The following is a 288,358-nucleotide window of genomic DNA, read 5'->3' on the forward strand; positions in this document are numbered from 1 at the left end:
GGTATCTCTAAACCATGCATTGTTTAAGAGTCAACTGTAGGGGCGCCTGGGTGGCGCAGTCGGTTAAGCGTCCGACTTCAGCCAGGTCACGATCTCGCGGTCCGGGAGTTCGAGCCCCGCGTCGGGCTCTGGGCTGATGGCTCAGAGCCTGGAGCCTGTTTCCGATTCTGCGTCTCCCTCTCTCTCTGCCCCTCCCCCGTTCATGCTCTGTCTCTCTCTGTCCCAAAAATAAATAAACGTTGAAAAAAAAATTAAAAAAAAAAAAAGAGTCAACTGTATACACTTTTACAACAAATAACTGGATTTAAAAGCAGTGTTCTTGCTATATACAGACACTAAGCTTTGTATAAAAAGGAGAGATTTTAATAAATCCTTTTGATTTGATTATTATGGAACATTCATTTTTCTTTTGCTGTTTCACTTCTATTTCCCTTTCCAGACTTATAAAAGCAAACTACAAGGACACAGAATGTTTTTCTTTGACCTCTCTGACTCATTTGATGATTTATGTTCCTACCTCTGCACAATAAACAATGTTAAAAATTCTAGCCCTTTTCGATGAGAGAATAATAGCTAATGATTGGGAGCTTGTAGGTTTATAAATATTGTATTTTATAACATTTCCTGTGACTTTTCATTATTAAATATTGAGAATTCCCTAAATTTGAATTTTCTGCTCAAATTTTCACATTTTTTATTTTTGGTTCTCATATGTTAGAGAGTTTAATGCTATTACTGACTTCTGTTCCATATTAACATATCTAGGTTGTTTCAGTCAGAATAGACTAAAATATCCTGGGTAGAAGACAATTCCAAATCACAGTGGCTTCACACAACAAAATTTCATTTCTCCAATTGAGTATGCATATGCAAAAATATGAATATAGGCCCATACCTCATAGTGTACCCCAAAATTAACTCAAATGAATCATATACTATGTAAGAGTTAACTTATAAAACTTCTAGAAAAAAGCCATAGTAGAAAATGTTTGTGATCTTGTGTCAGGCAAAGAGTTCTCAGATATAACATCTAAAGCATATGGCATTCAAAAAATTGCATTTAATAAAAATAAAAAATCTTTTGAGCTTTAAAAGACACCATTAAGAAAATGAAAAGACAAGCCACAGAGTGGGAGCAAATAATTTCAAATAATGTATCTGGTAAAAGACTTGTATCCAGGATATATAAAGATTTATTGTAACTTGATAATAAGAAGACAAACAGCCCGGCTAAAAAATGGGTAAAATATATGAATGTATGCATCACCAAAGATATAAGAATTGCTAGCTAATAAGCACATGAAAAGATGCTCAACATCATTAACCATAAGGGAAATAAAAATTGAAACCAAAATGAGAAACCACTTCACTCCCACTGGAGCCAATAGTTCTTTGATTCTTTGTATAAATAGAAACATGACTAAAAAAACAAGATGACATTCATTCAGCATTTAGGTAGTAGAGAAGGGACAGAGGGGGGGGCGGGGAGAGGGCTCTGAGTTCTGTTAGCAAAAAGACGACAGAGTCTGTAAAAAATGATGAAGGAATTTCGTAAGAGGCAGGAGAATTATACATTTGACTGGGGAAAGGTTTTGCTAGGTTGAAGATAGTACAATTACAGTACTTAATCTTCATTAAAAAAAAAAAAGATAGACCATATCAAGTATTAGTGAGGATGTGGAGAAGTTGAAACCTTCACACATTGTTCACATTTTGGAAAACAGTTCTGCAGTATCTTAAAAAGTTAAACACAAATGTATTATACAATGCAGCAATTCTACTTGTAGGACTCTATCCACGAAAAATAAAAACAAGTATCTACACAAAGATGTACACACATTTTCATAGCAGCATTACTCATAATAGCTAAAAATTGCAAATAATCCAAATGTGCATCTGGTGACAGTTACATTCATACCATGATCATGGTACATTCATACAATGGAGTACTATTCAGCAATACAAAGGGAAGAACCACAGACACGTGGTACAACATGCATGAACTTCAAAAACATCGTGATGAGTATAACAAGCCATATCAAAAGACTATATTGTAGGAGTCCATTTATATAAAGTGGCCAGAAAAGACGGATATATAGAGGCAGATAACATTGCCTGGGGTTCCCAGTGGGATTGATTACAAATGGGCATAATGAACATTTTGGGGGTAGTAGAAATGTTTTAAAACTGTATTGTGGTGATGGTTGCACATCTAGTTTCTGCTTATTGTAGTTATTTAGGAACCTGAAATGACAGTTGTTCTATTTCAACACATGGTTCCATCATCACCACAGCAGAGGGGAAGGGGATGTGCCTCTGCCTCTTAAAACTTTTGCCAGGAAGTGATACGGATCACTTCTCCCATTTCATTGGTAAAAGTGAGTTACATGGCCATACCTAACTTCGAGGATGCAAAAGAGTGCAATTTTGCTGTGTCTGGAAGAAAGGAGAACCAGAACAATCCTAATGACTACTAGATCATGACTATTATGTAATGACTATTACATAAATAAATAACAGCAAAAGGTACGTTGCTGTGTACTTCCGAGGTACTTGACATTTCTTTTTAAAGTCCTAATCTGGGGTACCTAGGTGGCTCAGTCAGTTAAGCATCTGACTCTTGATCTCAGCTCAGGTCATGATCTCACTGGTTGGTGAAATCAAGCCCTGGTTCAGCCTGCCTGGGATTTTCTCTCCGCCCCCCTCCCCATGTGGGCGCGCATGTGCTTGTTCTCCCTCTCTCTGTCTCTGTTTCTCCTCTTTCTCTGTCTCTCACAATAAACAAACATTTAAAAAAATGTCCCTGGGGCACCTTGGTGGCTCGTCGGTTAAGCGTCCGACTTTGGCTCAGGTCATGATCTCATGGTCTGTGAGTTCGAGCCCCGCGTCAGGCTGTGTGCTGACAGCTCAGAGCCTGGAGCCTGCTTTGGATTCTGTGTCTCCCCATCTCTTGGCCCCTCCCCTGCTCACGCTCTGTCTCTGTCTCTCAATAATAAATAAATGTTAAAAAAAATAAAAATAAAAAAATGTTCCTACCTCCTTTAAAAAAAAAAAAAGTCCTAATCCAAGACTTCTGGGGAAGATGGCAGAGGGGGATCCAAGGCTCACCTTGTCCTCACATGTAAACCTAGATAATACATCTATGTAAAGTCTTAATTTATTGCACGTTGGTTAGTTAACAGAAATTTCTAAGACCCCAGTTATAGGTGTTCTTTATATTTTACTGTGGCTCCCTTAGTGCCCTTGATTCTCTGAACCTGGTTTTGTTAAATTACATTAATGCACTTTTGTACCTGTGCATTTACATAGGAAAATGATATGCTTTTTTTTTTAATAGTCATTATTGCCTCTGTCATGTATAAAGGATTAGAATACTTTTGGCTAATGAGGCCAAAGTTAAACTAGTAAATGGGAATTTCATAGGAAGGCATAGCACATTTATAGATGGAAGAATTTTCTAATTATTAGCATTTATGTAATTGAAATGACTGCCTCTGAGCTATTGAATTACTACTGAGGATGTTAAATCTGTGACTTGTTGACCCCTTGAGAGAGACATTGGGGAGAGCTTACACCAAAATGTTCTTCAGAATTGATGTTCTATGATTAGGCTTTGCTGCACCTAATAAATACACCTGTTGGCGTAATATCTTTATCCGTTTTGGGACTGTATCTACTTTTTTAAATTCAAAACTCTTCTCAACTAAAAGTGTTAAGGGCATGGAAGAGGAATTTATGAGAGACTACTTTATAATAGAATTCAAAGAAAGTGAAACTTGAAAGGTAGCTGATAGAGGCCATAGCAAGACAGACTTAAATTCAATTAGTATTATTACTTAGGAGAAGCAAAGGTATGGAAGGTGTGGCTACTGAATGGTGTGGATAGACTAAATATTTATTAGCCAAATCCTGAGATTATGGGCTGAGGGAATCCCTTTTGAAATATGAGCAAAGTGAGTTTGGGCCCAAGAGGTACTTTTTCAGAGAGGAAAAAAAATATATTAATTTGTCCTTGTATTTTACTCCTGTTATATAATGAGACAAAAATATAAAATGATTTTTAAATTATTTTGACAAAGTTACAAAGGTACCCAGGTGGCTACTAAAGGGGAGCTAGGTTGTATGTAAGCGTAAACTCAGAGACAAGCATGCACACTTCCAGTTTGTCACTTGGGACTCCGGTCGGCAGCAGGATACTGGCAGGCTATGGATCTGCCCTAGTGTAAAAAAGTTCTGTATTCCTAAAATAAATCACTTTGTACAGGATATTCTCAGATTTCATCATAATTAGGAATGATTGCAAAGCAGATACACCGAAAAACCTTTCAACGTCTAGGAAAAAAAAAGTTCGAAAATCTTCTACACAAGGAGCTCCCGATAAGGAATTTGGGACTGTACAAGCATCGCCAAGCAAAATTTAATCCTGACATCCAGGGTTTCCTCGCTGAAGGAAATTCGAACAGCAGGCTTCAAGTGAAGATAGAAGAAACGTGTCTTATCTAAGGTAATGAAAGGAAATTGGCAAGGCAAGATGTAGAGATCACTGTCGCATTTTTCAGGGGAAAAAAAAAAACACCCACGCACGGTGAAGACTGGACACTACACTCTTCTTCATAAGAGAGGCACACTTAAGACAGCCGACGACCAGGAGCGCAGCGATCACTATTGTGTTAGCGCCGGCGGCGGAAGGACTTAGCTCCACTGCTACGTTAAAGAGTCCTTCTTTGTTCAGCTTCGGCCAGGGACGCAGGGCGCGGTGTTCTTCCGCGCTCACCGCACAGTCCCCGCCCCCTCGCAGCCCTGGAGAGCTGCCATTCGGCACCAGAGTCGCTCCGCGCTCCCAGAATGCACCGGCAGTCCGCGGGAAACCAAAATGGCGAAGGGCTGTAGCGAAGTGGTCTGTGTTTGAGGCCGGCGTAAGAAGGCTCACTCTTCTCATCCCTCGTCCCCAGGACCTCGGTTTGTGCGTGTGCATGTGCGGGGTGCCCGGTGGGGCGGGTGCCCAGTAAGTACTTGGACTCGCAGGGGAAGCGCCCAAGGGGACGTGATTGGTTGTTTTTTCCTGTATGAAGCGGTTGGCACCACTGAAGTGACCGAATGAGGTGAGAGACCTTGGCCTGGGAACCAGGCTCTTCCGGAGGAGGTGGGGGCGGGGGGAAAAGGAAGAAAGGAAGCAAGTATAAAAGGGAAAGATGGAGGATCGAGGTGGGGGTGGGAGCTCTAGTGTGTATGTGGGTCCCTTGCGTTTATGTATACGTTGAAAAGAATGGATAGAATGGAGTGTTCAGTTGGGTGTTGGAGAAAATAGGGAGCGAACAAGGCATTGGGGAAGTCGGTTGGAGGACCAAGATGAAACGTTGAGACGGGGAAGCTGTGTTTGGAGGGGAAGGAAGGAACCTGGGGGCGGGAGACGGTTGGAGGGGCAGGATGAACCTGGTGATGAGGGGGTGGGGAACCGAGGGGAGGAGCCGTTAGGAAATGCGGACTGAGGGAGACGTGGGGAGCTGAATGAAGGGGCTGCCTGGGACCTTAGGGGGCGCAAAGGGAAGTAGCAGCTTGGAACCAGAGGGTGGTGGAATTGTATGGAATTGGAGTAAGGGGCTAGAGTAAGAAGAGCAGGATGGAGTAACGAGGATAAGGAATTAAGTGGAGGCTGGAAGCAAACCCTGAAAGCTTTAAAGGGGAGAAGTAGGAGGGAAAGTGTGAGATGGGGGAAAGACACCTTATATTTGGAGCACACAATAAATTCTAACTCCTATCCCTGCTCGGAGGTAGATATGTATTATTCATGTTTACAACTGAGGTAATACGGTTCAAGGGATTTTAACTAATTTGCCAAGATTTCTTAACATATTTTGGTAGTGCCAGAACTCTTAACTCTGAGTGTGTGTTTTACAATCTGGTGCCTTTGGTTGCTAGAATTTTTCTTTGGAAGCAACCAGAGGGAACAGATGGATTTATCGGGGTGATTTGACGAACAGAGAGAGGGTTCGTGAACAATGGGGAAGGGGATATGGTATGTTATTCTGTGCTTTGAAACATTTAACTTTGGTTAAAGATAGAACCACTTACAAATTCAGATATGCAGACCTAGGTAGGCCTGTGTATAATGTAAGAAAGCTCCATGTGAGGTCAGTACAGAACTAGAAATATGTAATTAGTGCTTGATTTAATTTGACTCCAGATGCTCCGGTAGTAGTAACTTTCTCCTTCATATTGATTCCATGTGACTCTTCTGTATACCTTGCCTACAGGCTGGTTTCAATTTCCAGGTTTTCATTCTGTCTTGAGAATTCCTTTTGGGAGGGGAGCAGTGGATTGCAAAGACTGAATTTAAAAGAATTTTATGAGGATAAAGTAAAATGTACTTGCATTCTTAAGTGACCTTTTCAAAAGCTTGAAAATGCTTTACACGGAGCCATTTTGACCAAGAGCTTTAGGTGCCCAGTAGTCTTGGCAAGGAAAGAGTTGATTTTGATTTTAAATTTCTTAAAAAAAAGTATTCTGTTCTTGATATTTAGAATGTTATTCACACTCCAACCATTTGCAGTGATAGCTTGAGAAGGAATACAAAGTGAAATTTTGTTTTTGTGTTTTTAGGTCCTAAATATAAAAACATTCCAATTCACATTTTAAGTTTGCTCACCACTTTTTTGTAAAGTACTAAAAATATTCTCAAATATTTGAATTAAGAGTGCACCTGTTTCCTGATACTGCATATTCATGTTAATGGGCATTAACGGAAATCTATACCTAATCAGGATGAAATGTGTACACATTTGTAGAACGAGAAGTACAGAAATCATCTAGTTAAACTTCTTTTCTGGATGAAACAAAATATATTTAATAATCCTTTTAATTATGATGTTTGCCTCAAAGCTCAGTTTGGAAGGGAATTTTATTCTGTGTATTTTGCTATGGATCATAAATTCTTTGGTGTCATTGATTATACCTTTCATTAGATCCTTGACTGGAAGGGTAATTTGCTTTATTCGTATTTCAGCATAATCTTTATATCTGACTTTAGGAAACTGGCAGTATAGTAATAATCTATTTTAACAGATGGGGAAATTTGCCTCTGAGGAGTTGTCATGGCCAACATCTGTAGCTGGGTGGTTCTGAAAGTGAAATTTAACTGCTGTTTTAGTGTAAACTTCCATGAATGATATTCTTTGGTTGATATTTTTATGCTTTGTTTTCCTTGTTTTTCAGGATTTGGTTATTGCAGTAAAATGCAGTATAACAACCTTAAGTTGGAATGTGGAAGTTTCCCTGTGGATATTTTTTACGTATTAGTGTAGTGCTGTTCAGTAGAACTTTCTCCACTGATGGCAGTGATCTATATCTGCTCTATCCACTATGGTAGCCAATAGCCACGTGTAGATGTTGAACACTAGAAATATAACTGGTGTGACGGAATACTGAATTTATAATTTAATTCATTAAAACTAAGTTTTAAATGGCTGTATGTAGCTAGTGGCTGCTGTACTGGATAGCATAGTATTAGGAGTTACTACACCCATTTATTAGGAATTGTCTCATGTATTAACCATGAAAACCACAGGAACTCAAGAGTAAGGAACTGTTTTGAAACTTAGGATTGAAATTCTCTTTGTACATTTTTAAGATGAAGTACTTTTCATTTTTGTCTCACATGGAGTCTTCGGTCCTATCTGCCAAAGAATGAAGAAGGTAGCAACTTCTTAATTCTATTTCCTGTGTCAAACAAAGGAAATAAAAATACAGTGTACTTTATTTTTTAAAAACTTTTTATACATCAGTTAAAGCTTTTTATTAAGGAAAATTTAGAAACATACAAAGTGAACAGAATACTATAATAAACTTTTTTGTATCCATGCTTGTTTCATCTATACTTCTATGCACATTCCACTCCATAATTATTTTAAGAAGCTTTTTAAAGGTGAAATTTACATATATTAACTGTATACTTTCTAAGTAATAGCTTTATTGAGTTGTGCATATATTGTATTTATATGTATGTAATTCACATGTACCCTTTTAAGGTACAATTAACTGATTTTTCAGTATATTCATAGAGTTGTGCAGCCATCACCATTGTCTAATTTCAGAACATTTTCACCAGCCCTGAAAGGAAATGTGTAACCATAAGTAGTCACTTTCCATTATTCCCTCCTACTACCCCTGGCAACCACTAATCTATTTTGTGTGTTTATATTTTGCCTGTCCTGGACATTGCACATTAACAGAATCATATAATATGTGGCCTTTTATGTCTGGCTTCTTTCACTTAACACAGTATTTTCAGCTACAGCCATGTTGCAGCATGTATTAGTACTTCATTCCTTTTTATGGCCAAAATATATTTCATTGTATGGATATATATTCATTTTGTTAATACATCCATCAGTTGATGGACATTTGGGTTGTTTCTACTTTTTGGCTGTAGTGCTGCTACACAGTGCTGCTTTGAATGTTCATTTACAGGTTTTGTGTGGACATGTGTTTCCATTTGTCTTGGTTACAAATCCAGGGGTGGAATCGCTGGATCACCTGACACTTCCGTGTTTAACATTTTGAGAAATTGTCAAGCTGTTTTCCAAAGACCCTGCCTATACCCTTTTACAGTTTTACCAACAACTATGAGGGTTCCAGTTTCTCTACATCCTTACCAATAATTGTCTGTCTCTTTGCTTCTAACCATCCTGGTGTGTGTGCAGTGGTACCTCATTGTGGTTTTGGTATGCATTACCCTGATGACTAATGATGTTGAGCATCTTTTCCATGTAGTAATTGGCCTTTTGTACACCTTTGGAGAACTGTTGATTAAGGTCCTTTGCCCATTTAAAAAATTGGATTATTTATGTTTTCACTACTGAATTCTAAGTGTTCTTTTTTTTTTTTCAAAGTTTTTATTTATTTATGGGACAGACAGAGACAGAGCATGAACGGGGGAGGGGCAGAGAGAGAGGGAGACACAGAATCGGAAACAGGCTCCAGGCTCTGAGCCATCAGCCCAGAGCCTGATGCAGGGCTCGAACTCACGGACCGTGAGATCGTGACCTGGCTGAAGTCGGACGCTTAACCGACTGCGCCACCCAGGCGCCCCCTAAGTGTTCTTTTTGTGTTTTGGTGATAAGTCCCTTTTTGGGTGTGTGATTTGCAATTATTTTCTCCTTTTCTTTGAGTTATTCTTTCACTTGATGGTGTACTTTGAAGCACAAAAGTCTTTAGTTTTGATGAAGTCTAATTTATCCCTTTTTCTTGTTTTGCTTGTGCTTTTGATGTCATATCTAAGAAAATACTGCCTAATGCCAGTACAGTTTTGACAAATGGATATACCTGTGTAAACTATACCCTTATCAGGGTACAGAATATTTCTTTTTTCCCAGAAATCTCACATGTAGTCTTTTTTAGCTATTTTCTGCCCCAACAATTTCTGATTTTTTTTCACATTAGATTTATTTTGTCTAGAACTTCATATAAATGGAATCATTAAGTGTGCATGTCAGGGGGCGCCTGAGTGGCTCAGTTGGTTGAGTGTCTTGACTCTTGATTTGAGCTCAGGTCCTTATCCCAGGGTTGTGGGATCGAGCCCTGTGATGGGCTCTGCACTGAGTGTGGCACCTGCTTATGATTTTCTCTCTCTCTCTCTCTCTCTCTCTCTCTCTCTCTTTCTCTCTCTCCCTCGTTCTTTCTCTCCCTCCCCTTTCCTGCCCCTCCCCCGCTCATGTTTGTTCTCTTAAAAAAAATTAAAATTAAAAAGAAGTATGCATGTCAGTTAAAAATTTTTTAAAAATTTTGCTTCATAAAGCTAGAACTGGGGTCTTACCTTGAAAATTCCATTCTGCAAGGGATATTGTTATAGTAGTAGCCTAAAAATCTTGTGTTGTAACAATCCTGACCACCAGTACTTTGTGAGATAAAGTTTTTTTTCATGGCTTCCAAAGATATTTCTGGTATTTCGAATGGATAAAATTGAGTAAGGGCTTAATGATTATATACTTCCAAATAATGCCTAAGATCAGGAATTTAAAAATTAGGGGAACAGGGCAATGCGAGGGATCCTTGTGATGATGGAAATACTAGTGTCTTGACTGATTTGATGTTAATATTTTGGTTCTGATATTCTGAGATTTTTTTTGTAATGTTTATTTGTAAGAGAGAGAGAGAGAGACAGAGTGCGAGTGGGGGAGGAGGAGATAGAGAGTGAGACATAGAATCCGGAGCAGGCTTCAGGCTTTGAGCTGTCAGCACAGAGCCTGACGCGGGGCTCGAACTCACTGCGAGGTCATGATGTAAGCCGAAGTCGGACGCTTACCGACTGAGCCACCCAGGCGCCCCTGGTATTCTGAGATTTTTAAAGATGCTATTGTTTGGGCAAACTGGGTATAAGTTACACGGAATGTATTTTTTCTCACAGCTGTGTGTCAATTTACAGTTATCTCAAACTAAAAAAGTTAAGTTAAAAATAAGGGGAAAAAATTGGAACAGGACATGCATCGCAAGAATGGGTTGAATTTGTTTGGTTTCAGTCAGCCAGGTGATGAAAACAATCTAAATACGAGTTTTGGTTTTTCTCCATCCTTGCTAGTAAAGTTTATATTTCAGAAAAACCTCTCAAGAACTTTTTTGGTTGTGCTGGGGGATTGGTGAAATGGGAAGACAGTAGTCTAGTGGAGAGAGTACTGAATATATACTCAGAAGATAAGGATATACTTTTTTTTTTTTTTTTTTTTTAAAGTAGGCTTCACACCCAGCACGGAGCCCAATATGGGGCTTCAACTCATGACCCTGAGATTAAGACCTGAGTTGAGATCAAGGTCGCTTAACTGAGTGAGCCACTCGGGCGCCCCAGGATATGCTTTTAATCTGGTAACTCTGCAGCAGCTTTAGTTTTTTTTTTTTTTACCTATTAAATGGAGATGTTACTTGCCCGTATTGCTCACAGGATTGCTGCAGGGTTAAGAAGGAAAATAAAGAAGAAAATACTTAATAAACTCTAGGTATAATATAATTGTATAATATTTATTTGAAAATAATTTTGCAGGAGAGTTGTTTGTTACATAGAACAAGAGACCCGCCCACCTATGATGAATCTATGCACTGAAAACACCCTGGGATGTTTCATGAATTGCTGATCTGTCCTAATAGTTTTAATTGATGTTTGATAAGTACCAGAATTGACCTGTAGAGCTGAAAAACCCAAACCCAAACCAGCCAAACCAGTTTCTTAGAACTCATACCCTAGAGATTCCAAGCTCCAGGTTCAGGGTGGGTTTTGTATATTTTTGTGTTTAAAAATTTTTTTTTCTTGATTTTGTTTTGTAGCCAGGGTTAAGAAATGCTAAATTTTGGGGCGCCTGAGTGGCGCAGTCGGTTAAGCGTCCGACTTCAGCCAGGTCACGATCTCGCGGTCCGGGAGTTCGAGCCCCGCGTCAGGCTCTGGGCTGATGGCTCAGAGCCTGGAACCTGTTTCCGATTCTGCGTCTCCCTCTCTCTCTGCCCCTCCCCTGTTCATGCTCTGTCTCTCTCTGTCCCAAAAATAAATAAACGTTGAAAAAAAAAATTTTTTTTAAATAAAAAAAAAGAAATGCTAAATTTTGTTCTAGGGTCAAGATTAGAAATTTACCAGTTCTTGCTAAGACACCAGTAAGAGCTGTACAAAGGGAAGACTAGTTAATAATAGGCATATTTTTCATACTTGAAATGAAAAAGAGAAATATTTTAGTACTGTTTTCATCACACTCTTAAGATATTTTAAATTGGTGGCTAATAAAGTAGTTAGTGGAACTTTGTAGTCTGGGGAACTTGTGGACTGTTACAGGTTGTATAAAATTGCATTTAGGCTGGAAAACAGTATGGAGGTTCCTCAAAAAACTAAAAAAGAACTACCCTACGACCCAGCAATTGCACTACTAAGGCATTTATCCAAGGGATACAGGTGTGCTGTCTCAAAGGGACACATGCACCTGCATGTTTATAGCAGCACTATCAACAATAGCCAAAGTATGGAAAGAGCCCAAATGTCCATCGATGGATGAATGGATAAAGATGTTGTATATGTATATATAATGGAGTGTTACTTGGCAATCAAAAAGAATGAAATCTTGCCATTTGCGACTATGTGGATGGAACTGGAGGGTATTATGCCAAGTGAAATTAGAGAAAGACAAAAATCATATGACTTCACTCATGAGGACTTTAAGAGACAAAACAGATGAACGTAAGGGAAGGGAAACAAAAATAATATAAAAGCAGGGAGGGGGACAAAACAGAAGAGACTCAAATATGGAGAACAAACAGGGTTACTGGAGGGGTTGTGGGAGGGGATGAGCTAAATGGGTAAGGGGCACTAAGGAATCTACTTCTGAAATCATTGTTGCACTATATGCTAACTAATTTGGATGTTAATTAAAAAAAATAAAATAAAAAGTTGCATTTAGGTGTTGTGAGAGAAAAATTCTCTGTTCAGGGAAGTGTTTAAAAAGAGGCTAGATGATCATTTTAGGGATGTTATAAAGAGGGATTTTTTTCATTATCTTGAAAGTAGATGACTTTTCAGGTGCTTTATAAAACTAAAATAAGGATTCTAGATTGTAATCAAAGTTAATGGGCAGTGTTTTTCCCTTAGGTTAATGATGAGAATTGTTAGGGAGGATGGAATCCTTCTCACAGTTGAGTTTCTTCTGAGTTTCCCTTTTTCTATTTTTCTCTAAGTTTCACAATCTTTTCCACTTTTGACAGTTGTCTAAATCCATCTTTTAGATTTTTGTTCTCAAAAACAGGCTGAAGAATATGAAGCTATTTGAAGTTTTAGTTTTAAGAGTTTTATTGCTGCTCGTTAGAGAGGAGCAAACAAAAGTGGCTATTTGCAAATATTAAAAAATGTTTAGGGGCTGCCTGAGTGGCTTAGTCAGTGAAGCATCTGACTTGGGTTCAGGTCATGTTGTGGTTCGTGAGTTAGAGTGGAGCCCCGTGTTGGGCTCTCTAGATCCTCTGTCTCCCTCTCTCTGCCCCTCCCCTGCTCTCTCAGGCTCGTCTCTCTTTCTCAAAAATAAATAAACTTAAAAAAATGTTTAGGTTTGTCTTACAGTATGTCCTGGTGCAGTGATTCTCAAACTTTCTGGACTCAGGACCCCTTTACATTCTTAACTATTGAGGATCCCAAGAACTTTTATGTGGGTTATCTCTCTCAATATTTACTGTATTAGAAATTGAAACTGAGAAAATATAAAAACAAGAATACACATGTTCACATACTTTAGTCTTTAGAGTGAAATCATCAGATATTATTTAGTTTCTGGAAAATCCCACTCTAAACTTATGGGGAGAATGAGGGTGAAAAAGGCAAATAAAATTTCTTAATATTATTTTAAAACTAGTTTGACCTTGTAGACTTTGTAGATTCCCAGGGACCATACCTTTAGATTGCTACTGTAGTCTACTGTTTCTTTAGGGAGTTAGGATTGTTTCATGCATTACATGATGTTTAGCATTCCTGGCCTCTTCTTAAGCAGATTTTTTTGTCTCTTCATAGAAAAAATTTGTGTCTCTCAGACATGAACTGCTTCCAGTTCTATCTTCACATCTACCAACTTAATTATAAATGAATCTGTCTTCACATCAGATGACACTGACATCACTTTTGAGAAACGTTTCAACTTACTAGGCTCCGATTCACAGCTTTATCAATAAGATGTATTTTTTTATATACATACGCTCTGTAGAAAATTTAAATATTAAAATTTGAAAGGTAATCTGTGTCACCCAGACAGCTACCAAAAATGCCTGTTTAATTGTCTTCTTTCTTTTTTTAAAATTTATTTTGAGAGAGAGAGAACATACACGCACACATACGTGCACACGCACACAAGCGGGGGAAGGGCAGAGAGAGAGAAGGAGAGCGAGAATCCCAAGCAGACTTTCTGCTGTCAATGTGAGGTTTGAACTCACAAACTGAACTGTGAGATCATGACTTGAACCAAAATCAAGAGTTGAGTACTTAACCACCTGAACCACCAGGCACCTCTCATTATCTTATTTCTAATGGTAGTTTTAATTTATGTTAAACACTTGAAAATTTCCTTTAATAATGCATGTATTTGACTAAAAATACCGAAGAATACAGAAGGGGAATGGCTTAAAAGGAACAGCTAGACTTCAGGCCTCCTGAGTCCTGCTTTGAGAAAGAGTCATTACTTTAATTTTTTAAAAAATTTTATGTGTTTATTTTGAGAGAGAGGGACAGAGTGTGAGTGGTGGAGAGGCAGAGAGTGAGGAAGAGAGAAAATCCCAAGCAGGCTCCATGCTATCAGTGTGGAGCCCGACTTGGGGCTCAATCCCACAAATGGCAAGATCCAAGCTCTGAGCTGAAATCAAGAGTAGGTGCCTAACCGACTGAGCACCCAGGCACCTGTACTTTAATTTTTAAGTGTTATGTTCCTTTGTTCTGGTCATTATCTCTATAATATTAAATCATACCTTTACACCACTGTTATTCATTTTAGACATCTTGCCGTGTAAAGGCTTTCTTGCTGTGATAAAGATTCTGTTAAATATGCCCTATATCTCTTTTCCCCTTTCCAATTTTTGGCTTTTCTATTGGTTACTTTTATAACTTTAAACTTAGGGTTTTTTTCTTATTCCATCAACTCTAGATTTTATTTCTCCCCTTTATAAGGTATTAAAGTCCCTGCCTTTGCCTTCATTTCTCTTCCTCCTTCCATCTCTCAATTTTTGTCATCTGTACTTTGTATATTTTAAAATTTGATAACTTTTAATATTCTGTTCTTTTTTTTTTTTTTTTTTAACATTTTGAGAGACAGTGGTGGAAGGGCAGAGAGGGAGACAGAATCTGAAGCAAACTCCCTGTTGCCAGCACAGAGCCCAATGCAAGGCTCAAACTAAAAAACTGAGATCATGACCTGAGCCAAAATCAAGAGTTGGATGCTTTACTGAGCCACCCAGGTGCCCCTTAAAATTCTTAACTGTAATTTTCCATGCTTTGTTTATAGGTTGTTTCTAAAGGTTGAAAATTAATAAATAGCTTTTTTATTATTTTGACCAAGTTAATATTATTCTCCAAGTAGTATATTACAGAGCCAGATGGTACCATGATTGCAGTTGCTTTCTTGTAATACTTTATCTCTGCTTTTGTCTCGTCTATACATTTTTCTACTGTCTTACACGGTCTAGTTTTGTTAAATCCTTCTTTTCCCTCAAACATCTCTCTCTGGGAGTCTTCTTTCTCCTTTTAATCCAGATTGGTTGCTCTCTAGGTCTTTTCCATAGCTGTCATCTAGGATTTCCCTATGTTAATCTCTTGTGTTGGATACACTATTTCCTGCATCCCATGTTTTTTACTTTCTTAGAGGGTACTTCGTCATTTTGCTAGAGCCAAACCCTCAAGTTTTGGCTTGACATCTTAAAACTTATTTTAAATGCTTTCCTTTTTAAAAATTTAATTTGGTTGGTATAGGATTCTAGTTTGCATGAAGTGTTTCACAATTTTGAGGCATTACTCCATTGTCTTCTAGAATCCAGTGTTGCTTTTAAGAAGTCATAGAATTATAAGTCTGGTGTTTTTTTTTTAATGTTTGTTATTTTTGAGGGGGGTGCAGAGAGAGGGAGACAGAGGATCTAAAGCAGGTTCTGTGCTGTCAACGCAAAGCCCATGTGGTGCTTGAACTCTTGAACTGTGAGATCATGATCCTAGCTGAAGTCAGATGCTTAACTGGCTGAGCCACCCAGGTGCTCCATAAGTCTGATTTTTTGTAGGTAACTTGAATTTTCTCTTTGGAAGCTTGTGCTCTTCTGTTTTTAGTGTTATGCAATTTCCTGTGAATTTAAGGTTTTTAAAAATCTATTTTGGAAATATAGTTGTTTTGAAGATTCCTATTTCCTTTTGGCCTTGGGAAGTTTTCTTTTATTATTATTAATTAAAAGTAATTTTTCCTCACACCTTTTGCAATGGCTGTTATCAAAGACAAGAAATAACAAATGTTGGCGAGGGTGTGGGGGGAAAGGGAACCTTTGTGTACCGTTGATGGAAATGTAAATTGGTTCACTTACCATGGAAAACAGTATGGAGTTCCTCAAAAAATTAAACATAGAACTACCAAATGATCCAGCAATTCCACTTCTGGGTATTTATATAAGAAACGGAAAACACTTAACTCAAAAAAATATGTGCATCCACATGTTCATTACAGCATTTTTTGCAATACCCAACATAGGGAAACAACCTAGTTGTTCACTGATGGGTCAGTGGATAAAGAAATGTGGTATAAGTGTACAGAGCAATATTATTTAGCCATGAAAAAGAATGAAATCTTACCATTTGCAGTAACATGGATGGATCTTGAAAGCATCATGCTAGGTGAAGTAAGTCGGACAGAGCAACAAATACTGTATGATCTCACATGTGGAATCTAGTAAAACTGCTGCAACAAAACCAAAGAGAACTAATGCCCTGTTAAGTTGCTGTTATTAATGGAGATTTTTAGGAGGTTGGGGCCAAAGTGGAAAAAAAGATTGAGAAGTACTTGTTTATAAATTCCAGCCATTACAGATAAAGCCCTTTATGGTCTGTTTCTCGACGACCTCATCCTTCTGGAATAATGAGAAATAATTAATTGTGATTGGAGTATTGGGGAGTGAGAATGAGATTGTATGAGAGGTTAGCTTGTGAAAGCATTTCATATTTTGAAGGGTTTTAGATTATATTCTTGACCTATATATTTCCTAACTTAAGTAATTTTGTTGCCAACATTATTCCTTGCCATATTGGGTTATTATCATCTCTGTTATTTCTTTTTTTAATATGTGTTAACTTTTTTAATTTTTTTTTTCAACGTTTTTTATTTATTTTTGGGACAGAGAGAGACAGAGCATGAACGGGGGAGGGGCAGAGAGAGAGGGAGACACAGAATCGGAAACAGGCTCCAGGCTCTGAGCCATCAGCCCAGAGCCCGACGCGGGGCTCGAACTCACAGACCGCGAGATCGTGACCTGGCTGAAGTCGGACGCTTAACCGACTGCGCCACCCAGGAGCCCCAAATATGTGTTAACTTTAAAGCACTTAGCTTCATTCTAAGCAGTAACCTATCAGTTTAGGGTTGAATATATTCTTAATATTTACATTAAAATAATTACATAAAATGAAAAACATTTCCTGCCAAGGTACTCATTACAGCTTTATGGGAAACACTATATCATATCAAATACAGATGCCATCAGTTGCAAGATATACTATTTGTTGTATTACTAAGAAATAAAGAACCCTGCTAATTAGAGTGGAACACTACTTACCATGTAAAGTTTTTATTTTATGCCACTTGTAAGGCAGCTTTTTAATATGTCATTCTTATAAAAAGGGAACATAAAAAGGAAAGTATAATTTAAATACATTGGGTTAAGTTATTCTTAAGATGACTTCTTGTTAAAAGTCTTCTTTTGAGTCACTAAAAAAAATAAAAGTTTTATTGAGGTATTTCATATGCCATTATAATTCACCCTTTTAAGGTATACAATTTAATGATTACTCCCCCCCCCCCCGAATATGTAATCATCACTGCTGTCTAATTTTAGAACATTTTTTTACCCCCTAAGAAATTTCATACCACTTAGCATTCATTCCCCATTTCCCCCTTCTCTCCCTCCAGCCCCTGGCAACCACTACTTCCTGGTTATATTTTGCCAGTCCTGGACATTTCGCATAAACAGAATCATATAATATGTGGCCTTTTGTGTCTGGCTTCTTTCACTTAACACAATGTTTTCATCTATATCCATGTTGCAGCATGTATCAGTATTTCATTCTTTTTTCATGGCCAAAATATATTTCATTGTATGGACATATTCATTTTGTTAATCCATCCATCAGTTGATGGATATTTGGGTTGTGTCTACTTTTTGGCTGTTATAAATAGTGCTGCTTTGAATGTTCATTTACAGGGTTTGTGTGGACATGTGTTTCCATTTGTTTTGGATACAAATCTAGGAGTGGAATCGCTGGTCACATGACACCTCCGTGTTTAACATTTTGAGAAATTGCCAGATTTTTTCAAAGAGCCTGCCTGCACCCTTTTACAGTTTCACCAACAACTACGAGGGTTCTAGTTTTTCTACATCCTTACCAATACTTGTCTGTCTCTTTGCTTATAACCATCCTAGGGTATGCAGTGGTACCTCATTGTGGTTTTGATATTCATTACCCTGATGACTAATGATGTTGAGCATCTTTTCCATGTAGTAATTGGCCTTTTGTACACCTTCTTTGGAGAACTGTTGATTAAGGTCTTTGCCTATTTAAAAAATCGGATTATTGGGGCTCCTGGGTGGCTCAGTTGGTTGAGTGTTGGACCAGCTCAGGTCATGATCTCATGATACATGAGTTTGAGCCCCACATTGGGCTCTCTGCTGTCAACGCAGATCCTGCTTCCAATCCTCTGTCCCCCTTTCACCATCTCTCTCTCAAAAAATAAAAAAAATTGGATTAGTTATGTTTTCATTATTGAGTTGTAAGCGTTCTTTATGTGTCATGGTGATAAGTCCCTTTTTGGGTGTGTTATTTGCAATTTCTCCTGCTCTTTTAGGTTGTTCTTTCACTTGATGATGTCCTTTGAAACACAAATATCTTTAATTCTGATGAAGTCTTATATATCTCTTTTTCTTGTTTTGCTTGTGCCTTTTATGTCATACTAAAGAAAATGTTGCCTAACGCAGAGTGACAGATTTACTCCTGTGTATTTTTCTTTTTTTTCTTTTTCTTTCTTTTTTTTTTTTACTCCTGTGTATTTTTCTAAGAATTATATAGTTTTAGCTCTTATATTTAGTTTGTGATCCATTTCATTTTTTGTATGTGAGGTAGGTGTCCAGCTTCATTTTTTATTTTTTTTAGATGTGAATACCAATTTCTGTGAACCATTTGTTAAAAAGACTTTTCTTTCCTATTGAACTGTTTTGACAGTCTTTTTAAAGGTCAGTTGATCATAAATGTAAGGATTTGTTTCCGGATTTTCAGTTTTATTCCTTTTATGTGTCCTTTACACCTGCATCATGTCTTGATTACTGTTACTTTGTATTAACTTTTGAAACAGGGAAGTCTGAGTCCTTTGGTTTTCTTCTTTTTTAAGGTTATTTGTGTATTCTGGGTTTCTTGTTTTTCTATATGAATTTTAGGAGCAATCTGTCAGTTTTTGCAAAAAAAAAAAAAAAGGCAGCTGCGATTTTGACCGATACTATAATGAATCTATAGATTGATTTGGGAAATTTTGCCATCTTAACAATGTTTAACATCCAGAAACCTGAGACGTTTTTCCAATTACATAGGTTGTATTTAATTGCTTACTCTTTGTTACGTAATTTTCATTGTACAATGTTTACTTTTTTTGTTGTTGTTAAATTCATTCCTAAGTATTTTGTTCTTTTTTGGTGATATTGCAAATGAATTTTTTTCTTAGTTTTATTTTCAGATTATTCATTGGTAGTATTTAGAAATGCAGTTGATTGTTGTATATTAATTTGTATTCTGCAGCTTTGCTGTTTTCTTCTAGTAGAGTTTCGCGTGTGTGTGGATTCTGAATCACTTTTTCAGTTTTGTAGCACAGTTTCCTCATGGTGTCAATTTTGTGTCATCGTGAGTATTGGTGACTATTTCTTGAGCTAATCTATGTGGGAATTAAAGTAATTGTATAAAAATTGGTGCTGGGCTCTATTGCAGATTTATAGTTAACTACAGCAGGTCTACCCTCGATTCTCACTGTGGGAAACCAGATGAACATGTCTCATTTACTGTGTACCTCACTTTCTCTTGACAATCATTTGGTTTCTGTAGGAATAAACTTTTTTTTTTAATTTTTATTTATTTTTGAGAGAGAGCACAAGTGGGGGAGGGGCAGAGGGGGACAGAAGGTCTGAAGCAGGTTCTTTGCTGACAGCAGTGAGCCCAATGTGGTGCTTGAACTCCCAAACCACAAGATCATTACCTGAGGCGAAGTCAGATGCTCAACCGACTGAGCCACCCAGGTACCCCATGGTTTTTGTAGGAATAAAAGATGCCTCAGTATTTTCTTTTCTTTTCTTTTCTCTTTTCTTTTCTTTTCTTTTCTTTTCTTTTCGAAAAAGAGGGGAAGTTTTTATTTTTTAATTTTTTTAGCGTTTATTCATCCTTGAGAGACAGAGACGGAGCATGAGTGGGGAAGGGGAAGAGAGAGGGAGACACAGAATCTGAGGCAGGCTCCAGGCTCCGAGCTGCCAGCACAGAGCCTGACGCAGGGCTTGAATTCATGAACAGTGAGATCATGACCTGAGCTGAAGTCGGACGCTCAGCCGACTGAGCTACCCAGGTGCCCCCTCAGTAGTTTCTTAAATATTTCCTCCCATTGGCTCCAGCACCCATTTTCTAAATTTTGATCCTGGTGCTTTTAGTGTAGTAATGAGTACTTTGCTCCTGCTGCTTGGCTAGTTGGTGCTTTTAAGATACCACCAATTATAATACAGATCTACATTTCATAGAGTTAAAAATGTGAAAATTATCCTTTAGTTAATGACTTGTCTAAGTAGTAGGACCAACCAATTGGAGCTATTTAAGCAAAGGCGTGATTAAAACACATTTTCCATAGTGCAAACTGAAAGTGCATTATTTAAAGGATGTGGTCAGTGGCAAGAACATCAGTTAGGAGACTATATGGTAATAGTGCAGGCAAGAGCTGATGATGATCTGAAATAAGGCAGTGGAGGATGTTTGAGAGGTAATCTTTAAGATATAATTAGCAGGAATTGGTGAGTATTTGGAAGGTCAGGGAAAAGGGAGGAATCAAGGATTACATTTCTGGATTAAGAGCTGGTCAGACAGTAATGGCATTAATTTAGTAGTGGCATTAACTAGAAAAAGGGAAGGAATTTGAAGAAAATGTCAGTTTTATTAAGTTAAAGGTGCTGGGGGAATCCAGATTGAGATGTTTAGTGGGCAGTTGGCTATCAGGGTCTGAAGCTTGTGAAATAGGATGGGGCTGGAGATTTAGAAATTGTTAACATATAAAAATTAACTGAACATTAGGAGAACATGACTGTTTAAGACAAGCAGAACATGTAGGACAAGAGGAGGGATCCCTAGACAACTCCAACATTTAGAGGGTTGGCAGAGGAAGAGTCAGTACGGAAACATCAGAGAGTTGGGAGAAGTAATTACAGGTGAATAGCTATCACAGAAACCAGAGGAAGTGAATTTCAAGTAAAAGGTCATGACCATTAGTTATTACACAAAGATTGGGTACAGTGAATACTAAAACTAGAGCATTGTCTTTATTTGGTCATTTGGAGGTCTTTGATGCAGTTGTTAACACTAATCAGGATAGTGTAGTGGATTTAATGGAATGTGCTTTTTTAAGTTTATTGGTGAAAGGATGAGAAAAATTAAATAATTTGTAAGAACCATTGTTTTTGTTTTTAATTTGATTTTGGTTATGGCAGGTTTGCATCAAGGAAAGTTAAGATTTAAAATTAAAGAAAAAAATAAAGGAAAGGAGATACAGTAATTGATAATGTGAGATTCTTGAAGTGAGATTTCTCTCCAGTACTGGAAAGAATAGACATGTCTTCTTTACAGGAGCAAATTAGGTACATGCTTTTGTGGATAGGTTTAGGGGAAGCAGGAGTGGGGAGAAAGATGAGGAATTTCATGTTTCTATAGCTTCTGTCTTTTCTGAAATGAGACCCTACCTTGTGAGTGAAGAAGTTGAGTGCCCCAATAGATCTTCCACCAAGTTTGTCTTTCTGAAGGTTTGTATATAACAAAAGTGATTGATTTTTTTTAAGAAAACGTTTTATCATGCATATCATAACTTTGCATGTATGTCTAGGTGTTAACACTTAAGCTTTTTGAAAATTTTGTGTCTACTTTCTCCTGATTTCAAGTTCCCAGAGACCAGGAGATTAGGTCTTAATCATTTTGAACTTCCAGCTCTTTGAGGAGTGACTGATGTGTACAACTTTACTATTCTTGGAGAGGTTTTGTTTTGTTTTGTTTTGTTTTAGAATGAGTTTTCTAGGGGCACCTGGGTGGCTCAGTCGGTTAAGCATCCAACCAGCTCAGGTCATGATCTTGCGTTTGTGAGTTTGAGCCCCTGCGTTGGGTTCTTTGCTGACCGCTCAGAGCCTGGAGCTTGCTTCCAAATCTGTGACTCCCTCTCTCTCTGCCTCTCTACTGCTCATACTCTGTCTCTTAAAAAATAAATGTTAAAAAAAATATTTTTAGAATGAGTTTTCTAATACTAAGATGCTTTAAACATATAGAAACAAAATACACCAATTTTCACTGTGAAGAGAGTGTGTCATTTCCTCCTGTCCTCAACATTAAGATTCCTTTATGAGTGGTTGAATGCCTTTATTGTCTGAAGACATTTTTTTTTTTTTAATGTTTATTTTTGAGAGAGACAGAGCATGAGCAGGGGAGGGGCAGAGAGAGAGAAAGACACAGAATCTGAAGCAAGCTCCAGGCTCTGAGCTGTCAGCACAGAGCCCAATGACAGGGCTAGAACTCAAAAACTGGGAGATCATGACCTGAGCCACGCAGGCGCCCCTGATGGCTTTTTGATAGCAAGTCACAAATTCTCCATTAGAAAGATAGTGTTTTATGCACCTCTGGTTAAGAGCGCTTACCTAATAGAAGCAATCAACAAAACTAAAATGCAACCTTTGGAATGGGAGAAGATAATTTGCAAATGACTTATCTGATAAAGGGGTAGTATCCAAAATCTATAAAGAACTTACCAGACTCAACACCCAAAAAGAAATAATCCAGTTAAGAAATGGGTAGAAGACATGAATAGACATTTTTCCAAAGAAGACATCCAGATGACTAACAGACACATGAAAAGATGCTCAACATCATTCATCATCAGGGAAATAAAAATAAAGATCAAAACCACAATAAGACATCACCTCACACCTGTCAGAATGGCTAAAATAAACAACACAGGAAACAACAGGTGTTGGCGAGGATGTGGAGAAAGAGGAACCCTCTTGCACTGCTGGGAATGGAAACTGGTGCAGCCACTCAGGAAAACAGTGTGGAGGTTCCTCAAGTTATAAAAAGAGCTACTCTATGATCCAGCAGTTGAACTACTAGGTATTTGCCCAGGGGATTCAAAAATACTGATTTGAAGGGCACAAATACCCCAGTCTTTATAGCAGCATTCTCAACAATAGTCAAATAAAGGAAACAGTCCAAATGTCCGCTGACTGATGAATGGATAAAGAAGATGTGGTACCTACATACAATAGAATGTTACTCAGCTATCAAAAAGAATGAAATCTTGGGATACCTGGGTGGTTTATTTGGTTAAGCGTCTGACTCTTGATTTTGGCTCAGGTCATATTTGGTGAGATTGAGCCTTGAGTTGGGCTCTGTACTGACAGCTTGCAACCTGGTTGTGATTCTCTCTCCCCTTTGTCTCTGACCCTCCTCCATTCTCCCTCTCTATCAATAGAAATAAATAAACAAACATAAAATGAATTCTTGCCATTTGCAACAACATGAATGGAGCTAGAATATATTATGTTAAGCAAAGCAAGTTGGAGAAAGACAAATAACATGATTTCAGTCACGTGGAATTTAAGAAACAAAATAGATGAATGTGGGAGAAAAAAAAAAGAGGCAAACTGTAAAACAGACTCTTAACTATGGAGAACAAACTGAGAGTTCCTGAAGGGGAGGTGGGTTTGGGGGATGGGCTAAATGTGTGCTAGGTATTGAGGAGGGCGTTGTAATGAGCACTGGGTGTTATATGTAAATGATGAATCACTAAATTCTACTCCTGAAACTAATATTACACTCTGTGTTAATTATCTAGAATTTAAAGGAAAACTTGAAACAAAACAAAAAAGCACTTACCCAGTACTGAAAATACATTCATACTAAATTTCAAAACAATTTCATAGTATAGTTTTGGATCCTAACAACATTATCTCTTAATCATAAGTTAAAATCAATAATAAATATCAATTGGTTACCCATCTTGAAGAAAATATTGGTACTATATGTTATGGAGAATTCGTTTTCTTATTCAACAAGTATTACAGAGGACCTCCTATGTGGGACATAGTCTTAGATGCTAGAAATACATTGTTGAATAACATAGCCATTTATACTGCCCTTGTATGTGGTATTTTGGAGGAATCACACACCCACAACGCAAAACAAGTAAACACAGCATCACCTGTATAGTGTTTTTGCTAGAATTGTTTAATCTGACTTTAATCATGAGGAAACAATAAGGCAGATTCAGAATGTGTAGCATGTACCATTCAGCTTGGAAGTCAAGACGGTTGACTTCAAAAAATATCCTTTTAAAACAAGGATACAGTTGAGATTAAAGGAGACAGAAGGAACATGACAAATGCAGTGTGTGAATTATGAAAGGATTCTAGATTTTGAAAAACTTTGAAGAACATTTTTGTTTCAAATAGAGAATTTGGACTATATATTATTAGGCACTAATATTAATGTTAAATTTGCTTGGTATGATAATAATCTTGTGGCTGTACAGGAGAAAGTTTATTTTTCTGAGTGGGTATATGCTGATACAGGTGGAGTGCCATGATGTCTGTATCTTTCAAATGGATCAGCAAGAAATGTGTGCATGGGGGAGGGGGAGAGAGAATTGTGAAACACTAATTGGTGAATCTAGGTGAAGAGTATGTTGACAGTTCTTTTCTTTTTTAGGTTTATTTACTTGTTTTGGTGGGGGGAGGGGCAGAGAGAAGGGAAGAGAGAATCCCCAGCAGGCTCTGCACTGTCAGCACGGAGCCCAATGCAGGGATCGAACTCATGAACCTTGAGATTGTGACCTGAGCCAACGTCGGATGCTTAACCAGCTGAGGCACCCAGATGGTTATTTCTTTTAATTATATTTGGAAATTTTCAAAATTAAGAATGGGTAACAAAGGTTATAAGTGCTTTAAAGAACAAAAGTTCTGTCAGAGAATACTGTAAAGTGCAGCTACTTTGATAGAGTTACTTAGAAGAATCAGCTATGCAAAGAATGGCGAAGTGGGGAGGGCAGTTTTGTACTAGGTACAGTATGTATGGATGTCTTGGGTGGGAAAGGTCTTGGTTTTTGAAGAACTGAAAGGAGCTTTGTATGACTAGATCTTGAGATAGAAATATGTAATAACTCCTACCAGAGGAAGAAACTAACTTTATTTATGCTTTATTTGTACCTTTTCAGCCTAGTAAGTAATATTTTAAAAAATTCATTATGGAAAATTTATTTTTAATTAAAAAATTTTACTCTTAAGCTTTTATATTAATTCCAGTATAGTTAACATACAGTATTATATTAGTTTCAGGTATATAATATGGTGATTCAGTAGTTCTGTACATTACCCAGTGTTTGTCACAAGACAAGTGCACACCTTAACCCCTTCACCTATTTAGCCCATTCCCCTGCCCACCTCCCCTCTGGTAACCATCATTTTGTTCTCAGTAGTTTCTTGGTTTGTCTCTCACTCTCTCCTTTACTTTGCTCGTTTGTTTCTTAAATTCTACATATGAATGAAATATGGTATTTGTCTTTCTCTGATTGACGTATTTGCTTAGCATTATCCTCTCTAGCTCCAGCCATGTCCAGCCTAGTAAATACCTCAAATGTTTTAGTTTTGTTGGTGTTTGAGGTATTTATTGAGTCCTTTTATATTTATCTGTATGAGACTTAAATTCAGAGCTTTGAAAAAGTAAGCTAGAGACAGTGGTCCTTGAATTTTTGTGTCAAAATCAGGGGCAGCCAGCTATTCCTAGGACAATTAACCAAGTTGAACCATCTCTAGAAATGCATTTTATTACTGGTAGACTTAAACTAGGCCTGTAAAAAACCTTGTAGCTAAATATACTGTGGACGAGAGGCTTGATAGTGGCAATGAATCTCCTTTTACCACTAGTTAAGTCTGAAAATATTTTTGGCCTTACCACTGTATTTTATGACTGGTTAATAATTGAGATCCCAAATAACAAATACCAAGAATAACTTTGTCTAAAAGACAATGTGACCTGCTAGAGTTTACCATATGTTAAGAGTAAAGAGTTTTGGGATGTAATCCAGGATTTCCTGACTTGTTTTAGAACTTCAAGACAATGATTTTACTTCTCAGTTACTATCTTATTTATTAAAGGGAATAGTATTCTCCTTCCTATCTTCTCACATTGTTATTAGGAGAAAATGAGATAGGAATGCTGTTTAGAAAGTTAAACACTGTAGTAAGGTGAAGTTTTTAAGCCCTTTTAATGTGTCAACTCTACTGCCCAAGAGCCAGTTCATACTTTTAGAAATTGGAATGGGGCAATGTTAGTGCCCATTGTCATAGTAAGTAAGGATACCTCAGTTTTATTATTTCTTCCTCCCTGGTCTTAAGTACCAAATTCTGCAGGATTATTCAAGAAAAAATTTTTTTGATGTTTATTTTTGAGAGAGACAGACAGAAAGTGGGTGGGGGAGGGGCAGAGAGAGAGGGAGAACAGAATCCGAAGCAGGCTGTAGACTCCAAGTTGTCAGCACAGAGCCCCATGCCATGGGGGGCTCGAACTCACAAACTGCGAGATCATGACCTGAGCTGAAGTCAGACACTTAATTGACTAAGCCACCCAGGTGCCCCATACTTTGTAGGATTATAATAAAATTCTGAACTTTCCATTCAGTTCATTTTCTCCTGAATTGTTAGTGTAGTGCCATTTGTGTATTGTAATCAACCTTAACCAGTTCTAGATGTGAATACTTGGTCAGTTATCTATGGTTTTATGTATATTATTAGCATTGTTGGTTTTTGGTATTTTAAATCTGTAGTTATTTTGCTAACTATTGTATATGCAAGATAACTAGTCCTCTCACAACTAATATATCATCAGGAATCTACAAACTTACATTATTAGCTAGTATTAAATTGTCATTGTGGAGACATTCTATTTTCCATTTGCACAATAAGTTTAGATGACTGGATATTGTGTTGAAAAGGCTTATTTATTAACCAGTCATCTTTTTAATCCAGCACATTCCAGAAATCTAATACCGTCTCTAAATGCTTGGTATTCTTTGCCATTCTGAAAATACTTGATATGTTATATTCAGCAGTGTCATTTACAATTTTTAAAAAGTTACTCTTTTTTTATAGTTCATAAAAATCTTTGTGATCACAAAAATACTGTATACTTGTTGCAAAGGCCTAAATATACAGAAATGTTCTATAAAGATGATATTTTGTACTAAGTTTAAGATGTTTTATATAATTTTGTGAAAAGAGCCAAAGCTACACTTACTGAAACTAAACATCTTAGTCATTACCTGACCTGTTAGGTGGCTAAACTGCTTTTAATTCTAGAGGTCTCAGGCTGAGCTTGAGGTATGGGTGGAGACTCTGCTTGTTTGCCTCTGCTTTTAGTTTCAATCTTCAAGTGAAATGAAATTCAGTACAATTTTAGAAGACTTTTTGGCTTTTTATTTCTGCATTTAAATACATGAACAAATTTGGAGCTGTGTGTAGCAGAATATGTGCACCCATAGGACTCATAGCATCTGCATTCATTTTGCTTGATGGAAATATAGGATTTCATTGATTTATTCAAGAATAATTAAGTACCTACTTTGTGTCAGACATTATGAAAAGTTTTAGAGATCTAGTGAAAAGCAAAGTATTTTCTTCCAGTTGTAATTTGAAATGCAAATCCCATTTGTTAACATGGAGTTACTTAGGTAATAAACTTCTAAAAGATTGTTTGATTCTGCCATTAATATGTTTTACACAGAAGATTCAGACTTAATCATCAGTGTATGCAAGTAAGAGTAGGTTTTTTAGATTATGAATGTTTATGGCTGGGTTATTTTTCATTAGTTTCAACAACTTCTTCATTCTTGTAACCAACAGTATTGTATTAATGTTCAGATTTTTGCAACTCTAAAACATCCTTTGACTTCTTTGAGGAGCTAAAATTTTAGAAAAAGTAAGTTAAACTCAGCCTATTAGTCTTTTCTTCTAAATGCCAGGTGGTCTGGCATTTGAACTCTGTTCATAGATGACTTTGGAATTATTAACTTCAGTAAACAGTTCTTATTATTCATTTTACTTAACCTATTAGGTACATTTTTCTTTTTCTTAATTGTCTTTCCTTGTTTTTTTATGACACTCTTTTTTCTGGGTTATCTTTCTATTTCTGTGGTGACTTCTTCCCTCAGAGGATTTTTTTTTTTTTTTTTTTTTTGCCTAACATTCCAATAAGGTTTTTCCAAAGATTCTCTGATTTGACTTTCATGAATCATTGGCTGTTATTGGCAGAATGGGGATAGTGGACTGACATAGGGTTGCCAGCTTTTTATTCTGGAAAGAAAGAATGTTTTAAAAAATTGCCAGTTACTACCTTCATTTCACTAAAGAAAGGTATTAAGACTGTAAGAACGGCATGCTCTCAAAATACAAAATGGCTTAAGTTGATTAATTTTAACTCTATTAAAACTCAATACATTGTCCTTGGTTTTCTTACTTTGCTATAGATTGGCATTGGTCTATGGACTTGATTACATTTGAGAACCACTGCCTTAACATTGTAGTTTCTTTTTTTTTTTTTTTTTCAAGTGGTTATTTTTCAGAGAGAGAGCATGAGTTGGGGAGGTGCAGAGAGAGAACCTCGGATAGAGGATTTGCAGGCTCTGCACTGACAGCAGAGAGCCCAATGTGGGGCTTGAACTCAAAAACTGTGAGATCATGACCTGAGCCGGAGTTGGATGCTCAATGGAGTGAGCCACTCAAGTGCCCCCAAAGTGCCATTTCTTGAGCTGATTCAGGGGGAGGAAGTGGAGAGTTCTTGGTGGTTTAATGTTAGGAAAAAACTATGAAGTGTGTCTTAATGTATAAAAGGCTCCAAGGTAGTTCTGTGAAAAAACCCTGTAGTTTACTTGGTGTTAGAGCACCTTTTCACTTAGTAGTTATTATTTATTTATTTATTTATTTATTTATTTATTTTTAATGAAAATGCTACTTTCTAAGAGTGTGAAACATCAAGCTCTAGTTATAAAATTCCAAAAAGATAGGTTTGTTTTTTTTTTAAAATCAGTTTCCTCTACCTTTCTTAGAGGCAACTGCTTCTTAACTCTTAGTTGTTTCTTTATATTTCTAAGTAAACTATTGCTGTGTTTGGTCATCAGTTTTAGACTTTTTTTCTATAATGTTAAATGAGTAATTTCTCTCATAGCCTTTTCTATTCTTTTGATGTTCTTACACAAAAAATTTCCTTTGTATGATTATATAAACGTTGAGTATGAGCCACACAGAATATGATACGGCAAAATAATGGTGAGAGTTAAAGGAGTTATTACACTCAAGGTTCTTAGAACAGTGTTTTTAGCTGTTATTTGTAGGATTACATCTCTTTATTACACAACTGGATTTAAAATTTGCCTCAGGGTCTCTTGAGTGGCTCAGTTGATTAAGTGTCCAACTTTGGCTCAGGTCATGATCTCATGATTGGTGAGTTAAGCCTTACCACATTGGGCTCTCTGCTGTCAGCGCAGAGCCTGCTTCTGATCCTCTGTCTCCCTGTCTCTCTGTCCTTCCCCAGCTTGCATGCAGGTGCTCTCTCTCTCTCTCTCTCTTTCTCCAAAATAAACATTTCTTTTTCTTTTCTTTTTCTTTTATTTTTTTAATGTTTATTTATTTTTGAGGGAGACAGACAGAGTGTGAGCAGGGTAGGGACAGAGAGAGAGGGAGACCCAGAATCTGAAGCAAGCTGTAGGCTCTGAGCTGTCAGCACAGAGCCCGCCCGACTAGGGGCTCCAACTCACGAATCACGAGATCATGACCTGAGCTGAAGTTGGATGCCTAACTGAGCCACACAGATGCCCCTCTGTTTTTTTTTTTTTTTTTTTTTAATGTTTATTTTTGAGAGAGAGAGAGAGAGCACGAATGGTGGAGGGGCAGAGAGAATCCCAAGCAGGCTCTGTGCTGGAGTCTGACACAGGGCTCAATCTCACCAACTGTGAGATCGCGACCTGAGCTGAAATCAAGAGTTGGGTGCTTAATTGACTGAGCCACCCAGGCGCCCCAGAAATAAACATTTAAAAAAATTTTGCCTCATTAAAAAAATAAAATGTGCTTGGTTTTCTTTGAACATTGAATTTTTCATACATCTTTCTACTCTTCTGTAAAATGTCTGGCAGTGTACTTTTCCATCCACTCTCCATCTGTCCTGTAATTTATCAGTTACATTTATTTTTCTTAGAGACTCTCCTGGAGCTCTTCTGGAGTTCTTCTCTAATCTGGACTTGCTTTCTAGACTTAACTGGATAGATTTAGTCTTGGGACTTGCTTTTCACAATCATCCTGGGAATTCCCTTTGTATCTCCCCTGTGTTGACTGACTCCTTTGCATCCCATGTCTGCCTTTTATTTGGTTTATTGCCTCTCTCTTCTATCAGGCCCAAAGAAAGTGTGTTTGGGTGATAAAACTTTAAGGAAAATGTCCTTATTTTACTGTAACTCATGATCAATAATTTGGTTGGTTATAAAGTTGATTTTCACTCAGTTTATTTTTTTACTCAGAATTTTAAATGAAGTTTCACTACCTTCTAGCTTCTAATGTTGCTGTAATAATAATTGTCATTATAATTCTCGAGTCTTTGTAAAATGCCTTTTTTTTTCCCCTTTGTAAGCATAGTGTCTTATTTTTATCCTTGATTTTTTTTGTATGAGTCTTTTTCATTCAATTTACTAGACACCTGGCTATTTCAGTCTGGTGACTCCTGTCCTTCAATTCTGGGATTTTTTTCTCCGTTTTCTTTTCTTTTTCCTTTCTTTCTTTTTGAAGATTTTGTTTTTAGAGAGAGGGTGTGAGTTGGGAAGAAGGGCAGAGGGAAAGGGACAAAATCTCAAGCAGGTTCCACACTCAGCATGGAGCCAATGTGGAGCTTGATCCTGCAATACAGGGATCGTGACCTGAGCTGAAATTAAGAGGTGGATGCTCAACTGACTGAGCCACCCAGGAGCCCCTCTACTTTTTCTTGGACAAATTTCTACTTATCTTTTTTTTTTTTTTCTGTTTACTCTTTATTGTCCTTTTACTAGTTACTTAGATTTCTTACTAGAAATCTTACTAGTTACTTAGATTTCTTTTACTAGTTACTTAAATTTCCCCTGATTTTACTTATTCTGTTATTATCTGTCTTTGGTTTTTGTCCTTTTTTTTTTTTTTTTTTTAAGTTTATTTATTTTGAGAGAGAGAGAGCAGGAGGGAGAGAGAACTGTCAGCACAGAGTCCAGCACAGGGCTCAAGCTCATGAACTGTGACATCATGATCTGAGCCAAAACCAAGAGTCAGGCACTTAACTGTCTGAGCCATCCAGGTGCCCTGGTTTTTGTTCTTTTGAATTTTTTATTTTGTCTATAATTTTACTCCAAAGAGCTTATTACTGTTCTCTTGTATAGTATCTTTTTTTTTAATTAAAAAAAAAAAATTTTTTTTTTAACGTTTATTTATTTTTGAGACAGAGACAGAGCATGAACGGGGGAGGGTCAGAGAGAGGGAGACACAGAATCCGAAACAGGCTCCAGGCTCCGAGCTGTCAGCACAGAGCCCGACGCGGGGCTCGAACTCACGGACTGAGAGATCGTGACCTGAGCCGAAGTCGGCCGCTCAACCGACTGACCCACCCAGGCGCCCCTCTTGTATAGTATCTTAATGGATGGATGCAATATTTTCTCAGATTTCGAGGACATTATAGTGTTATAAAAAATTTTTTAGTAACCACAGTTAGGTTAAGCATTGCGTAATGTGTAGAGTTGTTGAATTCTTTGTTGTGTACTTGAAACCAACATAACATTGTACATTAATACAATTTTTTTAAACTGAAAAAGATAAAATGTGCTAATTCCTTTAAAACTTCTTAAAAAGTAGGACAAAGCACAGATATCGACTGCATGAGATAAATTTATAGGTGAATAAATTATTATAAGGTGAAAGCCTTTGTAACCAACCTAGGGGTCAAGAAACAGAACATTGCTAGCCAACCCAGAAGCCTAAATTTCAACTCTTTTGTTTCCTCAAAGGTAAACTCCATTCTGACCTTTAGGATGATTACTTTCCTTTCTTTATAGCCTTTCTTTTTTTCTTTTTTTTCTTTCTTCTTCTTCTTCTTCTTCTTCTTCTTCTTCTTCTTCTTCTTCTTCTTCCTTCTTTCTTCTTTCTTCTTTCTTCTTTCTTCTTCTTTCCTCTTCTTTTTGAGATAGACTGCAAGCAAGCACTTGCACCAGTCAGGGGGTGGGGCAGAGGGAGAATCTTAAGGAGCCTCCATGCCCAGTGCAAAGCCTGATGTGGGGCTCAGTCTCAAAACTGTGAGCTCATGACCTGAGCTGAAATCAAGAGTTGTATGTTTAACCGACTAAGCTACCCAGGTGCTCCATCTTTATAGTCTTTTCTATGTAAGTGTGTATCTTAAAGATTATAGTTTTAATATTGTTAATTAAAAAAATTTTTTTTTCACTTAAAAATTTTAGTATACTTGATACACAATATTAACATTAGTTTCAGGTGTTTAACCTAGTGATTAGACAAGTTTATATATTGTGGTATGGTCACCACAAGTGTAGCTACCATTGCTATTAGCTATTATAGTATTGTTCACTACAGTCCTTATGTTGTGCCTTTTATTCCCATGACTTAACTCATTCCATAACTGAAAGCCTATATTGCTCACTTCCCTGTACCCATTTTGCCCAACCCCCACCCTTCCCCTCTGGCAGCTATCTATTTTTTCTGTGTCAATAGGTCTGATTCTTTTTGTGTGTTTGTTTTTTCTTTTTCTTTTGTTTTTGTTTTTTTGTTTAGATTCCAGTTTCGAGTGAAATCATATGGTGTTTGTCTGTCTGACTTATTTCACTGAGTAAAAGACCCTCTGGTCACCTCACATGGCACAGTCTCAACTGTTTTTATGGCTGAGTAATATTTCATTGTGTATGTATACCACTTCTACTTTATCCATTCATCTGTTGGTGGACATTTGGGTTGCTTCCATATCTTGGTTGTTGCAAATAATGCTGCAATAAACATAGGGGCACATATCTCTTTTTGAATTAGTGTTTTCATTTTCTTTGGGCAAATACCCAGTGGTGAAATTAGTGGATCACGTGGTACTTTTTAAATTTTTTGAGGAACCTCCATATTGTTTCCCACAGTGACTACACTGATTTATGTTCCCATCAGCAGTGCAGGAAGGCTCCTTTTCTCCACAGTCACAACAACACTTATTTCTTGTCTTTTTTTTTTTTTTTTTAATGTTTATTTACTTAGAGAGAGGGTGCATGTGTGTGAGCAGGGAGAGGCAGAGAGTGTGTGTGTGGGGAAATCCTAAGTAGGTTTTGTGCTGTCAGCACAGAGCCCTACAAGGGGCTCAATCCCACAAACCATGAGATTCTGACCTGAGCAGAGATGAAGAGTCAGATGCTCAACAAATTGAGCCACCCAGGAGCCTTTTGTCTTGATTTTAGCCATTTTGACAGATGTTAAGGTGATGTCTCATTGTAGTTTTGATTTGCATTCCCCTGATGATTAAGGGTGTTGAGCATCTTTTAAAAATGTATGTTTTTAGGGGCGCCTGGGTGGTTGGTCGGTTAAGCATCGGACTTTGGCTCAGGTCATGATCTCACAGTCCGTGAGTTCGCGCCCCGCATCGGGCTCTGTGCTGACAGCTCAGAGCCTGGAGCCTGTTTCAGATTCTGTGTCTCCCTCTCTCTCTGCTCCTCACCTGTTCATGCTCTGTCTCTCTGTCTCAAAGATAAATAAACGTTACAAAAAAAATTTAAAAAAATGTCTGTTTTTGGGGGTGCCTGGGTGGCTTAGTCGGTTAAGTGTCCGACTTCAGCTCAGGTCATGATCTCACAGTTCGCGGGTTCAAGCCCTGTGTCAGGCTCTGTGCTGACAGCTCAGAGCCTGGAGCCAGTTTCAGATTTTGTGTCTCCCTCTCTTTCTACCCCTACCCCGCTTGTGCTCTGTCTCTCTCTCAAAAATAAACATTAAAAAAAATTTAAAATGCATGTTTTAAGTCTTTTTCTTACTTTCCTCCTTTTTTTTTTTTTTTTTTGGTGCCGATTATTGTGGAAGAAACCAGGTTGTTTGACATATAAATTTCCCAGCTTGGATTTTGCTGATTACATCTCAGTTGTGCAGTTGAACATCATTTCCTGCATTTTCTATAAATTGGTGGCAGATATGGAAGCTTATTCAATTCCAGATTGCTTTTTTGAAGGGGGGGCGGGATCAAGACTACTTCATATGTGTGGTGTGTTCTCCCACCAAGAAGCGTATAGTGGTTGTTTCTCTTATGTTCCTGGAAGCCATTGATACTCAATGCATAGATCCATTTATTCATTAGATGTTGCAAAATGATTTTTAAAAATTCATTCATTTCTTTTTCTTTTAAAATTTTTTTTTTCAGCATTTATTTATTTTTGGGACAGAGAGAGACAGAGCATGAACGGGTGAGGAGCAGAGAGAGAGGGAGACACAGAATCCGAAACAGGCTCCAGGCTCTGAGCTGTCAGCCCAGAGCCCGATGCGGGGCTCGAACTCACGGACCGCGAGATCGTGACCTGGCTGAAGTCGGATGCTTAACCGACTGCGCCACCCAGGCGCCCCCATTCATTTCTTTTTCATTGGTTGGCTTGAATATACTTATAAGGAGAACTCACCCCATTTTCAGTAGGCACTTCACATATTCACTCTCTGTTTTCCTTGATTAAGTTCCTTGAACAAACTTTCCATCTTCTGATCGGATGTACAGATAAAAGATGTGACTATTGATCCAACTGCCTTTTTATACAGACTTCTACATATCACTCTGTTTTTCAAGCTTACTTGACCTCTGTTTTTTTTTTGAGTCTGGTGCTACCAGTTCTTTAGTCTTTTGTGCTGTGGGACAAATGGGTTGCTTCTTGTTTTTTTCTGCTGGGTGCTTAAGTTTAATCTTCCTCATTTTACCAGTGTTTATTATTCTTTCAGCTGCTTTCCCTTTTCATATATTGTGGTTTAAGTTTCATGTGTACTCTAGTGTGATTTAAGATGGTATTTTAAGTTTTTCTTTTCTCTTTGTTTTAGCATGAGAAGGAACAAAGAAATCTTCACTCTACTTTCTTACTATAATAAAGTCCTCATCCCATTTCTCTTCTATCCAGGGCTCCAAATACCATCACTATGTTTATGACTTTTAAGATTTTTACTTCCAAGCCTGATTTTCTTTCCTTTTTTCTGTTTTAAAATATTTTTTAATGTTTACTTTTGAGAGAAAGAGAGCAGCATGCAAGTGGGGGAGGGGCAGAGAGAGAGGGAGACAGAATCTGAAGTAGGCTTGGCACTGTCAGTGCAAAGCCTGACGTGGGGTTCAAATTCAGCAACCGGGAGATCATAACCCACCATGAGATCATGACCTGAGCCTTAGTCAGATGCTCAACTGACTGAGCCACCCGGGCGCCCCAAACTTGATTTTTCGGAGGGTTGTATCTTTTTTTATCAAACTATTTTCTAGGTTTCCTGATTATCTTCCCCAGATATTTGCTAGTTTTATCAGGCTTTTCAAAGGACAAATTTTTAATGCCGTTGGTTTTCTGGTGTATGTTTTTCTTTCATTGATATCTTTTTTTTACATATATTATATATATATATATATATATACACACACACACACATATATATACATATATATATATATTTTTTTAATGTTTATTTTTGAGAGAGCACAAGCAGGGAGGGACAGAGAGAGGGGACAGAGGATCCCAAGCAAGGCTCTGCACTGTCAGAATGGAGCCTGATGTGGGGCTCAAACCCACGAACTGCAAGACCATGAGCTGAGCCAAGGTTGGATGCTCAGCCAACTGAGCCACCCAGGTGCTTCATATTTTGATATACGTATTATATATATGTAATATATATATATATATATATATATATATATATATATATATAATATATATGCATTTTTAAATGTTTATTTATTTTGAGAGAGCACACACATTTGGGGACGGAGCAGAGAGAGGGAGAGAGAATCCTAAGCAGGATCTATGCCCAGTGTGGAGCTCGACAGAACTCAATCCCATGACCACGAGATCACAACCTGAGCCAGTATCAAGAGTTGGAGATTTAATTGACTGAGCCACCCAGGCACCCCTCTGTTTTTTAATTTTTCTTTTACTTTCCTTGGGTATATTTTCCTCCTGCCCCAACATGAGGTAGATCCTGAATTTATTAACTTTCAGCCTTTTTTTTCTTTTCTTTTCTTTTTTTCCCCCCAGGATCTGTGCTCCACCTTTTACTAGTTGAAACCTTAGTCTAACTGGTGAAATAAAAATGACATCTAGGATTTTTCTTATTTCAACCCCTGATGTGACCCTGTATTCACTACAATGCCTTTTGTAAAATTGAGCTATAATTGACCTATAACATTATTTAGTTTAAGGTATACAACATAATGATTCAATATTTTTATATATTGCAAAATAATCATCACCGTGAGTTTAGTTAACATCTTTTACCATACATAGTTACAACGGTTTTTTTCCCCTTGTGATAAGAACTTTTAAGATTTACTTTCTTAGCAGTTTTCAAATATGCAACACAGTATGATTAACTATAGTCACCATGGTGTACATTACATCCCTATGACTTATTTATAAGTTTGTCTTTTTCCTTCACCTGTTACATCCCCCCCCCCCCCATCCCTTGCCTCTGGCAGCCACCAGTCTTTTTTGTCTGTGAGCTTTGGGTTTTTTTGTTGTTGTAGTTTTATTAGACTCTACATATAAGTGAGATTGTGTGGTATTTGTCTTTTTCAGTCTGACTTATTTTACCTAGTATAATGCTCTCACAGTCCATCCATGTTGTCACAGATGGCAAGATTTCATTCTTTTTTCTGGCCAAGTAATTTCAATTATATATATATATATATATATATATATATATATATATATATATATGCATGCTACATTTTCTTTATCCATTTATCCATTGTTAGACACCTAGGTTGTTTCCATATCTTGATTATTGTAAATAATATTGCAATTAACATGGGTTGTATATGTCTCTTCTAGTGTGTTTGGTTTCTCTGGATAAATACTCAGAATTGGAATTGCTGGATTGTATGATAATTTTTAAAAAAAATTTTTGAGCAACCTCCACTGTTTTTCATAGTGTCTGCAGCAATTTACATTCTCAGCAGCAGTGCACAAAAGTTCCCTTTTCTCTACATCCTTGTCAGCACTTGTTGTTGTCTTTTTGACAATAGCCATTTTGACAGATGTGAGGTGATACCTCATTGTGGTTTTGATTTGCATTTCCATGATTATTAGTGATGTTGAGCATCTTGAGGTGCCTGTTCACCACCTGTATATCTTTGGAGAAATGTCTATTCAGATTCTCTGCTTATTTCTTTTTTTCTTTTAGGAAGAAAGAGAGAGAGCGTGAGCTGGGGAGAGGGGCCGAGGGAGAGAGAGAATTTTAAGCAGGCTCAACTTGGAGCCAGATGCAGGGCTCAATCCTAGGAGCAGAGCCAAAATCAAGAGTTGGAAGATCAGCGCAGTGCTCAACTGACTGAGCCACCCAGGTGGCCCCCACCCCCCTATTTATTAATTAGATTATTTTCTCTTGAGTTGTATGGGTTTTTAACATATTTTGCATATTAACCCCTTATCACATACATGATTTGAAAATACTTTGCCCCATTCAGTTTTGTTGATGATTTCTTTTACTCTGCAGAAGCTTAGTTTTGATATAGTCCCACTTGTTTATTTTTGCTTTTGTTGCCTTTGGTTTTGGTGTCAGATCCAAAAAAATCCTCACCAAGACTGATAGCAAGAAGCTTATTGCCTATGGTCTCTTCTAGGAGTTTTATGGTTTCAGATATTATGTTCACATCTGTAATCCATTTTTTAAAATTTTTTATTTTATTTTTGAGGGAGAGAGAGACAGAGTGTGAGCTGGGGAGGGGCAGAGAGAAAGGGAGACACAATCCGAAGGAGGCTCCAGGATCTGAGCTGTCCACACAGAGCCTCTTGCGGGGCTCAGACCTACAAACCGGTCATGAGATCATGACCTGAGCTGAAGTCAGATGCTTAACTGATTGAGCCACCCAGGCGCCCCATGTCTTTAATCCATTTTTAAGTTAATTTTTGTGAATGGTGTAAGATAGTTGTCCAAATTCATTCTTTTTCATGTGGCTGTCCAGTTTTTCCAACACCATTTATTTAAGAGACTGTTTTTCTCCATGATATATTCTTGATTCCTTTGTCATAAATTAGTTGACTAAATATGTGTGGGTTTTTTTCTAGGCTCTGTTCTGTTCCATTGATGTATGCCTCTCTTTTTATGCCAATACCATAGTCTTTTGATTACTATAGCTTTGTGGTACAGTTTCAAATCAGGAAGTATAAGGTTTCCAACTTTTTTCTTTTTCTCAGGATTACTTTGGCTATTCCAGCTTTTTGTGGTTTCATGCAAGTTTTAGGATTGTTGGTTGTATTTCTGTGAAGAATGCCATTGTTATTTTGATAGGGGTTGCATTGAATGTGTAGATTGCTTTGGGTAGTAGGGACATTTTAACAGTATTGTTTTAATCCATCTTTATGAAACAGCTTTATTTGTGTCTTCTTCACTTTGTTTCATTGATGTCTTGTAGTTTTCAGTGTATGGATATTTCAGCTTTTTAGTTAAAATTTATTCCTAGGAATTATTTTTTTGATGCAGTTGTAAATGGAATTGTTAATTTTTCTTTCTGATAGTTTGTTATTAGTGTATACAAATGTGAGGATTTTCATATATTGATTTTGTATTCTCTACCTTTACTGAATTCATTTATCAGTTCTAACAGTTTTTTGGTGGAGTATGGTGGATCTTCTATGTATAGTATCATGTTATCTGCAAATAGTAACAGGTTTACTTTTTCCTGTCTAATTTGAATGCCTTTTATTTCTTTTCTTGCCTAAGTGCTGCAGATATTGCTTCCAATACTATGTTGAATAAGATTGGTTAAAGAGGGCATCCCTGATCTTAGAGGAAAAATTATCAGCTTTTCACTGGTGAATATGTTAGCTCTGGGCTTGTCATATACGGTCTTTATTATGTTGAAGTGCATTCCCTCTATGCCTACTTTGTTGGGAGTTTTATCATAAATGAATGTTGACTTTTTTTCAAGTGCTTTTTCTGCATCTGTTTTGATGATCATATGATTTTCATCTTCTTTTTGTAAATGTGTTGTATCCATTGATTTTTGTGGATGTTGAGTATCTGTGGAATAAATCCCACATAATCATGGTATATAATTCCTTTAATGTATTGTTGGATTCAGTTTACAAATATTTTGTTAAGGAATTTTGCATCAGTGTTCATCAAGAATATTGCCCTGTAATGTTCTTTGGTTGCGGCATCCTTGTCTGGTTTTGGTATCAGGGTAGTACTGGCCTTGTAAATGAGTTTGGAAGTGTTCACTTTTTTTTTTTTTTTCTATTTTTTGGAAGAGTTTGAGAAGATTCTTCTTTGGATGTTTGGTAGAATTCACCATTGATGACATCTGGTTTTGGACTTGTTTGTTGGGAAGTTTTTTTGTTTCTGTTTTTTAATTTTCTTTTTTAATGTTTATTTTTTGGAGAGAGAGAGTGTGAATGTGGAAGGGGCAGAGAGAGGGAGACACAGAATCCTAAGCAGGCTCCAAGCTCTGGGCTGCCAGTGCAGAGCCCAACATGAGGGTCAAACTCACAAACTGTGAGATCATGACCTGAGCCTATGTCTCTTAACCAACTGAGCCACCCAGGTGCCCCTGTTGGGAATTTTTGATTACTGATTCCATCTCCCTACTGTTTATTGTTATGTTCAGATTTTCTAATTCTTTGTGATTCAGTTTTTTTTTTTTTTAACGTTTTTATTTTTGAAGGAGAGAGAGACAGAGCATGAGCGGGGGAGGAGCAGAGAGAGAGGGAGACAGAATTTGAAGCAGGCTCCAGGCTCTAATCTGTCAGCACAGAGCCCGATGCGGGGCCCGAACTCACGAACTGTGAGATCATGACCTGAGCCGAAGTCGGATGCTTAACCGACTGAGCCACCCAGGTGCCCCAATGTGATTCAGTTTTGGTAGGTTGTATGTTTCTAGGAGTTTATTTTTTCTAGGTTGTCCATTGTGTTGCTTTATAATTATGTATGGTTGTCTCTTAGGATTCTTTGCATTTCTGTGATACTAGTTTTAATGTCTTCTTTTTCATTTCTGATTTTATTTTATGGTTTTTTATTGTGTAGTTGACACATAATATTACATTAGTTTCGACACATAATATCACATTAGTTTCCGGTGTACAACAGTGATTCCACAAGTGTATACATTATGCTGTGCTCACCACAAGTTGTAGCTGTTACTGTACAACACTATTACAATGCCATTGACGCTATTCCCTATTCTCTACTTTTTATCTCCATGGCTTGCTTATTTCATAACTGTTAAACCTGTATTTCCCACTTCCCTTCACCCTTTTTGTACATCCCCCACGTCCCTCCCCTCTGGCAACCATCAGTTTTCTGTATTTATGGGTTTGTTTCTCCTTTTATTTGTTCATTTTGTTTTTAGATCCACATATAAGTGAAATGATATGGCATTTTGTCTTTCTCTGACTTACTTCACCACTTGTGATTTTAGTTCTTTCTTGGTGAGTCTAGTCAGATTTGTCAATTTTGTTTATATTCTCAGAGAACCAGCTCTTAGTTTCATTGAGTTTTTTTATTATCTTTTTAGCCTCTATTTCATTTACTTCCACTCTGATCCATTTTCTTCCTTTTTTAAATTTTGAACTTTGTTAGATTTTTTTTTCCCTAGGTTTCTGAGGTTTAAAGCACTAGGTGGTTATTTGAGATTTTTCTTGATTTTTGATGTAGGCATTTATCACCTTCGAACTTATATCTTAAAACTGCTTTTGTGGGGAGCCTGGGTGGCTCAGTCAATTAAGTGTCTGACTTCAGCTCAGGTCATGATCTCGCGGTTCATGAGTTCGAGCCCTGCGTCAGGCTCTGTGCTGACAGCTCAGAGCCTGGAGCCTGCTTCAGATTCTGTGTCTGCCTTTCTCTCTGCCCCTCCCCTGCTCGTGCTCTCTCTCTCTCTCTCAAAAATAAATAAACATTAAAATAAATTAAAAAAAACGGCTTTTGCTGTATCTCCTCTAAGTTTTGATATGTTGTATTTCCATTTTCATTTGTCTCCAGGTATTTTTTTTTCTTTTTTAGTGTGTTTGTTCAGTAGCATGTTGCTTAATCTTGATATAATTGTGAACTTTCCAGTTTTCGTCTTATAATTAATTTCTAGTTTCATACTTTTGTGGTCTGAAAAGAGACTGTGATGTAGTAAGAGGCACAGAAGAGCATTACATATTGATAAAGGGGTCAATAAAACTAAAGGCTGTAATATTTGTAAATTTGTATGCATTCAGATAGAAGCACCTAGTTATATTCATGACCTACAGAGAGAGAGAGAAATTGTAGTAATAGTAGGGGACTTTAATACCCCACTTTTATCAATGGTTAGATCAGACAGAAAAAAATAAGGAAAATTGGCCTTATATGACACTTTAGACCAGATGGATTTAGCATACATTGTATCCAAGCCTGACATTGTATCCAAGCCTGACATTCCACCCAAAAGCAACAGAGTACAGATTCTTTTTTTTTTTAAAGTTTTTATTTTAATTTCAGTTAACATAGTGTTATGTTAGTTTCAGATGTACATTATAGTGTTTCAACAATTTCATACATCACCTGATGCTCATCAGAAGTGCTCTCCTCAATCCCTTATCACCTATTTAACCCATCCCTTCCCTCCTCACCTCTGGCAACCTTCAGTTTGTTCTTTGTAGTTAAGAGTTTGTTTTAGGTGCCTGGGTGGCTCAGTCAGTTGAGCATCAGGTCATGATCTCATGGTATGTGGGTTCAAGCCCCGTCTTGGGCTCTGCTGACAGCTCAGAGCCTGGAGCTTGTTTCTGGTTCTCTGAACACCCAGCATAGTACCTGGTAGATAACAGATATTCAACAAATATTTGTTGGGTAACCACAGCCATAGAATTTAAATAAGATCGTCTTATTTTCCTTAATTTTCATGGAGTCTTGTTAAAGTGGTTTGGGCAACAGACTGTTTTGGTTGTTTAAAATGTTCCGGTTATGGGGCGCCTGGGTGGCGCAGTCGGTTAAGCGTCCGACTTCAGCCAGGTCACGATCTCGCGGTCCGTGAGTTCGAGCCCCGCGTCAGGCTCTGGGCTGATGGCTCGGAGCCTGGAGCCTGTTTCCGATTCTGTGTCTCCCTCTCTCTCTGCCCCTCCCCCGTTCATGCTCTGTCTCTCTCTGTCCCAAAAATAAATAAACGTTGAAAAAAAAATTAAAATGTTCTGGTTAATTAAAAAATATATTTATGCTGAGATACTAGTTTTCAAGTATTAACATCAGGTTGGGAGACAAAACTATATAAGTTGTTTATAAGGCTACATTTTTGCATATAAGCCATTATAAGTGGAAATTAGGATTCAAGTCAGACAGTTCATAGTCTTGTAGTTTAACTTACTTGCAGCGTTTCTAATATTTATTACCCATTGTAATGGTTTCATAATATAACCTTGTACTGTTATGTGTTTCTTCTCAATGTTGTCCATCTGCTAATTTTGAGCCAGTAGTAGTAACCCAGACCAAGGATCCAGCAAGGTGAGGGATGAGAGGATAACATCTGCAGATAGTAGGAGTGAGGTGTTTGTGTCTTAAGCAGGTGGAACATTACCCATCCACATCCACTTGTTTGCTCTTCAGGTAAAGAATGTGGAGAAAATAGTTACATTGATAAGTCCCCAAGGAAAGACTTCTATATGTTGGCATTTAGAAGTTTTCAACCTAAGTGTTGCCTTGCCACCTAATCACCCCAAGACAAAGTTCAGCACTGTACAAAATCTGGCATCACATATAAAGAGTTCCTGTGTACATTTTTATAACTTAAAATGTTAAGTATCAGTGGACAGCTAAGGATCACTAAATAGTTGAGGAAAGTCTCGCGCATAAAAGTAGAGCCCAAAATAAACAGGAGAAATGATTCCTAAAGAAATAGATAATGGACGGGGTTTACTGAGAGCTGAACAAGTGTGACTGAAAGAAAACCTTCCATCTAGACACATCCTTATGAAATTTGAAGACATCAAGGATAAAGAAAGATCCTAAAAACGAAATGAGGGGGTACCCAAGGAATAAAAATCAGAGTGTATCAGATTGGGGTACCTACAGAGTAAAAATCAGAGTTGTATCAGGTTTTTCATAATCAGTGCTGAGTGCTAAATGTAGTTAATAGGAATGTCCTCAAACTTCTTAGGGAAAATACTTTCAACATCAAATTTCATATCCAGGAAACTGTCAGTCTGTTGTGAATTTAGGATTGAGATAGGTTTAGATACTTAAAGGCTCAGGAAATGTACATGTTTACATCTTTTAATTGCAAGCCATTGCTTCAGCAAAAGAATGTACAATCTAGAAAATAGAGTAAGAAGAGAAACTTGGAGGATGATAAGACCTAGGGGGTAATCAGTGCAGAGTGGTGCAGGAATATGGAGAGCTCTAGAAGCAAGAGTTACCTGTGGAGAAAAGAAAGGTTTAGAATTCTTGACAATTTGAAACAGAGAAGAGATAAAGGAATGCATTAATAAGCAATTCCAGGAAAAATAAAAAGTGAATAAGAAAAGTTGTTTAACGAGAGTATGCCATTTAGCTTTGCAGTGATTAATGTTTACAGTTTTTAATTACTTAAAACACATTATTGATTTTAAGAAATTAGTGCAATAAGATTGTACAGGATGGGGGGCGCCTGGGTGGCGCAGTTGGTTAAGCGTCCGACTTCAGCCAGGTCACGATCTCGCGGTCCGTGAGTTCGAGCCCCGCGTCGGGCTCTGGGCTGATGGCTCAGAGCCTGGAGCCTGTTTCCGATTCTGTGTCTCCCTCTCTCTCTGCCCCTCCCCCGTTCATGCTCTGTCTCTCTCTGTCCCAAAAATAAATAAACGTTGAAAAAAAAAAAAAATTAAAAAAAAAAAAAAAAAGATTGTACAGGATGGAAGTTGGTAATTGTAATTTTTTATAAAAAGTCAGATCTGAAATAGATGAATTAAAAAGAAATATAACACATTATTTAGAAATATAGAGGTATCTTCTAGAAGAAATAGCTGAAAGAGTTAAGAAAGCACCTGCCTCTGCAGAACAGGATTGGGATATGGAAAGGGATGGGTGAGCAACTGTTGCGTTTTGTTTTAAACCTTTCTATGTACATGATTTTTAAAAAGTATGCAGTGTTATTATTATTTTTTTTATAATTTATGAATCTAAGGATTAGAGTAGAGCCAGCCATTAAGCTGCCTGCTTTATGATTTTTATTCTCTAGGTCTGACCCTGGTCCCCTTTGATGTTCTACTTTCAAGGAAACCTCAAACGGAAAGAATTCAGCCAGCCCCAAGCTTCGTTTTACTTATACCTTCCTCAAGAGATAAAAGAGAATTCTTACCCCATAGCTTTAATGCAGAGCCAAGCTTCAGTAGATTGACTTCTGTTTGTAGCTGGGCCCTACTTTGGCCCTGCGTGGCCTCATGAATTTGACTGTATCTTTGTGAAAAATTTGCCACCAAAAGTGGCACTGTTGTGTAGTTACATTATATCGTTCACAGGTGATTCACTCACACATGTTGTGCTTTTTTTCTCAGAGAATGGAAGAAATTGTGAGAAAGAGTCTGGGATAGATAGCAGCTTTTGCTTTTTAAGAGATGAGATTGGTCAGGACCTGTGACAGATAAAAGATTAGGATAGCAGTAGAATTAGGTATTTTATTTTTTTTCTCTCTTAGTAGTGCCTATCATTTCCTGCAATTGCATACTCTTTTGACTTTGTGGATTGGGGTGAGTCAGAGAGAGAGGAGTCCTCCAATGGAGGGTGGCAGTGTGAAGTGGGACTAGGTTTTCCTTCCTTTCCTTCCTTTGCTGCCAAGTGGAACTGTGTGGGCTGAAGAGTAGTGGCAGGGTTACTAGAGACATGGTTGTGGTGGATCAATCGTGGCTGATTGGGTTATCAGAGAAGCGGAGAGAAATTCAGCAGCACAGTAGAGGGATGAAAGTTCCTCCTGGGAGACAAGTCCTGTGATGGAATAGTGGTGTTTGATTCTTTAGAGATTGCCTTTAATTAAATTGCCAGTTATTACTGGTATATACTGATTATTTATTGTGTTCCTAATACATTCTGGGCACTTTGCAAAGTTCTGGGAAAGTAATAGTAAGCAAAATGGGACAGTTTTTTTTTCCTTTTCAGAGTGTAAACTGTTTAGAGAGTGGGGAATAGATGAAGATAAGTAAGTAGGCAAATGAAGCAGAGTGTGAGAAGTATAATATGGGAGAACTATTGCATACCCCAAGAGAGCATCTAGCCTGAACTTGGTGGGTTGGGTTGAATCAGGAAAGGGGCCTTAAGAAGGAAGGTCTAGCTGAATCTTTCCTACCAAAATCTTGGGCCCTGAACATAGGGACCTTGACCGTCTTCTTCACCAGGCCTAGAACAGATACTTATTAAATATTTATTGAAGGAAAAATAATGAACCTGAAAGTGAGTTGAATTTCTTGATATTTCTTCTACCATTTATTGAGAAATTATACTGTATCAAGTTCTTAACCCATGTTTTTTATTGGTGGCTTCATATAAATCCTCAGAGATTATTGTAGACAGATGAAATCAACTGTCCTTGGACTCCATGTAATATTCAGATAGTTTTCTTGTTAGCTGGGGGAATAAATTGGGGAAGAAAAAAGGCCACATTATTTGAATTATGCATCCAGTTCCCAAGTTCTTGAGTTAGGGTGTTATTTATTGTGGGAGTAGTAAACCAAGAAAGAAGAAGCAGCTTGACCCTTGGTCTCCCATTTGGTGTCAAGGGAGGAAACTTCATTGTTCAGGCAGTCTCTCTCAGGATGGATATCTGTAGCAGTGAAGGAAAAATGCTTCTCTAAATAGTATTATGGATAGAAATACTCTATGTGTGTGTGTTGTCAAATAGTAGAAGCATATAGCAAATAGTGATCATGGTTGTGACCATTCTTGAAATGTGACTTGATTTCTGCTACTTTGTCATCTGTATTGTGTATTGTGAAGAGCTGATGTATTGGGTCAGATCTTAGTAACATAGAAAAAAGTATACTACATCATCCCAAGTTTGTGGTCAGGATATGTCTAGTTTCCCCAGTCCTCAGAAATACACTCTCATTTACCAATTGTCTTAACATACTGACTTGAAAGTATTTAATATGTGTCCTTGTAAAATACATGGTATTATATATTTGTGTTTTCACTTTGCATCAATGATCATTGTGGTATAAATTTTGTTCTGTTTCTGTTCTCAACATATTTGCAGGATATTTCCATGTATGTGTGCTTTACTTCCAAGATTATAATGATATTCTATGTTTTCTAGTTATATTTCAATTTCTACATTTTATTTTTATGTCTTTAATCCATCTGTAATTCACCTTTTTGTGTATTGTGAATTAGGAGGGCAACTTCTCCATTTAGGTGAATCAGTTTCCCCAATACTCTTTACTACATAATATGTTCTTTCTGTACTGATTTGTGGTGTCATTTTTGTCATATATCCATCCACTTCCCATAAGTGAAACTGTTTTGGAGATGCCTATTCTGTTGTAATGATGTTCTTATGTGTACCTTACCTGTTCAGAACAGTTTTCTCTGGAATATGTCACAGTATCTGGTAGGGCAAGTCTTCTCTTCTTTGTTTTTCCTTTTAAAAGTTGACTTTGGGCGCCTGGGTGGCTCAGTCGATTAAGCTCTGACTTTGGCTTGGGTCATGATCTCCCAGTTCGTGAGTTCAAGCCCCATGTTGGGCTCTGTGCTGACAACTCAGAGCCTGGAGCCTGTTTCGGATTCATATTCTCTGTCTCGATCTCTCTCTCCCTCCCTCCCTCCCCCCCTCCCTCTCCCTCCCCCCCCTTCCCCCACTGGTGCTCTATCTCTCTCAAAAAGGAGTAAACATTTAAAAATTTTTTTAAAAGTTGACTTAACTAATCTATGGATTTTTAGTTTTTTTTTCTTTTTACAAATTTTATAAAACACTTGACTTCAGAAAATCTTGCTGCGATTAATTAGAACTGCACTGAATTTATACACTAAAGATTGTCTGCCAAATACAGTGAAATTTAAGTTGTACTAACTCCATCTGGGAGAAGCAACAGTATTATAGACACTCTTAACATCCTGTAAAATGAAAAGGCATGGACTGCAGGTGTGATGGGTGTTGGGAAGAACACAGCACCTTACATAACCCAGCAGCAGATGTTGGGAGTACAGAGCTTAAGAAAAGGGCATGCAAACCAACTCCTTTATTTTTTTCGCTTAAATTTTCTCTGTTCTGACTTCTTAAACACGCAAGGTAGCCTAGCCTGGATGCAAGAGAAAAGTTACAGCTTTGTAGCTACTGACCAGAGTCAACTGATCATCCACACGTACTTATTCCCTAATCAAGAAGTCTTTGTTGGGACACCTATGTGGCTCAGTCAGTTAAGCGTCTAACTCTTGATCTCAGCCAAGGTCTTGATCTCAGGGTCGTGAGTTCAAGCCCTCCCATTGGGCTCCATGTTGGGCATGGATCCTACTTTTAAAAAAAAGTCTTTGTCATGGCACTTTTATAATGTATGAGTTGGGAAAACTATTTCCAACATGTGTAACAAAGTGTTATTATTCATAATATATAAGATGCTCTTAAGTCATTATGAAAAATATGAACATTTCAGTTTTAAAAAAGGACAGAGAATATCTGCTGTTTCCAGAACCCATAAAAATGAGCAAACCTGGAAAAAAATACTTATAATAATAGAACTGTAGATTGAAATATTGTGTGTGTGTGTGTGTGTGTGTGTGTGTGTGTGTGTGTGTGTGTTGTCAAATAGCAAAAGCATAATACTGTTGGTGAAGGTATGGGCCTTCAAGTACTGTTCTGGTAGTGTCAGTGAGTGTTAATTAGTACCTTTTTTGGAGATTCATTTGATAATATCAGTTAAAATATATACATAATGTAGGTTGGGGAATGGGGTGTTTAAATGAAATAGTATTGGCCGTGAGATGGTAATTGAAACTGGATGGTGACTACCTGATGGTCTCTTTCACTTGTTTTGTCTGCTTTTGCATATGTTTGTAATTTTCTACAGCAAAAAGGAAAAATGTGTATCTACTTTGATATAGTAGCAAGTATTCTTTTTTTTAATTAAAGATTTTTCTTAAATGTTTGTTTATTTTTGAGAGTGGGGGTGAGCAGAGAGAGGGGCGATAGAGGATCCAAAGCAGGCTCTGCACTGACAGCAGTCAGCCCAACGTGGGGCTTGAACTCAACAAACTACAAGACCATGACCTGAGCTGAAGTCAGACACTTAACCAACTGAGCCACTGAGGCAACCTGATATAGTAAATATTCTTTATGAGTTTATCCCATGTAGTAATGGGAACGCTTAAAAAATAAAATGTAAATGGATGAGCTTTATATTGCTTGTAATAGTAAAACATTGGAAACATACTAAATGTTCCTCAGTTGGGTAGTAGTTGGAAAGTAGCTTAGCATTTGAAGAAAAAACTATCTTACATACTTTTTTTTTTAATGTTTATTTATTTGAGAGACAGTGCAAGTGGGGGAGGGGCAGACAGAGGGAGACACAGAATCCAAGGCAGGCTCCAGGCTCTGAGCTGTCAGCACAGAGCTTGACGCGGGGCTTGAACTCACGAACTGTGAGATCATGACCTGAGCTGAAGTCAGATGTTTAACTGACTGAGCCACCCAGGCACCCCTTACATACTTTTGTTTTATACTTACACAGAGGGACATTGTGTTGTCCATGATACATTATTGTGTGAGAAAAGTTATAGAAGTTACATAATATTCCACTTTTTATTAAAACATTTATATGAATTATGTCTATATATGTGGTATATGTGTGTGTGTGTGTATGTGTGTGTGTGTGTGTGTGTGTGTGTGTGTGTGTGTGTGAAAAGTTAAGAGAATAACAGTTCTTTTTGGGAGGAAGTAGCATAGGGAATTTTCACTTTTCACTCCTTCTGTATTATTTATTTTACCATCTTATGTTTACCTTTATAATCAGAAAGGAAATAATAAATTCTAAAATTAGAAAAATGGCTTCTAATAAAGGTCACACTCTAGAGAGGAAGGATGTAATCAGTGACAATAATGAGGGAAATAACCTTTGGGAGGATAAATGTACAATGTCTATCCTAGTTATGTTTCAGTTGTGCTATTATGGGTCATTTGCTTTACTTTCTTGCTTTATTTTTTTGTAAAGTTTCTTTGGGCTGAAGATTAAAAAAGAGGATAATACTTTTTATAAATACCTATTAATGCAGTTTTATATATGACTTATATTCTTCATGTTTATATGAGTAAAAAAAGATTGGTGTGTATTTGCCATAGTATGTGAATTAGATTCTCTTGTTTATTCAGAACAAAACTGAGATTATTTGTGCACACATTTTTAGAAATGTAACTCTTTAAGTATAGATTTTCCTTGAATTGAGCTTAAAACTATAAATTCCACATAACCTCTCTGCCTTATATATATCATGCCCGTTGCAGAGCCTTGAGGATACAACTGTGAATAAGAGTAATAAAACAGACACATTCCCTGTTTTTGGTGGAATGTTTAGATGAGGGAATGGTGATGTGTGTTGCAGTGGGCTGAAGAGTAAGAGGGCAGGACTACAGTAGAGAGTTAAGAGTGTATAACTTTCCTCCAGAGGTTTGACTGTGAATGGGAGGAACAAAGTAGGAGGAAGTGGTGGAAGGGAGCAGGGAGCACAAGGAATAAAGGGAATTTTAGTTCTCTTTTCCCTTACAACACTTTAAGAGAGCCAGATGAGAGACCATTGTGAAAAAGAATTTGTTGAAGCAATATCTCAGCACACAAAACCTATGTGGGACTGTATGCGGTTTTGATTTTTGTACATTTTCCAGTCTAGAATTCTAAGATTCTAGGTCTCATCAGCCACCTTGGCATTCTTTTGAAGTCATCTTTCATCTATAATTAATTATGTCGCTCAGGCTTTGGTTAGTTTCTTTAACTTAAGGAAAGCAAAATGCCTCAAGTGACCACTGGATTTATAGTTTTCCAGAAAGTTGCCTGCTCATAGAGTCATTTTCATATTATGATTTGAAGGCATTAAATTGTTTTAGTGTTTGGAGAAAGAAGATTCTCAGCCTGGCATTGAGCACTCCAGTTGGTAAAATTAAAGGCAGTGATTCATTCTCCATTTTTACTTCTCTCTAGCCCTCGTCTTGTCAGACGTTTAAGCGTTTTAAACCCCTCCCCCCCTTTTTTACAGTTTATTTGAAAGAGACAGTGCAAGCAGGGTAGGGGCAGAGAGAGAGAAGGGAGAGAGAGAATCCCAAGCAGGGTCTTCAGAGCAGAGCTTGATGTTGGCCTTTAACTCATGAACCATGAGATCATGACCTGAGCAGAAACCTAGAGCTGGAGGCTTAACCGACTGAGCCATCCAGGCGCACCAACGTTTTAACCCCTTAATCATGACACTAAAATGCCTTTTGCTCACAGTCGTCAATGGCAATAATATATGGCAATATTTATTTATTTAGAACATGGTTCTCACTATGTGATCCGTGGATCCTTGCAGGAGTCTGCAAGGTTAAAATAATTTTCATAATACTTAGATATTATTTACCTTTGTCACTGTGTTGACATCTGTACAGATGGTGTGAAAACAATATTTGGTCAGACTCCTGTGTTCCTTAGTATGAAACAAGGCAGTATTCATTGTTAAGAACTAACAGTAAACACACACACAGAGAAAACCATATTTCACTAAAGGACATTCTTGATGAAACAGTAAAAATTGTTTTCACTAAATTTTACCTTTAAGTTCAGATTTTTAATGCTATGTGTGATGAAATAGGAGGTATACATAGGGTATTTATGTCATTGAGTTGCCCATTGAACTAGCAGCTTTTTCATAGAACATCATTTTTACTTGAAACAGTAGCTAACTTGGGTATATGGCAGATATGTCTTTGAAGTTATATACTTCATTTACATTTACTTTCTTACCATTTTTGGTTTTCTTCATTTGTTCTTACGAGTTGATGTTACCATCTTGGTGTCATTTCTTCTCTTTAATAAAGTTTTGTTTGCACCACTTCCTTTGTGCTATTATTGTCAAATATATTACATTTTCTATATGTTATAGACCTAACAATACAGTTATACACACATATTGTTTCATATACCTGAGGTAGAAGAAATATGCATTTATAGTGTCTTTTATAATTGGTTAATTACCTTTACAAGCGTTCTTGGTTGTTGTAATTACAGTGGCTGATGTAAAGTATGCTCATGTGTTAACGTCTCTTTCCACAGTGAACATATGATGGGCTCATACATACAATGAAACATAGGAGGGGCGCCTGGGTGGCGCAGTCGGTTGGGCGTCCGACTTCAGCCAGGTCACGATCTCGCGGTCCGTGAGTTTGAGCCCCGCGTCGGGCTCTGGGCTGATGGCTCAGAGCCTGGAGCCTGTTTCCGATTCTGTGTCTCCCTCTCTCTGCCCCTCCCCCGTTCATGCTCTGTCTCTCTCTGTCCCAAAAATAAATAAACGTTGAAAAAAAAAAAAAGAAACATAGGAAACCAATGGATGTTATTGCTCAGATTATTCCGATATAGCCAAAGGGCTCCTTTTTTCCTGAATGATAAGTAACAATATGTCAAATTATTCCAAAGCCTGGCAGAATTAGAATATAGACTTCTGGGTGTCCAAAGAATCAGAATAAGTGTTGATATAAGATGGGATCTCCTCCCCCAGCAGGATCGAAGAAAGTAGTATTTAAGGTTTTGGTCTGTCAGTAGTATAGTAATTCCAGCTGCTAATACTGGTAGTGAGAGGAGTAACAGGACAGCAGTAATTAGGACAGATCAGACAAACATATGTGGTATTGAGATATGGTAGGGGGTTTTATGCTAATGATTGTAGTAATGAAGTTAATAGCACCTAAAATTCAAAAAACACCTGCAAGATGCAAGGAAAAAATGGTTAGGTCCACGGATGCTCCTGCATGGGCTAGGTTGCCAGCTAGAGGAGGATATACGGTTCAACCAGTCCCTGCGCTGGCCTCTACTATTGATGCGAGTAAGAGCAGGAAGGATGGGGGAAGAAGTCAGAAGCTTATTTATTCGAGGGAATGCTGTATCACGTGCTCCAGTTATTAATGGCACTAATCAGTTCCCAAAGCCTCTGATCATGGTTGTTACTACCATAAAAAAGATTACTACAAATTCATGGGCAGTGACAATTACATTATAGATTTGATTGTCTCCTAGTAGAGTGCCGGGTTGGCTGAGTTTGGCTCAAATTAGAAGGCTAAGGGCGGTTCCTACTGTGCCAGCTCTGGAACTGAATAGGAGGTAGAGTGCTGATATCTTTATGGTTAGTGGAAAATAGCAGTTTATGAGCATAGGTAAAATGGTTGAGTAAAGAGCATTAGAGTGTAAATCTAAGAACAGAGGTTTAAGCCCTCCTTTTGCCAAGCTCTGTGGTGAAATATCACATTGAATTGCAAATTCAAGGAAGCAGCTTCAAACTCTGCCGGGGCTGCTTCTGCCTTTTTTTTTTTTTTTTTTCCTAGACAGCGGGAGAAGCAGATTGAAGCCAGTTGATTAGGATATTTAGCTGTTAACTAAAATTTCGTGGGATGGAAGCCCACCAGTCTAGTAAGGACTTAGCTTAATTAAAGTGTTTGATTTGCAATCAGTTGATGTAGGATAGATTCTTGCAGTCCTTAGAGTTGGGTGTGCATGAGTTGCTTTCAACCTTAAGAACTTGTTTAGTTATTTCTTGTAAGGTGGCTCTGCTAGCAACAAATTCTCTCAGTTTTTGTTTATCTGAAGTATCTTTATTTTGCCTTCATTTTTGAAAGGCAGTTTTGTTGTATATTAAGATTCTTGGTTGACAGTTTTTTCTTTCAGCATTTTGAATATAGGATCTCACTGCCTTCTGGCCTTCATTATTTTTTTTTTTATATTAAAATGTTTTTTTAATATTTATTTTTGAGAGAGAGAGCACAAGTGGGAGAGATGCGGGGGGTGGGGGGGAGGGTGGAAACACAGAATCTGAAGCAGGCTCCAGGTTCTGAGCTGTCAGCACAGAGCCTGATGGCTGGGCTCTAACCTATGGACTGCAAGATCATGACCTGAGTTGGGGTCAACTGACTGAGCCACCCAGGCGCCCCTGGTCTTCATGGTTTCTGATGAGAAGTTAATATTATTGGGGTTACCTTGTACACAATGAGTTATTTTTCTTTCTGTCTTTCAGCATTTTTACTGTTAAATACCAGTGTAGATCTTTGCATGTGTCCTACTTGGAGCTTGTTGAGCTTCTTGGATATGTATATTAATGGTTTTCAGCAAATTTGGGGAGATCTTATTCCTTTGGATATCTTTAAAATGTAGTGTGTTTTTCATTACTGGAGGGCAAGTGGCTGGGAGGGGATGTGTTAAATAATAGGTATCATGGAGGGAACTTGTGAAGCACTAGGTGTTACATGTTAAGTGATGAATTACTAAATTCTATACCTGAAACTAAGATTATACTGTGGATTTAAATAATTGGAATTTAAATAAAAACTTGAAGAAAAAATGTAATATTTTTCAAACTGAAACTCTGTATGTACCCTTTTTAACACTGACTCCATATGCTGACCTCCTAGCCTCAGGCAACCACCATTTTACTTTCTGTCTCTATGAATTTGATACTGTATTTACATCTTTTTTTTTAAGTTTCTTTATTTCTGAGAGAAAGAGCGAGAGCGAGCATGAGCGGGGGAGGAGCAGAGAGAGGGAGACACAGAATCCAAAGCAGGCTCCAGGCTCTGAGCTGTCAGCACAGAGCCCGATGCGGGGCTCGAACTCACGAACTGCAAGATCATGACCTGAGACGAAGTCGGACGCTTAACCGACTGAGCCACTCAGGTGCCCCACTAGTTACATCTTATAAGTGGGATTATACAGTATTTGTTTTTTGTTTAGCGTATTTTGTTTAGCATAATGTCTTCAAGGTTCATCCGTATTATAGCTGATGACAGAATTTCCTAGAATTTGTATATTCTTAGGTATTGAAATTAGGTAGTCCCAATTCCTGGGTATTGAAACATATTTTTTCTTCCCCACTTGTTTTATTTTTGCTTCACTTTTATACTATCTAGTTTTGAATTATTGCCTGTCTAGTTTTATACATTGTTGTATGTATGCATCTAGTAAAACCTTTAAATTGAGAAAGTGAAACCAAACAAATACTGCTTTGTTACCTTTGAGAAAAGTTGATAGTGGTTATACTGTGGATATGCTGTTTATGAAATAGCTAATATATAAATTATAATGTAATTTTGGAATACGTAATTTTGGGGTCTTTTGTTTAAAAAATGTAAATGATGTTACCTCTCATTTGAGTATGATTTTGTGAAATTGGTGGTTCTCATTTTTTTTAAACTCATAGTCTGTATATTTGAGGGACTGTGACACATTTGCATCAGTAAACAAGACATAATTCAGTAGTGGTTCCCTGTAAGGAGGTCATGACTACTCCGCCAGTGAGTTTAATATACCCAGCTGCCCCAAAGTCACTGGTTAGTGTGTTTTAACTACGTGTGGCATAATCATTTTTATTCTTTTTCAAGTGCTTATGAAATTGTGCCATGTAACTTCTTTTAGTTTATTTTAACCAGTGTTGAGATTTAAGGCATCCTTTGCTCATGACCATGGTCTACCCACTTCACTTAGAACTATTATTTTGATAATAGCTACCTTGAATATGTGTGGTCTTGGAGTGATTGCTGAATCCTTGCCTCACTAAGGATAGGCACTGAATGAATATTGAACACAGCTATCATTCCTTTTAAACTTCTTGGTTCCTGGAGAGTATTTGTGATTTGAGGTACTTGTTATAATTTCCCTCAAGGTTTTTAATAAAAGTGTTTGATTAATATATAAAACATATCATTGGTCTGTAAATAAGCTCTACAAGTAAGTTGATCTTGTATATGGTCTTTTATTTCCTAAACAGAGACTCTACAGGGGCAGGTAATTCACTGGTCCACAAGCGGTCTCCTTTACGTCGAAACCAAAAGACCCCAACATCCTTGACCAAGCTGTCTTTACAGGATGGACATAAAGTCAAAAAGCCAGCATGTAAATTTGAAGAGGGTCAGGATGTCCTAGCTAGATGGTCAGATGGCTTGTTTTATCTTGGAACTATCAAAAAGGCAAGTTACCTTTATATATCTTTTACTGTTTTTTTATAGTAAACTTTTAATAATTTTGAATTTAAATTTAACTTCATGTTTTTGACTTAAAAACAAATCACCATAAATATTCCCCTGCATTTCAGATAAACATATTGAAACAGAGCTGCTTCATCATATTTGAAGACAGTTCTAAATCCTGGGTTCTCTGGAAGGACATTCAAACAGGCAGGTGCTACTATTTCTCTTGAACGTGATTTACACTGAAAAATTGATTTTCTTTAGCCTGTAATTTTCTTTCTTTCTTTTTCTTTCTTTCTTTCTTTCTTTCTTTCTTTCTTTCTTTCTTTCTTTCTTTCTCTCTCTCTCTCTCTCTCTCTCTCTTTCTTTCTTTCTTTCTTTCGCCTATTATTTTCTAAGTGTTTTCTGTTGAGTACAGTCTATTAAGATAAGGCAATCACTTTTGAGGAGATGTATTCTTTATACTTCTCAAGATGTTATACTCTATGTCGCAGACTCTGGAAGAAAAGGAATTACTCTTGTTAGGGTAGAGGTAGGCTAAAGAACAGATGCATCAATGATTGCAAATCTGTAAACTGTTAGGGTCTGTCTAATAGCTTTGAAGAAAAATTTTTAGCCACTAATATGAGTAACATTTTGGGCTTCAACTTAACTGCCACTTGATTTTATTAGTAAAAGTAATGTAGAGAGCGCTGCCTGGGTGGCTCAGTCGGTTTAAGTGTCAAACTTCAGCTCAGCTCATGATCTCACAGTTTGGAAGTTTGAGCCCACATCGGGCTGTGTGCTGACAGCTTGGAGCCTGGAGCCTGCTTTGCATTCTGTATCTCTCCCTTTCTCTCTCTCTGCCCCTTCCCTGCTCACGCTCTCTCTCTCAAAAATAAATAAACATTAAAAAAAAAAAATGTAGAGAGCTAATATTTATTGAGAACATACTATTTGCCATATCTTTTGGGGAAATTAGCATATATTAAACAGGTTTAAAGTATTAGAAATGCTCATTAATAAGAATGACTTGAAATGACCATTTATGGTTTTTATGTTTAGATAGGAAAATGAGGCTATATTTGGGTGCAAATTAAAATGAATACAGGTATGCCTTGGTTTGGTTATAGGTAGGTTTCTTGTAGTGTTTTCCATTTTATTATTGTAATAATTCCTATAATTGCTGTGCGCTCTTTGACTCTGTTAAAGATATTTTTTAGGTATCTCTCATGAAAAGTGATTTACAAAAATATGAATATTAAAATCTGAGTATTTTAGCTGCACACTAAAGCCCCACTTTTTTTTTTTTTGAGTTAATAGGCCTGCACTAAGACCTGTGTTTCATATCTCATAGAAAGGAGATCTAAATTTACTTTCCCTAAAGGATGGATACCTTTCTAAAATATTTAGTGATTGGGTTTTGAATTTGAATCTCAAGTGCAACTCTATGGTAGGTTACTACTGTCTGTGTGTGTGTGTGTGTGTGTGTTTTTTTTTAAGTTTATTTATTTTGGGGGTGGGGAGGGGCAGAGAGAGAATCTCAAGCAGGCTTTGCACTGTCAGTGAGGACAAGGGCTGAAGTGGAGCTGATGTGGGGCTCAAACTCATGAACCGTGAGATCATGACCTGAGCTGAAATTAAGACTCGGATGCTTAACTGACTGAGTCACCCATGTGCCGCTACTGTGTTCTATTTCTTGATTTCATTCTTAATTTTTTTTAAAGAATAAAGTTTTGGTAAAGGAATTAGAAATGTTCTAATTACCATCTACATAATTAGTACTCAGGGCTTAGGTGGGGAACTCAATAGTTCTTAGTCTAGTAAGATGTCTTTTCAAGAGGAACTTTTTACAGTTCTTGGGACTGATTAAAGTACTGAAATTATGTTTTGCATCTACAATTGAGGAGTCAGTGAGAAAAGGGGTAGGAGAAAAATAGGGAGTCTCCAACAGTAGTAATATTGAGCAGATCTTGTTACCCTACATACCTAATTATCTTTACTTTCTTAGTTTGTAAACATGGGTCTTTGTCTGTGGTAGAACTGAAGTTGGTATGTATGTATGTATGTATTTATTTTGAGAGACACAGAGGCAGTGTGAGTGGGGGGGGGGGGCAGAGAGAGGGAGAGAGAGAATCTCAAGCAGGCTCAGCACTGTCAGTGCAGAGCCTGAAGCGGGGCTCAAACTCATGAAACCACAAGATCATGACCTGAGCTGAAACTGAGAGTCGGACACTTAACCAACTGAATCACCCAGGCACCCCTGAAATGGGGTTTTTTGTTGTTGCTTTTAATGTTTATTTAATTTCAGAGAAAGAGAGCACGAGGGGGGAGGGGCAGAGAGAGAGAGGGAGACAGAATCCAAAGCAGGCTTCAGGCTCTGAGCTGTCAGCATAGGTGTGGGACTTGAACTCACAAACCGTGAGATCGTGACCTGTGCCAAAGTTAGACTCTCAAGCCACCCAGGTGCACTAAAGTGAAACATGTTTTATGCTTGTCTCTTATTTCTGTGTCCCTTTCAATTTTTCAGTGTTCCTTCAGGTTAAATATAGAGCTGTTTGTCTTTCTGTCTCTTTCTTCCATCCCTCCCTCCTCCCTCCCTCTCTCTATCCATTCCTTCCTTCCAGACAGGAAGAAGAAAGCCAGTAGTACATATAAAAAGTTGTGAAAGTGATGGAGGTGCATGTCCAACATCTGTATATCAGTTTAATGGTCTGTGATTGTTTTTGCTCACTGGTTTCTTTTTATTATCCTTAGAATTAAAATGAGAAAAGGATTGCTCCTTGTTTATTTAACTCTTTATAGCAACCAGAAAGTAGCACAAATGTAATTGGAGCAAGTGTAGAATGAACAAATGAATCTGAAAACTGCATTATGGCAGATTCAATGTGGAGAGTAGCTTTAGTAATTTTCTGCCTACAAAAAACTTGCTAATAATAGATATATACCAAACTAACTTAATAATTTAAATAAAAATGTGTTTATTTTGAGGGAGAAAGCAGGGGCAGGGAGAGAAGGAGAGAGAGAATCCCAAGCAAGCTTGGTGCTGTCAGTGCAGAGTCCAACTCACGGCTGAAACTCATGAACTGTGAAATCATAATAGCCAAAATCCGGAGTCAGACACTTAACTGACTGAGTCACCCGGGCCTCCCAAAATAACTTAATAAATTGGAGTAATTTCACCCATCTAATAAGATTCTTTTAAAAAGTTTATGTAAATAAGGAAAAATGTATAGTCAGTCATGTTAGTACTCAAATGTGCATTACAAAAGGGAGATAGGTTAAAGTAAGTAACTTTAAAAGGATTTTTAATTTTAACACCTAACACTATGATGGTTTCTGTGAAAATAATAAACTACTGATGGCAGTGTAAATTTTTATTTTGGGTATTACTTTAACTGTTGCATTGAATGCATAAGAATGCTTTATATTCTTTATTCAGTACTGCAGACTCAGTTCTAGCAGTTTATTCAAAAGAAATGATTCAAAAGTAAAAAAGGTAGGTGGAAAATATTTACTGTAGTTTATTTTTATTATAATAACAGAAAATTTGATATATCTAAGACAAAATCTGGAGTCTTTGGTCCTTTTCTAGGGAATGGCAGATTTGGACTGAGTGGTGTCAGGCTCAGTCCGGTTGCTCTCCTGACCGGAGCCATAAACTCGGAAGCTATGGAGGCCATGTCCTGCCAAGTGTAGAAGGAAGTAAACAAAACCTGGGAGAGGTGGGGAGAGAGGACAAGACAGTAAAATAAGTCTGGAAAAATGCAAACAAACAATTTGCTAACATACACCTAAGAGTAGAGGCGTAATAAAGGAAATTTGGTTTTTTCCACTCAATGGAATATTATGCAGCTATTAGAAGTTATTAACAGCAGTGTGAACAATACCTTTGATAGAAAAAATATTACAAAATACTGATGAAAGGAATCCTCTCACAGTGGAGAGAATATAGACTCTGGCATTTCTGTATTTAAATCCTGGCCTTGATGTTTTCTCAGGGTCTTTGGGTTAGTTACTTTATCTTTCTGAGCCTCAATTCCTCTCTATAAATAGCTTACTTACCTAATAAGTTGTAGAATTAAACAACATAATATATGTCAAGAGCCTAACAGTACTTGGCCCATAGGAAATAGTAAATTTTTATTGTTGGCATGTGAATAAACCATGTAGTTTAACTGTGAAATTGACAAGAAGAGAATATTGGGAATAATGATGTTAGAGTGTTAAAATTGTTTCTAAATTTTGTGGAATAAAATTGTTCTTAGAGTAAAAATGCCTAAAGAAGAAATAATTTACCTATTCAGGCAAAAAATATAGTTAATAACTGTGGAACTCCTTTAACTTTTGTTGCACTGGGATTTTGTTAGGATACTTTATTGGACACCATATTTCTAGATTTTAGAAGCTGGAGATTAAATAATTGGGATTCAGCTTCTTTCATAAATTAGTAAGTAAAAAGAAATGTTCTGCATCCAGAGAGAAAGAGGTCATTGACATATCTTCTTTGCCCTTTTTCTTCAGTATCATGATGGTAGACATTGTAGGGTGAGCAAATACATGTATATAAGTATATGTGTATTCTGGAGATTAGTTCTGATGTCCACAAAACATCCCATCTCCTTGTTCCCCAGGGGAGTGGGAATGTTAGAAGTGAATGATAAGGGATCTTGCCTGAGAGCTCTTTAAATTATGCCCTGTGCTGTAAAAGCAGGTTAAATTATCAATGTAGGTAGTTAGGCATCTTAAGTGAAAGGTGGGAGATAGCCTTTTGTAGAGAGTATTTTGCCTTGAGTAGAAATCATCATGTTCTAGTGAGTAAACACTGCCAATATGGAGTATCTGCTGAGTCATAAAAAGTAGTTGTGTTGTATGAAATAACTTCTTTATTGTGACTGTCTTTTAATGCATATTTTAAACATTTCAGGAGCCACTGGAAGTGGGGAAATGGTCTGTACAATATGTCAAGAAGAGTATTCAGAAGCTCCCAATGAAATGGTTATATGTGATAAGTGTGGCCAAGGTAAACATTGATTTCTTATAATCTTGTGGAAAAGTTTTATTACTTACTTAATGCTCCTGTTGAAGATTAATGATTAAAAGTACTCTTTACATTGGTAATTTGAAGCTGTTATCATAAATTTATTCAGTTATAAGTATATTAATGGAGAAGAGAATACTAAAATGCCTTCTTGAAATTGTGTTGTAGTATTTATTAATAAAATAGAATTTGCTTTATGCTTTTTTTGATATTAAGGATATCATCAGTTGTGTCACACACCTCATATTGATTCCAGTGTGATTGATTCAGATGAAAAATGGCTCTGTCGACAGTGTGTTTTTGCAACAACAACAAAGGTATCTTTTAAGTGTTTTGGGCTAAAGCCCTAAATGGAATTTGTAAGGTACTCTCAGCGTAATGATTGTGTACGTTGAAAGTTTATTTGACTGCAGTGAGCAATCAGTGCCGGGTAGAACAAGGTGATGCTTATTGTTTGACTAATGATGCTTAAGTGACTTGCTACTATCCTTGCACTTATTTTCTGATAGTGAGTGGTCTTGGAATTGGGGCAATAGTTTGAAAAACAACAAAATAAATAAAGATTATTACTAGTCAAACAGTTTGTGAGATGGTAAGAAATTTAGAATGGAAATTTCTTCAGAAGTTTCAAAAGCATTTTATGTTAAAGAATTATGTTTAGAATTTTATCCTGCACTTGTTTAAATAACTTTTTCCCTCTAATATAGAGGGGTGGTGCGCTTAAGAAAGGACCAAATGCCAAAGCATTGCAAGTCATGAAGCAGACATTACCCTACAGTGTGGCAGACCTTGAATGGGATGCAGGTCATAAGACCAATGTCCAACAATGTTATTGCTACTGTGGAGGCCCTGGAGAGTAAGTAAATAGTTATTTCATGCCCTTTAAGTGATTTCTGTTTATATTATGTACTTTATTTTTGTTATTGATTGTGGTGTGGGAATGATAGTGAATTGTAAATGCTTGGAAGTATCAATAAAGAAAATTAGGGGAGAAAATTAGAAGCTGTAGTTAATATTCATCTTTATCATTGTTACCTAAATAAGTGAATCATAGTTCTAACTAAGAACGTTTACAAATTTACCTTTAACTTCTGAACACTGCTCCTAGTTCTGCTCTTTGGAACTAAACAAATACATCTTCTTTTTCTTAGGAGGTAACTCTTAAAATATTTCAGTCCAGCAATCATATTTCCTACTACCATGACTCATACCAATAGTGTTTTTTTTCCAGGTCAAACTCTCCGTTACTACTGGACATTCTTTATGACATGATTTCTAACCTCTGTCTTTGTTGTTCTCCAGTTTTTGAGTATTACTCTTGAAATACAGTGTTATGATTAGAAAATGCATTGTTTCCAGGAATAGGCTCACAGATTATAATTGGGCTCTTAGAGTTCAGAACTGATGCTCCTGTTGTTGCAGGGAGAGATTGTATTTACTACCTCTCAGATTGTCCCATTATGTTTTTGGGATCATTTTGGTTTTGTGGTGGTCAACTAATACCTCTAATTCTTTTTTGTACAAGCTCGTATTAAGGCAAGTTGTGCATCATGTATTTGTACTACATTTAAAAACCACTAGTGAAGCATTTTATATTTCACTCTTTAAATTGTAATTATTGGTTTCTGGTGTCTTTCTTCCTCTCAGATTCAGTCTTTCTCTTAAGACAAGGGTGCTGTTTAGGAGAATGCTGGGACATGATTCATTAAAATATTATCTGTTCAAATGTGTGTACTGAAAATGTCTATAAAGTTTACTTATGACTGGGACATAAGTTGTTCAATGATGAAACATGAATAAATGAATATGTAAATTAATGAATTTTTAGTTCTTCATTCTGCCATATCTTGATGGAATTATTTATTTGTGATTTGACATTTTTATAACATTTCTTAGCTTTTGGTTGCTTGCAGATTTAAAAAACATTGTCTTGTTTCCTTAATCACTTATAAAAGAGATACAGTGAAGAGGCATAGAGATTGATCTTTTCCTTTATTCATTTATACCTACCATTTAATTTGAAGTATTACTCAAAATAGGTGGAAATCATCATAGACATTTTATAAGATGGATCATTCATTGTTCTTTAAATACCATGACTACATGAACTATGTTTGACACTGCTAGCCACTCTTAACTTTAATAGAGGATCTAGCTAAGTACTTGGAACATAATTTGTATTTATTAGTCTTTCGATGAATGAATGACCTTACTTAGTATCAGTCTTCTTGCCTTTGCGTATAATATGGCTTACAATTAATGTGGGGCTCACTTGTTGAGCAAAAGAATTATTGGAAGAAAGGCATTATTTGGGTAGCACGTAAGGATATCCATACCAAAACCATGTACTAACTGAAAGAAGAATATCCTTAGCTAGTGATTCAATTTTAGCTTCTTCAGCTATGTGAAACTGAACAAAACCTGTTACAAAGCCTGTACACCTGTTAGAGTCTTTGATTAGATTTGTAATTATGTTAGCCAAACTTATTAAGTTGCTATATTCCATTCCTTTTAATTATAATGGACAATAATGGAAACAGTATGAAGATATATAAAGTTGCTTATGGCTGTTTGGTTTATGGGGCAAACAGCTGTACACATCAGTAACCTCTGAAACTGTTTTCTCTTAGGGTGTAGAGAGTTGATGTGAAAAAAAAAAAATCTCAGGTTTTTTTATTTGGCAGAGATTGTTTACTAGTGTAGGAACCAGGCACTTATTGATGAAATAGTAGATGTATCTTTTTTTTTTTTTTTTTTTTAATTTTTTTTTTTCAACGTTTTTTATTTATTTTTGGGACAGAGAGAGACAGAGCATGAACGGGGGAGGGGCAGAGAGAGAGGGAGACACAGAATCGGAAACAGGCTCCAGGCTCTGAGCCATCAGCCCAGAGCCTGACGCGGGGCTCGAACTCACGGACCGTGAGATCGTGACCTGGCTGAAGTCGGATGCTTAACCGACTGCGCCACCCAGGCGCCCCAGTAGATGTATCTTTAAAGAGCTCGTAAGTTCTCATGAATGAGAGAGGAGGGATGAAATCAGTAACCTTTTTGGGAAAGAAAAAATTTAACACTAAATTTAGCAGATATGCCATAGTGTAATCATAACAGTATTTTGTATAATGCCACTTTGGGTTTTGGTTTTAAAACTTTACCTGCAAACATAGCAATTTTAATCTTAACTTTTTTCTTATAGCTGGTATTTAAAGATGCTACAATGCTGCAAATGTAAGCAGTGGTTTCATGAGGCTTGTGTGCAATGCCTTCAAAAGCCAATGCTATTTGGAGACAGGTGAGAAGGGCACTTGAACTTTACCAATCGATATATTTTTTAGCTTTTATACTGTAGTTATGTTTGCTGTTGCAGATTTTTTTTAAAATAATTTTTTTAAAGTATATTTATTTTGAGAGAGACAGAGTGCAAACAGAGGAGGGATGGAGGGAGGGGGACCCCAAGCAGGCTTTGCAGGGTCAGCACAGAACCCCATGTCAGGACCGAACCCACAAATTGTGAAATCATGACCAGAGCCAAAATCAAGAGTCGGATGCCTAACCAGCTGAGCCACCCAGGTGCCCTTGTTTCAGATTTCTAAAAGGAATTACAACAGTGATTTGTGAAGGAGTCACCTTACTGGGAAAATATTGAGTAATATATTTAAATTATGCATAATTTTATCTTATTTTGAGAGAGAGAGGGGGAGCACGCATGAGGGATCAGAGGGAGAGAGAGAGAGAGAAAATCTTAAGCAGGCTTCACACTCAGCGCAGAGCCCAATGTGGGGCTCGATCTCATGACCCTGGAATCATGACCTGAGCTGAAATCAAGAGTTGGACTCTCAACTGAGTGAACCACCCAGGCGCCCAAATTATGCATAATTTTAAAATACACATAATTCTTGTGCTTTTAGATGTTATTCTGGAACACTTTGAAGTATTTGATCAGTGATTATATTTGCTCCTTTTGTCCCACATGCTCTAAACTATTTCCATTGGTACCTTCCTTTAAAGAACCTTAGAGGGATCCTGTGACAGAAAGTTGGAAAAGGCCATAGAACCTTGATACACAAAATATGCATCTGCGTTCTAAAGAATTTCCAAAAGCAGACCTAATGTGCTTTCTGGGTTAGGAGAATATGGAATGGCAGAATATGGAATGGCTCTAGGAAGAAAAATGAAAGACAGAGCTCTGAATTTGGCATAAAAATCCTGGGTTTAAATGTTGACTTATGTTGCTTACTATCTTTTAGAATTTAGGAAGATCAACTTCTCTCCTTTTATTTTACCAGATTGTTTTGAGCATTGAATATAACATTGTATGTGAGGGCTGTCATCACAATTCATGTTACACACAGCCATTAGAAAACTGTATGTGTATATGAATCTGTGTGTGAACTGTGAATGTCTCCTCTGTAATTAAAAAAAAAAATACTTCTGCCTCCTATATATGAACTATTTCATTATTTGTTGTTACTGGAAAAGAAATTTTTTAAATCACAGTGTCTTAATTCAAATTAGGTTTTGCTTTTTGTATCAGTCATCTATTGTAGGATATGTACTTGCTGAATATTAGCTTTAATTGTTGAATATGTGTACCCTTGATTACTTAGCATACAACTTTTCTTTTTTCCTTAGGTTTTATACGTTTATTTGCTCTGTCTGCAGTTCTGGACCAGAATACCTCAAACGTCTACCATTACAGTGGTAAGTATGGATATTTCTGTTAAGGAACAAAAAAGGACCATATTCTTAAACTTAATAGGGTGAAATGCGCTGCATACATTAACTTGGTTTAAATAAAAATTTGTTTTTCTTTATGCCTAGCTTTAGTTCTTTTATTTATCCTTAAACCTGAGGTCATCTTCACTAAAGATTGTCTAGTCTTATTGCTGAAATGATAAGGCCATTTATTTTCTGATCCATAAAATGTAACTGTACATATCTTTTAGATTTTTAAAATTCTTATTTATTTATTTTTTTTATTTAAAAAAAATTTTTTTTTAACGTTTATTTATTTTTGAGACAGAGAGAGACAGAGCATGAATGGGAGAGGGTCAGAGTGAGGGAGACACAGAATCTGAAGCAGGCTCCAGGCTCTGAGCTGTCAGCACAGAGCCTGACGTGGGGCTCGAACTCACAAACCGCGAGATCATGACCTGAGCTGAAGTCGACCGCTTAACCAACTGAGCCACCCAGGCACCCCTAAAATTCTTATTTATGTTATTAATTCTTTTGGGACTTCAGATGAGAGAGGTCTTATACCAAATATGCCAGTTTCTGCTTTAGTGTAATTTTTGGGCTTGGGAAAAGTGTGATGAGTTTTGGAGATTTACTGACAAAATGCTTATAGTAAGTACTTAGAAACTTTCATTGAATGCTTTATGTATTTTAGGAAAAGATAAGATTTAACTCATGAATCAGATAAAGTCTGTTAAAGTATGATCTTTGCTATGGCTTATATGTAAGTGAAATGGAAAATTTTTATTGTAAGTTTTCTTAAAGTTACATCCTCTTTGAATGAAAGAGATTATTCAGATATCTTTTACTTTATACTGACTACTTACTATAAGTAAATGTTTAATGTTTCCCTGTTATTTTCGTATGTAATGATTTATTACATTGTGATTATGATTTATGGTATTGACCCTCTGCTTACCTAAATACTTCACTTTGGATTTTTTAATTGCTGTTTTTATTTGTAAAAATACGATTTTTTAACAATAATCAAAAGCATGTTTTTGTATATTTTGATTATTTTTGGATTCCAGGGTAGATATAGCACACCTATGCCTTTACAACCTAAGTGTTATTCACAAGAAGAAATACTTTGATTCTGAACTTGAGCTCATGACATATATTAATGAAAACTGGGATAGATTGCATCCTGGAGAGGTAAGTGGTCTTAGGGCTAACTTCATTAGCTACTTGATATCTTTTTTGTTTTGTTTTGTTTTTGTGAAAAGCAGCCAAGATACATGTATAAGTCACACATCTAAAGTAGGGTTTTATTTTTAGTTCAGGGAGAAATAACTTTGAGGATATGAAGACTAGCCCTCTCATACTCCTGTTGCCTGTTTATTCAGGGAAAAACGTAGACGGAGGAAGTAAATTACTTGATTCTTTCTTTTCTGAAGTGAGAATCATTGTAAAGATATAAGGGAGGGAGAAATCCTTATTGTGTATCTTATGGTTCCTCCTTAGAAAAACTTAAGGTTTTTTAAAGTTTCTATAAACTTAGAGATGTAACTAACATTCTTTCCTCTCTTGTTGGTACTCCCTTATATATCTTTGACTTCCAGGAATCGGAGGGAGGGGACCCAGTAATAGTGTTAGAATAATGAATTAGAGGGTAAAGCTGAGTTGGAGATTATCCTCCTCATTCTAACATCTCATTTTGCCTTTCATTTGCAAAGCCTAACCACTCATACTGATTTACAGAGTCTTTTTAAAAAACAATGTAAAAGTTAACGTATGTTCATTGAAGAAGATTTTGAAACAGTAGGCAAGCATGAAGAAGAAAGTAAAATAATAGTTACCTTGTTTTTAGCAGTTATTTAGAATTATTAAAATAAGGATATTGGGGCACCTGGGTGGCTCAGTTGGTTAAGTGTCCAACTCTTGATCTCAGCTCAGGGTCGTGAGTTCAAGCCCTATCTTGGGCTCTGTGCTGGGCATGAAGCCAAATTAAGAGAAAACAAATCTATATCTATATACACATATAGATATAGATACTAACTACTCTTAGCTTAAATAAAAATCTTGTTTTATAATATGTGGAATTAGATGTGTAAATTTTAGTCACACATTACTTTTTGAGGTAAAAATTGTGTAAAGTAACTTGAAGTTTAGGAAGAATTTCTGCTTTGTAACTTTTAGACATGAGGCAGTTTATAAAAGGTTGATGACAAGTAGAATATCAGGGTTTTTTGGGTTGTTTTGGGGGGTTTTATGAGGCATAAAGGAGAGCATAATGCACATTTATTTAAAAGTTGGTAGGTCAGCTGCATAAAATATTGAAACAAATACCTGCAGAATACTTAGATTTTAAAAATCAGAGATACCATTTAAATCAATGGAGCCAAGATGTTTTGAGTATTAGAAGTTGGAATATAATGCTCTGTTTTCTGTTACATGCTTTTTTTCTGGGTGAAATTTGAGAGAAAAGGAGTGACTTACAAATTTGATAAATTTTAATAAACTGATTAGTAATAAAAGAAAAACAAGTATAAGGCACTAACAACTGTAGTGTTCATTATAGTTATCTTAATATGTAAAGCTTTAATACATTCTTTTAAAATGCTTTCTTTCTAGCCATGGTTCTTTTCAGCACTTCTTATGCAGACACATCTATAGTCTTAGTGCATTTTATGTATCATATTAAATTCTGTAGTGGTTACTTAGTGTAGACAGTGGGCACACATAAAAACTCAAGTTACTTTATTTCAGATGCTTTTATTAGAATAAAAAATGATACATAGATTTTATTCAAGAGGCTGAAAATAGAGAGTAAAAATCACAATTAGCATATTTAAATTTTTTTTTTTTTTTTTTTTAATTTGAGAGAGAGAAAGAATCCCAAGCAGGCTCCATGTTCAACATGGAGACTGTAGCTTGGCTTGATCTAACAACCATGAGATCATGACCTGAGCTGAAATCATGAGTTGGATGCTTAACCGACTGAGCCACCCAGGTGTCCCTAGTCTATTTTTAAGAAATGAGTTCAGTTTATGAATTTCAGGTATCTCAGTTCTAGCTCAGGTGGTTCAGTTCTGACACATAAAAAAAAAAAATTATTTCATTAGTAGATACATGTTCTCATTTTCCGTAGCTTTTATGGGGTAATGTCTTAGAAATAAGAAATTTTGATTTCTTATTCTTTGTGAATATGGAAAATTTAGTCTTTGCAAAATTTAAAAATTAAGAGGAAACAGGGGTGACTGGCTGCCTTAGTCATTAGAGCATGCAACTCTTGATCTTGAAGTTGTAAGTTTGAGCCCCATGTTGGGTATAGAAATTACTTAAAAATAAAATCTTACAAAAATAATTAAGAAGAACAACAGTATACTCTAATAAAACTTGACAACAGAAAAGTTTCACTGTTCTGAAGAGTGTTTACATTTTTTGGAGCCATCACATTTATTAACAAGTGGCTTTCTAATCATTTCTCATTGCTTTGTCTCTGCATTAAAAAGAAGAAAATATTCAGACTTAGATTACTCATTCCATCCAGCAGTATTTACAGATGGAAGTTCAGCCTTTAATTTTGTGTTAATCTTTTAGATCTTTATACTGTCATTATAATTGGTTTTGAGAGTGAAATTTTAATAATAAAGAGACCATAACATTGATGCCAAGACCATAACATTGATGCCAGCTTGAACATTTACTCAATAATTTTCATTTAGTTTGCCTTATTAAATATTTGTGATAATAGAAACAAAAATAATACAAATAACGGATTATTCTGGATTATTAAAATAGTAAATCTTTGGTTAACTGAAATCAAATTGCGAATTGAGTCTTCCTTTTTGTTTATATTTATGTTAAAAACCTTTTTATAAAGTAGCATTAATTACTTTTAAAACATGAGAAAATACTGTATGTTAAGTAAATTGTTGGTTGAGTACTCGAGTCATTTTGAACATTAGTTCTTTTTTTTTTTTAATTTTATTTTATTTTTGAGACAGAGAGAGACAGAGCATGAATGGGGGAGGGTCAGAGAGAGGGAGACACAGAATCTGAAACAGGCTCCGGGCTCTGAGCTGTCAGCACAGAGCCTGACGTGGGACTCGAACTCACAGACTGCGAGATCGTGACCTGAGCCGAAGTCGGCCGCTCAACCGACTGAGCCACCCAGGCGCCCTGAACATTAGTTCTTATACATACTCTAGATTATGTTACATTGGCAGTTGCTCTAGAAGTTTCTCCTCAAAATTGAAACAAAACAGAAAAATAGCTGTAATTTTACTTCCTCCATCTAGGTAAAAGAAAAAAGACTTGTGATGACTTGAGAAGTTGATTGAGATTTGTATGACATTTTGTTTAGGAATATATATGGACACACTAGTATCAGGGAGGCACTAATATTTGCCATTCCTGAGCTGAATTAGGACTTAATTTTCTATATTACATATGATGACTCTCGCCACATAGTAATATTTCTGTGCTGTTTTGGAAGCCTAATAAATACTTTCTTCAGTTGCCAGTTGTGAAGCAGTCTTAATTGCATCAGTGATATCTGTTGAGTGTTTTGTACTTCTTTTTGTTGTTGTTGTTATAAAGGAACTATGACTTCTTTTATAACAAAAAGAAGTTTCAAAAATACTAAACTTCTTTTGGAGAAGAATTAATTTTGGGGGGAGAATATATCCTTTTATACTGAAAGGCAAATTTAACATTTATGTATCATGTTTTTTCCTTAGTTGGTTATTTCAGGATTGAAAAGAGAAGCTGAAACTTTTAGAACATATTGGATCATAATGATAGTTCTGTATCATGTTTCCTTAATGTGATTTTTTACACATCTTTGAGACTTTGTGCCTTAATGATTATCAATCATATGACCGAATGTAGCTATTTGAGAATCCACTGTTTTGAAATGTTTGCTTTGAGAGTAAAAATACGTAATACAACATTTGAGATCCCAAATAAAGCTTGCTTAAGGCTTTTTTTATTTAGAATGAGGAATTAACTTGTACTGGATTGCTTTTGGGAGTTAAAATGAGATATTCATAGCTTTTGGAATCTGCTTATTATTTGTCTTTAATTCCTAATGTGATCAAAAATCCTAGTTCTGTAAGGGCAGCCTACTTTTCTGTTAACCGTGGTCTTAAATTTTAAAAAACTATGTTGGCAAACAAATGACTTAAGCTGTTTGACATACTTAAGTCTAAGCAGCATGGAATTCAATACTGGTGATTGAAACTGTATTTTACCGAAGGGAAGAGTTATAACTATGCATAATAGTATTTATGTCTGTACAGAAATTTACAACCCTGAAAGTTAAAGCCTAGTATGAGGTTAGTGTCTGTGATAAAAGGAACAAAAATGGTTACTACGTTTATATTATAAACCTCATGAACAGATCGCAAACCTAGAATATGATGTTCTTCAGATCGCAAACCTAGAATATGATGTTCTTTTAATACAGATTACTTGATTTAAACTATAGTATCTGTACTTATTAGTCTTCAAAATAAACAAATGGATCTCTGCCCCCCCCCTTTTTTTTTGAGAGAGAGAGAGAGAGGGAGGGAGGAGGGGGAGAGAGAGAATCTTAAGCAGGCTCCATGCCTAGCCATGGGGCTAGATTTCACAATCATGACCCAAGCTGAAATCAAGAGTTGGACACTCAATCAACTGAGCCACCCAGGCGTCCAGAAAAGGATCCCATGACCCCATAATGCAAGTTGAAATATATATAGTTCTATGCAAAATAGTTTTAGAGTGCTAAAGGAACTTACAGATAAAATTTCTGAGACATCATAGAGAGTAAGTACCAAAACAAAGAAGAGAGTTCATTCATTGTGCTTTTCAAAAAGTGAAAGAGAAGTAGATTTGAGAAATTAGTCAGTTTTGTTGTTGTCAGCATAAATATAAAGCACATTTTTCAGATGTGTGGTTTGTGAAGATTTAAAAAGCAGTAAGGCAGGGTGCCTAGGTGGCTTAGTTGGTTAAGCATCTAACTTCAGCTCAGGTCATGATCTCATGGATTGTGAATTCTAGTCCTGCATCGGTCTCTGTGCTGACAGCTGAGTCTGGAGCCAGCTTCATATTCTGTGTCTCCCTGCCTCCCTCCCTCCCTCCCTCCCTCCCTCTCTCTCTCTCTTTCTCTCTCTGTCTCTCTCTGCTCCTCCCCTGCTCACGCTCTGCCTCTCTCTCTCTCTCTCAAAAATAAACATCAAAAAAAATTTTTTAAAGCAATAAGGAAAAACACTCTTTTACTATAATGTTTCTTTTTTTGATATGGTTAGCCACACTGGTGTGTCAAATGGGTATGGGTATGTTATAGACATTGTGTAACTCAATTTCAGATTAGATAATGAAATTTGAAGTGGTTAAAATTAAAAATTAAATGTATATGATACTAATTAATAGAATTAGTTAGAATTAATAGAATTCTAATTAATAGAAACAAAAGCAGTCAGTGGCTTGGAAATATTCTTGAGGGAGATTCTAATGGAGAGTCACAGGGTTCTGTCTGTGTCTACCTTCCAATTCAAGGATGACAGAACAAGAGGAAAGATGATCTCTAACAGAGACCTGAAAACAAAATCAAATTAACAGCAGTCACAATGTTTTGCTTTTAAGGCTTAAATACACAAACATCCAGTTCAGAAGAAGTAGCGTATGATAGGGAGCACTTGATTTGATCAGTTTATCTGATAAGATTTTACAGTTGGGGTGGTGAAGTAGAGATGAGGAAGTGGATGAAATTAGTTACCCAGAGCTTAATATGAGATAATCATGTGATGTGGCTGCTAAAAACTTTTAACATAATCTTACACTTAGACATAATCTTATACTTAGACATGACAAGCTGCTGCCAAATATTTGAAGAACTGTCTTGTAAAAGAGGGAATAGAAGAGTTCCAGGAAGGAAGGTGTTGTCCACCTATGGAATGGGCTCCCTCATAGGTGCCTCAGCAGCTTTCATCAATGGTAATATTTAAACCAAGGTTGAATGAATGTCAGTACTATAAAAGGGATTGCAGTATTGATGGAACCTTGAATTAGATGGACATCTAAAGTGTCTTTCCAGCTTTTAGGTCTGATTCTGTTATTTTTCTTTAATAGAAATTCTCTATCATTGGACACTACAGAAATTACGATAAGAGGAAGTGGTATGGTATAGAGGCATGAACACCAAACTGTCCCATTTCTTTTCTTTTTTTTCTAAAAGCACCCAATGCATCAGCACAGTATGGGCTCTCAGTGAATGTTGAATGAGTGGACTTTTGTCACTTGGGTTCAGATTCTGGCTCTCTCACTAATCAGCCATGTGAATTTGAGCACTTCATTTAACCTTTATATCTGTTAACTAATCTGTAAAATAAAGGGAGTTGGAGTAGATGACTCTGTCTCTTCTGCCTCCAACATTCTATTTAGCAGATTTGTTTTCTCTTTTTACTTGAAGCAGTTCTGAGGTTTGGAAGTTTAAATTGGTAAAGACCATACTGGTAGTAAAAAGTCAACTATGATATTCTGGAATTTTTTTTTTTAGTTTTTGTGGCTTTAATTGAGAATGGTCCTTCTATAATGTAGTTTTTTTTGTTACTGGGCCCCCATCTTTAAACTTGGAAGAAGATGCAGAAATGACTTTTAGGGGAGCTCTTTTGAAACAAAATAGTATTTTTTAGAATTGAATATTTAGATTTTAAAATGATTTCTGATGATAAATTACTGAGACATTTTGGGTTTTAGCGATGGCCAAAGTCTATAACCTTTATGAAAATAACTCCCCTCCCCCAGTTTCACAGAATTTTTCAAAATTACAGAGATTATGGGTTTCTGCTAATATTAGAAGTATTGGGAAATAAAATGTTATGTTTCTCATTTTTTATCCTCTTTTCCTACTAATATCTATTAGAAGCAATTGATACCTATTAGAATATCTATTAGAACCAATATATGGTTGATATTAAAGTCATTCATTCTATGTATTATTTCCTCGGATTATGGAATTAAAATAAATTTAGTAACTAATAAAATCCCATTTTTGTAGTGTTTTAACAGTTTTTTTTCAGACATGTCATTTGATTTATAAAATTACTTGTAATAGGATTTTTACACCTCTGTTATATATATATATATATATATATATATATATATATATATATAATTTTTTTGTTTGTTTAATGTTTATTTTCGAGAGAGAAACAGAAAGCAAGCAGGGGAGGGGCAGAGAGAGAGAGGGAGACATAGAATCTGAAGCAGGCTTCAGGCTCTGAGCTGTCATCACAGGACCCAATGGGGGCTCGAACTCACAAACGGCGAGATCGTGACCTGAGCCGAAGTTGGACGCTTAACTGATTGAGCCACTCAGACGCTCCTACTCCTCTTTTTATAGATAAGAAAACAAGAAGAGGTTAAATAACTTTAGATCATGCAGCTAGTCACTGAGGACCTGGAATTGGAACTTAGATCTTCTGACTATCAGTCAGTACTCTTTTCTTCTGCATCACATTGCCTCTATCTAGCACCTGTATATTACTAACTAATGAAATTATAGTGCTTTAAATTGTTTCTTGATACTTCACAGCTGGCAGACACACCAAAATCTGAAAGATATGAGCATGTTCTGGAGGCATTAAATGATTACAAGACCATGTAAGTTGATTTATTTTATGTATCCCTATGAGGGAGACTTGTAGTAAGTATAAGGAATAATGGCATTGTTTAAGAATTGTGGGGTTGATGTTTAGTACAAACCATTTTAAACTTTTAAATTTTAATTTCAGTTGAGCAAAGCAGTGATTCTCAAGGGTTGGAGAAGGGAAGAGCAATCCTCTGGGAATGGTGGATGGGAGGCAGGCATACCAATATCTCAGGGGCTTTTGGCTTGTTCCATTGAAAAACATATTCAGTAATGACTTGTTTTTATAATACAGTCCCCTGAAAATAAAATAATATCTTAGCTGGTGGGAAAATGCAAAAGATAGTGGAAAATATTATAGAGAATATTGGTTTTAAAATGATTGAGATCTTCTATGGTTTTAAGATCAGTTATTGCCATCAGTTGCAGAAAAATAGTAGTCTTAATTTTTTGATAATTGATTATTGTTGGATATATCCTTGTATAGACCTTTCTTTTTTTAAGAAATAAAAAGCATATCTACATTTCTTAAAAATATTTAAAAATTGCAATAGAAATAATTTTTTAAGTGTATATGCTGGCCCTTACCAACTGTTCAGCAATTTTATAAAATTTTTTTTGTAACAAGTTGCTTTTTTTGAACTTGACAGAATTTCCTCATTAAAAATGTTACAATTACTAGCAGCTAAATCTTTAGGTCAATTTAAAAAGCCATAAAGTGCCTGAGCATTTACAGTACTGGTAAAAATACTTTATGGGATGTGAATTCTGTAATCCAATTTAGGGTACCAGAAATACATATGTTCTTATTATGATAGAAATGGGAGCTTCCCTTTCTCAAACATGCATGGAAGTGGAAGAACATTCCAAGTGTTTGGTAGTGGTTCTGGAAGGTAGGCAGGGTATAGTAGAAGTAAGGTAGGTGGGGGTGTTTTGGATTAAGGAGCCTTAAGGACTTTGGAAGAGAGTTAGGAGCACATTTTTTAGAGACCCAAACCCACACCGAAATAACATTTTTCTGTTCCAGATTATTTCCAATTCTAAGTATGACACACTAGACACTCCTTTTATTTTCTGGACCTCTCATATTGGGTTCTCTTTTCCAGTGCTAACACCTGCTACTTTCTGGCCAGGGTTTCTCCCCTCACAGATTCACTCTGAAATAGAATTCTTCTTTTCCTAAACCATTTTTGAGATCTTTTAAACAGGACAATGAAATATGGAAAACACATATTGGGACTAAAAAGACACCACTCTCCACTTTCTTCCTTTAAAAAGTTAGATGCCATGTTTTATTATTTAAAAAAAAATTTTTAATGTTTCTTTATTTTTGAGAGAGAGAGCACCAGCAGGGGAAAGACAGAGAGAAAGAGACACAGAATCTGAAGCATAGATGCCACATTTTAAAAAGAAAAGTGGATGTGTGCTCTTCTCCCTTCCTTCTGATCCTATCCTTCCCCCCGACCTCCTTCGCCATTGTATCCAACTGTGGATTGACTCTGGGAGCAGATAAGAATCCAGGAAAGCAAAGGGAAAGAGCGAGTTTTGTAGTGTTGGGTGGACTTTCATCTATAAAGGCTTTATATCTGAAAGTTGTGAGTTAGGGTCTGACATGTATATGTGTTCAGTTTTTAAATTTTTAGTTAATTTTTTTAAAAATTTAGGTTTATGTCTGGGAAAGAAATAAAGAAGAAGAAGCATTTGTTTGGGTTGCGAATTCGTGTTCCTCCTGTGCCACCAAATGTGGCTTTCAAAGCAGAGAAAGAACCTGAAGGAACATCCCATGAATTTAAAATTAAAGGCAGAAAGGCATCCAAACCTATATCTGATTCAAGGTAAAAGTTGATCTGTGGCTTAGTTTTTCTCTTTAGCTTATTTGTAACTAAAAATGTGTTATTTAGTCTCATTAGTATATATGAAAGTGTAAGTGGCAGTTACCCTGATTTGTTTTCCTGTTTATAATTTCTTGCTTAGACAAGGTACAAAGAGTTAATGTTAGATGTTTATTTATTTATTTTAGATATTAGGCTTTCTAGGAATAAGCCTATTGGTTTTGTTTAGCAGACAGCTTAAGTACTAGCTTGTTCGTTTGTTCATTTTTCATTCATTCATTTATCCATTTATTTCCATTTATCAAGCAACTTAACTGTCTAAGTGCTGGGGATACAATAACAAACAAAACAGACTTTCCTTCTGCCTTGATGGGTTTACAGTATAGTGGTGAAGAAAGGTGGTAAATAATTACAGGTCATTCTAGTGCCATGTAGGGCATAGCATTTGGATTTAGGTTGTACTGGGATGGTTAGAGGTGAAGTGGTTTACTTTTAAGAAGGAATCTTAAAGACCTATCTAAGATGATATTTAAGCTGAAACTCAAAGAATGAGACTAACCTACCAATGTGAAAGAACAAAGGGAAGAATACTGCAGGTGGTGGAAATAACGAGTATGAAGGATGTGAGGTATGTTCTAGGAATTCACAGACTAGTGACGTATGAATGAGGGCTAGAGATTAGCATCAGGTGTTGGAAAGTTTGGATGGGGCGTGATCATGTAGAGTTGTGTAGGTCTTTGAGGAATTTTTTAAGAATAATGGGGAGCTATTTAAAGATGTAAGCAGATTGAATTATCCTTTAAAAATACTTCTTTGTGTGCTTTTGGAGAGTGGATAGGTATAGAGGTAAGAATAGAAGCAAACAAAAATGAAGACTCTTGCAGTCATCTAGGTGTAAGAGATTGCCTGGGTAGTGGTTTCAGTCAAATGGAGACAAAATAGATTTAAGACTTCTATTGGAGGCAAAATTCATTAGGTTAGCTAATGATTTAAACTTATGAAAGAAGGAGAAATCAAGTTACACAAAGCCCAGATTTCTGGCTTGAGCAGCTGGTGGGTGGTGGTGTCTGGTATCAAGACCTACAAGAACAGATTTTGGCAAGGTGAACGAAGCATTCTTCTGTGTCATACTAATTGAGTTGGAGATTTTTACCAGGAATATCTAAATGATGATGATGTTAGATATAGACAGCTGAGTGTGTCAGGAGCTCAGGAAGGGTTAGGGCACATGATACAAATTTGGAAGCTGATTTATAAGGCCATGAGAATGAATGAAATTACCTAGGAAGCAAGGAGTTGGTGGGGGAGAGAATGAGGCCCAGAGTAATGCCCTGTTATCATTTAGAGATTTGGAAGAGGTGAAAGAAACAGGAGGCTAAAAAAGAATGATCAATGAGATAGGAGGAAACCAGGAAAGTTTAGTGCCCTGAAAATCAAGAGAAGGGGGGTGTTTCAGAAAGATGAGCATATTAAACAGTATTGAATGCTGTTGAGAGATGGATTTAAGGTGAAAGGAAAATGATTGTTGGATAAGATAACATTCTGTTATTAATGGCCTTGACAAAAACAGGTTTTTTTGGAGAGGTAAAGATAGAAGTCAGACTGAAATGGGTTGAAGTATGATTGAATCCAGCACTGCTCAATTAAAATGTCAAAACTGGGCTTTTTCTACAAATAAAGGACATAGGCAGATTCATATAATAATAATGATAATAAAGGGAAAGGGGGAAATGGGAAATTAAGAACTCTGAATAAGAAGGGAGAAAGTGGAAAATGTTTGTGCGAGAACACTCAGAAGTAGTTTTACTTTGAAGAGAGGTAGACAAATGGAAGCTGAAGAGGAAAGGAAGTACTCAAGTGATGACTTTTAAATAGAAAATTAATTGGAACCTGTTTTTATGTGCTACTAGGAATGATCCAGTGGAAAAGAGATTGGTACAGGAGAGAGGGACAGGTAACTGAAAATATTGTAAAGTCCTTGAGAATCCAAAAGGGAAGGGATTTAGAACTTAAACATGGGAGTGGCCTTTGATAGGAGGACTTCTAGAACCCTTTTGTTGAAATTGGGTGAAAATAGGTACAGATACTAGTTCTGCTGTAGATTTGGTGTTTGGAAGATGACTGCAGTTATTGTTTTGGTAGCTTCTGTTTTCTCAGTGAAATACTGAGGTATAAAGATGGCTGAGGGTTGTGCAGAGAGGGAAATTTAAGGAGTAAATAAAAGGTATGAGAGTACCTGGAGAGTAAGAAAAAGTAATAACCCAGGGTTAACAGTGTTTCATATCCATTTGAATGTGTAATAAAGTAGATAATGCTTTTAGGTTGTTGTTTTTTTTCCCTAAAGCAAAGCATATTTACTCCTATCACTTTCAGATTTTATCATTAATCCTTTGCTATCAGTTGCCCATATTATGGATTAGAAAAAGGTTTACACAAATTTTCTCATTCCTATCACATTAATGAGACACTCCATCTGTGTTAGCTAGTTCATTTGATGCTACCGGGAAATGGTTCAACTTTCTTTCAAGGCATTCTCTATTCCTTCTGGGTCCTATGTATGAATTGGTCCTTTTAATCTGAAAATACTTTGTTTAATCCAGGGGTCCTGTATAAATGTTGATCATCTTAAAAAAAAAAAAAAAACTATACTTCCATCTATTTTATCCTTGAGACTTTTGATTGTAGTTCTAGTTATGCTTTATTCCTCTAGCTCCCCTACTTTCTCCTTCCTTGTACTTCCACCTTTATTGCCCAACTTTAGTTTGGTGTCTGGAGTAGTTTCTTTTCTAGTTTTCTCCATTCACCTCTTTCTAGCCTATTCTATGGTGTTATTCCTTGTCTGTGTAAAAACACAGGAAATTAAAATTTCCTGGGTAACTTTCTTATAGCACTTAACTCTTTTTATCAGCCTTTTTGTATGTATCTTTGTCACTTTCTGACTGTATTATGGACCCCTTAGCACAGGGAAGATCTTTGTATTTCTATTATAGCCCCCCCCCTTTTTTTTATATGGTAAATAATGTTTGTTGAATGAATGAAGTAGATGTTCTCTGTATTGATATTTGCCCTTTTCTTATTCCCTTCTATTAATTAGAGATGTCCTTGACTTGCTATTTTCCCCCTTCTTGCTTCATATTTGCTTTTATGTCTCAAAAACTGGTTTTCTAGATCTTTCTAATTGTACCTTTTGAATGACTCCCTGCCTAATATAAAGGATTCCTTCTTCTACACTCTTCCACCCTGGGTTTCATTCTCTTTATGATTGATATCATTCAAGAATATATATATTTATTTCTAAAGGCAACGTGTATTTATAGCTACTATATTTTAATACAGATACTTCCTGGCTCCATGTGGGTAATGACTAAGTTCATAATTACTTTTAGTAATAAATTCTTAAAATATTCCTTTAAGGGCCTACATAGTAACAACCTGGACTAAATAATGGAACTCTTGGGGGTTTGGAAATCTTCCTTCCAGTATAGTAGTCTGTTTTTGTTTTTGTTTATTAACTTTGAGGTTGTATATATTTTTCACAATTGTGGTAAAGAGAAAAGTTTTTCCCTTAAACTTTTCATATATAAATAATATCTGAGTCAAGAAATGTTTATTTAAATTGGAATGTGTTCTCTGTACGCACTTGACTAAATTGGTAGATTCAACTTACATTTAATTTTTTTGGTTTTTGTTACCATTAGTATAAAAATAAGTGTAACCTAATTATTACGTAAGTGGAGCTAAGCCAGTATATATTGTCCATTGTCTTTTTGTTTTTCTTTATGCAGAGATTAAATACATAATGATTTTATGTTTCAGGGAAGTAAGCAATGGCATAGAAAAAAAAGGAAAGAAAAAATCAGTAGGTCGTCCACCTGGCCCATATACAAGAAAAATGATTCAGAAAACTGCTGAGCCACCTTTGGTAAGAGGATGTGTTGGTATATATTCTCAAAGAAGACGGATGCTTGAAATTAACTGAGAAATGAGTATCTTTTTAGTTTACTTTAGAGCCATGCTTTAAGTATGTTATTTTTTATTTTCCAGGATAAGGAATCAATTTCAGAGAATCCTACCTTGGATTTACCTTGTTCTATAGGGTAAATAGAAAGTTATTTTCTCCTATTCTAGGAATTTTCTTTTGGGGGGAAATGAATATTTCTATTGTTATGTAATATAGTCGTTATACCATTTAAATTCTTTTGTCTTAGGAGAACTGAGGGAACTGCACATTCATCCAATACCTCAGATGTGGATTTCACGGGTGCTTCCAGTACAAAAGAAACTACCTCGTCTAGCATTTCCAGGCATTATGGGTAGATATTTTATATTCTTATTTCTTAACTAATTTTCTTCTAGATTCTTTTTCTTTGTAAAGTAATGATTAAATAAATTTTTAGCAATTGAAAGTGATGTAAATATGCCTTTCAGCGTTTGAGAAGCATCTATATGTAAATTCTTTAGGTTGTTATTAATATTCATCTGAAATTTCTGCTTTTCAGAGCTCAAACATTAAAAATTTGTTAGGAGATTTTGCTCTGTGCACAGAAGAGGTATACTGGTGTTAATAGGCTGTGCTCTTTTCCTTGAGACCTTTTTATGCTTCTAATATTGAGATAATATTTTTATCTAAAATTTTTTATCTTTAGGAATTTTTATCTTTAGGAGTACACAATATCTGAATCAGACATGTAAATCCTTTTGTTACTAAGAAGATTTTTAACTCAGGATTTCTATCAGTAGCAGACTTCTCTAATATTTTATTTAACCTAATTCTTCAGAATGATGCCTTTCCCAAAGCATGACGTATCAGGAATGAAAAATTAGTTTCCTTGGGGTCAGAGCTATGAGCTTGCAAGTTTTATAATTCCCTTAGTTTAATTTTTGTTAACACTTCAAAAACTGCTGTGTAAATTGTACAAAATTCAGAGTATTAAAAAGCTTAAAATGTAACTCATTTTTTAATGGATTGTGAATAATTGAACTGTGTTTGGCCTTTCACCAAGCATTGTGCTAAACTTTCCACATACATTGCCTTTTTAAATTCTTAAAACAGGCTTTTGAGTCGTAGATCTGTTATTCCCATTTTAAAGATAAAGAAACTGAAACTAACAGGTTTTAAGAAACAAGCATGGTCATTAACAAGCATAACAGAACTGGGATGTTGAGTCAGGCAGTATGATTATAAAGTCTTTGAATTTAACTTAGGCTGTATTCTCCCTTGTTAAAAGATTATAAAATCATTGAATTCCTGAGCTGAAAAGGACCTCAAAAATTATCTAGTTCAACCTCTTCACTTAATCTCTTCACAGAAGAGAATACAGAGGATAAGAGATTTGAATTTGGCCAGTATCACAGAGGTAGATTCAAGGTACCCTGATTTCTACTTTGTGCTTATTCCAGTTCATTACATTAGTTCACTATGCCTAGAACTGGTAATAAGAGAACATTTATTCTAGTTTTACCATCTGTTTAAGCCCATGGAACAATGTTGTATATATAGGAGGTACTTATTAAGTATTTGCTGCATTGAATGAGTGAATGAACTTTCTTCTTTTTAATCATAAGACTGTTGACAATATCTGACTAATGAATAGGGCCTCTTCTTGGTAAGAATTTGTCTCATTGGCCTCGTAATTAAAAACTTCCTCTGATTCTTTTAAGCTTAATAATACATTGTTAAGGAAGAAAAGCTCTTCAAAGGTCAGCCCCAAGAAGGTGATGGAGTCTAATGAAGGCGAGTGATAATCCATTTATAAAAATAGCATGTATTGTTTTGGTTTGGCTGATGTTTATGTCACCAACGGTATATACTTAGAGTAGTGTGATAGAAAAAAAATCTGAGAACACATTGTTTGGGCGAAGGATGCCTTATAAACTCAGTAGACAATTATGGCCTTTTTTTGGTTGTTGTTGTTCCGTAGATTATCTGACTCCAGAAAAAGAACTCGTACAGGAAGATCTTGGCCTGCTGCAATACCACATTTACGGAGAAGAAGGGGTCGTCTTCCAAGAAGAGCACTCCAGACTCAGAACTCAGAAATTGTAAAAGATGATGAAGGCAAAGAAGATTACCAATTTGATGAACTCAACACAGAGATTTTGAATAACTTAGCAGATCAGGAGTTGCAACTCAATCATCTAAAAAACTCCATTACCAGTTATTTTGGTGCTGCAGGTAGAATAGCATGTGGTGAAAAATACCGAGTACTGGCTCGTCGGGTGACACTTGATGGAAAGGTGCAGTATCTTGTGGAATGGGAAGGAGCAACTGCATCCTGACTGTAGGACTGAACATTATGTTCACTGCACTCTCATTCTCTGTAGGTACAGTTCAAAGTCCTAAAGGAGTCTGGCTTTTCCTATCTTTCTTAAAAAAAAAAAAAAAAGTCAAAAAAATTCACAAAAGGAGATGATACTAGCCTTAACATGTACCTGTCAATGTTATGGATATTGTCATAAAAAAGATATCTTTTAAAAATCAGAACAGAGACTTAATTTTTTAAATCTTAAGATTTGTAGAATGTTTCTAGGATAGGATATTAAAAATGATTCAAATCCATGCATGGTGTTAGATAATTTTTCTAATTATTCCATTGAGTCAGTTTTTGTGATTAGTGGTTATCAGATCAAACAGATCATGTAGATAGATAGCACAAGTATATGGAGAAACGTTGTCTGTTTTGTTACCAAAATGTTGGAAAAAATTTATTTCAATACCTTTCAGATTTCATAAAGTGCAGTGTATATAATGCCTACTAAAAGACTGTAAAATATTGAAATTTTCTTTCACGCAAAGTGTAAAAAATATATTGAGCCTGTAAATTGCTCTGTGACTAGACTTCATTGTCGTCTTAATATATTCTTTGCATGTGCATATATGTACACATGTGTGTATATATATGTGTGTGATTATGTGACCTATGCAATACAAATTATGGGAATGGGCAGCTTTGGAGTATATATCCCATAATTCTTTTTTCAGGAATAGTTGCAGTATTTACACAGCAGCATTTCTTCTCAGGCTTTTATTGGGTGCTGTTGCTTGCTATGTATGAAGAGAAATGTGTCAAACAAGTTTAAAGTTTAGTGTGTTCTGAAGAAGGGTGTGAACAACAGTGTTCATGGGCTTTTAGAATGCTTTTCACTTTCAGTCCTTGTAACTCAGCTGTTCAGTACCTAAAACCAATTCAAATAATATGAACATTATCTCCTACTAGAAGTAACATTTTCAAGTTTTCATGGCACATTATGATTGTAAATGTCTCTCAGTTTTAACAGTAAGTCTATAGGAGTCCCGTGAAGATTCCTGAAATGTCTGTAGTAACTGTTAGTCATGTTGAATAAGTGTAGTATGAACAAAGTATTTTATTGCACAGGGTTAACAAACAGTATGTTGCCTGACAAGGCTACTGCTGTTTTATTACAACATTACCTCTTGTTTTTATAAAATGTACCAAGATTTAAATTGATAACTTTATTTTACATGTAAAAAAACAGTTTCTTTTATCACCAGTGTTAGAGTTGTCTTCTGTTTCTTTTTGTTTTGTTTTGTTTGTTTGTTTTCTTTTTTAGCCAAAGAGTAAACAGAAGAATATTCTTATTTTGGTGGCTGTTCATTTTACTCTTAAAAGTGATTGGTGGATTTTAGCCTAAAAATTGGGGAATTTGCCGCCAAAATGAAAAATATGTAAAGTGTAGTGGTTACAGAGCGGTAAAAATGTGGGTTAGTACTTATTTATTCCATTGATTGATTATTTGACTGTTTATAAAGAAAGTTGCTTTATTTCTTTAAACATCTTCAAAAGATGACCTTTTCTTGTCACATTATAGCCAAAAGAAGCAGAGAACTTCGTTGTCCTGCATTTGGTTCCTGGTTGGCCAGGTATAAATGAGCTTTACAAAAGTGCAAATTAAAAACTGTCACTTCTGTTTACCTCCACCAAAACTTGATTTTCCCCTAGCTATTAATTTAAAGTTGCCTTTCCTGCAGCTGCAATATTTTGAATAACACACAGAGTTTGTGTTGATTTTGAATGTTTGTTTATATCTAGGGGTAATGGAAAATGTAAATCCCGTGTAACCTTATTCACTCCACCTGTATCATATTATTTCATTTTCCCCAAAGTCCTTTAATTCTAACTGAACACCAGCAGTATTTTTAGTAACTCTTTCTTTAGTATACATGGAAGATGATTTATTAAGCTGAACTGTCTTTAGACGTAATTATTGTGAATGTCTGTTTTATTTTATCATGGTGGTTCACATGGCTCTGATGTTCAGTTTGTATTTTTGGAATTGCTTTACTTAGAATTAAAACAGACCAACATTAAATGTGTGTATTTTTTAAAGAGCTAATGAGTTTTGCTTCTGTATTTGCTTGAAAATACACACTGATGCAGTAGATGACTGCTTTTATTTAGCCAGGGAGCTAAGGATTGTTCCACTTCCACTGTAAATATGTTCACTTGAATTAATCTTTATGAAACTTGGCTTTCATTTTCCTCTTGTCCCTCAAATAATAATTATTGCATGTTCATCCAAAAGGATCCTTTAAAAAATAAACTGTTTAGCCAGCTCGTATACTTCCTACTTGAAAGACAATATATCTCCCTCTATCTGCCTTGTCCTTAAAATTCAAGAAAATTCAGACTTTTCAACTATGTTTTCCCCCCTTATATAGAAGGTGTTATGGTTCACATCAAAGGATTCTTTTTTTTCCTAAAAAGCTTTGCTCCTAGGCTATAGCGATAAAAGATATAAATACAGTATGCCTTACTCATTTTAATTACATTTTTATTCAAAACAAATACATTTTTATAAATACTCTGATAATAAATGATAAGTATGGATTTTAATATGATCTAACTAGATCATAATATGAGCTTATCAGAGTTATTCTATAAATTCTAATGTAGTCAGATGTTGCTAGTCATATTTTGTTACTAAATGTTTAACAAGTGAATGTTAACTGATGTGTGAGTTGAGGGTCTCTCTTATATTTTGCAAGTTATGTCAAACTGTACATGTTTAGTTTCTATTGTGTATATATTCAGAAGATTTCTGTTCTCAGTGTTGGGTGGGGGTAGAACTAATTCTTTTGGGCCATTAGGTTTTGGTTGGAGCATGATCTGACTTGCATAGTTATAGCAGACTGTTGTATAATGTTCTAGAGTTGTTTGAGTGAGGATGTGATGGCAAAGCAAGATGTCCATGCAGCTTTGGGAGATAGTTTAAAAATGCCCTTTAATGTGGGGAAGATTTCCTGTTTAAATTATATTTGAGTACTTCTGTGAATATACACTCCCAAAAGTCTCCTTTGGTTTTTTCTGTGGTAGTTGATCAGTCATCTTCTTTCCTCAAGAAAATAAAAACTTGACAGTAAAATGTAAAGTGAGAATTTTATCTAATCGTGGATTCTTTTCTAATTACTAGCAGTTAAGAAACCACATGTCAGACTTAAAAAAAATTTAGAGCTGGGAGAAGCTATGAAAGCAAACTGATTGGGTCTCTGAATAACAAATAGATTGGGAATAAGTACAGTATTTGTAATTCTTAAGTTATATCAAAATGTCTTGGGGTAGTAGCTAGATCAAAATATTATACTGTCTGTATATTTAAAGTTAGAATAAGGTTGCAAATTAACTAGCTCACTTTATTTTTCTCCCCTTCCCTTACTTCTACCCAACAAAATCCCTTATAGCTTACTCCTCTGGCATTTTCTCTGTTGGAGATAATGAGTATTGAAATTGGATGCTTAGTAATAATTCCTCACTTTTGCAACATCTTCAAGGAATGTGATGTCTCATTCAAGAAAATTCTACTGGATTTAAGCAAACAAATGAACCAAATCTTCATAAATGATAAGATGTATTTATTGGATAAAACAAAAATATATCCTGTTCAAAATCATTAGTCTAACTTTTGTTCCTTGTATTTACCAAAAGGTATTCAGTTTTTTCTTTTTCTTTCCATGCTTTCACAAGTGAAGGTGATACAGTCTCAAAACTAACATGAATTGGTTAATGGGAGGCAAACGAAATTTTAGGTCATGGTTTGTGGCCCTTCAGAACTCAACTCTACCCACAAAAGTCTTATTCCTTAAGTATTTAATTACTTTCATTGAGTTTTCTTACGTATCACAGGAGTAACACTGACAGTGAGTTCATGTAACACATGAAAAATATCTGCTAGGTTGGTACTACAAAACTGGCAAATGACTGTGTTGGAGGGCTTTGTTTACTCTTGAAGTTACAGTGTGAGAGGTAGTGTACACCTGCCTGTTAGCTTCCACTGCCTCCCTTGTGGATGTGTATGTTTGATCCTTAGTGCTTTTGTGTGTGGCCTAGGTTTGGGAAATTAAGTAAGGCTAGTTTACATTTGATTGATTTCTACCAAGTTTAGTCAACCCATCATTAATTATGTCAAGTGCTGAAAAAAAATGTTGACGATATCTGAATGAATATCTAGCAGCTAATCAAAAGTAAGTTTTTCATATCAAGCAGAAGTTAACAGTAAGCTCACCAAAAACCGTTCTTTTAAGAAATCAAGTTTTCACATGTTTTATTTTTGCCAGAGAAATCTTTTTGAATGTCTTTTTAAAATTTGATTACTGTTACAATGTTTTCTATAAGTTAATTTGCATATGTGACTTAAGGTACATAAGAATTTATGTAAGTAGATTACATTAAAAGTTACTCAGTGAGGTTGCAAATTTAAGTTAAATGTTAATACCATCTAGTATAAATGAATATATACTTAGTGAAGGATTATAATTAATGTTGTTTTGACTGATAATTGATCTCTTATATATTATAACTAATGCTATTAGTGGAATGTAAGGAAATTTCTATACAGGATTTCCTAGAATGCAGAATTAGTGGAATGTAAAGAAATTTTGCCTATATAGAATTTGAGACAAAAACAAGATTTTCTGAGAATTTGGGTCTCTTTTACAAATATATAAAGCTTGCTTAGATGGCTCTGAAGTTAAACTTTTCCTTGAGGAGAAATGGGAGTTCAAGGAGATGAAGCTTATTGGAGAGGGTTTTGGAAGGGAAAGCCTATTAGCTCATACAAGATTTGTGGAGGCATAGTTTGGTTCCTGTATTCCTTTGTCACCAAATCTTTTCCAGAATGCAAGAGCAAATCTATAACAAGTCCATATTTTTTATATTATAATTTTGCATAACCTAGTGTCTTAGTCTTTCTGTGTTATTATTTATCTTTGGATGTAAATTTTCCAGTGAAGAATTATGTCATTAGAAATTCATTCTTGATACCTCTTTATAAACTGTAGTTTATAAGCAACTTTTAAACCATTAAATGAGACCAGAAGTATTTAAAATGCTACTTTATTAAAGATTTTTCTAGACTGTATTAAGTAATTAATGTTTTTTAAACACTATCTTTAGTATGTTAACCTTTTTCTAATTACTGGGAGATGGTGAACATTTATTGTATGTTGCTATAATATGGTGGTACTCTCAGGGGTTTAGATGTGGGTAGGGGAATGTGTCCTTATTCATAAAACCTTAGGCTAGGTGGTGCTTTTATTATACTTGTCTGCTTTACACGTATCTTCTGTGGCAGTGCCTGTGTTAAGAAACCTCATTTATTTACAGTGCATTGAACAGTTTTTCTCCTTTCTTTTCTCCCACGTAGCTTCAAAACATTTTAATTTGCTGTAGAGTGGAAATAATTTAACCAAGGTTTTTTGGAACAAAGAGATAACCAGGTAAATAAAATTTTAATTTATTTATTTTTTTAAAAAACTTCTAAGAGAGCATGCATGCATGTATGTGAGCTGCAGGGAGGCAGAGAGGGAGAGAGAGGGAATCCCAATCTGTGTTGATAGCTCAGAGCCTGATGCAGGGCTCTATGCCACAGACCATGATGAGATCATGACCTAAGCCGAAATCAAGAGCTGAACGCTCAACCAACTGAGCCACCCAAGCACCCCAGGAAAAATTTAAACCTTATTTACCTACAGTTCTGATTTTTTTTTTTTTTTTTTTTTTTAGATTCTTGAGTGAGTTTTTGGGAGTGATTTCCTCTGAAAAAGTAGCTTTTTTTTTTTTTTTAAATATTTATCACACAGGGGCATCTGGATGGCTCAGTCGGTTGTGTCCAACTTCAGCCTAGGTCATGATCTCGCCATTCTCAAGTTCAAGCCTCGCGTTGTGCTGTGTGCCGACAGCTCAGAGCCTGGAGCCTGTTTCAGATTGTGTCTCCCTCTCTCTCTGCCCCACCCCACTCATGCTCTGTCTCCCTCAAAAATAAACATTAAACATTTTTTTAAAAAATATTCATTACACAAGATTTTTCTCATTTTTCTTCCAGTTTTATAATGTGTATAGGATTTTTAGAAATCTGATAGCTGAGTGAGTTAAGGCTGCAATGTAGGCTAGAGTAGGTTGATTATTTTGTGCCTCTCCAATCGATCTTCAGATTACGTTGATAGCAAAAACTTCTTGGAAAAAGTAGTACCATTGTTTTCTATTATCTAGTAATTGGAGTAAGATGAAAGCAAAATTACAATGCAGAAAATATCAATAGACTGGTCATAAATCTGCTCTTACATTCTGGAAGACATTTCGTGACAAACAGGGACATGGGAACCAAAATTGTGCCTCTGTAAGTCATAGATGAGCCAATAGGCGTTTCCTCTCCAATATGGTGTTAGATTTCATTGGCTCATGCCATATCTGCATTACGGAACAGAGAAGAGTGTCTTGTCTAGTGTGGACTTGTCATACAAGAATAGCAAATTGACATGTTTTCATTATATGCACATATTTAATAGTCCTAAAGGTAGCTTAAAGGAATAGAGAGGAGATGGTATTTCAGTCAGAGCAATAATGAACTGCTAATTTCCATGACTTTATAAGTTAAATGGGTATAAGAGTTGATATTAGTAATTTAACTTTTTAGTACTTTAAGTGCTAAAAATGACTGCAGGGGATCATAATTTCTAAGAAAATGGTTGTTTTACTAAATTCATATAAATAATGTATGTTGGCTAAATTTGGTTTCTTTTATGATCTTGGCTAAAGTTAAGAAAATGTGTAAAATTTTAAGTTACCTGTGCTTGTTATTGTCTTTGTGTGGAAGGTATAATTCCAAATGTTACAGTAGGATTAAGTTCTTGAATTTTTAAAAATTACTTTTAAATGATTTTCAAACTTTGAAAATATTTTAAAATTCAGTTTTTACTTAAAAAGTAGTATGTAATATAAAGGCTCATGTTCTTTTTTTTTTAATGTTTATGTTTTTTAGAGAGAGAGAAAGCGAGCAAGCATGAGAGCACTGGGGGCGGGGGGGGCGGAGGGGGAGAGGGCAGAGAGAGAGGGAGACACAGAATCCAAAGCAGGCTTCAGGCTCTGAGCTGTCAGCACAGAGCCCAAGGTGGGGCTCGAACTCACTAACCATGAGATCATGCCCTGAGCCAAAGTCAGGCACTTAACTACCCAATGAGCCACCCAGGTGTCCCAAGGCTCATATTCTTTAAGATACAGTTTACATTTTGGGGCCTTTTCTAGAGAAAATGTGTGTTTTGTCGGCCTATTATTATAATATTTTATCTGCTAATGGAAAATGCTAGTGTCTTAGATAAGCAAAATTAGCAAAATACATAAGCTATGTATATAGATTTGGAATCCAAGGGCTTTCTATTTGGTTAGGCTCGTTGAAATTATTCCTGTGTTCCTTAAGCAGACTGAGTTAAAAAAGTAAAAGTTGGAAACTTAGAAACATGGCATAAGAATTAAAAAAGGAAGTGCTGGGTTAAATTTTTTAATAGAGAATGAACAAAATATTGATCCATACTTAATACTAAGTTAGGCTGAAAATACGAACCTTCCCCATTAAGATTTATATTGCAGTGAAAATACCATGATAAAACAGAATTTCATCTACTCACTGTGATTATTTGCCTTAGAAATAGCATGATTTTTTTTATTATAGCAAGTGGGTATAATTTGGTTTTACATCTTTTAAAATTATATCCTTAACACAAGGAGGGCATTTATATTGAGACGTAGCACTGAACTCAGTTTAAGATAAGCCACTACTTATTTATAAATAAAATCATTTCATAAATTTAGGTATAGTTTTAGTTAAATAAAATCATCTGTTTATTTCCTAAGAGTCTCCTTATTGCTCTTCTCTTTTTTAAAGAAAACATTTATTTATTTTGAGAGAGTGAGAGAGCAAGCAGAGGAGGAGCAGAGAGAAATGGAGATAGAATACCGAGCAGGCTTTGCACTGTCTGCACAGACCCTGACATGGGCCTCGAGTTCATGAAGCGTGAGCTCATGACCTCAACCCAAATCAAGAGTCAGACCTGAGCTCAACCTACTGAGCCACCCCTGCTCTTATCTTTGAAAATTAAAAAAACAAGAAAACAAAAACCCCCACAAAACCTTAAGTTTTCTGGATGTTTAAAATGCTGTACTGTGGAGGTGTTTGTATTAGTTTCCTAGGGCTGTCAAAACAATTTACCACAGGCTTGGTAGCATAAAGCAACAGGAGTTTATCTCTCACAGTTCTAGAGGCTAGAGCATGAAATCAGGGTGGTGGCAAGGTTGATTCCTTCTGGTAGCAGCCAGCAATCCTTGGCTGTAGACACATTACTCCATTTCCTGCCTTCAATTTTATAGCTTTACCCTTTGTCAAATCTCTCTTTATAAAGACAGGAGTCATTGAATTAAGGGGCCACCTTAAATCCAGGATCATCTCATCTCAAGATCTTTAACTTAATTACATCTGCAAACACCCTGTTTCTAAATAAGGTCCATTGACAGGTACTTGAGTTAGGACTTGGATGTTGGTGGAGATATAACAATTCAACCCACTTCACTATTACAGGGTTTTTTTGGGGATGGTATATGGTTCAGTTACTAAAAATTGTGTTTCAAACCATTTTGTGCTGTTTACCCAAATGCAACAGCTCTTCTTTGAATACCTAGTAGTTGTTGTGAAGAGAGATGAAATATTAGGAGCCCTGTCTTAATTCTTAAATTATGAAGGGCACAGACATAACTAAATTTAAGTTGAGATGTGTTAAGTACTATGGAATATTTGTCCCAAGTTCCGTAGGAACCTGAAGCAGCATTAGAGAAACACTTCTTATTGAACACAATGTCATTTGGTTTTGGTTTGAAGGAGGATTGTGTTTGACTGGCAAAAATAGGATAGGATAAGAAACAGCATTAAATAAATTCAGAGATGGACTTTGGTTGAGGGGTGAATTCAAGAGCTATAGTTTAGAGAATGACACAGTGTTAAGGTAGGTCATAAACATAAGAATTAAGCAACAGTGGAAAACGTGACTGCTGGTATCCAAATAGGTGCTATATCACCACAGAAATGAAATTGATTTGGACTGCAATATATGTAATATATGTACTTTGAAGAATGGGTTAGCTTAAATACAGACTAAAGGAAGAGAAAAGCTCAGTTCAAAATGAAGGAGCAGAGTAAGAATAGGCCTGGAGTTGAGATTGAACATATCTCTTGATATTTAGTGTCTGTTGTTTTCCAAGAGACTACTGGGAGGAAAATGTGAGGTAGATAGTTACTATCATCCCCTAGTGTTCTCTTTGCTGAGAATGTAAGAATGTGTATGTTTAGCTATTTAAAGGGGTCAGAGTGGCAAGAGGATTTGAGAAGGGAGAGATTACTTTTGTCTAGGGCCTGGCTGTGGAGGACATTTGAGAGAAGGTTATTATTAGGGAAGACTTAATGAAGGACTTTAAACTAGAACATGAATATTAGGAATCTGTAGAGAAGGGAGCATAATAATAATAGCGCATTCCAGAGTGCAGAAAGTGGAAGCAACGTCATGAAGCTGATGCACAGAAAAGGGAAGTACGTGGTGTGGTTGAGGCTGGACAAGATCAGGGATTCTGATGGGCCTGCTGTGATAGGAGTGCCATGCTATAGCGTCTTGTGAGATTAATTTGGCTTTGGTATGTAGGATGATTTAGAGGAAAATGTGTGAGTGCCAGGCCTAGATTTACATCTAGGTAAATCTGAGGTAGCAGAAGCAGTGGAAATGGTAGTAATATGTCTGTGTGATTAGGGAGCTGAGGGGACAGTTGATGATTGAGCAAGTAAGGTGTCTTTTAAGTTTTGAGAACCTGGGATGCTAATGATGTTATTAAATGGAACAGAAGAGGGGCAGGCCTGCTCAGAAAACGGTAAAGAAGGAAGATAAGCTTAGTTGGAATAAACAGTTCATGCTTGGAAGTAACGTTAGAAGTAAAGAAGTAGACTAGGACTGTATTATTGAGCAAGAATAGTGTTCATTGCTGCTGCTTCTGCTGGGCATTTCCCAGAAGTTTATTATGTTCTTTATTATTAAAAACTTGTTCATCATCATTCTTTTAAGCAAAGACCTAAAACACTCAAGTTTCTTTATGGTGGTGGTGTGGCAGGTATGTAGAAAATTTTCAATGACATGCTGTCATAGTCAAGAAATAATTAGTTGAGAGATTTAAGGTGTCAGCTGAACAAGTGTTTTGTTGAAGAAAGTAATACCTGTATTTATAGTGGGAAATCACTGTGTTTTATTTTGAAGCAAAAGCACTTAGAAGTGTTTCCAAGAGACAACTTTGTGGGGCTTTTTCTAGGTGGACACTATTTTGCGGATTCAAAAGTCCATTTTGTGCTCCAAAGTGGTGTTGCATAAAAAGCAGCTTGTAATAAAAATCATAATAGGAAGTATTTTCTGAAAAGAATATTGAAAAAAAACTAATGTGCAAATAGTTTGATTTTTAAAGTGAATGAGGCAAAGACTGTTGAAAAATTTAATGCTAATAAAGATATTTCTAAGATACTCAGTGATAAAGTATCAGGTGATTTTATTGGCTAAAACTAAAAAACAGCATTAAAATATTTCAAGAAGTTACTGAAATTGACTTTTTTGAAAAATTACACTATTTTGTCTTTGGTATTGAGAAGTTTAAATTTAGGTTTAGAAAATGACAAGTATTTTGTTATAGCCCAGTAATAGGGAACTTTGAAAACTAATTAAATATCACAATCAACAAGTAATTCATCTCTTTGATGAGTAACCTGCAGTAGTCTCCAATTGTGGATTTTCCTGTGATAGAAGTTATTCTCACCTGAGGGAAAACTACTTTTCCATATCTAAACCTGGCTTGGAGTAAATAATGCTAATTTGTTTCTCAAGTATTGCTTTTCTGCTTAACCCAAGTTGTATCTCAGTTGAAACCAAAAAGAATTAGTGAAGCAGTCCTAAAAGAATGAAGGTGTGGTTTAGAAGAAAAAGGCATTGATATAGAAGGGTGGATGTAAGAGATGAGAAAAACAGGGGAGGAAATCTTTTATCAACTCTGTTGTTCCCCCTCCCCCCCAAAAAAAAGTTTTACTATTTTCTAACTGATACAAAAATATTTTAGTAAAAAATTCGTACAATAGGAGACTTTATGAAAATCCTTCCATTCTACAGTCCAGAGATAATGGTATATAAATATGGACTTAAACTTCTAGACTTTTTATTTACTTATTTTTACTCAAAGATCATTCATGTTATTTTGTAACTTCACTTTTCACTTAAGAAACTGGGCCTCATCTTTGCACTAACAAATACTGTGTTCTAGGCATCGTGCTGGGTGCTGTGGATAGAATAGACATATTCTCAGCCTTCAGGGATGAGTCTAGCAGGGGTTTGTATATTATGATACATTGTGGTCAGTGCTTTGAAAGAGACATGTAGAGAGTGCATATAAGGACACAACCTGAGTTTGAGGGATCTGGCTAAACTCTGGAGCAACGAATGACAAAGCTGACTTAGAAAAATGAATAGTTAATGAGTCCTGAATACTAGTCTTTCTCTCCGTTTATACTGTCAACTAAGTCTTAAAGGGCAGACTCTCTGCTTTTGTGTTATCCAAAGTACTGGACATACTAATACTCAAATTTTTCTTATTTTAAAATATTAAGCCTTGCTCTATAATACTGTGATAATTGTAACTTGTATTACGTGCTTTGAGGATATAAAAGTATTGCATCCTGATCTTCCCTTGGGTGCCAAAAGTCAAATACTCCTTTGATATGGGCCATCTGCATAATGTTTTCTCATCTTTCCCTGTTGCCCTGTCTAAACTGGTCTTTGTTCATCCTTTTCTCCTTTGCTGTATGTCCAAAGGATAGTGAAGTAGTAATTGCTAGCACATTTGTTTTTAAATTTATGTCCCTTTGGCATTTAAGAATTTTACAGTAGTTTGTATTATACTTAATAAGTTGCTTTTCAGTCATATGTACCATATATGCCTTAATTCTGAGATCCTTTACAGCAAAAAGACCTTTATGGGTGAAGGAATCAATCATTCTTTGTTCACGATTTTCCTTTATACCTGTATGCCCTGATTGCCCACTGAAAAGTCAGCATTTGAAAAAGTCAAGGATAGCTTCTCTGTTGAGATTCACTGAATGCTTATTCTGCAACATTTGGGAAATAGGTGTTTTCCCATGGTGGTATTCTGATCACCACTTTATTGTAGTATAACCTGTGGACAGTATTGTAGAATATAGAATTCCAAAAGAAAAAGGTTGAGTTTTCTTTTATATTTCATGTAAAAACAATCCGGTTCAGTTTCTTAAGCTCCCTGAGATAATATGGTGTTTCCCCTTTCTATTAATCTTACGAATTGAAGTAATACTTAAAATGACAATCTGTTTTTAACTGAGAATATTTTGATTTTCTTTAAAAGGAATTAAGTTATTTCACTCATTTCCAGCTTCATTCAGAAATATGTACATATACCAACACACTAATAATGTCTGTTTCCGGTATAATATTCATCTGTGCCATTTTTGTTTTAAATTTTTATTTTGAAATCTATATTCACAAATTGCTACACACACACACACACACACACACACACACACACACAGGCACAGAGTCCCTGTGTACTCCTCAGTTTCTCTTAATGGTAACTTCTTGGATATAATACAGTATCAAATCTAGAAAATTGATGTTATAATCCAGAGTTTATTCAGATTTCACCAATTTTATTTAAAAAAAAAATTTTTTTTAACGTTTATTTATTTTTGAGACAGAGAGACAGAGCATGAACGGGGGAGGGTCAGAGAGAGAGGGAGACACAGAATCTGAAACCGGCTCCAGGCTCTGAGCAGTCAGCACAGAGCCCGACATGGGGCTCAAACTCATGGACCGCGAGATCGTGACCTGAGCCGAAGTCGGCCGCTTAACCGACTGAGCCACCCAGGTGCCCCAAGATTTCACCAATTTTAAAAGCATTCATTCGTGTGTTTATATAGTTGCATGTTATTTTATCATACACAGATCTGGGTAACTACCACAATCGAGATACAGAATTGTTTCACCACAGACTGCCTTTATAGCCACATTCCCTTTCTTCCCTCCATTCCTAACACCTGGCAACCACTAATCTGTTTTCCATCTCTATTTTTTTTTTTTATTTTAAGAATATTACATTTAAAGCAATCATAAGGTATGTAACCTTTTAAGATTGTTTGTTTTTTTGCTCCAGTAACCATAATTCTCTTGAGGTCCATCCGGATTGTTACATGTATCAATAGTTGTTCCTTTATCCCATGGTATGGATGTAGCAAAGTTAAACCATTCACTCTTTGAAGGGCATGTGGGTTATTTCTAGTTTGAGGTTGTTAAATGTGAAGCTGCTATATATATAATTTGTGTACAGCTTTTTATATGAACATTTTTATTTCTGAGGTTCACGTATTCAAGAGTATAAATGCTGGGTTGCATGGTAAGTGCATGTTTAATTTTATAAGAAACTGCTAAAATATTTTCTAGTGACTACCATTTTATATCCCACCAGCAGTGTATGAATGATCTAATTTTTCTTGCATCCTTGCCAGCATTTGGTAACTTTTAGAAAACATAAGTTGACACAAAGTGTTACATTAGTTTCAACTGTTGGTAATTTATTTTAGCCATTTGGGTAGTGATACCTCATGATTTTAACTTGAATTTCCCTAATGGCTAATGGCTAGGTCCTGAAGATTATTTTCTCAGTTTTTTGAAAAGCTTTATAGCTTTCTACATTAAAGTTCATGTTTTCACCTGTCTGTTCCAATTGCTGTAGCACTATTTGTTCACAAGGCTGTCTTTCTGTATTGCTTTTGCATCTTTATTGAAAATCAGTTGGACTTGTTTGGTGTATTTCTGGAATCTCTGTTCCATTATGTGTCTACCCCTCCACCAGTATCACACAGTGTTGATTACTGTAGACTTAATTCTTGATTCATTTTTTCTTTATTTTTCTAAAAAATTGTCTTAGTCCTTTCATCCTGGTCTTAGTTTTTTTGCCTTTCCATATGTTTTAGAGTAAGCTTCTCTCTGTCTACAAAAAAACCTTGCTGGATTTTGATAGGAATGTTAAATTTACATTTAGGGAAGAATTGACCATTTTACTGTTTTGAGCCTTCCAATCCATGGAGCATGGTACATCTCTCTACTTGTTTGGGTCTTTGATCTTTCATCAACTTTTGATAATTTTCAGCATACAGATCTTGTACAGGATTTGCTAAGATTTATACCTAAACGTGATTTTCTTTGGAGTGTGATTGTCAGCAGTATTGTGTTTTTTTGTTTCCAATTTGGTTTTGAATACCAAGCAAAATCCAGCAAAATAGAACTCCAAAATGTGTCTTTTTAAGCTGTGCCTTTTCTTTCAGCTTTGCCCTACAAATAGCACAGTACTAGTCCTTTTGGAATTGAAATAAAGGTAGGGTAGAAACATTAGTTTTATTAGTCCCTCCTTCCACTTGTTACCCAGTGTAGAAATGAACCCTTTGACATCTGATCATTATTGCCACTTGAGAACTTCCAGGAGTGGGAGTGTTGGATAACAGATTCTTCATTTTGCTGTTGACTCATGGTCATTGAAGACCTCCAAATTTTCCCCTGCTTGGCATTTTCTTGCTTTTTTCTTTCAGATACAAGATACAGAGTCCCATCTCAGTGTTCTGTCTTTCATGTAACATCATCTTAGGTGTGGATTCTTTATTCTATGCCCTTTCCCCAGACATACAGTAAAGTGTAGTCTAGCTCTAGTTTGTAATGACACAAACCTTACAGGAACCCAGACACCTGAAAGTGATGGCACTGCAGAAGCAGAAAGGTGCCTAAGGAATTCTATCAGCTTGGAGGGGAAGAGTGTCTTGTCTGGATGGTAAGGAAATACCAATAACAAACTAATTTCCACCAAGCATTGGACTCTTATGTGATTTTAACCAAGATTTAAGATGCTACCTAAAATGTTTCTATAGACAAAGAAATAGACTCAAAGGAAGTTTGATTTCTCAAGATCCTTCAGTTAGCAAATGGTCCAGGGATAATGGATACCACAATCCCAAGTTGTGTTGGTTAAAAATTAAGATTCTTGAGCCCTATTATAGACCTAAGCAATCAATTTCTGGGGTTGGGTTAGAGGAGTGGTACAAGCTCCTTGGGTGCTTATTTAGCATTCCAAACTTTCAGAAGTGACGACCTTTGGCTCTTTTTTCCCCCCTCTGTATTTTGAGCACCTTATAGTTACAATGCATGTTTGGGCAACGGATGAATAAGAGAACACATATAAATAGAAATCCAATGCAAGGCAGAATGACCTACAATAGGAAGTGCAGAGAACTATGGGTTTTCAAATGGAAGGGAGAGCACACAAGGCCAAGTATGAGATCAATGAAGGTTTTAAGGCTTAGCATTGACAATGACAGATAAGTAAAATTTCCTTTGACTGTAATTTTTATTATGTATATTCAGCATAGTATTCATTGCTCTTTTAATAAGGCTGTTAACAACTATAAAGCAATTTGAGCAACAATGATTATGTATTACACTTCAGATGAAAAGCTATTACATGCTGAATCATTTTTTAAATTTCAGATAAAGAATTTTTATTTAGGGAGGCATACAATTATAGGTACTCAATTTTTGTTAATTTTAAGACATAATAACAATGCTTAAGAAGGATAAACCTACTTAACAAAATTACATTTCAATTTGTAATTTATTTCCTTCCTATTTCAACCACTTCTTTACCTTCTATACCTTGAAAGAATAGCATACCATTAATGACCCAAATGCAAATGAGAATAAAACTCTAGGCCTTAAATATTACAGTATTTTACGAGTTTATGTAACTAAACACCAAAGAAAAAATCAGCCATTATGTGATAGCTTAATTTTAGCATAATTTCAATTTCAAAATTTAATACTGACATTTAAAAAACCACATGAGGCAGATAATCTATATGCCAAAGAATTTAGTTCTTTGTTCACTGATTATACTTTTTTTGGTTAATACAAGTTAACATTCTTAATCCCACTCTTCATTTTGTGCCTATAAAAATAAAATTGTCCTCAGTATTCCTAAATTCTTTGTTTTCCAAATAAGGCCATTATAAGGTAAGAAGTTACTGAATCACAGGTTTAAAATCAGTGGCATGAATCATACGTACATGATGTAACAAATTCATTGTTAGGTAAGGAATCAGTACAGTACAGTAGCCAGCCAGAGGTAGAATTCTTAATCACAGTTTTATAGAAAAGATGCAGTAGTTTAGATCTGCACTGTTGTATTAGGTATAGTATGGTAAGTTTGCTTCTCATTTTGAGTTTAACAGAAGGGGGGAATGGGATATCATAGGCAATTATTGGCCCTTGTTTTGCCTGTATTTCAGGTGCTACTCCTGGACACATAAAAGCATTTTCTTGGGTCAGTTAAGGTAATCAATCCTCATTTTTAAAAAGCTTCAGAGTAGGGATATCTAACCTTTGTTCTCCCAAAGGCATAAGGAGGGAAATAAATCTTTTTGTACCACTCTGACTGTAAATTAATAAACCATTCTCTTGATATCATTGCTTAAGAATTCAAGCAGTACTAATATACAGAGGGGTGCTATATTCAAACTTGTAAGCTGATTGTTTCTAACTCATATTTGTCTTAACCAGTATTACAAATCGATAAAACCTAAAAATTCTACTTAATGTAGCTAAATTACTAGTATATGAGTAAGACTCCATAGACCCAATAAGAAGGATGTCAGAGACTTTATATAAAGTTATTCACATATCAGCTCTAAATTTGGGATTCTGTAGGCTTTCAATCCTTACTTGAATGTCAATAAATAAAGTGATCAGAAAAGTAATTTAATGAAAGTTATAATAAAAGTTGTAATATGTTTACCCAGTGCTAAATCTTACAGTAGAGTTTGTTTCATAAAATATACCTGAATACTTATAAAAGACAATTCAAAACAGAATAAAACAACTGTAAAACAATAAAAGCCATGGCCAAGTAGAGTTTCTACAGTTAACTGGAATTTAGTCTGATTATTATTTAGGATAGGGTCATTAGTGAACCAATCAGATTCTAGATACTTACAGTTTATTTAAGTGAACTTAATTTTGATCAGATGTTCTCAAGCTTACTCAAATTCTTCTTTATTGATTTTGTTATTTTTTTTGTTGTTGATTTTAAGAACTCAGAAAAGGAGATCTTTATTTATGTTAGGCCTAGATTTTTAAAGCAATATTTTCCTTCACAACTGTTGGTAATAATGTATTATCCAAGTCAATAATCATGTTAAAATTAACATAACACTGCTGATAGGTAATATAAAAGTATTTTTTGTCACATTTAATTTCAAAATTCTAGATCTTAGTTAAGGACTAGACAAAATGTGTCCCTATGGAGACTGAGCGATTTCATTTCAAAGAGAAAATTTTTCCAAATTTTAATAATGACTGAGCAATTTAAGAATTATGAAAATATTGGCCTTTGGGGAATGTAAGCTAAGTCTATAAAACTAATACTTTTTGTTAATATTTTAAATTGAAATATATTTGGTTATAAAAGTCTCACAAATCTGTTTTTCACAGCTATGTGTCTATTTACATTATAGGAGAGATACATATGTAAAAAGAAAAGTTGAGTTTTTGTTTTCTAAAGATTATTCCAATCTATGATTAGGTAATTCTCAGATGATTTATAACTTAATATACTGGAAACTTACACAGTTAATTTATAATTGCCACATTTACAAAGAAACTTTAATATATTGAAAACCTGTATTAATTTGTATTTGCCAAATTTACAAAGAAACTTCTAGGTAAGAGAATCTTTAAAAACATTGTTTGGTGTTGCATTTGGGCCCAAAGCTCATTTATTTAAATTACCTATGACATTTGCAAAAGTTTTTCAAACTTAGGAAAATGCTGTTATTAATATGGCTTCATTCAATTATACCTATACTCTGCAAAATATTTGTTATATATTTAAGTACAACTGAAGCAGTAAGACTACTTGCACAGATGAAAGTGAAGACTTTCCTTTCACATTAAAATTATACTTGCTTCACGCTTGTGGTAATACCTGAAAATCTTTTTTGAAAAGACTATTAATGGTCTTGGACTTTAACTGTAAGGTGTATTACATTTTTCCATCTCTCTTTTTTATGTTAAGTAGTCTAGTTTAAAGTTTTAAGTTCTACTTTTCCTCTTATCTTCAAATAGACTCTTCAGCATATAAACTTGAATGGCTGACACTACCACCATTACCACTAAGTTAACCATAGACCAGAAATTGACTCTATCAAAGTTGCTTTCTTGGATATTTCGATCACGAGCTTCAAATGCTCTAAGCAGAGTCTGGATGTGACCACTTTTGCTTAGTCTGGCCTTGATACTGTTGATGGATTCCTGGAGATAAATAAAATAATTTTACTATAAAAGAATGCTCAGTAAATTTAAGCCAATTTAAACATGTGATTCACAGTACCCTGACATTCATATTAGTTTTATATCCAAACAATTAAGGGACAGGTGCTACTTGGATTACCTAAAGATCTCTGTAAGTTTATGTAATAGTTCTCCTGGTTTATTTAAATTATTTTTTTATAAATAGTTATTTAACAGAGAAGCAAAGCTACTGTAAATTGAAAATAAATAATGTGAAAATCTATTTGAGTGGTATAGTACCAGGGGTTTTACATACATTACCTCTTTCTCAGCCCTCACAACCATAAGAAAATAACTAAGTTTTTAAAAAACCTAACTGATAACAGTGTTTAGGTATTTGTCTTTATATAATGCACTGTGGGTTTATATTTTCTTCTTTGAATGTTAGTCTGGCCCAGTGTAGTGTCTAGCAAAACACCCAATGTTTTTATCTCAGAAAATGTAGTGAAATTAGAAAATATTCCAATTTTTGATATGTATATTATAAATCCCAAAGTATAATCAAATCTGTTTTTTAAAAAATGTTCCAAGATCACATTTGTAAAAGCTTATTACTAAGATGCACTCTAAATTGTACATCTTCTGAAAAACGTATTTTTATAGTAGGGTCTTGGTGAGAAGTGATTTGAAAACTATAAAAGGGCTATATGAATATAAGATAAAATTGAGGTTTGAAATGATGTCATAGTTGACCCTTGAACAACATGGGGGTTAGAGATGCCAATGCCCTGCACAGTTAAAATTCCATGTAAATCTTTAGATTCCCTAAAAACTTAACCACTAATAGCCAACTGTTGACCAGAAGCCTTACTAATAACCTAAACAATCAGCACACTTTTTGTTATATGTATTATATACTGTATTTTTATAATAAAGTAAGCTAGAGAGAAGAAAACGTTACTCAGAAAATCATAAGAGAAAATGCATATACAGTACTACATTCCACTTACTAAAGAAAATCTGTGTGTAAGTAGATGGCACAGTTCAATCTCAGATTGTTCAACAGTCAACTGTACTTATGGCAAAAATAAGAAAATAACTAGAAACAGACTTTCCTGGATAGTCATTTTGCTTAAGGTCCTCATTTAAGCAAAAACTATACTCAAAATTTCAGACTCTTCTGCTAAACCTACAAAAATACAAAGTGTAGTATTTATCATTTAGGCCTATTTGTAAAGAATGGTAACCTAGTAATGCAAATATTGTCTAGAAAAATAAAGAATTCAGATCCCCAAATAAAAAGATCATGCATAATTCTTTTCAATATTATAGAAATGATACTCAAACACAAAATTATTTATTAAAGTTTGCTGTTATGAAACTAAATTTTGGGGAAGTAAAGCTGAAAGACATTTTATTTTTCTTTAAAAAGGACTTACAAGTACTTAAACCATATTTAAGTCTGAACTTGCTGGTCATTTTGTTTAACCATGTGAATGAATTCAATCTCCTGAGAATGCAGTGAAGTACTAATAAGAATAATGTAAGTACTACTGTTCTTGTTGGCAAAATAAAAATGGAAGAATAAGTTAATATGATTGAGATTTTAAATATATATCTATGGGAAATGGTGAGATAAATAACTGTTATGGTAAAAATTCATACCAATCAAACTTAATCCTTTCAGTTTGTATTGTTAGTAACACTCGTGGAAGAGCTAAGAAAACTAACATTTTTTTGTACCAGACACCATTTAAAGCACTTCTATACATGTTAGATCATATTTCATCCTCACAACAACTCTAGAGGTATTCTCTCCATTTGGCAAGTGAGAAAACCAAGGCTCTGAGAGCTCAGTTACTAAGCAGTCACACATACACGATTGTTTAATTTTCCAACTTCTTAAGCTAACTGATCTACATATAATAGGTCTCTTCTATAATTTGATAGTTGCTTTCCTAATAAACCTCAAGTGATCAAAATACCATATTATAAGAAGAAAAAAAAGTTAGGTTATAAAAGTATTAGAGATTACACAGTTTCAATTTGCAAAACCATGTTAGTTTTCCTGCAGGAATTTCTATCATACAGCTATATATGTTATTTACAAATATCACTCAGTAAATTCTATGATTTGATTACATCTATCTGTGGCTGAAGGTACTGACCTATTCCCCCTATCACTAGTACTATTATTAACAAATAGTAACATGTACATTTCACTATGCATGTTAATGATAAAAGTGTAAAGAAATTCAAACAAGCCATATTCTAAGAGTTTTTACTCCTGAATGTAGTTCTAGTTTCTGGTGACTGCTAGGTCTGGTCTGAGTAATATAAACAGTGTTCCCAAATTAACCAAGTAATATCAAATTTCATGTTATAAAAACCATGCTGTGAGGAAAATGCCTCTACATCTTAAGGGTTTACAAATTACTCACTTTTATTCTATGTGCAAGTACACTATAGATCATTACATTCTTCTGTTTGTGAATATTCTAAGAGAGTTTTAGGGTTAAGAGCTTATGTTCAAATTCGATTTCCCTCCTCTCTAGTTATATGAAAGAAAGATTACTTAAGCTCCCTAAAGCACAATTTCCTCATTGGAAAGATGGGGATAAATAGTCCTCAGAGTTCATAAGTAAAGATTACCTGAGATGATGCAGAGAAAATGCTTATTTCTGTGCCTATCACATAGTCAGGCCTGTGGATAATTTTTATTTATTAAAAGATCATACTGACCAGGATATCTTCCAGTTTCATATCCAACATGTCTGTGCCAGTAATATATTTCTTCCAGTCCTCTTGTTCTTGCACCTGTTCTCCCATATTATCCAGGATTAATTCAAAGAAAATAACCTTCTCAGAAATGGTGCTGAATGTATTATCAAAGCAGAACATGTAGTCACCGTCTTCAGTCTCTATCCTGTATTAAAAAAAGTGTATGTCTTCAGTTATCTGTACTTCTATTTAGGATCAAAGAAAAAATTCCTATAGATAGAAAAAGAAATAACATGGTTTACATTAGTAATTGGACAGTTTGCTGACAGAAAGATTTCCTTAGTGTTGAAAGATAATTTATAATTTCTTGGGAAAGAGGTAACTTGTTAATATCCATGTTCAAATACTTGCAACTTAGATGTGCTTGGCATTGGCTCAGGAAATTATGGTTAAAGGTCTTGACCTAATTTTTGGAAAAGGATAAGATTAAAAACATAGATACATGATACCTCAAAATGATCTTTAATATTTACACACTATTAAAAGTAACTTATGATGAGTCAATTTGTATGCAAATAAGACCACAAACCTTCAATTGAGATAACTCTAACGTGAGTTTTGTTTTCAAAAGTAGTGATGGGTTGTTCCAAATGCTTTTCTTCCAGGCCTCCTACAGATTAAGAATATTTTTATGGGGCGCCTGGGTGGCGCAGTCGGTTAAGCGTCCGACTTCAGCCAGGTCACGATCTCGCGGTCCGTGAGTTCGAGCCCCGCGTCAGGTTCTGGGCTGATGGCTCGGAGCCTGGAGCCTGTTTCGGATTCTGTGTCTCCCTCTCTCTCTGCCCCTCCCCCGTTCATGCTCTGTCTCTCTCTGTCCCAAAAATAAATAAACGTTGAAAAAAAAAAGAATATTTTTATAACATACTTTACAAAGGTTAGGATGAGGTCAGTAGCCAACAACCAGAGCTTTACTGTCAGTGGCATTACCCTTTACTGTGTAAATGCCACTCACAGCTGATTTATACTTTTAATCTTGGTCTCATTAGCTTCACATTCAAGATAATTGGCCTGGGCACAGTTACTTTAGCAAAGTGGCTTCCTATTTTTTTTTTTTTTAAACTTTAACAAGAAAAATACTGCATAGGCTAATGACATTTACTAGTGCTGGCCACAAAAACCACTGAAACTGAGTTTTAGTTTTTGTTGGGACTGGTTCATGGAAGGTTGGTTTAAATGATTCTGAAATTTTCTTATTTCCAATACAATGGATTGCTTAAACTGAGGTACGTGTTTCATTTTCTATAGCCTTGTCACTACAGCATGTGGTTCTCCTTTTTTTAAGTCAGTCCACCTGTTTCCAACTTGAAGCATAAGAGATAAGCCCTCAGTAATTTGACTGGATTTTAACATATATACTATACATAAAAAATACTAAATGCTTATCTACCCCCAATAAAAAATGCACACTGCTTTCACATATTCTATCTCTTTTAATCCTTACCATCATATTTCGAAGTTAGGCATAATTGACCTTTTCAAGGTAAGTAAAATAAGGTTCACATAAATTAAAATACTTGCCTATGATCACATAAGCCTGTCATACGCATAGACGAAGTTTGGTTTTGACTCTCGAGTTAATTGATCTTTCTTTTCTGTAATACTGTTCAGAGCCTGTCTGCATTCTTTGCAATCTCCTCAGCCATGACAAACCTTTGTCTGTGAGGATGTATTTAACCTTTGGAAGAAGCTTGAAGAATATACTGGCAAATACAGTGGGGAACAATTTTAAAAGGAAAAAAATGTTATGACTATTTGTAAAGTATAATTCAATGTTAATCACTTTTTAATGTAACTCTTAATTTTGTTTAGTCTTTATTTTATTTAACTCAACTTTATTTAGCCACTTTTAACCCTGAAATGGATAAAAAAGGGAAGCTTTCTGTACCTACTCTTTTTACGTGTACAGATAAAGACACAGGTAAAAAAAATTGGTTCTAAAATTTCATGGGATGATGAGGCATAAAAGTCTAGAAAGGGTGCATGGGGACAAGGGTAAAAATGAAAAACGTTTGACAAGCACTGACATGTATGAACTTATGCATGTGTATGAAAAAAAAAGATGTTTACTACTTTATAGTCATTCCTATACTAATCTCTTTCTAAATCTGTGTTAATTACTTTTAGTAGAAAGGAACTTTATTACTACAAATGATACAAAATATTAGCAAATAAGAAATGCAGTTAATTTTCCTTCCAATTAGAATAAAGAACATAAGTCATCCAAAATGGGTAAGTTCTCATGTAAGTTAGGGTGGTATTAATTCAGTTGTCTAGAAAAATACACACACACACAAAATTTCTCATTCCCAAAAGTGCCAGCCAATAGCTGTTACTTAAGGTGTTTGTAGCTCTGGAGACATTTTTCCTAACCCTGCCTTCTGGAAGGACAGTATTTGTTTTAAGGATTTAACAAAAAAACTATTTCAGTGTCATAACAGCTATTTTAGTTGCCTTAAAAAAGTTAATATAGCTAGGGGCACCTGGGTGGCTCAGTTGGTTGAGCATCCAACTCTTGATTTCAGCTCAGGTCATGATCTCATGGGCTCTGTGCTAGCAGTGTGGAGCCTGCTTGGGATCCTCTCTCCGTCTCTCTGCCTCTCCCCCCTGCTCTCTCTTTCTCAAAATGAGTAAACATTAAAAAAAATTAGAGGAGGCAGGATAGATCAAAATTCTTGCTTTCTGGGCATCTGGGTGGCTGTCAGTTAAGTGTCTGACTCTTGATCTCAGCTCAGATCATGATCCTATGGTTGGTGTGTTTGAGCCCCGTGTTGGGCCCTGTGCTGATGGCAAGAAGCCTGCTTGGAATTTTCTCTCCTCTCCGTCCGTTTCCCACTTGTGCTCTCTTTCTCTCTCTCAAAACAAATGAATAAACTCTAATAAAATAAAAAAAGCAGTGTTCCAAAAAAAACCCAAAACAAACAATTCTTGCTTTCTACTATACAATGGTTAGAATATTTCTGGCACATAGCACTATGCAAGTACTAGCTATTACAATTATTCGTATTTTTTTTTTTAATTTTTTAATGTTTATTTTTGAGAGAGACAGAATGCGAGTGGGTTAGGGGCAGAGAGAGAGGGAGACACAGAGTCTAAAGCAGCCTCCAGACTCTAAGCTGTTAGCACAGAGACCGACGCGGGGCTCGAACTCACGAGCTGTGAGATCATGACCTGAGCCGAAGTTGGACGCTCAACCGACTAAGCCACCCAGGCGCCCCCAATTATTCATCTTTGTTAACCAGCGTATGTGGCATGTAATTGATAGTGAATACTAAATACATGTATGAATGAATGAGGGGAAAGAATATCTCAACTATAATACTCTTTTCAATAACAATACTTTCTTATTTTTTATTTTTATTTAATTTTTAAATTTTTATATATATTTCTAAATTTTAAAGTTTTAATTTTTTATTACATTTTTAAATTTTATTGTTAAACTGCTTTATTTTTTTTTTTAACGTTTATTTATTTTTGAGACAGAGAGAGAGCATGAACGGGGGAGGGTCAGAGAGAGGGAGACACAGAATCTGAAACAGGCTCCAGGCTCTGAGCTGTCAGCACAGAGCTGATGCGGGGCTCCATCTCACGGACAGTGAGATCATGACCTGAGCCGAAGTCGGCCGCTTAACCGACTGAGCCACCCAGGCGCCCCTAAACTGCTTTATTTTTTAATTTTTTAAATGTTTATTTTTGAAAGAGAGAGAGACATAGAGTGTAAGTGGAGGAGGGGCAGAGAGAGAGGAAGACAGAGAATCTGAAGCAGGCTCCAGGATCTGAGCTGTCAGCACAGAGCCTGACATGGGGCTTGAACCTACAAACTGTGAGATCATGACCTGAGCCAAAGTCAGACACTCAACTGACTGAGCCACCCACGTGCCTCTAAAATGCTTTTTTTTTTTTTAATTTTTTTTTTCAACGTTTTTTATTTATTTTTTGGGGGACAGAGAGAGACAGAGCATGAACGGGGGAGGGGCAGAGAGAGAGGGAGACACAGAATCGGAAACAGGCTCCAGGCTCCGAGCCGTCAGCCCAGAGCCTGACGCGGGGCTCGAACTCCCGGACCGCGAGATCGTGACCTGGCTGAAGTCGGATGCTTAACCGACTGCGCCACTCAGGCGCCCCTAAAATGCTTTTTAAAATGGCACTTTACCTATGCAGAGCTCAGGAAAAATCTTTGTATAAACCATTAATACAGAAATAGTAATTTAAAAAGTCAGTTTAGATTGATAAACTTGGAACTATGCTTTTTCTTTGATAGTTATGAACAGAAACTAAAAGTGTAACTTATCTTTAAATTTGAGAATATAGAAAATATGTAGAATTTCTGCCATTTTTTTCCTCCAATTTCCTCCTTTCCTTTAGGAATAAATTAAAATGAACTGTTAGGGGGCGCCTGGGTGGCGCAGTCGGTTAAGCGTCCGAGTTCAGCCAGGTCACGATCTCGCGGTCCGTGAGTTCGAGCCCCGCGTCGGGCTCTGGGCTGATGGCTCAGAGCCTGGAGCCTGTTTCCGATTCTGTGTCTCCCTCTCTCTCTGCCCCTCCCCCGTTCATGCTCTGTCTCTCTCTGTCCCAAAAATAAATAAACGTTAAAAAAAAAAAAAGAAAAAAATCTTTAAAAAAAAAAATAAAATAAAATAAAATGAACTGTTAGGAAGAAAAGGTATCTTGCTTTCTTGTACAGAATTACCTCTCATTAAACCATTGGGAGAAAAGACTGAGTTTATAAAAGTTCACATTTATTGAGTTCTTTAGATATGCCAGGCCACTGTTCTAAGCACTTTATATGTATTAATTTTTTTTTATTCACCACAGTCCTCTTGAGGTACATGTTATTGCTTTTTCTATGGTTTTACCAACTTAACATTTATCATGATCATTTTAGCAATAAAGAAACTGATGGGAATGCAAGCTGGTGCAGCCACTCTGGAAAACAGTATGGAGGTTCCTCAAAAAACTAAAAATAGAATTACCCTATGACCCAGCAATTGCGCTACTAGGCATTTATCCAAGGGATACAGGTGTGCAGTTTCAAAGGGACACGTGCACCCCATGTTTATAGCAGCACTATCAACAATAGCCAAAGTATGAAAAGAGCCCAAATGTTCATCAATGGATGAATGGATAAAGAAGATGTGAGATATACACACACACACACACACACACACACACACACACATACACACAATGGAGTATTACTCGGCAGTCAAAAAGAATGAAATATTGCCATTTACGACTATGTGGATGGAACTGGAGGGTATTATGCTAAGTGAAATTAGAGAAAGACAAAAATTGTATGACTTCACTCATGAGGATTTTAAGAGACAAAACAGATGAACATAAGGGAAACAAAAATAATATAAAAACAGGGAGGGGGACAAAACAGAAGAGACTCATAAATATGGAGAACAAACTGAGGGTTACAGGAGGGGTTGTGGGAGGGGGGATGGGCTAAATGGGTAGGGGGCACTAAAGAATCTACTCCTGAAATATTGTTGCACTATATGCTAACTAATTTGGATGAAAACTTAAAAAAATAAAAAGTAAAACAAGTTAAAATAAAAAAAAAAAAGAAATTGAGGCATAGAGCACTAGAGTAAGTTAATGAAAGTTACACAGCTAGTGAACAGTGAAACCAGTATTTAAAACCAGGCTGTACAACTCACTCTTAATCACTACACCAAATTTCAAATCTACCTTCTAAAAATTAGATTTAAACAAAAGTTTATCTTTAGTTATATTAACTTCTTAATATATTTTTTTAAGTTTTTACTTATTTTGAGAGAGAGCCCTGCAAGTGTGTGGGCATACAGCACTTGAACAGGGAAGGGGCAGAGAGGGAGAAAGAGAATCCCAAGCAGGATATGCACTGCCATCACAGAGCTAGACTTCAGGCTTGATTCCATGAGAAATGTGAGATCATGACCTGAACCGAAATCGAGTGTCAGATGCTCAACATACTGAGCAACCCAGGGGCCCCTATCCTGCTTCCTCTTAATAAATGTGTATCCCTGCAGACTTAATTTAACTTCTCTGAGCCTCCTTGTCTGTAAAATGAGAATTGAGGAATCAAGGAATCTCTCATAATGAGTTAGAATGATTAATTTAGAAGCATATAAAATGCAAAGCCTAGTTTATGGCAAACATTAGACTGTACTTGCTTTTCTTCTAACTGCAAACTCACAATTTAGTTTTAATGCAATGAGTAAACAAAGTGCTGCAGTAGAATAATAGAATGGAAGAGGGAAACACACAAGATACGAACAAAGAGAAGTGAGATGTAAGAGAGCATATATAGCCTTTTGTTAAACTCTAAACTTGTAACAAGTTATTTTCTTCCTTTCTGGCTTCCTATGGTCAGATCTTTTATTATCATATCTTCTAATTATCTAAGAAGAATGAGGCCTTAGTAAGAGGCATACATACACGACACATATGTACAAAGACATACTATACTTTTTTTTTTTTTTTTTTTTTTGAGAGAAAGAGGAAGAGACTGAGTACAAGCAGGGGAGGGGCAGAATCTTAAGCAGGCTCCATGCTGCCAGTGCAGAGCCTGATGAGGGGCTCGTTCTCATGACTGTGAGATCATAAGAGCTGGATGCTTAATTGACTGAGCCACCCAGGCATCACTGTACTTGTTTTTTTAAGCAAAGGAACAGTGGACAAATATGATATAGCCAACAGCTAAAAAAAAAACTATAGCCTAAAAACTATAAAAAAAAAACCCAAAACTATATACCTAAACAGTAACTTAAAATGGAAAGGTTGTGCTAAGTAGAAAAACAGGTTTAAAATTCCACAACAGACTGAATTCAACACCTAGGGCACATTCATCCTATTTAACCAAAGCAAAGAAAGAAATTAGTTAGGATTAATACAATATGCCTAAAAAAAGGGAAAAAAGTTAAAGGAAGACATTTTAGTTTATACTAGGCCACTCTCAAAGACTGCTTAAAATGTTCATATGGAATCATTTAATACTAATGTTTAGTATCATCAAATGTGCTAAATTTCCCTGCCTTGCAGATAGCACATTGATATTATTCAGCCCAAGAAACTCAACTAAGGGATTACTACTTACGTGTGAACTCCATCTGATTTTCTTTGTTCAAAAACTAAGGTTCTTCCTTGTGGAGAGGCAAGATGGAAATCAATATCTAATCCCGCTCCATCTAAGACCTGTAGAAAAGCACAAAAGGGAAGAACACATTATAAATAGAATAAAAAATATATGAAGTAGATCATGTGACGAAATGATTTTCTTTCTAAACCTAGAGAGGTAGGAAAGTCAACAAGATGCATGTAAGGGCTAGGAAAGAGCAGAAAGACCATCCATTCAATTCCATTCATTTTTGGAACTTTCTTACCAATTCATGTTGCCAGCATCTAAATTTAGGCCTTATAAATATTACTGAAATAATCTTCCTAAAATGGTGCCTTGGTTGAGAGGCCCTGTAGAGTGGAAAGAAACACGAAGGGAGTTCAAATGATAGACCTTACCTAGGTAATTTAGGGCACACTTATGTAACTTTTCTGTTTATCTTCAATAAAATAATAATTAGCTATTTCTTAGCACAGAACTCAAAACTTCCATGATCTGACCCCAACTGACTTCAGTGTATTCACCTATTATTCCCCAATATGAACTGAATATTCCAACTAGGTTGTTTGTTTACTGGCCAAAGAACACAATCTGTTCCTTTACAATCCCAAAATGTCCTGATGATGATGATAGCTAACAATTAGAGTGTATGCCACACATTGTTTTAAGGGCTTCATGTGGTTTAATTTCCTCACAACAATTCTAAGAAGCAGGTCTTATTATTATCATCAAGACATAAATAGAAGAAACAATCAACCCAACAAACAGAAAACAAACAAACAAAAAAGTGAGGCATACAGAAATAATTTCCCCAAGGTGATACAGCAAATGAATGGCATGGTCAAAACTTGAACTCAGCAATCCGCCTCCAATAGCTAATCTTTTTCTTATTTCACTCTATTTTGTTTATTATTTTTTCTGGTGGCTTTAATGGAATGATATAAAAAATTACCTATTCCTGTGCTCTACTTACTGATCAACAGTAGTAGTTTCAAATGGCTAGCTAAATATACAGAATTCTTTTTCTTCTTTACATCCCAATAAAATGAAGAATATATATAATGATATAAATATTCCATAACAACACTAGAAACCAATAGCTATCAATCTCAACATTCTCACTGAAACAGACTAGAGACATTTGTTGAAATCAGTGCCCCACGGAGGACCTGGGTGGCTCAGTCAGTTAAGCATCTGACTCGATTTCAGCTTAGGTCATGATCTCCCAGTTGGTGGGTTTGAGCTCCGCATCAGGCTCTGTGTTGACAGCACGGGATTCTTTCTCCCTCTCTCTGCCCCTCCCCATCTTGCACTCTCAATCTCTCTCTCTCAAAATAAATAAACTTAAAAAAAAAAAAAAAAATCAATGCCCCATTTTTCATGTTATTGGTTTTTCTGAGAGGATTAAGTTCTGAAAAAATAGTTAATATAAACAGACTTTAAAATGTTTCCTCAGATGAATATACATCCTCAGAGAAATTCAGGAATGTGTAACCCATAAAAAATGAGGTTCCTAGTATGAAAAATAAGCTCTCAAAAAGATTAAAAAATGTTGCCAAAATTTATTTAACAAATGCTATGATAGCAGAATAAATATGGATAGAGACTAAAAATCAGCAAACTGGAAGGAACCAAGGAATTCTCAGAACAAGGTGAAAAAATAGAGATGAAAAGTATGAGGGAAATTTTAAGATCATTCATGAAGGACAGAGCTAAAGATTTCAAATATCTAACAAGCATTTCAAAGAAGACAACCAAGAGAAATGAAGGGAGGAAATCATTAAATAAGAGAACAAAAATTTTTGCTTCAAAAGATAAAAATCTTTGTAGACTGGAAGGGACTAATAGAGGTGAAGCAGGATAAATGAAAAAAAGAGTAAAAATCCTACTGACTTTCCCAAAGGATTTAAAAAGAACAACCTAGAAACTTCCAATGATAAGTAGTAGAGAACTGCAAAATAACAAGAACTGGGGGATGGGGGCACCTGGATGGCTCATTCCATTAAGCGTCTAACTCTTGATTTCTACTCAGGTCATGATCTCATGGTTGTGAGACTGAGCCCCTCGTCAACACAGAGGCTGCCTGGGATTCTCTCTGTCTGACCCTCTCACACTTGTTCTCTCATGCTAACTCTCTCTCTCAAAAATAAATAAACTTTAAAATTGAGATTGGCATCAGAATTCTTATCTATAATACTAGATGCAAAAAACCATAATGAAGCCATGTCTTGAATGATCCCAATTAAAACAAAAAATATTTGGTAAAGTGAAAGCAAAAAGTAAGTACATTTTTAGATGTCCAAGGACTTAAAGTATTTTCAAAGAATTATTCTCTAAAAAACTAAAAAAAGATACCCATTAAATCAGAAAATAAGAGATCTAACAAAACTAAACAAAGATTTCAGTAAAACAAAGTTTAAAAGAGATTATTGGTAGTGACTGTCAGGCTTAATGAAATTGTTTAAAATGATATTTAAGAATACAGAATATACTTAAAAATACATAAAATACAATTTTAAGATGTAAAATATTTATTTAAAAAAATCATAATCTGAAACTAAACTTCCTGATGATTTCACTGAAAGATTAGTGCCACTTTCCTTAGTCTGTGCTGTTGCTTTAACAGTCGTTCGGTTCCTGTAAGGCTTTCTTCTGTCTTCTTCCTCAATACGTGGCACATGTATTCTTTTTACCAATCGCCTTGTTCCGCTCACTCCTTTTATGCCTAATAAAACTGATTTTTCTATAGATCTGAACTCTACTTCTAAAATGTCTTCTCTGGAGGAACCGGGGTGGCTCAGTTGGTTAAGCATCCGACTTCAGCTCAGGCCATGCTCTCACGGTTTGTGGGTTGGAGCCCTGCGTTGAAGCCCCGGGTGGGACTCTGTGCTGACAGCTCAGAGCCTGGAGCCCTGTTTGGATTCTGTGTCTCATTCTCTCTCTGCCCCTCCTCAACTTGCGCGCGCGCACTCTCTCTCTCTCTCTCAAAAAAAAAAAAGATAAAGAAAAAAAAAGAAAAAACTGGAATGTCTTCTCTCAATTTCCAGATGAAATTAAGTCTTCCCATTAAATACTCTCATAGCTGTATATACTTACCTTCATTAGAGTTACAATTTACACTTATGTAACAATTTGATTCCTGTTTCCACACTAGATTGTATGAGTATGAGAACATGCACTATTTTTTTACTCATCATTGTATCCATAGCGCTTAGCATAGTGCTCACACAAATTAAGCACTCAGCAATGATTTAAAAAGTTAAATGAATGATCTATTTTAGTCATAAGATATGTGTATTGACATTTAAAAATTTTAAGAACTGGGGTGTCCTTGGGGCGCCTGGGTGGCTCAGTCGGTTAAGCCGCCAACGTTGGCTCAGGCCATGATTTCACAGTTTGTGAGTTTGAGGCCCGTGTTGGGTTCTGTGCTGACAGCTCAGAGCCTGGAGCCTGCTTTGGATTCTGTGCCTCCCTTTTTCTCTGACCGTCCCCTGCTCACACTCTGTGTCTCTCTCTCTCTCTCAAAAATAAATAAACATAAAAATTTTCTTTTTTTTTTTTTTTAAAGAACTGGGGTGTCCTGGGTGGCTTATTCAGTTAAGCATCTGACTTTGGCTGGGGTCATGATCTCACGGTTTGTGGGTTTGAGCCCCTTGTTGGGCTCCGTGCTGACAGTGAAGAGCCTGCTTGGGATTCTCTCTCTCCCCCTCTCACACTGGTACTTTATATAAAATAAATAAGCTTTAAAAAATCATTAAAAAGTTTTTGGGGCGCCTGGGTGGCGCAGTCGGTTAAGCGTCCGGCTTCAGCCAGGTCACGATCTCGCAGTCCGTGAGTTCGAGCCCTGTGTCAGGCTCTGGGCTGATGGCTCGGAGCCTGGAGCCTGTTTCCGATTCTGTGTCTCCCTCTCTCTCTGCCCCTCCCCCGTTCATGCTCTGTCTCTCTCTGTCCCAAAAAAATAAACGTTGAAAAAAAAAATTAAAAAAAAAAAAGTTTTTAAGAACTTAATAATATAATGTGGGTGTGGTCAATTATTTTAGAAGTATCCTCTTAACCTTGAAAAGTAAGAAATGGTTAAAATTTTTCAATATGTCACAGTAACCCAAAGGTAATGTCTGCAATGTCTGTTCTCTGATATTTTAAAAATGAAAACAAAAAGCAGTAGCTTATTGTTATTGGAAAATTAATCATGGAGTTGGAAAATGCACACAAAAAGTTGAAGATTATCCCTTACCCTAGAAAGTCCTCCAACACTGTCTAGGACTACAGACATTAAATGATTTTCCTCCCCCCCTACCCAAGAACAACTATATTGTTTAGGGGGAATGCAGTGGGGGAACAGTCCCTTTAAGAGTGACTAAAGATGGAAAGTGTAAAGCTAAATGAAGCTAGCTATTTAACTCAAGAAGTGTAAATGTAGAAAAAAACTAACATTCAGTGCCTATTTACTATGTGTCAGGAATGACCTATGAACAATTATTTACTCATTTTTTCAAATCAACTCTATGAGGTAATTACTATTATCTCTATTTTACAAGTGAGAGGTTAAGTAACTTGTTCAAAATCACATAGGTACTAAGTGACAGAGTTAAGATTTCAAACCAGGCATTTTATCTCTAGAAGTCTTATATGATAATCACAAGAGGTCAGTAGTTAATATACATTTCCTCCCTAATACCTGTATTAATACTAAGGAATTTTTGAATAAGACAAATTGTTTTCTTACCTGGATTATTTCACTAACCCCCCGTTGGTTTCCTTGCCTCTAATTTTGCCCTCCTTAAATCCATCTTCCACACTGTACCCAGTGACCTATCTGAAAAACAGTTTTGACTGTTACCATGCTGCTTGTATCTTCAATGGCCCTTGTACAGAACAAGGGCAAAGCCATGCAGTATGGCTTCATGGCCCACGTTGGGTTAAGATTCATGATCCTGATCCATCCAGCCTTCTGAGACCTCCAATCTCTTTTACTTCTACTCGCACCCTAGACTTTACAGTTTTAAAGTCTAATAAAGACCCAGCATTTGTGTCCACATACTGCCCACCAACAAAACATACTATACATATACTATTCGTTTTGTTCCTTTTCCTGAAATTGCCCCTCCTTCCTTGCATTCTTGTCTCACTTAAGCATCTTTTTAGATTCAAATTTATTTTCTCCAGAATTCTTTTCTGAAACCCCAGAGAAGTGGCTCTTCTCTACAGCACTTAACAATACTTTATTGAAATTACCTATTTATTGGCCAGTGTCCCTTAAATAATAAGATCCCTGAAAACAGGAACTTTTTTTTTTTTGTCCGTGTCATCGTGGGTCTTCTCGTCCACACTCTTCCCACATCCCCCCACCCCCAACCCTCGCCAATTACTGGCATATGGTAAATGAACTTTTGAACCACACTGGTAATCAATAGATGTTGCGTTCTAGTCTCAGTTTTGCTCACTATGTAACCTTAGATACTGCGCTATTGCTTTCCTTAAGTATCTATAATTTAATTCTAAAGTTCCTTCCGATATAAATTCTACATAACTTTTTATTTTGCTCTATACGTGACAGTAACTGTTGTTGAAAAGATTCTTTACATCAACTTAAAAAAATTAACATCTTATTATAAATTAAGTAATTTGTGAAAAATTAAAAGGCGAACCACACCAATGCATCTTTTTTTGCAGTGCTATCTAGAAACATCAAAATTAGCTGTGTTGAACTAACAAGATTTCTTCTAAGAAATTATCCTCTACCACGATGACTACATCAATTAAGGCAAATCCCTACATATTATTATGCAGACACTAAAAAGAAAACAATGGGAGAAATGCTTACAATACTGAACGAAAGGTTATAAAGTTTTAATATACAATTAGATACTACCTGGCTTAAAAATAAATATCTGAGAAGGAAATGTACCCTTAAATACATCAATAGCTCCTTTCAAAATATTCCAAAATCGGATTTAGTGATAATCACATGTTCACAATTCAAAAATCCTTAGCTGAAGCAATGACAGTGAACATTTATAATACCGGAATTGGGTGAGCGTGGTGGGGGTAACAAAACAAGTGTCATCATCTGCAATGATGAAGAAGAACGTGTTATCAGTCCTGTATTGCGAAATTCCCAGTATCGGAGCATGTGCTGGTTAGCAAGGCGATGGGTGAATTATGAAACAAAGAGGGAAACCACCGAGATCACCAGTGTTGGCCTCTTTCCGACCAGAGGAAAGGGGAGAAGGCGGGTAGTGAATTCCAGGTCCCGCCTAACTTCTCGGTCCCCGGCCCCAGGAGAACGAAGCCTCGTGCGCCTGCGCCGAGCTGGCAGGCCACCCAGGCGGCCCTCCCCTGTTCACCACCCCGGCAGTCCACAAGAAGTTTCTAAGAGGGTGAGAGGCTAAGACGGTGTAGCTAGGATAAAGGAGGCTGGCTCACTCTCCGCACTTACTTGGTACTCAATCTCCAGCGAGGCCTTCAGGGGCATGGGCTGGTAGAAACACTCCTTCTGGCCGGCCGGAAGGGTAAACGTGAAGTCGCTGTCTAAGGAGGGAGTGAAGGCGGCAGCCACCGGCAGCAGCACTGGGTACGGAATGGCCAGGAGGAGCACCGGGAAGGGCAGCCAGATCTTGACGCCCATCCCTGCCGGGGCGATCTTGGGTTAGAAGAGACGCGGGAGGTGTGCGTGACTGGCACCTAGGCTCCGCTTTTCCTCCCTGGACTCCTCGTGGTTGGCAGGGAAACCTGAAGCCTGAAGCCTGAAGCAACCCCAGGTGGTGGCCACGACGGCGGCACAGGATCCCTCAGAGCGGGAAACACCGGCCTCCAAAGGGTAGGGACCGAGGGGCGGGGCCAGCAGTCCTTTTCCGCACCCGCCTCGGCCTCGGCCCCCTCAAGCCCGGCGTGAGCGCGCCCCGCCTCACACTCGGGAGGCAGGTTCCCATGGCTTCCCCCACACCAATGGGCGTCGTAGGAGTAATTGTGGGAAATGTAGTTCGGAGCGAGCGGGCTTGGATGCGCTCGCTGATCACTATCCCCGACCGACCCCGCGTCGTGGCGTCACCTCACGCAGAGCCTGCGCAGGGGGCGGGTCTGAGGCCCGGGAGGCGTGTCCCCAACGGCTCCCGCGGCGGTTCGAACTCCGTGAGGCTGTGGTTCGTTTGTTCACCGCGTCAAGTGTTTGATGCTTCCACGCCCCGAGCTCTGTAGAGAGTCGTAGGCTTCCGAACGCGGATGAGAGCGCGGTGTGCGCTGTTGTCAGGTGGGTCCGTCTCCCAACTACGGCTTGGGTGGTGACTGCTCCTTGGAGGGTAGAAACAGGCCTACCTGGAGTTACGTTCCTTTCCCTCCCAGCACCCTCGAAAGCGCTTCGTTTTCACCCTTACTGCGCTGGCTGCTCTGCAGGGTTGTGTTTTACTTGAGAAATCGGGGAGGAAGAGGTTATGTTTTTCTCTGCTGCTTCCAGATGAATGTAGGATTAATTCTGTCAAATTGAGAGTAGTTGATAACAGGACAATACAACATAAATCTCTGATCTTGCCAAATGAGGAATCTTTTAAGACTACAACCCATCCTATTACTTGCAAGGTTTATAAAGAACACTTTGTTCTTCGGTGTTGATGGGTATGCGTGCGTAAAGCTACAAACACGTTATTAGGGCCAAAAATACTTTGCCACGTGTGTGAGAATAGACTTTTATAACTACTGTAAGTTGGAGGGAAGAAAAAAAATCTTTGACAGTAAATGCTCTAATAAGAAAAAAAGTTAAAAAGCAAATATATTCGTTGGTATTGAAGTGTTAGGGAATTGTTACATTAAAATACACAGATGTTGGACCCAAAACCTGATTTAGTTGAAACGTAATATTGAATGGCATTTTAGAATTTACCCAAATTGTCTGTACCCTTTTTTCCTTCACCATCCTGTAGGAGGCTAGAGATGTTGAAAAGATAGAGCAGAATGGGGACCTGATCCACTGACTTTTGTATGGGAGAGTCTTCTCACTTAAGCAGAAACAAATTTGTGCAAACGAAAGGGGAAAAAAGAAACATTTTCTCTCTGATGACATAGCGTCTCATTTAATTTCGTGCCACAGTTTCTTACAATAAGGTGAGGGTTTTCTTTTTAATCTTCCTCCTTACATCTGAGAAATTTTGAGTGGGAAGTAAATTTACCAAACTATTTTGGCTCAATGAAAGGAAAGAAGGGCAATTAGGGAGTCATCATTTATTCACCGAACATACTGAACTTCTGCAAGTGCCTTACAGTCCTGAACATAATACACAGGACTCCTAACCTTTTGGAGCTTGGGATGTGGTCAGAATTCTAGAAGGGTAATGAGAGAGAGATGCTACAATGACAAAGGTAAATGGGATTTGAAAGAAGAATGTAATTTTAAGATGCAGAAAGATCTAGAGGAGTAGTAAAGATTTTAAAGCCTTAGTTTTTATTATATTAGTTACTAATATATACTTTGAAGCAATGATTTTATGTATTAATTATTAATAACAAAATGTGGCCTTTAGTTATGATTTTTTATTTGCAAAGGTTATTTAGTAGAGAATTTCACAACTCCAGAGATCGTCATCAGTTGAAGAAAGAAAAGCTTTTCTTCATGTATTTCTATGAGTTAACTTGCTAAATGCCATTTTGATCCTTATGGTTGTGATGTGACTGTGTGTGTTTTTTAAACCTTATAACCATTTTAAATAGGAGAAGGAGTTAAACTTTACTTGGTAATAAATTGCTTTTAAGAAAATATGAATGATTATAATGATACCATTTTTATCAGGTTTTCGGACCTTGTAACTTGAGCATGTAAGTTCAAACAGCTCATATTGAAATTGATTTATAATAAGTTAGAAATTGCAGTGCAACATAATTAAAAGGTCTTTGGATCCTGATGACTTCAGTTCAAATCTTGTTTCTACCATTGACAGTTTGTATGACCTTGAGTAAATTATTTAATTTGTCATATTCTTAGTTCATCTTTGACGTAGAATAAAAGTACTTAATGCACACAATTGTTAGAAAGATTAAATGTGCTTGGAGAAGGGGGACTAGAATAACTAGACTCTATATAATAAAAAATTGATTCACTGATATTCTATTGAACTTTCCATTTGCATGGCTTTACAGTGCAGAGAATTTCCTTGTTACTGGGGTTTTGTTTTGTTTTAAATTACTATGAAAGATTGCACATCATTTGAGAAAATAGAAAAATAATGAGTTAAATTCTATTATTGTGAGAGTATTTTGACTGACACCACAGATTCTTTCCATCAAGGTACAAGAAATTCATTTCATTTTTTAAGAAATGGAATCTAGTTCATCAGACTACTGTAATAAAGACCATGAAGAAGAAAGTTTGCTTGCAAATGTTGCTTCTTTAAGACATGAACTGAAGATAACAGAATGGAGTTTGCAGAGTTTAGGGGAAGAGTTATCCAGGTAAGTAAGTAAAATCATATGTAGACTTTAGAATATGACTTTATGAATGTAAAATGTATGAATTTCATTATTATATATTTTGTTTCTAATACATATTTAGAATAGGAAATAGTTTTTCTGTAATTTTTAAAAAAATATTTATTTTTGAGAGAGAGAGAGAGAGAGACAGAGCAAGAGCAGGGGAGGGGCAGAGAGAGAGGGAGACACAGAATCTGAAGCAGACTCCAGGCTCTAAGTTGTCAGCACAGAGCCTGACACAGGTCTGGAACTCACAGATTGCGAGAGCATGACCTGAGCCGAAGTCGGACACTTAACCGACTGATCCACCCAGGCACCCCAATTTTCTGTAATTTTTAATGTAACCCTTGGTTTAAGGAAAAAGTAGAAATATTAGGGAAGTGTTTGTACATTAAGTTGACACTTTTACTGTATTAGGACTCAGTATAAAATATATGTTTCGGGGTTAATCTTTTATTATTTTGACTTTTTTTTTTTATAAATTTTTTTTTCAACGTTTTTTATTTATTTTTGGGACAGAGAGAGACAGAGCATGAACGGGGGAGGGGCAGAGAGAGAGGGAGACACAGAATCGGAAACAGGCTCCAGGCTCCGAGCCATCAGCCCAGAGCCTGACGCGGGGCTCGAACTCACGGACTGTGAGATCGTGACCTGGCTGAAGTCGGACGCTTAACCGACTGTGCCACCCAGGCGCCCCGACTCTTTTTTTGAATCTTAAGTAATTCTAGCGTATAGTCTCTAGACTACACAGATTGTTAGTTTAAAACTAATTACACTTTATTAAGAAATTTAGTTGTGACATTGCCTTAAGTTCAGAACTGAATGTGATTTCCAGCAGCACTTCAGGTGCTTTTCTTTCTGTTTTTTTATTTGATGTATAGAAATTGGAGTGACTACTTAAATCATCTAGGAATTAAAATGTATTTTTCTTTTTTCTCTAGTGTTAGTCCAAGTGAAAATTCTGATTATACCTCTAATCTCTCAAGGTCTGAAAAACTCATCCTGGAAGATCTTTCTCTGCCTAACCAGCTTGGACTTTTGAATCACACACCTTATAAAACAGTTTGTAAAATGCCCAGTGGCCGTACTGATTTTCAAAAAAAACCAAGAGATAAGGTTATTGTTTTTAGACCTGTCTACATAAAAGTAGTTTTGGTTTTAGATCTGTCTACTTAAAATACTTTGAGTTTTTTCTTTAAATGTCTTATGTTTTCCATAGTCTTTTATCATCATGCTTAAGACTCATTGAATTTAAATGTTATGGTTCTTTTTGTGTCCTAACAAGAAAATAGTTGCTTTGGTGTGTTGCTCTATTTTTAAACTTCTATATTTATTACCTTTTTGCAATTAAATGGCTTGCTTTCCTAAGTAAATTGTAAGTCCTGTGATTTTTGGCACTATCCCATGTACGGAATAGGTAATCAGTTATTTATTCAGTGGTTAAGGTATATTTACCATATTTAGCCTGAATCAGGTGCTATATGATAACATGGTATTGTTCTCTTCATTATCCCTGAATTTTGTGGATGCTCTTCGACATCTTTACTAGTCTGGAACTCTCTCTCTCTCCATATTTCGTATTCAATCATATTGTCCATCTCACTGTGTTTACCTTTCTTCCTTACTCAACCCTTTAATCTCCCTTTCCCCTCTCTTCCTATGCTCTATTGCCTCACTGCCAGCATGCATATATAGATACAGTTGCATATGCACTTCATCATCTTTTTTTTTTTTTTTTTTAATTTTTTTTTTTTTTTCAGCGTTTATTTATTTTTGGGACAGAGAGAGACAGAGCATGAACGGGGGAGGGGCAGAGAGAGAGGGAGACACAGAATCCGAAACAGGCTCCAGGCTCTGAGCCATCAGCCCAGAGCCCGACGCGGGGCTCGAACTCACGGACCGCGAGATCGTGACCTGGCTGAAGTCGGATGCTTAACCGACTGCGCCACCCAGGCGCCCCTTCATCATCTTTTTGAATAAAAATTTGTCTTCCCACTTCAGAAAGCTAACAATTGAGATGTTTTTTCTTTTTTTTTTTTTTTACGTTTATTTAGATATTTTGAGAGAGAGAGAGAACATGCACATGCACAAGTGGGGGAGAGGCAGAGAGAGAGGGAAAGAGAAAGAATCCTAAGCAGGCTCCACACTGTCAGCGTGGAGCCCCATGTGGGGCTCAAACTCATGAACCGTGAGATCATGACCTGAGCTGAAATCAAAAGTCAGATGTTTAACTGACTGAGCTACCCAGTATGCCCCAAGAGGTTTTCTTTTTGTAAGGAAGCTACTTAATGAAGCAGTGTGAGCCAGCAATTTAGAAAATAAATTCAAATTCCATGTCTACAAAGATTATGTAATTCTGGGGGCAAAAAAATTTTTTTTTACAAACTGGAAAATTGACCTCTATCCTAACTCAAATTGCTGCTCAGTTTTGTTACATATATGCTTTATTTGAAATCATTGTGTTTTACCTTAAGCAAAATCAAAAGACAGATGATAAATTGGAGGGGGAAAATATTGGTAATGCCTGTTAAAGACAAAGGGGTAATCTCTTTAATATGGGAAGAGCTTCTAGAAAGAAGAAAAGGTAAACAATCCGATAGAAAAATGGGCAATAGATATGTGTGAAAAAGGAAATTAAAATGATCTTCAAACCAATAAAAAGGTGTTCATTCTCATTCATAATAAAAGGAATTCACAGTGAAACTATACTTAGGTACCAGTTCTTAACCTATCAGATTGTTAAAACATCCAGATGTTTGATACCGTATTTTGTGGTGAAATTAGAAGGAGATAGGTGTTCTCATACATTGCTGGTAGGAATGCAAAATGATATAGCCCCTGTGGAGGGTTATTCGGTAATGTTTCCCAAAATCACAAATACGTTTACTCTTGATGTGGAAATCCCATTTCTAGAAAAATACCTGACAGGTATGCCTGCATAAGTACAAAATGAAACATTGTTTGTTATAACAGAAGATTAGAAATACCTCAAGTGTCCAGTAATAGGGGATTAGTTGAATAAACATGCAATGGAAACTGCAGCTGAGGTGGGGAAGAGAATAAAAGAATAGGACTTTCCAACTATATTGATTGTGGAGAGATTGGCAGGATATATAGTTTAAAAAATGCAAGGTACAGAATGACATAATTAGAATGCTAGATTTTGCATAAGTCAGTCTGGGAGTGGGTAATTTGTATTGCTTGCAAATGAATGTGGAAACACTAGAAGACTGGGCTTAGTTAAGACCATAACTTAATAACTCTGTAGTTAATAACTGTATAAGCAGTTCCCTATTTTTTTTTTTTTTTTGCTGTGTGATTGGTGTTTTATAAATAAGAAACTTATAAAAATGGTTACCTATCTACTAAAAATGGGAATGAGGCTTCTGTATGTTTTGTATAGTTTTGACTTTTGAATTGCATAAGTATATTACTTTTTTAAAAAAAAATTATGTCTTGAAAACCTCAACCTTCTAGAAAATTAATTTATTATAAAATATATATTTAAAAGTATAATAAAAATTTGTGTACAGTTTACTTTTTTATTTTTATTTTTTTAATTTATTTTTTATTTCAGAGGGAGAGAGCACAAGGTGGGAGAAGGGCAGAGGGAGAGAGAATTTTAAGCAGGCTCCATGCTCGGTCTAGCGCCCAAAACGGGGCTCAATCCCATGACCCTGGGATCATGACCCTAGCTGAAATGAAGAGTTGGTTTAAAGAATTTATCCATTATACATTTTATTGTTGACAGTCGTTTGGTTTTTTTCCATTTATTGTCTCTTATGGGGAAATTTAGTATGAATATTTTTATATTTTCAGGTGTAAAAAAAATTTTTTTAATGTTTATTTATTTTTGAGAGAGACAGACTGTGAGTAGGGGAGGAGCAGAGACAGAGGGAGACACAGAATCCAAAGCAGGCTCCAGGCTCTGAGGTGTCAGCACAAAGCCTGACGCAGGGCTGGAACTCAAGAGCAGTGAGATCATGACCTGAGCCGAAGTCGGCCACTTAACCTACTGAGCCACCCAGGCGCCCCCCACTGCAAAAGTTTTAAATTTATACCCAGGGGTAATATTGTTGAGTCTTAGTATGTTGAACTTTACTGGTAATACTAAGACCTTTCCCAAAGTGTACCATTGTTTTCTAAACTATACTTATTTATGTACGTGTTCACCACAGTGGAGGAGAGCGCTTACTGTCCCACACGTCCTCAACCACACTTACTAAACATCTTAACTCATTTTCTGAGCTATGTAGACATTTTACTGATAATTGTTTACAGTTTTCCATTAATTACATATAATGAAATAATGCAACATAGCTTGCTCTTTTTCATTTTTCAGATGTCTTTTTCATCTACCTCCATGGATCAGGAGATCAGAAGTCTTCGAGAAAAACTTAACAAACTTAGGCAACAAAATGCTTGTTTGGTCTCACAGAATCATTCTTTAATGACTAAAATGGAATCTGTCCACTTTGAATTAACACAGTCAAGAGCAAAAGTATGTTTCTTGAAGTGTGACTATGCAAGTAGAAATTAACTGGAAGCATTTTAAGATTTATAATTGGAAAAATATTCCATGTTTTGCCTTAATGTGTTATGTATAATAACTTTTGTTATGATAATATAGTATCAACATGTTATGAAATCAATTTTATATGAATTTAATATCTGAAAATGATTTAGGGTAGCTTGTATAGTGTGTACATTTACATAAGTCATAGCTTCTTAAAATCTTAAGATTATCAATTTATGTAGTTTTATTTCTTGTATGAAGGAAATACAACTTATTTATCTTCCTTTGTATTTTTTATTTAAAAATTTTTATTTATTTTTAAATGTTTATTTTTATTTTTATTATTTTTTATATTAAATATAATTTATTGTTGGATTGGTTTCCATACAACACCCAGTGCTCATCCCAACAGGTGCTCTCCTCAATGCCCATCACCACTTTCCCTCTCCCCAACCCCCATCAACCCTCCGTTTGTTCTCAGTATCCAAGAGTCTCTTATGGTTTCTTCCCTCCCTCTCTGTAACTTTTTTTTCCTCCCTTCCCCTCCCCCATGGTTCTCTGTTAAGTTTCTCAGGATCCACATATGAGTGAAAACATATGGTAACTGTCTTTTCTGCCTGACTTACTTCACTTAGCATAATACCCTCCAGTTCCATCCACGTTGCTGCAAATGGCCAGATTTCATTCTTTCTCATTTCCAAGTAGTAGTCCATTGTATAGATAAAACACATCTTTATCCATTCATCAGTTGATGGACATTTGGGCTCTTTCCATAATTTGGCTATTGTTGAAAGCGCTGCTATAAACATTGGGGTACAAGTGCCCCTATGCATCAGCACTCCTGTATCCCTTGGGTAAATTCCTAGCAATGCTATTGCTGGGTCATAGGGTAGATCTATTTTTAATTTTTTGAGGAACCTCCACACTGTTTTCCAGAGCAGCTGCACCAGTTTGCATTCCCACCAACAGTGCCAGAGGGTTCCCGTTTTTCCCCATCCTCTTCAGCATCTGTAGTCTCCTGATTTGTTCATTTTAGCCACTCGAACTGGCATGAGGTGGTATCTTAGTGTGGTTTTGATTTGTGTTTCCCTGATGAGGAGTGACATTGAGCATCTTTTCATGTGTCTTTGGGCCATCTGGATGTCTTCTTTAGAAAAGTGTCTATTCATGTCTTCTTCCCATTTCTTCACTGGATTGTTTTTCGGGTGTGGAGTTTGGTGACTTCTTTACAGATTTTGGATACTAGGCCTTTATCCGATATGTCATTTGCAAATATCTTTTCCCATTCTGTCGGTTGCCTTTTAGCTTTGTTGACTGTTTCCTTTGCAGTGCAGAAGTTTTTATCTTGGTGAGGTCCCAGTAGTTCATTTTTGTTTTTAATTCCCTTGCCTTTGGAGATGAGTCAAGTAAGAAATTCCTGCAGCTGAGGTCAGAGAGGTTTTTTCCTGCTTTCTCCTCTAGGGTTTTGATGGTTTCCTGTCTCACATTCAGGTCCTTTATCCATTTTGAGTTTATTTTTGTGAATAGCGTAAGAAAGTAGTCTAGTTTCATTTTTCTGCATGTTGCTGTCCAGTTCTCCCAGCACCATTTGTTAAAGAGACTATCTTTTTTCCATTGGATACTCTTTCCAGCTTTGTCAAAGATTAGTTGGCCATACATTTGTTGGTCCAATTCTATGGTCTGTATTCCATTCCATTGGTCTATGTGTCTGTTTTTGTGACAATACTGTGCTGTCTTGATGATTACAGCTTTGTAGCAGAAACTAAAATCTGGGATTGTGATGCCTCCTGTTTTGGTTTTCTTGTTCAGTATTACTTTGGCTATTTGGGGTCTTTTGTGGTTCCATACAAATCTTAGGATTGCTTGTTCTAGCTTTGAGAGGAATGCTGGTGCAATTTTGATTGGGATTGCATTGAATGTGTAGATTACTTTGGGTAGTATAGACATTTTAACAATATTCTTCCAATCCATGAGCATGGAATGTGTTTCCATTTCTTTGTGTCTTCTTCAATTTCCTTCATAAGCTTTCTATAGTTTTCAGCATACATATATTTTAAATCTTTGGCTAGGTTTATTCCTATGCATTTTATGGTTCTTGATGCAATTGTGAATGGGATCCGTTTCTTGATTTCTCTTTCTTTTGCTTCATTATTGGTGTATAAAAATGCAACCGATTTCTGTACATTGATTTTGTGCCCTGCGACTTTGCTGAATTCATGTATCAGTTCTAGCAGACTTTTGGTGGAGTCTGTTGGATTTTCCATGTAGAGTATCATGTCGTCTGCAAATAGTGAAAGTTTGACTTCATCTTTGCCACTTTTGATGCCTTTGATTTCATTTTGTTGTCTGACTGCTGATGCTAGGACTTCCAACACTATGTTAAACAACAGCAGTGAGGGTGGAAATCCCTGTCGTGTTCCTGATCTCAGGGCGAAAGCTCTCGGTTTTTCCCCATTGAGGATGATTTAGCTGTTGTCATATATGGCTTTTATGATGTTTAGATTTGTTCCTTCTATCCTGAGTTTCTTGAGGGTTTTTATTAAGAAACGATGCTGTATTTTGTCAGCTGCTTTTTCTGCATCTATTGACAGGATTGTATGGTTCTTATCCTTTCTTTTATTAATGTGATATATCACACTGATTGATTTGCAAATATTGAACCAGCCCTGCAGCCCAGAAATGAATCCCACTTGATCATGCTTAATGATTGTTTTCATATGCTGTTGAATTCGACTTGCTAGTATCTTGTTGAGAATTTTTGCATCCATGTTCATCAGGGATATTGGCCTGTAATTTTCCTTTTTTGTGGGGTCTCTGTCTAGTTTAGGAATTGAGGTCATGCTGGCTTCATAGAATGAGTCCAGAAGTTTTCCTTCCATTTCTGTTTTTTGGAACAGCTTGAGAAGGATAGGTATTAACTCTGCTTTAAATGTCAGGTAGAATTCTCCTGGGAAGCCATCTGGTCCAGGATTATTTGTTGGGAGATTTTTGATAACTGATTTCAATTTCTTAGCTGATTATGGGTCTGTTCAAATTTTCCATTTCTTTCCGTTTGAGTTTTGGAAGTATGTGGGAGTTTAGGAATTTGTCCATTTCTTCCAGGTTGTCAATTTTGTTGGCATATAATTTTTCATAGTATTCCCTGATAATTGCTTGTATTTCTGAGGGATTGGTTGTAGTAATTCCATTTTCATTCATGATTTTATCTATTTGGGTCCTCTCTCTTTTCTTTCTGAGAAGCCTGGCTAGAGGTTTATCAATTTTGTTTATTTTTTCAAAAAACCAACTCTTGGTTTCATTTATCTGCTCTACTGTTTTTTGTTTTATTTTGTTTTTGTTTTTTTTGGGGGGGGGTTCTATGTTGTTTATTTCTGCTCTAATCTTTATCATTTCTCTTCTTCTGCTGGATTTGGGGTGTCTTTGCTGTTTTGCTTCTAGTTCCTTTAGGTGTGCTGTTAGAATTTGTATTTGGGATTTTTCTTGTTTCTTGAGATAGGCCTGGATTGCAATGTTTTTTCGTCTCAGGACTGCCTTTGCTGCATCCCAAGGTGTTTGGGTTGTTGTATTTTCATTTTCATTTATTTCCATATATTTTTAAATTCCTTCTCTAATTGCCTGGTTGACCAGTTTATTCTTTAGTAGGGTGTTCTTTAACCTCCATGCTTTTGGAGGTTTTCCAGACTTTTTCCTGTGGTTGATTTCAAGTTTCATAGCATTGTGGTCTGAAAGTGTGCATGGTATGATCTTAATTCTTTTATACTTATTAAGGGCTGTTTTGTGACCCAGTATGTGATCTGTCTTAGAATGTTCTGCATGTACTTGAGAAGAAAGTATATTCTGTTGTTTGGGGATGCAGTTCTAAATATCTGTCAAGTTGATCTGGTCCAATGTATCATTCAGGGCCATTGTTTCTTTACTGATTCTCTGTCCAGATGATCTATCCATTGTTTTAAGTGGAATATTAAAGTCCCCTGCAATTACCACATTCTTATCAATAAGGTTGCTTATGTTTGTGAGTAATTGTTTTATATATTTGGGTCCTGCTGAATTTGGTGCATAGACATTTATAATTGTTAGCTCTTCCTGATGGATAGACACTGTAATTATATATTGCCCTTCATCTCTTGTTACAGCCTTTAATTTAAAGTCTAGTTTGCCTGATAATTATGGCTACTCCAGCTTTCTTTTGACTTCCAGTAGCATGATAGATAGTTCTCCATCTCCTCACTTTCAATCTGAAGATGTCCTCAGGTCTAAAATCAGTCTCTTGTAGACAGCAAATAGATGGGTCTTGTTTTTTTTTATCCATTCTGATACTCTATGTCTTTTGGTTGGAGCTTTTAGTCCATTTACATTTAGTGTTATTATTGAAAGATATGGGTTTAGTGTCATTGTGTTATCTGTAGGTTTCATGTTTGTAGTGATGTCTCTGGTACTTTGTGGTCCTTGCAACATTTCACTCACAGAGTCCCCCTTAGAATCTCTTGTAGGGCTGGTTTAGTGGTAATGAATTCCTTAAGTTTTGTTTGTTTGGGAAAACCTTTATCTCTCCTATTCTGAATGACAGACTTGCTGGATAAAGGATTCTCAGCTGCATATTTTTCCTGTTCATCACATTGAAGATTTCATGCCATTCCTTTCTGGCCTGCCAAGTTTCAGTAGCTAGGTCTGCTACTACCCTTATGTGTCTACCTTTGTATGTTAAGGCCCATTTACACCTATCTGCTTTTCTTCCTTCTGTTCTCTTTTATTTTTCCTATTAGATGAATATTGGATTACCTCACTTGGTCCTCTGAATCTTTTAAGGTTTTTTTTCATGTTTTCCATCTCCTTGTCTTCTTATGATACTTTTCAAATTTCCTCAAAGCTATCATCTACACCTTTATTGAATCTTACTTTAGCTGTCAGATTTTTTTTTTTCATTTTCCAGAGCTTTTCCATATTCTCTTAATCTTTTTTTGGGGGGGGGGTTGGAAGAACATCCTGATGCAGTATCTTCACTTAGCTTTCTTAAGATTTAATGTGTGTTTCTATGTGTGTGTGCATACTTGCCTTGCTTGCTGCCAGTTGCCTTTTTCTTTTGTTATGGCCTTTGACTTTTTACGTTAGAAGCCTTTTTTTCAGATGTTCATGTTTTACCTTTTTATATTTAAGAGAAAGGCACTTAAATGCTCTTTGGAAGCTCTCTGTACAAAGGTGAAGTTTATTGTCCAATGCACTTCATATGTTGGTGATGCCTGGGGAGGTGGATCTTTTCTAGGGAGATACCCAGCCTCTTTTGCCCAAAATCAGTATGTGAGGCCTTTTTCTTTGGAGCTGTTGAATTTTTCCAGCAAAGAATCCTTTGATTTCCCACCTGTGGGATAGCCCTAAATGAGATGTTGTAGGAAGTTGGAAACTGTTTTATGTCAACCAGCTTGTTTATAACTACTTCATCCCTGCTCATCGTTCTACATAGTCCTAAACCTTTCCTGTTCAGTTCCTTAGATAATAAATTTTCTCTCTCTTCCTGGTAGGCTATCACTGGACTGTTGGTGTTTTGAAAGGAATGGGAAAAGGAGGGTTGACTTACCAGCACATTTTTAGCTGTATTCTGGGTTTTCTTTCCTGGACCTCATGCTTCCTTTTTTCAGGGATAATTAGGTCCCTTATTGATATTCTTTCCAGACACCATTTAGGTTGTAGATTCCCACCCTGCTATATTGTTTTTATCTTCCAGGTTGTAGGATTACTTTGCTTTTTGTATTTTCTAAGTTTTCTCTAGTAAGATGTATTCTAAAATTAGGTCTTAAATTGTAAAATGGTTCAGTAGGTATTTTCTTATTTACTTTTTTATAATTTTATCTTTTATATTGAATTTTCTGTTTATGTGAAATTTATCTTCCTGGTTGGTTTCAGTAGAGATTCTTTATTCCCCCCCAAATAGTTAATCAATTATCTTGGGATATTAAGTTGAGGGTAATGGCTGGAGCTTACATGCTGATATTGGCTTGTGATGATGACACACCCATGTAAATGTTGATCAAAGGAAGAGATAGGGTGAGCTTCACATTTGATCGATGATTGGGGCTTTATATTGAACACCCTCGCAAACAGAAAAAGAAACAAAGGATCAAGTAGATTATTTTGTGAAAGAAAATGTGCTAAAAGTTACTTTTTTGTTCTAGGTTTCTATGCTTGAATCTGTTCAACAACAGGCAGCCAGTGTGCCTATCTTGGAAGAACACATTATAAATTTGGAAGCAGAAGTTTCAGCCCAAGATAAAGTTTTGAGGTAAATATAGTTTTTATGGCTTTAAAGTTTTTACTTCCTACTTGTGCTTTTTGATATATCTTGTGAAATCTTGTTCCCCACCCCATAAATTTCTAGTGGCTTAGAGACTATCTTAGGACCTGTGGAATCTGTTCTGTGGTCCATCATAACTCCTCTTGGCTCCAAGATGCACGTGTTTTACGGGGGCTAAAAAAAGACATAAAATGAGCTGAGATGCTTATTTACATGCTTTTATTGAATATGCACTAATTCATTTCTTGCCCTATGTAGTAGTATATACTGGTGCTTCAATGGGAGTTTAAGAATAAAATACAAGGAATCAGGCACTTTATAATTTATCCCCTTTTGCTTTGAATAAAATGAGAAATATATGCATAGTAAATAGCATATCATTCCATTTTGATGATTCCCAAAGTGTAGTTCTGGGACCAGCAGTATTAGCATCTTCTGGGAAGTTGTTAGAATTGTAGATCTCAGGTTCTGTCTCAAACTTACTGAATCACAAACTGTGAGAGGTGGGATCCAGTAATACGTGTTTTAGTAAATCCTGCAAGTTATTCTGATGTACACTAAAGTCATCTTTTGTGACCATCAGAATTTTGTAATTTTCCTTGTATCACATGATGTTGTAATTTTATTCCTAGATATTTTATATTTTTGGTTGTTGTGAATTTGTTCATGTTCTGTTAATTGATGGTATATAGGAAGGCTGTTGCTCTTTGTGTAATGTAATTATTTTGTAATTGGACTAGTTGTCATATTATTTTACCTTAATAATTTTGCATTTTGATTCTCCTGGATTTTTCAGGCAGCTAATAATATTAGCAGAAAAAGAAAATATTGTCTTTCCTTTTCAAAATTTCTATTTAGTACTTTTTCATTTTTCTTTTAGTAACTATCAGAAAAATCATTGGATATAGTGGTAATAATAGTCATTCTTACCTAATTTTTGAACTGTATGGTTATGCTTCTAGTATCTGACTGTATATGTATCATTTTATTCCTTGTAAAAACTCTTAGTTGATAAGTGATAAATATGCCTTTTCTCTATTTCTTACTAAATCTTGGTTTCTCTTACCTTGCTAATTTAAGCTGATAGAATTCCTAATGTTGAGCTATCTTGCATAACTGGAATAATCTCTTTAATAGCCTTTAAAAAATATTTTCCTTTATTTTATAGAGAGGCGGAAGATAAATTAGAGCAGAGCCAGAAAATGGTGATTGAAAAGGAGCAGAGTTTGCAGAAGTCCCAAGAGGAATGTATAAAGTTAAAGGTAGACTTACTTGAACAAAGTAAACAAGGAAAGAGGTATGTGTTTTAAAGCAGATAATTGTTTTTGTAGGGGGAAAAAGAATATATTACCTTTTTTAAATTGTAGCTAATTTTTATTATCTGCTTTTAAATTATTTATCTATTTTTGAGAGTGAGAGAGTGAGCAGGAGAGGGGCAGGAGGAGAGAGAGAGAGAGAGAGAGAGAGAGAGAGAGAGAGAATCCCAGGCAGGTTCTGCGCTGTCAGCACAGAGCCCGATGCAGGGATGAAACTCACAACCTGTGAGATCATGACCTGAGCGGAAATTGAGAGTCGGATGCTTAACTGACTGAGCCACCTAGGCACCCCTGTAGCTAGTTTTTAAAATGAAAATATTTCAGAAACTTAGCAGTAGAAAAATTTAATGATTTTTTGTCTGTTAATAGTTTTTCATTTTTCATTAAAAATTTCATGTTACTGGCATTCTGGATTGGGATTAGAAGTCTGATAATGATTATCAATGTAATGATATTTACTTTTTTCTGAAATTATTTCCTACATAAAATTCATGAGTAAATATATTCGTGAGTAAAAGAAAGTATAAAGCATGTTTTTTTTTTTTTCTTTAAGTTTATTTTGAGAGAGAGAGCGTGCACACATACCTAAATTGGGGAGGGGCAGAGAGAGGGAGAGACTCCCAAGCAGGCTCTGCACTATCAATGTGTAGCCTGGCACAGGGCTTGAACCTACAAACCTTGAGATCATGACCTGAGCTGAAATCAAAAGCCAGATACTTAGCCAACTCAGCCATCCAGGTGCCCTGATTTTGTATAAAGCATGTCTTAATATAAAGTTTTGTAGGTAGTCTTGACTAAGGAACCCTTAACTATCAATGTCAATTAACATTTAAACTAATAAACATTTAAAATTTTTTAGTTTAATAATATTTTGCAATATAATAATATAATTATAACAGCTTTTTACACAGGATAAAATCATAGTCTCCATTTTTGTTTTCAAAAAATTTTTTTCTTTCAAGTTTTTATTTAAATCCCAGTTAACATACAGTGTAATACTCATTTTTAGTAGAATTTAGTGATTCATCGCTTACATACAATACCTCGTGCTCATCACAGGTGCCCTCCTTAATACCCATCACTCATTTAACCCATTTCCCACCCCCCCCCCCGCCACCTCCCTCCATCAACCTTCAGTTTGTTCTCTATACTTAAGTATCTGTTGTATGGTTTACCTCTTTTTTTTTCTGTGTTCATCTGTTTTGTTTCTTCAATTCCAATTACAATATGAGTGAAATCATATTGTATTTTTCTTTGACTTATTTTGCTTACCATAATACACTCTAGCTCCATCTATATCAGTGCAAATGGCAAGATTTCATTATCTTTGATGGCTGAGTAATTTTCCATTGTATGTATATACACCTCTTCTTTATCCATTCATGGATAAAGTCAGTGGACATCCAGTCAATGGACGTTTGGACTCTTTCCATAGTTTGGCTATTGTTGATGCAGCTTTAAACATCAGGGTGCATGTACCCCTTTGAATCTGTATTTTTGTATACTTTGGATAAAAGTATTTACCTATACTAAGTATAGTAGTGCAGTTGCTGGGTTGTAGGATAGTTCTAGTTTTTTCCTTTTTGAGGAACTTCCATACTTTTTCCAGAGTGGCTGCACCAGTTTCCATTACCACCAAAAATGTAAAAGGGTTCCTTTTTCTTTGCATCCTCACCAACATCTGTTATTTTCCTGTGTTGTTAATTTTAGCCATTCTGACCAGTGTGAGGTGGTATCTCATTGTGGTTTTGATTTGTATTTCCCTGATGATGAGTGATGTTGAGCATAAAAATGACTCTTATATGGGTGGCCCAGTTGGTTGAGTGTCAGACTCCTGATTTCAGCTCAGGTCATAATCCCAGGTCATCATATCAAGCTCCACATCAGGCTCTGTGCTGAGTGTGGAGCCTGCTTACGATTCTCTCTCTCTCTTTCTTTCTTTCTTTCTCTCTCTCTCTCCCTCTGCCCTCTCCCCTGCTTGCTTTCTCTCTCTCTCTCTCTCTCTCTCTCAAATAAAGTTTAAAAAGAAGACTCTTATATAAGGTTTAAATAATATCTAACCAGGAGCCTGTAAAGATTCTAAACTTACATGTATCTAATAGTCAAGCCCAGAAATATATAAAGAAAATAAAATTTCACATGGTAATGAGCAAACCTTTAATCATACAGGTAACATTCTTACACATTTACTAGGAATTATTAGATTAGTAACATGAAAGCAAGAAATTGAAGAGTTGAATGACAACTAGTAATCTTGATCTAATGTATGTATTTATGGAACCCTATACCCAACAGTTTGAAAAGTCATATTCTTTCAAGCACTTCTAGAACATTTATAATCTTTACCTCACTATGCCAGAAAGTATGAGTTTCAACAAACACCAAAAGATTGATGTTGTGTATATTACCTTCTCAGACTGTAGTACAATTAAGTTAGAATGTAACCCCCCCCCAAATCATGTATTTTTAGAAATTTAAAGCCAGCTTTCCTGCTACTTACGGACCATTGAAGAAATTAGGACAAAAATTAGAAAACTTTTGAGGCGCTTCAGTGGTTCAGTCAGTTAAGTGTCCAGTTTTGGCTCAGGTCATGATCTCGTGGTTCGTGAGTCCAAGCCCCTCATTGGGCTCTATGCTGACAGCTCAGAGCCTGGAGCCTGCTTTGGATTCTGTGTCTCCTTCTTTCTCTGTCCCTCTCCCACTCACACTCTTGTCTCTCTTTCTCAAAAATAAATAAACATTTTTAAAAAATTAAAAAAAAAACTTTTAGAACAGAGCGATATAAAAAATACCACAGCTTGTGGGCTGACACCAAAGATATTCTTAGAGGGAAATTTTTAGTCTCCTATGCATATATTGAAATTAATATATGCATGAAAATGAATGAGCTAAAACATCCAATTTATGTAGTCAGGAAAAGGACAGTTGAAGAAATCATCAAAAGAAAAATAGGAAATAGAAGTATTGAAATAATATAGGATTAAATGATCGAATAGAAAACAAGGAAACCATAGAGAAAATCACCAAAACCTAAATCTGGTTCTTTTCATAATGGCCAAACTAATGGGCATCAGACAAAATTAATCAAGGAGACAAAGCACAAAAAACAATATTGGGATTAAAAAGGACTTCTAAAGTATAGATTTAGCTATGATTTAAGAAAGGGGTGCCTGGGTGACTCAGTCGGTTGGGTGTCCAACTTCAGCTCAGGTCATGACCTCATGGTTTGTGGTTGTGGGTTTGAGCCCGGTGTTGGGTTCTGTGCTGACAGCTTGGAGCCTGAAGCCTGCTTTGGATTCTGGGTCTCCCTTTCTCTCTGCCCCTCCCCTATTCACATTCTCTTTCTCTCTCTCTCTCTCTCTCAAGAAATAAACATTAAAAAAAAAAAAAAAGAAAGAAATAAGACCAAATACCATGAACCATTTTAGAATGATAAATATGAAAATTTGGACTCAATAAATGATTACTCAACAAAATATAATTTAACAGAACTAACTTAATAAATTGAAAACCTGGATGGAAATATAGCTATTAAAGATATTGAATCAATAGTTAAAGATTTTCCTACAAGAAAGTAATAAACAAAACAAGGGTGATGACAAAAGGAAACAGGCCCATTATGGCCCACAGTGGCTAAAATGAAAATGACTCACAATATCAAGTTTTGGCAAACTTGTGGAGCCCCTACAATTCTCATATATTTCTAAGAGTGTAAATTGGTAGAAACACTTTGGAAAACTTTGCCATTATCTGCTAAAGCTAACATAAGTCACCCTGTGATCTAGCATTTAGATCAGAAATGAATGCCTGTATCTATCAAAGGATAGGTGCAAGAGTGTTCAAAGTAGTTTCATTCATAATTGCTAAATGTTAATAATAGAATAAATAAATTGTGTTATATTCACATTATGGAACATATACACTCATGGAAAAGAGCAACTAAAACTATTAACAACATAAGTGAATGAATATCATAGATAATGTAAGCAAAAGAAGCCAGGTGCAAAATATAGTACATTTCCATAAGAAATCAAGAATAGGTAAAATTCTTGATTCATATATTCTTTAATATATGGTATTAAAAACTCCAAGTAGTGTTTACCTTTTTGAGTAAAGAATGTTGGAGGGAGTCTTTTGGGTACTTGAATATTCTGTATTTGATCTGGATAGTAATTTTGTGGATGTATACATATATAAAAACTCATTTACTTAAGACTTCTCTACTTAGTAAAACATTAAAATAAAAACTATTAGTTAAATAAGAAAAAATATACAGAAAATATGTACAATCTTAATGAAGATTTAAAAATGTGCTCAGATTTGCTTTCATCAGGTGTGGTGAGACACACAGGCATGGAAATGACTGTCATGCAGAAGGAGTTTTTATAGTCACAAATCCCTAGAAACAGGAGACATGACAGGCCATGTAGGGGGCCACACAGGGAAGCATCAGGGTTGGTCAGGAGACTGAGGGATTTGGGAGGAAAATAGATGTTTTTGTGGTTTGTGTGGGAAGGCACAGTGAAAGCAGGGAAGGCAGGTTTAGGATTGGCTAGTATGAATAATCTCAGCGGGCTGTAGTGTAAGGCTGTCCTGAGTTGTGTGGTACCTGGTCCTGAGGTAAGTAGGATAGGGGATTATTGGTCCTGAGTGTAAGAACCAAATAGAGGAGTGAGGAGGAGGCTCTGGATTGATTAGTTTGTTTATGAAAGGTACACTTCCAGGTGAGTAGTTTACTGTCTCTAAGAATTGGCTAACCTTGGGAGGGAGGGCCAGTCTTCCTAGGGTGAGTGAAGTTCCAGATGTCAAAACATCAGAATAAAAGACATGATTAATCCAGTGGAGAAAATTATAAAATTTGGTTGCAAGTCTTAAAAGATCTACCTAATGAAGTATACCCCATTGCTCACTTTGGCAGCATGTATACTAAAATGAAGTAGATACCATTTTTCTGAAAGGAACCCTAATATAAAAGTGTCACTTTTTCCCAAAATAATTGATACATTTGATATAATTCCCATCAATATCCCAACAGATTTTTGGTAAAACTTAACGAACGGACTGTAAATACTATACCGAAGAGCCAAGGTCCAAGAATAAAGGAGGCAATTTTGAAGCTGTAGACCAAGGTGGAGAGCATGCCTATAGACACCAGGACTTCTGAAGTTAATTAAGTCAATGTGATGTTGGTATAGGAATAAACCAAAAAATATCAGTGGTATAGAACAGACCCTTTTTAGCAAACATACACACAGTAGAAACTTGATATGTAAGAGGTAGCATTACGAATAAGAGGAAATAATGGAAGAATCAGTAAGTTAAGGTGGGGATGCCTGGGTGGTTAAGTCGATTAAGCGTCTAACTCTTGATTTTGGCTCAGGTCGTGATCCCAGTGTGGTTGGATCCAGTACCAAGTTGGGCTCCGAGCTGGGCATGGAGCCTGCTTAAGATTCTCCCTCCTTCTCTCTCTCTGGCTCTCTCTCTCTCTCTCTCTCTCAGTCTCCCAAAAAAAACAAAACAGAACAAAACAAAACAAAACAAAAAACCCACCAAGGTTTTGGACAGACTGCCATCATGTGTTTTTATATGTGGTATATAATAAGAGGGGTACTATGTCATTTATGGAGGAGTGTGCTCCCCAGAATGAATAGCCTGAATCTCCTCATGAGGAAACAGACAAGGTTAAGCAAATATTTAGCAGCATTTATTCACTGATTTACTGAATTTCTCACTGGGTACACATCATCTGGAGAGCAGAAGAGAACCCTAGTTTGATGTGTTTCTCTCACGGTGAAGTACATAGGCTTAAGAAATAGTAGGTAGTTGAGAAAAGAGAGGGGAAGCAGGATGAGAAAATCATGTTGTAGTGATAAGCAACTTCCAAATAGCTTGAGTGGCTGCTGCACATTTATGTCAGTATTAGTCATGGGTTATATACTTGATCACATTGGGAAGTAAAAGAAGGTAGAGTCATTGAATCCAGGGCTTCACAGAAAACACAGAATTGACCATCAGTTTCTGGCTGTTGAAGATCTCATTCGTGTGACTCTTCAATAGCAGTGTCAGAGTAGACCTTTGAGTAACCTGTGTGTGTGTGTGTGTGTGTGTGTGTGTGTGTGTGTATGTTTTACTATTTACTAAACAGAAAATGCCCATATTTCCCTATAAGAAAAAAATTATTTGCATAGCATGATTTTTTTTTAAAATGTTTATTTATTTTTGAGAGACAGAGACAGAACATAAGCACGGGAGGGGCAGAGAGAAAGGAAGACACACAATCTGAAGCAGGCTCCAGGCTCTGAGCTGTCAGCACAGAGCCCAGTGCTGGGCTAGAACCCACGAACTGTGAGATCATGACCTGAGTAGAAGCTGGATGCTTAACTGACTGAGCCACCCAGGCACCCCATGCATAGCATGATTCTAAACGCACATGTTTTTTATGTATCTTGTCTGACATCTAATTTTGTATCAGTAGTCCAGTGGTTAAGTCCACCTCCTTCTTAGATTCATACATTAGGTTTACTACTTAGTAACTATGAGGGCATGCCTTGAAAATATTGTGTTATCTTTCTGGGTCCTAGTTACAGATAAGATAAGGATAATGTCCAGTTTAATGAGTTGTGACTCTTTGATTAGGTATGTAAAGCAGCTAAAACTCTCTGTGGCACATAATAGATGTTCAATAAATTTAAGCTATTATTGTAAAAAAAAAAAAAGCCAGTGTCATGAAAGACTTAACAAACAGCTGAGATATTACAGATTAAAGAAACTAAAGATTTATGATAACTAAAAGCAGTGTGTGATCCTAGATCAGAAGGAAAAAAAAGGTCTGTAAAGAACATTATTGGAATAATTGATAAAGCTTACATGTGAATTGTACATTAGATAATAGTGTTGTAACAGTTTCAGATTTCTTGTATTTGATAGTTATGGTTATATGAGGCATTGTCTGTGTTCTTAGGATACGTACTAAAGTATTAAAGGTGAAGGTTACTGGGACACCTGGGTGGCTCAGTCAGCTAAGTGTCTGACTTTGGCTCAAGTCATGATCTCACGGTTCGTGAATTCAAGCCCCGCATTCGGCTCTGGGCTGACAGCTCAGAGCCTGGAGCCTGCTTCAGATTCTGTGTCTTCCTCTCTCTCTCTGCTCCTGCCCTGCTCACACTCTTCTCTGTCTCTCAAAAAGTGAATAAACATTAAAAAAATATTAAAATAAAATAAAGGTGAAGGTTACTAATTACTCTAGAATGTAGTTCAGTACAAAAAAATCTCTCAAGTGAGAGACATGGGCAGTTGTGGCAAAATATCAAAAATTGGAGAATCTGCATTAAGGAGTACCTGTTTGAAATTTAAAAAACAAAAAAGTTCAAAAACTGTGGCTGGGAGAATTAATTATTGATTTTAATAATTAGATCCCAGCTTTGAACTTGTAGGAGTACTGACAATACTGACTCTATCTTTGGCCTTCCATCTTGTTCATGTTCACTGGATTACCTCTCTTGGGGCTTATGTGTTCCAGGACCCTTGGAGATTAATATACATACCTTTTAGAAATGCCCATCAAGGTAGGGATGAGGAGAGGCTTGCTTTGGCCTCCCAGGAATCTATAAGAAATAACATAGTCTTTTCCCTTTCTGACATACAGGTAATGCCTCAAGGTTTGATTAAAGGTTAGCTGTCAGGTGCATGCAATCTTTGAAATACATACAAAACCCTTTGATCTCACTACAGTGCTCTTCCCACTCCACTCCATGTGTCCCCTTGCTTTATTAAACCTATAGGCTAAGGTCTGGACTTTGTAGAGAATAGCTGCAGTGCTATGTGAATTTTTGCTGGTGGATATCTCCTCTCCCCACCACCCCTCTCCTGCATTAAGTTACCTTGAATAAAACTTCAAAAACTGTATGGAATGGTTAAGTGTCAGACTTTGGCTCAGGTCATGATCTCTGTTGGTGAGTTCGGGCCCCACATTGGTGCTGTGCTGACAGCTGAGAGCCTGGAGCCTTCTTCGGATTCTGTTTCTCCCTCTCTCTCTACCCTACCCCCACTTGCACTCTGTCTCTCAAAATGAATAAATGTTAAAAAATTTAAAAAAAATTACAATGAGGTTGTAAAAATACAATCACTTAACACTATTAGATGGGCATAAGTTTTTAATTTGGTGATAATTATAATAACTTAGCATTCACTATATGGAAATACTTTTCTAAGTGCTTTAAGTGTATAACTCGTTTACTCTTCAAACAATCATAGAATATTGACAACATCCTCATTTTACAGATGAAGAAACTGAATTTGAGATAGATTGAGAACACACAGAAAGTGGTACAGTGAGAATTTAAACCCAAACACTGTAGTGCTACGACCTGCTAGATTGAATGCCATGCCAGAGGTAGTAGTGCAAAATGCTTAAGAGTTTTTGGAAACAGGTTATATTCCCTGTAATCTATGAGATCTTAGACAAGTTACTTAACCTGTGACTGCCTCATTTTTGGTACTTCATTATAGATTGTTGAGAGGCTGAAGTAGGTTATTTTATTATTATGTACTGTTTTCTCTAAGCATGGGTGAAGGTGTAGTAGTACAGCAGAAACTTACACACATTTTTGGTTGGGAATGTAAATTGATAGTGCTGCTGTACCACTTTTTAAAAAAAGGTTTCAGGGGTGCTTGGGTGGCTCAGTTGGTTAAGCATCCAAGATGCTTGATTTCTGCTCAGTTTATGATCTCATATTTTGTGAGTTCAAAATGTCCGCAGTGTGAAGCCTGCTTGGGATTCTCTGTATCCCTTGCTCTCCGCCCCTCCCCCACACACGGTTGCTCACTTGCTTGCTGTCTCTCTCAAAAAATAAATAAACTAGGGATGCCTGGGTGACTCAATCAGTTAAGTGTCTGACTTTGGCTCAGGTCATAATCTCTCAGTTTGTGAGTTGCTAGCCCTGCCTTGGATTCTGTGCTGACAGCTCAGAGCCTGGAGACGCCTTCAGATTTTGTGTCTTGTCTCCCTCTCTCTGTGCCCCTCACCCACTGTGCTCTGTCTTTCTCTCTCAGAGGTAAATAAACATTAAAAAAAAAAAAACTTAAAAAAACTAATAAAAAAGATTTCATAAAGCTAAAGGTGCTCCTACCTTGTACCTTCAACTTGGAAATACCTTTTGGAAAGTATTTAGCAGTTCAGCTCTTGTTTATTTAAACACATTTTTTTTTTTAATTTTTTTTTTTTTAACGTTTATTTATTTTTTTGGGACAGAGAGACAGAGCATGAACGGGGGAGGGGCAGAGAGAGGGAGACACAGAATCAGAAACAGGCTCCAGGCTCTGAGCCATCAGCCCAGAGCCCGACGCGGGGCTCGAACTCACGGACCGCGAGATCGTGACCTGGCTGAAGTCGGATGCTTAACCGACTGCGCCACCCAGGCGCCCCCACATTTTTTTTTTTTAGTATATGTGCTGCTGAAGCGAGCACATAAACACATTTTTTTTTAATGTTTACTTATTTTTGAGACACAGAGAGACAGAGCATGAACGGGGAGGGTCAGAGAGAGAGGGAGATACAGAATCCGAAACAGGCTCCAGGGCCTGAGCTGTCAGCACAGAGCTCTTGTTTATTTTAAAGAAACTCTCCCACATACTGCCAAGAAGCTGTGCACTGGGATGTTCACTGCAACATGTTTGTATTAGCTGGAAACAACCTCAATGTCTATCAAATAAAAAATGTACAGAATAAATTATACTATTTTCATGCAATAGAATAGTATGCCCTAGATTTTAAAAAATGAACTATAGTCAGGGTGCCTGGGTGGCTCGGTCGGTTGAGCATCCGACTTCGGCTCAGGTCATGATCTCACGGCTTGTGAGTTTGAGCCCTACATCAAGCTCTGTGCTGACAGCTCAGAGTTTGGAGTCTGCTTCAGATTCTGTGTTTCCCTCTCTCTCTGCCCTTAACCCACTCACATTCTGTCTCTGTCTCTCTCAAAAATAAACATTAAAAAAAATTTTTTTAAATGAACTATAGTCACAAAGATGAACATAGATCTTGAATGATACTGAATAAAAGCAATCTGCAGAAGGATATATATAGTGTGATGCTATAAATTATATAGGGTGATCATATAAAGTATAAAAACATGGGAAGAAACTATGATGTTTTATTGAATATAAGATTACACAGATCTTCAGGTGCATCATTATTTAGGTAATCAGTAAGAAAAATATCACCGTGAAACTATTATATACCATTAATTATAAAATACATACCAATTTTAGAGGTGTTAAAATGATGAAAATAATGTGCCTCTTGGAATAAGTGAACTGGGATGTATTACTTGTGGGTTTAGGTGAACATGTGAACATACAAAATGTTTTGTAATAAAAAAAAAAAGACTACGGTTACCTTTGGAAGAAGTCAGGGGAATGGGATTTGGAAGGGACACAGGGACCTCAGCTCTGTAATGTCTATAATGTTTGCTTAAAGTAAAAAATGCTACATGAAACAAAAAAAAGAAGATTCATTAAAGCTTGATTGGGAGTACATGGATGTTTATGTATACTTTTCTGTATGGCTAAAATCTGTCTTTGCTTTTTTTTAATTGGTGGTGAGGAAGAGTAGGTAAGTGTAAAAGTGGCTAAGTTTGTCTTAAAAGCAAGGACGAGAGAGGAAAGCATATCAGTGGAGGGTTTTGTTTAAGTGAGAAATACAGGTATCCTTTGCCCTCTGAGCTCTATTTATGCAAACTATGTAATGGAATATATTCTCTTAGATTTTTAGATAAATCCCTTATTATTTAAACTCTTACCAGGGCACGTGGGTGGCTCAGTCGGTTAAGTGTCCGACATTGGCAAGCCCTGCGTCGGGCTCTGCCAACAGTTCAGAGCATGCTTTGGATTCTGTGTCTCCTTCTCTTTCTGCCCCTCCCCACTTGCATTCTGTCTCTCAAAAATAAATAAACATTTAAGAAAATATTTAAACCATTACCATTTATCTAAAACTTTGGAACCAGATAGACACTTTGATATCCACAGTTGCTATCCAAACTTAAGTACTACATATATTTAGAAAGTAAGAGATACTTCCATTGAATTTGTAAACCAGTAGAGAAGAGACTGAAAGTATAGAAGATAGAGTTAAGTCCCTGAAAGGGGAAGAGCTGAGGTCTAGAGTGTAGAGAAATTCACTCTTGATAAGAGTAGAGTCACTAACTACCCTTACATTGGAATGAATATGATGAGAAGAGGTTTAAATAATAGAATAATTTTTAGAGGTAGCTATGAAATTGACTACATTGGCCCAATTGTCTCAACTCAGTGTGAAAAGTATGAGGAAAGGTCAGGGTCAACTAAGACAGTGCTTCATAGTGGGTAGATTTTTTTGTTCAGATTTTTACATCTTTTGGAAGTTACTACTGTCTTTTGAAATACCTTTTTGAAAATTTACTTGCCCTTTGCAAAGGTCACAGGATTTACCGAATATTTCTAATATACTAGACCATGGATTGATTCTGTAATATTTTGAAATTCTGATTTTTGAGTTTATACAGCCTAGGCTGCTTCCCTGATCTTTTCCAGATAGAGAAAAAAATTGCTAACACATAAGAATGTATGTATGTTTCAAAGTTTATGTGGTGCTTTATATTTTATTTTTCATATTGATACAGTGAGGAAATTATTGTAGTCTCTATTCTTCATTTTGCAGCTTAAGCTCATTACTCTTTTTTAGTACTGCTTGTCTCTAATTATTTCTTATAATAAAATATAGGTTACTTTGGAGTTTCACTAGTTAAATGCAGAGCACTCTTTACTTTTATTCTCCCTTTTTAAATTTTAGAGCTGAACGACAAAGGAATGAAGCACTATATAATGCTGAAGAGCTGAGTAAAGCTTTCCAACATTATAAAGAAAAAGTGGCTGAAAAACTGGAAAAGGTAAGAAGCAGTTGTGCAAATTCAGTATTTTTGGAACTGTCCATATTCTAAAAATAAAAATAGACATAAATAGAATGTATTTGTTTATAGTTAAAGTGGGGAATAATTTTTATGACCTTGTAATAAAATCATTGGAATAAAGAATTGTAAATATTGGCTAAGGCTGGTGTTCATAATCTTATAATGAGCAGAAACTTTTTTGTCAAAGTGGGAAAAGAATGGAGACAAGGGGAAGAACAAAATACAGAGAAAGAAAAGAATACGGAGAAAGATGAGGTGAGTGAGCAGAGGTTGGAGCTGTAGAAGTAGAAGCAGAAAATTTGTTCCTATCACCTCCATGAAAATGAAGACAGAGTAGATTGTATAGCCTTCAGTTGTCTCCCTGGACCTACCACCCTGAGAGGATCTTACTCCTTCCTCTCAAAGGGAAAATTCCTTTAACAGATTCTACATGGTAGTATAGTGACTTTATTACATTCACTTAATATTTTCAAGTCATATGGATAATAAAACCTGTTTGGAGGAAGTCCACATGTTGAGTATTCAGACATTGAGCTCAGAAGAGAGGTCTGGTTGATAGATACTAACATGAGAGAATTCCATCTTGAGATAGTAATTGAAAAAGAGAAAGTTAATGATTCTGTTCAAAGAAAGGTAGAAGGGTAGAAGAAATATTATTATTAAAAGTTTAATAAAGAAATACCATATGATTTCACTTATATGTGGACTCTAAAAGATAAACAAACAAAAAGCAGAAACAGACCCATAAATACAAAGAACTGATGAGGTGTTGGGCAAAATTGGTGAAGGGGAGTGGGAGATACAGACTTCCAGTTATGGCATGTGGAAGTCACAGGCATCCAAGGTACAGCATAGGGAATCTAGTCAATTGTATTATAATAGTATATGTAGCGTCAGATGATAGCTACACTTGTGAGCACAGCATAATGCATAGAGTTGCTGAATCACTGTATTGTACACCTGAAACTAATGTGACATTGTTTGTCAACTATATTTCAATGAAAAATTCTTAAAATCCTGTCAGATACTGTTCTTAAGTGTAAATCAGATCACTGTTTTGAAGGCCTTGGAGAAGATCCCTGTGGGAATGAAATTTTGTAGGAGGGATTTTTAATAAGGTAATTTGTCGGGGGAGATAGAATACCTAGCAGGGGTAATATGTTCAGGGAGAGGGAGGACTTTATAGAGGAAAGAGAAAAATGTTAAGATGATTTTTTTTTTCACATTTCTCCTTAGGATTATCAGTTCAAACCACACTCAGTAGGTACCTCTAGTTAGGTCGATGTAACAGGCAGATCTGCCTATTCTGTCACTCCCACCACTCTCACCTGAGTGCTTGATTTTTATCTGGTTTAGATTTGGACTATAATTTAAGTGGGAGTATCTTGTGGCTAAAATTTCAAAAGTTATTTCTCCATAACATTTGCAGCATAGTTAGCCTCTTGTTAATTTCATGCAGCATCCCTGCATAAATTGCTTGCTTTGCTCCCGTGAGGCCAGAATGCTTCCTGTCGGGTGATAGTGCCATTGCCCGTCTGTCATAGGCTCTCAACCATTTCTGGACAGGCGGTGGCATCCCCCTCCTCGTCCTTTGTTACTGCCCGTCACTTTGCTCCTTTCACTACAAGGCTGGGGACTTAAATGTGTGAAATACTTACTCTACTCTCCTGCTTATTTCTTTTTTTTTTTTTTTTAATTTTTTTTTCAACGTTTTTATTTAGTTTTGGGACAGAGAGAGACAGAGCATGAACGGGAGAGGGGCAGAGAGAGAGGGAGACACAGAATCGGAAACAGGCTCCAGGCTCTGAGCCATCAGCCCAGAGCCTGACGCGGGGCTCGAACTCACGGACCGCGAGATCGTGACCTGGCTGAAGTCGGACGCTTAACCGACTGCGCCACCCAGGCGCCCCTCTCCTGCTTATTTCTGAAGTCACTACTTTTTAGTTTGAAACACCTAAAATTTATGACTACAGTAGTATGTCCACTTAAAACAAATTATTGTTTTAGGTTCAAGTTGAAGAAGAAATATTAGAGAAAAATCTAATTAGCTGTGAAAAAGAAAATAAAAGGCTGCAGGAAAAGTGTGGTGTATATAAAAGTGACCTTGAAATTCTGAAAGAAAAATTAAGGTACAGTATCTTGTTATGGAAAAAGGAGTTTTGTGTGGAAATGGAGAAAGAACTGAAACGTTTTAAAATAGAATATTTTGTATATTGTAATTGTGGCCTTAAATTACATAGAAAGCTAGGTTTCATGACTGCAATTGTTTTCTGGGTATAATGTTAGGATTTTTAATGAATAAAACGTGTTGATATTAATATACTTGCAAATATAGAGTGATATGATCAACATATTTGCTTTGCATATATTTAGAGAAGATGAACACAAACATATCTGAAAATATTACTGCCTAGTGATCTGTTAATGGTTGATTACTATCTTTTAGAGTTGTGGCTAATAGTTCATGATTTTTTCTTATATAACCTAAAACTTTCTTGAAGTTGCAATATGTTGAATTAGGATGTGGGAGTTAGATCTCCTGTCTTATACTTTTATAAAGGGAGCACAAGTGCTTCAAAGATAATGGAGTTATCCTGCCTTCCTCCTTACTATGAGACACTGGGAAAGTTTTATAACCTTTATATACCTTAGTTTCCTTATCTATAAACAGAGAGTGATAATCATGCTACCCACATAAAGTTGTGAGTGCCTGGCATGCAGAAAGTAGGTACTCGGTAAATGTGAGCAGGTATTATTATTTCAGAATTAAAGCTTTAAAATATTTTATTTTTTGAAAAATTTTAAATGTTTTTATTTGTTTATTTTTTAATATAATTTATTGTCAAGTTGGCTAACATATAGTGTATACAGTGTGCTCTTGGTTTTGGGGATAGAGTCCTGTGATTCATCGCTTATATACAACACCCAGTTCTCATCCCAACAAGTGCCCTCCTCAATGCCCGTCACCCATTTTTCCCCTCCCCACCCCCTGCTTTAAAATATTTTAAAAGTGAGATTAACTAGGATTTACTGAAAATAAATATATATTTTGTTTTCATTTTTATGTTTTTTTCTTCATAGGCAGTTAAAAGAGGAAAATAACAATGGAAAAGAAAAATTAAGGATCATGGCAGTGAAAAATTCAGAAGTTATGGCACAACTAACTGAATCTAAACAAAGTATTCTGAAGCTAGAGAGTGAGTTAGAAGACAAAGAGGAAGTACTGAGAGAAAAATTTTCTCTAATGAATGAAAACCGAGAATTAAAGGTCCGTGTTGCAGCACAGAATGAGCGACTGGATTTGTGTCAGCAAGAAATAGAGAGTTCAAGGGTGGAACTGAGAAGTCTGGAAAAAGTTATGTTCCAGTTGCCAGTAAGTATGGATGAAAAGGAAACTTTTACTCAAGTGCTTTATAAGAGATCATCATTTTGTGGTTGCTTTATTAGCTTTTACTTTATGTTTTTTTTTACATATCTATACTTTCAGTAATGAATTTCTTTTCTACCTAATCCCTTTTCTTTTTCTGCTCCTACCCTTTCTTAGTCTCTCAGACGCCCTATGTAAGAATGGCACAGGATTTTTAAAAAACAGCTTTATTCAAGTAATATTTGTATACCACAGAATTCACCCATTTTAATTGTACCATTCAGTGATTTTTAGTAAACTTACAAGTTTTGGAGCAATCACTGCAGTCCAGTTTTCAGTTTACCATTCAGAAGATTCCTTTACCACACTCACCCCTAGGGAACCACTAATGTATTTTCTGCCTCTAGAGATTTGTCTTTTTTGGATTTTTCATATAAATGAAATTGTACAATATATGGTCTTTAGCTTTCTAAAAATTTTTGAGGATCATTCATTGTGATATATATCAGTACTCCATATCACTTTATTGTTGAATATTATTCAATTGTATGGATACACCACATTTTATTTAACTGTTCACCAGTAAGTAGATAGATATTTGGATTGCTTCCATGTTTGGACTATTATGAACAATACTGCTATGAACATTTGCATACAAGTCTATGTGTGGACATAGTTTCATTTCTCTTGAGTACATACCTAGGAATGGAATTGCTGGGTCATATGGTAAAGTTGTACTGAATTGTTTTCCAAAGTGGCTATACCATTTTACATTCTCACCAGGAATGTCTGAGAGTTCCTGTTTTTCTACAACCTAGCCAACATTTGTTATTGTCTGTCTTTTAGATTTATAGCCATCTTAGTGGGTGTGATGTGGTATCACATTGTGGTTTTAATTTACATTATTCTAATGACTAATAATGTTGAGCAACTTTTCGTGTACTTATTAAAATGTTTTTATGATAGCAGATGGCCATCATTTCTCTTTCAGTTACATATATAACTATATATATAAGTGAGATTAGAAAGAAGGTTAAGTATAACTATGTCAGAAATCTGTTACTGATAATTGTAAAATAAAGGTGAGATCAGGAGAAAACTATATAAATGTGTCATGGCTGATTTCAAATATGTATATATGTATATATTTTTTAATTTTAAGTTTATTTATTTTGAGAGAGAGAGAACACAAATGAGGGAGGGTCAGAGAGAAGGAGAGACGGAATCCCAAGCAGGCTCCACACCATCAACGCAGAGCCTGACGCAGGGCTTGAACTCACAAGTGGTGAGATCCCAGCCGAGATCAAGAGTTGGATGCCTAACCAACTGTGCCACCCAAATGCCCCGGTTTCAAATATATTTGGATGGGTGGTAGACTTACCAATTTTATTTCTTTGACTCTTACCTATTTTATTTTATTTTTAAAAATACAGCAAGGGCACCTGGGTGGCTCAGTTGGTTGAGCGTCTGACTTCAGCTCAGGTCATAATCTCAGGGCTCGTGGGGTTGAGCCTTACATGGGGCACTGCTGACAGTGCAGAGCCTGCTTTAGATTCTCTGTTTCTGTCTCTTTCTCTCTCTTTGCCCCTCCCTCACTTGTGCGCTCTCTCTCTCTCTCTCTCTCTCTTTCTCTCTCCCTCCCCTTCACTCTCCCTCACTCTCCCTCACTCTCAAAAATAAATAAACATTAAAAAAAATTAAAAATATAGCTAAAGTGTTTTGGAAAATACTACATGTGCCTCTGTTGTTTTTCACATAATGTTATATTATGTGATACCTCCATAATGATTTATATAATGCAGGTTTATTTTAACTATTGTGATTTTTCTGTTATCTCAGTATTTCATAATGTATTTTTACATTTATCCTGTTGACGGACATTAGGTTGTTTCTATTAAATTCACACAATTTTTCAAAATTGGAGTTCTGAATAAAACAATTGCATCATAGATATTGTAAGTTTATGTATGTCTCTTTTTAAATTTGCAGTTAAAAAGAGAAGTGTTTGGTTTTAAATCATCTCTTTCTAAGCACCAGATGAGTAGTTTGTCAAACAAGGAAGACAATTACATTGGCTGCTGTGAGGCAAATAAAATGTTGATTTCAGAATTGAGGTATGGCTTTCAGATGCTGAAGTTGTAGCAAATACAGTGGTTTTTTTTAAATTGGCAGTTAAATTAAAATCCTTAATTGAGAAGATGAAAAATATATAGAAAATTTCATCGAGTATTAAAACAAACAACTGTGTTTTCACAACTAAGACTTGATTCTTCTTAACATTCTGTGATATTTTTTTCAAATGTGTTTAAGTAAAACATAAAACATTACAGGGTGGACAATACCCATTGATCTTTCCCACTAGTCTCATTCTCCTCTTAAGAATACACCATCATGGGGCGCCTGGGTGGCGCAGTCGGTTAAGCGTCCGACTTCAGCCAGGTCACGATCTCGCGGTCCGTGAGTTCGAGCCCCGCGTCGGGCTCTGGGCTGATGGCTCAGAGCCTGGAGCCTGTTTCTGATTCTGTGTCTCCCTCTCTCTCTGCCCCTCCCCCGTTCATGCTCTGTCTCTCTCTGTCCCAAAAAATAAATAAAACGTTGAAAAAAAAAAAAAATTAAAATAAAAAAAAAGAATACACCATCATGAACTGGGTACGTATTCTTCCATCCATTTTGTGTATGTTTACATTCACACATACATGCAAAATATATATGCTTATATTGTTTGTAATTTTGCTTTTTTACTCAGCATTATTTTTTAAATTCATACATGTTGAGGTGGGTAGTTACAGTCAATGGGTGGATTAGTGTAGGTAGTTTTAATAGCTGTATAGGAGTCTGTCCTAGAACTGTGTCACCTAGAACTGTAGTTTTCTTCTGTTACAAACAGTGCTGCAAAGTACATACCTTTATGTATGTATATGCCAGAGTGTCTCTAGTGTATATTCCTAAAAGTGAAAGTGCTGGGTTATAGCATGTGTACATTTTTACTTTTACTAGGTACTATCAAGTTTTTAAAGTAGTTGCACCAGTTTACATTCCCATCAGTGGTATATAAGAATTTCTACATCCTGCCCAAGAGTTAACTAATAATCAGAATTTTAAAATTTTTGCCAACTTGAAAGGTAAAAATGGTGGGAGATATTTATATAGATCTTTCTAATAGTTTTTGGTGTATTTTGTTTTGTTTCAGGATTAAACTTGCAATAAAGGAGGCAGAAATTCAAAAGCTTCAGGCAAACCTGGCCGCGAATCAGTTGTCTCAGAATCTTATTGCTTGTAATGACAAACAAGAAAGTGGCAAATTAAATAGTGTAGAGACAGAACCGGTAAAACTAGGAGGTAATCAATTAGGTGAGTGTATTAAATTCTTTTTTTAATTTTTTTTAATTTTTTTTTTAATTGATTTTTGAAGGAGAGAGATGGAGCATGAGCGGGGGAGGAGCAGAGAGAAAGGGAGACACAGAATCCGAAGCAGGCTCCAGGCTCTAATGCTGTCAGCACAGAGCCCGTCGTGGGGCTCGAACTCATGAACCGTGAGATTATGACCTGAGCCAAAGTCGGACACTCAATCGAATGAGCCGCCCAGGCGCCCCTAAATCGAATTCTTTAATTCTAAGTTGTTTATGATAGTTTTTTAGAGAAATGGATTATCAGATGTTTAGTTTGTATTATCAATAATCTGTTATTACTAGTTATGGGTTGGTAAGATAGCAAGAATTTCAAAATTGTTGAACTTTGCATTATTCTTTAAAAATGATAAAGCTACCCCTGGGTGGCTCAGTCAGGTAAGCGTCCAACTCTTGATTTTGACTCAGGCCATGATCTTACGATTTGTGAGTTTGAGCCCCATGTTGGGTTCTCTGCTAACAGTACAGAGCCTGCTTGAGATTCTCTGTCTCCCTCTCTACTCCTCCCTCTCTCTCAAAAACAAATTTAAAAAAACATCAAAAAATGTAGTTTACAGAAGTAAAATTTACTAGTAGGATACACCCATTTAAAATAACAGAGTTTGAAATGTTTTGTCAAATGTATATTTTTTCATGTTTATACCCTTGTAACTATCACCACAATTAAAATATCTAACATTTCCATCAGAAGACTTACAAATGAACAATAGACACATTAAAAAAATGTTCAACATCACTGATCATCAGGGAAATGCAAATCAAAATCTCCATAAGACATCACCTCACACCTATCAGAATGGCTAAAACCTAAAACACAAGGAATAACAAGTGTTGTTAAAGATGTAGAGAAAAAGCAACGCTTGTGCACTGTTGGTAGGAGTGCAAACTGGTGTAGCCACTGTGGAAAACAGTATGGAGTTTCCTCAAAAACAAAACCAAAAGCACACTGTATATACACTATATGTTAGCTAACTTGGCAATAAATTGTATTTAAAAAAAAATTAAAAATCACCATATGATCCAGTAATTCCACTACTGGGTATTTACCCAAAGAAAACAAAACTATTAATTCAAAAGATACATGCACTCCTATGTTTATTGTGGCATTGCTTACAATAGCCAAGATATGGAAGCAACCTAAGTTTCCACTGATAGAAGAATGGGTAAAGAAGATGTGGTGTGTATATATGTGTGTGTGGAATATTACACACACTGGAATATTACTCAGCCATAAAAAGAAATGAAATTTTGCCTTTTGCAACAGCATGAATGGACCTAGAGGATACAATGCTAAATAAAGTGTATCAGACAGAGAAAGACAAATACCATATGATTTTATTCATATGTGGAATTTAAGAAACAAACCAAATGAACAATGAAAAACAGACCAAAAAATCTCTCTTAAATATGGAGAACAAACTGGTGGCTGCTAGACTGGAAGTGGGTGGAAGAAAGAGTAAAATAGATAAAAGGGTATTAAGAGTGCACTTATCATGATGAGCCCTGAGTAATGTGTAGAAATGTTGTATTACCATATTGTACACCTGAAGCTAACATAACACGCTATGTTAATTATACTGAAAACCAAAAACAAAAAAAGCCATTTTCCTAAGGATCCCTTACACTCCTTAATTTTCTTTGGGTTCAATTCTGTCTTTAACTTTTCTTAAAATGAAAGCTTAGATTATTGATTTTAAACCTTATATAAGTATTTAAGGGTATAAAATACTTCTCTTTAGGCAATGCTATACCTGCATCCCACTAATTTTTATATATTGCATTTTCATTTTATTCACTTCAAAATATCTTATAATATCTCTCGTGTGTATTTATTTCCAAATATTTAGAATTTTCCAGGTGTCCTTTTGTTATTAGTAGTAGACATTAAGTTGTTTCTAATAACCTAATTCATGAATGAACCTGATTTCAGTTCTTAAAAATGTTTTGAGATTTAGTTTATTGGCCAGCATATGGACTATCTTGATGATTGTTTTAAATGCACTTGAAAAAATTGTGTATTCTGGGGACTATTGGGTAGAGTGAACTTCAATCATATTAAACTTATTTATAGAAGCTTGAGTCTTCTTTCCCCCTAGTGATTTTCTGTGTACTTGTTCAATTACTGAGAAAAAAATCTTGAAATCTTCAGATATGTATGTGAGTTTGTTAATTTATCCTTTTAGTTCTGTGAGTCTGAACTCTGCTTTACCTAAAATTAATATAGTTACTCTATCTGGGGCACCTGGGTGGCTCAGTCGGTTAAGTGCCCGACTTCTGCAGGTCATAATCTCACGATCCATTGAGTTTGAGCCCCGGGTCGGGCTCTGTGCTGATAGCCCAGAGCCTAGAGCCTGCTTCGAGTTCTGTGTCTTCCTCTCTCTGCCCCTCCTTTACCCCTGCTCACACACTGTCTCTCTCTGTCTCAAATATAAACAGACATTTAAAAAAATGTGTTAATATAGTTACTTGAGCTAATTTTTTATTGGTATATAATTGACATATAATATCATATTAGTTTTAGGTGTATGTCATAATGATGTGATATATGTGTATATTTTGAAATGATAACCACAATAATAAGTCTATGTAACATCTGTCATCATAGATAAGTAACAAATTTTGGGGAGGGATGAGAGCTTTTAAAATCTACTCTCAGGGTACCTGGGTGGCTCAGTCAGTTGAGCATCCGACTTCGGCTCAGGTCATGATTTCATGGTTCGTGAGTTCGAACCCCATGTCAGGCTCTGTGCTGACAGCTCAGAGCCTGGAACCTGCTTCACATTCTGCGTACCCCCACCCTCTCCGCCCCACCCCTGCTTGTGCTCTCTCTCTGTCTTTCAAAAATGAATAAACGTAAAAAAAAATTTACGATCTACTCTCAACAAGTTTCAAATATATAATATTATTGACTATAGTTACCATGCTGTATATTATATCTATACCCAGGAGTTGTTTATCTTATAACTGAAAGTTTGTACCTTTTGACCACATTTACCCATTTTCCCCACTACTAACCCCTACCTCTGGCAAATAACACTCCGTTCTATGAGTTTGTTTCATTTGTTTGTTTGTTTTTATATTTCACATGTAAGTGAGATCATACAGTATTTGTCTTTCTCTGCCTGGCTTTTCATTTAACCTAATGTCCTCAAGGTTCATCCATATTGTCACAAGTAAAAAGATGTCTTTTTGGGGCACCTGGGTGGCTCAGTTGGTTGAGCGTCTGACTTCGGCTCAGGTCATGATCTCATGGTTTGTGAGTTCGAGCCCCACGTTGGGCCCTGTGCTGACAGCTCAGAGCCTGGAGCCTGCTTCAGATTCTGTGTCTCTGTCTCTCTCTGCCCCTCCCCTGCTCATGCTCTGCCTATCTCTCAAAAGTAAATAAACATTAAAAAAAAGTCCTTTTTGGGGCACCTGGGTGGCTCAGTCGGTTAAGCGTCCGACTTCGGCTCAGGTCATGATCTCACGGTTCGTGGGTTCGAGCCCCGCATCGGGCTCTGGGCTGACAGCTCAGAGTCTGGACCCTGCTTCGGATTCTGTGTCTCCCTCTGTCTGCCCCTCCACTGCTTGCACTCTGTCTCTTGCATCGTCTCAAAAATAAACATTAAAAAAAAAAAAAAGTCCTTTTTATGGCTAAATAGTATTTCTGTGTGTGTGTGTGTGTGTGTGTGTGTGTGTGTGTGTGTGTGTATGCTACCTTGTATTTATCCATGCATCTGTCAGTGGATGCTTAGATTACTTCCATGACTTGGCTATTGTAAATAATGCTGCAATGTACATATGAGTGCAGATAGTGATTTCATTTCCTTCAGGTAAATATTCAGAAGTGGAATTACTGCATATGTGATAGCTCTATTTTTAATTTTTAAAGGCAATTCCATATTGTTTTCCATAGTGGCTCTACCAGTTTACATGTTCACCAACAGGGCACAAGGGTTCCCTTTTCTCCACATCTTCACCAATGCTTATTTCTCATCTTTTTGATGATAGCCATTTTTGTAGGTGTGAAGTGATACCTCATTGTGATTATGATTTGCATTTCTTTGATGATTAGTGGTGTTGAACATCTTTTCATGTGTCTATTGGTCATTTGTATATCTTCTTTGGAAAAATGTCTTATTTAGACCTTCTGCCCATTTTTTTTTTTTAACGTTTTTTATTTATTTTTGAGACAGAGAGAGACAGAGCATGAACGGGGGAGGGGCAGAGAGAGAGGGAGACACAGAATCGGAAGCAGGCTCCAGGCTCTGAGCCACCAGCCCAGAGCCCGACGCGGGGCTCGAACTCACGGACCGCGAGATCGTGACCTGAGCCGAAGTCGGACGCCTAACCGACTGCGCCACCCAGGCGCCCCAGTTCTGCCCATTTTTAATTGTTTTTTTTTTTTTTTTTTTTTGCTATTGAGTTATATGAGTTTTTATGTATTTTGGATATTAATCCCTTATCAGATATAGATTTACAAATATTTTCTCCCATTCTGTAGGTTGTCTTTTCATTTTGTTGATGGTTTCTTTTGCAGTACAGAAGCTTTTTACTTTGATATAGTCCCACTTGTTTATTTTTACTTTTTTGCTTTTGCTTTTGGTGTTGAATCCAAAAATTACCATCACCAGGACTGATAGATCTAAGAGCTTTTTACTTATGTTTTCTTCCAGAAGTTTTATGTTTTAGGTTTAATATTCAAGTCTTTAAACCATTTTAAGTTGATTTTTGTCTACTTAAGATAGTGGTCTATTTTCATTCTTTTGCATATGGCTGTTCAGTTAACCCAACACTGTTTATTAAAAAGACTGTCCTTTCCCTATTGTATGTTCTTGACTCCTTTGTTGTAAATTTACCTTTATTTTGAGAGAGAGGGAGGGAGGGAGGCAGGGAGAGAATGAGGAGGGGAAGGGCAGAGAAAGAGGGAAAGAGAGAGAATCCCAAGCAGGCTGCATGCTGTCAGTGCAGAGCCCAACTCAGGGCTTGATCCCACGAACCATGAGGTCATGACCTGAGCTGAAATCAAGAGTTGGATAGGGGCGCCTGGGTGGCGCAGTCGGTTAAGCGTCCGACTTCAGCCAGGTCACGATCTCGCGGTCTGTGAGGCGGTCCGTGAGTTCGAGCCCCGCGTCAGGCTCTGGGCTGATGGCTCGGAGCCTGGAGCCTGTTTCCGATTCTGTGTCTCCCTCTCTCTGACCCTCCCCCGTTCATGCTCTGTCTCTCTCTGTCCCAAAAATAAATAAATTTAAAAAAAAAAAAAAAAAAAAGAGTTGGACAACTGACTGAACTACCCAAGCACACCATATGTCTGTTTTTAATGCCAGTACCATACAGTTTTGATTACTATGGTTTTATAATACAGTTTGAAATTAGGAAGTGTGACGCCTTCAGCTTTGTTTTACTTTCTCAAGATTACTTTAGCTATTTGGGGTCTTTTGTGGTTCCATACAAATTTTAGGATTGGCCTTTTGTTCTATAAAAAAAATGCCATTGGGATTTTGATAGGGGTTGAATTAAATCTTTAGATTTAGGTAGTACGGAGATTTTCACAGTATTAATTTTTCCAGTCCATGAACATGAACTATCTATTAATTTGTGTCTTCAGTTTCTTTCATCAGTGTCTTATAGTGTTTAGTGTACAAATTTTTCCCCTCCTCAAATTTATTCTTAGATATTTTATTCTTTTTGGGTCAATTATAAATGGGATTGTTTTCTTAATTTTCTCTCTGATCATCACTCCAGCTGTGTTTGATTAGAGTTTTCCTGGTATGACTTTTTTCATCCTTTTAGTCTGTATTTTTTATAGATAAAGTGAGTTTCTGATAGAGAGCATATAATTGGTTCTTGCTTTTATATTCTAACATTTTTTGCTCATTCAGTGGAATGTTTAGACACATTTAATGCAACTATTGGTCTTTTTTGGGTTTAAGTGTATCATCTTGGTATTTGTTTATTATTTATGCTAATGGCCTTTATTCATCTTTCCTGCCTTCTTTTAGATCAATTATATTTTAGTATTCTATTTTTTTTAAATCTTCACTATTGATTAGTTAACTATACTTCTTTACTTTCTTAGTGGTTGCCTTACTGGTTAATATATGTATCTTTAATTTATCATTGTCTGTCTTCAAATATGATTGGCTTCTGGCAGGAGGAATGACAGCAGAGAGAATTAGCTATCAAAGTGATTAGAGAGAATAGGGAAGAGAGTGATGGTATTATTAGCAGAGTGAATGCTAATTATTAGAGATGTTGATAAATATGTCATAAGTTCTCTTACATCAAAGAGTATAGAACTAATGATAGCCTAGAAAGTGAAATATTAGGGATATGGAGAATTGATAGGAAATGGCTACTTGTGCTGCCCTCGAAGAAGGCATAGTGCATCTCCACTTACTTCCATACCTCTGTGTGTTCTCATGCAGTCATATATATTATCCCTCTTTAAAGCACTCCTGAAAGCTCAGTTACTTTTAGGTGGGAATAGGTTTATATATTTATAGTGGAGAAAGTATATATTCAAACAACTACCTTTGATAACCCTCAGTAGTTTTAAAAAAGCATCACTGAATTCTCAGTTTTCAGCTTTTGAACTTGCATCTGTATACAATAAATAAAAATATGCTCTAGAGAAATTTTATGATTAACTTCAGTTTAAGGAAATAATGATTTTTTAACAATGATTTTTTTAAACAATTATTTTTTTTTTTTTTTGCAATTTTTTCTATCCGAAATACAGGGATTTTTATAGGTGGAGAAGGACTCTTTTTAGTATTAAGGAATAGTCTGGAAAAGTGAGTGACTCAGAAGTTATTCCTACTTTGTTATGTACTTAATAATAGAAAGTATGTTACTTGCCATGTTCCTTCATTACCTTTTCCTTAAAGTACATCTCATTCTCTGTTCCCTTTAGTATTCTTTAGATAAGAAATTAAACTTTATTTATGATTAAATCTTTCAACATTGAAATAGGGTTTTTTTCTGTAAGTTTTATACAGAGGAATTTTCCTTTTATGTTTGTCAGCAGAAAGAATAAAAGACCAAAATCAACATACTGTGAACAAGCAATATGAAAGAGAAAGGCAAAGACTTGCTTCTGGAATAGAAGAACTACGTACTAAGTTGATGCAAATAGAAGCTGAGAATTCTGATTTGAAGGTTAACATGGCCCACAGAACTAGTCAGTTTCAGCTGATACAAGAGGAGCTGCTGGAGAAAGCTTCAAACTCTAGCAAACTTGAAAGTGAAGTAAGCTTGATTTAGCTGTTTATATGTACTAACTTTGGAGACAAAAAAAAGGTAGAGTTTTGTAAAAGTTGTATGTGTAAGTCCAGATTTATACATCAAAAGGAATTAATGGTACCACATCAGTTATAAATTCTTTTAAAATTATATTGGGAAACCTTCTGTTAAAAGTAAGAAATTACTCTTTAGTGGCTAACAGGTCTCAGATATGGTGGAAGTTGTATTGTATTGCAGTCTGTTATTTCTTCCAAGTATAAGTTAATATGGCCAGGGGCATCTGGGTGACTCAGGTTAAGCGTCCAACTTCAGCTTAGGTCATGATATTGTGGCTCGTGAATTTGAGCCCCACATCAGGCTCTGTGCTGACAGCTCAGAGCCTGGAGCCTGCTTTGGATTCTGTCTGTCTGTCTGCCCCTCCCCTGCTGTGCTTGTTCTCTCTCTCTCTCAAAAAAAAAAAAAAATGAACATTTAGGTTAATATGGCTAATACACATTTACAAGTAAAGAACTTGGGATTATATAATTGGAAGAAAAGGAGTGATAATAGAGGATTTTGATTGTTAGCAAACAGCAGAATCACCTAGGAAGCTGGTTAAACATGTAGATTTCTGGGTACCATTCCAGTGATTCTGATTGAGTAGATTTAGTCCATGTAAATCTAAATTGTAGCCATTAGCTTACTTAGAAAATATCCTAGTACCCAGTGCTAATATCATCGTCAATGGGGAAAAACAGAGCTTTCCCCCTAAGGTCAAGAACAAGAGAGGAATGTCCATTCTCACTGCTGTTATTCAACATAGTATTGGGAGTCTTAGCTTCAGCAGTTAGACAACACAAAGAAATAAAAGGCATCCAAATCGGCCAGGAGGAGGTCATACTTTAACTCTTCACAGATGACGTGGTACTCCGTATGGAAAACCCAAAAGATTCCACCAAACAACTGCCAGAACTGATCCATGAATTCAGCAAAGTGGCAAGATATAAAATCAATGCACAGAAATCGGTTGCATTCCTGTACATCAACAATGAAGCAACAAAAAGAGAAATCAAGGAATTGATCCCATTTACAATTGCACCAAAAACCAAAAAATACCTATGAATAAAAATAACCAAACAGGTGAAAAATCTATAAACTGAAAACTATAGAAAGCTTATGAAAGAAATTGAAGAAGACACACAAAAAAATGGAAAAATATTCTATACTTCTAGATAGGAAGAACAAATATTGTTAAAATGTCAGTACTACCCAAAGTAATCTACATATTGAATGCAATACTTATCAAAATAACACTGGCGTTCTTCACAGAGCTAGAACAAACAATCCTAAAATTTGTATGGAACCAGAAAACACCCCGAATAGCCAAAGAAATCTTGAAAAAGAAAACCAGAGCTGGAGGCATCACACTCCTGGACTTCAAGCTGTATTACAAAGCTGTAGTCATCAAGACAGTATGGTACTGGCACAAGAACAGACACTCAGATCAATGGAACAGAGTAGAGAACCCAGAAATGGACCCACAAACGTATGGTCAACTAATCTGTGACAAAGCAGGAAACAATATCCAATAGAATAAAGACGGTCTCTTCAGCCAGTGGTGCTGGGAAACTGGACAGCGACATGCAGAAAAATGAACGTGGACCACTTTCTTACAACCATACACAAAAATAAACTCAAAATGGATGAAAGACCTAAATGTAAGACAGTAAGCCATCAAAATCCTCGAGGAGAAAGCAGGCAAAAACCTCTTTGATCTTGACCGCAGCAACTTCTTAACATGTCTCCAGAGGCAAGGGAAACAAAAGCAAAAATGAACTATTGGGATCTCATCAAAATAAAAAGCTTCTGCATAGTGAAGGAAACAATCAGCAAAACTAAAAGGCAACCGACAGAATGGGAGGAGATATTTGCAAACGACATAAAGGTTAGATAAACGGTTAGTATCCAAAATCTATAAAGAACTTATCAAACTCAACACCAAAAAATAAAGAATCCAGTGAAGAAATGGGCAAACGACATGAATAGACACTTCTCCAAAGAAGACATCCAGGTGGCCAACCAACCATGAAAAAATGCTCAACGTTACTCATCATCAGGGAGATACAAAGCAAAACCACAATGAGATACCACCTCACACCTGTCAGAATGGTTAACATTAACAAGTCAGTCAACAACAGATGTTGATGAGAATGTAGAGAAAGAGGATCTCTTTTGCACTGCTGATGGGAATGCAAAGTGGTGCAGCCACTCTGGAAAACACTATGGAGGCTCCTCAAAAAATTAAAAATAGAACTACCCTATGACCCAGCAACTGCACTGCTCAGAATTTACCTAAGGGATACAGGTATGCTGTTTTGAAGGGACACATGCACCTCAATGTTTATAGCAGCACTATCAACAATAGCCAAAGTATGGAAAGAGCTCAAGTATCCATTGACGGATGAATGGATAAAGAAAATGTGGTATGTATATGTATACAATGGAGTATTACTCGGCAATCAAAAAGAATGAAATCTTGCCATTTGCAACTACATGGATGGAACTAGAGGGTATTATGTTAAGCAAAATTAGTCAGAGGAAGAAAAATATCATATGACTTCACTCACATGAGGACTTTAAGATGCAAAACAGATGAACATAAGAGAAGGGAAACAAAAATAATATAAAAACCGGGAAGGGGACAAAAACATAAGAGATTCTTAAATATGGAGAACAAACAGGGTTACTGGAGGGATTGTGGGAGGGATGATGGTCTCAATGGGTAAGAGGTATTGAGGAATCTACTCCTGAAATCATTGTTGCACTATATGCTAACTAACTTGGATGTAAATTAAAAAAATAAAATGAAATAAAATATCCTAGTACTGAGATTAATAACTTTTTAAATTACAAAATTAGCACAGTCTTGTTCAAAGTACAGAAAGGACAAAGAAGAAAATGCCATTAATAATTCTACCACCAGAAATAGCTACTATTAACATTTTTTTATACTAATTTCAATCTTAAATGCTACTTTTAAGAAATGGGTTAGGATGTAATCCTATTTGGACATAGGACTCAGAATTAAATTACTTATGTATTACATAGATGGAACAGTCCCTGGTCTTTCCTTCACCATTTTTCTTCTAAATTGCCACTTATATTCAAAAGTAATTTTTAAAAATAATTTGTTTATTTCAATGTGTTTTCAGATGACAAAGAAATGTTCTCAACTTTTAACTCTAGAGAAACAGCTGGAAGAAAAAATAGTTGCTTATTCCTCTATTGCTGCAAAAAATGCAGAACTGGAACAGGAGCTTATGGTAAATATTACTGTGTGGTTACAAATTCACTGTGACTTTAATGCACTTGATTTGTGACAGCATGTTTGTTTTATTTTCATTGTTATACAGTATACCAAATAGGAAAGCATAAATTCTAGTAAATTCTTCTGATTATTTGTTTTTTTTTCTATATTTTTAAGTCAATAGGCTTATATATAGCAAGTTGTTATCTGTAATTTCTTATTTTTATTCTAGTAGAAGTGAAGGAAATAATGAACTTCTTTGATATGCTTTTCAATATTTTAAAATAGTTGAAGGTTTTCATTTTGACACAATTTTTTAAAATAACCATTTTGTCTTATGTATATGTTTAGATATTTTTGATGTTTGACATATTCACTATTGTGATTCTTAAAAAAATAGAGTACGACAGATTTAATGCTTTACTTAAGTGTTTTTATGTAAAACTTGTTCTCAGTTATATTCATTTTTTTGTCTTTCCTAGTCTTTATTTTTTAATATGAAATTTATTGTCACATTGGTTTCCATACAACGCCCAGTGCTCATCCCAACAGGTGCTCTCCTCAATGTCAGTTATATTCTTTTAAATTGTTTTTTTATTTCTAGGAAAAGAATGAAAAGATAAGAAGTCTAGAAACCAATATCAATACAGAACATGAGAAAATTTGTTTAGCTTTTGAAAAGGCCAAGAAAATTCATCTTGAACAGCATAAAGAAATGGAAAAGCAGATTGAAAGAGTAAGATACTATGTTTTCCATGTAGACATAATGTATGTTTAGAATATGAATGCTGAAAAGAACCTTAACATTACTAGCTCAACTTTTTTTTTTTTGATAGATGAGGAAACAAAGACCTAGAAAAGTAAGTGGCAAGTAGTAGAATTAGCATCCCATTACTTCTAGATCATTTTACAATGCTTTCTTGTATAGTACTCTTGCCATTTCAGTTTTAATAATTATTTTTTGGCATGATTAAATTAAGAGTGATTTTGTAGACTCTGGTACACTAGACATAAAAATAGCTTGAAGACTGGTTGAGAGTAGAAGTGCTCTTACCATTGAGTTGAAATTAGAGTAAGAACAAGTTAAAGAAGAAGCTGTGAGACCAAAAACATAAGACTAAGTAAAAAATACATTATTTGATGGACTTAATAGTAGAATGGAACTAATAAGAGAAAAAAAATATGAGCTTGAAACAAAGAGCAACAGACACTACTCAGTCTGAGAAACAGGAAAAAAGATCAGAGCCTAAGGGACCTGTGCAATAATGTCAGAACTGGAACTCTATACCCATTAAAACAGTAACTCCCATTTTCCCCTCCTTTCACCCCCTAGCTACTGTCATTCTATTTTCTTCTGTCCCTATGATTTTGACTACCCTAAGTATCTCATATAAGTGAAATCATACAGTGTTTGTCTTTTTGTGACTGGCTTAATTCACTTAGCATAATATCCTAGAGGTTCATCCATGTTGTGGTGTACTGCAGAATTTGTTTCCTTTGTAAGAATAATATTCTATTGTATGTATATACCACATTTTGCTTATCTATTTATCTGTCAATGGACACTGATTGCTATGGCCAGAATTTCTAGTACTGTGTTGAATAGAAGTGAGAGGGGGCAGGGTGCCTGGGTGGCTCAGTTGGTTAAGTGTCAGACTTCGGCTCAGATCACAACCTCACGGTTTGTGAGTTTGAGCCCTGTGTCGGGCTCTGTGCTGACAACTCAGAGCCTAGAGCCTGCTTCAGATTCTGTGTCTCTCCTTTTGCATCTCCCATGCTCATGCTCTGTATCTCAATATTAAATAAATGTTAAAAAATAAAAATAAAAACAAAAAAACAAAAACGAAGTGAGAGGGGACATCCTTGTTTTTTTCCTGATCTTAGAGGAAAAGCTTTCAGTCTTTCACCAATTGAGTAGGATGTTAGCTGTGGGTTTTCCTTTTTCTTTTTTTAGTGTTTGTTTATTTTTGAGAGAGAGAGAGAGAGAGAGAGAGAGAGAGTGGGGGGGGGGGGTGCAAGAATGGGGGAGGGGCAGAGAGAGAGAGACAGAGACACAGAATCCAAAGCAGGCTTCAGGCTCTTAGCTGTCATCACAGAGCCCCACGCAGGGCTCCAACTCACGACCTATGATATCATGACCTGAGCCGAAGTCGGACACTTAACTGACTGAACCACCCAGGTGCCCCACTGTGGGTTTTCCATAAATGGCTTTTATTATATTAAGGTAGCTTTCTTTTATTCCTAGTTTGTTGAATGTTTTTCTCATGAAAGGGTTTTGAGTTTTGTCAACTTTTTTCCTTCATCAATTGAGATGATCATGTGTGGTTTTTTTTCCTTCATTTTTTTGATATGGTACATTACATTGATTCATTTTTAAAAATGTTTATTTATTTATTCTCAGAGAGAGAGAGAGAGAGAGAGAGCAATGAGCAGGGCAGGGGCAGAGAGAGAGAGAGAATCCTGAGCAGCCCTCATGCTGTCTTCTGCACAGAGTCTGACGTGGGGCTTGATCTTATGAACCTGAGCCAAAATCCAGTTGGACGCCCAACCAACTGAGCCACCCAGGTGCCCCTGTTGATTGATTTGTGTATGTTGAACCATGCTTGCATTCCAGGAATAAATCCCTCTTGATCATAGTGTGTTACCCCTTTTACTACACTGCTGAATTTGGATTATTAGTATTATGTTGATTTTGGCATTATAAGGGATATTGGTCTGTAGTTTAGTGTCTTTGTCTGGTTTTGGTATCAGGTTAAAACTGGTATCAGAATTAGTTAAGGAGTGTTCTCTCTTCCTTAATTTTTTTGGAAGAGTTTGAGAAAGATTGGTATTCTTTAAATTTTCACTGGTGAGGGGCGCCTGGGTGGCGCAGTCGGTTAAGCGTCCGGCTTCAGCCAGGTCACGATCTCGCGGTCCGTGAGTTCGAGCCCCGCGTCAGGCTCTGGGCTGATGGCTCAGAGCCTGGAGCCTGTTTCCGATTCTGTGTCTCCCTCTCTCTCTGCCCCTCCCCCGTTCATGCTCTGTCTCTCTCTGTCCCAAAAATAAATAAAAACGTTGAAAAAAAAAAATTAAAAAAAAAAAAAAAATAAATAAATAAATAAATAAATAAATTTTCACTGGTGAAATAATTCATTGAAACTATCAGGTTCAGGGCTTTTCTTTGTTGGGAGATTTTTGTTTACTGATTTAACCTCTTTACCAGATATAGATCATTCAGATTATCTATTTTTGCATGGTGTAGTCTTTGTAGGTTTTGTATTTCTAGGAATTTGTCCATTTCATCTAGATTATTCTATTTGTGGGCATACAATTATTCATAATACTCTCTTATGATCTTTTTTCTTTCTGTATAATTGGCAGTAACATCCCCACTTTCGTTGCTGATTTTGGTAATTTGGACTCTCTGTTTTTTAATCTACTCAGCTAAAGATTTGTCAATTTTGTTTATTTTTCCCAAGAACCAACTTTTCGTTTTGATATTATTTATTCTTTTTCTGTTCTCCATTTTGTTGATCTTTACTGTAATCTTTATTATTTCCTTCCTTCAAGTAGCTTTGGGTTTAGTTTATTCTTTTTCTGATTCCTTATGTTTTGAAGTTAAGTTATTGACTTGAAATCTTTTTTGATTTTTAATGTAAACATTTATAGCTATAAATTTACCCATTAGCACCACTTTTGCTGGGTCTCTTAAGTTTTGGCAAGTTGTGTTTTTGTTTTCATTTGTCTCCTAAGTGTCTTCTAATTTCTCTTGTGAATTCTTTGATTCATTCGTTGTTTAAAAATCTGTTTAATTAATGCCACAATTTTGTGACTTTTTAAATTTTCCTTTCATTATTCACTTCTAATTTCATCTGGTTGTGGGTTGGAGAATATACTTTGTATGATATCTGTCCTTTTAAATTTGTTGAGACTTCAATTTGTGGCCTAACATGGTCTATCCTGCAAAATGTCCCCTGCACACTTGAGAATGTATATTCTGGTTTGGGGTAGAGTGTTCTGTATATGTCTATTAGATCTAGTTTATTGTGTTAAATCCTCTGTTTCCTGATTAATGTTCTGTCTGGTCTTCTATTATTGTGAGTGGGGTATTGAAGTCCAACTATTTTTTTAGAACTCTGTTTTTCCCTTCAATTCTGTCAATTTTTGCCTCATATATTTTAATGATCTGTCATTACATGAGTAAATTTTATAGTTGTTATATCTCACTACTGTTTTGAATCTTTTAGTAATATGTAATGTCTTTCTTTGTCTTTTATAACCTTTTCTGATTTAAAGTCTATTTTGTCTGATATTTGTGTAGGTACTCCTGCTCTCTTTTATTATTTGCATGGAGTATCTTTTTCCATCCTTTCACTTCTAACATGTTTGCATCTTTGGATCTTAAGTGAGTCTCTTGTAGACAGCATATACAGTTGACACTTGAACAACATGAGTTTGAACTGCATGGATCCATTTATTTGTGGATTTTTTTATAGCAGTACTGTAAATGTATTTCGCTTCCTTATGATTTTTTTTTTTTTTTTTTTTTTTTTTTTTTTTAAATTTTTTTTCAACGTTTATTTATTTTTGGGACAGAGAGAGACAGAGCATGAACGGGGGAAGGGCAGAGAGAGAGGGAGACACAGAATCGGAAACAGGCTCCAGGCTCTGAGCCATCAGCCCAGAGCCCGACGCGGGGCTCGAACTCACGGAGCGCGAGATCGTGACCTGGCTGAAGTCGGACGCTTAACCGACTGCGCCACCCAGGCGCCCCTCCTTATGATTTTTTTTAATAACATTTTTCCCTGGCTTACTTTAAGAATACATGTAACATGTAAGATACATGTAAGATACATGTAACACACAAAATATGTGTTAATGAACTGTTTACGTTATTGGTAAGGCTTTGATTAACAGTAGGCTATTAGTAGTTACATTTTTATGGAGTCAAAAGTTATACACAGATTTTTTTTTTTTTAATGTTTATTTTTGAGACGGAGACAAGAGTGCAAGCAGGGGAGTGGCAGAGAGAGAGGGAGACACAGAATCCGAAGCAGGCTCCAGGCTCTGAGCTGCCAGCATGGAGCCCAACGCAGGGCTCAAACTCACAAGCTGTGAGATCATGACCTGAGCAGAAGTTGGACGCTCAACTGACTGAGCCACCCAGTCACCCAGAAGTTATACACACATTTTTTACTGCACAGGGGAGCAGGCCTCCTAACCCTATATTGTTCAAGGGTCAGCTGTAGTTGGATCATGTGTTATTATCCATTCTGCCAGTCTCTGTCTTTTGATTGGAGAGTTTAATCCATTTATATTTAAAGTAAATACTGATAGGGGGTGTTTTACTTTTGTCATCATGTTATTTGTTTTCTATATGCTTTATAGTTATTTTGTCGTTTCTTTCCTACATTACTATATTTTTTTGAATTTAGTTGATTTTTTTGTAGTGAAATTTTAAAATTCTTTTCTTATTTCCTTTTTTGAATTTTGTATTGCTATTTTTTTGGTGTGGTTGTCATGAGTATTACATTTAACAATCTAAAGTTACATTATTCTAAGTTGAATTTATACCAGCCTGACTTAAGTAACATACACAAACTCAGTTCTTTTACAGCTCCATTTTCACCTCTTTCTATTGTTGATGTCACAGAATTACTTCTTTACATATTGTGTACCCTAAAACATAAGCTAATGATTCTTTCAAATGCATTAGTCTTTTTTTTTTTTTTTTTTTTAAATTTTTTTTTTTCAACGTTTATTTTTGGGACAGAGAGAGACAGAGCATGAACGGGGGAGGGGCAGAGAGAGAGGGAGACACAGAATCGGAAACAGGCTCCAGGCTCTGAGCCATCAGCCCAGAGCCCGACGCGGGGCTCGAACTCATGGACTGCGAGATCATGACCTGGCTGAAGTCGGACGCTTAACCGACTGCGCCACCCAGGCGCCCCATGCATTAGTCTTTTAAATTACATAGAAGAGGGGCGCCTGGGTGGCTCAGTTGGTTAAGCGGCCGACTTCGGCTCAGGTCATGATCTCACTGTCCGTGAGTTCGAGACCCGTGTCGGGCTCTGTGCTGACAGCTCAGAGCCTGGAGCCTGTTTCAGATTCTGTGTCTCCCTCTCTCTGATCCTCCCCCGTTCATGCTCTGTCTCTGTCTCAAAAATAAATAAACGTTAAAAAAAAAAAAAATTAAATTATGTAGAAGAGTTGTAATTACAAGTCAAATTTATACTAATACTAGTTTTTACACTAATTTTTTTAATCCTTTTTTATAATTTTTTTAAAGCTTATTTCTGAGAGAGAAAGAGTATGAGCTGGGGAGGGGCAGATACAGAGGGAGAGAGAGAGAGAGAGGCTCCGCACTGTCAGCACAGAATTAACACGGGGCTCACACTCACAAACTGTGAGATCATGACGAGTTGAAATCAAGAGTCAGATGCTTAATGACTGAGCCACCCAGGCTCATCCCTAATTGGTTTTTTTCTTTAAATATATTAGTCTCTTAAATTCTATAGAAAACAAAAAATGCAATTATAAACCATTGTTGGAGTAATACTAGCTTTTATAATTGCCCATGCAGTTATCTTTATTGAGATTTTTATTTCTCCATATGGCTTTGAATTACTGTCTAGTGTCCTTTCATTTCACTTTGTAGAACTCCCTTGAGCATTTCTGGTGAGGTGTATCTAGTGGTCACAAACTCCCTCAGCATTTATTTCTCTGGGGATGTCTTAATTTCTGCCTCAAAAGGACAGTTTTGCCAGATAATAGGATTCTTGGTGGACATTTTGTTTTTTGGTTTTTTTTTTTTTCAATATATCAACATATTGTCTTTGGGCTTCCAAAGTTTCTGATGAGATCTGCTTGTAAGGTTATTGTGGATCCTTTATATGTGATTATTCACTTATCTCTTGCTGCTTTCTAGATTCTTTGTCTTTTGAGAGTTTGATTATAATGTGTCTTGGTGTTCCCTTTGAGTTCCTCTTTCTTGGAGTTGAGATTTTTGGATGTTTATATCCATATCTTTCATTAAATTTAGACATTTTCAGTCATTATTTCTTTAAATATTCTTAATGTCCCTTTTTCTCTTTCTTCTCCTCCCATGATCTGTGTTTAGGTCCACTTGATGGTGTCCCAACTGGTCCTTTAGGCTCTGTTTACTTTTCTTCCATCTTTATTTGTTCTCCCTCTAATTTGTTGTTTGATTATTTTCATTTGAATGTTTTCACAGTTCCTTGGTTTTTATATTTTGTATTTAGCTTTGTTCTGCCATGTTTTCATTATATATGTGTACATGTGTTTATATATATGTATATATCACATACATAATTTTTTACATGTGTGTGTAATATACACATATATTCATATACACATATCAGTAATCTCCTATTTTGTCTTCACAAAAGTCTTTTGAAAGTTTGATAACACCAATTATTGATGCAGTTGTGGGAGTGAGAATCTTACATGTTTCTTTTTTTTTAAATTTTTTTAAATGTTTGTGTATTTTTGAGATAGAGGGAGAGACACTGTGTGAGTGGGAGAGGGGCAGAGAGACAGAAAAAGACAGACAGACAGAATCCGAAGCAGGCTCCAGTCTCTGAACTGTCAGCACAGAGCCCAATGCGGGGCTGGAACTCACTAGCCATGAGATCATGACCTCAGCCAAAGTTGGACACTCACCTGACTGAGCCACCCAGGCACCCCAAGAATCTTATGTATTTCTAATCAAAACATAAATTTAGATGCACTTTGAAGATAAATATCTAATGAAATTGGAAATGTAGAAAGTCCACTTCTAGGTGGTCTATTCTAAAGAAACTAATACATGTACATAAAGAGACATGTACACAGGATGTTTTGTAACATTGTTGTGATGGTGAAAAATAGAATATCAGACTGTTCTTGAGTAGAAGACAAGCTGTAGTTTGTTGTTACAGTGGAGTACTGTACCATTATAAAAAGCAATGAACTAGGGGTGCCTGGGTGGCTCACTTGGGTAAGCTTTCAACTCTTGATTTCACCTTAGGTCAGGATCTCACGGTTCATGGGATCAGGTCCTATATCAGGCTCTGCACTGACAGCACGGATTCTGCTTGGGATTCTCTCTCCCTCCCTCTCTGCTTCTCCCAACCTTGTGTGCACACACTTTATCTTTCTCAAAGTAAATAAACTTTAAAAAAAAAAAACAAAAACAATGAACTAGATCCACATATGCATGCATGGATAAATATCCAGGAATAATTAGCTAAACAATATTGAGTGAAAAAACCAAGTTGCTAAAACTTGCAGAAGTATTGATATTGTTTATGTAAATTTTCAAAACAGAAACACATTACATATTGTTCATAGACCTACATATGTAGTAAAAGCACAAAAAACATGTGTGAGAAACATACCAGAGAGTGATAGACCAATTTCAGTAGTAGAGTTGACCTTCCAATAACATAGGGGTTAGGGACACCAACCCCCTGCACAGTCAAAAATTTGGATTCAACTTTTGACTCCCACAAAGTTTGCTAACAGCCTAATCTTGACCAGAAACCTTACTGAAAACAAAATAGTCAGCTAACTCATATTTTGTAGGTTACAGGTATTGTATAATGTATTCTTAACAATCAAGCCAGAGAAAAGAAAATGTTAAGAAAATCATAAGGAAGAGGAAAAATGCATTTATAGTCATATACTGTAAAAAATCCTCATATAAGTCAACCTGTGCAGTTCAAACCTATGTTGGTCAAAGGTCAACTGTATTGATGAGGGAGGAAATCAGCTGTATTGATGAGGAATAAGACCTGGCCATGTGATTTCATTTCTTCTCTCAAGAGAGAGAAACTGAAGGAAATTCGGCAAACTGCAAAAATCTATGTAATTTCAGTAGTAATTTAACATATGAATATTGTATTCTTTTCTATATATTTAAAATGTTTCTTAATTTTTAAAAAATTATATGAAATTAATAGATCCTGTTTTTACATTTAGCTTGAATCTCAACTAGAGAAAAAAGACCAACAGTTTAAAGAACAAGAAAAGACTATGTCCATTTTGCAGCAAGATATAATATGTAAACAACATCATCTTGAATCACTAGACAGACTCTTGACGGAAAGCAAAGGGGTAAAATCATCTTTGTAAAAGTGTTCTTTAAAAGCTAATACTTTGTTTCTGTAACCTGCCTTTAATTCTAATTAAATCAATTGCTTAACAGCCCAATAGTAATGCTAAAATTAAAATATTTATACATGTACTTATATTTTTGCTACCAATCTGTGTGTTTTCAGGAAATGGAAAAGGAAAACATTAAGAAAGATGAAGCTTTGAGAGCATTACAGAACCAAGTATCTGAAGAAACAATCAAGGCTAGTATGCTAAATTTTTAAACTTCATTCTTTTTTTTTTTTTTTTTTTTAACGTTTATTTATTTTTGGGACAGAGAGAGACAGAGCATGAACGGGGGAGGGGCAGAGAGAGAGGGAGACACAGAATCAGAAACAGGCTCCAGACTCTGAGCCATCAGCCCAGAGCCTGACGCGGGGCTCGAACTCCCGGACCGCGAGATCGTGACCTGGCTGAAGTCGGACGCTTAACCGACTGCGCCACCCAGGCGCCCCGTAAACTTCATTCTTAAATGGAGACATTCCTGTAAGCTTTTTTACTTTTCTCTATAAATTGTAAAAATTATTTAGATAAAAATTAGCAGGTAGAGATTTTACCTGACTCAGTGAACTTAGTTTCTGTAAATATATTTTCTTCAGTGTGAATTATGATCTTAATTATTTGATTGTTGGTAATCTGTTTGTGGATTCTCTAACCCCCCCCCCTTTTTTTTGCCTTAAGAAAGATTACTTTTTTAACAGTACTTATTATTAACAGTTTTAACAGTACTGCTTATTAACATTACCAGTAAAGAATTAACAGAGAAAGTGAAGGGAGATCAATCTACAAGTAGTCCAGTTTTGCTTCTTTTTTTACCAGTTCTGCTACAAGATTAATTAGGGGATAAAATTTGAATTTTTAGATAAAATACAGTTTTTGACTAGTCTGTCTTCACGGTTAAAAGCATGGGCTTTGGAGCTAAATTGACTTGATTTTGAATGCTTAGTAGTTGACTTTAACCCTCGCTGGGTTATTAAAGCTCTTTGAACTTTAACTTTTTCATCTGTAAAATACGGATAACAGTATTCTGGAAGAGGGTCACATGTGAAAAGTAAATGAAATGAAGTACATATAATGCTTAGCGTATACTCAGTTATTCAAAGTTTGATAAGTAATTACTATATATTCAGTATTTTTCCTTTGCATTTTTAGTGTTAAAAATAGGTCCAAACATGCTGATGTTATTCTGTCATATATGGCTTGAATATAAAGGATATTTTAAAAATCCAGTGTTATTTTTGACCAGTATTCTGTTTTTAATCTATTTTGTGACCCAGTATGCCCGTGTAAACACAATAGTATGTTTATCCATAACTTTCATATTGTATTCTCCAAAACTTGTAACATATAATGCCATATCCATTCATTTCCTCATGTAAAAGTAACCTCTAAGGTCATTAACATGAAAAAGTTGTAAGCATGAAATAATTTCATTAAATAAAATCTATATTGCCACTTCTGTTTTTAATTAAATGACCTAACACATCTAGCCAATCATCTAGTAATTTATTTCCATGTGTTAATAACCAGATATTAAAATCAATAAGAGAATAAATTATCATATTGGGTTTTATTCCCTTAATAGCTTTAATAGGTTTGATGTTATTCGGGCAAATGTCAAAATGAGGAAAAAATATAGAAGCAATGTTCCTATCACTATACCAAATTTGACATACTGGATATTTGTAGCAACAACAGGATATTTGAAATCTAGTTCTCTTCTTACTGATTATATCATTACTACCTTCCTTTTTTGACTTTTGGCCATGTGCCTGTACATACGTTAATTTCTTCTTTGCATAAAAATTTTTGGATTTTGTTTTTAAAGTAACCAATCGAAGGTTATATTCTTATAATCAGTAAATTCTTGAAAAATGCAATCAATCCAACTGTTAACAAAGGAAATACAAAGATAACTAATGAAATCATAGAATTATGAATTTTCTACCTGTAGTGTAGGAAAGTTATAAGAATCAATTTAAAGTTATATCACCTATGAAAGTATGATTAATGAGAACTAGAAGATTGATGGGAAAATTCTGAATAGGTAACAAGAAACCAATAAATTAAAGCGATTATGTTATCTGCTGTTAAATAAAAAATTGAGAAGGTGCTTATTAGATTTAGGGATTTTGTTTATTTGTTTTCTCTTGATTGGTTTTATATTCCACTCTGGAATTTTTTTTTTTTCTCAAGGAAAGTCAGAACTGGAAAAAAATAAACAACAAAAAAAGAACTTAGCTGCTTTTGTTTAAGAAAGTTAGACTAGAGGGGCGCCTGGGTGGCTTAGTCGGTTGAGCATCCAACTTCGGCTCAGGTTGTGATCTGGTGGTTTGTGGGTTTGAGCCCCGCATTTGGCTGTATGCTGTCAGCACAGGGCCTGTTTCAGATCCTCTGTCTCCCTCTTCCACCTTAATATTTAAACTTGCATCTCCTCTGAGCAGAAACTTTCTCCTACATCTGTACAGCACTTTTACATACCAGAGAAAGTAAAAATTAATCAGCAACATCATTCAACACGTAGTCTGTACTGAAATTTTTCTGATTATTTAAAATTGTTCTTTATAGCCTTCTACTCAAAGCATGGTCTATGGACCAGCAGCATCAACATCACCTAGGAACTTGTGAACAGAATTTCATCTGTGCCCCAGACCTCCTGAACAGAATTGGGACTAAGGTGAAGCAAGTGAGTTGCTTCTGGTGCACAGCTTAACGAGATGCTTACTCTCAGGGTTATGTAAGTGGAGGGCTGGTGCTTGGCATGACCCTGAGAGTTAGTGCCTCCTTAAATTTTGAACACATGTCTCCTGTCTTACCCTAATCCTGGCCCTTCTACTGAATCTTAATCTGTATTTGAGTAGGGTGCCCAGGTGATTTGTATGCCCATTAAAACCTTGAGAAACATACTTCAGCTTGTTCTTTTTCTTTTTCCAATCTAGGATTCAATTATAATTACATGTTACGTCTGGCACTTTAGATTTCCTTAAACTCACTTACTCCTTCTATTCTTCCTGATACTGAATCTTCTGAAAAGTGTAGGTCAGCTAGAATACCACATGAGTTATATTGTGCTCTTCTATTGCTTCCCATCTGAAAGCACATGTCAGACCACTCCATTATTGGCATTGACAATACTGACATGTTTTTTAAGCTAATTATTTCCAGATCTCACCATGTTAAGGACACATTTTTTCCCTATATAATTAATAAACAAAATGTGGGGTGATTCTTTCAGGCAGTATGAATGTCCTGCTCCTCAACAACCTTATAACCAATGGTTTTAACATCTAGTAATAAATCTTGCCAGAATTATTTTTTACACTGTTAATTATCAGGTATGATATTTTTGCAGAGTCATAGATTTTATTTTTTCTCTGTATATGGGATATGATACAAGTACCAGTGCTCGTTCTCATGCTTGAGAAAGAAAACTGATAAGTATTTATACCTTTCATAAAACAAATGTTAATTTAAAAATTATTACTAGGGCAACAATTTGTTAACAAGGATAATCTTTCAAAATTGTAAACTTTTTAGCTATTAATGGTTATATTCACAGGCTATAGGGACAATCTTCAAAAACTGTCTTTCAAGATTCTCTATTTAGAAATAAGAGTTGTGAGGATAATTTCATGATGTAGAATAAATAGTATCTGCCAGAAGAGGCATTTTTCTCTTTTTCTTAAGATTATTTTTACACCTTCAAGATGACTTACAAGAATGCTGTTGGCATTAGAGGGGAAAAAAAACACTCCTGAGAAGCTCAAAATTACACCAAGAAAGGAGCAAAAGAAGAATCTTATTGACAGATGGGCTGTGGAGCACATGTGCAAATTGTGGCCCTTGAACTAATTTTTGTGAAAAAAAATTATTGAAAGTGGGTTGCTCTTTGCCCATTTGCTCTTTAAGGCAGTGAGTGTAAAGCATCTGCAGCTGTGTCAACGCTTGAACTAAGTTACATTGCTGCCTTTTTGAAAATATTTTCAGATTTAGAGCAAATGCAGCCATCCTAAGTTTCTTTTTTTTCCCTAGCTAACAAAAGCATTTTTATTTCTTAGTGACTTGAGCATATTCAGAATATTCACACCAATGCATTATTAGCACAGTACACCACTGTATGCTCATTTTACTATTTTTCTTGATCAAAGGAGCTTAAAGAATAGGCTTAAATATTGCTTACCTTTTTAGGTAAATATTTTAGGGTGTTTGGCTTACAGGTTTTTGACAATTGGCCCCAGTCTGTCTTTCCAATCTAATCTCCCATAAATTGATTCTCTTCATACCCTAAACTACCAACTTCGCACCATTTCCTTTCATTGTCTTGTCTCTGAAAATATTCCCTCTTCCTGGAATGCCCTTCTTTACTTGTTCATGTTCTGTATGTTCTTCAGGATTCCAGTCTCTGGTTTCCTAATTTGTAATGAAAAATTAGTTTTCTACATAAATCTTTTCTTTGATAGCATTTTGTATTCCAAGCTGGACTGTGTATTCACTGTTTGAAGCAGTTAGGTAACATGAGGAGATAAATCTGTAAAATATTGAGCACATAATAAACACTCATTAATATTAATATTAGTTGACTTTCCTTTTCCTTTTTTTTTTTTTGCTTTTTTCCTGCTTAGGTCAGACAACTAGATTCAGCACTAGAAATGTGTAAGGAAGAACTTGCCTTGCATTTGAATCAATTGGAAGGAAATAAGGAAAAGTTTGAAAAACAGCTAAAGAAGAAATCTGAAGAGGTAAATTAACATTTTTGTTAAATAGCATATTCTCCAAGTGATTTCTTTTTGAGATATTTTTAAGATTGTTTAAAAGTATGTCTTTATGTAGCTGATGAAAAAATCTTTCCATTAAAATGTAAATCCCAATTTTATATTCTTTTTTTTTTTTTTAATTTTTTTTTTTAATGTTTATTTATTTTGGGGACAGAGAGAGACAGAGCATGAATGGGGGAGGGGCAGAAAGAGAGGGAGACACAGAATCGGAAGCAGGCTCCAGGCTCTGAGCCATCAGCCCAGAGCCTGACGCGGGGCTCGAACTCACGGACCGCAAGATCGTGACCTGAGCTGAAGTCGGACACTTAACCCACTGAGCCACCCAGGTGCCCCCAATTTTATATTCTTTATGAAACAAACAATTCACTGCAACACAAAATATGACACCTTAAAATGCTGATTCTTTTATCTATTTTTAGGGAATCAAGATTAAATTATTATTAATATCACAGATTAACTCTAAAATGATTAGCTTTAGAATATTATTTTAGATTTAGAAGTATAAAATTCTTCAAATTTTCTTCCATTTTGATTTTGCTACTTCTGGTTGTCTAAAGGGTTAAGAATTAGGTTTAGAAATTCGACTTTCTCTATTGAGATGAGTTTTTAAGATACTGGATAGATAATTCAAGTTATCTTATTCATCTCTATATCCTCAGTGTCTACCACTTTGCTTTCAACATAATATGTACTCACTAAATGTTTGCTCAAGGGGATAATCTTAGTGAAGAATTCCTTTATTTCTTTGTTAGAATTTATAATACAAATTTAAAATAAGTTATATTTTAAAATATAAATTAAAGATAAGCTTTAAACCTTAAATTCATGTTCATAATCACCCCCAACAAATCCTCATCAAAGTTGACTAGAATATATTCAGCCAGTTTCAGCCAGAAAAACAGAATCCTTTGTGTATCATTAAAATAGAATTTTATGCAGAGAATTAGAAACATATATCATGGAAGAGGGGAGAAGCAAACAAAGCATGGTAAAGTGACTCAGAGATTATCATAAGAAAGGACCTACTATGGGGCGCCTTGGTGGCTCAGTCAGTTAAGCATTAAGCGTCTGACTTCAGCTTGGGTCATGATCTCACAGTTCATGAGTTCGAGCCCCCGTGTCAGGCTCTGCACTGACAGCCCAGAGCCTGGGGCTTGCTTCAGATTCTGTATCTCCTTCTCTATCTGCCCCTCCCCTGCTCCTGCTCATCTCTCTCCCTCCCTCCCTCTTTCTCTCTCCATCTCGCTCTCTAAAATAAATAAACATTTAAAAAAATTAAAAAAGAAAAGAGAAAGGACCTACTACCATCATCAGGGATAGAGGAATATCAGGCAGAAATGGTGGACTATAGTACAGAAGTAGGACTGCCTAGTGAGCTAGGGCCACAAAGAAGGAGTCTGTCTAGTTGAAGCTGAGACTGTAGAGGAAGAGAACTGCTACAGGTCCCTCACATTGGCTAAATGTTTCTATTACACAGAGGGGAATTTCCTGCAAAACATGGAGCAGAGCAGGGGGAAAGCAGACAACAGATCTAAAAACAGGTATATAGTTGACCAGCACTCCACACTTAGGTATATCACATAATTATATAAGTTTAGAGGTTAAAAAAGGAAATCTTCATATTTTATATGGTCCTGCCTTCTTCCTTCCATGCCCCTCCATGAAGGCTTTTATGGCATCTTTGACAGATAGGCATGTATTTCTCCACTGCAGTATATGGAATTTGAATTGCCTAAACTATAGATACTTTGACTTCTTAAAATAGAAATGTTATTTTTATTTTACTGTGAACTTCTTTAAAACATTATTTAGACATTTATTCGATAGCCTTCATTATACTTCAGTGTAAATGGACTTGACAGAGATGGAATCTGGAGACAGGCAGTGTTTATAACAAGGGGATTTGTTGAGCTTTAGACTTTGTGTTCTCAGAAACCGAATCAGTGAGTAGGGTGGATAATAGACAGTTATCTAAAATGAACAGAATTATTTTCAAAATGGCTGGCAATATAAACCTAGGCTCCATACTGAATTAGAAATCAGAAGTAGTAAAATATGTACAACTATACTAGGGCATAAGTAAGTAAGTTAGAAAGATTTTCACCTTTTATTGCTGCTGAATTATTACCTCAGTGCACATGAATTGGCTTACTTAACAGGTTATCGTTCAGTCCTTCTGATAAAAAACATGGAAAAAATCCAATTACTATTTACTTTGTTTTTTTAAGTACCACCCCATACATTTATTTACTTTTGAGTTATTTGTCTTTAGAGCAAATTTTAATGTCATTCTAGTTAATATTACAGTTAATTACAGTTGTCCTTGAACAACGCAGAGGTTAGAGGCACTGATCCCCCCTCCATGTAGTTGAAGATCCCCATATAACCTTTGACTTCCCAAAAACTTAACTACAAATAGCCTACTGTTGACCAGAAGCCTTACCATAGCATAAACATGGGATTAACACAGATTTTCTATGTTATATGTATTATATACTGTATTCTTACAGTAAAGTAGGATAGAGAAAAGAAAATGTGATTAAGAAAATCATAAGAAAGAGAAAATATATTTGCAGAACTCTACTGTAAAACAGCTGCATAAGTGGACCTATGCAGTTCAAACTCATATTGTTCAAGAGCCAACTGTAATTTATCAGAATTGTGAGATTTTCATCATATATAGCTAGGTTTTAGAAAATTGGATTTGGTTCACAGTACATCCATTCTGTTAATAATAGTGATGTTATAAAGGTGTTTTAATCTTTTAGATCTTTTTAATCAGATTAAATTAGTAATCTTTGGGGCGCCTGGGTGGCGCAGTCGGTTAAGCGTCCGACTTCAGCCAGGTCACGATCTCGCGGTCCGTGAGTTCGAGCCCCGCGTCGGGCTCTGGGCTGATGGCTCGGAGCCTGGAGCCTGTTTCCGATTCTGTGTCTCCCTCTCTCTCTGCCCCTCCCCCGTTCATGCTCTGTCTCTCTCTGTCCCCAAAATAAATAAACGTTGAAAAAAAAAATTAAAAAAAAAAAAATTAGTAATCTTTAAATCACACACTAGCTGAATAATTGAGTGGCTCTAGAGCATATTGAGAAGAAGTTAGCCAGTTGTAAAAACTAAATGTTGATTATCCACCACAGAAAGATAATAAAAACTCCTCTGAGATTTTTGTCTCAGGTATATACTATTTTCCAGATATTGAAGTAAGTACATTTATGATTAAAATAATAGTAATTTGGGGTTCTAAATCATTTTGAAAAGATTTTAATTCCATATTAAAATGCTTTACAAAGTGGTAAAAATGTGTGTTGATGCAGAATTACACTGTGAATATGATAGGAGAAAGTAAACACAAAACAGATGTGAGTAAGTCTAAACATTTTTGCATATAGCATTTCTTCAAATAAAATCAGTTATTTTATTGATATTTTTACTCTCATTGATGGACTTAAATTTTGAGGATTTGGCATCATCATATCATATCAGTAACTTTTCTGGGTTATGTTTTAATTATTTTTTTTAATTATCTGTTTTTGAGAGAGAGCGTGAGTGGACAAGGGGCAGAGAGAGAGGAAAAGAGGATCTAGAGTGGGGTCTGCATTGACAACAGAGAGCACCACCCAATGGGGGGACTGAACTCACAAACCATGAGATTACGACCTGAGCCTAAGCTGGAAGCTGAACCTACTGAGCCACCCAGGCGCCCCTGGGTTATGTTTTATTTTTAAGTAATAATTGTGAGTGTTTTTCCTTTGGATATAGATTAATCTAGATAAAGTTCATTGTAAAGTAGATTTTATAGTATAAATTCTACTTTCTTCTTGCCCCCAGTTATAAAATAGTGAATCCTTTAGGAATACTTGATTCTCCGAATATCATAATGTAGAAGAAAATATAATGAAAAACTATTTCTTATATTTTAAAGTCAAATGGAAATTAAAGGGTAGTACAATAAAATGCCACTTTAAGTTGGGTAGATGCAGGTTGATTTTTGTGAATTGATATTTGTGATAAAACTAACAGATATTCAATATTTTTAATTGAAATTATTTTTCCAGTGGCCAGATTACTGAAATAAATTTTTATTGTTATTATGTGGTATGGCTTTCTTGGCGTTTTGGTTAAGATTTACCTTCTTTTCTTCTGTTTTGTCTTATCTTACCTTTGTCTTATCTTAACATCTTATCCACTTTTTTCTCTGACCAGAAAAAGAAGTCTAAGACAGGATGTTTTAGAAAAAATACTATTTAAACTTCTCTTGCAGGCAAATCAGTTCTATAGAAAATAAACTACTGCACTAAATGTGATCTGCAGTTTTCTCGGGAGCTAGCAAGTAAAACAAACAGGTGATACTGATACATGTTTGCCCTAAATAAATTATTTTCATACAGACACAATTAAGTAGATTATCATAAAAAAGAACTATAATAACAGAGTAACAAATTGGTTAGTTGCATAAGGTTCTCCAAGTTTACAGTATCATTAGATAATGAAGAAATGTGACATTTAAGGGTTTCTTATCATGAACAAAGAATATTTGGCCCCTAAGCCCTTCATCATGCTGCTGAATGTTCAATTGCTGGATAATTAGAAAAAAGGACCAAATCATTGTTTTCCTCCGCTATTTCTTAGAAGTTTAAAATTCCTTTCTTCTGGAATACTTACTGGAAAGATTTTTTTGCTTTAAAGGAATGGTTTTTATTTTCCTTCATGTTAAAAATAGTTTTGGGTAAGCAACAATAAGAAATCTTTTAAAGGTTTACCTACAATCTACTTTCTAATACTTAAGTTTTCAGTTTTCTAGTTACTTGCATGTTTTTCATAATTATGTCAATGAAACATAATTCTATTTTTTTCACTTAATTTCATTTTGTAAAATATTATATTTGCTACTGTCTTTTAAATTATGATATTAAATGGTTGCATCATTTGAAATCAGGTTGATAAATCATCATTTATTAAACCTCTTACTTTTGAGAACAGGTAAGGAATATTATACATATTAAAATATGCTGTATTATTAGTATGATTTTAAAAATAATTTGGCATATTTATTGGATTTGGATTACTAGGACAAAGCAATTTTTTTTTCCTTTCTTATTAGGTACTTCCAGATAATTTTAAAGGTATCTTTTAAAGCAGTTTTAGGGACCAGCATATTCAAGTCCTAAATATGTGGAGTAAATGAATACAATTTCTTAATTGATACTGTCATTTCCTTATGTATTTTTTGGAGCATGAATATTTGAGTGCTTTGCTGAGATACCATTTTACAAACAACAGCAATAGTAGCAACAATAATACAATAAATAAATAGCACCTAACATTTATGCAGGTCTTTTATGGCTATAGTTTATTATCAGTAAGGAGAAAAGATTCATCAGACAGAGTATGGAAAAATCCATACCTTTCTGTGTTCTCTGCCTTCTCTGGGAGGGATCACATAAAACATGTTCCTTTCTGTAGCAGTGAAATATGGTAATATGTGGGCAGTGTTTCTGCCCAGAGAAGCCTGTTTGTGACTTAAAGTTCAGGGTTTTTTTTTATGGGGGGCTGGTCACCTAGGACAGTCACAAGTATTAAAATTACAAACTCCCAGGAGGAAAGCATGATTCAGTGCCAGAGCCAAGCAAAACAATCTCATCACTTAGGGAATGTTTCAAAAGCCACATTCCCAGATACCAGCCAAGAGCTGGCTCTATAAGCAGGCCCTTCTAACATCCTCCCATCAGAAAAATGAACCTGCCCTTCCATATAACAAACTTAAATATAATTGTCCCACATGACAAGTGAAGATAATAAGGAACACAGCTTGGACATTATATTGCTTTCTATTTGAAACATGTCATTTTAATGAGAAATGTATATATTTGTTAGGTATACTGTTTACAAAAAGAACTAAAGATAAAAAATCACAGTCTTCAAGAGACTGCTGAGCAGAATGTTATTCTACAGCATACTCTTCAGCAGCAGCAGCAAATGTTACAACAAGAGACAATTAGAAATGGAGAGCTAGAAGACATTCAAACTAAACTTGAAAAACAGGTATATATTATTGGCCAAAATGGTTTTACTTGTATAAAATATAAATTTTAAAAATTGATAATAGCTTTTTTGTTTTATTGGTTGCTATTTACGTCAAGGATTTCATATTATAAGAAATATTCTGTATTAATATTGTAAGATGAATAAAGTTCTATTTCTGTGTATTCTGACCTGCATCTCTAATAGCATAGGCACATTTTTGCCATCCAGAGAACTTAGTTATAATTTAGACTTCTTTATTCAATCTTGTTTTTGGATCAGGACATGTGATCTAAATTTCTAAAAAATCTAAAAATTTCTCTAGTATTTGAAGTAAATTTTCCACTATAAAGTATTCTCTTTCTACCTTTCATTCATGTTCCACTATGCATAGATTCCATGTTGGATCCTTTCAGATTATTACTCATCTTTAGATTCTTTCTGCTTATGAGTGGGCTATTTAATAAAACAGAGAGTGGGTAGGTTTTCAATGGTTCCCTTTACTTTTTACCTGGCTACTATTTTAATTTTATTCTTGGAACTTGAGTTGGAAGTGTGGATATTAATGACTTAGAATTTGTATTTAGTTATTTGGTGAGAGGTTTTAGAAGAGGCGAGAGGATATTAAAATCATTAGCCAGATATTAATTTGAAGAGCAGTTTTGTAAATGTTCTTTGAAAACATGGAGTGGCTGAAATTAATTAGGGAGAAAATACAGAATGATGGGTGAGAAGATTGACTTAGATAGATCTCTGTGAGATATGGTACATAGAAACCAAAGTAAGTATTTCATGAAATAAGGAATGATAATTGGTGTCATGGGCCGTTGAAATCAAGATCAAATAAAATAATGGTTGAGAAATGTCTACTGGAAATACCAACATGGATGTTATTAGTGACATTGCACGGTTTCTGTAGAATGGCTAGGTTGCTTTGGGTTGAAAAAAAAATGATTTCTTCGGGTTGAGGAATGAATGAGAAATGAGAAGATGATACAGTAAGCATGGAAAACTGAGAAATTGGGCTTTGGAGAGGAGGAAAGAAAGAGCAGTGGTAGTTGGAGGGAGGTAGAGATATGAAGGATAGTTTTTTTAAATAATTTTTAAAAGTTTATTTTTATTTATTTTGAGAGATAGAGAGCAAGTGGGGGAAGGACAGAGAGGGAGACAGAATCTGGGCTGTCAGTGCAGAGCCTAGTGTGGGGCTTGAACTCATGAACTGTGAGATCATGACCTGAGTCAAAATCAAGAGTTGAAAGCTTAACTGACTGAGCCACCCAGGTGCCCCTGAAGGATAGTTTTTTTTGTGATGGGAATGTCTTGAACGTGTTTAAATGCTAATACAAAGAAGCCCAGAGGAGAGAGCAGAGATAGTCAATAGTATGAGTTCCTGAGAAAGTGGATAGTTTCCTGAGAAAGTGATTCCAGAACACGAGTGAAGCAATTTGAGTTATATAGGAGGAAGAATACCTCCTTCACTGTAGGGGAACATAAGAAATAATGAATAGAAGCAAATTCAAGTGATAACGTTTGATGGCAGTTGAGAATCTAGAAATCTTTCACTAAATGAGCCAATTTGTGAAGAAGGAAAGCAAAATAGTTTGACAAGAGAAGAAACATTTCAAATAGGGATAATGAAAAGAGGAAAATTAACCATTATTTTGTTCAATTCTTATAAATCCTATGTTAGTGTTATGATGTGACTTCTTCTATAAATATGTAATATGAATGAAATATCTTTAATATACAAAGTTTAGTTTTGCTTTTTTATTTCCAGAACATTATTTCCTGGTGTGTACTTTGAGTTTTATAATACATCTTGAAACTGAATTATAGGCTAGACCACATATTTATATAAATATATATTTTTCTTCCAAAGAATGTTAAGCTGTGACTGAACTTAAAATACTTAATGAAAATTGTTTTACAAGGTATCAAAACTGGAACAAGAGCTTCAAAAACAAAGGGAAAGTTCAGCTGAAAAGTTGAGAAAAATGGAGGAGAAATGTGAAGCAGCCACGCATGAAGCTGATTTGAAAAGGCAAAAAGTCATTGAGCTTACTGGTACTGCCAGGTAAAATGAATATGTTAGTTTTTCTTTCTCTCCCTGTTTCAACATCGGTAGTTATCTGAATTTCAGTATCAGATAATGTTCAGTGAAGCTTTTGCTTAAGGATTTAATTTCTTCACAGCCTGTGTTCCTGTAGCATTTTGTTTGTACCTTGATATCCTTCTTTATGCTTCTTTTGTACCACAGTTTACTATTCTTTATCCTCCTGTTGTATTATAAGTTCCTTAAGGGCTGGATAATTTCTGGTTTATTTCAGGGTCATCCCTACAGCAATTAGCATAGTTCAGTACATCTCATAGGCACTCAACAACTGTTGTGTTGTATTAAATTGTGAATACTATTGAAAGTTGTAGGCAAAGATGTACTCACTGAAAACTTTCACAGGATCTAATTGTTTCTGGGACACAGTAAATACAACAGTAGTTCTTAACCTTGACTGAACTTTAAAATTATCTGAGGAGCTTTAAAAAGTACTGATGCCTACGTCTCACCTCTAAGGATTCCGATTTAATTTGGCTGAACCAGGCCTAGGAATCAATAGTTAATTGATTAAGAAAGGGACCCATGAGCTGAAAGCATTCCCCAGCTTCCCCAGACCTCTTCTACTTTGTCAATAAGAGTTTACATAATCAATAATACACTCATAATTAACCTGCCATGCTACCAACAGGACTCAAGAATTAACTTAGCCACTTGAACTAAAACCCCATGTCCCCAGGTTCCCTCTCCCCCACTGACAGAAGTAAAGATCAGGCCTTTGTGCATTGAGCAGCAACTTGCTTTTCTTTCTTTCTTTCTTTCTTTCTTTCTTTCTTTCTTTCTTTCTTTCTTTCTTTCTTTTTTTAAATTTTTTTTAAAATGTTTATTTATTTCTGAGGCAGAAGGAGACAGAGTGAGCAGGGGTGGGGCAGAGAGAGAGGGAGACCCAGAATCAGAAGCAGGCTGCAGGCTCCAAGCTGTCAGCACAGAGCCCAACGCGGGGCTCGAACTCACAGACTGCGAGATCATGACCTGAGCTGAAGTCAGACACTCAACAGACTGAGCCACCCAGGCGCCCTGCAACTTGCTTTTCTAGATGTCAACTCTCTCAGCAGGGTCAAGAGAATTGCCCTTTGTTTAAGATCACAGTTTCAGACTTTCTTTCTTCCATTGATTGGTGTCTACCCACAAAATAGCCTCACCACCAGCGTCTACTTGAATAGTTATATCATAACTTTATCCTTGCTTATGCTACACACCACAAGAAGCTGTGTATTTCCAGGTCAACAGTCATCTCATACTAATTCCCAAAACTTCACCATGTATACTGTTTCCTTCTCTCAACTTATCCCAATTTCTGAGAGACTTCTACTTGTCCTCTGAAACTCACAGTCCATCCTGAAAAACATTCTCTGTATTTCCCATTTCTTTGCTTTAACAGAAATATGACTCTTCCCTGAGGACCTTGTTTCTTGTCCTGCAACCCTCTAAAGTTCCAATAGTTCCTACAGTTCCTATACCACAGGGTTGAGATATGGAATAGTATACCAACTCTGTAAACCTCTGGTCACCAGACGATATTATCCCTCACTGTCGCTGACACCTATAGGCCACCTATGTATTGTTGCTCCCTCCAACACCAATTGTGTCATTATTCTTGATGATTTCAATATCTATTAGCTGATCCTTCTGACACATTAGCATCTCATTTTAAAAATTCCTCTCCTCTAATGATCTTGAGCTCTATCATACCTCAGCCACTCGCTCACATGATTTACTCTAGATCTTGTCATTTCCATTATCTGCAGTTTTTCCATGATCGGGATATTAGGCATCTATACCTATATTATCACCTCATTCCCTTTAATACCCCAAATTCAATGATTCTTTGATCTACACAAGATCTCTAACTCATCAGTTCCACCACTGTCTCATTCCCTGATGTCCTCTCCTTTCTCTACTCAGCTTAAATTCAAGGTAGGTCATTAGAATCAATGATTTGCATCTGCTTGCAACTCTTACCTCTCACTCCTTTGTCTATATACCGTTAAGTTGTTCCAACTCACACTACTCCATGCTTGCATCTTTACAGAAACTGGAGAAAAATATAAGCACGCTGACCAATCTTACTTTAAATTCATAATTTCAAGGGACATGCTGCCTGGCAATCAAAACGTTACTGACTTTGTAGAAGACACTTAGTCATTTTCTTTCAAAATTCTCAACAACCCCTTACCAATCCCTGCCCTCACTGATGATCTTGCTTTCTCTTTCAATGAGAAAATTGAAGCAATTTCTTGTTCCTATTCTTACCCTCACCCTTTGGCTTTTAGACAAAACCTCTTGATTATAGCTAATAGGCACATTTAGTAAGAAAAGTAAATCCTAAATACTCATAGGAAGCTTATGAGCAAAATGATTAAACTTCATAAGAAAGAAATACCCTAGCTCCATGATATCTTCTTCTCATGGAAGAAAAGGGTTTAGGGTTTTGTTTTCTCTGGTACCACTTGTTTCTTTCACTTCTGGAGCTACAATTTATAGAACTTTAATATACAAAGTCTATTTCCAGTCTCAGACGTGATTGCTTTCAATCAAGAAGGTGAAGTATTTCTGGAAAAACTAGTGGATTTAAAGCCTGTTGTAAAATTTTGAAAGAGAAAACTTTTTAGTATTGGATTATTTATAATTAAAAATTTTTAATGTTTTTATATTTGAGAGAGAAAGAGTGAGAGAGCACAAGCAGGGGAGGGGCAGACTGAGTGGGGGACACAGGATCCTAAGCAGGCTGCATGCAGGCAGCCTGACGTGGTGCTCAAACTCACAGACTGTGAGATCATGAGCTGAGCCAAAGTTGGATGCTTAACTGACTGAGCCACTCAGGCGCCCCTATAATTAAAATTTTTTAACCCTTAAATATTTATTATATTATACTAATCCCTCATTCACCTAGCATCAAGGAAGAATGAGTAGGTGTTGATAAATAAATAGGAGTGGAATTTATCTTCACCAAGTACTGAAACTTTAAAACAAAACAAAAAACACTTTTTGGTAGAAATTTTCCAAAATATATATTTTCTTGTCATTTTTAACTTCTCTGGGTATCTCAGGGTTATTGTTGCATACATCGATTATTATACCATGATGAAATATAGTAGCACCTCAACAAAATCTTGAAGAATATAGAGTTCTGTTTCTTACTAAATGTCTATAGACTACTGTGCTTTTTGGGTTCTTGTATTTTTTTTTTTTTAATGTTTATTTATTTCTGAGACAGAGAGAGACAGAGCGTGAGTCGGGGAGGGGCAGAGAGAGAGGGAGACACAGAATCCGAAGCAGGTTCCAGGCTCTGAGCTGTCAGCACAGAGCCAGACGCGGGGCTCGAACTCACAAACCGTGAGATCATGACCTGAGCTGCAGTCGGTCACTCAACCGACTGAGCCACCCAGGCACCCCGAGTTCTTGTATTTTTTTAATATAATTTTCCCCCAACTTCTTTGCTGACAAGCTCTCACTCTTGGTACTATATGCCAACCTCTTTTAATTATTATTTTCTAATTATGTTTTATATCTCCTCTAATATAAGAAATGAATTAGTTGAGCTAAATATCACTTACCTGAAATTTTAGATATGAAAACGGGTAATTATGCACTTATCTAATCAGCTCCTTAACTTTTTGACCATGGACATATTTAAGGATATGATAAAGCTATGAATTATTTTCTATATACAGATAAACATACGTATATGTAATTTTACATATTGTTTCAGGAGTTTTATAGTTTTCCTTAAGTTTACTCACAGTCATCAGACTAAAAACCCTTTGAACAAATCCAAATTTGTCTAAATTGCATTTACAAAAGAAATGTTCTTGTTTGCAAACTCAATTTACAAAATATCAAAGACCTAAAGAAACACCCAACAAAAAATGTTGATTAAAGGAGCGTCAGTTCTTCCCACCATTGAGGACGGCATTAACAGTTTTTTAATGAGTGAATATCATTTTGGAATGAGCAAAATATGTACTTAAAACTTTTTCTCACTATGTTGATTTGTCTGTAGGTAGAGAAGCTTCCATGTTGGAATAAGCTCAGGACTGACGGAAAGTTAGTAAACCTGATTCTCTCACTATTAATAACTATTTGTCTTATCCCAGACAATTCACTAACCTTCCAGTTTCCTCATCTGTAAAGCAAGAATGTTGTACTAGTCTGAGAATCTCTAGTCCCTAAAAAAGATAACGTAAAATAATAAAACTCTGAATAAAAGTGACTGACTTGGTTCTCCTATGACTAATATGGTCATTATGGTGAATATTTTGATGGGTTGGCTTCCTTATTTTCTGTGTTGCAGTAACAAAAATTCGAGATGAATGAGACACCTATCCATGGAGGTTCTCAGCATATACAGAGCTTTACACAAGCTAACTGTAGTTAGATTGGAAAGAAGGCTTGTCTTGCTAAATAGTACCAGGTAATACAGTCATATTTAGTGATACATAACTGGGGCAGAATTACAAATTTCTAGTTGGAGATTTTTAATAATATGTGACCTAAGATTGTGACTAGATAGATGTTTTGCTGATATTTGTCCTTATATAACTTGAAGATTTTGTTCAGTCAGAGACAAGTCAATTGGTTTCAGTTATTCAGCTTTCCAAATGATCATTTATTACTTGTTTCATTTTTTGTTTTTAATTAGGCAAGTAAAACTTGAGATGGATCAGTACAAAGAAGAACTATCTAAAATGGAAAAAGAAATAATGTACCTAAAACGAGATGGAGAAAATAAAGCAATGCACCTCTCTCAGTTAGACATGATCTTAGAACAGACAAAGACAGAACTAGATAAGAAGACAAATTCTGGTAAGCAACAGGTTAGCTGAGCTTAGCTGCCTGTATGTTTATATTTAAAGAAGTGGAATAAAGTGAAAATTTGGGATAGTGGGACTGGAAGGAGCAATGAGTGGTCAGTATTCTGCCTCTTGTAGATGAATAAAATTGTATATTCTTAATTGTAATTATTTACAAATTTTTATAACAAATGGCTTATATATAGTTCTAAAATTTGTCTTTCCTCTTAACAGTGAAGGAGTTAGAAAAATTACAGCACCACACTGAAACTGAACTAACAGAGGCTTTGCAGAAACGGGAAGCATTAGAGGCTGAACTACAAAATGCTCATGGAGAATTAAAAAGCACTTTAAGACAACTTCAGGAATTGAGAGATGTACTACAGAAGGCTCAATTATCATTAGAGGAGAAATACACTACTATAAAGGATCTCACAGCTGAACTTCGGTGAGTTAAATAGTAAGAAATGATAGCACAATTACAAGTGTTTCACTTTGTTACTCTAACTCCTTGTGTCATACAGTAAAGTTTGTTTAATTATAAATGTCTAAAGTTCTCACCTGCCTTTGGCTCATCCTATTCAGCCTGTCCCATGCTCCATCTAAGTAATTCAGCCATTCCTCTTGACTAGTATTTCCATCCTTGGTCTTTGGACCATTTTATTCTGACCCTCTCCTATATTAAATAGTGGTAAAAAAATTATTGGACCAGTGTACAGCAGTGGTTAGTAGCAAAATAATATTAATAACAATATTTTCTTTGGGGGCACCTGGGTGGCTCAGTTGGTTAAATATCCAACTTCAGTTCAAGTCATGATCTCATAGCTCGTGAGTTCAAGCCCCACATTGGACTCTGTGCTTAACAGCTCAGAGCCTGGAGCCTGCTTCAGATTCTGTGTCTTCATCTCTGTCTTTCTGCCCCTCCCCTGCTCACGCTCTCTCTCCCTATCTCAAAAATAAATAAACATTAAAAAAAATTAGAGAAAAACAAAACAATGTTTTATTTGTATTAAGCCCTTATTTTGTGCCAGCATCATGCAAGGGACTTCTTTTATGACCTTACTCATTTCTTTACAACAAACTTATTATACACATATTACCACCTATTTGCACTTGAGAAAACTGAGGCTTGAGAGAATTAAGTAAAATACAGTCTGGATAATGAGGTCCAGAAAAGGGTGTTAAACACAAGTCTGACCAACTCTAAAATCTGGGTTCTTGGATTAACAGTAGTAGCATAAAATACTGTTCCAGCACACATCTATGGTGAGTGGGAGTGGAGAACCAAACCAGAACCAAGGTGTGGGAAATAGATTCTGGAAAGGAAAATAGAATTACAAACCACATTGTGAAAAGTGGGATGACAGGATAGAGAGAAGCAAGATGACCTAGGAACTTAGATGTATCCTGTTACTCAGTGCAGGATAAATCTTTTCTATCCTTTTTCTATCCACAAAATCACTCTTAGGAAATTTCATACAGCTTTAAATACTGTGTGTCAGACTTCCAAACCCTAGTGATGATCTCTTCCCTAAACCCTAGACTCAAATATCTATGACTTGTTACCTCCACTCAAATGTTTTTTTAAGGGGCATCGTAAACTTGGCCAAAACAGAACTCTTTTTTTCTTCATAACTCTGTTCATCTTCCATCTAAGAATCATGCAATTGCTCAAGTAAGAAATCTATAGGATTATTCCTCTCTCTTTGCCTCTATTTTTTTCCCCATCCAGTCTATTAGGAATTCATGTCAACTTTATTTCTAAAACATATTTTGAAATCCATTGATTTCTTGGCCTCTTTTCTGTTACCACCTTAGCACAAACTATCATCTCTCACCTGGTCTGTTGCTGTGGCTTCCCTGATGGTCTCCCAGCTTAAATTCCTGACACTCCCCCAATCCATTTAGGTTTATGATTTAAAACAATAGAAATGGATTTAAGCTTATTATTTAAAACATAAATCAGATTATATTGCTTCTCAACTAAATTGCTTTCCCTATTTAAATATGTCTAATGGCTTCCCAAAATATTTAGAATAAAATCCATGCTCCTTGGGAAATGTAAATCAAAACTACAGTGAGATGCTGCTTCACACCCACTCTAATGACCATGATAAAAACAAACAAAAACAAAACAAAACTGAAAATAATAAGTGTTAGCAAGTATTTAGAGAAATTAGAACCTCATACATTGCTGTTGGAAACTAAAATGGTACAGTGCCTGTGGAGAACAATTTGGCAATTCCACAACAAGTTGAACATAGAATTACCATATAAATCATTAATCCCACTCCTAGTTATACCCCAAAAGAATTAAAAACAGATGTTCAAAATAATTGTGCACCAATGTTCATAGAAGCTCTATTCACAATAGCTGCTAAGTGGAAATAACCCAAATATCCTTCAGTAGTTGAATGGATGAATAATGTGATAGATATATCCATATAGGGAATATTATTCAGCCATGAAAGGGAATAAAGTACTGATGTGTGTTACAACAGAGATGAACCTTGAAAACAGGTTCATCTTGAACCTTGAAATAAACCAGACACATGTTGTCTAATTCCATTTATATGGAATATCCAGAATTAGAAAATCCCTAAGGATAGAAAGCAGATTAATGGTTGTTAGAACTAGGGGTGGGACACTGGCAAGTAACTGCAGATGAGTATTAGATTTGCATTTGGAGTGATGAACAAGTACTGGAAATAGACAGTGGTGATGGTTACACAACATTGTGAATTTACTTAGTATAACTGAACTATACACTTTAAAATGGCTAAAATAGTAAATCTTTTTTTAAATTAATTTATTTATTATTTAATTTACATCCCAGTTAGTTAGCATATAGTGCAACAATGATTTCAGGAGTAGATTCCTTAATACCCCTTACCCATTTAGCCCATCCCCCCTCCCACAACCCCTCCAGCAACCCTCTGTTTGTTCTCTATATTTAAGAGTCTTTTATGTTTTGTCCCCCTCCCTGTTTTTATATTATTTTTGCTTCCCTTCCCTTATGGTCATCTGTTTGATATCTTAAAGTCCTCATATGAGTGAAGTCATATGATATTTGTCTTTCTCTGACTAATTTTGCTTGGCATAATACCCTCTAGTTCCATCCACGTAGCTGCAAATGGCAAGATTTCATTCTTTTTGATTGCCAAGTAATACTCCATTGTATACATATACCACATCTTCTTTATTCATTCATCTGTTGATGGGCATTTGGGCTCTTTCTATGCTTTGGCTATTGTCGATAGTACTGCTATAAACATTAGGGTGCATGTTCCCCTTTGAAACAGCACACCTGAATCCCTTGGGTAAAGACCTAGTAGTGCAATTGCTGGGTCGTAGGGTAGTTCTATTTTTAATTTTTTGAGGAGCCTCCATAGTGTTTTCCAGAGTGGCTGCACCACTTTGCATTCCCATCAGCAGTGCAAAAGAGATGCTCTTTTTCAGCATCCTCGCCAATATATGTTGTTGCCTGAGTTGTTAATTTTAGCCATTCTGACAGGTGTGAGGTGCTGTCTCGTGGTTTTGATTTGTATTTCCCTGATGATGAGTGATATTGAGGATTTTTTCATGTGTCGGTTAGCCATCTAGATGTCTTCTTTGAAGAAGTGTCTATTCATGTCTTTTGCCCATTTCTTTCCTGGATTATTTGTTTTTTGGGTGTTGAGTTAGATAAGTTCTTTATAGATTTTGGATGCTAATCCTTTATCTGATATGTCGTTTGCAAATACCTTCTCCCATTCATTCGGTTGCCTTTTAGTTTTGCTGATTGTTTCCTTCACTGTGCAGAAGCTTTTTATTTTGATGAGGTCCCAATAGTTCATTTTTGTTTTTGTCTCCCTTGCCTCCAGAGACGTATTGAGTAAGAAGTTGCTGCGTCCAAGGTCAAAGAAGTTTTTGCCTGCTTTCTTCTTGAGGATTTTGATGGCTTCCTGTCTTACATTTAGGTCTTTCATACATTTTGAGTTTATTTTTGTGTATGGTTGTAAGAAAGTGGTCCACGTTCATTTTTCTGCATGTCGCTGTCCAGTTTTCCCAGCACCACTTGCTGAAGAGACTGTCTTTATTCCACTGGATATTCTTTCCTGCTTTGTTAAAGATTAGTTTGCCATATGTCTGTGGGTCCATTTCTGGGTTCTCTGTTCTGTTCCATTGATCTGACTGTCTGGTTTTGTGCCAGTACCAAACTGTCTTGATGATTACAGCTTTGTAATACGTCTTGAAGTCCGAGATTGTGATGCCCCCAGCTTTGGTTTTCTTTTTCAAGATTGCTTTGGCTATTCGGGGTCTTTTCTGGTTCCATATAAATTTCAGGGTTGTTTGTTCTCGCTCTGTGAAGAATGCTGGTGTTATTTTGATAGGGATTGCATTTAATAACTAGATTGCTTTGGGTAGTATCGACATTTTAACAATGTTTGTTCTTCCAATCCATGAGCATGGAATATTTTTTCATTTTTTTGTGTCTTCTTCAATTTCTTTCATAAGCTTTCTATAGTTTTCAGTGAATAGATTTTTAACCTCTTTGGTTATGTTTATTCCTAGGTATTTTATACTTTTTGGTGCGGTTATAAATGGGATCAATTCCTTGATTTCTCTTTTTGTTACTTCATTAATTATTGGTATATAGGAATGTAACTGATTACTGTACATTGATTTTATATCTTACCACTTTGCTGAATTCGTGGATCAGTTCTAGCAGTTTTTTGGTGGAATCTTTTCAGTTTTCCATAAAGAGTACCATGTCATCTACGAAGAGTGAAAGTCTGACCTCCTCCTGGCCAGTTTGGATGCCTTTTATATCTTTGTGTTGTCTGATTGCTGAGGCTAAGACTTCCAATACTATGTTGAATAACAGTGGTGAGAATGGACATCCCTGTCCTGTTCCTGACCTTAGGGGGAAAACTCTCAGCTTTTGCCCATTGAGGATGATATTAGCAGCGGGTCTTTCACATATGGCTTTTATGATCTTGAGGTGTGATCCTCTATCCCTGCTTTCTTGAGGGTTTTTATCAAGAAGGGATGCTGTATTTTAAAATGGTAAATCTTATATGTATTTTACAACAGTTTAAACAAAAAAATCCAAGCTCCTTATCATGGAATACAAAGCCCTACATGATAAGGTTCTTGCCAATTTCTCTGGCTTCATTTCATACTGTTCCCCTTGCTCCTGGCCTTCTTGTTGTACTTAAAACGGTACATATTTCCTACCTGATGACTTTGCTGTAGCTGTTTCTTTGGCCTGAAATAATGGTTGAATGGCCAACTTCTTGCCCTTCACATTACCTCAGAGGTCCCTTCTCTGACCACTTACTCTCAAGTAGCCACCCAGTCACTATCACATCACTGTATTTAGTGCTCTGACATAGCACTTTACATTTTTCTTGTTGTTCATTATTTATACTCTGTCTTCTTTCCTGGCCTATTAGTATGTATACTCCATGTGATGAAGGACATCCATCTTGTTGACTATTAAATTCACCGTACATAGAGCCTTGATACATAGGAAGCTTCCAGTAAATATTTGCTAAATGGTAACATGAATAAATGAATTAAAAAAGTAAAAGTGAAATCTCTTTTTTTTTTTTTTTAAGTTTTATTTATTTATTTTGAGAGGGAGAGAGAGAGAGTGAGTATGTGTACAGGCAGGAGAGAGACAGAGAAAGAGGGAGACACAGAAACCCAAGCAGGCTGCACTCTGTCAGTGCAGAGCCCAGCACAGGGCTCAGACCCACAAATCATGAGATCATGACCTGAGCTGAAACCAAGAGTTGGACGCTTAACCAACTAAGCCACCCATGTGCCCCATGAAATCTTAAATTTTAACTAATAGCTGAATTTTTGGAAGCTCACCTATTCACTTACACAACAGCATTATCTTTAGAATTTATTTCATAATAACTTAATGTAGCCTTATATTTCATAACTCTTGAGACTTTTAAGAGAATAGTAAATGGCTCATTAAAGAAGTTTTGAATCTGCTTTTAAAATCAGTACTTTTATTCAATATTGTTTATATTTAAGACTGGAAAACCATATGATGATTTTCAAGATCAACATTTTTAGCTTTTGTCATATCAGAACATAGAGTTCCAGATTAAAATTCTTTGGGGCACCTGGGTGGCTCAGTCAGTTGGGCCTCCAACTTTGGCTCGGGTCATGATCTCAGGGTTTGTGAGTTCAAGCCCTGCATTGGGCTCTGTGCTGACAGAGCCTAGAGCCTGCTTCGGTTTCTCTGTCTCCCTCTCTCTCTGCCCCTCCCCTGCTCACTCTCTCTGTCTCTCTCTCTCTCAAAAATAAATAAATGTTAAAAAAAATTAAAAAGAAATTCTTCGCATTCTCCGATCTGAGTGGTAGAAGTCTTAAAGTTGTATCAGTAGTAAGTATTTATAATATAAAATTAGAAATAAGGTTTTAGGAGAGGTAGAATTTATTAAAAGTATTTCTAAACTGAGTTGTGGATATCAGAGATACCAACCACAAGATAAATGCCTCATTCAATTGTAATAAACTCACAGCTATTATATAGAAAAGACTTTCAAATGCTCCCTTGATCTATAAATGAAAAATATTGGACGTATTTTTAAAATTCTTAATACTGATTCAGTCTTGCTCCCTGGGAGTACTTTAACATTTAGCTTCAATTGTCTACAATAGTAGTATTTTAGTTAACTTTTGCCTTTTGAGAATACTCTATTAAAAGTAATTGTATTGATATCAATCATTTTCTTTATACATTATTTCTTTAATTTGAGCCCTTTCAATCAGAAATAATTGCATATATTTTATTACTTGTCACTTAGAGGAAATGTTAACCCAATTGACTTAATTTTTTAAAACTATAATATTCCTACTATTTGCTTTGATCTTTTTCCTTTGATAAATTGCAGCGAATGCAAGATGGAGATTGAAGATAAAAAGCAAGAACTCCTTGAAATGGACCAGGCACTTAAGGAGAGAAATTGGGAACTAAAGCAAAGAGCAGCTCAAGTTGGTTTTCTTAATTATATTTGATGAAATTTTCTGTTACAGTACAATCACACAGGGTTTCAGAGGTCACCACTTTTTGGTAAAATAGACATTTTTAAGCATATATGTTTTTCTATGCACATTAGTATTTTTAAAATTAGAAAATGTCATCTTTCTTTCTTCATCTTGCTTTTTTTATAGAAGTAGTTTTTTGAGAATGAGGATTAGCTTAGTATCCCAACCTTTTGATCTCTTACATTGCTGCATATCAGAAGAACATGTGATTAAAGGAGTTACTTGCTCAGCTAGTGTTTGTTGGAGAAACAAAAATATTCAAAGGGCATTATTTAACATCTTTTTTTAAGACTTTGTTTCTTAGAACAGTTACAGGTTCACAATGAAAATTGAGCAGAAGGCACAGAGATTTCCCATATATCCCTTGCTTCCATAAATTCACAGCCTTCCCCATTATCAACATTCCCCACCTGAATGGTACATTTGTTATAGTTGATGAACACACATGTTATAATTACCCAAGCTCCATAATTTATATTAGAGTTCACTATTGGTGTTGTACATTCTGTGGGTTTACACAAATGTTTAATGACATGTATCCATCATTATGGTATCATCCAGCGTATTTTCACTGCCCTAAAAATCCTCTGTGCTCTAGTCATCTTTCCTACTCTTCCCCTGACCCTAGCAGCCACTGATCTTTTTATTGTCTCCTTCATTTTGCCTTTTCCAGTCGTATAGTTGAAATCATAGAGTACATAGTCTTTTCATATTGGCTTCTTTCACTTAGTAATATTTATTTAAGGTTCCTCCACAGCTTTTCATTGCTTGATAGCTCATTGCTTTTAGCACTGAATAATATTCCATTGTCTAGATATGTACTATAGTTTACTTATCCATTCACTGAATGTCTTTCCTACTGAAAGACATCTTGGTTGCTTTCAAGTTTTGACAATACAAATAAAGCTGCCATAAACATCTGTGTGCAGGTTTTTGTGTGGATATAAGTTTTCAACTCCTTTTGGTAATTACCAAGGGGTGTGATTGATGGACCATATGGTGAGTGTGTTTAGTTTTATAAGACACTTCCAAACTGCTCCGAAGTGGCTTGTACCATTTTGCATTGTTACCAGCAATGAACGTCAATTCCTGTTGCTAGCATTTTGTGTCAGTGTTTTGGATTTTGGCCATTCTAATAGGTGTATGGTGGTATCTCCTTATTAATTTACATTTCTCAGATGACATATGATGTAGAGGATATTTTCCTGTGCTTATTTTCTATTTGTATATCTTCTTTGGGGAGGTGTCTATTATGGTCTTTGTCCCATTTTTTAATTGAGTTCTCTTATTGTTGAATTTTAAGAGTTCTTTGTATATTTTGAATATTAGTCCTTGATAATTGTGGCTTTTGTTCACAATCTTTTGCATTGGTTTTCACAGAGCAGAACTTTTAAATTTTAGTGAAGTCCAGCTGATTAATTGCTTCTTTCATGAATTGTGCCATTGATTTCATATATTAAAAATCATCACCAAACCCAAGGTCATCTAGGTTTTCCCCTATGTTATCTTTTAGAATTTTTATAGTTTTGCAGATTACATTTAGGTCTGTGATCCATTTTGAATTAATTTTTGTGAATGGTGTGGTCTAGATTTATTTATTTTTTCCATGTGGTTGTCCAGTTATTCCAGCACCATTTGTTGAAAAGACTATCTTTTCTCCATTGTATTGGCTTTGCTCCTTTGTCAAAGATCAGTTAACATATTTATGTGAGTTAGTTTCTGGACTTTATTCTGTATGATTATCTATTCACTTGTTTTTTTGCTAGTACCACAGACTGTTTATTTATAGTGTCGTGAAGTCAGGTAATGTCAGTCTTCCAGCTTTGTTCTTTGATATTATGTTGGATATTTGGGATCTGTTTACTCTCCGTGTAAGCTTTAGAATCAGTTTGTCAGTATCTTCAAAATAACTTGGTAGAATTTTTATTGGAATTGCCCTGAATATATAGATTTAGTTGCGAAGAACTGACATCTTGAATCTTGACAATATTGAGTCTTCCTATCCATGAACATGGACTGTCTATTTATTTAATTCTTTGATTTCTTTCATTGAAGTTTTGTAGTTTTCTCTTAATAGACCTTGTATATATTTTGCTAGATTTATACCTAAGTATTTAATTTTTGGGAGTGTTAATGTAAATCATATTATGTTTTTAGTTTGACATTCCTCTTGTTCATTGCTAGCAAATAGGAAAGTGATTGACTTTTGTGTATTCCTTATATCCTACAACCCTGCTATAATCACTTATTGGTTCTAGGAATTTTTTTGTCAAATCTTTCAGATTTTCTCCCTAGATGATTATGTCATCTATAAACAAACACAGTTTTATATCCCTTGCTAATATATATAAATCTTTTATTTCTTTTTCTTATCTTACTGCATTAGCTAGGACTGCTAGAACAATAGTGAGTATTGATAGTGAATAGTGAATAGTGAATATCCTCGCCTTGTATCTGATCTTAGTGGGAAGGCTTTGAATTTCTCACCATTAAGTATGATTCTAGCTGTTGTTTTTCTGTAGATATTCTTTATTAAGTTAATGAAATTTTCCTTCATTTCTAGTTCACTGAGGGTTTTTACCATGTGTTGAATGTGTGTTCAAATGTCTTTGTCTGGTTTGGGTATTAGGGTAATACTGGCCTCATAGAATGAGTTCAGAATTATTTCCACTGCTTCTGTCTTCTGAATTGGACTGTAGAAAATTGGTATAATTTCTTTCTTAGATGTTCAGTAGAATTCACCAGTGAACCCACCAGGACCTGCTGCTTTCTGTATGGGAAAGTTATTAATCATTAATTTCTTTAATAGATATAGGCTTATTCAGATTATCTCTTCTTGTTTGAGTTTTGGCAGATTCTGTCTTCCAAGTAATTGGTCTGTTTCATCTAGTTTTATTAAATTTGTGGTCAGAGAGTTGTAATATTCCTTATTATCCTTTTAATGTCCATTAGAGTTACAGTAATGTTCTCTTTCATTTGTGATATTAGTAATTTGTGTCATCTTTCTTTTTTTCTTAGTTATCCTGGCTGGAGGCATATTGATTTTATTGATCTTTTCACAACTCAGCTTTCGGTTTTGTTGATTTTCTCTGTTGATATCCTAATTTTAATTTTACTGATGTCTGCTTTAATTTTTATTATTTCTTTTCTTCTGCTTACTTTGGATTTAATTTGCTCTGCTTTTCCTAGTTTCCCAAATTGGAAACTTAAATGATTGATTTTAGATCTTTCTTCTTTTCTAATATATGCATTCTGTGCTCTACATTTTCCTCCAAGCACTTCTTTTGCTGCATTCCACAATTTTTGTTATGTTGTATTTAGCAGCTTTTATCTCACATAAAATGAAGTCTAAATCATTTTATTTGTCATTTATGAACATAGTTGAATTTTTTAAGTTTGTATAATATATATGAAACTCAAGATTCAGTATTTATAAGCAATGAATATTTTTCTCATTTTTAAAAATAATTTGAGCTGAGTTTATGTTTCAGTTACACCCACTATAAAGAGTTAAAAAAATTTTTTTTAATGTTTATTTAATTTTGAGAGAGAGAGAGCATGAGCAGGGTAGGGATAAAGAGAGTGGGAGACACAGAATCTGAAGCAGGCTCCAGGCTTTGAGCCATCAGCAAAGAGCCTGATGTGTGGCACGATCTCACAAACCATGAGATCGTGACCTGAGCCGAAGCTGGTTGCTTAATTAACTGAACCACCCACGTGCGCCCCACACTGTAAACAATTTTAAAACACATTCCAGGCACACAATTTTTCACATTAGAATAATTGAGTAATAGTTTAATGTTTTTTTTTTTTTCAAAATTAAAAATTTATTCTGCAGAAGACCTTGTTAAGAGGGTGATAAGGAATAGACAGGAAAAAATATTTGTAAATCACTATCTGACAAAGGACTCATACACAGGATATATACTCTCATCTCAAAGCTCAGTGGTAAAAAAGTAAACAATCCAATTAAAAAAAATAAGCCTGCGGTGCCTGGGTGGTGTCAGTTGAATGTCCGACTCTTGGTTTCAGCTCAGCTCATGATATCAGGTTTCATGAGTCTGAGCCCTGCATCTGTCTCTGCGCTGACAGTGCAGAACCTGCTTGGGATTCTCTCTGCCCCTCCCTCTCTCAAAAAAGAAATAAATAAGCATAAAAATTTTAAAAACAATAAGCCAAAGACATGAAAAGACATTGATGTTCATTTTGTTGAAATCACAATGTGATATCGCCACACTCTTTGCCAAATGGCTAAAATAAAAAGTAGGGATAACACCAAGCTGGTGACGATGAAGAGAAACTGGATCACTTATTCATTGCTGGTTGTAATGTAAAATGGTACAGCCTCTCTGGATAGAGTCTAGATAGCAGGTTTTTTTACAGTACTAAACATGTTCTTACCTTACAACCCAACAGTTACATTCTTAGGCATTTGTCTCAGAGAAATGAAAACATGTGTTCACAAAAAACCTATATACACAAATGTTCACAGTGCATTTATTAGTAACAGCCCAAAATAGAAAATAATTGAAATGCCCATCAGTAAGTGAATGGTTAAGTAAATGATGGTACCACCATGGAATACCATAGAATGCTACTTAGCAATAAAAACAAATAAATTATTGATGCAGGCTACTTTTGTATTTAGGTTACACATTTGGATATGACTATTCGTGAGCACAGGGGAGAAATGGAGCAGAAAATAATTAAATTAGAGGGTACTCTTGAGAAATCAGAATTGGAAGTTAAAGAATGCAACAAACAGGTAAATTAGTTAAAATTACATATTTTAAATTGTTTTAAAAAATAACTCCATAACTGTAAGCATCTGTTGTTCACATAATGTGGCTTTTAAGTAGAATACATACAATAAAAATACTGCATAATTTTAATCACCTTGTACATACTACTTTAATTCATTTTTCTCATTTTAACTTTTTCCCCAGCTTTATTGACATATGACAAAAATTGCATATATTTGAGGTATACAACATGTTTTCCTATACATATACTCTGTGTAATAATTAACATGTCCATCACCTCAGTTATTATAATTATTTATTTTTGTTGAGAATGCTCAATATCTATTCTCTTGGCAACTTTCAAGTATACAAATACAGTATTACTAATTATAATCACTTGCTGTACATTAGATTTACAGAACTTACTATCCTGCATGACTGAAATCTTGTACACTTTGACCAACATTTCCTCATTTTCCTCACTCCCTAGCCCGATGACCCTCTTAATGTTATTTCAAATACAGGTTTTCTTGTATCAGTATGTCCACGTATTTATCCTCATGTGTGCGTGTTTGAATATGTATAAAATATCTCTGGAAGGATTTGCAAGTAATTCTCTTCTTTGGTTACCTTTAAGGAAGGAACAGAGTGGGAAGGGGATTTTATTTTCACTAACTAGAGTTTTTTACCTCTTAAACATACTACCTATAAAACTATTTGTAAGACCATATAACACTTGTTGCTTTAATGTACCTAATTTTCCTTTCTTACACAAATGTGATTGAGACTTCCATCTCTTGTGTGTTTCAGGTATACAAAGAAGCTTCTTATTAAGCACAAGAATCCTGATGTTAATGTCTAAGTTATAATGGCATTAAGAAAAACACATTTTTATATTGGCTACTTTGGATTTATGTGTTTAAAGCTTGACTTACTTGGATTGCAATTATGATTTAAAAATTATTTTTCCTTAGTTACATTAACATTACTCTTTTTAAAATTCAGATAGAAAGTTTGAATGAAAAATTGCAAAATGCCAAAGAACAGCTTCGAGAAAAAGAGTTTATAACACTACAAAATGAACAGGAGATAAGTCAACTGAAAAAAGAAAATGAACGAACACAACAAAAGATGAAAGAAATGGAAAGTGTAAGCAAATTATCTCTTCCTAAGAAACATACTAATATTATCTGAAGAGTGATATAAATCTTTATGTTTTAAACTGGTTGGTTTTAATATATAGAAGCTATGCCATAAGTATTTTGGGGCTAATTATTTATGTCAGATACTAGTTTCTTTGATCTTTTTAAAATATTTATTCTGATGTTCCAATTATAGGCAAGGGCATCATCCTATTTATATTGCCTATAGGAATTGTCATAGTATCTCTCACATAATGAATTCACAGTATGTGTTCACTTGGTCAACAAATATTTATTGAGAACCTACTGTGTAGGAGAGCTGGAGATACAGATATCAAGATACACTCATTTATCCTTGAAGAACCCCATCCAGCGAATGAATGAACAGATAATAATTGTACAATATTGAGACTAAACACATTGAGTTAGTTGCCAGGTGAAGTTTGATGACTTCATATTATCAGTTTGCATGTGTGCTGAATGGTGAATTCTACCCACTTGCCTTTTCAAAAAGTGAATTTGCTTCTTTTAATTTATTTGTTTGTTTTTTAAATGTTTGTTTATTTTTGAGAGAAAGAGCGTGCACATGAATGGGAGAGGGGTGGAGAGTGAGGGGAACAGAGGATCCAAAGTGGACTCTGTGCTGACAGCAGCAAGTTTGGTGCAGGGCTCAAACTCACCAACCATGAAATCATGACCTGAGTCAAAGTCAGACACTCAGCTGACTAAGCCACCCAGGCATCCCAAAACTGAGTTTGCTTCTAAGAGCTCTCATGGGTGTTACTTTTTTTTGCCTTTAAATAGTATACTCAACTTTAAAACTTCATATATAGATCTTCATTGTGTTTATCTGTCTGCAGACAGATACTTTTACAGAAAAGACCTTAACCCATATGGATTAATGGTGGGTTTTGGTTATTCATGCCAATATATTCTCCATCTGTGAAATGGATATCACATATTAGTTTCTTTTTTTTCTTTATATTATTGTGTATTCTGCCATGTTATATTCATAATGATTAAGGATTATACAGCTTACATATTAGTCATGCAAAATGTACCATTTATCCCAGATTTATTAATAGTATTTTGTCATTTTCTTATCATTAAAAAGGAAGAGGCACCTGGGTGGCTAAGTCAGTTAAGCGTCCGACTCTTAGATTCGGCTCAGGTCATGATCTCATGGTTTCATGAGTTTAAGCCCCCCATTGTCAGGCTGATGTGGAGTCTGCTTGGGATTCTCTCTCTCCCTCTCTATCTGCCTCTCCCCCACTCGTGCTATCTCTGTCTCTCTCAAAAATAAATAAATAAACAATTTTTTAAAAAAATAAAAAGGAAGAAAAACATTTTCTAAGTATCAATTTCATAGAAACTGATATTCATTGTGTGTCAAATTTTATAGAGATCAAGTTGGGATGGGGAAATCACTTATTAAAAGAGAAATCAGAGTAAGAAATAGGTTATCTATATCATTTCACTTTGAAAGCTACAAATATCTTGTGTATTTCAGGTTATGAAAGAGCAGGAACAGTATATTGCAACTCAGTACAAGGATGCCATAGATTTGGAGCAAGAATTGAGGTTAACTCGGGAGCAGATGCAGAATTCTCATACAGAATTGGTGGAGGCTCGTCGTCAACAAGTCCAAGCACAGAGAGAAGTAGAAAGGCTCTCAAGTGAATTGGAGGAAGTAAAGCAACTCTCTAAAGAAAAAGTAATCCCTATTCTAAATAATTTTACCTTACTAAAAATCTTAAAAAATTTTAACATTTACTTTTTTTTAAGTTGTAGATTATAGTAACTGTGTTGCACACACTGAATGTACTTAATGCTACTGAATTTGACACTTAAAACTGGTTAAAGTGATAAATTTTATGTTATGTATATTTTACTAATATTTTCAGGAAAATGTTATATTTAGCATAGCTTTGTAATATAACTAGGAAGTCCTTCAGAACTGAGTTTTAGCCAAACTAGTTTTCAATAAATTGAGTTACAAAGTATTTTTAGATTTTCAAGTGAGTTTAAGCTATCATTTGAAAAAATAATAATAAAGCTAATCTTTTTTGAGTAAAATTTTTACATTTGTAGCCACTCTTATAAGTGAAACTGAGAATCTAAATTTATAACTGTTATGAAACCTATAGTTCAGAATCCTTATGGAGAGAAAGTGCTTTTAATAACAAGAACTATAATATAAATTGTATTTGGTAGAAGGTTAATAACTTTGCTTAAAAATACTTGGAGGGCGCCTGGGTGGCTCATTCAGTTAAGTGTCCAACTTCAGCTCAGGTCATGATCTCACAGTAGGTGAGTTTGAGCCCTGCAACGGACTCTGTGCTGACAGCTCAGAGCCTGGAGCCTGCTTCGGATTCTTTGTCTTCCTCTCTCTCGCCCCTCCCCCACTCGCACTCTGTCTCTCTCTCAAAAATAAACAAAGATTAAAAAAAAAATTTTTTTTAATACTTGGATTGTTATGCTTGGGTTAATTACTTAGACTGAGAAAAATGTGTTTATTGGTATTTCAGTAATGTTCCTGTTTTATGTTTTTTATTATGGTTACTAATACAGGAATTACATTAAAGTATCTTTACATTTAATGTTGGTAAACTTAATGTTTTTATTCACATTTCTGGTTGGACTAATAAAGAATATATAAGGAATTTTTTTATTAGAATATGTTGGGCATTTGGGAGTCTCCTAGGAAAACGGGAGCTCTACTTTTATCTCATCTTTGTCTTTATTTGTAGTATCTATAGTACAATTGATTTGATGTGATAAGGTAAGCTCAGTTAATCAAAAAGGTGAATGAAAGTGGGGAATTATTTAAAATGACAGTTTCTTTTCAAGTTTTTATTACATTTTATTTTTCAAGTTTTTTTTTTTTTTTTAAATCCAGCTAGTTAACATACAGTGTAATATTAGTCTCAGGTGTAGAATTTAGTGATTCATCACTTACATACAACACCTAGTGCTTATCACAAGTGCCCTCCTTCATCCCCATCACCTTTTTCACCCATTCCCCTGCCTACCTTCCCTCTGGTAGCCATCAGTTTCTTCTCTATAGTTAAGAGTCTGTTTCTTGGTTTGCTTCTCTTTTTTCCCTCCCATATTTGTTTATTATTTAAATTCCACATTTGAGTGAAATCATATGGTATTTGTCTTTCTGTGACTTACTTAGCATGATGCTTTCTAGCTCCATCCACATCACTGCAAGTGGCAAGATTTCATTCTTTCTGATGGCTGAGTAATATTCCACTGTGTGTGTGTGTGTGTCCCACCACTTTTTTTTACAGTTTTTAGTTACTTAATTTGAGAGAGACAGAGCAGGGGAGGGGCAAAGAGAGAGGGAGAAAATCCCAAGCAGGCTCCACATGGCCGGTGCAAAGCCTGATGTGGGGCTCGAACCCACAAACTGTGAAATTATGACTTGAGCCAAAACCAAGAGTCAGATGCTTAAATGACTGAGCCACGCAGGCACCCGATATGCCACTTCTTTTTTAATCAATTCATCAGTTGATGGACATTTGGGCTCTTCCCATAATTTACCTATTGTTGATAATGCTGCTATAAACATCAGGGTGCATGTATCCATTTGAATTAATATTTTTAGGGCCTCCTGGGTGGCTCAGTCAGTTGAGCATCCGACTTTGGCTCAGGTCATGATCTCACTGTTGTTGGATTTGAGCCCTGCATCAGGCTCTGTGCTGACAGCTCGGAGCCTGGAACCTGCTTTGGATTCTGTGTCTCCCTCTCTCTGCCACTCTGCCTCTTGTGTTCGCTCACTCTCTCTCTCTCAAATATAAACATTAAAAAAATTTTTTTGAAATATTTTTTTATCCTTTGGATAAATACCTAGTAGTGCAATTGCTGGATCACAGGGTAGTTCTATTTTTAACTTTTTAAGGAACCTCCATACTGTTTTCCAGAGTGGCTGTACCAGTTTGCATTCCCATCAACAGTACAAGAGGGTTTCCCTTTACTCTGTATCCTCCCGAACATCTGTTTCCTGTGTTGTCGGTTTTAGCCATTCTGACAGGTGTGAGGTGATATCTCATTGTAGTTTTGATTTGTTAAATTGACAGTTTAAAATACTTCATCTCAGAACTCTAAATATATATTCTTTTAAATATTGTAGATCTTTTAAGTTAGGACAAAATCTTGTTTTTTTATGTGTGGGCAGGGTCTTTGCTTAGAATTCCACCTAGCCATTTTTCATTAACCATATTCCTATCTGATCATCTATTGTTTCCAATTTTGGTTTCTTTAAAGGAGAAGAAGAATTAAAAGACATTTGTAAATCAGAGTATAACATCTCTTATATTTTACGTGGAGTTTCCCATAATATTTTACAACTATTTTGACTGCTTCTAATTGGGTAAAAAATGTTTGTGACTCATTCATTGACCTGTCTCAAAGCATAGAACTTTCCTTTAAATAAAAACTTTCTTTTTGCTTGTGTATCTCCTCCGTGTTCATACATAATATATATTAAAATTGCATAATTAGAATCCTAAGCAAAACTAGCATAAATAGGTTTGGATAAATACACAACTGACTCTTGATAAGCAAACAGTGCATCTGGTGAACAAAATGCATAGGCAGACCTTAGAGTAAACTGTTACCTGCCAAAGTTCAGCATGCTGTGGTTATTAATTTGCTTTACAGAATACATTGGTTAGTGAACTTCTATTACATTATGATAAACAATACACTAATACAGTCCCATTCATAGTCTCTTAAATGTCTAGATTTTAAAGTATACCATTTAATAAGTTAACTTTGTATATGAGTGTTTATATAGTATTATAAAAGGGTGAAGTACTTCCACAGGTACACACTATTGGTTTAGTTTTAATAACCAAATAAACAAGTGAAATAACTTTTCCTTAATATGTCATTTTTAAGGAAGCTCATGGAAACCATTTAGCTGAAGAATTAGGGGCTTCTCAAGTACGTGAAGCTCATTTAGAAGCAAGAATGCAAGCAGAAATCAAGAAATTGTCAGCAGAAGTAGAATCTCTCAAAGAAGCTTATCATCTGGAGGTAAAGAAGATGTAATTCGTTCTAGTACTGTCTGCTAAAGTGGGCTGACCTATCTGAACAAAAGTAGAAGTCTAACTTCTGAGTATTCATTATAGAATAATTCATTGTGGTCTTCATTTCTGGTAGCTTAATATAACTTCACATACACTGTGGAGTTAAGAGCTTAAATTCTTTAGGCAGGCAGCCTGGCTCTAAATCTTAGCTCATCACTTAGCACTTACGTGACCTTGAGCAATTAACCTCTCTGTCTGAAATGGGTATAATAATGTAATGTACCTCATAGAACTGTGTTGAGGATTAAATGAATGTAGTTAAAGTTCTTAGACCAGAGCCTGTCTCATCATCATCTTCATCATAATCAGTTATAATATAGCACTTGCCAAAACTAACTGGAAAAAGCAAACTGGAGATATTTAGTAAACAACATACGCAGTTTCATGTGATATGAATCTGTAATGCTTTGCAATGTCCAACATTTGTTGTGATAGTAAGTTGAAAGGCAAAATTAGAACCACATACTTTTTATCTACTAGTATGTCCTGAACCTTTATACAAATGAGCACTGTTATCAATTAGAATAGCATTTCTTGTCTATTTAAAAACTACATTTGAGGATATCCAAAATGTGTATTTTAGACCTAAATAACTTACGGAGTTCTAGTAAAGCATTTTTCTATATAACAAGGATTACAAATACGTTCATATTAAACTCCTTTCAGAGGAGTTTGGGACCATCTTTGTGAGGGATTGGTGGAGCTTGAAGTCACCACGTCTTGCTTAAATGGGTTTAGATTCAGATCTCTTTAAAAACATGGTGTCTGCCAAACAAAACACATTTGCAAACTGAATCTAGTCCCAGGCTAAGGGATTCCAACCCTTGGTCTTTAGAGACAAATGGAATCCTGTTGGATTCAGCATAATTATTTAATAAATATTAGTTACTCAACTAAGTGACCTTCGGTAATAACTAGTCCAGCTCAACTGTCTACCAGCAACTACTCTTTACACTTTTATTATGTGGTCTCTGTTCTACTTTTATTTATTATCCAGTTTTTTACTTTAAGTTTTGTAAGCCCTCTGAAATTAATTATAAGCAGGGAATACAAAAAATGAATTGTAAAAATTGGTTCTACTATTGCTATTTAATATTTGCTACTAATGTTTTATACGTATGATATAAAAATAAGAATTTGTAATGTTTTTATTCTCTTTGACACTTGACAGAGATTTATTTTTAAAGCATGTATGTTGTTTGATTATAAAAATGAAGGAGTATGTCATTAAAGTACCAGTATAAAGGATCAATAATTTTTTGGGGCGCCTGGGTGGCGCAGTCGGTTAAGCGTCCGACTTCAGCCAGGTCACGATCTTGCGGTCCGTGAGTTCGAGCCCCGCGTCGGGCTCTGTGCTGATGACTCAGAGCCTGGAGCCTGTTTCCGATTCTGTGTCTCCCTCTCTCTCTGCCCCTCGCCCGTTCATGCTCTGTCTCTCTCTGTCCCAAAAATAAATAAACGTTGAAAAAAAAAAAAAAAAGGATCAATAATTTTTAACAGCATTTAAAAAATTACAGGTTTCAGAATTGTCACAAAAGTCATTTAATTGCAAAACCCCTGATATTTTTGATAAGAATTAGATTTTTTTTAAGTTTTTATTTTGGAAAATTTTGAAAGAATGGTATAAATCCTCCTATATTTAATTATTCAACTTTAGCAATTATCAACTTGTGGCTAATGTGATTTCATCTATAAGTATATTGACCATTTCTTTTTAAAAGGGAACGCTTTTGAGAATGAAAAGGGGTGCAACTACACCAGGACACCAGGCATAAAACTCAGTCAGTCCTAAGCAAACTGGGAAATATGATCACTGTATCTTTAACCTCACTCCCTTTCCTCCACATCTCATTCTCTTTTGAAGCAAATCCCAGACATCATTATTTCATCAATAAACATTTCAATAGGTGTCTCTAAAAGATAAGGTCTATTTTTAAGAAACCTAGCCACAATACTGTTATCACACCTAAAAATTGACAATCATCCGTTAATATTATCAAATACCCGCTCATTGTTTGGATTTTCCCAGTTGTCTCAAAAATGTCTATATAGTTAACTGGTTCAAATCAGGATCAAAAAACAGACCATGGTCTTTGGTTCACTGTTCTTAGGTAAATTTAAGACTATAGGTTTCTTCTCCCCCTTTTTTCCTCTCATGGGTTATTTGTTGAGAAACCAGATGTTTGTGCCTATAAACAGAATTTACTTTAGTATAAGTGGAAGTGGAAAGTATTAGAATGTTTTTGAAACCAACTCCACCCTACTTAATTCTTTTCTTTTTCAATTTTGGGGCTGTGTAGATGATTTCACATCAAGAGAACCATGCAAAGTGGAAGATTTCTGCTGACTCTCAAAAGACTTCTGTTCAGCAACTAAATGAACAGTTAGAGAAGGCAAAACTGGAATTAGAAGAAGCTCAGGATACCGTAAGCAATTTGCATCAACAAGTCCAAGACAGGAATGAAGTAATTGAAGCTACAAATGAAGCATTACTTATTAAAGTAAGTAAACATATAAAAGTACATAAAACACATCAATGAAAAAGTGAATTTATTACTTATTTTCCCCATCCTTGTAGTTTATAAAAGAAAATATGACCAAATGTTGACCAGTTTGAATAAAAAGCATTTTATTTAGAAGACATTGGATGTAGGGATTATGAATATGATGATTATCAGATTACTATAGGAGAAATAATTTATAAATGTTCAAACACAAACTTAAATTTTTAAAAATTTATTTCTATTTTTTTTGGTAAGAACATTTATGTTCTACTCTCCTAGCAAATTTCAGTCATATAATACAGTATTACCAACTGTAGTCACCATGTTATGCTTATATCTTCAAACCTTATTGTCTTTTAGCTAAAAGGTTTTACTGTTTTACTAACCTCACTTTCCCTCACTGCCCAGCAAACCCTTTTCTACCTGCTGTTTTTATGAATTTGACTTTTTTTTTAACTGTACATATAAAATGATTCCATGAACTATTTGTCTTTCTCTGTTTTATTTCACTTAACATAATGCTCTCAGGGTCTTTTCATGTTGTCACAAATAGCAAGATGTCCTTTCTCATGGCTGAATAATATTCATTGTATGTATATAGATACCATATCTTCTTTATACATTTATCTATTGATAAACACTTTGGTTTTTTGCTTATCTTGGCTGTTGGAAATAATGCCATCACTGAACTTGGGAATACATGTATCTTTTTGATATCCTGTATTAATTCCTTTTGAGTATATACCCCAAACTGGTGTTCCAGAATCATGTGGTATTTCTGTTTTTAATTTTTGAGGAAGCTCCATACTGTTTTCCATAGTGGCTGTGCAATTTACATTCCACCAACAGTGGACAAGGGTTCCCTATCTGCACACCCACACCAATACTTGTTAACTCTTGGGTTTGTTTTGTTTTGTTTTGATACTAGCCATTCAGACAAGTATGATGTCATATCTCATTGTGGTTTCGATTTGCATTTCCCTGATGACTAGTGATGTTGAGCACCTTTTCACATACCCTTTGCCTATCTGTATGTGTTATTTGGAAAAATATGTGTTCAGTTTCTCTGCCGATTTTTAATTTGGATTGTTTGGGCTTGAGTTATATGAGTTCTTTATATATCTCAGGCATTCACCCCTTATCACATACATGATTTGCAAATATTTTCTCCCATTCTGTAGGCTGCCTTTTCATTTTATTGATAGTTTACACTGCTGTGCGGAAGCTTTTTAGTTGCTTATATTTGATTTCAGTGCCCTTGCTTTTATGTCATATCCAAAAATTTATTGCCAACTTGATGTCAGGTACCTTAGCCCTCTGTTTTCTTCTGGAAGATTTATGGTTTCAGATCATAAATTTAAGTCTTTCATCCATGTAGAGTTGATTTTTGTGTATGGTATAAGATAGTGAAACAGTTTCATCGTTTTCTATCTGTCCAGTTTTCCCAGCACCATTTATACAGATACTATCCTTTCCCCATTGTATATTCTTGGCTTCTTTGTCACAAATTAATTTGCTATATATGCATGGACTTATTCCTGGACTATCTGGTCTGTTCCTTGATCTATGTGTTCATTTCTGTACCAGTACCACATTGTTTTTATTACTGTAGTTTGTAATGAGATAATGTGATGCTTCCAGCTTCCTTCTTTTTTCTGAAGATTACTTTAGATATTTGGGGTCTTTTTCGTTTTTATACAGATTTTAGGATTGTTTGTTGATATTTCTTTGAATAATGCCTTTTTGATGGAATTTTAATGGGGATTGAATTGAATCTGTAGATTGCTTTGGGTAGTATATTTATTTTGTATCCTGCAACTTCACTGAATTCATTCATTCTAACAATTTTTTGATAGTTTTTAGTGTTTTCTATATATATTATCATGTCATCTGCAAATATAGACAGCTTTACTTCTTTCCAGCTTGGATACTTTTGTGTCTTTTTCTTGACCAATTGCTCTGGGTAGGACTTCCAGTACTGTGTTGAATAAAAGTGGTGAGTGGGTATTCTTTTCTTGCTGCTGGTCTTACAGGATGTTGAATTGTGTCAGATGCTTTCTCTGCATCTACTGAGATGATTTAAAGATTTTTATCCTTCATTTTGTTAATGTGGTGTATCACACTGATTTTTATTTTATTTTTTTTGTAGATAGTGAACCATCCTTGCATCTATGGAATTAATCCCATGTGATCATGGTGTATGATCCTTTTAATAATGTATTGTGGAATTTGGCTTTTCTGCTATTTTGTTGAGGAATTTTGTATCTATGTTCATCAAGCATACTGGCCACTTTTCTTGTGGCTTCCCATCAGGGTAACACTGGCTTCATAAAATGAGTTTGGAAGGGTTCCCTCTTCTGTTTTTTAGAAGAGTTTAAGAAGGGTTGGAATTAATTCTTCCTTAATGTTTGATAGAATCTGCCAGTGAAGTCATCTGGTCCTGGACTTTTGTTTCTTTGGAAGTTTTTGATTACTGATCTAATTTCCTTACTATTAATTGGTTTGTTCAGATATTCTCTTCATATTGTCTTGGTAGAATTTGTTTCTTCTAGGTTGTCCAGTTTGTTCGTATATAAGTCTTTGTATCAGTCTCTAATGATCCTTTGTGTTTCTCTGGTAGCAGTTGAAATGTCTCCTCTTTCATTTCAAATTTTATTAATTTGGGCCTTTTTTTCTTGGTAAATCTAGCTAAAGATTTGTATATATATTTTTTACCACTTTAAAAGCCCTCTATTTTCAGTTTCATTGATCTTTTCTGTTGTCTTTTTAGTTTCTATTTCTGCTCTGATCTTTGTTATTTCCCCTTTTCTTAATTTTGGGCTTTAATTTGTTATTTTTCTAGTTTCTTAAAGTATGAAGTTAGGTTATTTGAGATCTTTCTTGTTTCCTAATGTAGATGTTTATTACTATTAACTTACCTCTTAAAAATATTTTTTCTGTATCCCATATGGGATACCATATTTTGTATCCCATAATTTTTGGTATGTTGTATTTCCATTTTCATTTGTCTCAACATAATTTTTTCTAATTTTTCTGGCCTCTTGGCTATTCAGTAGCATATTTTTTTAATCCTGACATAATTGTAAATTGTCAATTTTCTTGTAAGACTTGTATTGTGGCCTACCACATGGTCTCCCTTGGAGAATGTTCCTTGTGTGTTTGAGAAGAATGTGTATAGGCCTTGTATGGAATGTTCTACAAATGTCTGTTAAGTCCATTTGGTGTTAGTGTAGTTCAAGTCGTTTTTCCTTATTGATTTTTCTGCCTTGATCTGTCTATCCATTGATGACAATGGGGTATTTAAGTCTTCTACTATTATTATATTTCTGTCTTTTTCTCCCTTCAGGTCTGTCAATATTAGCTTTATATATTTAGGTGCTTCTATGTTTTTTAGGACCATAAATATTTATGTAATATATTCTTTCAGATTGACCCTTTTATCATTACATAATGACATTCTTTGTCTCTTGTTACAGTTTTGGCTTAAATATTGTTTTTTCTGATGTGAGTAGAGCTACTCCAGGATTTTGATATCCATTTACATGGAATATATATATTTTTATATTTTTTATTTTTAATGTTTTTTAAATTTTATTTTAAATTCCAGTATAGTTAACATACAGTGTCATATTAGTTTCAGGTATACAATATAGTGATTCAACACTTCCATTCATTACCCTGTGCTCATTACAAGTGATGAGCATGTTTAATCACCATCACCTATTTTACCTATCCACCCACCCACCTCCCCTCTGGTAACCATCAGTTTGTTCTCTGTAGTTAAGAGTCTTTCTGGGTTTATCTCTCTCTCTTCTGTTTTTTTTTTTCCTTTGCTCATTTTATTTGTTAGTTTCTTTTTTTAAAAAATGTTTACTTATTTTGAGAGAGAAAGAGCTTGCACATGCATGAGTGGGGGGCGGGTGCAAAGAGAGAGGGAGAGAGAGAATCCCAAGCAGGCTCTGCACTGTCAGCAGATGGGGACTCGATCTTACAAAGCATGAGATCATGACCAGAGTCAAAATCAAGAGTCGGACACTTAACTGAGCCACCCAGGCACCCCTTGTTTATTTGTTTCTTAAATTCCACATGAGTGTAATCATATGGTATTTATCTTTGTCTAACTGACTTATTTCACTTAGCATTATACTCTTTAGCTCCATTTATGTCACTGCAAATGGCAAGATCTCATTCTTATTTATGGCTGAATAGTATTCCATTGTAAATATATACCACATCTTCTTTATCCATTAATCTGTCAATGGACATTTGGGCTGCTTCCTTATTTTGGCTATTTTAAATAATTCTCCAATAAACAGAGGGGTTCATATATCCCTTTGAATTAATGTTTTTGTATTTTTAGATAAATACCCAGTAGTGCAATTGCTGGATCATAGTGTAGTTCTATTTTTGGCTTTTTGAGGAATCTCCATATTGTTTCCACAGTGGCTGCACTGGTTTGCATTCCTAAAAACAATGCAAGAGGGTTCCTTTTTCTCCACATCCTTGCCAACACTTGTTTACTGTGCTGTTGATTTTAGCCACTCTCATAATTGTGAGGTGATACTGCATTGTGGTTTTGATTTGCATTTCCCTGATGGCTATTTATGTTGAGCATCTTTCAATGTGTCTGTTAGCCATCTCTATGTCCTCTTTGGAGAAGTGTCTGTTAATGTCTTCCACCCATTTTCAAATTGGATTATTTGTTTTTTTGGTGTTGTATAAGTTCTTTATATATTTTGGATACTAACCCTTTGTCAGGTATATCATTTGTAAGTATCTTCTCCCATTTCATAGGTTGCCCTTTAGTTTTGTTGATTGTTTCCTTTTTTTTTTTTATTTTTTTTTATTATTTTTTTTATTTTTTTTTTTTTATATATGAAATTTATTGTCAAATTGGTTTCCATACAACACCCAGTGCTCATCCCAAAAGGTGCCCTCCTCAGTACCCATCACCCACCCTCTCCTCCCTCCCACCCCCCATCAACCCTTAGTTTGTTCTCAGTTCTCAACAGTCTCTTATGCTTTGGCTCTCTCCCACTCTAACCTCTTTTTTTTTTTTTTTTTTGTTCCCCTCCCCCATGGGCTTCTCTTAAGTTTCTCAGGATCCACATAAGAGTGAAACCATATGGTATCTGTCTTTCTCTGTATGGCTTATTTCACTTAGCATCACACTCTCCAGTTCCATCCACGTTGCTACAAAAGGCCATATTTCATTTTTTCTCATTGCCACGTAGTACTCCATTGTGTATATAAACCACAATTTCTTTATCCATTCATCAGTTGATGGACATTTAGGCTCTTTCCATAATTTGGCTATTGTTGAGAGTGCTGCTATGAACATTGGGGTACAAGTGCCCCTATGCATCAGTACTCCTGTGTCCCTTGGATAAATTCCTAGCAGTGCTATTGCTGGGTCATAGGGTAGGTCTATTTTTAATTTTCTGAGGAACCTCCACACTGCTTTCCAGAGCGGCTGCACCAATTTGCATTCCCACCAACAGTGCAAGAGGGTTCCCGTTTCTCCACATCCTCTCCAGCATCTATAGTCTCCTGATTTGTTCATTTTGGCCACTCTGACTGGCGTGAGGTGATACCTGAGTGTGGTTTTGATTTGTATTTCCCTGATAAGGAGCGACGCTGAACATCTTTTCATGTGCCTGTTGGCCATCCGGATGTCTTCTTTAGAGAAGTGTCTATTCATGTTTTCTGCCCATTTCTTCACTGGGTTATTTGCTTTTCGGGTGTGGAGTTTGGTGAGCTCTTTATAGATTTTGGATACTAGCCCTTTGTCCGATATGTCATTTGCAAATATCTTTTCCCATTCCGTTGGTTGCCTTTTAGTTTTGTTGGTTGTTTCCTTTGCTGTGCAGAAGCTTTTTATCTTCATAAGGTTCCAGGAATTCACTTTTGCTTTTAATTCCCTTGCCTTTGGGGATGTGTCGAGTAAGAGATTGCTACGGCTGAGGTCAGAGAGGTCTTTTCCTGCTTTCTCCTCTAAGGTTTTGATGGTTTCCTGTCTCACATTCAGGTCCTTTATCCATTTTGAGTTTATTTTTGTGAATGGTGTGAGAAAGTGGTCTAGTTTCAACCTTCTGCATGTTGCTGTCCAGTTCTCCCAGCACCATTTGTTAAAGAGACTGTCTTTTTTCCATTGGATGTTCTTTCCTGCTTTGTCAAAGATGAGTTGGCCATACGTTTGTGGGTCTAGTTCTGGGGTTTCTATTCTATTCCATTGGTCTATGTGTCTGTTTTTCTGCCAATACCATGCTGTCTTGATGATGACAGCTTTGTAGTAGAGGCTAAAGTCTGGGATTGTGATGCCTCCTGCTTTGGTCTTCTTCTTCAAAATTACTTTGGCTATTCGGGGCCTTTTGTGGTTCCATATGAATTTTAGGATTGCTTGTTCTAGTTTCGAGAAAAATGCTGGTGCAATTTTGATTGGGATTGCATTGAATGTGTAGATAGCTTTGGGTAGTATTGACATTTTGATAATATTTATTCTTCCAATCCATGAGCAGGGAATGTCTTTCCATTTCTTTAAATCTTCTTCAATTACCTTCATAAGCTTTCTATAGTTTTCAGCATACAGATCCTTTACATCTTTGGTTAGATTTATTCCTAGGTATTTTATGCTTCTTGGTGCAATTGTGAATGGGATCAGTTTCTTTATTTGTCTTTCTGTTGCTTCATTGTTAGTGTATAAGAATGCAACTGATTTCTGTACATTGATTTTGTATCCTGCAACTTTGCTGAATTCATGTATCAGTTCTAGCAGACTTTTGGTGGAGTCTATCGGATTTTCCATGTATAATATCATGTCATCTGCAAAGAGCGAAAGCTTGACTTCATCTTTGCCAATTTTGACGCCTTTGATTTCCTTTTGTTGTCTGATTGCTGATGCTAGAACTTCCAGCACTATGTTAAACAACAGCGGTGAGAGTGGGCATCCCTGTCGTGTTCCTGATCTCAGGGAAAAAGCTCTCAGTTTTTCCCCGTTGAGGATGATGTTAGCTGTGGGCTTTTCATAAATGGCTTTTATGATCTTTAAGTATGTTCCTTCTATCCCGACTTTCTCAAGGGTTTTTATTAAAAAGGGTGCTGGATTTTGTCAAAGGCCTTTTCTGCATCGATTGACAGGATCATATGGTTCTTCTCTTTTTTTTTGTTAATGTGATGTATCACGTTGATTGATTTGCGAATGTTGAACCAGCCCTGCATCCCAGGAATGAATCCCACTTGATCATGGTGAATAATTCTTTTTATATGCCGTTGAATTCGATTTGCTAGTATCTTATTGAGAATTTTTGCATCCATATTCATCAGGGATATTGGCCTGTAGTTCTCTTTTTTTACTGGGTCTCTGTCTGGTTTAGGAATCAAAGTAATACTGGCTTCATAGAATGAGTCTGGAAGTTTTCCTTCCCTTTCTATTTCTTGGAATAGCTTGAGAAGGATAGGTATTATCTCTGCTTTAAACGTCTGGTAGAACTCCCCTGGGAAGCCATCTGGTCCTGGAGTCTTATTTTTTGGGAGATTTTTGATAACCGATTCAATTTCTTCGCTGGTGATGGGTCTGTTCAAGCTTTCTATTTCCTCCTGATTGAGTTTTGGAAGAGTGTGGGTGTTCAGGAATTTGTCCATTTCTTCCAGGTTGTCCAATTTGTTGGCATATAATTTTTCATAGTATTCCCTGATAATTGTTTGTATCTCTGAGGGATTGGTTGTAATCATTCCATTTTCATTCATGATTTTATCTATTTGGGTCATCTCCCTTTTCTTTTTGAGAAGCCTGGCTAGAGGTTTGTCAATTTTGTTTATTTTTTCAAAAAACCAACTCTTGGTTTCGTTGATCTGCTCTACAGTTTTTTTAGATTCTATATTGTTTATTTCTGCTCTGATCTTTATTATTTCTCTTCTTCTGCTGGGTTTAGGCTGCCTTTGCTGTTCTGCTTCTATTTCCTTTAGGTGTGCTGTTAGATTTTGTATTTGGGATTTTTCTTGTTTCTTGAGATAGGCCTGGATTGCAATGTATTTTCCTCTCAGGACTGCCTTCGCTGCGTCCCAAAGCGTTTGGATTGTTGTATTTTCATTTTCGTGTGTTTCCATATATTTTTTAATTTCTTCTCTAATTGCCTGGTTGACCCACTCATTCGTTAGTAGGGTGTTCTTTAACCTCCACGCTTTTGGAGGTTTTCCAGACTTTTTTCTGTGGTTGATTTCAAGCTTCATAGCATTGTGGTCTGAAAGTATGCATGGTATGATTTCAATTCTTGTAAACTTATGAAGGGCTGTTTTGTGACCCAGTATATGATCTATCTTGGAGAATGTTCCATGTGCACTCGAGAAGAAAGTATATTCTGTTGCTTTGGGATGCAGAGTTCTAAATATATCTGTCAAGTCCATCTGATCCAATGTCTCATTCAGGGCCCTTGTTTCTTTATTGACCGTGTGTCTAGATGATCTATCCATTTCTGTAAGTGGGGTGTTAAAGTCCCCTGCAATTACCACATTCTTCTCAATAAGGTTGCTTATGTTTATGAGTAATTGTTTTATATATTTGGGCGCTCCGGTATTCGGCGCATAGACATTTAGAATTGTTAGCTCTTCCTGATGGATAGACCCTGTCACTATTATATAATGTCCTTCTTCATCTCTTGTTACAGCCTTTAATTTAAAGTCTAGTTTGTCTGATATAAGTATGGCTACTCCAGCTTTCTTTTGGCTTCCAGTAGCATGATAAATAGTTCTCCATCCCCTCACTCTCAATCTAAAGGTGTCCTCAGGTCTAAAATGAGTCTCTTGTAGACAGCAAATAGATGGGTCTTGTTTTTTTTTTTTTTTTTTTTTTTTTTTTTTAAATTTTTTTTTCAACGTTTATTTATTTTTGGGACAGAGAGAGACAGAGCATGAACGGGGGAGGGGCAGAGAGAGAGGGAGACACAGAATCGGAAACAGGCTCCAGTCTCTGAGCCATCAGCCCAGAGCCCGACGCGGGGCTCGAACTCCTGGACCGCGAGATCGTGACCTGGCTGAAGTCGGACGCTTAACCGACTGCGCCACCCAGGCGCCCCGATGGGTCTTGTTTTTTTATCCATTCTGATACCCTATGTCTTTTGGTTGGCGCATTTAATCCATTTACATTCAGTGTTATTATAGAAAGATATGGGTTTAGAGTCATTGTGATGTCTGTATGTTTTATGCTTGTAGTGATGTCTCTGGTACTTTGTCTCACAGGGTCCCCCTTAGGATCTCTTGGAGGGCTGGTTTAGTGGTGACAAATTCCTTCAGTTTTTGTTTGTTTGGGAAGACCTTTATCTCTCCTTCTATTCTAAATGACAGACTTGCTGGATAAAGGATTCTCGGCTGCATATTTTTTCTGTCTAGCACACTGAAAATCTCGTGCCAATTCTTTCTGGCCTGCCAAGTTTCAAAAGAGAGATCAGTCACGAGTCTTATAGGTCTCCCTTTATATGTGAGGGCACGTTTACCCCTTGCTGCTTTCAGAATTTTCTCTTTATCCTTGTATTTTGCCAGTTTCACTATGATATGTTGTGCAGAAGATCGATTCAAGTTACGTCTGAAGGGAGTTCTCTGTGCCTCTTGGATTTCAATGCCTTTTTCCTTCCCCAGTTCAGGGAAGTTCTCAGCTATTATTTCTTCAAGTACCCCTTCAGCACCTTTCCCTCTCTCTTCCTCCTCTGGGATACCAATTATGCGTATATTATTTCTTTTTAGTGTATCACTTAGTTCTCTAATTTTCCCCTCATACTCCTGGATTTTTTTATCTCTCTTTTTCTCAGCTTCCTCTTTTTCCATAACTTTATCTTCTAGTTCACCTATTCTCTCCTCTGCCTCTTCAGTCCGAGCCGTGGTGGTTTCCATTTTGTTATGCATTTCGTTTAAAGCGTTTTTCAGCTCCTCGTGACTGTTCCTTAGTCCCTTGATCTCTGTAGCAAGAGATTCTCTGCTGTCAGCTATACTGTTTTCAAGCCCAGCAATTAATTTTATGACTATTATTCTAAATTCACTTTCTGTTATATTATTTAAATCCTTTTTGATCAGCTCATTAGCTGTTGTTATTTCCTGGAGATTCTTCTGAGGGGAATTCTTCCGCTTGGTCATTTTGGATAGTCCCTGGCGTGGTGAGGACCTGCAGGGCACTTCCCCTGTGCTGTGGTGTATAACTGGAGTTGGTGGGCGGAGCCACAGTCAGACCTGATGTCTGCCCCCAGCCCACCGCTGGGGCCACAGTCAGACTGGTGTGTGCCTTCTCTTCCCCTCTCCTAGGGGCGGGATTCACTGTGGGGTGGGGTGGCCTGTCTGGGCTACTTGCACACTGCCAGGCTTGTGATGCTGGGGATCTGGCGTCTTAGCTGGGGTGGGTAGGCAAGGTGCACAGGGGCAGGAGGGGCAGGCTTAGCTTGCTTCTCCTTAGGTGATCCTCTTCAGGAGGGACCCTGTGGCAGCAGGAGGGAGTCAGATCCGCTGCCGGAGGTTTGGCTCCGCAGAAGCGCAGAGTTGGGTGTTTGCGCGGAGCCAGCAAGTTCCCTGGCAGGAACTGGTTCTCTTTGGGATTTTGGCTGGGGGATGGGCGGGGGAGATGGCGCTGGCGAGCGCCTTTGTTCCCCACCAAACTGAGCTCTGTCGTCCGGGAGCTCAGCAGCTCTCCTTCCCTTTGTCCTCCAGCCTTCCCGCTTTCTGAGCAGAGCTGTTAGCTTACGACCTCCCAGACGCTAAGTCGCGCTTGCTGTCGGAACACAGTCCGTCAGGCCCGTCCGCTTTTTGCAAGCCAGACTCGGGGGCTCTGCTTGGCCGGCGAGCCGCCCCTCCGCCCCGGCTCCCTCCCGCCAGTCCGTGGAGCGCGCACCGCCTCGCCGCCCTTCCTACCCTCTTCCGTGGGCCTCTCGTCTGCGCTTGGCTCCGGCGACTCCGTTCTGCTAATCCTCTGGCGGTTTTCTGGGTTATTTAGGCAGGTGTAGGTGGAATCTAAGTGATCAGCAGGACGCGCGGTGAGCCCAGCGTCCTCCTACGCCGCCATCTTCCCTCTCCTGCTATTGATATTTTCATAGGATTGCATAAAATCTGTAGATATCTTTGGATTGTGTGGACATTTTAGCAATAGTTATTCTTTTAATCCATGAGTATGGAATATATTTCCATTTCTTTGTGTCATTTTCATTTTCTTTCATCAGTATTCATAGTTTTCAGAGTCCAGGTCTTTTACCTCCTTGGATAAGTTTATTCCTAGGCATTTTATTATTTTTTGTACAATTCTAAGTGGAACTGTTCTCTTAATTTCTCTTTCTGCTACTTTATTAGTAGTGTATAGCAATGCAGTGGATTCCTGAATATTGACTTTTGTATTCTATGACCTTACTGAATTCATTTAGCAATTTTAGTAGGTTTTTCATGGTCTTTAATGTTTTCTATATATAGTATCTTGTTATGTGCAAATAGTTAAAGTTACTTCTTTCTTACTAATTTGGATGACTTTATTCCTCATCTCATTACTATGACTATGACTTCCAATACTGTGTTGAATAAAGGTGTTGAGAGTGGACATCTTGTCTTGTTCCTGGTCTTAGGGGACACGCTGTCAGTTTTTCACCATGGAGTATGATGTTAGCTTTGAGTTTTTGATGTATCGCCCTTATTATGTTGAGCTATGTTCCCTCTAAACCTACTTTGTTGAGAGTTTCTATCATGAATGGATGTTGTACTTTGTCAAATGCTTTTTCCTTGTCTCTTGAAATGATCATATGGTTCTTATCCTTTCTAGAGTTGATATGATGTATCACATTGATTTGTGAATAACAAACCACCCTTGCATCCCTGGAATAAATCCAACTTCATTGGGGTGAATGTTTTTAATGTATTGTTAGATTCAGTTTGTATTTAATATTTTGTTGAGGATTTTTGCATCTTAAGTTCATCAGTGATATGGACCTGTATTTCTCTTTTGTTGTAGTGTCTTTGTCTGGTTTTGGTATCAGGGTAGTGCTGGCTTCATAGAATGAATTTGGAAGTTTTCCTTCCTTTTGTATTTTTCGGAATAGTTTGAGAAGAAGAGGTGTTAACTCTTCTTTAATGTTTGGTGGAATTCACCTGTGAAGCCATCTTGTCCTGGACTTTTGGAGTTACTGGATTACTGGTAATCAGTCTGCTCAAATTTTCTATTTCTTATAGGTTGAGTTTTGGGAGGTTATGTGTTTCTAGGAAGTTCTCCATTTCTTCTAGGTTGTCCAGTTTGTTGGCATATGATTTTTCATAATATTCTCTTATCCTTTGTATTTCTATGGTGTCAGCTGTTCTTTCTTCTCTTTCATTTCTGATGTTGTTTATTTGAATCCTCTCTCTCCCTCTCAATTTTTTTTTCATTGGTCTGTTGAAAGGTTTATCAATTTTGTTGATCTTTTCAAAGAACGAGCTCCTTTTTCATTGATCACTTCCAATTTTTTTTGTTTCTATTTATTTCTGCTTTAATCTTTATTATTTTCTTCCTTCTGTTGGCTTTGGGTTTTTTTTTCTAGCTCCTTTAGATGTAAGCAGATTGTTTATTTGAGATTTTTTTTGCTTCTTGAGGTAGGCCCTTATTGCTATAACTTCATTTTGAGAACTGCTTTTGCTGTATCCCAAAGATTTTGGACCACTGTGTTTTCGTTTTCATTTTTCCCCATTTTTTTAGAATTTCTTCTGGATTTCTTGGTTCCCCCATTCATTGTTTAATAGCATGTTATTTAACCTCCATGTATTTGTGTTCTTTCCAGATTTTCTTATGGTTTGATTTCTAGTTTCATAGCATTGTGTTCAGAAAAGATGCATGGTATGACTTCAGTCATTTTCAATCTTTTGAGACTTGTTTTGTGGCCTAATGTGATCTATTCTGGAGAATGCTCCCTGTGCACCGAAAAGAATGCATCCTGGAGCACCTGGGTGGCTCAGTCAGTTAAGTGTCTATGTCGGCTCAGGTCATAATCTCATGGTTCATGGGTTCGAGCCCCACATCAAGCTCTGTAGTGACAGCTCAGAGCCTGGAGCCTGCTTTAGATTCTGTGTCTCCTCTCTCTCTGCCCCTCCCCACTCATGCTCTGTCTCTCTCTCTCAAAAATAAATAAACATTAAAAATTAAAAAAAAAAATGTGTATCCTATTTTAGAATGGGATGTTCTGAATATATCTTAGATCCACCTGGTCCAGTGTATCATTCAAAACTAGCTTCCTTGTTGATTTTCTGTTTGAATGATCTATCCATTGATGTAAGTGGGTATTAAAGTCCTCTACTGGAGTGCCTGGGTGGCTCAGTTGGTTTGAGTGTCTGACTTCGGCTCAGGTCATGATCTCACCATTTGTGGGTTCGAGCCCCATTTTGGGCTCTGTGCTGCCAGCTCAGAACCTGAAGCCTGCTTCGGATTCTGTCTTCCTGTCTCCCTGCCCCCTCCCCCACTCGCACTGTTTCTCTCTCTCTCTCTCTCTCTCAAAAATAAATAAAACATTAAAAAAAAATTTAAGTCTTCTACTATTACTGTATTACTATCAGTTACTACCTTTATGCTTGTTAGTAACTACTTTATGGATTTGGGTGCTATCACATTGGGTACATAAATACTTACAATTGTTATATCTTCTTGTTGGATTGTTCCCTTTATGATCATGTAGTGTCCTTTTTTTGTCTCTTGTTATGGTCATTGTTTTACAGTCTGTTTTATCCCATAGAAGTATTGCTCCCCTGGCTTTCTTTTCATTTACATTTGCATTATAAATGCTTTTCCCTCCCTTCACTTTCAACCTTTATGTGTTGTTTGGTCTGAAATGAGTATCTTTTAGGCAGCTTATACAGATAGGTCTTGCTTTTTTATCTATTCTGTGTCAGTCTTCACTCTGGCTTTTGATTGGAGCATTTATTCCATTTACATTCAAACTAATTATTGATAAGTATGTACTTAGCACCATTTTGTTATTGTAGTTCTTTTCTGTCCCTCTCTTCTCACAGTTTGCTGCTTTCTTTAGTGATACAATTGGATTCCTTTTTCTTTATATTTTCCCTATCTGTTACTGTGTGTCTGTTCCCTATGCTGTTACTGTAACATTTGTATAAGGAAAATCTAGTTTTCATGGAGTTTCTTAGTGTAGTTTTAACATATTTCAAGTGAACATAGGTAATTTTCCCAAAATGAAGGGTTTAAACAGAGTTTGGAAAACTCTCATGGTTTGTCATGAAAGGAATTTGTGTTCTGGGCAGAAGGTTGACTTAAAAAATCATAGATTCTTAGAGATCATTTAAGTAATTTATTCATTTAACAAAAATATATTGAACACCTACTGTGTACGTATTTTTCTACAGGAATCAGAATTAACCAGATTACAAGCCAAAATTTCTGGACGTGAAAGGGCAGAAGACATCAAGTTTCTACCAGCCCTGCTTACATCTGCAACAGAAATTATGCCTGCCATTCAAGATCCAAAATTTGCTAAACATTCTCATGCAGCTCTTTTCAAGTGTAGAAAACTACGTCGCTCAATTAGTGCCAGTGACCTTAGTGTCAAAACTGGTAGTAATGAAGATCTTTCTGAAGAATTACTACAAGACTTAAAAAAAATGCAATTAGAACAGTCGTCAACATTAGAAGAAAGCCAGAAGGATCTGACTTATACCCAGCCAGACTCATTTAAACCTCTCACATATGACATAGAAGATGATAGTTCTGAAAGTAATGACTTCAGTACTCTTAGTGGAATGCTAAGATATATAAACAAAGAAGTGAGACTATTAAAAAAGTCTTCTATGCAAACAGGTGCTGGTATACCTCAGGTATGTATGTCTTTCATTAGAAGTTATAATAATTTGTCTCCAATGAATATCATTATACTGTTTGTAAAAAAAAAAATCCATGTATTTAAATGAAGCATGCCATTAAGTGATACGTAAATACTGAAAGTTCAAAAAATTCCATTGTAAGTAGGGTTGAAAATTTAGCATTGAAAATTAATTTTGAGGGGCGCCTGGGTGGCGCAGTCGGTTAAGCGTCCGACTTCAGCCAGGTCACGATCTCGCGGTCCGTGAGTTCGAGCCCCGCGTCAGGCTCTGGGCTGATGGCTCAGAGCCTGGAGCCTGTTTCCGATTCTGTGTCTCCCTCTCTCTCTGCCCCTCCCCTGTTCATGCTCTGTCTCTCTTTGTCCCCCCCCAAAAAAAAATAAATAAACGTTGAAAAAAAAATTTTTTTTAAATAAAAAAAGAAAATTAATTTTGATTAAAATAGACTATACATATGATTAAATATAATCTTTATATTTCATTAAAGTACTAAGTCTATGTCATATTAGGAAAGTATTTTGAACTCTAGAATAAACTTGACCCTTGAACAGTGCAGGGGTTAGGGGCACTGACACCCCAGTGCAGCTAAAAATTCATATATAACTTTTGACTCCCCCCAAACTTAACTGGTAATAGCTGGTTTACTGGAAGCCTTACTCATAACCTAAACAGTTTAACACATATTTTGTATGTTATATGTATACAATAAAGTAAGCTAGAGAAAATGTTAAGAAAATCATAAGGGAAAATACATTTATAGTACTGTATTGTATTTACTGATAATGTAAGTTATATCATGTTTTACAAGATGAATTATCTGTCAGTACCCACATCAATATTGTCTTATACAAAACACTGTTGGTGTTATATATGTATAACTAACACTAAATATAAAAAATGAAAAGATAATATGAAAAAAATTCATATTTATTTATAGGTTAATAATTCATACATTGATAAGGAAGCAGCAGCAATATGAATGCTTTATGGTAGCCTAGCCTCTACACTAATGAATCATTATAAAATTTCATTCTAGCCATATTCATAATATACTGTTGGAAACAGTGTTCTATTTTTTTTAAAAACTACTTACCTGTGATGATGGGTTGCTCTGCACCTTCTTCATTTACTAGAGAGAGGGACACACCCTATGGTAATGTTATTTGAAAGCAAAGTTATAAAACAGAAAACTAACACATTCTTAAGTTTGTATTAAATACCACTTACCTTATACCTAATGTAAGGATAGTCTGCCTACTTCCATATACATCTTGCACATGATGTTCTACATGGTCAGTACTTAGATGATGCTGATGATGACACAGAAACATCTCTTACAGTTCTTGTCATACATTATTATTTAACATGAAAATACACATATACAACAGTTCAATTTATTAACTATACAGCCATTATTATTATCGCTGTCTGCAGGATGGCAGAGGCAGAGGGGTGGAGGAGGTAGAAGGGGAGGCAGGAGAGGCAGGCACATTTCGTGTAACTTCATGAAAATACATCAGCATTTCTGGGTGATTTTTTTTTTTTTTTTGCATTTCTTTCAAAATATTTTAGACAATAACAATTGTTCTTCAACCATTTGCTTTAATTTCAGTGTCCATACCCTAGAAGGTCCATGTCATAAAACTAAATGTCTTTGGAGGCATTTTTGTCTGTATTAAAAACCCATTCAGGCAGATACCTTTTCTCCTCAGTGATTTTCGTAATGGTCTGGGAACTGTCTGCTGTTTCTTGGTCAGCAGAAGCTGCTTCTCTGTTAGCTCAACATTTTTTTTTTAAACAATGTACTCTTTAGGGGCGCCTGGGTGGCGCAGTCGGTTAAGCGTCCGACTTCAACCAGGTCACGATCTTGCGGTCTGTGAGTTCCGAGCCCCGCGTCAGGCTCTGTGCTGATGGCTCAGAGCCTGGAGCCTGTTTCCGATTCTGTGTCTCCCTCTCTCTCTGCCCCTCCCCCGTTCATGCTCTGTCTCTCTCTGTCCCGAAAATAAATAAACTTTAAACAATGTACTCTTTAATAGTTGATGTTACAGGTTTACCATAGAGTTTAAATTATGATTTTCTTGAATTGCAAATTAAAAAAAAAATTTAAGGGGCGCCTGGGTGGCGCAGTCGGTTAAGCGTCCGACTTCAGCCAGGTCACGATCTCGCGGTCTGTGAGTTCTAGCCCCGCGTCGGGCTCTGGGCTGATGGCTCAGAGCCTGGAGCCTGTTTCCGATTCTGTGTCTCCCTCTCTCTCTGCCCCTCCCCCGTTCATGCTCTGTCTCTCTCTGTCCCAAAAATAAATAAACGTTGAAAAAAAAAAAAAATTTAATATAATTTGTCAAGTTGGTTTCCATACAACACCCAGTGCTCATCCCAACAAGTGCCCTCCTCAATGCCCATCACCCACTTTCCCCTCTCCCCCACCCCCCCCCATCAACCCTCAATTTGTTCTCAGTATCCAAGAATCTCTTATGGTTTGCCTGCCTCCCTCCCTTTCTGTAACTTTTTCTTCCCCCCCCTTCCCTTGTGCCATGGTCTTCTGTTGTTTCCCAAGATCCACATATGAGTGAAAACATACGGTATCTTTCTCTGCCTGACTTATTTCACTTAGCATAATACCCTCCAGTTCCATCCACATTGCTGCAAATGGCCAGATTTCATTCTTTCTCATTTCCAAGTAGTAGTCCATTGTATAGATAAAACACATCTTCTTTATCCATTCGTCAGTTGATGGACATTTGGGCTCTTTCCATAATTTGGCTATTGTTGAAAGCACTGCTATAAACATTGGGGTACAAGTGCCCCTATGCATCAGCACTCCTGTATCCCTTGGGCAATTCCTAGCAGTCCTATTACTGGGTCATAGGATAGTTCTATTTTTAATTTTTTTGGGAACCTCCACACTGTTTTCCAGAGCTGCTGCACCAGTTGGCATTCCCACCAACAGTGCAAGAGGGTTCCCTTTTCTCCACATCCTCTCCAGCATCTATAGTCTCCTGAGTTGTTCATTTTAGCCACTCTGACCAGCATGAGGTGGTATCTCAATGTGTTTTTGATTTGTGTTTCCCTGATGAGGAGTGACATTGAGCATCTTTTCATGCTTCTTTGGGCCATCTAGATGTCTTCTTTAGAAAAGTGTCTATTCGTGTCTTCTGCCCATTTCTTCACTGGATTATTTGGGTTTTTTTGGGTGTGGAGTTTGGTGAGTTCTTTATAGGTTTTGGATACTAGGCCTTTATCTGATATGTCATTTGCAAATATCTTTTCCCATTCCATCGGTTGCCGTTTAGTTTTGTTGATTGTTTCCTTTGCAGCGCAGATGGTTTTATCTTGGTGAGGTTTCAATAGTTCATTTTTGCTTTTAATTCTCTTGCCTTTGGAGATGTGTCAAGTAAGAAATTGCTGTGGCTGTACCTCAACATTTTTTCAGCAAAACCTATTTCTAAAATTAACAAACCATCCTTTGCTGACATTAAATTCTCCAGCTTTAGATCCTTATCTTTCCTTTGTCCTATGTTGTCATATAATGACTGCTTTTTCTCAAATCATAGTAGAGTCTATAGGCATGTCTTTCTTAGAGCAATCTTACACTCACATAAAAGTTGCATTTTCAAAAACACAAGATAAAAAGTACAAGGTTTTCATACCTGCTAGCATAACTGCAGCTATGGCTTCACAAATTTCCTTTTCTTTTTTCACAATGGTCCTTACACTGGATTCATTTATCTTGAAATGGCAGGCAGCCACAGCTGCAGACTTCAGTCTACAGTACATACCAAGCAGTTCAGTTTTATCTTGTAATGTCATGACTTTTCTCTGCTTCTTGGGAGCTCTTCCAACATCACTAGCTGCACCTCATATGGGTTCCGTGATGTTATTCAAAGTGTATGGTATTGCACTAAACACCATGAAAAATATGTGAGAACTGCAAGAGGTCACTTTTTTATTGTGATACACAATTTAGTGGAGAGATGAACTGCTCACATGGAGATGATAAACGTCACACAGTGTTTTAGGCAATACAACACTTGAACTCACCACAATAGCCACAGGTGGTGGCTACGAAATTATTACAGTACTACATTTAATTTTATAGTTATTTAATACCACATCTTTACATTTGTTTACATTTCAACTGCAAATGGCACCATATACAATCTGTGTGTGCATACATTTTGATAAACCTTAACTTTTTATAATAGATTTGTGTGTATGTTATGGTAGTAAATGAAAGACTAGTGTCTTCATATGTTTTATGCATTTATGACATACCTTTCTCTTAATTTTTTGATATTTCTAGGCTGTGAGGCTCTTCCGTAAGTTTTTTTCAAATTGTTGCATGTCTCCAAAAATTTTTCAATATATTTATTGAAAAAAATTAGCCATATAAGTGGACCTATGCATTTCAAACCTGTGTTATTCAAAGGTCAGCCCATGTTATTCAAGGGTCAGCAATACTAGAAAATGTTTTTTGGAGTTCCAAAATTAGTTGTGTTTCTAGACTTCTGGAAACATTCTAATAAAAATTATTAAGGGGACCTTTGTTTTAGTCATAGACTTCCACAGTGGCAGAGTATCTCATTTACATAATTTATCTACTTCCATTATTCTGTGTATATCATACTGAATAGGTAATTATATCCCTACTACACAGACCCTGCAGACACTCAGCATTTTTATAAGCATTTGATCTATAACTTGCATATAGAAATAAAAAATCTCTTCCAGAGAAATCCAGCTTTTTTCAAATGCCCATTGGCTTCACTTTCAAAATAGAATTGGTGGCCCAAAAAATTTTTAAAGCATTTTTAGAATGGATCTAAGACAAAAACTATTAGAGCTTCTTTTCATTTCTCTACTTTGAAAGGAGCTTAATTTACTACTTATAAGCAGAAAGCGATATAAATAATATTCTTATTGGTAAAATAAAATTTTCACATGAAACCTCAAGTATATAGCAAGTCTGATGGTATAGTAAACAAGGCAATTGTGTATAATGCCTGATGAAATTAGTTTTCGTCTAGCCTTTTAAAACTACATTTGTGTTTACTTTATATCCTTTATTCAGCCATTTGATTATTTATTGAGCATCTACTATATACCAGGCACTGGAATTATAGAAATAAGCAAAACTGGCCAAGACCCTGTCAAAACAGAGTTTACATTTTTGTGGGGAAACTTTCAGTAAACAAGTAAATAGATATATGCTCTAATGCTAGGTGGAAATAAGAGCATACAATGTGATGGGAGTATTGTTTTAGATAAGGTGGTCAGGGAAGGCCTCTCAAGAAGGTGACATTTGGGGGCGCCTGGGTGGCTCAGTTGATTAAGCATCCACCTCTTAATTTCGGCTCAGGTCATGATCTCACAGTTCTTGAATTTGAGCCCCACTACGGGTTCTGTGCTGATGGCGTGGAGCCTACTTGGGATTCTCTCTCTCTCCTCTGTCCCTTCCCTGCTTGCGTGCTCACTCGCTCTCAAAATAAATAAGCTTTTTTTTTTTTTTTAAAGTGACATTTAATCAGAGTCCTATAATAAGTAGGAAGTAAGAAATCCCAATATCTGGAGGAAGGGCAGTGGAGGAAAGGGAACAACAGGTACTAAAGTCCTGAGGTGGTAGCGTGTCTGGCATGTACAAAAACCAGCTAGGAGGGATATTGCTGGTTTGGCGTAAACAAAAGGGAAAGCAGTAGGAGATAGATGATGTTAGTTAGGGGTTGGGTTGTAAGGTGGGGGGTGAGGGTGCTCTAATAGTCTTGTAGCTCCTGCAAGAACTTTGGATTTTATTTCAAGTGTGATGGGAAACCATTGGAGGGCTCTGCATAGGGAATTGGCAGTTATCTGATTTATGTTTTTAAAGGGTCACTCTGGCTGTTTTATGAAGAATGGATGATAAAGGAACAAGAGCAGAGACTATCTAGGCGGATAGTCTTGTATCTGTAGGTGGATCTTGTATAGGTGGATCTTGTAATAATCCAGGCAAGAGACAATTTGGGGTAGGCAGGAGGATAGATGTGGAAGTGTTGCGAATGGTTCCATATCTGGATATATTCTGAAGGTAGAGCCAACAGGATTTAATGTAGGTTTTGAGTGAAATAAGAGTCCAGAAGACTGCAAAGATTTTGGGCAGAGTAAGTGAGCTTTCACTGAGTTGGCGAATACTAGTTGATGAGCAGATTTGGAAGCCTCTTAGATCAAAAGTTTGACTTTAGATATATTAAATTTGAGATTTCTATTAGAAGTCAAACTGAAGGTGACAAATGAATGATTGGGCTAATGAGACTAAAGTTAAATTTTTAGCTCAGCATGTAGATGGTTGTTAAAGCCATAATGCTTGTTAAGTCAAGGGAATGAGTGGGAGTAGAAAAAAGAAGCCCCGAAATTAAGCCTAATTTAGTAAAGCTAAGTTACTTTTAGCATTCAAGAACTTGAGTATCCAATAAAGCTGAGATTTAAACAGTGAGACAGGAGAAAAAATAAGGAAAACATAATATCACATGTTTCAGAAAAGAGTGATATCAAACGTTGCTAAATAAAGTGAGGAATAATAGTTGATATATTTGGTAAAATGCAGGCTGTTGATGACATTTATGAGAACAGCTTCATGGTAATAGTGGGGATAAAGCCTGATTAGAGTGTGATCAGCAGAGAATAGGAGAAGAAATGTAAACACCAAAAACAGGCAACTCTTTTGATGTAAAGAAATGAGGGAAATAGTCAAGAAAGAGTTTTTTGTTTTGTTTGTTTGCTTTTAGAATATGAGATAAACAGCATTTGACTGGTGGGAATGATCTGGTAGACAGGGAAGCTGATAATTCAAGACACAGAGTGGAAGGAGTAAAATTCTTAAGGTAGGCTGAAGGAGATAGACTCCAGCAGAGAAGAATTGGCCTTGGATAAGAGTTCATCCACTGTAGTGGGAAAGAAAGCAAAATATATGCGCACAGAAACACATGGAAAGATTTGGTGAGAAGGGAGCAATTTCTTTATTGATTGATTGCCTGTATTTTCTTAGTGAAGGTTTTCTTAGTGAGGTTATGAGCTATGGCAGGGTAAGTAAGGTATTGGAGGTTTAAGAACAGGAAAGGTATATGAAATAGTTATCTTGGAGAATGGGAAAATATAAATGGACTAGGGAAGTCTAGCAGGATTACCAGGCAGATGGTTTTGTTGGTTGAAATGGCCCTGCAAGTAAGTATATCTGGCATCTTTTGTCCTTATTACATGCCAGCAAGACGATGTCCCTTTCTTCCCATCATAGTGACAACCAAAAAGAACTGTCATGAGTTTTCATAATGTTCCCTAGTGGGAAACACTGCGTCCTTTTTTAAGAACTCTGCTCCACTCCAGTGGCCCTTTGAGTCCTAGATGTGCAACAGTCTATTTCTGGTCAAATAGACCTTGATTTATTTAGAACAAACTTGATTAGTACAGTGACAAATTGTAATCATAGTAATACACAAGCATTAGTACTATATGCAGGCACTATTTGCTTTACATAAATTGGCTCATTTAATCTTTATTGATTGGTACTATTATTACCCAAATAGTACCAAATACTTCTATTGTAGGGGGTACTATTATTTTTTTAATTTTTTAAAAAAAATTTATTTATTTTTGAGAGAGAGAGTGGGGGAACAGGCAGAGAGGGAGAGAGAGAATCCCAAGCAGGCTCCACACTGTCAGTGTGGAGCCCAATGCTGGACATGGGGCTCAAACTCCAGAACCGTGAGATCATCAGCTGAGCCAAAATCAAGAATCTGACTCTTAATCAATTGAGCCACCCAATTGGTGGCTAGGTGCTAGGGGGTACTATTATTATCCCCATTATATAGATGAGGCTTTGTTCTTAACCACTGTTGATACACTAATTTCATAGTTGTGTTTCTATTGTCTTCAATACTGTTTAATTACATAGTTTGGTCTTGCAACTGCTTAGTAAATTAGAGATTAAGAGGTTAGGACTTAAAAGTTACTACACAACTGATTGATAGAATATCTTAGTCTATAGGTCATTGGAATAAATAGATGCATTTGAATAATTCATTTTACCTATTCTGTTTTAATGGAAGCTCAGAGCCAAATTAAAACATGCAAAATACTAATAAAATAAAATATGCAAACTACTATAGCCAGTTTTTTAAGAAAATCCAGCCAAAGTTAAATTCTGTTCACATTATAGCTTTGTTCATTGCTAGTGATGCTCTACTGAGTTTTAAATGCATTAACCATAGTCGGTAGCCTTAACATAATCTCACCTGGGCCTCATAGCTCATGAGACTCAATTGCATTACCTGTGTTGGTTTAATTTTGTCTTGAAAAGAAGGGGCTGGTTCTTTGAGTTGCCCAGAACTCTATTCTGTACTTCTGTGGGACCCATGCTGGGACAAATGCTTGACAAATGCTCATCTGTGGGTTTTACTCAGTTCTTAGATGGCCGTCACTTGCCGTTATACCTTAAACTTAAGGGAAAGGTACCTGAAGACATCTTCCCAATACTTTCTCTGTAGGGACTCCTTTTTTTTTTTTCTTTTAATGGAAGGTGAGAAAATTCAGAGCAAGGACTGCTACTATTGAAAGAAACTTTGACTTACTATGGTTTTATTGTCTAACTTCATGATCATTTACATGTACATTGCATTAATAAGTGTAAAATTTGTAAAACTTGACATATTTTAAATTGGGTTGTAGAACCTTGATCTACAGGCCATTTCTTGTCCTTAGCTCACCTCACCCACACTAAAGTATAACACTGCATTTGTCTCTGGTATAAAAGCAGAAATTTTAACCTTTTTTAAGCCAACGAAACTGTTATTTAAACAGAATGTTATAAAGAAACCCAAATATGTCAATCAGATACAAAGCTAATTTATCTGATTAAAAGTGGATTGTGGCTGACCTTTGCCCAGTTACTTACTTGCTCACCCTCTTACATGTCTGCTTATGCAAAGAGTTCAGAGCAGGACTGGATTAATCTTTAAGGAACATAAGCCTGAGATTAGGGCACCAAGGGAAAGGGAGTACCACAGTGTTTTGCCCTAGCTATCATGCCCTTAACTCTTTCACTGCCACACTTGAGTGTAGTAGATTGTTTTGTAATTGTCTTTATCTGCCATGTTGCAGTTTAATGTGTGTGCACTGTTAAACTATCTTTTTCTTTGGTATAGTGAGTGCCTTAGGTTTAAATTTGGTTTGAAGGTGTCATCAAGAAATTACATTTGTTTCTGACTTATGGTGTGAGTTTCACTTTTGTAGAGAGTAACACCAGCTGGCATTTAAGTCATGCTCTGATTTGTGTGAAGAATCCTTAAGCTCTTTATTTTAAGCAATGGAAAGGTGAGAGGGGGCATCATTGTTGGGTTGTGTTGAGGGCATCAGTTGGCCTTAATCCAGCTGTGCTCCAGAGAGTGCAGTTTTAAAGTCCATTGATACAGCAGAAAAGAACTAGAAATGACTACGTGAGAAGTACTTAATAAGTGTTAGTTATCTCTTTTACTTATGTTATAGCCCAAATACTGATTTTCCTAACAGTTAACTATGTTGGCAGTTCATTCACCATAAAGCCTCTAACACAGCAGTTTTCTGGTGACAAAACCTTCATAAGTCACACAAAAAATTACACATACACAAAATTTTGAACATATTATCAAGGAGTTCACAGATACCAAGTTAAAAACTCCTGTTTTAGATCTGAACAGTGGAATACTGTGCTGTGAATACTGATTAATTAGGTAATTCACAGCTTATTACGAAGTTGTAAGAAGTATTGTTTATAATCATCTTATTTCCAAAAAGGAAAAGTCATTTGCAAATATGGACCATATGCCATGCAATAAGATGAAAAACAAAAATTGAGAAAGTCAGCTATAGGGAAAACAGGGATGGATAGGAAGATTACAGGCAATACCAGAGACATAATAACATTTTCAAATCCCTGGCCTAAGTAAAGACCAAGGTGTGACAAGAGTATTTGACTTGTATTTTTAGAATCTTCTGGGCCTTTTCCCAGTATTTTTCTACTTCTGTATGTTGTGCTCTTTTTTGATGCAAATATTTCTCTTGTCATTTTCCTTTTTTGCTTTTTTTCTCTTCCCTCTTTTTCACTGACTTTTTTCATGTAGCCCTTCCTCTATCTTCCTTACTGTGCCCTCAAACCATAATGTGACACCAGTGTCTAAATATTTTATTTTTATTGTGTCCTCTGTTTTTGTTTCTTAAATCAATTTAAACTTTGCACTCCCTCCCAATGCCCCCCAACCAGAATTACTTGCTTTTTACATTTCATGTGGTCCATTTTTTACTTTTTCTGATTCATGTTTAATTGAGTAAGCATTTCCCACTCTTGCTTTAAATTATGTTCCTGATTATTATAGTGGACATTAATACTAAATTAATATAAGAATATTTCAAAAACTAATCTTTTTTTTTTAATATTCCAGGGAGAAAAGTTGTAATTAAAAGAAGATGTTGATATGATGAAAAATGAGATTTTTGGTACTGTATTTATTACATGTAGCTCATACTTCATAGAAGCTGTTATTGTATTGCTTTTGAATAAATTTATATTTCAGTATATTTAAAGAAAGTTCTTCGAAAGCTTTTTCTTTTTGCGGAAGTTAATTCATTACTCATTTTTGGTTTAAACTTGCTACTTTCCTTGTCTTTGTTTTTTATGTAAAAATCACTGCTAAAATGCTTAATAAGTACATTAAATCATTTATATTTTCAATTTAGATTACCATATTATTTGCTTATTGTTCTAGTAATACTTTATTTTTGTTTTATTTATTTATTTGTTTATTTAATAGGCTCCACATCCAGTGTGGAGCCCAGTGTGGGGCTTGAACTAATGACCCTGAGATCAAGACCTGAAATCAGTGACCCTGAGATCAAGAGTTGGACACTTAATCAACTTTATTTTTCAAATAAGTAATATGAATTAAAAAGTCCTTCTGCCACAGGTTCATAATTGTACTAATAAGGCTGGCTTTTGTTGAGTGTTTGCCATTTATTAGTCACTATTCTAGGCACTTTCTATTTGTCAACTCATTAAATTCACATAATTTTATTTTATGAGGTATATACTATTATTATTCCTGTTTTACAAGTGGAATTATTTAACATAATGACACAAGAATGTGTTCCAAATAAACTGATTTTCTAAGTCTCGTGAGATGGAGTTGGGGTTAGTGACCCTATTTATACATGGCCAGCTTTATGGTAGAATAAAAATAATGGAGCAAAATTAAGATGACATATTTAAACCCTCAAATTTAAAAATCTCTCAAGATTAGACCAAATATTTTTATTCTTAGAATGTTAGAATGTGTCCTTAGAAAAGAATATGGAGTTCATTTTTTCTAACAGGTAAACATTAAAGCCATTAACGTTGACAGTACCACTTGAATAACACTAATTGAGAATTTGTAATTACTTGTCAGGAATCGAATAAAGTTTATCTTTTTACTTCTACCTACTAGTGATTTGACTCTAAGAGTTAAATTACTAATTCAGTCTTTTTAGCCAGCACCCTTATTTCCCTTTCCCCCAAGTTTCTACCATGTGCCTTATGAACTCTTTTTCATGGACTAGTGAGCATTACTGTGTAGTCACGTTGTACATCTGACACCTTCATTAATTTAGTTTCCAGTCTGAGCTGGACTCTTATTTTTGACAAACTTTAACCTTTTCCTCCTACCTTCCTTCCTCTTCCTCTTGACAGGTATATTAATATTTATATTTTCAACTACCCCCTTTACTACATCTCCTATACTCTAAAGAAATAAGTTAGCCACTTATTTCATAGGAGATCATCAGGTCCAATCTCCCTCAATTTCCTTTATGTATCCCTGGATACTATTGATTCATTCATCCCTGGCTACTTAGTTTAAGCAGGGTCAGGGTCCTTCCTTAAGAATTTTGAAGCTGAGGAACGCCTAGGTGGCTCATTTGGTTAAGCCTCTGAATCTTGATTTTGTCTCAGGTCATGATCTCCCACTTTGTGAGATCGAGCCCCACAGTGGTTTCTGCTCTGACAGTGCAGAGCCTGCTTGGGAGTCTCTGTCTCCCTTTCTCTCTCTGCCCCTCCCCTGTTCATTGTCTGTCTGCCTATCTGTCTCTCTCTCTCTCCCTCTCTCTCAAAATAAATAAAATTAAAAAAAAAAAAAAAAGAATTTTGAAGCCGAAACTGCAAACAAATTCCACTGCATGCCTGAACGATAAAATACAAGACTCCCGAGCTCTTTATAGCCATCTTTCCTACCACGTGGGCCAAAGCAGCAATGCAACTAGTCTGGAGAAAAGAGGAGAAAAAATGAAAACAAACCTACCAAAAGGAACAACAAAAAGAATAACTGAAGATCTTGGTTTCACATGATTTTGAGACTCAGCCACATTATTGAGACATCACAATATTCTTATAGTAAGTCCTTTTATAAAGCTAGTTCAAATTGGATTCCTGTCGCTTGCAAGCAAAAAAGTGCTAACCAATGTACTTTATCTTTTTTTTTTGCCACCAAATTTCTTAGAAAAAAGAGTTTGTATTCACTGTTTTACTCTTTACTTCCAACCCAATCCTTAAACTAATACAATCTGACTTTTACTACTCTGTTGCCATACCCAGTGTCCTATTTTCATTCTTTATTTTGATATTTTGTATTGTTATCTCTGACTCTAGAACACTGCCAGTCTTTCCTGATTCTTTTAGAAACAAGTAGCTGATCTTTACATAATACATACTATTATGCATATGCCAGGCAATGTTGTAGACACTTTACAAGTATTATTATATTTGTAAAGAGGAACAAGAATAGCAACAACCTATGAGGAAATATCTTTCAAGGAGGTCATGCAACACAATACCGTAGTACCACATGAGATAGATGTAAGATAGTTTATTGAGGAAAAGTTTACAGAGAGGGCAGTAGTAGAGGGCACACAATCCCTCAAACTCTCCGGTCCTACACAGCTTAGGCATAGTCTGCATATACTGTGTTCAAAGTTCCAGTGGAAAGGAACCCTGCCCCCATAAGAGTCTACATATTTATTATTGGGCTGAGATAGGGAATATTTATGTAGCTGTGAACTAATGGAAACTTATTTGTAGGTGGAGTAGCCTTGTTAGAGAGGGGGAACCTTTCTGTTCCTCTCTTAAGCTAGCTCAAATTTGTTGATCCAGCTGCCTTTTCTGCTACTAAAAGTTTGAGAGGACAGGAGATTGGAGGCAGAATGAGCCTGTAGAGCTATTGTGATCATTTCTCATTAGGAAGGTGCCAGTATTTATCACTGTATTTTATAGAAAACAGGCACGGATGGGTTAAATAATTTTTCTCATGGTCATGTAGCTTTATAAGTATAACAGCTGGGATTTGAACTGACTCAAGAGTCCATGCCCTTAACTGCTAAAGCACATTGCCTCTTTATATTGCCTTTTACTTCTTTGAACATCCATTCTTAGTATTCTTGTCTGCCTACCTATAACATATTGGGATTCCCTAGGTTAGTTTCTACCTTAGATCTCTCTTCTACAGGTATTTGTTCTTCTTAGATTAGTTCATCCAGTACTATTGCTTCAATAATAATCTTTATGGTAATAACTTCCAGATCTGTATCTCCATCTTTTCCTTGCAACAGATCTGTATTTTCAATTGCCTACTCAGACAGTTCCCTGGATATCCTATAGATTTTTTTTTTTTTTCCTAACAAAACTTTAGGGCCGCCTGGGTAGCTCAGTCAGTTGAGCATCCAACTTCAGCTCAGGTCATGATCACACACAGCTTGTGGGTTTGAGCCCTGTGTCAGGCTCTGTGCTGAAGCTCAGAGCCTGTAGCCTGCTTTGGATTCTGTGTCTCCCTTTCTGTCCCTCCTCTGCTCATGCTCTGTCTCTCACTCTCAAAAAATAAAGAAAGAAATAAAACATCAAAAAAATTTTTTAGAAAATCTTAAATTTATCCAAAACCAAACTCATGATAGTTTCTCAAAATTTACCTGTCCTGCTTTCCTGTTTTCCTTTTTTTGTTAGGTGTTTGCTTATTTTCCATCATCATTCACCTAGTTCTTGCCATCAAAGATGACCTGGTGGCTATCAGGTCATTCTTTTCCCTTTCTACAAAATATAGACTATTACTAGACTATTCTATTTCAGCCATCCATACCTGTAGGATCTTGTTATCATGTGTTCCACCTCCCACTCTCTAACAACAATCTCTTTCAGCTCTCTCATTCTCTAATCCCTGTTGATATTTTTCCACATTAAGAACATATTTCCATTTAACATTTTTTTCAATAATATGGAATCCTCTCATAGAGGTAATTTACTAATGTGGTTGAGAATGTGGACTTTGAGTAGGAATCTTATACATCCAGCCATGATAGAATAATTGGTATTGGTCTTGCCCTCATGTCCTCCACAATTGTAACAGTTTATTGGAAATGAAAATCAGCTTGAAACCATATTAATAGAAAATGTCAACTCTAACAGAGGAACATGGTTGAATAAGTATGAACAGAACAACCAAGACAATGTGAGTCATTATTAAGAAGAAAAGAAAGACGGGCATCTGAGTGGCTCAGTCATTTGAGCATCTAACTCTTGATGTCAGCTCAGGTCATGATCCCAAGGTTGTGGGATTGAGCCCTGCATCCTTCTCCACACTGAGTGTGGAGCCTGCTTGGGATTCTCTGTCTCTCCCTCTCGGCCTCTCTCCCCTGCTCATGTTCTCGCTACAATAAATATACATTTTAAAAAAAGAAGTAAAGAGCAAACAGGACAGGAAAAAATTTTAGAAAAGTATGACAAAATATATCAAATTTGGTGTGGAAAAATAAATGGACAACCTACGGGCCCTCTAAGTTCAGCAAACTCTAAGCAGAATAAATACAAAGAACATCATACTTAGGTATACAGTAGTGAAAACTACTGAACACTAAAGAAACAAAGAAAATCTTAAAAGCAAACACAGAAAAAAGTCTAAGAAGCAAAGATCCAAAAGAAGACTGATTTCTGACCAGAAACAGTGAGACACACTTTAAATATAAAGACGATACTGATTGAAAGTAAAAAGGATTTAAAAAAAAAAAAAGCACCAGGCAAACAGCAGGCAATTTCTGACAGACTTCAAAAAAAGAAGTATTGGTGAAGATAAAGAATGATGTTTCATAATGGTAAAAGGACCCTTTCAGTAGGAAGACATACTCCTAAATGCACACCAAATAATCTTCAGAACACATGTAGTAAAAACTAACAAAACTAAAGGGAGAAACAGAAAAATCTACAATCACAGTGGGAGTTTAACCTCCATTTTCTAATAACTTAAAGAATAAGAGACAAAAAAAAATGATACATACTTGAACAAAACCATCAACTAACTTAACTGAATTTAAAGAATACCACTCCTAGCGGGTGCAAATTACACATTCCTTTCAAGTGTACATGAAATGTTGACAGATCATATGCTGGGCCACAACTTAGGTCTCAATAAATTTCAGAAGACTGAAATTCTACAGAGTATGCTCTCTGACCACAGTGTTCTTAAATATCTAGAAAATCTAGAAAATTATGTGGAAATTAATCTTGCCCATAATTCTTGGGTCAAAGAATGTATAAAAAGAGAATTTAGGTATTCTCTTTGGTAATAAAGACACAAAAGTTAAAATTTGTGAGATGCAGCTAAAGCAGCTTAATTAGAGGGAAATTTATAGCTTTAAACACTTTGTAATTAATTTATAAATAATCTGTAAAGAAAAAGGGTTTAAAATCAGTGGTCTAAATTACCACCTCAAGAAGCTAGAGGACAAAAAAGAGCAAATTAAACCTAAAGTAAATAGAAGGGGAAAAAATGAACAAAAATCAGTAATATGGAAAAAAGAGAAAATACAGCTAAAAGTTGATTCATTGAAAATAATAATAAAATTCATTGATCTAGGAAGGCTTATCAAGACAGAATAGAAATAACCAATATTTTGAATGAATGAAAGAGGGGCTGGATATGACAATAGATCCTACAGACATTTTAAAATATGATTAAGGAATCTTAAGAACCCCTGAAATTCTGACAATGGAGAAGAGAAAAATTTGCAGATTACTTTGTGAGGCCACCATAACAATGATACCAAAATTTAACAAGAACAGTACATGAAGATACCCTTGTGAATGTAGACTGTAGGTCAGAAAATTATAATCCCTCAAACCAAATGTGTCTTTCCTGTCCCTGTGATTGAAAACAGTTTAATTATATATTGCCTATGGCTTCTTTTACATTATAGAGGCAGAACTAAATAGTTGTGACAAAGACTATATGATAGGCCACAAAGTCTAAAATATTTACTATTTGGCCTTTAAAGTTTGTGGACCTCTGACATAGACACAGAAATTCTCAATGAAATATTAGCAAGCAAAACCCAGAGATATAAGAAGGTTACATAATTACTGAATGACTTATGCCAGTAAGTCTGGACTGGCTTACTAAAAAATAATGTAATTCATAGAATAAGCAAAATAAAGGGAAAAAAACACACTTGTCTCAAAAGATGCAGAAATAGCTTTTAACAGCCATTCAGAGCCTGGCTCTGTCACCAATTCACTTTGTCACTTGAGGCAAATTACTTAATCTGTGTATTTGTTTCCTCAATTATAAAGTAGAATAATGTTACCTACCTCAAATCGTTATGAGTATTAAACAAGTCAGTACATTAGAATAATACCTGGCACAGAGTAAGTGCTCAGTAAATGCTAACTGTTGGCTGCTGTGATTATTCATTTTCTTCTTCAGCTTAGATATGATGGAGTATCACTTCAAATCACTCCATTGCCAATATCCTGAAGTTTTTGGTCTTTTAGTTACTTGGAAAAACTACTGAATTTATTAACTGCCCTTTTTCTCCTTATATTTAAGTCATATATTGTTAGAGAAAAGCATACAACCATGTTGTGGTGAGGACTACTGGTTCTTCACTAAAATAAATTATTTTCCTTTTCCTGTAATTACAAAGTTTTAGCTGGGCCCATGGGCAGTCACTGTATTGCCTAGTATCTCCAATGAGTAAGTTCTCACCAGAAGAATACAAACAAAATGATGTGTACCACTTCAGTCTTGAACACTTAAGTATTACATATGTGCTCTTCCAAGGTCTTTCCCTTTCCCTACAGCCAAAATTGCCTGCATCCCAACTTCAACCATGCATGTGAAGAAAATACCGTTGGGAATAGCAAAAACAAAAACAAAAACAAAAATAATAGAAGCAACATAGGTGTCTAAGTGATCTGGAGCATTCTCCTTGGCTATTACATGAGAGAAAAATAAAATTCTATCTATTTAACCCACTGAATTTTGAACATCTCTTTGTAAAATATCTTAACATACACATTTGTGATTGTACACCATTGCATAAAAATCCTTCTTGGTATTAATATTTATTTCTACCTGGGTCAAATCTTCACTACTTCTCATAAGTCCGTTAAAACACCCACACACAGATACACACAGTGAGCATATGATTTCACCTCATGCTTCAAAGAGAATGACTGCCAAGTGTCCATCAATTGGTGAATGGATAAAGTTGATGTGTACATATATACAATGGAATATTATTCAACCATTTAAAAGAATGAAATTTCGGGGCGCCTGGGTGGCTCAGTCGGTTAAGCGTCCGACTTCAGCTCAGGTCACAATCTCGCAGTCCGTGAGTTCGAGCCCCGCTTTGGGCTCTGGGCTGATGGCTCAGAGCCTGGAGCCTGCTTCCGATTCTGTGTCTCCTTCTCTCTCTGCCCCTCCCCCGTTCATGCTCTGTCTCTCTCTGTCTCAAAAATAAATGTTAAAAAAAAAAGAATGAAATTTTGCCATTTGCAATGACATGAATGGAACTAGAGAGTACAATGGTAAGCAAAATAAGTCAGAGAAAGACAAATACCTTGATTTCAGATATATGTGGAATTTGAGAAACAAAGCAGCAAAGGGACAAATAGAGGGGAAAAAATCAATAAACAGACTTAATTATAGAGAAGTGATGGTTAGCAGAGGGGAGGTGGGTAGGATGATGGGTTAAATAGGTGATGAGGAATAAGGAGAGCATTTGTGTTGAGCACTGGATGTTGCATAGAAGTGTTGAATCAATGGGGCGCCTGGGTGGCGCAGTCGGTTAAGCGTCCGACTTCAGCCAGGTCAAGATCTCGCGGTCCGTGAGTTCGAGCCCCGCGTCAGGCTCTGGGCTGATGGCTCAGAGCCTGGAGCCTGTTTCCGATTCTGTGTCTCCCTCTCTCTCTGCCCCTCCCCCGTTCATGCTCTGTCTCTCTCTGTCCCAAAAATAAATAAATGTTGGAAAAAAAAAAAAAAAAGAAGTGTTGAATCACTATATTGTACACCTGAAACTAATATTGTGGGGAATAAGCTTAGGAATTCCCTAAGCTTGCACCAATGGGTTAACAAGGCATAAAGAAATAGCCACAGGATGAATGCATCCAAGATTAGGTAAACAGGGCAAAGGTCCCCAGTATAGGACAAAGGTATAGGAATAGAAAATCTTAGGATGAAAACTTACAAGATTAGGTATTCAAGGCGGAAGCGCCCCCTAACTTAGTACAATAGCAGAAAGCTGCTTTCACAGGAAGGACCAAAATAGGTAAACAGCACTATAGACCGCACCAAGTTGCCTGGAGTAGAGCTAATTAGCAAAAGAAAAGTGCGTTGTTGACCCTGAGGTAGTATGCTCTGTCTTTCTTGTCCCCTAGACAAGTTTAGGTAAACAGAGGTGGTACCTCATGCCTGCTATAAACAACCATCTGCCTAGTACCAGGATTTAGTTTTGTACTGACCCAAATCCCTAACACTGTGTATCTTCAAAAACCCCCTTTCCCCCACACCCATGAGTTAATGTTCATGGTTTCATTGTTTCTGTGTGCATGTCCATCACGCTTGTAAGCCTTCTGATCCTAATAAAAACTGAGCAAGGACCCTTACTCAGAGCTTTTGTCTCCTCCCGGACATTAGCCTCTCTTGCATTTTAATCCTGTGTCCACTCTCTTGCTGGACAAGAGGGAACTCCAGACCCAGAACCTATGACATAATATAATGTGGGGAATAAATTTAAGAATTCTCTGAGCTTGCACCAAGGGTTAACAAGGTTTAGGGCAGAAAGCCGCCATAGGGCGAAAGCACCCAGGATAGAACGAAGCATAGAATGGAAAGCCACTTACACAGGATGAAAGCATCTGAGAATAGGTAGAGGCAGAAAGCCCCCAAGATTAATCATTAAGTAAAACAAAACAGCTTCTACAGGGTGAAAGCACCCAGAGCTAATTAGCAAGAAATATGCCTTGTTAACCCTGAGGTAGCATACTCTGTCTTAGCACCTAGAAAAGTTAAGATCAACAGACATGGTGCCTGGTGCCTGCAGCAAACCCCAACTGCTGGCACTGAGATTTTGATTTGTCTTGACCCTAACCCCTAACACCGCATTGAAACCTCTTTTCTCTCACACACGAGTTAATGATCACTGTCTAATTGTCTCTTTCTGCACATCCATCACATATGTAAGCCTTCTGATCCTAATAAATATGGAGAAAAGACCCTTGCTTGGGGTTCTTGTCTCCTCCCAGACATTAGCCTCTCTCATATTCAATTCTGCATCCACTCTCTTGCTGGACAAGAGAGAACTCCAGAGTCAAAGTCTACAACAATATAACACTGTATGCTAACTAACTGGAATTAAAATGAAAACTTAGAGAATGGCTGCCAACAGAAAAGAACTTCTACAATTCCCTGCCCATACATTTAAAAACTCAATCTAGTGGCAGGAAATATTCCATGTGCTGAATAGGAAAAATACACGGCCAAGAATCCTTTACCCAGCAAGGTAAATCCATATCTTTCAGTAATCACTCTGAATGTAAATGGACTAAATGCCCCAATCAAAAGACAGGGTATCAGAATGGATAAAAAACCAAGATCCATCAATATGCTGCCTACAAGAGAAATTTTAGACCTAAAGACACCTGCAGATTGGAAGTGGGGATGCAGAATGATCTATAATGCTACTGGATGTCAGAAGAAAACTGGAGTAGCCATACTTATGTCAGACAAACTAGATTTTAAAACAAAGGCTGTAACAAGAGATGAAGAAGGGCATTATATCAATAAGGGGTCTATCCATCAGGAAGAGCTAACAATTATAAATGTTTATGCCTTCAACATGAAAGCACCCAAATATATAAATCAATTAATCACAAACATAAGCAAACTTACTTATAATAATATCGTATTTGTAGGTGACTTTAATATTTTCACTTACAGCAATGGACAAATGATCTAGGCAGAAAATAAGGAAACAATGGCCTTGAATGACACTGCACCAGATGGACTTAACATATATTCAGAACTTTTCATCCAAAAGCAGCAGAATACACATTCTTCTTGAGTGCACGTGGAACATTCTCCAAACTAGATCACATACTGGGTCACAAAACAGCCCTCAACAAATATAAAAGGATTGAGATCATACCATGCATATTTTCAGATCACAACACTATGAAACTTGAAATCAACAACAAGAAAAAATTTAGAAAGCTTCCAAGTACATGGAGGTTAAAGAACATCCTACTAAAAAATGAATGGGTCAACCAGGAAATTAAAGAAGAGATTTAAAAATATATGAAAGCAAATGAAAATGAAAACATGATGGTCAAAACCCTATAGGATGCAGCAAAGGCAGTCCTAAGAGGAAATACACTGCAATCCAGGCCTATCTCATAAAGCAAGAAAGACCCCAAATACAGAACCTAACCTCACACCTAAAGGAACTAGAAAGACAGTGGCAAAGAAAGCCCAAAGCCAGCAGAAGAAGAGAAATAATAAAGATTAGAGCAGAAATAAACAACATAGAAAACAAAACAAACAAACAAACAAACAGATCAATGAATCTAAGTGCTGGTTTTTTGAAAGAATAAACAAAATTGATAACCCCCTACCCAGACTTCTCAAAAAGAAGAGAGAGGACCCAAATAGATAAAATCATGAATGAAAGAGAAGACATCACAACCAACACCACAGAAATACAATTATTAGAGAATACTATGAAAAATTATATGCCAATAAACTGGACAATCTAGAAGAAAATGGAAAAATTCCTAGACACCCACACACTACCAAAACTCAAATGGGAAGAAATAGAAAATTTGAACAGACCCATAACCAATGAAGAAGTTGAACGGTTACCCAAAATCTCCCAACAAATAAGAGTCCTGGGCCAGATGGCTTCTATAATGCTTCTGATTATAGGTATTAACATAGTTAATACCTATTCTTCTCAAGTTATTCCAAAAAATAGAAATGGAAGGAAAGCTTCTGGAGTCATTCTATGAAGCCAGCATTACCTTGATTCCCAAACCAGACAAAGACCCCACTAAAAAAGGGAATTACAGGCCAATGTCCCTAATGAACATGGATGCAAAAATTCTCAACAAGATACTAGCAAATTGAATTCAACAGTATATTAAAAGAATTATTCACCATGATCAAGTCAGATTCATTCCTGGGCTACAGGGCTGATTCAATATTTGTAAATCAATCAACATGATACATAACATTAGTAGAAGAAAGGATAAGAACCATACAATCCTGTCAATAGATGCAGAAAAAGCATTTGACAAAAAACAGAATCCTTTCTTAATAAAAACCCTCAAGAAAGTCGGGATAGAAGGAACATACTTTAACATCATAAAAGTCACATATGAAAAGTTCAGGGCTAAAATCATCCTCAATGGGGAAAAACTGAGAGGTTTTCCCTGAGATCAGAACATGAGAGTAATGTCCACTTTCACCACTGTTATTCAACATAGTATTGGAAGTCCAAGCCTCAGGAATCAGACAACAAAATGAAATAAAAGGCATACAAATTGGCAAAGAAGTCAAACTTCCATTTTTCACAGATGACATGATGCTGTACATGGAAAACACAAAAGCTCCACCAAAAAAAACAAAAAACAAAAAACAAAAAAAAAAAAACCAAGCTAGAATGGATACGTGAATTTGGCAAAGATACAGGATACAAAAGCAATGTACAGAAATCAGTTGCATTTCTACACACCAATAATGAAGCAGCAGAAATAGTTATGAAGGAATCATTCCCATTTACAATTGCACCAAGAACCATAAGACACCTTGGAATAAACTAACCCAAGAGGTAAAAGATCTGTATGCTGAAAACTATTGTAAACTTATGAAAGAAACTGAAGAAGACACAAAGAAATGGAAAAACATTCCACACTCATGGATTAGAAGAACAAATATTGTTAAAATGTCAATACTACCCAAAGCCATCTACACATTCAATGCAATCCCAATCAAAATTGCACTGGCATTCTTCTCAAAGCTAGAACTAACAATCCTAAAATTTGCATGGAACCACAAAAGACCCAGAATAGCCAAAGTAATATTGAAAAAGAAAACCAAAGCGGGAGGCATCACAATCCCGGACGTTAGCCTCTACTCTACTACAAAGTTGTAATCATCAAGACAGTATGGTATTGGCACAAAAACAGACATATAGACCAGTGGAATTGGAGAACCCAGAATTGGACCCACAAATGTATGGCCAACTAATCTTTGACAAAGCAGGAAAGAGCATCCAATGGAAAAAAACAGAGTCTCTTTAGCAAATGGTGCTGGGAGAACTGGACAGCAACATGCAGAAGAATGAAACTGGACCACTTTCTTACACCATACACAAAAATAAATTCAAAATGGATGAAACACCTACAGGTGAGACAGGAAACCATCAAAATCCTAGAGAAAAAAACAGACAACAACCTCTTCGACCTTGGCTGCAACAACTTCTTGACATGTCTCCAAAGGCAAGGGAAGTGAAAGCAAAAATGAAGTATTACAACGTCATTAAGATAAAAAGCTTCTGCACAGCAAAGGAAACTATCAACAAAACTAAAAGGCAATCATCGGAATAGGAGAAGATATTTGCAAATGACATATCAGATAAAAGGTTAGTATCCAAAATCTATAAAGAACTTACCAACCTCCACATCCAAAAAACAAATAATCCAGTGAAGAAATGGGCAGAAGACATGAATAGACAATTCTCTAAAGAAGACATCTAGATGTCCCAAAGACACATGAAAAGATGCTCAATGTCACTCCTCACTAGGGAAATACAAATCAAAACCACATTGGGGCGCCTGGGTGGCTCAGTAGGTTGAGCTTCCAACTTCGGCTTGGGTCATAATCTCACAGTCTGTGAGTTCAAGCCCCGCGTCGGGCTCTGTGCTGGCAGCGCAGAGCCTGGAACCTACTTCGGATTCTGTGTCTCCCTTTCTCTCTGCCTTTCCCCCACTCATGCTCTGTCTTTCTATCTGTGTCAAAAATAAATAAACATTAAAACACACACACACACACACACACACACACACACACACACACACACATTGAGATACCACCTCACACCAGTCAGAGTGGCTAAAATTAACAACTCAGGAAACAACAGAAGCTGGCGAGGATGTGGAGAAAGGGGAACCCTCCTGCACTGTTGGTGGGAATGCAAACTTGTGTGGCAGCTCTTGAAAACAGTGTGGAGGTTCCTCAAAAAATTAAAAATAGAACTACCCTACAACCCAGCAATAGCACGACTATGAATTTATCCAAAGGATACAGGAGTGCTGATTCATAGGGGCACATGTACCCCAATGTTTACAGCAGTGCTATCAACAATAGCCAAAGTATGTAAAGAGCCCAAATGTCCATCAACTGATGAAAGGATAAAGATGTGGTATATATACAATGGAATATTACTCAGTGATGAAAAATAATGAAATCTTTCCATTTGCAACTACATGGATAGAACTGGAGGGTATTATCCTAAGTGAAAGAAGTCAGTCAGAAAAAGACAGCTATCATACGTTTTCACTCATATGTGGAGTTTGAGAAACTTAACAGAAGACCATAGGGGAAGGAAAGGAAAAATAAGTTGCAAATAGAGAGGGAGGCAAATCACAAAAGACTCTTAAATACAGAGAACAAAATGAGGGTTAATGAGGGTGCAGGGTTGGGGGGATGGGGAAAATGGGGATGGGCATTGAGAAGGGTACTTTTTGGGATGAGCACTGGGTACTGTACGTGAGTGAGGAATCATGGGAATCTACTCCCAAAGTCAAGAATACACTGTACACTGTATGTTAACTAGCTTGATAATTATTTTTAAAAAGAGAGAGGGAGGGAGGGAGGAAGGAAGGAAGGAAGGGAGAAAAGAAGAAAGAAAAGAAAGGAGGGAGGAAAGGAAAGGAAAGGGAAGGAAGGCAGGAAAGAAGAGGGAGGGAGGGAGGAAGGGAGGGAGGGAGGAAGACAGAGAAAGAAAGAAACAGAAACAAAGAAATGAAAGAAAGAAAGAAAGAAAGAAAGAAAGAAAGAAAGAAAGAAAGAAAGAAAAGAGGAAGGAAGGAAGGGGAAAAGATTAAATAATAGGAAGGGATAATAAAAGGAAATCAAATTTGTGATGTCACCCTAAAAAACAAATAAATGAAAATAAAAACTTAATCTAAATCTGCACTCAGTTTACCTCAGTCATCTCAGTCAGTGACAGCTAGATTTCCCTCTTGGTAATCTGTCTACCTGTATTTTGGATCCCTTTCTGTCTCCTTAGGGACTTCCCATTATCAGTTATTTCCTTTTATCCAAGTGATCAATCTTACCTGTGTCCCACTTTCCCCCATCAACGTTAGACATATCCAACGTTAGACATTTCCCCCATCAACGTTAGACAAATCTTCCCCTCAATCTCATATCTCCAGTCTACCTACCCATCTTGTCATACATTTAAATGGCCCATATTCTTGAAAGAGTTCATTAAACTAGCTGTTTCCATTTGATTTCCCCTCCTTGTCATGTGTATACCTGCAAGAAATCCACTTTTTTGGGTAGTTCTCTTTCCCAGTCACATCCCAGAATTCCCAAAGAATACTTAATATCCTATAAATCCACCGTTTTTCAGTTGTTGCCTTAGCCAGAGAGGCAAAACTGGCAGTGTAAATATTTACTTTTAAAAAGCTATGCAAGAGGGGGGAGGAGCCAAGATGACAGAACAGCATGAAAGTTTTTTTTGCATCTCTCCTCCCTTGAAATACAGCCAGATCAACACTAAACCATCCTGCACAACTAGAAAACTGATTTGAGGATTAACACAACAATCTGCACAAACTGAAACATAGAATTCAGCAGGTACGTGGTGCAGAGAAGTGAACTGGGGGAGAAAGCCACGGAGGACAGGGAGCTGTTTTTGCTTGTGGAAAGAGGAAAGAGACGGGGAGAGTACAGAAAGCATCCCCCCTGCCTGAAAGCAGCTGGAGAGAAAAGAAAGAGTATGCAAGGGACTAAATAAAAAATGGAGAAAGGAGAGGGTTTAAATTCCATCAAGATTCTATAAACGGGGAGTACAGAGTCTGAAACTCCACAGCTTGATACCTGGCAGTGCTCTAGTGGGAAGGGCAAATCCCCAGGAGCAGAGAGAGAGGTCCTCAGGGTCCTCAGACCACATGGGGAGAGGCATTTCCCCTGACGGGAGGACATTTGGTAGACACTGTGTGGTCTCCCCACAGACAAAGATCCCAGTGGACCCCGGAGAACAACCACATTCACTGGTGCTAGAACAAGGATGTTAAGGGGGAAGCCTGGCACCAAATGTGTGTTGTGATTTTCCATAATCCCTGAAACAATGCCACTACAGGATTGTGAGAACTTTTTCTGAGGTGTGCTGGCACCCAGCCGCAGTCTCTGGGCATCAGCAGCAGCACAGTCTCCAGGATGTTCCTGGGGATTGGGATGGCACCCACCCATCACTCGGTGAGACCCTCCCTGAGAAAGTCTGAGCGGGTCAAGGCCACAGTCCCTCAGATGTGAGGGGTTGGGAAACACACCCCCATCTGAGATAAAACTCAGGAGGGAGGTGCTGCCTGGCAGACTGATGGCTTGGTCATAAAGTGTGGAAGTGGAGGGCGCCTGGGTGGCTCCGTCGGTTAAGCGTCCGACTTCAGCTCAGGTCCTGATCTCACGGTTCATGAGTTCAAGCCCCACATCGGGCTCTGTGCTGACAGCTTGGAGCCTGGAGCCTGCTTCAGATTCTGTGACTCCCTCTCTCTCTGCCCCTGCCCCACTCGTACTCTGTCTCTGTCTCTCTCAAAAATAAAACGTTAAAAAAAAAAAAAAAAAAGAGTGTGGAAGTGGGGAGTGGACAGAAGCGAGAGACAAAGGAGGGGTGCTTGACTGCCAGTTGTGGAGAGCACAGAGTTCTGATACTAGAGACTGGGTAGCTGGGTGCCACTATTTTCACCCATCCCTTGCATGCACATACGCACCTACAGGTACCACAACAATCCACCACAGTAAGTTAAGCAGCGCCATCTAGTGGAGAACGGAACTCTTACACTAAGCCCCACCCAACTGGGCCAACCTGGCTCTTCAGGAACAACACAAGTCTCTCCCCCCCTGCTTAGGTTACTGACTATAAGGTACTTCATAGTTTGACTTTTAAGGGAAAACGATGTAATTTCAATTGTACTTCAGTCTGTTTGCTGGTCCACCTATTCAAATTTTTTTCTTTCCTTATTCTCGAATACAGAAAGAGAAAAAATTTATTTGTTATTTATTATTTTAATTTGTTTTTCATTTCTATTAAAAATATTTTTCATTAATTTTTACGTTTTGTAAATTTTTCAAATTCAATTTTTTTACTTCCATTTCATTTTATTCTATCTCATTGTCTTCCTTTTTTCAAATTTTCAAACATTTTCCTTTTTTCCCCTCTTTTTTATCTTTCCCTTTTTTTCTCTAATCCATCAAGCTTCTTTCAACAACCAGACCAGAACACACCTAGGATCTAGCATCCTTTATTTGATTTTTTTGTGTTGTTTTTAATTTTTTAATTGTTTTTTTTTACTTTATTAATTCCTTTTCTTCCTTCAAAATGACAAAATGAAGGAATTACCACAAAAGAAAGAACAGAAAGAAATGACAGCCAGGGACTTAATCAACACATATACAAGCAAGATGTCTGAAGCAGAATTTAGAATCACAATAATAAGAATACTAGCTGGGGTTGAAAACAGACTAGAATCCCTTTCTGTGGAGGTAAGAGCTGGTCTGGATGAAATAAAAAATGCTATAACTGAACTGCAATCTCAAATGAATGCCATGGCGGCAAGGATGGGTGAGGCAGAGCAGCAATCAGCAATATAGAGGGAAAATTTATGGAAAACAATGAAGCAGAAAAAAGGAGGGACACTAAGGCAAAAGAGCACGGTTTAAGAATTAGAGAAATCAGTGACTCATTAAAAAGGAACAACATCAGAATCATAGGGGTCCCAGAAGATGAAGAGAGAGAAAAAGGGGAAGAAGGATTATGTGAACAAATCATCGCAGAAAACTTTCCTAACCTGGGGAAAGATACCAACATCAAAAGCCACAAATGACTCCCATTAGATTCAACAAAAACAGACCATCAACAAGGCATATCATAGTCAAATTCACAAAATACTCAGTCAAGGAAAGAATCATGAAAGCAGCAAAGGAAAAAAAAGCCCTTAATCTGTAAGAGAAGAAAGATCATGTTTGCAGCAGACCTATCCACAGAAGCTTGGCAGGCCAGAAAAGAGTGGCAAGATATATTCAATGTTCTGAATTGGAAAAATATGCAGCCAATAATTCTCTATCCAGCAGGCTGTCATTCAAAATAGAAGGAGAGGTAAAAAGTTTCTCAGACAAACAAAAATTAAAGGAGTTCATGACCACTAAACCAGCTCTGCAAGAAATTTTCAGGGGACTCTGAGGGGAGAAAAGATGAAAAAAAAATAGATCAAAAGCAATAAAGACTAGAAAGGAACAGAGAACACCATCAGAAACTCTAACTCTATAGGCAACATAATGGCAATTTATTCATATCTTTCAGTACTCACTCTAAATGTCAATGGACTAAAAGCTACAATCAAAAGACATAGGGTAACAATAGACAAGAAAACAAGATCCATCTATATGCTGTTTACAAGAGACCCACTTTAGACCTAAAGACACCTTCATATTGAAAGTAAGGGGATGGAGAACCATCTATCATGCTAATGGCCAACAAAAGAAAGCCAGAGTAGCCATACATATATCAGACAATTGAGATTTTAAAATAAAGACTGTAACAAGAGATGAAGACGGGCATTCTATCATAATTAAGGGGTCTATCCACCAAGAAGATGTAAAAATTGTAAACACTTATGCTCTAAATGTGGAGGCACTCAAATATATAAATCAATTAATCACAAACATAAATAAACTTATTGATAGTAATATCATAATAGTAGGGGACTTCAACACCCCACTTAACACCAATGGACAGATAATCTCAACAGAAAATCAATAATGTAACATTGGCTTTGAATGACACACTGGACCGGATAGACTTAACAGGTATATTCAGAACGTTTCATCCTAAAGCAACAGAATACACATTTTTTTCTCCAGTGCAAATGGGACATTCTCCAGAAAAGATCACATACTGGGATGGAAATCAGCCCTCAACAAGTACAAAAAGATTGAGATCATACCGTGCATATTTTCAGACTATAATGTTATGAAACTTGAAATCAACCACAAGAAAAACTGTGGAAAGATAACAAATACTTGGAGACTAAAGACCATCCTACTAAAGAATGAATGGACTAACCAAGAAATTAAAGAGGAAACTAAAAAGTACACGAAAGCCAATGAAAATGATAAGACCACAGCCCAAAACCTCTGGTACACAGCAAGGGCAGTCATAAGAGGGAAGTATATAGCAATCCAGGCCTTCCTAAAAAAGGAAGAAATATCTCAGATACACAACCTAACCTTACACCTTAAAGAGCTGGAAAAAGGACAGCAAATAAAACCCCAAACCAGCAGAAAACAGGAAATAATAAAGATTAGAGCAGAAATCAATGCTATCAAAACCAAAAAACAGTAGAACAGATCAATAAAACCAGGAGCTGGTTCTTTGAAAGAATTAACAAAATTGATAAACTCCTAGTCAGTTTGATCAAAAAGAAAAAGGAAAACAATATATAAATATTGTTTACTTATATATTGTTTATTGTTTATTTATTTGGGAAAACCCAAATAAATAAAATCAAGATTAAAGAGGAGAGATCACAACCAATACAGCAGAAATGCAAAAAATAATAAGAGAATATAAGAGCTAGTATACACCAATAAAATGGGCAATCTGGAAGAAATGGACAAATTCCTAGAAACATATAAACTACCACAGCTGAAGCAGGAAGAAATAGAAAATTTGGACAGACCCATAACCACTAAAGAAATTGAATTAGTAATCAATGATCTCCCAAAAAACAAGAGTCCAGGGGCAGATGGCTTTCCAGAGGAATTCTACCAAACATTTAAGGAAGAGTAATACCTATTCTCTTGAAGCTGTGCCAAAACATAGAAATGGAAGGAAAACTTCCAAACTCATTTTGTTCTCTGTATTTAAGAGTCTTTTGTGATTTGCCTCCCTCTCTATTTGCAACTTATTTTTCCTTTCCTTCCCCTATGGTCTTCTGTTCATGCAACTATGTTGCATTTAAGCAACATAGACACTGATAAGAAGAAAGGAAAAGTACTAGCACAAAAAGTGATCTCCAGAGTAGGAGGAAACCCAGAGCCTTTTGCTACTAAGGACACCAATCCACACACTGAGGATTTTTTAACCCTTTTGGTCCTGGCAACTTTAACTTACTAGAAGTTAGGGCCATGAAAATAAACAAAACTACAAACAGAGTCACTGGAAGGAGACCCTATTTCAGACAATAAAGGACATAAATTATAATGGAATTCCAACAGATTGATTTGGACACAAAAACCCAGTGCCTATTAGATTTATAGTCCAAGGTAGGACTAACTTGATCCTCACAGGAATAAAGATTGCACAACTTGGACCCATTACCACAGATGTTAAATATAATCATCTTAGGGCATTTGGAGAAAATAGTACTAACTTACAAAGATCTTTGTTTCACAGAAAAACAACAACCTAGAGATTAAGATGGCTTATACCTAATATGTCCCTAACATTTCCCTTAAGACATCTCCATGGAAAATAGCTGGGAAGCTACGAATATAATAATGAAATTAGGACTATTAGCTATGACTCATGATAGGGGACAGAAACCTTCACCACACTAAAGTGACAGAACAAATTAAAAAGGTAATTCTGCCCTCTGCAATGATGTGGATGGAGCTAAAGGGTATTATACTAAGCGAAATAAATCAGTCAGAGAAAGATAAATGACGTATGATTTCACTCATATGTAGAACTTAAAACAACCTAGCAAAGGGGGAAAAAGAGGCAAACCAAGAAATAGACTGTTAACAATAGAGAACTGATGGTTCCCAGAGGGGAGGTAGGTAAGGGCATGGATGAAATAGGTGATGGGGATTGAGGAGTGCACTTGTCATGATGAGCACTAGGTGATATATGGAACTGTTGAATCACTATATTGTATACCTGAAACTAATATTACACTACATGTTAACTAACTGGAATTTAAATTAAAACTTAAATAAAATTAAATTAAAAGTATATTTATTTTTGAGAGAGAGAGCGAGCTCATGCGTGTGCGCACGCGTGCACAAGCAGGCTAGGGGCAGCGAGATGGGGCCAAAGGATCCAAAGCAGGCTCTGTGCTGACAGCAGCAAGTCCAATGTGGGGCTCAAACCCATGAACCAGGAGATCATGACCTAAGCTGATCAGACACTCAACCAACTGAGCTACCCAGGCACCCCTAAATAAAATAAAATTAAATTAAAAGGTCATTCTTAAAGCCATACCCCACAGGACAGAACATTATTAAAGGTATTTACTGGTGCTAGAAACACAGGAGAACTGATTGACTTGATAAGAACAGCTGAGAAAGTAAGATAACAGCTATAGCTTTAACACTCATGTATATGGATAAAACAGGCCTTTATCTAATGTAAAATAGACCCAATCAAAATGGACCATGAGACTAAACCTACAACTATTTAGGCCACTACATATTTGTTTTAATATAAACAAATAAAAATAGAAACCCCAGAAACTACTTATAGTGGCAGAAAAACAAAAATAACCAACCTTTTAGAGTAAATAGACCTACAGGAAAGAAACCCATATGTAGACCCACTAACCCACTTACTATAAATAGTAACTTAGAAACAATTTTTTAATGTTTTCTTTATTTTTGAGAGAGAGGGAGAATATAAGTAGGGGAGGGGCAGAGAAAGAGGGAAACAGCGGATCCGAAGCTGGCTCTGTGCTGACAGCAGAGAGCCCGACATGGGGCTCAAACTCACAAACCAGGAGATCATGACCTGAGCTGAAGTCAGACACTTAACCAACTGAGCCACCCAGGCACCCAAAAAAAACTTCTTTATAAACCCTTGGCCCAAGCCAAAGACAACTGCCCATAGGTTACACTAACCATATCAATAGAAACCCCTTTGTATATAAAAATACTACATATATCACTATGTTGTTAGATACAGAGTCCCAAATAACAATGATACAAGGATTTCCTAGTAATTTAGAAAACGAACAACAAAAAGGAACTGAAGGATTTGGAGAAAAATTAACCCAAGGCATTTGAGTACATAGATTGATGATAGGCCACGCATTAAGGCTAAATGTTTTATAGGTCGAATGCTTGAAATGGATGTCACAGGACATTTTCAAATTAAGGGAAAAATTTCAGGAACTTCTAAAGGAAATAATTATTGTGCCTACTGTTTCGCCATATAATAACCTGATCTGGCTCCAAAAAGACAGATTTTATTTTATTTTATTATTAAATTATAGGAATTTAAACAAACATTCTCTCTAAGTTGAGAGAGCACCTCCCTGATACAGATGCTATTATAAACAATATCACCACTGGATCCAAAACTTATTACATGGTGACAGATTTATCTGACATGTTCTTTGCTATTCAACCGATGAAGGGAGACAACCTATGATTACATTTACATGGGAAGGCAGAGAGCATCAGTTTACTAGGTTACCACAAGGATACTTAAGCAGACTAGTAATAGCCCACAACATTCTAACACAAGACATCTAGACTTTTCAAGAAAACTCAACCTACAGCAAACCAGTATTTCCTGTATTGATGACACTCTTATTCTGGTGATAACTTGGAAGAACAGACTAACATCAAAAATAGAGTTAATTAAATTCTTTACACTCAGAGGGTAGACAATCAACTCAAGTAAGGTCCAAGGACCCCACACTACTGTAAAATTCCTAGGCATAATTTGGTCCTCTGAAGGTAGAAAAATACCACAACAAGTCATAAACTAAATAGATTGCATGCCAATTCCTACCACAAAAGGAAAAGCTCAGAAACTGATAGGACTGTTTGGATACTGGAAAGAGACATCACACATATGGGGATATAGTAAAACACATTTATGAAATAACTAGAAAGAATATGGAATTTATATGAACAGAGACTCAGGAGGTAGCTTTTACTTATTTGAAAAATGCTACCAGAATTTTTAATATATTGGAACCAGCTAATGAGAACTCTAAATATGTTATATTTAGAGTACCTATATCCATATGTACCTATGTTTGCAACATAGTCACTGTGGACTAAACCACTGCAGGACCCCAAATTGTACCTAACTGGATTCTGGACTAAAAATTTCTCATGGTCAAGAACAGAAACCAACCAAATGAAAGGCTCATCAAGGCACCCTCTGAGGCCCCACAGGATACAGAGCCACTAACAGAAAATAAACTAATTATACTTAAACTCCAATAGCCTATTCTGGAGTAGGTAGAGCAAACCCCTGACAAACAGAGAACTATTCCTGCCCAAAAAGTCCTAACATGGAAATGGTATATTTCTAATTTTTTAATGCTTATTTATTTGGGGGGGAGGTGGGTACAGAGCACAAGCAGAGAAGGGGCAGAGAGAGAGGGAGACACAGAATCTGAAGCAGGCTCTAGGCTCTGAACTGTCATCACAGAGCCTGACACAGGGCTCGAACTCATGAACTGCGAGATCATGACCTGAGTCGAAGTCGGACGCTTAACCAACTGAGCCACCCAGATGCCCCTGAAATGGTGTATTTCTAAGCAGGACATATGGATGGAGAGTCAACCCTCTGCATTAACTGAGGAAATCTCAGTAATGCCAATAGCGAACTTTACAGAATTTCCAAAGATTGAGCCTAGCCAAACTTGAGCAGTTGGGCAATGGGGACCATCCTGGTCCACAACACTCAACAATGCATGGCTTACAGATGAATCAGTCTCCATGGCACCATCTGGAGTATGCTGGCAGACTGTGGCTTTGAGGAGTAATGATGGTCTAATCCTGGCAGAATCAGGCTCAGGAGAAGAAGCACAATAAGCTGAACTAATAGCCATAAAATTGACCATGAACAATCAATTAAGAAAAATCAGAATGAGGTATATCTTTTCTCAGACTCAAGGGCAATAGTTAATGAATGGAGTAGCTCTTTATCAAGAACATGGCAGAAAAATGACTGGAAAATTAGGAAATAAGAACATACAGGGTAAAGGCATATGGCAGAAAATATTACTGACTGACATATCCATATTCATCACATGGGTCTCTGAACATCAGAAGGACAACTCTGAAATAATCAAATTTCATAACCAGGTAGACAAACTCACCAAGAAAACTAATGAGGCAAAGATTCCTAAAATGTATCTTTAAAAAAAAAAAAAAGATTGGTGGTGTCTGGGTAGCTCAGCTGGTTAAGTGTCCAACTCTTGATTTTGGCTCAGCTGAAACTGAGATCATGGTTCGTGAGATCAAGCCCCCAGCCCAGATCTCTAACCCACAGAGATCTGTCAGCATGAAGCCTGCTTGGGATTCTCTCTCTCACACCCCTCTATCTGCCCCTCCCCCGCTCATGTATGTTTTCCATCTCTCTCTCTCTCTCTCTCTCAAAATAAATTAAAAAATAAATGTTAAAAAATAAAAAATTTTTTAAATGATTCATGGCTAAGGAGGAAATCAATTAAAACCATAACCTTAATTGATTTCCTCCTTAGCCATGAATCATTTTTTAAATTTTTTATAAGAAAGACAGTGGAACATGAAATCTGAATACACAGACGACGTGCCAGTTTGACAGGATTATTACATGGACACATCACCAAACAGGTCATGATGGCACACATGACTAGAACATAGTCATAGAAAAGAAACATATATATATATATATATATATATACACACACACACATATCTGTCTATATATGTATATACCAAATAGCTCCATTTCAAATTAAGATATGTGAGAATTGCTGAAAGTTTAAAGTTTGAAGGTCATTAATGAATACTTCAGATAAGATCAAACCCAACAGACCCTTCCAAATTATACAAATTGACTATATAGGATCCTTGCCTACATCAGAGAATAAACTATATGCATGCATCATTGTAGACACATGGTCGGGAATAGGATCACCCTATCCTTGCAGGAAATTTTATTAAAAATCCACCATCAGAGCATTAGAAATCTGGATTGCATGGAGTGGTATCCCAATCATCATACAATTAGGTTAGGGAACCCACTTCACAGGAAAGCTAATACAAGAATGGGCTAAGGAAAAAGGCATAGTGTGGAACTTCCACCTACCCTACAACTCAATTACCTCTGAAAGGTATAATAACTTGCTCAAGGAAAAATCTAGGTTGTTTACTAACAAACCATTTATGAAAGCTTGGACTAAAACAATCTGGGAGTTGGCAAGATCTCTAACCCATAGATACAGAAACGCTGGAAAAACTCCTAGTGAATTAGTATTGCAGGCACCAACAGAGATCAGAATTAGCACTAGCAACACCCCAGAATCTAAATTAAAAGGAAAAGTGTTAATTTAAAATTTTTTTTTCTTTAAACATTTATTTATTTTTTGAGAGACAGAGACAGAACATGAGAGGGGGAGGGGCGGAGAGAGAGGGAGTCACAGATTCCAAAGCAGACAGCAGGCTCTCAGCTGTCAGCACAGAGCCTGAACATAGGGCTTGAACTCATGACCGTGAGATCATGACCTGAGCTGAAGTCAGACGCTTAACCGACTGAGCCACCCAGGAGCCCTGGAAAAGTGTTGATTTAAAAACATAATGATAGGGGCGCCTGGGTGGCGCAGTCGGTTAAGCGTCCGACTTCAGCCAGGTCAAGATCTCGCGGTCCGTGAGTTCGAGCCCCGCATCGGGCTCTGGGCTGGTGGCTCGGAGCCTGGAGCCTGTTTCCGATTCTGTGTCTCCCCCTCTCTCTGCCCCTCCCCCGTTCATGCTCTGTCTCTCTCTGTCCCAAAAATAAATAAAAACGTTGAAAAAAAAATTAAAAAAAAAAAAAACATAATGATATATATAGAACTGGGGAAATTATAGCACCTGCCACCAATAAAACCTATTGGGTGACTGAAGGAAAAGACATATTACCGCAAAATTTTAAAAATAATATGATACCTCTACCAAAATTTCAGGCATGAACAACACCATCTTTTATTTTGTCAACGCTAGATGCCTAGCATTTAGCCTAACATGAGGCAAGGCAATTATGCTTGAGGCAATCCTTGCAATAATGGCCGTAATAACTATAGATTTCCTTGTGTGGCAAGAACAACAACAACAACAAACTAAAAATTTGTAGGATACTATCTTTACTTTGCAGGAATGAATCTGGTATGCATCTTTAACCCTATCTGTGTTACTAAGTGGGTTAGTGCAGCGTGCTGCCAGCTGGCCATACAATTTTGCCTATTGCTTGCTAATGAATAGCACTCTCTTTGCAGCTATGGATAGTCTTCCAATAGCTCCAGCAACAGTTATACCACCATTCTGAACTGGAATACCAACTTTTGGTCCAGATACAACTTCCCTGGCTGTGACATTATTACAACTGAGAGTCACCAGCATCACCTAGCTGAACCAGACCCCATCTTTCACTATCAGCATGATCTACTAACTGGGAAACCTGTCAATGTTTCGAGAAACTGAATACTTAGGGTAGCTGATGAAGCAATGGAAACCTCCACTTCAATCTTCACAAGAATCAATGAGGATCATTGACTTGAAGGATGAAGATTGGCCTGAACTACCAACTGGCTCTTGGTATTACAACCCAGAGCATGTGATGACGAAGTACTGGTGTCTGTACTTCTCCCTTATCTTACTGAATTGAGTGCAGCATTGAACACAAGGCAGAGACTGTACAAAGTAACCACACTTTAATTCCTGACTTACTTTGTGTGCTAGCATTTCATTGTAAAACAGCAGCTCCTGAGTATTCACAATGGGCAATTATATCTTTAAATAGAAGAAAAAACCCAAAGATTATTTGCTACACTCCCACTTTACATTGTTTAATCCATATTCATCTATTAGAAAATTAACAATAGATCTCTGGACATTGTGTCCAGTCATTAAGAAAGAGGGACACCTCATAAGGTGTATAGAGGGCACATAGAAAACTTAGCATATAACACATATCATTATCCTTGGTGATATACCTCTGGGTTTTGCCTCACACCAGAGATTTCTACCCAATAATATGGGACCTTTTGATAATAAAACCTCTCATGCTTATATTAGAACCTAAAACAGTAGCCTATACCTTGAAATTTAATATACAGCATTTTCTTTTTTTTAATTTTTTTTAGTGTTTATTCATTTTTGAGATAGAGAGAGACACAGCATGAATGGGGGAAGGTCAGAGAGAGAGAGGGAGACACAGAATCTGAAACAGGCTCCAGGCTCTGAGCTGTCAGCACAGAGCCCAACGTGGGGCTCGAACTCACGGACCGCAAGATCATGACCTGAGCCGAAGTCGGACGCCCAACCGACTGAGCCACCCAGGCGCCCCACATGCAGCATTTTCAAGCTACATATAGATCCCCAAATTTTGCTCAGTTTTATCCATCTTAATTTATGCCAACTTTATAATCTATGCCCAAAACAGATTTTCTAAAGAAAGAAGAGGCTTACAGTTCTTTGTTGGGCTGGTAGGAGGCTTAATTGGAGGAAAAATGGCAGTTGATTTTTCTTATTCCAAATCAATGAAATCACATGAAATTAAAAAATTTTTGAAACCAACAATCACAGTTTAATATATATACCATGGCAGCTTTGTCAAGGTTGGGTACTCAGATGAGTAAAATTAGCAGTATATTACAAAACATCAATTAATTTCATCAGGAAGTAAATAGAGCAATGAAAATTTGATTTTTATTATTATTTTTTTAAACAGAGAACGTGTGTGAGAAGGGGAGAGGGACAAAGGGAAAGAGGGGGAGAGAGAGAGAGACTCTTAATCAGGTCCCATGCTCAACCCCACGTGGGGCTCCACCTCACAACCCTGGGATTATGACCTGAGCTGAAACCAGAGTCAGACGCTCAACTGATTGAGCCACCCAGGCAACCCAACGAATGAAAATTTGACATTAAGTTGGAGGGAATGCTAAAAAATATCAAAATACTTTCAAAAAGAAAATAAAAGATGTTTCTCTGCCTGTAGATTGTCAATTGTTGCAGTTAAGATTGGTTGGTATGTGGAAAACTCGTGGAACAGCAATACTCTTGAGACAATACTGGCTACCTGAGATAACAGTAAACCCAACCAGAAGTCAAATAGGTGCCACACATCCTAATGGCTGTGATTCCTTGGGCAACTGTGAAATTAGATTATTGGCATTTCCAGGAGGAAACATCACGTTGGGTTTACCACACTTTTGCAGTTCCCCAATATTAAAACTTAGAGTGAAGCCTACAGGCACCTTATGATAGAAGGAAAAGATGTTCCTAAGGATATGTTGGTGGAATTGAACCCAAATGCTTTTATTACTGCTAGACTTTTGACTATGCCTATAGTATGTATACCTATGACTAGAGCCTTGATGCCTCCTCTACTAGTTAATATAGGAAATTGGACCATGATAGCATGCTTGAAAGCCAAACTCACCCTAACCTATTTAAGTCAAGGGAAAAATAAGGAACACAACATGATGGGATGTGTAAAACTAGAACAGGTAATGAATGTGGCAATAGAAGAAAAAAGGTATTATTTGAGCTTAATAGAAGATGAAAGAACTATTAAAATAACCAGAGAAATGTTTCACGTTGAACATCCTAAAATTAATAAATGTAAATCATGCATTAAAAAACTTAAGTAGGGGCGCCTGGGTGGCTCAGTCGGTTGAGCATCCAACTTCGGCTCAGGTCACGATCTCACGGTCCGTGAGTTCGAGCCCCGCGTCGGGCTCTGGGCTGATGGCTCAGAGCCTGGAGCCTGCTTCCGATTCTGTGTCTCCCTCTCTCTCTGACCCTCCCCCGTTCATGCTCTGTCTCTGTCTCAAAAATAAATAAACGTTAAAAAAAATTAAAAAAAAAAAAAAAACTTAAGTAAAGGAACATTTGAAAGATGTGACTAAAAAAGTCAAAATAATTTGCAGGAATTGAGAAGAGAACCAAAACATCCATTTCCTAAAATAATGACAGCCTTGAATTCTGATGTTATGGCAACTGAACATGTGCTTGACAGTGATGTGCCAGCCATACTCCATGGAGCTTTACAGAAAAGATCTTTACTTGGAGGTGCACCTGGTTGGCTTAGTCAAGGGAGCATGTGACTCTTGATCTTAGGGTTGTGAATTTGAGCCCCAAGTTGAGTATGGAAATTACTTTAAAAAATAAAATCTTCAAAAAAAAAAGGATTTTTATTTGGAAACATAAACCATTTGGTTAATCTTCTGACAGTTAAGAAGCTTAACTTTTGGCCACTTGGTGATTGGCTATGGTACCATGTTAAAGAGTTCTTTGTTGTGTTTACCTTGGGAATATTAGAAATATCGTTGCTTAAACTGGTCATTAAACTATGGCATAAAAGAATGTGCAAAGGAAAAATACTTGTAAAATATGATAGTTATGATTAAGACTGGAAGTGATGTAGAATCACAGGGTGCATTGATATTTTTGTGAACTTAGGTTTGTACAGAGCATTAGGCCCTTAGTATTAATTCGTGTGTGAGTGATTTGAAATCACAGGTTGGATTATTTTGTTTTGGTTTGATATGCTTTCAAATCCACTTGCTTATAGCCAAGACAAAAACAGTTGTTGTTTTTTTTTAGTAGTAAAGAATTTTCATATAAGAATTAAGTTTTCATATAAGAATTAAGTTGTATCAGGTGTCATCATCTTATCTGTACACACCCACGAGAACTTACTGGCTTAGCGTCTAAGGGGCCCTTCTGGGGGTTTATCAATACACACATATGAAGGAGCAACCATATAGCAAGGGGACATTTTGACTATGAATAAAGAGATTCTGTGATTACTACCCAAGAATGTTTGGTCTAGACAAGGCTACTCTTTGCTAATCCAAAATAGCTCTCCAGGGGCACCTTTGTGGCTCAGTCTGTTACTGTCAGTTAAGCATCTGACTCTTGGTTTCAGCTCAGGTCATGATTTCATGGTTTCATGGGTTTGAGCCCCACATCCTCTCTCCCTTTCCCTCTGCCCCTGCCCCACCTGCACTGTCTCTGTCTCTCTCAAATAAAGAAATAAACTTAAACAAAAGAGAGGAAAGAAAGAAAGAAAAGAAAATAGCTCTCCAAAGACCTTGGAGCAATTCGCTCCTGCCAGGGTAAAGAAAATTCTTTTACTGGCCATGGCCCCTTGAAGAAGATGCTCTTGCCCATCAACACCAGGGCACTCCTGCCCTAGCAACACACTCCAGAAACACTGGGCTTTGACTTTTGCGCTGGCAGGTGGCTAAACTGTTTCACCTGAGTATCAGCTCCTACTAAAGTTACCCGTCAACTAAATTTGAGATTTAGTCCTTTCATCTCCCCTTGACCGGAACAACAGTGTGATTAACTTAAGATTGGTTTGGAGTATGCTATTTCTCTATTGGTAAATTAAAAGGCATTATCCTATATACTATTGGCTTGTGAAATTCAGGCAGTGAACTAGTGTTAAATACATTGTTGACAGAGACAAAAATCAGTCTGAGAGTCATTTGCCTGCCCACAGTAGATTTAGGGGGAATATGCACATTTGTTTAGGTTAGGACTCGGAATTAGGCAGATGCCAGCTACCCCCAGTAGCCTGCTTCTGTGACCTGGCCTGTCCCTACAGCTGCCCTGTTTCAGGTCTCTGGTTCCCCTGACCTGTGCCCCTGGCACATGCACAGTCTGCACTCTGTCAACGGGCCTCTGACTGTTAAGGCCCTGCAGGCCTATAGAGCTCAGGCCGGTCTCCAAAACCTGCATTGCCTCTGGGGTGAAGAGTGCCTGGTCCCCAAAAGTCTTCTTGAAGCAACAGCTTTAAAGTGGTGACAGACAGTCCCTGGCTTCTCTAGCCATCAAGATTCCCACGTGTCTGGTATTGGTGGGTACCCCAGCCATCATCCTGTGCCACCCACCCTGGCAAGGAAGTCTGGATTTCCCCATTTGTGTCTTCAGGGGGAATATGTGCATTTGTGTGGGTTAAGACTTGAAATTAGTCAGATGCCAGGTACCCTCAATGGCCTCTTCCTGTCAACTGACCTCCTGCAACACTGTCCAGCCTTAGGACTCTGGCTACCCTGACCTGTGCTGCCAATGTGTGGGCAGCAGCCACATTGTCAGCTGGTCTAGGGCTGCAGGGGGCACTCCAGGCCCATGGAGCTCTGGCAAGACCTCAACCACCTCAAAGGCTTCGGGGTGCAGGGAGCCCACCACACCCTGAAAATATTTCTGAGGCTCCATTTTTTAAAAATTTTTTTTAACGTTTTTTATTTATTTTTGAGACAGAGAGAGACAGAGCATGAACAGGGGAGGGGCAGAGAGAGAGGGAGACACAGAATCTGAAACAGGCTCCAGGCTCTGAGCTGCCAGCACAGAGCCCGACGCGGAGCTTGAACTCACGGACCATGAGATCATGACCTGAGCTGAAGTCGGACGCTTAACCGACCAAGCCACCCAGGCGCCCCGTGAGGCTCCATTTTAAACCTGGGACTATCAGTCCCCATTCGGACTGGCTGCTTGATGGTATCCGGGGCTTTTCCAGAAATCAAGGCTCCCAGGTGTCTCTTATGGAGGGTACAAGGAGGATCCTGAGAAGACCCTCCCCGGCAAGGCAGTCCAGATTCCTCCAGCTCTGCCTTCAGGAGGTGTAAGTGCATTTGTGTAGGTTAGCACCTAGAGATACGTGAATGCCTAGTACCCCCCACAACCTGCTCTCTCAAGCTGGCTCCTACTCCAGGGCCCTGGCTACCCTGACATACTCTGCTTGCAAATGCGCAGAACAAATTCCATCAGACTAGTGAGGACAGCTAAGGCTCTCCAGACCCACTGAGCTGGGGTCAGTCCCAAACCACCTGCAAACTCTTTTGGTGGACAGAGCCCTCCTCTGAAAATCCTTCTGAGGAGGCACCTTTAAACTGGCAATAAGTCAGTCCCCATTTGGCTGGCTGCCTAATGGGGTCCTGGGATTCCCAGTAATCAAGGCTCCCAAGTTTCTTTCAGTAAAATATAATCCAGCAGATGGCCAGGCCCTGTCCCCACAATAAGGTCCAGATTCCTAAAGCCTTACCTTCAAGGAGAATATGCACACTGATGTAGTTTAGGGTTTGGAATTATGCAGATACCTTGCACCCCCTCCAGCCTGATCCCATGACCAGTCCTCTCCAAACATTTGCCCTGTTCCAGAGCCCTGGCTATATACATACCTTGCACATATGCAGGATGCAACCCACCAGCCCACTTAGGGCAGCCGGGGCCTTCTAAGCCTGCGAACTGGCCTGCCCCCAACTACTTCCATAGATACACTCTTAGAGCAACGCTACCCCTGAAAATTCTGAGGTGGCAGCTTTAAACTGGTGACAGTCCTCATTTGGACTGGCTGCCTGAAGAGGGTTCACTAGCAATCAAGGCTCCCAGGCATCTGATTGGAAGATATTCCAGCAGGTTGCCTGGGGCCCAACTCTGGCAAGGAAGTGCCTCTTTTCCCCAGCTCTGCCTTCAGGGGGAACATGCAAATTGGTGTAGGTTAGGGCTCAGAATTAGGCAGAAGCCTTATGCTCTGAACAGCCCACTTCCATGACTTGGCCTCCCCAGACACTTGCCCTGTTCCTGGCTCCTGGCTACTGGCCTGTACACAAGCCAGCCCTCCAGGGGCAGTCCAGGCCCTCCAGGCTGGTGGAGTTCAGTTTGGTTCCAAACCACATGCATAGCCTCCAGGGTGGAGGGAGCACACCCCCCAAAAAAGTCTTTCTGAGGGGGCAGCTTTCAGTGATGTCAGTCTCTATTTGGCTGCCTCCTGGGGTCCCCAGCTTACCAGTAATCAAGGCTCCCAGGTGTCTCTTAGTGAAGGATACTCCGTCCTGACAAAGCAGTCCTGTCTCCTCCAGCTTTGACTTCAAGAGGAATATCTGCATTCGCATAGGCTGGGTAGATGCATTACATACCTCCACAACAGCTCACTGTCATAATCTGACCTCTCCACACACTCTCCCAGTTCCAGGTTCTTGGCTACCCTGAGCTGCACGTCTCGCGCATGTGCAGTATGTACCGTCCAGCCCATCTTGGGCAGGTGGAAGCCTGCTAGCCTGTGGAGCCTAGTAATCAAGGAACGCAGGTGTTTCTAACTGCAGCATACCCAGGCTATTAGGCCTGGCCCCACAGGGGCAGTTTCCTCCAGCTCTGCCTTTAGGGGGAATATGTGCATTATATAGATTCGGGCTTGGAATTAGGCAAATGCCAGGTACTCCCAGCAGCTCACTCCTGTGACCAGGCTTCTCCTGACACTTTTCCTATCACAGGCCCTAAGCTAACCTGACCTGTGTAGCACATGCGTGGTACAAATGAAATCAGCTGGTCTTGGGGGGGGGGGGGGTGAGGCCTATCCCCAACCACCTGCACAGGCTTGACAGTCTTTATTGAGGAAACAACTTTAAAATGGCCAAAGTCAGTCCACATTTGCACTGGCTGCATTAAGGGGCCCCAGACATCTACATTTTAGCCTAATAACTAAAATCAGCTAAATGTTTAGTGATTTAAAAGTATTTCTAAATAATATTTGTATAGTCTAGCCACAATCCACTTACCCTATTAAGTTTGGACATCTTCATATATTGTGATTCATTTGTGAAGTTAATAGCCTCAGCATTTTACAAGTCACTCTGTGTAGTTAGGAAGACAGAAAGCTTTTAGTTTACATCATTTTCCCTTGAATAGAGAGCTCAATAAGTCATTTCCTCCTGTTGAAATAAAAGCTGTTCAATGAGAATACAGACCAAATTCTGTAACTAGAGAAGTATATGTTACTGTCATGAGCCCATGAAAACAATATCTGATATATCTAAATTCTAGTTCAATAAAAGAATTTTGACAAGCTCTTCAGATTCATTTTGGCTTATTTTGTATGACACTGATCAGTATGCTTGTTTGCCTGTTTTTGAATGGTTGAATTCATTGCCCAATGGCTGGTTTTTAAAATACAGTCTACTTGACTTCTCTGTCCCATTTAACACTGTCCACTACCATGGGTTCGTGGTCTCTCCTCTCTGATCTTCTCAAATACCACTGTCTGAGGTCCTCCTAACTCTCTGATAATTCTTATCTTGGGTTCTCTCACTGTCTTAGCTGTTGTGATTTCTCTTGAACTTCTTCTTTTCTCTTTGGTGCGCTTACCTGATGTCCTCAACTATTCTTATTTTTTCATTTATAGACATTAACTCTCAAATCTATTTCTTAAATGCCAACCTTAATCTTGAATTCTAGACTTGTATTTTTTATCTGTATTCTGGACACCTCTACCTGGATATACAAAACATTTTTTTTATTATCACTTATTACCTACCTACATACCCAAAACACTGGTCCTCTTCCTAGATTCCTGTTCTTAGTGGATGGTGTTGCCATCCATCCTTTTTCCCAAGCTGGAAATCTCAATTATTCTTAATTCCTCTGTCTTTACCCCTCTCATGTTCTCTTTCAAAAAAAATCTTCAATCTAGCCCATCTTTTCCATCATCTCTGCTTTGCCCTAGTTTAAAAGGCTTGCATCATCTTTCACTTGGACTTCCCAAACAGCCTCAAAATTGACCTCCTTTCAGCCCAGAGGACTCCCATCAAAATCAACCAATGCAGGCCAACAGCAAGACATATTATATTTAAATTTGCAAAATATAGTGATAAAGAAAAATCCTAAAATCAGTAAGACAAAAGAGGTCCCCAACTTACAAGGAAAGATCCATAAGGCTAGCTGCAACTCTCTCAACAGAAACTTGGCAAGCCAGAAGGTAGCGGCATAATATATTCAATGTGTTGAATGGAAAAATCTGCAACCAAGAATACTGTAACCAGCAAGGCTATCAATCAGAATAGAAGGAGAGATAAAGAGTTTCCCAGACAAACAAAAACTAAAAGAGTCCATGACCTCTAAACCAGACCTGCAACAAATATTAAAGTGGAAAGGAAAGACCAAATGTGACAAAGACAAGAAAGGAACAGAGGAAATCTCTAGAAACAACAACAAAACAAGAAATAAAATGGCAATAAATACATACCTATCAATAATTACTCTGAATGTAAGTGGACTAAATCCTCCAATTAAGACATAAGGTGTCATAATGGACAAAAAACAAGACCCATTTATATGCTGCCTACAAATGACTCATTTTAGACCTAAAGACACCTACAGATTGAAAGTGAGGGGATGGAGAAAAATTTATCATGCAAATGGACAATAAAAGAAAGCCAGAGTAGCAATGCTTCTATCAGACAAACTAGATTTTAAACCTAAGACTATAGGGGCGCCTGGGTGGCACAGTCGGTTAAGCGTCCGACTTCAGCCAGGTCACGATCTCGCGGTCCGTGAGTTCGAGCCCCGCGTCAGGCTCTGGGCTGATGGCTCGGAGCCTGGAGCCTGTTTCCGATTCTGTGTCTGCCTCTCTCTCTGCCCCTCCCCCGTTCATACTCTGTCTCTCTCTGTCCCAAAAATAAAATAAAAAAACGTTGAAAAAAAAAAAAAAACCTAAGACTGTAACAAGAGATGAAGAAAGACACTATATCACAATAAAGGGGACTATCCAAGAAGATATAACAATTATAAATATTTATGCTTCCAACTTGGAAGACCCCAAATATATAAAAACAATTAATAAAAAACAAAAAGGAACTCATTGATAATAATACAATAATAGAAGGAGACTTTAACACCCCATTTATATCAATAGACAGATCATCAAAACAGAAAATCAACAAGGAAACAGTGGCTTTGAATGTTACACTGGACCAGATGGACCTAACAGATATATTCATAACATTTCCTCCTAAAGCATCAGAATACACATTCTTTTTGAGTGCACATGAGACATTCTCCAGAACAGATCACATACTAGGTCACAAATAAGGCCTCAACAAGTACAAAAAGATTGGAATCATATCATGCATGTTTTATGACCGCAATGCTATGAAACTGAAAGTCAATTACACGAAAAAATTTGGAAAGACCACACAAATACATAGAGTTAAAGAACATGCTACTAAACAATTCACGGGTCAACCAAGAACTCAAAGAAGAAAAATTTCAAAATACATGGAAACAAATGGAAATGAAACCACAATTGTCCAAAATCTTTGGGATGCAGCAAAAGTGGTCCTAAGAGGGAAGTATATAGCAATACAGGTATACCTCAAGAAGCAAGAAAAATCTCAAACAACCTAACCTTACACCTAAAGGAGCTAGAAAAAGAACAACAAACAAAGCCTAAAGCCAGCAGAAGAAGGGAAATAATAAAGATTAGAGCAGAAATAATTTTGATATAGAAACTAAAAAAAACAATAGAACAGATCAATCAAATCAGGAACTGGTTCTTTGGAAATAATAAAATTGATAACCCCCTAATAGACTTATCAAAAAGAAAAGAGAAAGGACCCAATAAATAAAATCACAAATGAGAGAGGAGAAATAACAACTAACACCACAGAAATACAAACAATTATAAATTAATATTATGAAAAACTGTATGTCAACAAATTGGACAACCTGTAAGAAATGGTTAAATTCCTAGAAACATGAACTACCAAAACTGAAACAGGAAGAAATAGAGAATTTGAACAGACTGATAACCAGCAAAGAAATTGAATCAGTAATCTCCCAACAAGCAAAAGTCCAGGGCCAGATGGCTTCACAGGTGAATTCTACCAAATATTTTTTTTTTTAAATTTTTTTCAACGTTTTTTATTTATTTTTGGGACAGAGAGAAACAGAGCATGAACGGGGGAGGGGCAGAGAGAGAGGGAGACACAGCATCGGAAACAGGCTCCAGGCTCCGAGCCATCAGCCCAGAGCCTGACGCGGGGCTCGAACTCACGGACCGCGAGATCGTGACCTGGCTGAAGTCGGAGGCTTAACCGACTGCGCCACCCAGGCGCCCCAGATATTTAAAGAGTTAATACGTATTCTTCTCAAACTATTCCAAAAAATAGAAGGAAAACTTCCAAATTCATTGGAATTTGGCCAACATCCCTGATGTACATGAATACAAAATTCTCAATAAAATACTAGCAAATTGAATCCAACAGAACATTAAAAGAATCATTAACCATAATCAAGTGGGATTTATTCCTGTGCTGCAAGGGTAGTTCAATATTCACAAATTAATCAACATGATATACCACATTAATTAAAAAAAAAGGATTAAGAACCACATTATCCTCTCAATAGATGCAGAAAAAGCACTTGACAGAGGTGCCTGAGTGGCTCAGTTGGTTAAGCGTCCAACTCTTGGTTTTGGCTCAGGTCACTATTTCACAGCTTGTGGGATAGAGCCTGCTTGGGATCTGTGTCTCCCTCTCTCTCTGCCCTCCCCCACTTGTGCTGTCTCTGTCTCTTTGAAAATAAATAAACTTAAAAAAAAATTTTTTAAAGCACTTGACAAAGTACAGCATCCATTCTTGATAAAAACCCTCATCAAAGTAGATTTAGAGGGAACATCATACAGGCCATACATAAAGGCCATACATGAAAGGATACATGAAAGGCCACACCTAATATCCTCACTGGCCAAAAACTGAGACCTTTTCCTCTGTGGTCAGGTACAAGACAGGGATGTCCACTGTCACCACTGTTATTTACATAACATAGTACTGGAAGTCCTAGCCTCAGCAATTGGACAACACACAGAAATAAAAGGCATCCAAATTGGCAAGAACAAAGTCAAATTTTCGCTATTTGCAGATGACATGATACTCTATATAGAAAATCTGAAAAACTCCACCAAAAAATTGCTAGAACTAATACATAATTCAGCAAAGTTGCAGGATACAAAATCAACATACAGAAATCTGTTGCATTTCTATACACCAATAATGAAGCAGCAGAAAGAGGAGTCAAGGAATCAACCCCAATTACAATCACACCAAAACCCATAAGATCCTAGGAATAAACCTACCCAAAGAGGTAAAAGATCTGTACTCTGAAAACTATTGAACACTTATGAAAGAAGACACAAAGAAATGGAAAAATATCCCATGCTCATGGACTGAAAGAATAAATATTGTTAAAATGTCTATATTACCCAAAGTAATCTACACATTTAATGCAATACCTATCAAAATACCAAAAGCATTTTTCACAGAATTCAAACAAATAACCCTGAAATTTGTGCGGAACCACAAAAGACCCTGAATAGCCAAAGCAACATTGAAAAAGCAAAGCAAAGTTGGAGGCATCAGAGTTCTGGGCTTCAGGTTATATTACAAAGCTGTAGTCATCGAGACAATATGGTATTGGCACAAAAATAGACACATAGATCAAGAGAACAGAATAGAAAGCTCAGAAATGAATCCACAACTATATGGTCAATTAATCCTCAACAAAACAAGAAAGAATATCCAATGCATAAAAGTTTCTTCAACAAATGGTGTTAGGAAAACTGGACAGCAACATGAAAAAAAAATGAACCTGGACTACCTTTTTACACCATACACAAAAATAAATTCAAAATGGATGAAAGACCTAAATGTGAGACAGGAAACCATCAAAATCCTAGAGGACAACACAGGCAGTAACCTCTTTGACATCGGCTGTGGCTGCAGCAACTTCTTGCTAGATATGTCTTCTGAGGTAAGGGAAACAAAAGCAAAAATAAACTATTGGAACTTCATCAAAATAAAAACTTCTGCACAGCACAGGAAACAATCAACAAAACTAAAAGGCAACCTATGGAATAGGAGAAGATACTTGAAAATGATACATCTGATAAAATATGGAAATACAAATATGAAAATGGAGAGCGGGTAGATATGCAAACCAAGAAACAGACTCTTAACTATAGAGAAGAAACTTATGGTTACCAGAGGAGAGGTAGATAGGGGAATGGGTTAAATAGGTGATGGGGATTAAGAAGGGCACTTGTGATGAGCACCGGGTGTTGTATGTAAATGATGAATCACTAAATTGTACACCTGAAACTAAATTTATACTGTATGTTAACTAACTGGAATTTAAATAAAAACTTCAGGGAGAAAAAAAAAAAAAAAAAAAAAAAAGAACTGGTCTCCTTTTTACTCTCCCTGATCTGGTCCATCTTCTTCAGTGCCAAGAGCATAATCTATGTATGAAAGAATTTTGTCAATACCACAGCTTGCTTTTGCCTGTCAAATGATGCCAGAAATTAGATTTGCAACCAACTTATGACATAGTTAGCTCATGATTGTTACAGCTGTATCAAATATACCACACTTTGCTGTTCACTGAAAATATGGCAAAGAATAAAAATGAAGGTTTTTACATCATTTTTAACACTGGATTAAGCTGCAAATTCACACAAAAAATTTATATCAAGCTCTGCAAAGAACTACCTTAGCATAAATAAAAGGATAGAGTTTACATATAAAAACTATAAGGAAAAGAATGCTCGTTGAGTAATGTTTTTACAGGTAAACTCAGTAATATGTAAATAGTAATTAATAGCATCATATTGAGCCATTGGCAGAGTTAAATCCCCTTGTGCAAATTCTCTAGAGTTGGATGAAGATATTGGCAAATGGGTAGGAGAAAGCTTTCCTTGATGGAATAATTGCTATTGTCTTTTTCACTGCCATTTTGTCAAAGACAGCTTATTATTTTTTTAAATTTTATTTTCAAATCATCTCTACACCCAGCGTGTGGCTCGAACTCACAGCACCAAGATGAAAAGTCGCATGCTCTATTGACTGAGCCAGCCAGATGCCCTCAAAGACAGCTTATTTTTAAATAATTATGTTACAAACAAATATTGTATTTTCCCCAAGCTAAAAAACTTAGCTTTGCTGCCAGAGAACACAAGGGGCAAGAAAGCTCTCTATATCAGGACACTAAAACTTGAGTAGTTTTTTTTCCCCCTCTCTAAAAAATTTCAGTTATTTTTTTTCCCCAAAGGTCTTTTTTCAGAAGTGCAATTTAGGATCCACATGCAAGGAATCCATGTCGCCACTAGAGGGCGCCAACCACTTACACAACGATGAGTAGTAACCATTTCCCCATCTTTCCCCTTCTGAATTTTTTCTTTCTTTCTTTCTTTCTTTCTTTCTTTCTTTCTTTGAACTATTTCTAAATCAGAAAGGCCAGGTGTTCTTCGTAAAAGCCTTAGTAAATAGTTTATATTCTCTCTCCCTTGTGATTTGTTGTGATATATACACATGAAACCACAGATAATTAGGGCCACACATATTTTCTTCCCATAAAAAAAACAGCTCCTGTGATCTTCTTTCTCAACTTTTCTTTCCTTGCCCCCCTGCCATGTTTTAAAATCAGTTCTGAAGTTTGTCATATTCTTGTATTGCTCAACTTTATGGCTGTAATTATATTAACTGACTTTAAAGTAATCAGATTTCTCTTCTCCCCTCTCCTTTCTGTTTCTGTTTTGTTGTCTTCCATCTCCTTCCCTCATATATTCCCAAGCATTTTTTCATCTATTCCTTTTTTTTCATCCAAATATTTGACTCCTGAAAGCGATGTTACAAGAAATGGGGAGGCCATGCTGTATACAAAACTCTAAGTAAGAAAAGCCTAGCATAGAGGTCAAGTGTGCTTTGGTCCATCCCTCCCTGGGGCTGGTCTTCCACAACAGGTGCAGGTGAATGTGGTGCTTCATCAGCCAGACAGAAAAGACATCTCTCTGAGTCTTTCTAGAGGAGGAGAGTCAGCAAAACGGGTGGTTCTGGAGCATCTAGGAATGTAGTTCACAACAATGCATAGTGTTAGCTGAACAAGACAAAATCTGTTGTTATTATTATAGAGAAAAGATAGAAGAGTCTGTAAACTCAAGCAAATATGAGTGGCTGTACTGGTGAGAACAAAAATCCATTTATATCATTTTTTATTCTGGGGCACTTGGATGGCTCAGTTGGTTAAGCTTCTGACTCTTGACTTCGGCTCAGGTCATGATCTTATAGTTTGTGAGTTCGAGCCCCGTATCTGGCTCTGTGCTGGCAGCACAAAACCTGCTTGGGATTCTGTCTCCCTGTCTCTCTGCCCTCCCTCGCTTGCTATCTGTCTCTCAAAAAATAAATACAAATAAACTGAAAAATTTTTTATATAATTTTTATTCTTGAAATAACATTACAAAGAAAATTTTGTGGGAATATATAATCATATGTTGTGACTTTCTCAAAATGTCCCTAAAAGCATCTGTTTGTCTTTGTAATCAATCCACTACAGTTTTTCATTTGTGTAGTATTTAAATTCTTTTGGCAACTCTTCTATTTCAGCCAGCAAATCCCCTTGAGAATAGAAGCTCCTCGTGTTTATAGTCATTTACTTGTTTTTTAATGTTTATTTATTGATTATTTTTAACATTTATTTATTTTTGAGAGACAGACAGAGTGCAAGTGGGGGAGGGGCATAGAGAGAGGGGGACACAGAATCTGAAGTGGGTTCCAGGCTCTGAGCTGTCAGCACAGAGTTGAAGGCAGGGCTCGAACTCATGAGCCATGAGATCATGATCTGAGCCTAAGTCAGATGCTTACCCGACCGAACCACCCAGGCACCCCCCTAATGTTTGTGTATTTATTTATTTTGGAGAGGAGGGAGGGGCAGAGAGAGAGGGAGAGAGAGAATCCCAACCAGGTTCTGCACTACCAGAGCAGAGCCCCACACAGGGCTCAAACCTACAAACCATGAGATCACGAACTGAGCCAAAAGCCATCCAGCCCGATATGGGGCTCGAGCCCATGAACCGTGAGATCTTGACCTGAGCTGAAGTCAGCTGCTTGACTGAGCCACCCAGGTGCCCCAGTAACCTTGTCTTAGTTATCTCTCTCAAGGGTGCCTCCTTCCTCTAGTATTCTAGAATTTATTGAATAAATTCAAGTAGATGATACACCATTTTTAAAATTATTATTTTTACTTTTACAGAGTGCACTTGGGGGAGGAGCAGAAGGAGAGAGAGAGAGAGAGAGAGAGAGAGAGAGAGAGAATCTCAAGCTCACTATGGAGCCCTATAAGGGGCTCTATCTCACAACCCTGGGATCACGACCTGAGCCAAAATCAAGATGTGGTTGCTCAACAGACTGAGCCACCCAGGTGCCTGACTCTATACCATTTGTAAATCAAAGTACTCTACAAATATATCACTGTTGTTATTAAGTTGTATGTTTTTAGGGGTGCCTGAATGGCTCAGTCAGTTAAGCATCTGACTTCAGATTGGGTCATGATCTCATGATTTGTGAGTTTGAGCCCTACATTGGACTCTCTGCTGTCAGCATGGACCCTGCTTTGAATCTTCTGCCCACCCCCCCACTCCCCACCCTTCCCCCACTTGTTCTCTCTCTCTCTCTCTGTGTCTCTCATTCTCTCTCTCTGTCTCTCATTCTCTCTCTCTCTCTCAATAAACTTTTAAAAAAAGATGTAAGTTTTTAATGCATATCACAGTTCTTTCTTTTCAGATTCTTTTTTTTAAATATATGAAATTTATTGTCAAATTGGTTTCCATACAACACCCAGTGCTCATCCCAAAAGATGCCCTCTTCAATGCCTATCACCTACCCTCCCCCCCACCCCATCAACCCTCAGTTTGTTCTCATTTTTAAAGAGTCTCTTATGTTTTGGCTCTCTCCCACTCTAACCTCTCTCTTTTTTTTTTTCCTTCCCCTCCCCCATGGGTTTCTGTTAAGTTTCTCAGGATCCACATAAGAGCGAAAACATATGGTATCTGTCTTTCTCTGTATGGCTTATTTCACTTAGCATCACACTCTCCAGTTCCATCCACGTTGCTACAAAGGGCCATATTTCATTCTTTCTCATTGCCATGTAGTACTCCATTGTGTGTATAAACTACAATTTCTTTATCCATTCATCAGTTGATGGACATTTAGGCTCTTTCCACAGTTTGGCTATTGTTGAGAGTGCTGCTATAAACATTGGGGTACAAGTGCCCCTATGCCTCAGTACTCCTGTATCCCTTGGGTAAATTCCTAGCAGTGCTACTGCTGGGTCATAGGGTAGGTCTATTTTTAATTTTCTGAGGAACCTCCACACTGTTTTCCAGAGTGGCTGCACCAGTTTGCATTCCCACCAACAGTGCAAGAGGGTTCCCGTTTCTCCACATCCTCGCCAGCATCTATAGTCTCCTGATGTGTTCCTTTTGGCCACTCTGACTGGCGTGAGGTGGTATCTGAGTGTGGTTTTGATTTGTATTTCCCTGATGAGGAGCAACGTTGAGCATCTTTTCATGTGCCTGTTGGCCATCCGGATGTCTTCTTTAGAGAAGTGTCTATTCATGTTTTCTGCCCATTTCTTCACTGGGTTATTTGCTTTTCGGGTGTGGAGTTTGGTGAGCTCTTTATAGATTTTGGATACTAGCCCTTTGTCCGATAAGTCATTTGCAAATATCTTTTCCCATTCCATTGGTTGCCTTTTAGTTTTGTTGTTTCCTTTGCTGTGCAGAAGCTTTTTATCTTCATGAGGTCCCAATAGTTCATTTTTGCTTTTAATTCCCTTGCCTTTGGGGATGTGTCAAGTAAGAAATGGCTACGGCTGAGGTCAGAGAGGTCTTTTCCTCTTTTCTGATTCTTACCTTCGGTCACTCTTCAAACATTATTTCAGAGCCTACAATGTGCCAGGCACTGTGCTAGGATATAAGTATGAATGTGACATTGTCCCTGACTCTCCACATTATGTCACATCTCCTTTCTCCTTAAATCTCTAATACTTCATTTTCTCTTATTGTCAACTGGTGATCTCACTTTACACTTGGTTGAAGGAAGAGAAGCCAACAGGCACTAATTACATCGCCTCACCATCCAATCTACCAACCCACCTAACTCTGAACACATGTAGTCTCTCTTTTCACTAGGAAAACGCATACCCTCTCCTCTCCAGGGCTCTGGATTGCATGCCTGCCACGTTTTACTTGGGCCGTTATCTGCTCTTTTCTGCAAAATGCCTTCGTGTTTTCAATAAGGAAACTCTAGGGTCCACACCCTCGACGGCTTCTGCCCTGACTCTGCATCCTTTCACAGTGAAACTCATCAACAATTGCCTGTGTTTGCTCTTCACTTTCTCACTTCTCCATCTCCTCCAACCCACTTCAATTATATGTTCATTGAATTTGCTGAAATAACCTTCATCAAATCTGTCACCAGTGACTTCACCTTGCCGAATACAATGCCAGTGTTCAGCGCTCTCTAATTTGACCACACTTCGGGATTTGGCAGAGATGACCATTTCCTCTTACTTAGAACACATTCCATTGTTGGCTTCTATTACCATATACTGTCAATTTTCCCTCCTACATCACTGGAATTTCTTCTGGGTCACCTCTTCCTTTACTCTGCCTGTATATATTAAGTGCCCTAGGTGTCTATTTTAGGACCTCTTTTCTTCTGCAGTTAATGTCACGTCATAGGTGATTATATCCAGTCTCATTGCTTTAAATACAATCTATATGTTGAAGAGTTACAAAATTATGTGTCCAACTCTGATATCTCCCCTGATCTACACACTTAAATATTTATCTGCCTTCTTACATCTCTACTTGCATCCCTTAGTGCATCTTAAATATAACAAGACAAAATCAGAATGTTTTCCTGAAAACGCTTTCCTTTTCCAGGAAAGACTTGAGTAAAAGGATCCCCACTCACCCAGCGATTCCTCTTGCCACCACATCCAATTCATCAATGAGTCTTCTCAGCCCTACTGCAAACTGGAACCTAATCAAACCTCTGCTCACCACCATAACTACTATGACCTTTGTCCAAACCACCCTCACCTCTTGCCTGGATGGCAGCAATGGCAATATGAACATTATCTATGTTTATCTTCTTGCCTACCACTCAAGAAGCCAGAGAAACTTTTCAAAAGAAAATCACATGACTGCCCTACTTAAAACCCTCTGATAGCTTCCTCTTGCCATTAGAGTAAAACTGCAGCTCCTGTCCAAGTCCCCCGAGACCCGCATAGCTTTCTGACCTCATCAGCTACCACTCTCCTCCTGTTCACTGAGCACAGGGCCGGCCTTACAGCCCTCATTTAATGCCAAATGCATTCCTGCCTTAGGATTTGCTCTTACTGTTCCCTATTCTAGAAATATTCTTCCCACAGATCTCTTCCCTGGGTAGACTCCTTCCCTTCATTCACTTCCTGGAGCTGCCAGTGCAAATGCTGGCTCCTCAGATCCCCTCACCTTTCTGTCCAAAGTGTCCTCCCACCCACTGCCCACCTCCAAAGTCATTCTATTCCCCATTACTCTGTTTTATTTTTTCATAAGACTTACTACTACCTGAAAGTATTTACTTGTTGACATTATTTTGTCTTCCTCCTCACTAGAATATTAAGGCAAAAGGCACGGCTCTCATGGCTCAACCCTATGTCCCCAGTGTCCGGCAGACAGATGTTCAGTAAACATTTATTAAATAAATAAATAATTGAATGAATGAATGAGTGGGAAGACATGAAAGACAGCATAATGATAACCCTCAGTGATACAAACTGTGACAGAGATAACCAACCAAGGAAATGGTCCTTGAAGAGAAGCAGTATCATAAGATAATCCAATTGCTCGATAATTCTTTTTGCTTTGAAAATGTAAGATTACATTTTTATCATTCAGATCTTAAATATTTAAAGATAGTTAAACTAAACACCTTTCATATAGGAAATCTCACTTTTCACCCCTTTCCACTTTGCAGGTCCAGATGGGTCTTCCTAATTAAGGCCCATACCTCATTTCTCACTACCTTTTCAGGCTTCTACAACATGTTCTTCACAAAAACAAGAGCAAATTAATAGACTAGAACAGCTATCTGTATTTTTGAGATGCTATAGTTACTTGAAATCTTAGACTTTGCTAAGAGCAGGACAATTGCTTTTGAGATTTCTGTGAAATACTATGATAGTCAAAATTAATAGGTGTATTTGAAATAAATTATCAAAGAGTGTCATACATTTTGATCTTTAGGTCTTTATTTTTTTGTATTTTTTAATTGAGGTATAACTCAACATTATGTTAGTTTCGACAGTACAGCATAATGATTAGGTAATCATATATATTATGAAATGATCACTACATATCTACTTAACATCCATCACCGCACATAGTTAAAGAGTTTTTTTTCTTGTAATGAAAACTTTTAAGATCTGTCAGCAACTTGCAAATATGCAACACAGTATTATTAACTATAGTCACCATGCTGTGCATTATATCTCCATGACTGATTTATCTTATAAATGGAAGTTTTGACCCCCTTTTCCCATTTTGCCCACTCCTCATCCCCTGCTTCTGGCAACCATCAATCTGTTTTTTTTTTAACTATGAACTCCTATTTTTTTGTTTTGTTGTTTTTTAGATTCTACATTTAAGTGAGATCATATAGTACTTGTCTTTCTCTGACTTACTTCACCTAGCATGGTGCCCTCAAGGTGCATCCATGTTGTTGCAAATGGCAAAATTTTATTTTATTTTTTTGTAATACCTGAATAATGTTCCAGATCTGTTTTCAGATCTTGACCATTGTAAATCGTGCTGTAAAGAAATGAGTGTGCATATATCTTTTCAAGTTTATGTTTTCAATTTCTTCCAATAAATACCCAGAGGTGGGATTCCTAGATTATATGATAGTCCTATTTTTAATTTTTGAGGAAACTTCATACTGTTTTTCCCACAGTGGCTGCTCCAATTTATATTCCTACCAGCAGTGCACAAGGATTCACTTTTCTCCACATTCTCACCAACACTTGTTATTTCTTGTCTTTTTGATACTAGCCATTCTAACAGGTGGTTTTGATTTACATTACCCTGATGATGATTGGTGATGTTGAGCGACTTTTCTAGAAAAATATCTATTCAGATCCTCTACCCATTTTAAAATCAGATTGTTTTTTTGCTATCGAGTCATAAGAGTTCTTTATATATTTTGAATATTAAACCCTTATCAGATGTATAACTTGAAAATATTTTTCCTCATTTATAAGTTGTCTTTTCATTGTGTTAATGGTTTCCTTTACTGTGAACACGTCTTTTAGTTTGATGTAGTCAGTCCCATTTGTTTATTTTTGCCCTTGTTGCTTTTGCTTTGGCATCAAATCCAAAACATCTACTAAGACTGATATCAGGGAGCTTACTGCTTATGTTATCTTCCGGCAGTTCTATTGTTTCAGGTCTTACATTCAAGTCTTTAGTCCATTTTGAGTTGACTTTTGTGTATGGTGTCAGATAGTGGTCCAGTTTCATACTTTTGCATGTGGTTGTCCAGTTTTCCCATTCTTTCCCCATTGTATATTCTTGGTTCTTCTTTAAAAAGAAAATTAATTGTTGAAACAGCACGCTGAGAAGAAAGGAAGACGGCTGCGTAGGAGGACGCTGGGCTCACCGCATCCTGCTGATCACTTAGATTCCACCTACCCGGGCCTAAATAACCCAGAAAACCGCCAGAAGACTAGCAGAATGGATTCTCTGGAGCCAAGCGCAGATGAGAGGCCCAAGGAAAAGGGTAGGAAGGGTGGAGAGGCGGTGCGCGCTACACGGACTGGCGGGAGGGAGTCGGGGCGGTTATTTCAACAAGTTCAGTGAACATATAATTGAAGTGGGTTGGAGGAGATGGAGAAGTGAGAAAGTGAAGAGCAAACACAGGCAATTGTTGATGAGTTTCACTGTGAAAGGATGCAGAGTCAGGGCAGAAGCCGTCGAGGGTGTGGACCCTAGAGTTTCCTTATTGAAAACACGAAGGCATTTTGCAGAAAAGAGCAGATAACGGCCCGAGTAAAACGTGGCAGGCATGCAATCCAGAGCCCTGGAGAGGAGAGGGTATGCGTTTTCCTAGTGAAAAGAGAGACTACATGTGTTCAGAGTTAGGTGGGTTGGTAGATTGGATGGTGAGGCGATGTAATTAGTGCCTGTTGGCTTCTCTTCCTTCAACCAAGTGTAAAGTGAGATCACCAGTTGACAATAAGAGAAAATGAAGTATTAGAGATTTAAGGAGAAAGGAGATGTGACATAATGTGGAGAGTCAGGGACAATGTCACATTCATACTTATATCCTAGCACAGTGCCTGGCACATTGTAGGCTCTGAAATAATGTTTGAAGAGTGACCGAAGGTAAGAATCAGAAAAGAGGAAAAGACCTCTCTGACCTCAGCCGTAGCCATTTCTTACTTGACACATCCCCAAAGGCAAGGGAATTAAAAGCAAAAATGAACTATTGGGACCTCATGAAGATAAAAAGCTTCTGCACAGCAAAGGAAACAACAAAACTAAAAGGCAACCAATGGAATGGGGAAAGATATTTGCAAATGACTTATCGGACAAAGGGCTAGTATACACAATCTATAAAGAGCTCACCAAACTCCACACCCGAAAAACAAATAACCCAGTGAAGAAATGGGCAGAAAACATGAATAGACACTTCTCTAAAGAAGACATCCGGATGGCCAACAGGCACATGAAAAGATGCTCAACGTTGCTCCTCATCAGGGAAATACAAATCAAAACCACACTCAGATACCACCTCACGCCAGTCAGAGTGGCCAAAAGGAACACATCAGGAGACTATAGATGCTGGCGAGGATGTGGAGAAACGGGAACCCTCTTGCACTGTTGGTGGGAATGCAAACTGGTGCAGCCGCTCTGGAAAACAGTGTGGAGTTTCCTCAGAAAATTAAAAATAGACCTACCCTATGACCCAGCAGTAGCACTGCTAGGAATTTACCCAAGGGATACAGGAGTACTGAGGCATAGGGGCACTTGTACCCCAATGTTTATAGCAGCACTCTCAACAATAGCCAAATTGTGGAAAGAGCCTAAATGTCCATCAACTGATGAATGGATAAAGAAATTGTGGTTTATATACACAATGGAGTACTATGTGGCAATGAGAAAGAATGAAATATGGCCCTTTGTAGCAACGTGGACGGAATTGGAGAGTGTGATGCTAAGTGAAATAAGGCATACAGAGAAAGACAGATACCATATGTTTTCGCTCTTATGTGGATCCTGAGAAACTTAACAGGAACCCATGGGGGAGGGGAAGGGAAAAAAAGAAAAAAAAAAGAGGTTAGAGTGGGAGAGAGAGCCAAAGCATAAGGGACTCTTAAAAACAGAACAAACTGAGGGTTGATGGGGGGTGGGAGGGAGGGTAGGGTAGGTGATAGGCATTGAAGAGGGCATCTTTTGGGATGAGCACTGGGTGTTGTATGGAAACTAATTTGACAATAAATTTCATATAATAAAAAAAAATTAATTGTTGGGAATGCAAACTGGTGCAGCCACTCTAGAAAACAGTATGGAGTTTCCTCAAAAAACTAAAAATAGAGGTACTCTACGACCCAACAATTGCACTACTAGGTATTTATCCAGGGGATACAGGTGTGCTGTTTCGAAGGGACACATGGACCCCCATGTTTATAGAAGCACTATCAACAATAGCCAAAGTATGGAAAGAGCCCAAATGTCCATCGATGGATGAATGGATGAAGAAGAGGTGGTATATATATAAATTGGAGTATTACTCGGCAATCAAAAAGAATGAAATCTTGCCATTTTCAACTACATGGATGGAACTGGAGGGTATTATGCTAAGTGAAATTATTCAGAGAAAGACAAATATCATATGGGGACTTTAAGAGACAAAACGTATGAACATAAGGGAAGGGAAGGGAAGGGAAGCAAAAATAATATAAAAACAGGGAGGGGGACAAAACATAAGAGACTCATAAATATGGAGAACAAACAGAGGGTTACTGGAGGGGTTGTGAGAGGGGGGATGGGCTAAATGGGTAAGGGGCACTAAGGAATCTATGCCTGAAATCATTGTTGCACTATATGTTAACTAATTTGGATATAAATTAAAAAAAAATAAAAAATTAAATTAAAAAATAAAACACACACACACACACACACACACACACACACACACACACACAAATTAATTGACCAGGCGAGCCTGGGTGGCTCAGTTGGCTAAGTGTCCAACTTCAGCTCAGGTCATGATCTCAGGGTTCGTGGGTTCAAGCCCTGCGTCAGGCTCTGTCTTGACAGCTCAGAGCCCGGAGCCTGTTTTGGATTCTGTGTCTCCCTCTCTCTCTCTGCCCCTCCCCAGCTTGTGCTCTGTCTCTCTCTTGAAAATAAATAAACATTAAAAAAAAATAATTTACAGGGACATCTGGGTGGCTTAGTCAGTTAAACGTCCAACTTCGGCTCAGGTCACGATATCACAGTTCATGAGTTCAAGCCCCATGTTGGAATCTGGACTGACAGCTTGGAGCTCAGAGCCTGGAGCCTGCTTCAGATTCTGTGTCTCCCTCTCTCTCTCTGCCCCTTCCCTGCTCATGCTCTGCCTCTTTCTCTCTCAAAAATAAATAAACATTAAAAAAGTTAATTGATCATATATGTGTGGATTTATTTCTGGGTTCTCTATTCTGTTCTTTTGATCTTGTCTGGTTTTATGCCAATACAATACTGTTTTGATTACTATAGCTTTGTAATACAGTTTGAAATCAGGGAGCATGATGCTTTATTCTTCTTTCTCAAGATTGCCTTGGCTATTTGGAGTCTTTTGTGGTTCCATACAAGTTTTAAGATTATTCTATTTACGTGAAAAATACCATTGGAAAATTGATGGGTATTGAGTTGAATGTGTGGATTGATTTAGGTAGTGTGGACATTTTAACAGTATTAATTCTTCCCATCTTTGAGCATGGAATATCTTTCCATTTATTTGTATCTTCAATTTCTATCATTAATGTCTTATAGTTTTCAGTGTACAGGTCTTTTACCTCCTTGGTTAAATTTGTTCCTAGGAATTTTAATGTGTTGGAGTCAATTGTAAATGAGACTCTTTTCTTATTTTCTCTTTCTGATAATTCATTATCCATGTATGAAAATGCAACAGGTTTCTGTATGCTAATTTTTCATCCTGAAAATTTACTGAATTTATCTACTAGTTCTAACAGGTTTCTGGTAAATTCTTCATGGTTTTCTATCTATAATATGTCATCTTCAGATAATGACATTTGTACTTCTTCCTTTCCAGTTTAAATAACTTTTATTTCTTTTTCTTGCCTAATTGCTGTGGGTAGGACTTCCAAAACTGGCAAGAGTGGGCATCCTTGTCTTATTTGTGATCTTGGAGAAAAAGCTTTCAACTTTTTGCCACTGAATATGATGTTAGCTGTGGGCTTGTCATATATAATCTTTATTATGTTGAGGTACATTCCCTCTAGATCTACTTTGTTGAATTTTTTTTTTTTTACCATAAATGGATGTTGAATTTTGTCAAATGCTGTTTCTTCAACTATTGAGATGATCACATGATTTTTTTTTTTAATGTTTATCCATTTTGACAGCAAGAGAGAGACAGAGTGCAGGTGGGGGAAGGGCAGAGAGAGAGGGAGACACAGAATCTGAAACAGACTCCAGGCTCCGAGCTGTCAGCACAGAGCCCGATGTGGGGCTTGAACTCATGAACTGTGAGATTGTGACCTGAGCGGAAGTCGGACTCTCAACCGACTGAGCCACCCAGACACCCCATGATCACATGATTTTTAATCCTTCATTTTGTTAATGTGGTGTGCCACACTGATAGATTTGTTGATGTTGAGCCACCCTTGAATCTCTGGAATGAATCCCCCTTGATTATGATTATGATATATGATCCTTTAAAATTTTTATATTAATTTTTATTTTTTAATTTTTAAATGTTTATTTTTTTAAAAGAGAGTACAAACAGGGGAGAGGCAGAGAGCAGGGGTGGGTGGCACATGAAACAAAGGATCCAAAGCAGGCTCCGTGCTGACAGCAGAGAGCCAGATGCAGAGCTTGAACCCACCAACCCCAAGATCTCGATCTGAGCCCAAGTCTGACACTTAACCAACTGAGCCACCCGGGCGCCGCAATGGATGATCCTTTTAATGTATTCTTGAATTTGGCTTACTAATATTTTGTTGACGATTTTTGCACCTATGTTCATCAGGGATATTGACCTGTAATTTTCTTTTTTTGAAGTTTTTATTTTAATTCCAGTTAGCTAACATACAGTGTTATATTAATTTCAGGTGTACATATAGTGATCTAACAATTCCATTCATCCCCTGGTGCTTATCAACACAAGTGTACTTCTTAATCCCCAACATCTATTTAGTTCATCTCCCCACCCACTCCCTCCAGGTAACCATCAGCTTGTTCTCTAATTAAGAGTCTGTTGTTTGGTTTATCTCTTTTTTTTTTTTTTTTTTTTTTTTTTGCTTGTTTGTTTTGTTTCTTACATTCCACATATGAGTAAAATGGTATTTATCTTTTTCTGATGGCCTGTAATTTTCTTTTCTTTTTAATGTTTTATTTATTTTTGACAGAGAGAGAGAGAGACAGAGCATGAGTGGGGGAGGGGCAGAGAGCGGGAGACACAGAATCCAAAGCAGGCTCCAGGCTCTGAGCCGTCAGCACAGAGCCCGATGCGGGGCTCAAACTCACAGACCGCGAGATCATGACCTGAGCCGAAGCTGGGGGCTTAACTGCCTGAGCCACCCACGCGCCCCAAATGTTTATTATTTATTTTTTAGAGAGAGAGAGAGTACAAACAGGGAAGGGGCAGAGAGAGAGGGAGAGACACAGAATCTGAAGCAGGCTGAGCTGTCAGCACAGAGCTCAATGCAGGGCTCAAACTCAGGAACTGTGAAATCATGACCTGAGCTGAAGTCAGACGCTTAACTGACTAGCCACCCAGGTGCCCCCTGATGGCCTGTAATTTTCTTGTCTTGTGGTGTCCTCCTCATCTGCTTTTAGTGGCAGGGTAATGCTGGCTTCATAAAATGAGTTTGGAAGTGTTTCTTCTTCTTCTATTATTTGGAAAACTTTGAGAAAAATTAATATTAGTTCTTCTTTTTCATTGTTTGGTAGAATTCACCAGTGAAGCTTTCTGGTCCTGAACTTTTCTTTGTTGGGAGGTTTTTGATTATTGATTCAATCTCATTATTGGTAATCAGTATGTTCAGATTTTCTATTGCTTCATGATTCAGTATTGGAAGGTTGTATATTTCTATCAATTTATCTATTTCTTCTAGGTTGTCTAATTTGTTGGTGTAAAATCGTTCATTACTATGATATTTTGGTCCTCTTATGATCCTTTTGATCCTTTGTACCTGTTGTAACATCTTCTCTTTTTCTTTCATATTGATTTCATTTGAGTCCTTTTTTTTTTTTTTTTTGGTGACTTTAGCTAAAAGTTTGTTAATTTTATTTGTCTTTTCAAAGAGCCAGCTCCTTGTTTCATTGATCTGTTCCATTGTTTTTTTAGTCTCTATTTCATTTATTTCTGCTCTTATCTTTGTTATTTCTTTCCTCCTACTAACTTTGGGATTTATTTGTTCTTCTTTTTCCTTGAGTAGCAAATCAGGTTGTTTTTGGTTTTTTGGTTTTTTTTTTAGATTTTTCTATGAAGCTCCCTCTTAGAGCTGCTTTTGTTGCATCTCGTATATTTTGGTGTGCTGTATTTCCATTTCCATTTGTCTTGAAGTATTTTTCAAATTTCTCTTTTGATATCTTCATTGACCCATTGGTGTTCAGTAGCATGTTGTTTAATCTCCACATAATTGTGAATTTTCCAGTTTTCTTTTTGTAGTTGACTTCTAGTTTCATACCACTGTGGTCAGAAAAGATACTTGATGTTATTCCAATCTTCTAAAATGTGTTAAAACTTGTTTTGTGGCCTAGCATATGATCTATTCTAGAGAATGTTCCATGTGCACTTGAGAGGAATGTGTATTTTGCTGCTTTTGGGTGGAATGTTCTGTATATATCTATTAAGTCCATCTGGTCTAATGTGTCATTTAGAGCCAGTGTTTCATTATTGATTTTCTGTCTGGATGATCTATCCATTGATAATGATGGGGTATTAAGTGCCTTACTATTATTGTATTGCTGTCTATTTCTTCATTTAGGTCTGTTAATATTTCCTTTATATATTTAGGGCTTCTATACTGGGTGCATACACATTTACAAATGTTATATCCTTTTGTTGGATTGACACTTTTATCACTCTGTAATGTCTTTTTCCCTCTTTTTACAGTCTTTGTTTTAAAGTCTATTCTGTTGGGAGCCTGGGTGGCTCAATTGGCTAAGCATCTGACTCTTACTTTCAGCTCAAGTCATGATCTCATGGTTTGTGAGTTTGAGCCCCATGTCGGGCTCTGTGCTGACAGTGCGGAGCCTACCTCTGTCTCCCTCTCTCTCTGGCCTTCCCCCACAAATAAATAAATAAACATTAAAAAAAATAAAAAATAAATAAAGTCTATTTGGGCTGACATAAGTATAGATGCTCCAGCTTTCTTTTGGTTTCCATATACATGAAGTAGCTTTTTCCACCTCTTCACTTCCAGTCTGTGTGTGTCCTTACATCTCAAGTGAGTCTCTTGCAGGTAGCATATATATGTGTCTTGTTTTATTGTGTTTTTTCTTTCTAAATTTTTATATCAGGTTTATTGAGGCAAAATTTATATAAAGTAAAATTCACATATACATATACATATACATTTTACATATACAGTTCTATGAATTTTGACAAAAGTATATAGTCATGTAACCACCATCACAATCAAGATATAGAAGACTTCCTTGGGGCGCCTGGGTGGCGCAGTCGGTTAAGCGTCCGACTTCAGCCAGGTCACGATCTCGCGGTCCGTGAGTTCGAGCCCCGCGTCGGGCTCTGGGCTGATGGCTCAGAGCCTGGAGCCTGTTTCCGATTCTGTGTCTCCCTCTCTCTCTGCCCCCCCCGTTCATGCTCTGTCTCTCTCTGTCCCAAAAATAAATAAACGTTGAAAAAAAAAATTAAAAAAAAAAAAAGATATAGAACACTTCCAGAAAGAGAGAAAGAGAGAACGAGAAACAGACTTTTAACTATAGAAACAAATTGATGGTTACCAGAGGGGAGGGGTTGAGGGTGAGTGGGTAAAATAGATGATGGGGATTAAAGAGTACACTTCCCATGATGAGCACTGAATAATTTATAGAATTGATGAATCACTACATTATACACTTGAAACTAATATAACACCGTGTGTTAACTATAATGAAATTAAAATTTAAAACTTAATTAAAAATATATAGAGATTATTTCTATCATCCCAAAGTTTCCTCATGCCTCTTTGTAATTAATCTTCTTCCACCCCTTGTCTACCACTTATTCTGACAGTATAATTTTGCCTTATCCAGAATGGAATCATAATGATTTTTTGGTAATGTTTTTGAGACTCATTCATGTCACATGTCTGAGTGGTCTTTCCCTTTTTTTTTTTTTAATTTAAAAATGTTTTTTAATGTTTATTATTTATTTTTGAGAGAGAGGGACAGAGTGTGAGCAGGGGAGGTGCAGAGAGAAAGGGAGACACAGAATCCGAAGCAGCTCCAGGCTCTGAGCTGTCAGCATACAGCCCGACGCGGGGCTTGAACTCATGAACTGTGAGATCATGACCTAAGCTGGAGTCGGAAGCTTAACTGACTGAGTCACCCAGGTGCCCCGGTCTTTCCTTTTTATTGCTAAAGTAGTACTTGATTCTATGATTATATTATAATTTGGTTATCTCTTTCTGTGCTAAGTGCATTTTGAGATATTATATCCAGAAATAAGGTTTTCTGGAAGGCATTTGGGGTTTACTAAATAAACATTTATTGAGCCTCTACTATGCCTGTGGATTCTGAGGTGAATATAATGCAGTTTCTTTTGAAGGGAGACTAACAGAGCAGGTGAAAGAATAAGACATGAGTT

At 36.6% G+C, this 288,358-nt stretch overlaps 3 protein-coding genes across 14 annotated transcripts; 2 read left to right on the forward strand and 1 right to left on the reverse strand.

The window, feature by feature from the left end:
• The first annotated feature begins 4,831 nt into the window (after positions 1-4,831).
• On the forward strand, positions 4,832-84,104 carry MTF2 (metal response element binding transcription factor 2). Of its 5 annotated transcripts, none has more exons than XR_015254879.1 (16): positions 4,832-5,102; positions 55,165-55,363; positions 55,489-55,570; positions 60,270-60,365; positions 60,600-60,700; positions 61,091-61,239; positions 63,577-63,672; positions 65,013-65,081; positions 66,146-66,269; positions 73,639-73,706; positions 75,357-75,527; positions 79,341-79,446; positions 79,569-79,621; positions 79,733-79,837; positions 81,186-81,258; positions 81,446-81,557. XR_015254879.1 is itself a non-coding variant. In XM_086717570.1 (16 exons), the coding sequence occupies exons 5-16, from the start codon at positions 60,290-60,292 to the stop codon at positions 81,801-81,803; spliced, it is 1,476 nt and encodes a 491-aa protein (XP_086573696.1). In that variant the 5' UTR covers positions 4,832-5,102; positions 55,165-55,181; positions 55,262-55,363; positions 55,489-55,570; positions 60,270-60,289; the 3' UTR covers positions 81,804-84,104. The 5 variants fall into 5 exon arrangements, 4 of the variants coding, with proteins under 4 accessions (XP_086573696.1, XP_025787412.1, XP_086573697.1 ...); XM_086717570.1 differs by lacking the exon at positions 81,186-81,258 and having other exon boundaries at positions 55,165-55,181; positions 55,262-55,363; positions 81,446-84,104; XM_025931627.2 differs by lacking the exon at positions 81,186-81,258 and having other exon boundaries at positions 81,446-84,104.
• A 13,183-nt stretch (positions 84,105-97,287) lies between these two features.
• On the reverse strand, positions 97,288-116,998 carry TMED5 (transmembrane p24 trafficking protein 5). Of its 2 annotated transcripts, XM_025933766.2 has the most exons (6): positions 116,565-116,998; positions 110,105-110,202; positions 102,985-103,168; position 100,996; positions 100,858-100,911; positions 100,061-100,263 (listed from the first exon to the last, which is right to left on the reverse strand). In XM_025933766.2, the coding sequence occupies exons 1-6, from the start codon at positions 116,751-116,753 to the stop codon at positions 100,202-100,204; spliced, it is 588 nt and encodes a 195-aa protein (XP_025789551.1). In that variant the 5' UTR covers positions 116,754-116,998; the 3' UTR covers positions 100,061-100,201. The 2 variants fall into 2 exon arrangements, with proteins under 2 accessions (XP_025789546.1, XP_025789551.1); XM_025933761.2 differs by lacking the exons at positions 100,858-100,911; position 100,996 and having other exon boundaries at positions 97,288-100,263; positions 116,565-116,985.
• An 8-nt stretch (positions 116,999-117,006) lies between these two features.
• On the forward strand, positions 117,007-233,692 carry CCDC18 (coiled-coil domain containing 18). 7 transcript variants are annotated; one of them, XM_086717577.1, is made up of 30 exons: positions 117,007-117,374; positions 118,042-118,222; positions 119,400-119,563; positions 120,523-120,697; positions 123,924-124,082; positions 130,265-130,371; positions 131,552-131,680; positions 143,524-143,620; positions 145,649-145,770; positions 146,723-147,014; positions 148,998-149,122; positions 150,199-150,359; positions 157,422-157,645; positions 160,831-160,941; positions 161,530-161,661; positions 169,887-170,021; positions 170,186-170,263; positions 174,683-174,799; positions 180,707-180,874; positions 182,785-182,927; positions 187,606-187,769; positions 187,991-188,204; positions 194,656-194,755; positions 199,458-199,574; positions 200,557-200,700; positions 202,204-202,407; positions 205,602-205,739; positions 208,093-208,293; positions 222,637-223,104; positions 233,547-233,692. In XM_086717577.1, the coding sequence occupies exons 3-30, from the start codon at positions 119,430-119,432 to the stop codon at positions 233,559-233,561; spliced, it is 4,374 nt and encodes a 1,457-aa protein (XP_086573703.1). In that variant the 5' UTR covers positions 117,007-117,374; positions 118,042-118,222; positions 119,400-119,429; the 3' UTR covers positions 233,562-233,692. The 7 variants fall into 7 exon arrangements, with proteins under 7 accessions (XP_086573703.1, XP_086573699.1, XP_086573701.1 ...); XM_086717573.1 differs by lacking the exon at positions 233,547-233,692 and having other exon boundaries at positions 222,637-223,282; XM_086717575.1 differs by lacking the exon at positions 233,547-233,692 and having other exon boundaries at positions 157,425-157,645; positions 222,637-223,282.
• The last annotated feature ends 54,666 nt before the right edge of the window (positions 233,693-288,358 follow it).

Source organism: Puma concolor, chromosome C1 (assembly GCF_028749965.1).
Source record: "Puma concolor isolate L17-30 chromosome C1, mPumCon1.1.hap2, whole genome shotgun sequence".
Taxonomy (NCBI): Eukaryota; Metazoa; Chordata; class Mammalia; order Carnivora; family Felidae; genus Puma; species Puma concolor.

Bases quoted from the DNA above. Each gene is read 5' to 3' on its own strand.
- MTF2 (XM_025931627.2), top strand. The intron at 61,240-63,576 runs GTAAGTAAATAG...TTTTTCTTATAG, and splicing joins TACTGTGGAGGCCCTGGAGA to CTGGTATTTAAAGATGCTAC. The intron at 65,082-66,145 runs GTAAGTATGGAT...TTTGGATTCCAG, and splicing joins AAACGTCTACCATTACAGTG to GGTAGATATAGCACACCTAT.
- TMED5 (XM_025933761.2), bottom strand. From the start codon at position 116,753: ATGGGCGTCAAGATCTGGCTGCCCTTCCCGGTGCTCCTCCTGGCCATT. The intron at 110,203-116,564 runs GTAAGTGCGGAG...GCTTTTCTACAG, and splicing joins CGCTGGAGATTGAGTACCAA to GTCTTAGATGGAGCGGGATT. The intron at 100,264-102,984 runs GTCAGTATGATC...ATTTATCTCCAG, and splicing joins TGAAACTGGAAGATATCCTG to GAATCCATCAACAGTATCAA.
- CCDC18 (XM_086717573.1), top strand. From the start codon at position 119,430: ATGGAATCTAGTTCATCAGACTACTGTAATAAAGACCATGAAGAAGAA. The intron at 131,681-143,523 runs GTATGTGTTTTA...TTTAAATTTTAG, and splicing joins CAAAGTAAACAAGGAAAGAG to AGCTGAACGACAAAGGAATG. The intron at 208,294-222,636 runs GTAAGTAAACAT...ATTTTTCTACAG, and splicing joins ATGAAGCATTACTTATTAAA to GAATCAGAATTAACCAGATT.